The sequence below is a fragment of the Sitophilus oryzae genome, unplaced genomic scaffold, assembly GCF_002938485.1.
Source record: "Sitophilus oryzae breed Bouriz unplaced genomic scaffold, Soryzae_2.0 scaffold_1639_pilon_pilon, whole genome shotgun sequence".
NCBI classification, from domain to species: Eukaryota; Metazoa; Arthropoda; class Insecta; order Coleoptera; family Curculionidae; genus Sitophilus; species Sitophilus oryzae.
The window spans coordinates 2,561,003-2,796,875 of NW_022146324.1; the positions used below are offsets into that span (position 1 = coordinate 2,561,003).

General features: G+C 33.4%; 1 protein-coding gene across 1 annotated transcript; it reads right to left on the reverse strand.

Annotated features, from left to right (window-relative positions):
• Positions 1-25,561: 25,561 nt before the first annotated feature.
• Positions 25,562-214,806, reverse strand: LOC115880601 (serine-rich adhesin for platelets-like). Its single transcript, XM_030897874.1, has 9 exons — positions 214,786-214,806; positions 128,730-128,891; positions 87,209-87,410; positions 59,721-59,884; positions 37,997-38,192; positions 35,734-35,968; positions 35,299-35,581; positions 27,978-28,817; positions 25,562-25,891 (listed from the first exon to the last, which is right to left on the reverse strand). Exons 1-9 carry the CDS (start codon positions 214,789-214,791, stop codon positions 25,826-25,828), a joined length of 2,154 nt encoding a protein of 717 aa, XP_030753734.1. The 5' UTR covers positions 214,792-214,806; the 3' UTR covers positions 25,562-25,825.
• Between the last annotated feature and the right edge of the window lie 21,067 nt (positions 214,807-235,873).

A 235,873-nucleotide genomic window follows, 5' to 3' on the forward strand; every position in this document is an offset into this window, starting at 1 on the left:
GGCCTCAAACTTTCTGTATGTTTATTTTTAAATTTTACGTATGTTATGTTTATTTATGTTATGTTCTTTAAAATCAAAGAAGCGATTGCCATACATTAGTAACATCTAGAGATGCATGAGCAATACATTTATTTTTATTAGAATGTATTAAAAAAGCCTCTTTTATTTTTCTTTTAGAGGCTATCGCTTCTTTCATTATAATTTTGGCGTTATTAAAATTTATTCTGTGCCGTGTGTCCCATGAATGCTGACAAATCTTAGATTTGTGAAAATCTCCCTTTCTTAAATAATCTTTATGTTCTTTAATTAGAACATTTAAGGGTCTAGATGTTTCACCAATGTAAAATTTATCGCATTCACATGGTATTTGGTATATTATATTTTTTGTTTGTTGTTCTGTATTCATTGGTTTAGTATGTGATAAAATGGAACTCAGTGTATTTTGTGTTTTGAAAGATGTTCCTATGTTATACTGTTTTCCTATCCTTCTTATTTTTTCCGAAACGCCTCGTATGTATGGAATTGTAAGTTGTATAATATATTGTGTATTGTTATCATTGTGTCTATGATTTGGGGTTTGTATTTCGTTTAATGTTTTGTCAATAAAATATGGTGGATAGTCTTTTTTATTAATGTATTTTTATGTGGTTTATATCTCTGTTATATTATTTTTGCCCCATCATATAAACTTTTTACACCCTTTTTTACAGTTATACTGTGATTAGATGTGAAATTTAAGTATCTATCTGTATTTGTGGGTTTTCTGTAAACATCTAAAATTATTTTATTTTGAAACTTTGACACTAAAACATCAAGAAATGGCACACAAACGATTACCTCTCTCTACTTCTAAAGTAAATTTTATGATAGGTTCGCGAGAATTTATATAATCCAAAAAAAATTCTATTTCAGAAACGTTATGTTGCCATATTGCAAAAATATCATCAACATAATGCAGCCATATTATTATATTAGATTTTTTTGAAAAACTATTTATTGTATTATTTTCAAAATCTTCCATAAAAATATTACCTAACAATGGAAATAATAAAGTTATCAAAAAAATATAAAATAGCTTCAATCTACTGAGGTGTTAATTGCGGAGACAGTGTCCTGTTAAAAACACCGTCACAATCCGAAGAATTGTTCTTACTTAAATCAAGGAAATCTTGATTTTTCTCTGTCATAAGATAAGTCCCGAGAAATTTCTTCTAGTGTCTTAGGCCGTTGGAGGATTCCCATCCCAGCTTAGGGATGGAGGCTTCCGGTTTCTTGAGTTCTGCTTTAAGTTAGTTTTTATTTGGGAAGCAGAATGGTTCTGGTCCAGTTAGTGGAGCTTTCGCTCTTTTTCTAGCTACATTGTTTGCCCTATGTGAGCTAGGGGGCTGAAACTTGGAATGTAGATATTTTGATGGGCTCGCTAATATTGTGACGACGTTTCGTACTCTACGAAACCCCATCATCAATAAATCAAATAAAAAATCGTCCGATTTAACTGAAATTTGGTATGTCAATAGATTGGACCAATGCCAACTTGACCTTGTACGACCCGTGTCACTGGGACAGTTTTGACGTAAGAAACATCAAAAATTGATGTCGACCGGTAGCGACCAAATACAACCTTACCAAAACCCTAAATCCTAAGATGCAGATGGCGGGACCAGGTTAATAGGATGCGTGGCTACATAGAAGGCTAGCCTCTACTTGTCTCAGCCTTGGGGCACCAAAGTGCACCTCGTTGTATTTACTTTTTACTTCTACATGTGGGGCTTTACAGAAGTGTGTTTACGTAATGTCAGTTTATCAGAACGTGTCAACGGTTTTAATACGCGCTAATAAAATAAAGTGTTCTTAAGCAGTTACATTTAAATATTTTGGATAATTTCTCTTTATTCTTTTTATTTTTTTTTGGTTCTCTTAAGACTGGGGGAGTTATACTAGGCCTGTTATAAACACCCGAACACCCAGGGAAACACCGTTTTAACACCGGTGTTGGGCTGACACCGGTGGCCAAATATAGGCTATCCGATGTTCCGATGTTCCGAAACCGGTGTTGATACCGACACCGGTGTTCATCTTGACACCGGTGTTGGTCTGGACACCGCGGTGTTCATCTCGATACCGGTTTTGACTAAGACACCAGTTTTGATATCGACACCGGTGTTTGGTAAACGGGTTAAAGAAGAAATAATGTTAAAAATTTTATTTGTAAAATAATGTTTTTTTTAATTAATAAATTCAAAATAAACCTGATAATAATAATGTCGCATCGGTAATCTTGGCATTTTCATAATAATCGGTGCTTATTTTTATCGTTTATTAAAGCGCACCAACTTTAACTTAAAGCTTGCAAATTTAAATATAATTTTTTTGCCAGACTAATTACTAAAAAAAGTGGAAGCGTCAGATAAACAACAAACTATAAAGTAAAAAATTGTTTAATCAAAAACAAATAGAAAACAAAACAAAACATAAAGAAACAAAAATGCGTAGCTGTAAAATAAACTAAAAAATATTACATTAAAAAAACTAAAAAAAAACAAACGGCGCCATCGACATCGACACCGGTGTTCATCGCGATACCGGTGTTGAAATAAACATCGGTGTTGAGATAAACACCGGTGTCAAGACAAACACCGGTGTCGAGATAAACACCGGTGCTGAAATGAACACCGGTGTTGAGATAAACATCGGTATCGGTGTCGACACCGGTACACCAACTGAAACACCGGTGATCATCAACACCTAACAGGTCTAAGTTATACCATTACTACTACTACTATACCATATATAACATATATTGTAGTACGATATACCCGCTGATGAAGCATTTCTTGGACTCTTACTATGTAGTGGTTTCACCTAACCCAAATAACCTTTTTTTATTTTTTATATCTCTGTTTCAATGATGAAAGCGAAGCTTTTTTCATTAATCGAACACACGAAGACGGTATACAGGGTCACCACATACGACACGGAGTATTGTAGCTAAACGACTAGATTTTTACAAATTATAAGTTTTGGGTTCGTTGAAGGACTATTAGAGCTACATTTTAAAAATATTTTTACAAGAAACAGAGTGTCCCAAATAAATAAAAAAATATCAAAGTACCTGTATATTATTACATTTTTAGTTTCTACGATTAAAATAAAGGTAAATTTGATTAAGGTTTATAAAATTATTATAATATATAAATGTCAATATTCGTATATGGGTATATTGATAAATAAGGTCTAAATTATAAGAAAATGCATTTTCTACGAAAACTTGAAGAGATAGGCAGAAATGGTACAATACAATTTGATAGACAATTAAATTGTGTATCTGATTGTCGTAAAATATACAGGGTGTTCTATTTAAATTAAACAAGTTCTAGCCGTTTAAAGCTAGTAATTATTTAAAATAAATTTTTAGACACTCTGTATAATGTATAAGGTAGTATTGTTTTTATTATTACAATACAATATTTGATCAATAAATAAACTTCAGTAATTATTTAGCATTAAAAACTTTCATAGCCTTTTTACTCTAGTTTTGCAAAATTGAATATATTTCAAAAATGACAAGGTTTAAGTGTGATAAACCTTAATCAAATTTACCTCTATTTCAATCGTAGAATCCAAAAATAAAATAATATACAAGGTGTTCCATTGAAAAAATACAACTATAACATTTTTTATTTATTTGAGACACTCTGTATGTTGTAAAAATATTTTTAATATGAACCCAAAACTAATTTGTAAAAATCTAATCGTTTAGCTACAATTAGCTGCAATACTCCGTGTTGTATGTGGTGAACAATCCTCTATAGTAATGGTTATATTTGTTATGTTATTTATGACAGGTAACCTCTATGTTTACTTATTTCTCTGATCTATGATATACTGTATTATAAAGTGTGGCAGTACCATAGGACAACTTATGCTACGGTAGTTCTGTCTCGGTCCGACGAACGAAGAAAGTGGAACTTGGGCCTGTTTTCGGATGAATGGCTAGTTAAATGGTACGTTAGGGTGACTCACTTTTGTCCGGCTGCTGTCTGGTTAATAACAGTGATTTAGACTGGACTTGACCACAACATTTTTTCCACTCGATTTCGCTTGAAATTCCTAACAATGAGTAAAGGTTCGGAGTGTCTCTGAGATTAATAGAGAATAGTGAAAAAGAAGATTTGTTCAATCTCAATTACATTATTAAATTAAATCTATTCAGTAAGTTATAATTGAACCATTACCAAACTATTGTTAATTTTATAATCAAACAATCAAACAAATAGTTTTTTCCGTCGATTTTTATATTCGTATATTTTTGATGTAGAATGTTTAGGAGGCGGGTGAATCACCGCAAGCTTACATATCTATTGTGTATTTCTCTTTCTGAGAGTTATAACTAGTTATAACTCATCATACAGCCTCAGGGATTTGACAAAAGCTAGTATCTGAGACGGCTCCGCCGAAGCCAGCTCTCCATCTCCGACACAAGCCGTACCAAAGTTTATGGCACGAACGGTTGTCGTCTCGGCGCACTCAGTGATGATTATAGGTGTTCTGGTGTTTTCCAATTTTCCTCACAGGATCTGCATTCACCCCGTTGTTTCTAAGCTTCAATCTACTGAGGTGTTCGCTGAGGAGACAGTGTCCTGTTTGAAACCCCGTGACAATCCGAAGATTGTTCCTACTTAAATCAAGGAAAACCTGTGATTTTACTCGGTTGTAGGTTCTGAGACACTTTTTCGAGTGTCCTAGACAATTGGAGGACTCCCATTCCACGTTACGGATGGAGCCTTCCAGGTTCTTGAGTTCCGCTCTAAGCTAGTTTCCTCTTGGAAATCTGCTTGGTTCTGTTCCAGTTAGCGGAGTGTTTCCTCCTCTTCTATATAGCTAGATCGTTTGCTTTTTCGTTCTCTTTTATCCCTTGGTGAGCGGACAGCCAGGGGTGGATGGGCCATATGGGAAAACGGGAAAATTCCCGGTGGGCCGGTGGGCCGGTCCCGATCAGAGCTCAAAAAAGATTTGATTAGCAAAAATTAAATGGTTTATCTTCTAACTAAAGTGACGTAAGATCCTTAGTGACTCTATAACTAACTAATCAGTTTGCATCAGTATAGTCGTTAGTTGCTTTTAAACATACCAATTTGTAAAATAACTATTGTAAAATGTCTTTCTCTGGATGGGGACGGATTAAAAGCCAAGTCTGAGAACTAAAAGCCAAGTCTAAATTGTTGTTTAAAATGTTGCTAAAATGAATTTGCTAAATATAATTTCTCTGAATCGAGTTTCAAATAAGTCCAATCGAGTTATTAAAGTTTGGAAATTGAAAAAATATATTTATTTTTAAAAAAAATTGAGCCACCATTTTTCGGTATTTGCATCTTTTCTTCAAGTTCTAAAAGTTTTCTAAAATATACAGGAAAATTTAAAAGAAAATGCTCGATTTTTAACATCTTTTTTGCAAAAAAAGCCCTCATAAACGTGTTCCTGGGATCGAAATACACCACCCCTGAAAATATTTGCACTTATTTAAGGTTTACACTGATAGTTTTACCCACTATTCTTTTATTAATAACTACCGTAAAATGGGGTGAATAGAAACATAGTGGTGAATAGAAACAAAATTTCTGAAAAAAATCAAATCACGATTAAAAATATTCAAAGTAAAAAGAGTCGACATATCTAATTTTTCTATCATTGGTAATACACAATAAAATGTAAAAACTATATTTTTATCTGTGGCAGCACTGTTTCTGTCAATCAGCTGATCAATAAATGTGAGATCGATTTATCACCTATTTTGTATGGCGCGAAAACTTTATAAATAAAATATTTATTTTTAAAGTAATACATAAGCTGGTACATGTAAGTTGTTATACTATATGTTTTGCTAATTATTGTTAAACCTACTTAAATATGTAATAATTTACTGTTTCTAATCACCTTGTTGGAAATAGAATAGATAAAAACATTAACATCAATGTGTGTTTCTATTCTCCCGAACAGCAGGTGAATAGAAACACAAATGTTATTTTTATTTAATATTTATATGCATATTTTTCAAAAATCAAATTATATGTATACGCAAAGAACAAACAAAGACCCATGTTTTAAAATATTCGGGAAAATAATACCACATTTTTATCAACCGGTATATCGCTAATAGCCTACGAAACTGTTTCTATTCACCCCATTTTACGGTAATAAATATGACTGACTGGCAGCAACAAAAAGAATGAATAGCAGTAGGTAAATTTAAATAGTCTCGATTTAAGTGTATACTAAGAATACGGTAGCGTAGATTGACAACTGGGGGCCTCGGTGCAATATTTTTCGAGCTCTCCTTTGTAAAAAGGTAGACGAATTTGACGCGAACCCTGCGGTTGACGGAGGATCAGAAAACATATCTATACTTGGCTTGACTTGGGGACAGACTAAAAACCAAGTCTGAGAACTAAAAGCCAAGTCTAAATTGTTGTTTAAAATGTTGCTAAAATGAATTTGCTAAAAATTATTGAGACAGCAGAGAAGAGTTAAATAAGGTTTAAACTAGATTAGATAATAAAATATTAATATGTCTCGAAAATCCAAATATTCTTATTATGGACTGTAACATAACATTACATCAGAACACATATAGCCTGGTAAGATCCACTGCCTAGGTATTGCCTAGGTTTTTTTCGTTTGAGTCATGGCATATCAACTATATAATAACCTAAAAAATGCTGCAGTTTTAATGGCGACCGGGGTTCATTCAGTTAAAAACACGTATACACGAGGAGGCTGCTACTGTAGCAGAAAAGAGAGAATTTCTTTCTACAATGTGTAAGAAAGTATATACCCGAAAAACTAAAAGTAATGTATTTCACAGAGGATTGGGTCAGCTGAACTGAATGAATCAGGAAGTCTTAAAGTTTCTCAAAATCGTAGCCTATTCAAGATCAAATTACTCGAGTTCTCGATAATGAAAATAAAGCAGTGGAACCTTGTAAAACTGAGCCAGTTTTTAGTAAAAATTCAGATGTCCGACCCAATATTGGTCTTTACTAAAATTTTGATCAAGACAATTTAATTTTTTTTTAAACCGGAGGCAAAAGAGCTTTTTCGCAGGAGCGAAAACACCCTTACTTATGAATAAATAACTTAACCATTAATAAATAAAATAAGTTTCTTCGTTATGGTCATTTTGTTTTTGTGGATTTGGGCCGGTTGCCTGTTTTTCCCGGGCCGGTTTCCACTTCCCCATCCACCCCAGGGCGTAGATAAGGGGGGGGGGTACTGGGGGACAGTACCCCCCCCTGACGAGAATTGAAATAGTCATTGACTATGAAAGGATTTTTTTTAATTAAAATCCGACATATAAGAACACTTTGTATGCTTTTAATTATGTTATTTATCTTTTATAATATGTTCGACCTAATTAAAAGCACACAAAGTGTTCTTATTGGCCAGGACAGATTAGTGGGGTTAACTCTAATCAATATCCATAAAGATATTGAAATAAATGTTGATGCTGTTATTGATAGGTTTTCCAAACAGCGTACTAGAAAACTTGATTTTGTTTTGTAGTTTTATTTATAGTTTATAGTTTTTTTTTATAGTTTATAGAAAATTAACTAATAAACGTCGTTGTTTTATTTTTGTTTATGTTATTTACAAATCTATATTTTAATTTTTGTGTTATGTTTTTATATCTTTTTGAAGACAAAAAAATCGCCGTCGTTTTAATTCGACAAAAAAATTCCTACGGCGATTTTTTTTGCGACTTAATCATAGTACCACCCCCATAGCATACACCTATCTACGCCCCTCTGCATCCACCCCTGGCGGGCACCCAGAGTAGAAGGACTTTATTTCCTTTGCTTAATTTGTTCGGCTTCTCTAGGTATTCTTTGACCATCTTCGTATCGATGGTTACGCTTTTAGTGCTGTTCAACTCTCGGATAAGATGGATATTTCCTGTTTTCGATAGTCCCTGTCTAAGATAAATTGTACGCATCTTTCGACAGCGTAGATTTTTGCCTGAAGGATGCAGAGGGAGGTGCCCATTGGTTCAGAGTATTTAATTTTTGCAAATACCCTGTCTTTGGTTTTGGAAGCATGAATATATCTACCACATTTATGATACTCTTCTGTTAAAAATTAATTGTTTAATAGTGTATCTACAATATGTGAATAATTAGGTTAAATAATTATACATATATTTAAGAGAAAATGCAGCCAAGACTCATTAAGAAAGTACCATCATTAATGCCACTTATAGAAAAAAGGTTCCAAACTCGTGATTTTTTTAAAAGAGAGAAAAATCCAAGTTGGTAAAATGTACGGTTCTTTTAAATACAAATGATGAGTGGATAACTGTATGAGTGGCACTTGGCCTAAAATTAAAGGCAAGATCTAAATTATTACCATCCTAATAAAGTTACAGACCAACAAAGAAAATATTTCATATAACTATTCAAATAAATAAATATTATATTTTTATAGTTATTTATTAGTTCAAAATTATTGTTTTAATTTATTCCAAATAGTGTTTTCACTTTTGCAAAATACAGGTACGGTGTACAGAGAAAAAGTTATTACTCTTCATAACAGTTAAAAACGTGTAGGTGACGATCCCTACAAGTGAGACTTAGTCAAGGGTCATACTAACCAGTGGCGGACTAAGCCTGTCGGGGGCCCGGGGCGGCAAAGCTAAATGTGGCCCCCGATCTGCACATTTTGTAAAGATTGAATGACGTATGTACAGTTCGTTTGCTGGATCTGTGTCTATGAAGGGAATGCGGACAAAAAACATTTAAATAAACAACAATATATTTTATACGTCGACTTGACGAGTACGTTACCGCAAATCGCTCCGCCCACACATTTTATTGGCTACTTGCAAATTTGTCGAATTTTTATTGATGGGATGCGTCGTCTAATTTTTTACGAAAAACATGGAGAGAATATCGTTTCCCCTCTCACGGATACTCCGTAGCTACAGAACGGACAGACGTACTGTATAATGGTTGACAAATTTCAAGTATTTATATACAGGGTTTATATAATATATATACAGGGTGTCACAGAAATAAGTGCAAGTATTTTAAGGGGTGGTGGATCTCTGGAGTTATTTTACTTCGAAAATGTAAAAAAAAATATTTTTGCTAAAATTTTGAGAACCACTGGATCTTTTCTGGATTTTCTTTCTTATAAATTTAATCTAATACCTATGTTGTCATATTAACAAGAAATTATGTTTTTTAACTAAAAACTAAAAAAATTCCCAAAATATTTTTCAAAAAATTTCGAGTTTTCAATTTTTTTTTTCGCGAAAAAAAACTCATAGTCGTGTTTCTGGGGTTAGAACTATACTACCAGTTAAAATACTTGGCAATTATTTCTGGGACACCCTCTATATTACAGTCAGTATGTCCTCGGATTGTCTTTACAAGAAGAAAAACTTTTTTATTATTGACTTTTTGAAAAAAATGCGTTCTTCGTAAGAATTTTTCCTTGTTGTAAAATGGCGTTTATAATTTTCTAAATATCCATACCGTTTAGAAAAAAATTAAAAAAAAACATAAAAATGTAGTTTTTTAACGTAATTTTACCCCAAAAAAAATCCTAAGAAAACTAAAAGTTAATTACATTCTGTAGATATAAATATATTATTCATAGGCAGTGCCGTTTTTACGTAGGGACCCGACGGGCTCCGACCAGAGGATTAAGGGCCCCAGCTCCAAAAAGGCCTCAAAAACGATAACATTAATTTTTTTACAGCTTATAATAATACTTTTAAATTGAAAAACGAATGCAATTTGACGTAGTAAAACAATCCCCGAGCGAATGTTCGCATATATTTAATGGCAGTTTATGATGACAAAGTGATGGGAATACCGGTTCCACATACATATAAGCCGCGTTACTTTCGCGACCGCTCTAGGTAAATACCGCGATTTTGTAAGGGACCCTTTACAAAATCGCGGTATATTTAGGTCCAAGAATAAATAATAATTATTCGAATATAAAAAATAATAATTATTCGATATTCTAAACAAAGAAAATTACCCCTTGATTTAATTTCGTAAATAGAAACATGCCATTACCAAATACTGGGGCCTAATAATTAATAATTAAGTAAATATCTGCTTCCATTTATACTCTGTATAGTTTGTGTATACTTATAGTTTGCATACTCTAACTACAAATTGCTTTATAACTACTGAACACATATTGGCATTATTTGCCAGTTCAATAAAAAATTACTTATTAAGATTTGGAGGCCCCCAAGAAAAAGGGGCCCGGGGCGGACCGCCCCTTCCGCCCCCCCCCCCTTAGTCCGCCACTGATACTAACGAATGAAATGATTGAACTTTTTTTCTTACTTTTATTTGCAGAATACATTGTGGATGTTTCCCAAGTAACAACTTGGATCACCCTGTCAAATGGACAAATATTGTTTCTGTCTTTAAAAAGTTTCATTTGCACTAAATTACTTAAAATACACTATTTATTTAGAGATATTCTATGTAGAAAGTGCCTTTAGTAAAAAATCCATTAAAAAAGGTGCAAGACTTTCAAGAGTCTTGCAGCAAGACCAAGATGAATACTGTACCCTGCAAGACCAAGACTACTGTTAGACTGCAAGACCAATAACAAGCGAGTCTTGATCTTGCATTCGCTCATCAATAGAATCCATAATTGACAGAAACTTTGTCGGTGATACTTTACTCTGATGGGTTCTCTTTGCTGATGTAGGAATGTCTCTTTCCGACCTTACCCTAGTTCCGCCGCTGATATGATATTTACCAAAGAATAAACAATCAGAGTTAGTAAAAAAATCACCGTTCTTTCTTTATAATTGCATTCGAGGTATGAGTAATGACATCAGCATGTCGGTCGGTTATGGTTATTGTTTTCTTTCAAGCTGGACTCCAACTCGTACACAAACGAAACGAAAATTCAAATTAACCGTCGGCCGATAAAATCGAGATAGATACAAGGTCGGAGAGGCTTGAGCTACGGTACTGTTACTCATGAGGCCAGGATCGTATTCAGTGGAAACCTAAAATTAATAATAATAGCTCCCGGTATATAGCGTTTAACGCCTTGGGAGTAGCAAGGTACAACTTGCCTTGCTAGAGCCGTTCGGTATACAAGGAAGGTAATGTGGCTAGCACTACGCTTCAACCGCCTATTATTACCTCAAGATTGTAAATCTCAAGTACTCATTTAAAGCTGAGTCGTCCTAGGTACCCAAACTATTTTTATTTTATTAAAAATAGCCGGCTGATGAAATGCCGGCTGTAGGATTCGAACCCAAAAGCTTTGAATTTCCTAACCTAACTACAACTTAACCTGAATCTCAAAAAAATCAAACTGTCTCGGCAACATCTTCAAGATTTACAAAGCTGTAACCACCGAGGAAACGGTTGCGGGTCCTATAAAAAGTCAGACAGTGGCGCAGGAAATGCAGAACCGTTTCCCTTCCTTCGGATCCTTGCAGCTTGGGCAAACTTCGTTAAAAGGGATGCCCACACTGATAGAAATGATAGACTTGAACTAAAGTCGTCATCGTTCTTGAAAAAAAAATTAGTGACAAGAGAATTTATTTTAGCATAAAAGAAAATATTTTGCCTGAAGAAAAACTCTCTTAACTCAAGAAAACTGGTTCTTTTGAAAAATTCGAAAATTTCTCTTGAATTTATTTTCATTCAACCAAGTGCAAGTTACTTTGTTTTAAGATAATAAGAAAAATGCGCTAGAGTACTTCGTTCAAGAAACATGGCCATTTTTCCAATAGCTAAATACTCTTTTGATGAAAAATAATAACAACACGCAAAGACGATGACGAAGGACGGTATATACAATCAGTCGGCACTGTCCATGGTACAAAGAATACAAGGTATGATCGATAGCGGCTCCAATTTCGTTCAGTTCGCGCATACCACCTGTGACGTCACTAGGAAAATAATGAATAAATAAAAAATAAAGAAAGTTGACAGGAGATCTGCATTTTTGGGGTTATGGTTAAGAATTGTTTATTTTTAAGACTTTTAAGTTCGTTTAATTTAATAATTACTAAAACCAGCAGTTCCAAAAATATATTTAAAAATAATAATTATCTATTAACATGGATTTGGACGATAATAAGTAAAAATACTAAATTTATTTCTATATTCGGTATAAAATTGTTTATTAGGTTTTTAGTTTGCGATGTTTATGGTAAATAATTTTCATTTTTATTGCCTCTGAATTCACATGAGGACAGAGATGAGGATATCTATGGAAAAGTAACCACAAGAGGAATTGTTACATCATTTAAAAAATGTTGGGAAGTTTATTGTTTCCCATCGAAAAGTAGAAAATGCCAATGCAGATGAACGTATTGTAATTGTGATAGAAGTAATTCCAAGGGTGAAGTTTATTATAATTAGTGGAAGTAATACCAAGGGTGAAGTTTATTATAATTAGTGACCTGTGCTTCTTTTTATATGTAGATGTTTCTGGTTTTGAGAAGAAATCGGTTGAACGACACCCAAAATTTAAAGGAAGTATTTGCATACCCAGAATATGCCCATCAAGGGTTATATAGCTCAAATTTCCTTTAATGGTAGGCAATTATTCAATGCAAATTAACTTTTTAAGTGACTGAAATATTAAATAGTTTACAATATGGTATATCACTAAAAATATATTACTTTTAGGTACAATTAGGGCCCGATACATTTCAAAAAGTAGAATATTATTTTATATTAAATGAGGTATTGTACTAACAATCAATTTAAATTAAATAACAGAATAAATAGTTCTTTTTTTATACTACAAAAATAAACTATAGAATACAAACAGTATTTAAAAAATAAATAAAAAGTGATGTTCCGGCCGAGATTCGAACTCCGGTCTCTCGCTTCCCTAGCCCGACTCCTTATGCACTTCTCCACAGTAACTTGCTTAGCGATAATTCAATGACGGTATATAAACAAAAAAAACAGGTTTATAACAATATCTTGACGATTTGAACTGGCGCGCGGAGCGTGCTGACCAATAGCGCCTGTTATCACCTGTGACGTAGCGACCAACCTGCGCAATATCATACCTTGTATTCTTTGTACCATGGGCACTGTCGGCAGTCCGATCAGTCGTACGACTCGTACGTCGCATTTCATAGGTCACACATCATAGTACGCACGGGTATTGTTGCTTGGCATTTTCCACTTGGAATTTTGCATAATTTGCTTTTTAAACGTAATACATATCGTATAACAAATTACTGATCGTTATTCACATGCATTTGTCATTTTTTATCGACAAATTTTAGGATATATGGATTCTTTAAAGGAGGAGGAAAACAATGGAAATTAGAGCATGTATTTGCTATATTTGAAGGTAAGAGACATTTACCTAATGCACCTGTTTAGATAATGCATTTGTGTCTATATAGATAGAATAAGAATATAGGTATCGATTTTTTTATGCAAATAATTACAAAAATTTTAGAATTTCAAGTCGTCGTATTAGAAAAATTGAAAATGTGACCAAAGCTTATAATTTTAATAATTTATTTGCTTTACTTTGATTAATCGTTTTTGAACCACCCCAAAAAATACAAAGGAGTGAAGAAGCAGAAATAACTACTATCGAGGAAAATAATATCACTTTACTTACTACAGACCTTAGCTACAGACCAGGAAAACCTAAATTTATCAGAAAATAATATACCTCGTAATATGCCTGTATATGCCTGTATATGATGTATAGACCTCTCTTAGATGAAAATAAATTTTAGTTGAATCAATAGTATTCGCTATTGGTTTAAGAAAAGTGTCTCTTTAATCAAGAAATGTCCCTTTTCAATCAAGATTTTTTGCATGAATCAAAGAGACTATTGTTCTTGTATTAAGAACTTCTTTGCATATTCATTTTGGGTCAAGAGTGAAATACTTTGGACAGATAGATTCTTCTATTCTCTAAAGTAATTTTTTAAAACTTATGAAAAGATAGTTAATGCTTTGGGTAAAGAAACGTCGTTCTTGGCCCTATTGAAAAGCGCCAATCTTTTGGGTCAAAGTCATATTCATTTCGACTGAGAGATCCTTTTTTTCAGTGGCATTCTCGCCACATGTTCGCGAATTGGCCAGTGTCCCGTATATACCGCCGCGCCGTATATACTCGCGATATCCTTACGCGACTTAATTATGAGCTCTCCCGAGTTCTTAAGGTAGTACTATTTTAGCCAAGTTTTCCTGGCTATCCTGCAGGTGCAAGTTTTCCATCTACTGTTCGCCATAGAAGAAAATGGTGGTAAATGTCTTTTTATGGTATTGAGGGGAGTAAAAACTTCCTCTGATGCATCTAGTTCAAGGCACGATCCCCGCCTTGCAAGTTCATCGGCGCGTCTGTTCCCTTCGATGTTCCTGTGGCTTGGTACACAAAGAGGTTATATCGTACCTACTTGCCATGTCGGCGCGTTTGACTTGACATTTTCGTACTATTTATCTACACGCATAGAACAACTCACGTCGAAAATCAACTGAAAACTGAACTCTCTTATGTTTTTCACAATATATTATAGTGCACAAAATGCGTCCCTTTCAATCATCCCATCATAAAATTTACCTGTATGTAAACGAATCTACCTAGACTTAATACCTTACATCTATAAAATTGACTACCTGCAAAAAAGAGGCGTAATTAGGCAACTGAAAAGTGGTACGTGTAGGAGCTTCAGGAGTATTTTTTCTGTTATTAGAAGCATATTTTTATGAAGAAATTCTGCAACTGACTCGTGTTACAAAAATCATGTCGGCCTGTGTAATTAATCCACATTCCACAAAAAGGTTGGAGATTTGGTGTTACCCATTCTTCCACTCCATCTTATGAAAATTAATAAAAAACATGTTTTCTAGACTTAACCTAAATATTACATTAAAAAAAATAATCTAAAACTAAGATTTTAAACCAAAGGTATTAATTGAAATATTGTGACATCCCAATTTTAGATCTTACATTACTTTTAAACTGTACCAAAGGCAAACTCAAGTCATCTATAAATTTATTTAATAAGATAGGAGCCATATAGGAAAAACAATCTTTATACTTTGATGTAGTGTGCTGAGGGCCTGTAAAAGAATTAACTCTGATGTTGACACTATGAATTTGAGATCTGTTAATAATTAATTTTATTAAGTAAATGGGGATTTTATTTTTAAATATTTTATATAATAACATCACATACAAATATTCCAATCTTTCGCGCATTTCTGGTTCCCTTAAACGTTTTAGGTGAGGACTAATATGATCTCGATAAGATAAATTGCACACAAATCTCATACCGGCGTTCTGGATTCTTTGTATTTTTAGTTTATTATATTTTGGTAAGAATGCATAATATACTTGGCTGCAATAATCGATATGAGGATAAATCAGACTTTTGACTAGATGTAGCTTAGTAAATTCGTCAAGTTGTTTCTTAAGAGATTATATTAACTTGAGCTTAAACATGGGCATTTGATAGACTTTACTACACTGATTCGAAAAGCTCAAGTCATTATCCAAATCGACACCCAGGCTCCTTGCACTGTTAGTCCATTGAAGTATAACATTATCAATATTTAAATTTAAATTGGACGTAACATATGTGTTAGTTTTTTTATTGCCAATACAAAGAGCCATAGTTTCGGTTGGATTTATTTTCAATCCATGCTCACTACACCAGTCTGAGAACATGCGAATGTCGTTGTTGATAACATCTATAGTGTCCCGAGCCCCCTCAATGGAACAGTCTAGACAGAGCCTATTTTACCATAAGGCCCATAAGGCCCGGTGGTCTGGGGGGCCTGTTAAAGGTTGTAAAATATTCATAATTTCTTGAATTTTTGAATTTTATTTGAAAAGAAAGCCCGAATTTTTGCTGGGGCCTTAGGGCCCGACCAGATGAAAAATAGACCCTGAGTCTAGATACAATTGGACATCATCTGCATACATGTGTATATGACACCGCTCAACTACTTTAGGCAAGTCAAAAGTATAAATCAAGAACAATATAGGCCCCAAAATGCTGCCTTGAGGTACGCCACTAACGTCCCGAACCTACACCTGAATCCATTTTCAGTAAATAGCGCAATATCATGTGTCAGTAAATAGCGCAATACCGAATTCCTTCAGCAGTTTGTGAGTCTCCCACTCCTTTTTGGTTGGAATTCTGACTAGAAAGTTCTTGCCAAGTTCCAACCTAAGTGTCAGATCAGTCTGATGGTCCAGCAATAATATCCTTCGGTAATCTTCTAAGAATACTGTGACCGTAGAATTACTCCGTCCAGCAACCAGTTTCTCTGAACCTGATTGCACTACTAGTGGCCAGATTTTTAATATGAAGATCTAATGGGAGGAGGTGGAGTAACACATTTAGAGCATCTGTGGGCGTCGATATCTTAGCGCTCCTGTAATGCACACACACGCACTCCTCTGTATCTTTTCAAGCTTGGAAATATTGGTTGTCTTCTCCAAAGCTGGCCACCATATCAGGGATCCATATGTGAGGATTGGTCGCACTATGGCAGTGTATATCCACTTAGCCATACGCTTCAGAATAATAAAGTCAGTAATAGTTTTTTATGATAATGAGAAATAATTATTATTAATTAAATTGTTTCAGAAACGAATCATACAATGTATTTCACCTTTAAATCAGCTGAAATTTAAATTTCCGCTTTAATTCCTAAAATTTACTGCAGTCTCTCCTATTTTAACTCTGAAATCCCTCGACATTTAACGACTTTTTATCCTTTTCGATCTTAACTGTACGACCATTTCGTTTAATTACTTCGTTTCTCGTATGCCTTTGACAGTTCACATTTACCGCTAAAGTACTGAAAAGTAGCGTTTAAATGCTCTTAGTCAATGAAAATAATTGGCACCTCTTCAAACGCGATCTCTATTACCATAATGAGGTGATTGTAGTACTTCAAATAACGCAGGGAGTTAAAATAATGCCAAATGGATATTAATTATAAAACAGTGTCAAATTAGAAGTATTTTAGGTATACAGGGTGTCCAGAGCAATTTAGATTCAGATTGATAAAAAGAAGAATGTTTAAAATCAGTCATAGAGTTTAATTAAACAAGAAGGTAATAGTTTCTGTAACAGTTTCTGTGTCTGTTGGTTGAAGTGTTTATACTTCTAAGCAGAAGCGGATATACAGGGTGGTCTGATTTGTATCCCGGAATCTTCGGCAACATATTCCGCAGATAAAAATAAGTAAAAAAGGTTCGTATAAATGTATGTACTAAAATGCTTAGTTTCGGAGATAGAGGGTGTAAAAGTTTCATTTTTATTTCGATTTTTTTCAAATCATTCCTGAAGTAACGTTATGATCCGGATGAAAATTGGTGTCTGGATGTTTTTTGACATGATAAATTTGATTTTGATGTCAATATGACTTTTACTGGTACTGGTGCCACCTACATATTTTTTTATTATTATAAAACTACCGAGTAAAAAAAGATACATTTACGACGTTTTTACGTAAAAATGTCTCTTGTTAAAAATCGCTACGAGTAATGGTTTTCGAGATATTTGGAATCGAAATTATCAGTACCTGTCATCATTGACATAAATTACACATTTGTTGAAATCATAAATTTAAAATGTTTTTGTGATAATGTTCAACTGAAACTGTTTTATAATTTTTTCGTATTTTATCATTTTTTCGCAGAAAAAATTATGATTAATTAAAAAAAATTAACATTTCCCAAATTTATTATTTCCGTCAAATAACCTATTCCATGTTTATTTTTTTTCAATAATGAGATGTATTGACTATTTCCATTCTAAATATCTTGAGAACGGTTGCTCGTAGCGACTTTTACCAAGAGACATTTTTTACGTAAAAAATCACGGAAATGTATATTTTTTCACCCAGTAGATTTATACAAGTACGGACGAAAAGTTATTACTCTTCAAAACAGTTAAAACCTTTGACTATATAACTCCTATGGTTAAAACACATGTGGGTAGCGCCCCCTACAAATAGAAATCACATTGACATCAAAATCAAATTTCTCATGTCAAAAAACTCCGAGACACGAAGAATTATAGAAATAATTTAGAAATAAGAAATTATTTGGAAAATATCGAATTAAAAATGAATTATAGTATTTGTATGGAATAAGTTACTATCTAGGATATAGACACACAATGACACAATGGATCTGTAAGGTCGTGGTGATTAGCCCCCTCCTAAACATTTATACTTTTTAATATCTGGTCTAGAAGTATGAAATTTTGCAAAAATGTTTTTTAAGTGGTGTAATTCAGCAGTATAAGAAGCAATTTTGAGAAATTCTTTAAATTTATACAAGGGGAAGCGATTTGATAAAGTTAATAAAAAAAAGTCGAAAAATATGTCTAACAGATTACATATAAACCACTACCTAGATTCATATTACTTGCTATGAATTATTAATTAAAAAGCTTGGTCTCCACGTATAGGGAAGCGCCGGCGCGGCGCCGCTTCCCCCGCTTCCATGGACCGCACGCGCCTACTCGGATGCGATATTAAGCGTGAAAATTTGTATAAAATGTCTTATATCTTGCCTAGAACTATTAAATTTTTCACAAAATTACATAACTGAACAAAATGTAGGTAATTGAACACTGAGAGGAAAGAATTAACACATATTTGGAAGGTAATGTGTCGTAGAAACTGTAGCTATGGTTTTTTTTTACCGTAAGAATATCATTAGAACCAGATGGTGATTATGTTAAAAAGTACTGACACAAGTTCAGAAAAAAAATTGAAATGCTTCAAAATTAAAAATATTAGAGTCATCAAGATTACTCTAGTTTTTCGAACGATTTGGAATAAATACAGATATTTAAATTTGAATTCATCTGAGTATGCATCTGAGTGGTGTCGAAATGAAGGGATTGCTATTGGTAAGAAGTTTGAAGGTTGTTAATGATAATGATATTGCTGAGCGTGCAGTGAAACTAATTGAAGAATCATCATCATCATCATTTAGCTTATACCGTCCACTGCTGAACAAAAGCCTCCGTTAACTCTAGCCATTGCTTTCTATTTTGTGCCACTTTAATTCAGTTTCCAGCCACCCTCTTAATATCATCTGACCATCGACTAGGAGGTCGTCCTCTGCTTCTATAGGCCTCGTGTCTCGGTCTCCATTCGACAAGTCTCTTCGTCCACCGTCCATCTGTCATCCTAGCCACATGTCCTGCTCAATTCCATTTAAGATGCAAGACAGATATCACCGCATCTCTTACTCCTGTTTGATTTCATATTGTATGATTGGGTATTTTATCTCTGATTGTAACTCCCAACATGGACCTTTCCATTCTCCATTGCATGACCTGTATTCTATGTATGTTCTTCTTTGTCAAAGTAAGCGTTTCAGCTCCATACGTGAGGACAGGCAAGACACACTGGTTAAAGATCTTTCTTGTTAAACATATGGGAATATCAGATCTCAGTATATGCCTTAGTTTACCGAATGCCCCCCACGACAAACCTATTCTTCGTAGAATTTCGTGGGTCTGATTATCCCTTCTAATACCGAACTCATGCCCTAAGTGTTTATATATATGCACTTGTTCCAAAGGTATGTTATTAATGTTTAAATTTCCACTCAGTACTAGGTTTGTCATGTATTGTGTCTTTGACAAGTTAATTTTCAAACCGACTTTTTCCGTAGCATCATTCAGCATATCCAGCATATTCTGTGCCTCCTGTATGCTGTCTGTTATTAAAATAATGTCATCTGCAAAACAGAGATGATTTATCAATTTGCAATCGATATTAATTCCTGTTGAATCCCAGTTTATCATTTTTAACATACTTTCTAGCACAGCAACGAATAGTTTAGGGGACAGTGTGTCGCCTTGTTTTACCCCTCGATCGATATTGAATTTGTCTGTGCATTGATTTGTCGATATTCTGATGTTTGCCGTGGCATTATCATATATATGAATGAAGTCTTATGATTGAGGAGTATCGATGATCGATGCGACTCTCAATTGAAGAATACCACAGTATAATAATGCAAAGATCCAGAGCGGAAGTAATTTAGGGTTCAATTTTTATCAGAATGTAAGCAGTTTTATGATACTCAAAAATCTGCAATAATTGAAAATATGAAAATGGATGAATGCTGATTATCCAAATGGTATCATATTTAACCTGTACTTCCATTTTATTATTTTCAAACTCTTAAGGACTATCTGTTTTATTAAGAGCTCGAATAACTCTTAAGCTAATAGATTTAGCGAAAAATTATAAGAGACCTTTTTTGTAGAGCGTTGAATTTACAATAAACATAACGCAATTAATTACTTTTGATTCATTTGTCGCAGAGTTATGGAATTCTAAAGAACAAATGAAATTTTTCCCATGTTTCTATGAGAAACTTAGCTTGGAACTATCTTAAAGTTAATATTAAGAGCCAACATTTTCAGGAATTTTTTTTTATAAATTTGGAAATATTTGAAACCCTGGGAGCAAAGAAATTGGGATACATCCGCATTAAGGACCACTACAAGGGCCACAATAGATCTAATAAAAGGTACATTATTAAATTCATCTATATTTAGCTGTATTGAACTACTTAGGCCCTTTATTTCAGGGCATAACCACTTGAATATGTTTTCTGGTTTTTCTTATATCAACTTATAAGCATTCTTTTTTATATTTTGCTCAAAGTACCATTCGTTTCTGATTTTTTAGAACTTGCTAGAATTTAGGGTGTATTCCGTTGCTTACCTTGGTTAGTTCCAGTATGTTCTGTTTCTATCGGTTTCCTGAAAGTTTTCTTATTACGGAACACGGTTCCTGAAAAATTCGGTTATAACTGTCACCAAACAAACCAGCGCGAGAAGGGTTTTAATCCAGTAATATTACGATTTAAACCCGACAAAATTCAGAAAGTTTTGAAAATTGGTAGGTATGTTGGGGATAGCATGAGGATTACTAAACCGAAAAGTTTAGTGTGCGTCATCCTCCAGAACATCGTTCCTACCCCCATTTTGAGGTTTTTTAGATAATCTCGGCAACGGTGCAATTGTCGACAAAAATACCTATATAGAAAATTGTTCTTCATAAAATTCTCTATCAAAAAGATAATTACACATTTTTTCTAAAGTTAATAATAAATTGGCAAACAGGGCGCAAATATAAAGGTTGGTTATGACTAGCACTATCTGCAGTTCAATCTAATTTAAAGTTTAGTGTTTAACGCTAACTAAAAGCGGTAACCACTAAATTATACTTAGAATTTTAATATACGTTCTGCTCTCACACTCCTCTACCCCTATAAAAAGGGTGATTTCCACATCACCCTAGAGGTAAAGTATTTGATGCGTTTTTTTTAAAGTGGTATCCCCTGTAGGCCTAATCCACTAATTATCAAATGTTAATTAGTAATCTTCGTGATCTTCCACAGGTTCAACATTCAAGCATGACTGTCCATGGCAATGATAACACATTGTAGAGCAACGCAAGCCTGCTCTTCTGCAGCTACATCTGTATTCGCACCCTAATTTGAATGAACATGAAATAAGTGTTAAAACAGATGCGTGGGTTAGGTTAGGTTAGGCTCTTTGTTTGTCATTGTTGCGGTTAATGTACCGCCAACTTTTTTCCACCCCCAGTCGGTAGGTTCGAGCATAACTCCTCTCCATGTTTAAATTTGGTGAAAAACCCGATACGAGTGTTGCCGAGCTGCAGCTCAAGTTGGTGGTAGTTTTGACAATGTTGTCGGCTTTACCAACAAGTTTGTTGAAGTACATAAATCGGTATTCATCTAGACTGCTTTCCGCTGAGGTACAGTTTGTATAAAGCTAAAATAAATTGCTCTCCTACGTTTGCAATTTCTTCATGAGTAGATTTCTCATTACTGAAAGTTTGCACAATATGTTGTAAATAACTTCTTTTAGCGAATACATTGATTGCATTAAACTTTACTTTGTTTTTGCAATTTTTTAAAAAAGTTGCGGATTGTAAATCTTGAGAAGTGTAAATCCTTTTCCAGTATTACCCTGTTTACCCTGTTTTTCTTTTAAAAATTTGATATTTTTGTCAGAGGGAGAAAGTGCAATAAGAAGAACTATCAGGTCAATATCTTGCCCTACTATAACAGTTGTATCGCAATTATTAGATCTTTCTATAGCAGTTTGAATTATTAATAAATCGGCGTCATCCGCAGCAACAAATACTTCTATACCTTCTTTCCTAAATTTATTTACTAGTTCTGTGATTAAACGTTCTTTGTTAAACAAATTACTTAGGAAGTTCTGCTGAGTTTCAGAGACAACAGTATTCTCGTCAAACATAATTTGAGGACAGCTTCTTTGAAGTAGCCGCCTCTGTCGTTCTATACTCTTCGTGCTGTTTGCATTTTCCATATAACCATCGAACACGACAGTTACTCTATTCCCATAATGTTTTTAATGTAACTAACGTAGGCGTTGTAAACAATGTTAAATGTCCCTTTTTTGGGCTATATTATGCGGCGAAGCAAATATCCTCCATCAATGACATACTCGCTGTTTCAAAAACATGGTCTCGTTCTGGCACTTTTGTAGCATTTTATTTAAAATTCACACAATTTAAATAAATGTACAGAATTATTTTATTTAAACAATTCAAGTTTGAGTCCTCGCACCGAGATGGCATTCAAATATTGTTATTATCTTTTATTTTTTTACAAGTTTATTTCTGGATAGTTATTTCAGCCGGTCGAAGTTGTTCGTCACTTTATTTCTGACGGTATAGGTATATACCTCGTGCCTACCTTTATCGCTATATTGGTGGTTGAAGCTGAACCCGATAGAATTATCGGCGTTTTTTTGGCATTTTTGAAATTTGTGTGGGAAAACCCTCTATTTTATGGTACGCATTTCTGGTGCCATTTTGTTTATTGTATCTGACATTTGGGCCACGTTTGTCCCTACAATATACACGTTGAATAACGGAAGAATCTCCTGAATATACAGCATTTTCCGATCCTGTCTGTGTGGAGACGTTATAATAACGATCCAGTTCCAGCAGTTCACCACAACCAGCTTGTGACCAGAACGGATAAAAAGGCCAGATCATTTCTTTTTATATAATTTAAGTTCACTTTAATGCTTCAAGCCCTTCAGGCATATTAGATATTTTATTACTTTAGAGTCACTTTGAAATATTTTATTCATGTTATGCATATTTCTGATATCTACGTAGTACGGTTTTTTTAATATAAAGAGTCCCTATATTTTGGTACCAAGATCGCCAGACTTTTTGCGGAATAATTAATAAAATATTAATATTCAGAAGCGTGCAGATTTAACTACCATCTTCAGTGATCTATTTTAATACATACTATTTACCAACAAACATTTTCAAACGTCAAATTATTCATAGTCTTATTTTATTCTAATTAACATTTAATTATTAATTATACTTAGTTGTTAGTTTATCTCAGCGTTTCATTTGTGTAATTCCTAAAATAAATAATACCTATATTCTGAGTTGATTTCTCAGTTCTCAACTTAGAAGTTTTAGAAAGTAAATGGAAAACTGAGTGGCGCCCAGTATATTATAAAGACGTAATTATCACAATTTAATTTTCACTAGCTTACGACCCATTGCTCACCGGCGAACAGCTCCGTCGCATAGTATTAGTTGTTTTAATATTTTTTCTAAAAGAAAATTCTTATAAAAAAAAACATTCCATCATTTTTTTAAAACTTCTAATGCTACACTTTATTGACAATCTGGTATAAAGCTGCTTTATTAGTTTTCCTCATTAGGCCTTTCGCATTGAAAAGAGAAAGAGGTACTAAAGCTAATTCGAAACTAAATCACTTTTTTAACTCCAGGCTGGAATGAACGGTGCAAATAATTCTTTGAAATAGTAATGTTGAGTCAACTTGAACATCATATTGCCATTAATTTTCATTGTATTGCTCAAACTAGATATCGGCTTTACACGATTTGCACGACGCACTTTAAAACTTTTAAATAAAATCCCATCTTTAACATTAGCGACTCTAGGGTGATGTGGAAATAAGTACAAATCACCCTGTTTATAGGGGTAGAGGAGTGTGAGAGAAGAACGTATATTAAAATTCTAAGTATAATTTAGTGGTTACTGATTTTTGTTAGCGTTAAACGTTAAACTTTAAATTAGATTGAAGTGCAGATAGTGTTAGTCATAACCAACACTTATATTTGCGCCCTATTTGCCACTTTATTATTATCTTTAGAAAAAATGTGTTTGATAGAGAATTTTATGAAGAACAATTTTCTATATAGGTATTTTTGTCGAGAGTTGCACCGGTGCGGTGCCGAGATTATCTAAAAAAACTTAAAATGGGGGTAGTAACGATGTCCTGGGGGATGACGCACACTATTTAGGGGTGGGAACTTTTCAGTTTATTAATACATATGATGTCCTGATTATTTCCACCAATTTTGAAAACTTTATGAATTTTGTCGGATATATCACAATTTGAGCCATAATAATATTACTGAACTATTTTTCTGGTTTTGTTTGACAATCAATGTCGTTTATGTGACAGAAATCAAGCAAATATAATTTTAAGTTCCAGTGAAATTCTCATTTAGTTTTTAAAATTTGTAATATTTTGTATTTACATCCAAAAGGAATTTAGGTAGGCAGTAAAGGTAAATAAATTTCATTAACTAAATACCGTATGATCGAATAAAAACGGCGTCCAGTTGGCTTGGAAATGACGATCGATGACATTTCCCATATAAATTTACATATAGAATGACAGCGATCTTCATTTCATAGCCATCGCTGACGCCGTTCTTATTCGATCATACGGTAGAATGACCTGAATGACTTTTTAGGACCATTTAAACTTATCATGAAGCCATTGTTTCTTAAAGTCAGGAACATTTAAAGAAAACATGAAAAACAAGACAAGTAATCGTGATTGTTTTGTAAGCAATAAAAATATAAATATTGATTAGATTTCTTTATTTATTATTGATCTGTTTAAATATTGGACCTGCAAATCTTCACTTGAGCTGTCTAACGAGTTTAAGAGTTTATTAATAAAGTACTTTTCAATATTAAACTCCATTGGAAAGGAGAAGCAAACGTAAAAGCAGAGAATAGGTACATTAAAAATGCATAAAAGATAAATTTTATAATAGAGGTTTTGAAATTTAGAAAACGTCAACATTTGACGTTTCCAGTGTTTTATCAAACCGTTCGATTAAGAATAAATCAAACCGATGTTTTACAGGAACCACTCTTTACCGTAGTTTACCGGTCTGGTTCGCCTGGTTTTGCAACGGAATACAGCTTTTAATCTATTTAAATAGTTATGCAACTAAAAATACACAGAGCAATACCTTATCACTGTATTATTTCTCTTTTAGTTTCATTATTTCTTGGAGAAAGACATTATTAAAATAAAACAATTACCTAATTTCTTGATAGATTTATTAATGAGGAATGTTTTAATTTTATAAAAAGTAGGTACTTTAATTAAATTCAATTATTATTCAATATATACATAATAGAATTACAATATAAACTATATAATATAACAACAATATATACACAATAATTATAAATATACACAATAATAAATTGACCTATTTAAGTTCAGAGGTACAATGTACAAAAAATAAGTTGAAGAAATTCTGTGGACGTTTTAAGAATTGGCCATATTCAAAATTCTATTATTCGATATATTTTTTACACTAAAATTTTTGATATTTTTTCATAATAAATAATTTCTCTTAAACATTAGAAGAATTCGGGGTTTTACAGAAGATTGTTGCAGCAAGTAGCCTGGGATTCTCGATTTTCTATTCTAGCAGTTGGATTCTGATTCCGCTCTAGGCATTCCTAATTGTTGAAAGACTTTCTCTTCAATTTGCTGAAATATAAAAATAAATTAAACAATAGTAAAATCTTTTTTTCGCAATATTTGCCTTAACATACCACATTAACCATTCCACCCATTTAATTTTATTCAAAAATTATGAGTTATTTTTTAACAAGTTTTTTTTGACAAGTTTTTTTATACCAAATCAACTTTCTTAATATTTTTTTATAAATCTACTAAGTACCTTCACCAGTAATATAATATAGGTAAATAATAATAGTGTTATTAAAAATTTAGACTACTCTTTCGAATTATTAACAAATTATATCCTTCCTTGCCCAATCCATTTTTTTAAATTATTTATTTTCGTGTTATTTTTTATATAATACTCAAAAATATTAATTATTAATATTTATGAAAACTATTAGATTAATATTCACAATTTAATTAATTACACAAACACGGAAAGATGTAAACCATAATAGTTTACGGATATATGTGGGAAGTCAATGTGCATAATTTAAAATTATTTTGAAATATACAGGATGTATCAGAACTAAGATCTACATCAAAGTTATATTTTTTCTTATGGGAACGCCCGGTATTTTATCCATCCTTGGACAAAAAATAAGGCTATAATAAAATAAAATAATAATATATATTATAAGGGTTTAGAAATGTTTAAAAGCTTTGGTTTTTTGAGATATTTAAAATTTTTTAAATATTCATGCTATAATAAAAAGTTTGTCAACACACTGCACATTACTTTTCAGAATTAATTCTTGTGGTGACTTTTAAGCCAGAATAATAAACTTTACTAAAAAATTTGATTGCCTATTTAAATGTCTACAGGGGTATTAAAAAGAAACGCTTATCAAGAAGATTCCTATTTGGATATCTTTGATCATAAACTCTTTAGACCTGCAAGCAAATTTCCTCACAAAATAAAATCACTAGTAACATATCCATTCCTTCCGCGAGCAGATACTGCTTCCTTTTTCTTGATAAATAATAAATACTTACTTGATAAACTATTGTAGTTAAATTAAATAAAAGTAAACTGTTATAAACTTAAATAAACTCCATAAACTAATGTCGATTTTGAAAATAGGTACTAACTGTCACTAAAATTCCTATGGCGACACCAATCATCTTGAATGCCATTTTATTGAAAAATCGTTTTTTTTTCAAAATGTGAGCCAGATAGGTATAGGAAACCTTAATATAGTTTGAAAGAGGATTTAAATCTCTTTCTATTTATTTTAAAAAAATAGAGGGTATTGTATTTGAAATAACGAAGAATTTATGTAAATTAAATATTTAAAATAGATCAGCAATTTTTGATAACCTTGTATACATTAAGGAAGCAATGAAATTTTTCAGTAAAATTTATTTCTCTACCTTTAACTCAGCATAAGAATTAATTCTGAAAAATTATGTACCGAGTGTTGATAACATTTTCTATTATAGCATGCATATTTAAATATCTTTGAATATCTCAAAAACCAAAGTTTTTAAACATACTTAACCCTTGGGGTATGGGTGTTAGTTCTGAAACACCTTGTACATTTCAAAATAATTTTAAATTATGTATATAAACTCCCTACATATACCCATAAAATTTTTTGTTTCTACATCTTTCCGTTTTCGTATTACCAACCGAGGCGAATGAGGTGCGCCAACCTGCATAAGTAAAATAATTTTAACAAAACTAATTCTTTCTGAATCTTGTAATTTTAAAATATGACACTATTTTTTTAATCTAAGAGGTACAATGTAAAAACATACAAAGCAACGAAACTTACTAAACAGTATAAAGATATTGGATCTTTATATTTTGCTTATTGTATCTATCTAGTATTGACTGATCCGTTTAGAACGTGGTCAGTTATTTTCAAAGCCAAATATCAATAATTATGAGTGAATTCAAGTTAATTATACTACATTTTTCTATGTTAGATATGTAATTAATAATTGTTAAATAAATGCTATCTACAAATATACTAGGTTCTAAAGCGTCTACGTTATTGTTAGTAAAGGAACCCACAAGATTCGAGGTCGAAAGCTTGGAACTTGAAACACCAGAAAATAAACTAAACCACCACCAGATACCCATGGAATCTCCAACAAATCTTACCCGTTGGATCTCTTCGTTTCTGCGGGCCCTGGCCAGCAGCTCCACCTCCGACAGATAAGCCAAACTTTCCGACTTAACGATAGCGCCCTCCAGTTCGGGGCAAAGCTTCGGCACGTTACTGTGCCGCTTTTTGCGCAGCAGCGACTTGACGTACCACAATCCTGCATTAGGAGTCTCCGCAGGTTTGGTAACTGGTGGACAGATGGCGACAGCAGGAGCGGTGGTAGTAGTAATGGGTGAAGTCGGCGGCTTAGTAGTAGTAGTAAACGTGCTGTTAGGCGACTGGTTGGGTGGGTTAGGGTTCGAAATAAGGGTCGAACAATGAATGGGAGTCTCCTCGATCGTTTTGGAGTGGTCGAGCGGGTCGCACTCGCCACTTATCCTGACTAGAGTGACCGATTTGGCCTTGGAGTGCTCGTTCGGTTGCGAGTACAACGAAATGACCGTGGTGGATTTGGCGTTGTGGACGTGGTAGGAGACTGGCGGCGGTTTGGAGGTGAGGATGTCGTTGTTGCTGCCGCTGAGCGAGGACGTGGTCGACCAGTTGGGGGTCGGACCGTGCGAGGGTGAGCTATAGCCCGACGTGCTTTGGGAATCGGGGTAGCGAACTAGAACTCGCGCGGCCTTACCGGTGTTGGGCGGAGAGTGATGATGGTGGTGGTGGTGGTGGTCTGGCAACGGGGCGATTTCCGTTAGGGGTGACGCGATTTCCGCCATGGAACCCACTGCGCTCAGCGTCTTTTCGCTTTCGCTCGGCTCGCTGTTCTTGCGCCATACGGCTAGGGGACGCGAGTTCGGCGGGTCGGAAGGCGTCTCCGCCGTATTGGGACTCTCTAAATCCTGAAACAATGCAAATAAATATTTATAATAATAATAATAACGGTTTTTATTTCCCACAAATCCTTTACTGGTTAAAAGTTTTTAACGCCTCATATAGATAAAAAAATGTTTTAGGTTAAGGTTATAATGTGCATTTTGGCATCAATTACTTTTTTATAAATTCATTTTGCCTATTGCCTCTCTTTTAGGAAAGGTATTGCGTTAAATTTTTATAGTAGGTCCCATTTCATACACCAGAAGAGATATAAATCAAAAAAAAGTTGCGCATTGCTGAACCCTACAACGTCATATTTCAAAATCCAAAAAAGTCAGATTATCTAGTTCCGAAGATATTTGGGAAAACCCGAATTTTCCCGATATTGCTTTCATATTTTTCAGATTTTATTTGAAAAGATATGACATTAAACAACCTAACACACCTCGACCATCTATAGAATAAAAGCTGCTCTTCATCATCCCAACTTAGAGAACCATTGGAGAAAACACAGAATTTAGTCCTAACGTACGCAGAAGAAGATATGACATTAGAAATTTCGCAATCCCAGTTCTATTTTTCCTGCTCTACAAGTTACATAGGTATTATTAGATTTTCAATCGGACGTTTCATTTCCGAGATACCCTACGTTGTGTCAAGGGACCAAACGTCGGGGCACAACATCGGCACTACCTCGTGCCAACACTAGTCTGCACTAGTTTGGAGAATAATTTTTGGGTCGAAACGACGTTGGATACCGACGTTGGCTAGAAGCCTAATTTAGTACAAACTGCAACGTTGTTTAAAATCCTAATTCACAGAAATACAAAACTAATATGACGTCTAAGTCGCGTTTTATCCTAAATTGGGATAATTATAGTAAATATATATGTATATTAAACTAGAGACATATGTCAGATGGCAGTGAAGGAAAACAAAACAAAAGTATTTAAGTGTGGAGGATGTTTGAAGATCATAATTATTGAAACACTTTAACCGACTCTGTAACTCGTTACCCGAGGCAAAAAAGTTAAACGCAAACGACTTTATTGGTAAATGTATTGTTTCTACTTTGAAAAATACTAATGGGCTTTAAAATTAAAGAAGTTTTAAAAATTTTCTTGAATTTTTTTTTTAGTAAAATGAGAATAATTTATTCGCAGTCGAAAAAATTGTTTCCGCGTGTTAAAAAAGCGGGTTGACCCTAAAAAGGGTCAAATATTTCAAGTTAATGTATTCAAAAAGCAGGAATTGCTATTTTAGGAACGAAACATTTTCTTATTTAACAACATGGCGGCTTTCACTTTGTTGTTTTGGAGATTAAGATGGAGTAGTTCGAGTAGTCGCATACTGGACTAATAAAGTCGCAGTTCGGCCTTAATAGGGAGTATACTAGTCGCAAGATTGCCTAATTTAGTCATCCTAGAGTCTAGCTTGTGCCGCCCTCTATAATCTAAATAAACGAGGGAGTGGATAAACATTGGTAATATATGTCGATGTATATTTAAATTTAGTTTTATATGTACCTTTCTTATGTCCCATTTTAATTAAGTTTTTTTTAATAAAAACAAAAACAGCACTGAACTGTCTGACTGAACAGAACAATGAAGTGAAAATTTAAGATTTAAGGTTATGGTTCAATACAGTTGCAAAAAGGTAGTGACTCGACGTCGTACCAACGTAAGAATAAGGAAATCTAAACAACGTTGGAATTAGTAAAACAGACGACGTTTGCATAACGTTGGAATAGGTCCTGAAACTGACGTCGGAAAACTCTATATTGTCCAACGTTGTAACTATGTTGTCCGAATCACCTAAAGATCACTTAAGCAAAAAAGGTTACAAGACAACGTTTATTTGACGTCGCAGAAGCTTCTACTTTGCTGTAGTACTAGTCCAACGTCGGCACAACGTTATAAAAACGTTTAAATTTATTTTAATACCCAAGGTAGGGAGCTAACTATTTTTTGTAACTAATCCAACGTTGAGTTTAGTGAACATGTGGTCGCAAGTCGTGAAAATGCTACTTGGGTAATCAACTTAATTTTTATAAATTCCAAAACACTGTGGTTATTTAGTGAACCCTTATTTTTCCATTTTAGATGACCACTTTTTCAAACAAAGTCCCATAAGATTGTTTCTCTTTACCTCTACCCTCCATAATAAACTTGTAGAGCAGGAAGAGTTGCACTGGATATGTAAAATTTGTATTGTCGTATCTTTCCAAATAGAGTCAAGAAAAATTTAGTTTCCAGAAATATCTTCAGAAGTAATAGGATTTTTTTAACATTTCGAAACATGATATTGTCGGATAACTAAATACGCGGTGTATACCGGGTGTTGTATCGTCGAGCGGGACATAGGAAATCCCATGTAAATTTTAATGGGGTCAATTATTGGCTTTCCTAATTATTTTAGAGAATAATTCTATTTAGGTTTATTGAAGAGCACTAAAACCCACATTCAAAAGAATAACTTTAGATATTTTTGATTAGCCCGTTTACGAGTTATCGCCGATTTCTTTTTAAATATTTCTCCTTTCTTATGGCCCTGTATTTATGGTGGGTTCATACAGCCAAATAAAATAAAATAAGAATAAAATAAAATAAAATAAGAAAGTTGGTTATATGGGATACCGTACATGCGTTCATACAGCCAAATAAAATAACAAATAAAATAAGAAGTCTTTATCTTTTAACTTCTTGTTTTATTTTATGTGTTATTTTATTTTAAACGGCTTTACGGACGCTTAATTCTAACCTACAAATATTTTCAGTTTGGATTTAATTTATTTTATAATTTCACATAAGTAAAATATATAATATAGTAGGCAACGAACAAATAAATATACTATAAATGGTAAAATTACTATAAACAATCGTAAAAGTTAACTTTTATCCAGCCTCATCGTACTGCGCATGAGCAAATATATATTTCTTATTTTATTTTATTTGACTGTATGAACGCACACAAATAAGAATTCCTTATTTCTTATTTTATTTTATTCTTATTTTATTTTATTTGGCTGTATGAACCCACCATTACTTATGAGCACCAGTCAAGGTAAAAGGTAACTGTCAAATGAAGTTGGCATTTAATAGTACTTAAATTAATAAGTTATTGAATATTGTAATAATACTATAATTAACCTTGTAATTGATTACTTTATTTTACTTTAATTCATATTAATTTGTATTTATAAATATATCTTTAAGATTTCCGATGTAGGAAAGAGTTTTCAATAATAATAAAGCACTAAATAGGTAAATTTCTGAAATGACAACTTCATTTGACAGTTATCTTTTACCTTGACTGGTCACTGCCGTTCTTTAAAAGATCAGCCTGGGGGCGGACTTTTGTTTACTTCATCAGCTGTACATACTTAGATATTGGGTTAGATTCCGTTTCATATTTTGTCGGTTGATTTTTGGTTTTAACTCTATGATTTTTGGTATTATTTATTATTGTAGTGCAAAAAGCTAATTATTTTGGTGTTTAAGTGACATAAACTACTACCAGATATATGGTCACTCTCGGTTTCGCATAAAAAAATAGAAAAATTGAAAAATTACACGTTGTGTAAGTGATTTAACCTAAAAGTGCCCATACATTTTTTACTCATCGTGATTTTTGTGTGTGTTTTTTAAGACTCTAACAATTCATCAATAAAGCTTAAGTGCAGTGTGTTTTTGGTGCTATGCCACATCTTTGTTGTGTTCCTGGTGGAAAGGATAGTTATACTAGGCAGCCTAAAGTGTCCGGAAGAGCAAGAAAAGTGGGTACAAGTTATAAATCAAGAGAATTCTATTGAAAATATCTTTAATAAATTTAAAAATAATATTCTCCCATGATGGTATTAATGAAAACTGGACAATTATGTTTATTTTATTCATATTGTGGAATCTCCACTCCAAGTGTTGTTGGTTCAGCTTCGATAGATTCAAACACGTAAGTAGGTATTATGATCTAGGGAAAAATAAAGAATATGTGTATTAAAGATCATGAAAAAGATTATTTATTTTGAGTTCAAATTTTAAAAAAGATTTTTGTAAAGACAAGACTGATACAGTTTAAAAGAAGAATGTGTTTTTGTTTGATAATATATAATGTATGTCAAGTTGTCAAGCATAACATATATTTTTGTTCAGTAATTTTTAATGAATAGTGTTGATTATTTATAATACCAAATTAATATCAAATATTTAAGTGATGGCTGAATACAATATGAATAAAATAACAATAAAATTGGTATATTTGCATAATACAAAATTAAGTTTTAAGAATAAAGGTGTTACTAAAAATACTAAGAAATTCATATTTCTTTGTTTTAATTGGTCTAATGTTATTTATAATTTACGTAAGAATTATACCGTATCATCGAAAAAAATCGGCGTCTAGTTGGCTTGGAAATGAACATCGATGACATACCCTAAATAACTGTACACATAAAATAATTAACTAGAATTTTACAATCTTGGAAAATTTGATATTCTTGAACCTTGTTTCTAAATATTCTAAATTTTTTGATTTTCTTGGGATTTAGGTTCGGGAAAAACGCTGATTAAGTTTTCATTTGGTTTTTCATTATTTTTATTTGGTTAAAAAAAAACGTTTCGGCTAACATTATAGCCTTCATCAGTGTTGTGTCATATGAAAAAAATAGTGTCGAATATAGTCCAAAAAATTACATATTAAATATTCACACCACACACATAATGTTTACTGCGTACTCCATAGAGAATGTAGATAATTTTAGTGTTAAGAATAATGATTTTAAAAAATATGTGGTCATCTTTTGATAAGTTTATATTAGTTTATTAATTGCAGTAAACATTATGAGGTGTGAATTATATTGTATATGTAATTTTTGGATTATATTCGACACTATTTTTCTCATATGACACAACACTGATGAAGGCTATAGTTAGCCGAAACGTTTTTTTAAACCAAATAAAATAATGAAACCCAAATGAAAACTTAAATCAGCGTTTTTCCCCGAACCTAAAAATCCCAAGAAAATCAAAAATTTTAGAATAATTTTACTTATAAAATGCCAGCGATCTTCATTTCATACCCATCGCTGACGCCTTTTTTTAGATAATATTGTATTATTTGTAAATATAATTTTTCGAACATTGATTCTTCCAAAATATACATATAAATTTTGTGAATGCAAATAATAATACATCACTATTAGTAGATATTGAATGTTTTTTGTTAAATTAGATCGATTTTCAAACCCCAAAATTTAAAATATATTTACATTTTACCCATTATCTTATGTACCTATACATTATTTGTACATTGTAAAACATTTGCTGCATTTGTATGGTTCATAGTTTATTTGCCAAAGTATTTATTACTATAAATAGGTATATATGTTGTAGTTATTAACTTTATATTATGTATATTTTATGTAAACTATATCATTTTTAAAATACAAACCAAAAATCTGAGGAATAATTTTGTTTTCCATGTATTCTACAACATATTTATTAATCCGTTATATCTAACTAGCGTGACGTCATAAATCTCGCCCGTAGGCTGATCTTTTAATAGAAGGCACTGGACTGGTGCTCATAAGTAAATACAGGGCCATAAGAAAGGAAAAATATTGAAAAAGAAATCGGCGATAACTCGTAAACGAGCTAATCAAAAATATATAAAGTTATTCTTTAGAATGTGGGTTTTAGTGCTCTTCAATAAACCTAAATACAATTATTCTCTAAAATAATTAGGGAAGCCATTAATTGACCCCATTAAAATTTACATGGGATTTCCTATGTCTCGTCCGACGATGCAACACCCGGTATAGTTACTGGACTTATTAGAGATTCAAATTTGAAACTATAGTGAGATTAGAGGTTGGAGCCATCGATATGTAATGTATGGACAAGCTATGTAAACCATCTTTAACATATTGCAAATTAATAGTAGAAGGAATGCTTTTAAAACGATGACATGGACATGGACAATACCGGTCAGAAAATTCTTCTATAGGTATATTTTCTGTGCTCAGCAGTCCCTATTTGCGGGATGTTTAGTTTAAGAACCGACAGCGGCATTTACTTTGAACTTACTCACATACTCATTTTTGTAAGCAAGTAGCTGTGTAGCTTTTACTCTTAAAACAGATTCAGATTCGTTTGTACTTTTGACCTATAAACTTATTAAGATCAAGAATAAAGTCCTGTTTAAAAAATTGAAGTTTATTATTTTCAATTTAAAAAGAACCATCAGGTACGAAAGACATAACTTAGATACAGCCAACTGAGCCAATGAAGACGAATTGGTATTCGTTGGTAACAGGAAAGAATTCGTTCAGCACATCGAATTTTAAAGCGAACAGTAAAGAATTTCACCAAATCCAAACAAATCTTCACCCGCCTTTAGATTCATTGAAAAATTGATATTTTTTAACTTTTTAAAACACAATAACACAACAATGATATAAGTGAAGTATGTTATAGATATCTGCACTATCCAAAAATCGATAGAGCAACTTGCCTGTATTAATTGTAGAGCTGCTTCCAATTCTTTGGAGAATTCCGTATCGCTGCTCTTCGAGTTGCTTTGGCTTTCGCTGGTGCTCAATGGCGACGTGACGCTCGGTGGTTCCTTCTTGCTCACAATCGCCCTTTGAAGTTCCTTCATCAAGGACGCGTACTGCACCGGTTCCACTACCTGGGGACTAACCGCCTCCACCCTTCGCATCATACCGCCCTGGGACCCCTGGTACTGGGTCATTTCTTCCTCTTCTTGGCTCTTGCTGCTCACCGCTGTATTCAGTCTAAGGAAAAAATAAAATAATTCTCTAAGTTTTGTAATTAATTCGTAATATAAAGTTTAAATTGATTTTTTTTTGTTTCGATGGTTGTCGGAAACTATAACAGAAGACAGAAGCAGTAATATATTTTTAACAGTAGGATGACTTTTACTGACCTTGATCTGTAGATTTGTGGCTCGGTCAACTTTTCCAAGTACTCGTAGATGGGTGGATTGACGGGCGCCGGGTTGTAGTTGCTCAGGCTCACTTGACTCGAGCTGGCCGATAAGATGACCGGCGACGCTGACCTGGAGAAGCTCTTCATGTGGCAGAGCTTTCTGTCGCTGTTGCTGGTGCTGTCATCCGATGCCTCCTCGATATGCACCACCGGGTTATCAATTAGGTGCGTAACTGGACAAAAGATGGAAAACATTCTATTAGACAAATGGTATAGATCTCATATACAGGGTGTCCCAATAGTCCGTGGACATAGAACTACTACGTATTTTTAGAATCAAAGTAAGTTCAGTGTACACAATTTACCTCTATACAAAAGTGCTTCGTTTCTCCGCTAGAGGGCATCAAATTTTAAAAAATCAACATATTTTTTCAGATATTTTAAGAACATTTATTCCGATTTGAATGAGATTTTGGGTGTCTATGTTATGTTAAGCGCTCTAACATTTGGCTTTCACAAAAATAAAAAAAAAGTACGGGAATGGTGAAAACTACCCCCATCCCTACACAAATTTTAGTATAAATATTTTCCAACTCCACCGACGACAATTTTTTTTTCGTAAAATGGTCCCTCTAGTATTTACTACATTTTTTGTCTCTTGTAAAAAAACGCTACATCGCATAGTTTTTGTGAAAAATTTTTTTGGAGAATTTATTTTTCCAAAGCAGACGTACAAAATAAACAGGGAGTTACAATATTCCGCGAATATAGAACAACTACGCATTTTTTGGATCAAAACAAGTTAATTGCACATAATAATAGCTGCCGTATATAGCTCCAGTATAATAGCGTTTAACGCCTTGGGAGTAGTAAGGTACAGCTTGCCATGCTAAGGCACAGCATATAAAACAAGTTCTATATGCTGTGCTAGAGCCGTTCGGTATACAAGGAAGGTAATGTGGCTAGCAGAGTTGTTAAACTACACGTAGTAACTAATAAACTACGTTTACTATATGTCACAAGTAGTTTTTTAAATGTCGAGCAGTAAATGTGTAGTTTATGTAACTAATGTAGTTTTTTTAAATAACAGTGAAAACATAACCTATAAACTTTGTTTGTTGATCAATTTAAAGAAATAAAAAATCTATATTTTGTGAATTTGTTCCTTATTATGTGATATTTTTGTACTTATAGTAGTTAAAAATGCTTGGAAGACGTCGATGGAGACATCGACGTCTTCCAACTGGGAAGAGAGGAATTATGAAGTTGTGCCTTTAGATGTAAAAAATCATATATTCTCCTGGAGAATTTCTCCATAAGAATTTATAGTTTATTTTGTGTTCAATGTTACTTTGTATTTCGTAGAAAATACACTTTTGTTGAAAAAAAATTGTCTTTTTTTCTGATGTTGTTTAACTTATACAAATATAATATAACTTCATACTTCCATGATAAGAATTTGGCTTGATTTTTGTTTAAAGTCTAAATTGTTTATGTTATACTATATTCTTGTAGGTAGTTTTTGAAGGTAGTTTTGAAAATTTTAAAACGTAGTTAATACAAAAAACTACGCGTAGTTTTTGGCGTAGTTTTTTTGCTTCATAAACTACTTAACAACCCTGGTGGCAAGTACTACGCTTCAACCCCCTATTACCTCAGGATTGTGAATTCCAAGTACTCATTTAAGGCTGAGTCGACCTAAAAAAAAATATTTTATTAAAAATAGTCGGCTGATGAACTGCCGGCTGTAGAATTCGAACCCACAACCTTTAGATTGGTAGACGAGAGCTGTAGTACCGCTACGCCACCGGGCACCCAATTTGTGATACTAACATAAAATTCTATGTTTCGCCAACCAGATTATTAGAGCATAATAGATTTTATGCGCCTCTTTAGCTTGATGTGACAAAAAAAAAGATCAGACCACCGGAAAGTTGCCTATACCGTAGCGGCATCTAAATTGCACTTTTGAATATCTGATTTATAATTGCATTAGCGAGACACCTTGCGGTATATTTGGTAAGCTCAAGAAGACCTCCAGGAACACCTGTTTTCAAGATCTTTTTCAAGTAGCACGAATGATTGTAGAAATAATGCATATCAAAGATTATTCTTTTCAAGTAGCACGAGTATTTTTTTTTGTATTTTACTAAGAGTGAGTCCCAGGTGGGACCCTCCACTGAGGCCGCGAGGGCCTAAGTAGCACGAGTGCTTGTACAAATAATGCGTGCCAAAGATTCTTTTTAAAGATTAATACTGACCTTCCTTTACTGTAGACCCGTTTTGAAGGCCGCCGGGCCTGCCCAGTGGATTTTTGGGTGTTCCATTCTGGAGAATTCGCAGGTACGGCGCCTCATTTGCCCCGGCGGACCCATTGGAACACCCGGCGTTCTCCGCGTCGAACACCCAACTTTGTGCGTAAGCGTCGTACACTTGTGCGGGTTTGGTTGATTTAGACTGAAAAAAATACAAAACATATTATATAGCTTGTCTTCTTAATACAAAAACAGGGAGATTCTAAGTGTAAAAATGTATTAATATTATGTAAGTCCTAAATGGCTCTTGGCGTAATGAGATATTATTTGTAACTCTTTTTATGCTTTTACAAATATCTAAGGTTCCTGATTTCTTGCTGTCAAGACTCAACGGTAACTAACTGGCGAACCAACGCAGATGAATGAATAAACAAGGCATATGTTGCCCTCTACACATGTAAATAAATGATACGTAAGTGGAGACTCCAATCAAGTATGGCTAAATGAAAATATATTGCCATAGTGCGATCAATTCTCACATATGGATCCCTGGTACGGTGGCCAGCTTTGGAGAAGGCAACCAATCTTTCCAAGCTTGGAAAGGGGCAGAGGAGTGCGCCCATAGATACTTTAAACGTGTTCCGCCATCTTCTCCCATAAGGCATAACATGGTATCCTTATGCGATCCCGTAAGGCAAGCATGCTAAGGCTTTAACCTGTAATAAATAGAACAGTAAAGTAAAGATTTGAAGTTAACGTCTCCTTTTTGCTGCCAGGGCTAATCTGGACGGGGCCTACTTTGTTTACGCGGAATCCGAACAGCGGTCTTCGGCCATATCATGGTCAATGGCCTACAGACTTTGCAAGTGTCTAAATCGACCTTTACTCACGAGATATCCGATCTCATCCGGCCTCGAAGCGGCGTGAATGAGCAGTGTGTCAATAGATTTTACACTTTTGCCTTGGACAATAGCACGATACAGAGTTTCGAACCGGTCATCCGTCCATCCACTAGTATCGCCTTACGTCACTTAACTTCGGTGTTCTAATTGGAACCGGTGTTTCGACGTAGCTGGGCCGTTGCCTAATAATAAATAGAACAATCAGGCTGAGAGAAACTGGTTGTGGGACGGAGAAACCCTATGGTAGAATGTAGAATGTTTAGGAGAGGGGTTAATCATAACACGACCTTACAGATCTATTGTGTGTTCCTCTTTCTTGAGTTATAACGAGTTATAACTCATCATACAGTCTCAGGGCTTTGACAAAAGTCAGTATCTGAGACGGCTCCGCAGAGGCTAGCTCTCCATCCTCGACATCACCCGTACCACAGTTCATGGCAGGAACGGTCAACCTCAGATACGGATACCTAGAAACTCAGAGACTCTAGTTGTCACTCATACTCAGAGAATCACGACTCAAGTTGCGGGGTTTCCTATCAAAAATAAAATTAGTATTCAATCCGTTCCGAGTGTGAGAGGTTCGTTTATTTAGAGTGCTTAATTTACAATGTCTAGTTGCAGGAGTGATGATGATATAATTATTCAATATTATTATTACCGTCGCAGAAGAAGAACAGTGAGAAAATACTGGTTACATCCTTATATCGAAAGGAACAGAAGAATCCTTTCAGCTTATAATTAAATAATACTGGAAAATTTTCCACTTCGGCCACAAACTTTAAATTAAATGCTTGTTCACTCACAGCTGAGAGAAGGATACTAAGCAACTAAGCAACTGGTGCCGCGGGTCTCCGTCTGAGCGCCACCACATAATTACATATGACAATGTGATGAGAGATTTGAGTATCCCCTTGTGAGTAGTGCCTTAAGGTCATAGAAGTATTCTTGGAAGATATACCGAAAGCTATCAATGTTGGACCATCATTCCATAACTGTTGGAGACTAAAAAACTATTGCAGGAATTTGACATTGCGCTATTTACTGATGGATCTAAGATGTGTGATCTGATGTTGACGATATGATATTCCATTCTAATTAAAAAACTCTAAGTAGGTATATTTAAGAGCACTGTTTAGATTTACTTAATAATCGAGATGGTAGATTATCCTTTTATAAATATGGTGCAATTGTCAAGTAATTATAATTATTACAGAAATAAAGATGACTAAAATTGTTGAATAGGTGCTTTAAGAGAGACTAAATAAAATAAACTGGCTTGGTTTTACATGAGATCTCACAACTTTTTATAGTGGAAGAATTGTGTTGCCAGACTTGACATTTTTTTACATTCTATGTTTTTGATGAGATCTTTTATACATACTAGTTTTACAAATAACAGCAAATATCTTAAAATTTTAACGATACCAAAGCCATGAAAATAAAAAGTAAGGGATAAGGGTAAGTGTAAAATGGCACAGTAAAATAAATACTCTTTAAAAAACTCACCATGTATAAATTTAAAATATCTATAAACCCTTTTATCACTTATATCGATCGAAACATCAAATAATTTTAATAAAATGTAACAAGTAAAATAAAAACCGTTGCATCGAACAACTGAAACAAAACGACTGAAAGCCTACATATTCTGACGACCGAGTATGCATTTTCTATATTCTCTGATAACCACTGACCTAAAGGTAGTTATTTTACCTGGGTGAAAATAGCTTTCGACAACAAAGTAAAATACAGTTGTTATCACTGCACTACGTTAAGTTATATAGCGGAGAACCATATTGTACTCAGTGACCCAGCCATATTGGTTTTTGGGTTAAAGAAAAACTTGAGGAAATGATTACATGGACGCTAATGACAGCTTTATTATCAAATGAAATGTAAGATACTGGAAATTGTGTTTGCATGTAGTATAAGTTAATTAAACAAATTAACTTCCTAATGTGATTCGAAGAAAAATAGAACATTTTTGTTGTTTATTTAACAAAAAAGTAAACGTGTTTACTAATAAATGTAATGTATAAATAATATTACCTTGAAATATATTTAGCGCATATGCGGATAACAATGACAATTTTTCACACATTTAACCATTTCGTAGAAAAATAAAAGTATTGTTTTGAATTTTGAGTGTTGAAAAAAGTGAAGTATTCGATATATTTTTTTTTAAATCAATTATTTTTTAGTTAATTGCATATATTTAATAAATACCTATGTAGCGGAAAGCGGAAGTATACCGGGTGCATCTGAAAAGTGGTTCACCCCTATAACTTTTTTATTTTTTCAAATAAAAATTCGAGATTTGGTATGTTAGCATATGACATAAATTACGATTGATTGACGCTATTCAATTGTTTTCGATCACTTCCACCACTTTCACATTCCATGTTTCACCGGAAATGACTACAACTTTTGATTTTTAAATAGCACCCTCGGTATTTTGTTACTTTATTCGATACAAAATGACACTCTGAATAGAATGACATAACATATGTCAACTTTTGATATTTTTGAATATGGTTTATTTGAAATTGTAACATGCGATTCATAACGACAATTTGACTCGAACTACCAAGTGTGTGGTACCAAATTATTCGTAAAAAAATGTTTTTTCAAATATGCTAATGAGCCACCCCTGTTCCATTTGAAAAAATTGAGATACGATTAAAAATACGATTTGGGCATCTTTTAACCGGCCATAACAAGATACGAAAAACATTATACCATCAAATCTATTTTTCCAATTTTTAGATTGAAATTTAAAATACAGTTTTTTTAAAGAAAAATGTCAAAAGTTGACATATGACATGCTATTATATTCAAAGTGTCATTTTCTATTGAATAAAGTAGAAATATGTATACCGAGAGTCCCATTTAAAAATCAAAAGTTGTAGTCATTTCCGGTGAAACAGGAAGTGACCATAAACAATTGAATACGTCAATCAGTCCTAATTTATGTCACATACTAACACACCAAATCTCGTTTTTTATCTGAAAAAATAAAAAACTTATAGAGCCACTTTTGAGACGCACACGGTATGTATAGAACAATCAACAATGATTGAAATACCGTATGATCGAATAAAACGGCGTCAGCGATGGCTATGAAATGAAGATCGCTGTCATTTTATATGTAAATTTATATGGGAAATGTCATCGATCGTCATTTCATGGCCATCGCTGACGCCGGCACCGTTTTTATTCGATCATACGGTACTTGTAACATTGGGTCACAGGATTTTCGATTAGTGATTGGAACTGATGTTAGGTTTGTTCTCACAGCTGTAATGGTGCGTTTAGACCTGAGCACGCACGAGCTGAGCGTGCGCGCACGGCATTCGTTCGCGCTCTCGGCTCCGTTCAAATTAACTTATTTTTCGACGAATGAAGTGATACATTTGTGCGCGCACAGCAGAGTTGTGTTGGCGAAAATAATGGACGACCAAGAAATAGCCGAGGCTGCAGTCATTGTTATGCACAGCTTAATTATTAAAAAGAAGAAAAATCGATAACATCGTCGCTGGTGACAAACCCAAATTTTTAGAAATCGATATAATTTACTGCAACAACTTAGTGTCTGAGGAGGGCTATGATCAGTTCAAAAACTTTACAAGAATGACCAGGCCCGACTTTGAATATTTACAAAATTTAATAACACCAAAAATTACGAACAAAAGATACAAATTTTAGAATAGCAATTTCATTAATATCGATATATTCAATATTAATTTTATTTACAAGGTTTTGCCATGCGATATATTTTTTTGATTTTTTAATAATACAAAGAATGTTTAACATCCCATAATATAGGCAAATTTTCATATTTTTCAATTAATAATAACGAAGATTCATTGATCCACTCCATAATTTTAATAAAGAAAACGAAAAAAAATTACACACGCACGAACGAACGCAGATAAAACAAATTGCCGGTCCAAATTGAGCGTTCGCGCACACATAAAATCGCTTTGAGCACGAACCAAAAACCGGCACCAGACGGCTCACGATCGCGGCTGCTCGCGCACAGAGAGATTCAGAGTGAGCGTGCGCGCACAGCCGTTTACACTTGAGCATTCGCGGAGGATCAGTGCGTGCGTGCTCAAGTCTAAACGCACCATAAGATACATATTTCCAACAGATAATCATGCGCAATAGGGTAAAACGCGTTCGCACAGAAATTTTTGATTGGTTTCTAACCAACAGTACGCTGTTCAGACAGAAAATTCTGATTGTTAGCTGACAGTCAGACCTGTTTTTGGATCTTTTGCAAGTAAAGTGTCCGGCGCATGCGTATTGCGACCCAACGTCATTACTTGGTAAACTGAACCTACAAAACGTGTGTTGTTTTTGTTTAGTGTTTTTTTCTTCAAAAAATAAAGAAAAGAAATGAGCGATTTTGAATCTTCCGAAGAATTTGAGGCGTCCGAATTTTCGGATACAGACACAGACCTAGAAGAGTTGATGGAGGAACAGGTCAGACCCAAGAATCAAAATTACAAAACATTAAAGAACAAAACCAAAAACATTAAAAGATGTCTTTGGTTAATTCCCTGTTCGTTTTCTTCTTTATTCGGTATTACGTAGGAGTTAAAATTAGTGGTATTATTAGATCAAAAAGAAGAGTAGGGGATTCGCTGTTCTCACAGACAGTTTGAAATCGATCAGAAACTGCATTATTTGAGACCTGCGCATTAACACCCGTTTGGAAGAAGTCACAAACATGTCATAAACATGTTGGAAAGACGCTGTGAGAACAAATCTGTTAAAACAAATTATATCGTCCGAAAAATTATGTCAATTTTTGGCGTTTCTATATATTCTTAAAAAATTAACAAGTTTTGACTTTGTTATTTGTGAACTCGATATATTTTTCAACGTGAAAAATTACAAAAAATATATACAAAATCACAGCTTATTTTCATCCCGGGGTTGAAAACAAAGTTAGAAATTGAATGTAATCGACAAAGTAACTTTTAATAAGTACTGAATGGCAATTTTGAGTACCGTTTAATTATTTATTAAGTATCAGAAACGTATAGTTAGGTTAGGTTAGGTTAGGTTGCTGGGGTATGGGATCATGTTTGATCCCTCACTCCTTGGGCCCATTGCGATACCCCTGCATTGTTGTACCAAACCTTCCTCTCATTCTTTCTTTGCGTTAAAGCACTTCCAGCTCTTTGCAAAGTTCCCGATGTCGCTGATGTGGGCTTCTGCTACTTCCTCTAGTCCCTCCAAAAAACCTAGCCCTAAAGTTTTAAAGCGTCAGTATTCCAGTGCCGGACAGTGGCACAGCAGCTCTGCCGTCGGCAGTTAAAAGGCGGCAAGTGAATTTTTTTCAATTTTGAGATTTTTGCATTTTTAGACTAATGTGACCCTACTCTATCTAAATATTCAAAAATATTTTTGAAAAATATTTTTTTTCTACGATTTTTGAAATTTGAAAAAAGCGGCAAGTGACATAACGTCACCATTTTGGAAGTAAAAAGGCGGCAAGTGTAAATATTTAAGTTAAAAGGCGGCATTCTTGCAAATATGCCATTTATATTTAAAAAATGATGACGTAATGATGCATATTATGTAGTAAAAAGGCGGCATTAGACAGTAATTGCTCTATTCCTAAAAGATGGATATCAAATACGTCATAAAACTTGAAGTTAAGGCGGCATTGTTTAATACCACCCTATTCGTTAAATAAGATCGTGAAAGACGTCACGAAACTTGTAGTAAAAAAGCGGTATGTGACTATTGCGCCCTTTTTTAACGGTCAAAATTACCACGCGGACTTTGACGCGGACGTAGATTTGGTAGTAAGAAGGCGGTATATTTCGCGAGAGATGAATTAGTCGATTGAGAATCCAGGCACGCATGGCATTTTTCGGCTTATATAAAGTGATTAATAATAGTAATAGTGATTGGGCTTTTGTGCAAAGGTAAGCTTTTAAACTATTTTTATAGGTATTTTAGATTATTATATATTATTTATTATTCAATACATATTTATATGATGGATTTGTAGCTAATTTTGTGTCATGTGTTAACAAAATATAAATTTCACCCCTGAAATTAAAACAAAATAGTTAGAATTAGTAAAATTTATCAATAATTAAGTATTATTAATTAAATTAAGTATCATTAATTAAATAAGTACTATTATAGTGCCTGAATAAGTTTTTCTTTTAAATGGTACATCAATATATTTACAAATATATTTATGAGTTATCTTAATGTTTAATTGTTTCATATTCATATTTCGAATTACTTAGCAATAAATAAATTATTTATTTTATTTATTGAAGAAGAGATTTTTCACTCATCCATTAATTTTTTTTTATTTTAAGCGTAATTTAGAGCCAGCAAAAATATATATATTATAAAAATGAAAACTTTGCTATTATTTCTTTAATTTGGATACTATAGTGTATCGATCAGAAGTGTAAATTTGTTTTTGGGTTTTAGAAGAGGCATTGGCGTATCCTCTTGCTTAAAACAAAAAAAAAGCAGACACCAAACTAGAGGTGTGTCGGGATTTCAGTAATCAGTACTTTGTAACAGATACTCGACTGACGTAACTGTAATCGTTACTGACATTCAAAAATACTGATTACAGATATTTGTTATTTTATTGGGTAAAGTGATAATTGTCAATGTATCTGTTTTGAATAGTGAATCGATACCATTTCTGACCATTTAGCAGAAAATACTATGAATAGCCTTCTGTCACAAATATTTCATAGGTAGGTGCACAGGTAGGTGTTAAGTAAAATACTGTTCAATAGACTCAATAGACGTTTCTGATTGTGTTAACTCTGCATGGATATTTAATGAAGTGTCGGCAACTAGGCAACTAGCAATACGATTTCTGTCTATATAAAGTATGAATATTTATTGAAAGATCGGCAACCCGGTTAACGATAACCTATTGTAGGCCAATGATTTTATCTTTGTTGGAAATTTGTGTATTTAACAATATGACACCCATTTTAATGCTACTCGTATCATTTAGAAATTAATAAAAAATAACGACGGGCATAAAATGCTTAATTGTTGTTACAACTTTTATTTCAAAGCAGTACTTACAATCAGTATTTGTAATCAGTATTTGTACTCAGTACCGAAAAGTATCTGTGACGGTTGTAACGGTTACTTGAAAGTAACCACTTACGCCACCTCTACACCAAACTAGCGCCGGATGCAAAGATTTTTGAGGTGGCACTTCCCAATTAACCATTTTTGTTATATCTCTTAGTAAAACAACAAAAAGAACTCTCTAGTTTATAAAATGGCCGCAGGCAAACAAAAAATGCATGACAATATATACAGAACAATCCATTATAGACTACCCTGTTATACCTAAAATTATTCCTTTTACTATATAACTGTTATCATAAAACTACTTAAAATTTGCAAGATGACTATTAATTTAAAAAATAAACTGTGTTTAATAAATAGATGTTACTTAAAACTTATCTTTTTTAAGTTAAAACCTTAACATATTTTACTTGATTCTAAATAGCGGCACGTCAAAGGTTTTGCAGTTAAAAGGCGGCATTTGAACAGTTTTTTGTCGCTTACCGCCTTTTAACTTCAACTTCTTACTGTATTCAATACAGAAAAAGAAGCAAGAATGAATTAACCAACATTTTTTAAACAAAACTTGCTCTATTGTCTAAAAATACCTCTAAATAACTAAATATAGTATATCCCATTAGTGTTGAACAATAAAATCGAATGTATATATTCTTAAGCCCCATACTCACACTTCGCTCCTTCCTCGCCTTGCTTCCTCGCGTTACTTCCTCGCGTTCCTTCGTCCCTTCGCTTCCTTCCTTCGTCTATTCGATGCTTGGAAATTAGTCAGTTATGCAACAACACACCACAAACTATTTTTAATATAGCAGCTACATGTTTAATACGAAATATCTAGTAACCTCTAAAATTTTAAAAAATCCGAAAGGCGCATAATTTTTATTTCATAAAACTGCAATTCTTTGTCGTGTCAAAATTAAATTGATTTTAATATATATTTTTTTTAATAAATCTGAATATATCAGTATCATATACAAGGTATATCAGTATGAATGTACAAGGCGAGTCAACAATAGAGTAAAGTTTATTATGTAATTTATATCGATACCATGAAATATGACATACTAATTAAACGTTAATGATGTCAATCCCCATTTCTTCAGATATTTTTGTAAAGGCATCATGCATATTTCTATTTTTTTTTATTTTTGTCGCTACGATTACTAAATATGGACATGCATTTTTTTACAAATATGAAGACAATATTGTTTTTTCTTCCATTTTTAGACTATTGTGTGTGAATTATTTTTTATCGACTGGCGATTGCTAGATGTACAGGATGTCCCGTTCATGTGACCCTTTTATGGGGTTTCTGGTTTATGAGTAGAGATATAAAGATACAAAGTTTACATCATTGTTCTACTTATTATGAGACTAAATATGTGTACATAAAGAAATAAAGAAATAACTTTGAACTAAGAAGGCTAGGATAAATATGTATTTATCCTAGCCTTCTTAGTTCAAAAGTTATTTCTTTCTTTCTTTAACTTTATATTTAGTCTTAATTAGTAGAACATTTTGCATTTTTCGATAACCTTTTATATCTCGACTATCTTATAACTTATCGAAAAAACACAAACAGGGTGGGTGATCCTGTACGGTGGGTAATCGCCAGTCGAGATAAAAAAAATCTGGGTATATATAATACCTGTAGTCGTAGCGACAAAAATAAAAAAATAGAAATAATATCCATAATTTTAATAAAATATTCCGACGACGGCATAGTAAATACCCGGTATAATGCCGCGAATAGAAAGTATACCAATATATAATATCTTCAATATAAATTATATATATATATATATATATATGTATACTCGCCTTGTATATATATATATATATATATATATATATATATATATATATATATATATATAAAAATATATATATATAAATTCAATTTTATATTTAACACGCAAAGAATTGCAGTTTTATGAAATAAAAATTATGCGCCTTTCGGATTTTTTAAAATTTTAGAGGTTACTAGATATTTCGTATTAAACATGTAGCTGCTATATTAAAAATAGTTTGTGGTGTGTTGTTGCATAACTGACTAATTTCCAAGCATCGAATAGACGAAGGAAGGAAGCGAAGGGACGAAGGAACGCGAGGAAGTAACGCGAGGAAGCAAGGCGAGGAAGGAGCGAAGTGTGAGTATGGGGCTTAAGAATATATACATTCGATTTTATTGTTCAACACTAAATGGATATACTATATTTAGTTATTTATAGGTATTTTTAGACAATAGAGCCAGTTTTGTTTAAAAAAATGTTGGTTAATTCTTTCTTGCTTCGTTTTCTGTATTGAATACAGTAAGAAGTTGAAGTTAAAAGGCGGTAAGCGACAAAAAACTGTTCAAATGCCGCCTTTTAACTGCAAAACCTTTGACGTGCCGCTATTTAGAATCAAGTAAAATATGTTAAGGTTTTAACTTAAAAAAGATAAGTTTTAAGTAACATCTATTTATTAAACACAGTTATATTTTAAATTAATAGTCATCTTGCAAATTTTAAGTAGTTTTATGATAACAGTTATATAGTAAAAGGAATAATTTTAGGTATAACAGGGTAGTCTATAATGGATTGTTCTGTATATATTGTCATGCATTTTTGTTTGCCTGCGGCCATTTTATAAACTAGAGAGTTCTTTTGTTGTTTTACTAAGAGATATAACAAAAATGGTTAATTGGGAAGTGCCACCTCAAAAATCTTTGCATCCGGCGCTAGTTTGGTGTAGAGGTGGCGTAAGTGGTTACTTTCAAGTAACCGTTACAACCGTCACAGATACTTTTCGGTACTGAGTACAAATACTGATTACAAATACTGATTGTAAGTACTGCTTTGAAATAAAAGTTGTAACAACAATTAAGCATTTTATGCCCGTCGTTATTTTTTATTAATTTCTAAATGATACGAGTAGCATTAAAATGGGTGTCATATTGTTAAATACACAAATTTCCAACAAAGATAAAATCATTGGCCTACAATAGGTTATCGTTAACCGGGTTGCCGATCTTTCAATAAATATTCATACTTTATATAGACAGAAATCGTATTGCTAGTTGCCGACACTTCATTAAATATCCATGCAGAGTTAACACAATCAGAAACGTCTATTGAGTCTATTGAACAGTATTTTACTTAACACCTACCTGTGCACCTACCTATGAAATATTTGTGACAGAAGGCTATTCATAGTATTTTCTGCTAAATGGTCAGAAATGGTATCGATTCACTATTCAAAACAGATACATTGACAATTATCACTTTACCCAATAAAATAACAAATATCTGTAATCAGTATTTTTGAATGTCAGTAACGATTACAGTTACGTCAGTCGAGTATCTGTTACAAAGTACTGATTACTGAAATCCCCGACACACCTCTAGTTTGGTGTCTGCTTTTTTTTGTTTTAAGCAAGAGGATACGCCAATGCCTCTTCTAAAACCCAAAAACAAATTTACACTTCTGATCGATACACTATAGTATCCAAATTAAAGAAATAATAGCAAAGTTTTCATTTTTATAATATATATATTTTTGCTGGCTCTAAATTACGCTTAAAATAAAAAAAAAATTAATGGATGAGTGAAAAATCTCTTCTTCAATAAATAAAATAAATAATTTATTTATTGCTAAGTAATTCGAAATATGAATATGAAACAATTAAACATTAAGATAACTCATAAATATATTTGTAAATATATTGATGTACCATTTAAAAGAAAAACTTATTCAGGCACTATAATAGTACTTATTTAATTAATGATACTTAATTTAATTAATAATACTTAATTATTGATAAATTTTACTAATTCTAACTATTTTGTTTTAATTTCAGGGTGAAATTTATATTTTGTTAACACATGACACAAAATTAGCTACAAATCCATCATATAAATATGTATTGAATAATAAATAATATATAATAATCTAAAATACCTATAAAAATAGTTTAAAAGCTTACCTTTGCACAAAAGCCCAATCACTATTACTATTATTAATCACTTTATATAAGCCGAAAAATGCCATGCGTGCCTGGATTCTCAATCGACTAATTCATCTCTCGCGAAATATACCGCCTTCTTACTACCAAATCTACGTCCGCGTCAAAGTCCGCGTGGTAATTTTGACCGTTAAAAAGGGCGCAATAGTCACATACCGCTTTTTACTACAAGTTTCGTGACGTCTTTCACGATCTTATTTAACGAATAGGGTGGTATTAAACAATGCCGCCTTAACTTCAAGTTTTATGACGTATTTGATATCCATCTTTTAGGAATAGAGCAATTACTGTCTAATGCCGCCCTTTTACTACATAATATGCATCATTACGTCATCATTTTTTAAATATAAATGGCATATTTGCAAGAATGCCGCCTTTTAACTTAAGATTTACACTTGCCGCCTTTTTACTTCCAAAATGGTGACGTTATGTCACTTGCCGCTTTTTTCAAATTTCGAAAATCGTGGAAAAAAATATTTTTCAAAAATATTTTTGAATATTTAGATAGAGTAGGGTCACATTAGTCTAAAAATGCAAAAATCTCAAAATTGAAAAAAATTCACTTGCCGCCTTTTAACTGCCGACGGCAGAGCTGCTGTGCCACTGTCCGGCACTGGAATACTGACGCTTTAAAACTTTAGGGCTAGGTTTTTTGGAGGGACTAGAGGAAGTAGCAGAAGCCCACATCAGCGACATCGGGAACTTTGCAAAGAGCTGGAAGTGCTTTAACGCAAAGAAAGAATGAGAGGAAGGTTTGGTACAACAATACAGGGGTATCGCAATGGGCCCAAGGAGTGAGGGATCAAACATGATCCCATACCCCAGCAACCTAACCTAACCTAACCTAACTATACGTTTCTGATACTTAATAAATAATTAAACGGTACTCAAAATTGCCATTCAGTACTTATTAAAAGTTACTTTGTCGATTACATTCAATTTCTAACTTTGTTTTCAACCCCGGGATGAAAATAAGCTGTGATTTTGTATATATTTTTTGTAATTTTTCACGTTGAAAAATATATCGAGTTCACAAATAACAAAGTCAAAACTTGTTAATTTTTTTAAGAATATATAGAAACGCCAAAAATTGACATAATTTTTCGGACGATATAATTTGTTTTAACAGATTTGTTCTCACAGCGTCTTTCCAACATGTTTATGACATGTTTGTGACTTCTTCCAAACGGGTGTTAATGCGCAGGTCTCAAATAATGCAGTTTCTGATCGATTTCAAACTGTCTGTGAGAACAGCGAATCCCCTACTCTTCTTTTTTGATCTAATAATACCACTAATTTTAACTCCTACGTAATACCGAATAAAGAAGAAAACGAACAGGGAATTAACCAAAGACATCTTTTAATGTTTTTGGTTTTGTTCTTTTTAATGTTTTGTAATTTTGATTCTTGGGTCTGACCTGTTCCTCCATCAACTCTTCTAGGTCTGTGTCTGTATCCGAAAATTCGGACGCCTCAAATTCTTCGGAAGATTCAAAATCGCTCATTTCTTTTCTTTATTTTTTGAAGAAAAAAACACTAAACAAAAACAACACACGTTTTGTAGGTTCAGTTTACCAAGTAATGACGTTGGGTCGCAATACGCATGCGCCGGACACTTTACTTGCAAAAGATCCAAAAATATATATATATATATATATATATATATATATTTATATATATATATATATATATATATATATATATATATATATATATATATATATATATATATATATATATATATATATATATATATATATATATATATATATATATATATATATATATATATATATATATATATATATATATATATATATATATATATTGTAGATATACTCGTATTCCTGACCATTACTGGTATTATATCGGGTATTTACTATGCGGTCGTTGGAAATACCTTTTATAAAATTAGACTATTCATCTAAATGTACAGGTATATACCAGATACCCTGATTTTTGTTTTGTTCGACCTATTGAGTACTTATCCACCACCCGTGTCTGGTTTTTCAGGTAGAATAGCAGTGACGAAAGTGGTTCTTCGTTGGGAGCTGTCCGAGGAGCTGTCTATTTCGAAAAAGATTCAAACTTATGTTCTTTTTTTTAAACAGGACACTCTATATATTATTTTTTATTTTATTTACCTTGTTATGAGCTTTCGAAAATTATAATATACTCTATATTTATTTATTTAGGTACTGCTAAACTGCTAAACTGCTCTTATTTTATTTAACTTAATTTTACCAGATAATTTTGCTTTGCATCGTGATATTTTGATAAACTACACGGAAACACTTGTGTCTAGCCCTAGCAGGCAACTATTAAGCCCGACCAATCACGTTACAGTTTTTGACAAACACAAATGAATTAACACCCTTCAAATAACCACGCTAACCAACCTGATTGGTCAAGCTTAATAGTTGACTGCTAGGGCTAGACACTTCTCACGGAAACTGAACTTGTGCTGCTTTTAAATAACATGCCAATAACCAACATTTTACGTCGAATAAATTAGTTGATTGTTTTGATTACCTAATTTAAACCGACCGACTATGTAATAAAGTTAAATAATGCATTTTTACCCCGTTTATGAAAATAAGTATTTTAGAAAGCTCGTAACAAGGAAAATAAAATAATATACAAAATATCGTATTTAAAAAAACATATAAGTTTTAGTCAATTTAAAAAAAGACGTCTGAGTTACGTCACTGCATTCTACGTGAGACCGTTTTCACCTTTTCGATAAGTTATGATACAAAGGGGATCTAAAAATGCAATAATTTCAGATTCGCCCTGTATTTTGGGAAGTAAGAGAGCTAGGACATATCTGTATGTAGCATCTTTAGTTTCATAAAATAATAACAGCGTAATGTGAAAACCGTATCTTTGTATTTCGACTCATAAACGCGAAACCCTGCAAAACACATGAAAATGGGACACCCTGTACAGACGTACTGCCAAATCAAGAAATCAACTACGAATGAAATCCAAGATCGATTTAAATATTTTATATATTTTAATATTTTTTTGTGTTCGTGATAATTCCTTTGCTACTTCCTCCAAAAACCGACAGTACGTGGAAGGACCGTTTCGAGGAAGTAAACGGACGAAGTAGCGTTTTGACGAAGGAGGAAGGAACACACAGTCGCATAAAATCTACATTTTCCCATAGTAAATATATGATTTTTGAACGAAGGGACGCGAGGAAGTAACGCGAGGAAGGAGCGAAGGGTGAGTATGGGGCTTTATTAGTGAAGGACAACATCACAAAGTTTTTGCCATTTTTCTCAAAACTATGGTTTTGTCACTTGCCGCCTTTTAACTACCGATGGCAGAGCGGCTCTATGGTTTCTTCTTCCTCTCCGCATTCTCTGCAGTAGTCGTGGTCGGAAACTTAATAAACGTAGAGTTAGACGATTTCAAAATACTGTTAACCGGGAAGTATCAGACCAAGATGAACTTAACTAACAGTTTAATTGGTATAGCTTATAAGTAAGTAAATTTATACCTACCTACGCACTGTGTGTAAGACAGTTGAAAATACCCGATTTACACGGCACTCAATAGCTTAATAGCACGGAAGTCACATGATATGCTACTGAAGCAGCAATAGAAGCGCTCACCACAGTAACAGTCATCACAGTAACATTTGACAGTACTCTTAGGCTTTAGGGTGTTTCCGTTGCTTACCTTAGCTATGATTTTATGTTCCGTTTCTATCGGTTTTCTGAAAGTTTTCTTATTACGCAACACGGTTTCTGAAAAATTCGGATATAACTGTCACCAAACTAACCAGCGCGAGAAGGCTGGTTTTTCTGGTTTTGTTCGTCAATCAATGTCATTTATGTGACAGAAATCGAGCAAATATTGGAAGTTTGAGTGAAATTCTCATTTAATTTCTAAAATTTGTAATAATATTTTGTATTTACATCCAAAAGCAATGGAGGTAAGCAGTAAAGGTAAATAAATTTCATTAACTAAATAGAATGCCTTTTTAGGACTATTTAAACTTATCATGAAGCCGTTGTTTCTTAAAGTCAGGAACATTTAAGGAAAACATGAAAAACAAGACAACAAGTAATCGTGAATCTTTTGTAAGCTATAAAAATATAAATATTATTAAATAATATTAAAATATAATTATTGATTAGATTTGTTTATTGATCTATTTTAATATCGTACCTGCAAATCTTTACTTTAGCTGTCTAACGGGTTTAACAGTTTATTAATAAAGTATTTTTCAATATTAAACATTTAAAAGAAAAAGCAAACGCAAAAGCAGAGAATAGGTACATTAAAAATGCATAAAAGATAAATTTTATAATAGAGGTATTGAAATTTAGAAAACGTCAACATTTGACGTTTTCAGTATTTTACCAAACTGGTGTTTTTCAGGAACCGCTCTTTACCGTAGTTTACCGGTCTGGTTCGCCTGGTTTTGCAACGGAATACAGCCTTAATACGAAATGATTGTCAACACCTTGGTGTATATTGATTGTTTTCTTTTCATGTTTTTTTTCTCACTATTTTTATTACTCAATGTCATCGAAAAATATTTTTGCGCCACTCTATACAAACACCATCACCAAATGCCCATCTTTAATGATAAACACACATACACGGCGACCGCTGGCCATAATTAGTGGCACGTGAGACAAAAAACCTGTTTGAAATATTAACAACCATCTCGGTCTTATGACAATCTATACGCGGTCCAAGATTCGTTCGCATCATTTTCCTCTTTATTGTGTTTTATTTTGGTTAGTTTCGAGCACAAACATTAAAAGAAATAGATTGCTATATTTTCTTGATATAGTATAAAGGGTGTTTTTCTTTGATATACAAAAAATATATAAAAATTTTAAACCATAATAAGATGGCAGTCATTTTATAAAATTATGTAGATGACAGGGTACTGGGTATCTGCTGGACATGGGACGATGGGACCCATACCAAATTTAAGTGAGTTAATTTGAGCCTACCAGAAACAATAATTTTAATTTTTTTTTTATTTTTTTTTATTTGATTACCGGTCCCGCGCCCACAGGGTAGGCTATTCTTGAGGGCGGCCATATGGGATCCGCTATCTTGAATTTTACCAATCCGACGTCAGATTCGCGATCGATGACCTATTTGACTTCAGATTCGCAATCAGCGACCCAAAAAACTTACATATACTGATTTTGCTCGGATCCGTGTTTGTTTTTAAATTCGCGTCGGCCATATTTGATCCGCAATTTCGAATTTTGCGAATCTGACGTCAGATTCCTGATCAGCGATTCAAAAAAACCCTAAGCCGGTTTTGGTTAAGATCCGTGCGATTTTCCAAAATCATGACTTGTGGTAGGTTTTTTGAGGTTAGAAGGTTAGAAGATTTTTTCCTACTATATTTTCCTGAATTTTTACGGATTTTCACCAAATTTTTCGAAGTTAGAAAAAAAATGAGATGTCATAGCGTAATCCTGATAACGGATTCGTGCTCAGCATCGAAATGTGAAAACTGTTCGTCTAGTAGGAACTACAGGAAACATTTTAAAAACAAAACACCGCGACTTCAGCCTAATTGGTGGAAATCGAGTTTCGAGTTTGTTTTTGAACCTGAAAACATGTTTCTATGTTCTATTTACAAAGTACATAGTCCTACAATTTTCATCAAACCCCGCCTTAAGAAATAATACTGCAATTTAATATGATCAATAAGTTGATAACCTACGTATAACTCCTAAATGATCATTAGGTACTACATGACAATGTACAAAACAAACACAATACGCTTTAAGACTGCAGTGACAGTGCTGCTAAAATATGAAAAAAGTCTCTTTCCAAAAGTTAATTTTACTTAATATTCAATACCCTAGGTGTTTTTCATTATTCTATCTATTATACTTTTAATGTTCATGGATTCTTGTTGTATGTTTTCCATTTTTAACGCCGCTGTGTCATCTCGAAACAACAACGAGTACATGCAGACTCTCACCTGTTGGTCGGTTTAAGTTATTTATATTTGTCTTACTAATTATACTCTGCCATCATAATTCATAATTTATTCCAGTTTCTTTAAAGTTAATTCAGTAGTAGCCACAGCTGTAAATTATCTGGTTTTAATTTATTCAGAATTTCTTCTAAGATATTGATAATAAAACGCATATTAGGGTATCATAAACTAGTTTAATCTACGACAATGTGTCATTATGACACATTTAACGTTGTCATTTGGATGTCATTATGGCTTTCATAATATAGTCTATAAAATGAATAACTTTGAATTTTGACCGTTATTTTTTACCAACATGGCAAATATAAAATCCTTCTGTCAAAAAAGTTACTGATATTCTTTAAATTGAGTGCCTGAACGAATCAGATAGGTAACTCTTTTTACTTACGTGAAATAGAAAAGGAAAATAATAAAACAAGTGACAGTTCTTCCTCTTCTTGCAAAAATCAACACGAAATGTCATAATTTTCAGAAGTAAAATGTTATCAGCTTTTGACGTTTCTAAATATCAGACCAATGCCGTCTCTAATAGAACAGCGTAGAAGCGAGATTGATGACGTCACACTAGTTAGATACTACGGATTAATAAATATGTTGTAGAATACATGGAGAACATAATTATTCCTCCTATTTTTGGTTTGTATTTTAACAATGATATAGTTTTACATGAAATATACATAATATACAGTTAATTAATATAACATATATACCTAATTATAGTAATAAATACTTTGACAAATAAACTATGAACCATAAAAATGCAGCAAATGTTTTACAAAATACAAATAATGAATAGGTACATAAGATAATGGGTAAAATGTAAAATATATTTTAAATTTTGGGGTTTGAAAATTGATCTAATTTAACAAAAAACATTCAATATCTACTAATAGTGATGTATTATTATTTGCATTCACAAAATTTATATGTATATTTTGCAAATATCAATCTTCGAAAAATTATATTTGCAAATAATACAATACCGTCGAAAAAAAGGCGTCAGCGATGGCTATGAAATAAAGATCGCTGTCATTTTATATGTAAAATTATTCTAAAATTTTCTGATTAAGTTTTCATTTGGTTTTTCATTATTTTTATTTGGTTTAAAAAAAAACGTTTCGACTAACATTATAGCCTTCTTCAGTGTTGTGTCATATGAAAATAGTGTCGAATATAATCCAAAAAATTACATACGTTTATACAATATACAGGGTGTCCGGAAATTAATGCAACAAAATTTGGTCATAGAGTCTTGAAAAAAAATAGGTGATCCGTATTTTTTATTTTTGGCGAGTGGCCCCCCTCTTTGTATTTACAGCCCCCTGAATTTCGCACCTAAAAATATTTTTTTTTAATATCTCAAGGCCCTGTTGGACGAAAATCACTAAATTTGGTACACGTTGTTGTATTAAAAAAAAACTCTTTTTAGGGGCGAAATTCAGGAGGCTGTAAATCCGAAAAGGGCGACCACTCGCCAAAAATAAAAATAGGGGTTATCTATTTTTATTTCAAGAATCTATGACTAAATGTTGTTGCATTAATTTCCGGACACCTTGTATATTGTATCTATTAACTGTATATTACGTATGTAGATTTCATGTAAACTATATCATTGTTAAAAAACAAAACCAAAAATACGAGGAATAATTATGTTTTCCATGTATTCTATAACATATTTATTAATCCGTAGTATCTAACTAGCGTGACGTCATAAATCTCACTCCGAGGCTGTTCTATTAGAGACGGAATTTCGTTAGCATAGCAAGGCACGGCCGTAAGTCGCTAACCTAATAAAATTAACACTAGAAAAGCCCGCGGGACCTGTCAAATTCAAAGTTATTCGTTTCACAGACTATAGCACTAGTGCTATTGTGAATTCATAATAACACGCAAATTTTAACATTTCCCTTTACACCAATCTTCAAGTTTTACATAGGCTTGCTCGTACGTTTCTCTTGATTTTTCGGGAAGTAGGGAATCGACAACGTTTTGCGCAATGCCTTCAATATCCGAAGGGACACTTTCAGAATCAGAATCACCCATATTAATATTATTTTTTCCTTTTTGCTAAAACTGGACGTTTAACACAAAATTGAACATCAATACATAGGTAAATGAAACAAGTTTAGATTGGAAAGTGCCCATAAGGACAATGTAAACACTATTTGGCGCTATTCTTGCAACGGTCGCGACCCAAAACTTTTGAAAATTTCGGAGCGGTTCGGCTTTTTCCAGAATTATATCGCCAAATATTGTTTATTCAAATTTATTATTATTTTCGTTTAATTTTATAAATAAAATACAGTGTGTTGCTTTCAAGAAACTTTATTTTATATTACGACGCATGCATGTATGAAATACCTTTGAAACATTGGAAACCGACGTTATGCCACGATCCACGATGGTTTTTGCAGTTCACAGTTTACAGCACAGCTTTTTAAGTTTTTAATGCCACTTTTTCACAATTATTACCGGTTGGAGTAAATAAAACTTGAATTAAGCTCACAAGACAGCAATAATTACTTTGAAAATGGATGCTATAAACACTTTTCGGGATTTCTTTAATGAGAGCGGTTTAGATTTTGAAAGATTATTATGATTTTTGAAGATTCTGACTTTGACAAGAGAAAATTATTTCTGTTTTAGTTTGCCGTTGTTCTTAGCGACCGCTATAGCAGCGCCAGATCGCGTATAACGGTCGCGACCCAAAATAATTTCGCGACCTAAAATTTTTACGGGCTTTCCAATCTAAACTTGTTGCATTTATCTATGCATCAATAATTGAGTTGTCAAAGTCAAAATGGAAACAATCAACAAGCACGATTACCACGGCGTCGACTAATATGGGCATCTGATAATTTTGAATTTTAATTTTTATGAGAAATTTTCTCTTTGGATCGTCCCTCGTGTCGCGTCGTAGATTAAATTTTGAATGATACACGTTCGATACGAACTTTTTAATGAAACTTGTGTAACTAAGCCTTAACTTAACGTTACACGCGTTTCATTATGATGTTCGTATCGAACTTGTATCATTAATAACTATTATTATAGCACAAAAATAATACCAAACCAAAATATGAAATCAAAGTTCTAAGCATTGTACTTTAGTTAGTTATTGTAATTTAAAGTTTTTCCAAAGTCCCCGTCTGTCGGGGTAACTTTGGGACAGATAAATTTTACATGCAAAACGCCGTAAAGAAGCATTTTGTACCAAAGAAGAACACAAAGATATATAAATATAACGCTAAAAAAGTTTGAGAAAAATATTAGGGCAGTAGATGTATGTTTCTTTTAAAAAACTGAATAAGAAGACAAGTTTTTTTATTAAAGAACTAACAAATACAGATAGCAAATAGATCAGTTTCACAGATTCTAATGATCCATCATTCTGTCAAATCTTGTCAGTTTTCAAGAAGATAGAAGATATGTTCCCAGAGGAATCACTGACTAGTCAGCACGTTTGTCATTGGTTAAAATGCGTAGAAACCTGATTGTTAGTCTGGTTTCTACACATTTCAACCAATAAGAAACGCGCTGACTAATCAGGGATTCTTCTGGGAACAGGCCCAGAGAAAAGCCAGAAAAATTGACGTCAATGATTTGACATAATCGTCAGTACCAATCATTAATCCTAAAATCCTCTAACACGGTATTGCCAACTATTTCAATCTTATTATCTTATTATAAATATTATATGGAGCGATCAAGATTTATTTTACTTACCCTAGGTATAATGTATTCTATGTCCGAGACCTGATCGTGTGATCCGTGGGCCTTCTTTTTGGGCTTCTTCTTCGGCAGAATTTGGACCGAACAGTAAGCGAATTGACTATCCAGGAAGGACACGGCTAGCACGGTGGCGACTGCGATGCGCAGCACGAACAAAGCTGCAAAACAAGACGAAAAACAATAGTGAATAGAAATGAACGCAATAAATAAATAAATCGTAGTTTTTTCCGATGTTACGTAATACCACTAATATTATGGTTATTAAGTGCGAAAAAATGTTTAAAGTATATTTCCAACAAACGATGCGATCATCAGAGATGGAAAATTAACAGAAACTACTAAATGTTATTGATTAATCTTTGTTTCCGCAATATTTGTATGTAATTCTTTATATACAGTGCTGGAAATAAAGTCAGAGATTTGTTGCTTTGGGGCTTGGGCAAAGTTTTTTGTTATTAAGAGTCCATTTCACTAGCCCGAAAAAGTAGCAAAATAAGCGTTCAGCATTTAACGTTTTATGTAAAACTGGCTCGGTATTTTTACACAAATGAAGAAGGAAATTTAAGATAAAGAATTATACTATATCCGTATTGTAGCACATTTTCAGACAACTCGTTTATTTTTAAGATTTTGATTGTCAAACATCAACGAAATATTCCTTATGTTTGGACTATATTTTCTCGAAAACAAGGACATAATTTAAAATTCCGTTACAATACGGAGATAGATTGAAGTTTTTTGATTACAGTGATATAAAATTTATATGGTTTTGTAACAAATTGCTCGCTATTTTATTGCAAATGCTGAAGCTCTGCAAACCTTAATCAAGCCTTAATCAAAGCACGTGTGTTTGTAATTTTGGGTGTGGGTTAACACGACAAGATCAGGCTAAGTCCTTAGGCAGATTTCTGAAATATAATATATATTTCCTTCAACCACACACCCGCTATACCCGACTCCTGAGAGCGACCCGAACAGTACCGTGTAATAAAAATCTCATTTTTTGAAAACATTTCTAATGTGTGTGTGTTTTAATTAACCATTTTTGATGATTTTTTAAACAATTTGTAGCTGAATTATTTGACTTTCTAGTATCTCTTTCCAAATTAAAAATTAAAGTTACCATCTGTCAATTATACGAGGGAAAACAAAATATTGATAGATATTTTGGTGAAAGTTTGATACACCCTGTGGGGTACCGTTAACAAAGCAGGAATTGAAAAATTATTTTATCATCTATAGATGTATCTTTTCTCGACAGTTTGTTTTTTGATTCACCTCAATAGCTTTATTTTTTTTGGAGATATTCGCTTTTGCAGAAGACACTTTTTTCGTATATTTTACATTAAAATCATGCCTTTGCTTTTGGTCCTAATCAACAGACCTACAAAATAGTGGTTATGATTTATAAAATCATTTTATTATTGTCTGTTGGGCAGTTACTCTAGTAGATATGGTTTTAAGTCCAAAAGTTAATCTCTACCATGATCAATTAAAGCAACAATAGCCGATACATCTGTACCAGAATAAACGTCAATAAACAATAATAATATGACATTTCAATAACAATGGCATTACAAAATCAATATACTCTTTCTCAGGTAAGATTTCGACAGACGATGACAGAAGAAAAGCAGATGACGTTGGGACGTATTGGTATGGGTATTGGGTACCAATCTATTTATTTTACTAAAAATGTTTCTAATATTTTTTAAGTTAACTATGGATGGGTTTAAATATAAATCCGTCATACGTCGTCTCTTGTTGTTTTTAACCAGTCTTATTGGTTTATTTCAAAAATGACAAATCATATTTCAATATTATTGGTTTAACGGAAGCACAAAACATCCCCCTTTAGAACTTCGTCTGTCATGTTAAGAAATGAACATTTTTCTTTCTACCATGAGAAATGAAAGTAAATAATAAAGTGCCTCTCGTGTTTGTTCGCACTCAAAAAATTTAAATTAATGCCTGTTTTTAATTTTTAATATATTTTTCAAATTTACATTTTTTTAATTGAAAAGTAATATATTACATTTAAATGAAATATACTACATTACAATTAAGTCAATTACAGGATGACAAGCTTGTTTTTTAAATAAAACGTATTATAAAATTTCAATATATGTATATTTGTCGTAGGTATGAAAAAAGTAAAATATAAAATGGACAAACGCTTACTTACATTGCAATAAAACTTCCACTTTTAGTTTTGCAATCCAAACGCAATATTTCTATTTCACAAATAAAAATATCCGGCAACACTAAAATCACTGAAACTTCCGCGGCTGACAACGAAAACTGAAAAATATAACGGCACTTTTTGTTTTGGACCTGCATATCAACATTACGCTGTATTATTATGTGTTTGTTGTTGAAATAATATAAAATATCTAATTATAACTTGTAAATTTTAATATTTTAACATGATTTTAACTACTTTTGACAATAACTAACTTTTTATCAAGATGACATTTTAGACGGCAACTGACATATATGTCATAATATTTGAATCTTGTATGTAATATAATTTAAATTAATATAATGCAACTTTATACTAAGAAAACATTTATACATTCACAAAATTCAACAAAGTCTAATAATATAGTTTGAAAACAATGAATATTGAATTAAAATTGAAAAAGTTAAGCGCGACCTCTTGTTTCAAAATTAGATGATTAAATTTTCGCAATTTTTACACCATTTGATGACCGGTGGCGCCTCTAGTGTTTGTTCGGGCGGTTGGTCTTTTACTCCCGCTTATGGCCAGGGCCCAGTCACTCTTATGGAGCATTAAATTACAAATTGACGATACGGCCCACTATAGATGGTGCTAATTTACGTCGTGTATATATGGTTGCAGAACAGTTCTTCGTGTATGTATGGTTGCTTTAAACGTTACGATTGGCTCGGTCTTTAAATTCATTTTATGAATTTTGCGATTGATTTCCCTCTTCCATCCACACAGTACTTCAAATACTCCTTTATTTATGCTTCAAACTATATTTAAGCTGCCTTTATTTTGTTTTTAATACAAAATGTATTTCTCGTGCTTTTTATTGTATTCCGACTCCAACTTTTTCATATTATATTATTCAAAGGTAGCCATATTTCTTAGTGCTTCTTGAATTATACAACTGTGATGAACTGCAACAGATGAATTTTCAAAGTATAAGCAGCCTCTAGGATAAATTTTACATATCCGTTGTAGCAGGCTGAATTCATAATTTATTACCATAAAGATATAATTCTCGTCAAGATATCTGGTGGTGTAGGGGATAAGGCTCTCGTCTAGCAACACGAAGGTAGCCGGTTCGAGTCGTGCCGCCGACACAACTTTTTTATTTAATAAATAATTATTTTGACCTTGAAGCCCTGAGCCGCACTCGGCCCGCTATAGATGGCAGCAAAAATTTTGTTCGCTTTTTTATTACATTGACTGATCGTTCTGTAGTTATTCTGTGCTTATGGCCATTAAAGAAAAAGTTCTAAAGGGGGATGTTTTGTGAACGGAACGATGAACGACAAACGGACGTCGATGCGTATGAACTCGACTTAGACCATTGCCTGGAAACTTATATGGTGAAATTTTGATAAAATAATTTAGTACACACTAAAAACAAGGTATGTCGCTAGTGGTAGGAAAAATAATTTTTAGAGGTTACTAGTTTATTTGGTTGCCTATACAGGGTGTTTCCTAATTAATCTAAAAAATATAAAATCGTTAGAAAACGAATTAAGGCGGGCTCTTAATAAGTATATTTATTTTTTTCTCGACAACCGTTTGATGTATAAGATAAACTCAAAAGATCAATTTTGTTGAAAAAGGATGGCCAGTCAAGAAAAAAATAGATTTTCTTTAAAAAAGCAGTGGTGTACCATTTATGTTAAACAAAAAAATCGATTTTTTTAATTTTTAACACCCTGTAGATCAGAAAGGAAGTACTTTAGATCCAATGGTTATATAAATTTTTTTTTAAGAACACATGAGGAATCACACCATAATTTTTTTAGACTAATTCGAAAACACCCTGTATATTGCCAACTTGACAATGACTGCTGATAAATCAAAAAATACCTTTTCAGTGAAAAAAACCTGATTTTCGCAGGAAAAATTTTGATTTTTATTGAATTTGGGCCTGCGTTTGCAAATACTGGTTTGTTTTTTAATTTTCTATCTATCTAAATTTTAAATATCATAGTCAGAAATAGTTTTATTACTTATTAACTGTAAAAATGGTGTTTTCTTGTTGTGTTGCATCTTGCAAAGAAACTAACAAAACTACAAAAATGTACGTGTTTCCAAAAGACGATAAGGTATGTATCTTAGATAAAAGAAAAATATATGGTATGTATTCGTTGTTTGATTTTTTTTCGTTCGCTTTAAAATCTATAAATGTCGGTCTATTCATTAGACATTAGACAGCCAGTCGACTTACGATCATTTACATGAAACTCTGTAAAATAAATAAAAAAATAAATTGTAAAATATATATATATTCTTATGTTTTATTAAAGTTACTCTGATATACTAATATATCAGTGTAACTTTAAAAATAAATCCTTTGAATTCAAATATAAACATAAAAAATATTTACAGCAGAAAAGGCGAAGGCGCTGGGTTAAACGTAGCCTCCGCTAAAAACACGGAGGGGCGCTTTGACCCAAAATTTTACTATTAAGTTTCATATCTATCTTAATAGTAGATTATTTTCTTTTATCTATGACTTAAGATTTTTGAGAGTTGTCAAACTCTCGCCTAATTATAGGTTATAATTTTGTGTCAAATTTTGTCAAATAGAAATGACAAATGTTTTCCATTTTGCATTTCGGACTGTGCTATTACGTGTGTTTCGTGTTTTTTAAAATTTTAAGTGAAGGAAAACTCAAAGGGGAAATTAAGTGTAGACCCAGACCATAGTTTACAGTTAATATTCGGTGCCCAGAGACAGTTTGCCAGAGATTATGACCAGAAAATTGTATTAGCCACAAATAAAGTTTGTATACATACCAAAAAAAGTTTTATTAAAGTACAGTACAGTTTATTAAAGTACACCCTTGCTTATTTTGTATTAACAATATTGTAATTGTTTTTAATAAAATAACTCTTAATTTTTTTCAATTTTATACAGTTTTTTTTCACAATATTTTGAAGTAATCACTTGTCACTCAAATTTTTAATATATTAATTTTCTGCTATGCGTTCCAATTGCACCAACTTATCTCTTTTTAAAATAAAATAAACTACTTTGAAAATAAAATGACAGACACATCTATCACTGTCAAGAATCTTTTCGTTGGACAGACTATAACCACTCTATTATAAGTGTGTTGTTGAGGACCCAAAATCAATGCTAAAATTGCTTTAAAACTCTTACTGCCTTATTCAAAAGCGAATATCTTAAAAAAAAATAAAGCTATTGAGATGAATCAAAAAACAAACTATCGAGAAAAAACGGACCTAGATGATAAAATAATTTTTAAATTGCTTGCTTTGTTATCCAACATTTTGTTTTCACTCGTATAATTGACAGATTGAAACGTTCATTTTTAATACAGAAAAAAAAACAATTAATAGGCAAATAATTTAGCTCCAAATTGCTTAAAAAATCGGACTATTAGAACAAAATATATTCAACTTTTTTTCGTGCCGAGGAGTGTAGAATCCACACCGGAATGCTACATACAGAGCCAAATTGCATCTGCATTTCCCGCGAAGAATTGAATGTCATCGATCGTCATTTCCAAGCCAACTTGACGCAGTTTTGTTTTTCATATTTTTTTTAAATAAATAATTAATTTCATCATAGGTACAGTGTTTAATATAAATAATAATCATGTTTTTTAAAAATAAATATAAGGTACAGTCCATTTTTTATGTCTGATCTTATTTTTCAGAAATTAACAGAATTTGAAAAATATCTTTGAGGACTATTATATACAAAGATACAGGAAGTGCTAAAAGCGATATTCGCTAAGTGAGAAATGTCTATATTTATTTCCCAGAATATATATCAACATAATGGCGTATACATAGCATTAGTATACATGTATATATATCAAGAAGATTGATGATATATAAATATATTATTACCCATAACGTTCACACGAAATTGAATTACTTTACAGATTGGATTATGTGATTTTTTCATTTCATATTGATCTGCATTGTCTGCTGTAGATGTTGCGTCAAACGCAGAATCCCGTTATAGATATAACTGTTGAAAATGATAAATACATTTTTGTGTATTATATAAATTTATGTTCTAAGTAAAATCCATTTCAGAATATCTTCCTGGATTCTATAGCATAGTATTATAACTTATATGAAATATATACAGGGTGCTACAAATTCGAGGTACGAGCATTGGTATCTCGGTAACCGTAATAGACACGAACATGGTTAAATTAGGACAAAGTTGCGCTTTAGGATGTTCACCAAGATGCCATCAAAAAAGTTTAAAAAATTTCAAGGATTGCTGAGTTTTTTGGAAAAAAACTTATTTTTTTGAAAATCAATTTTATTTTTTCCAGTCATTACTTTTTAGAAAATCAACAAGCTAATTGCACATTGTTATTGCCATTTTATTAGGGCTATCTGATAGTATTTTTAGATTTTCGAAGTAGCTGATAATTTGTGAAATACAACTTAATCTTTTTAAATACGGACCTGCATTTTTTATTTTAGATTTTGAAGGACCGAGTTCCTCCTGAGTACAATGAGCCACACTTAATATTTTTTTTGTTTCGGACATTTGAACACAATTTATTTAAACTAATTTCAAGTCAGAGTCTGTTTGGTCATTCAAACTTAACAATGACGTGGGGTAAAACATTGAATACGGGAAATTAAATACAATGAAATAATAAAAAATAATATAAAATAAATAATATAAATATAATACAACAATCAAATAATTTCAAAAAGCGAAATCAATACATTTCAACATTTACAATAAAAAGTACAAAATACCATCCGGAAGTATTCTTCAGATCTGTTGTAATCAGAAGATCTGTTCAAAGAGCTATAAATAAGATTGAACGAAAAATAAATATGTCCATTAGGGAGGGTGGTAACCCTTTCGAACATGTGAAGCATTAGAAACTAGTTTGTAGAAGTTGATTTATTTATAATAACTACGATTAATATTTTGCATATTATTAGATCGTACACTGAGATTTCAAGTTCACAATACAAATTGCTGACGGGATATTATTTATTTGAATCTTTCAATTGGCTGGATTTTCCTTATTCAATATTAATTAGGGCTGATACCTATTGTTGCGATGAATATAATCAGGTGAAATAATTTAAAAAACCAGAGTCGGACTTGAAATTATTTTAAATAATAATTAAATAGTTTTGTTATTGTTAAGGTACCCAAAACCAAAAAAAAAGTATCAAGTGTGGCATATCATTGTACTCAGGAGACCGAGTTCTTTCAAAACTTCTAATAAAAAATGCAGGTCCGTATTTAAAAAAAATAAGTTGGCCTGTGTATCTCACAAATTATCAGCTAATTTGAAAATCTAAAAATATTATCAGATAGCCTTAATAAAGTCGCTATGAGAATGTGTGTAATTAGTTTTTTTAATTTCTAAAAAGTAACTAGAGCAAAAAATAAAATTAATTTTCCAAAAAAATCCGTTTTTTTCGAAAAAACTGGGCAATCCTTGAAAATTTTTAAACCTTTTTGATGGCATCTTGGTGAACATCCCAAGGATCAACTTTGCCCCAATTTATCCGTCTTCGTATCTATTACGGTTTCCGAGATACCAATGCTCGTACCTCGAATTTGTAGCACCCTGTATAAAGTATACAGGGTGGCCCGAATTGAATTCAGGAAACTTCGGCAGCATATTCTGCAGATAAAGATAAGCAAAAATGTATGTCTTAAAATGCTTAGATTCGGAGGTACAGGTGGAGAAGTTTCACTTTTAAGTTCACTTTAAACTTATTTCGATTTTTTTCAAATAATTTCGATATATGGATCAAAATTGGTTTTGGGCGTTTTTTGACATAAGAAATTTGATTTCGATGTGTCAATATGACTCCAACTTATAGGGGGCGCCACCTACATATTTTTGAACTATTTTAAAGTGTAATAACTTGGCTTCTAGGGTCCTCCATTTTAATATTAGAAAAGTTTTAAAAATTTCGCATCAAACCACAGTATAAGTGTAAAAAAAGGTGTTATAAAAAGTTTATGTGATAGGACAAAGACAAACAAACACTAAACAAAGATACAAACCACATCCAAAATACATTAAATAAAAACCTTATTGTTTATCAATAAAAGATGGTTGATAGTCAATTCAACCATCTTTTATTGATAAAATATTAAACGAAATACAAACCCCGAACAATAATAGGAAGAATACCCACTGGACAACAAACAAAAAATGTAATATACAAAATACCATGTACGCGTAAATGTGATAATCTATACTAATATATAAAATCCTTAAGTGACTGACTCACTGATTAATCACGATCCTGCTCAAACCACTCAACGTAAGAAGCTCAATTTTGGCATACAGGTTCGATAAGAAGGGATTTTTCGAAATTCCAGTTCCAAGAGGGTGAAACCACCCCTCAAATATTACAATATTTTTTATTTAAAAAACGGTCCGAAAAGTTTCCGAAAAAAACGCTTAAACACGTATATTTTATTTTGTTTTTTTACATATTTTAAGATTTTTTAAAAATGTATACAAGGTGTTTCGAAAAATTTGGTCATTGATTAATCACGATCCTGCTTAAAGCGCTTGACGTAAAAAGCTGATTTTTGGAAAACGGATTGACTGTGGGGTGTAGAGGTTCGATAAGAAGGGATTTTTCGAAACTCGAATTCTAAGGGGGTGAAACCACCCCTCAAATATTAGAATATTTTTTATTTAAAAACCGGTGAGTTTTTCGGAAAAACTCTTAAACACGTATATTTTATTTTGTTGTTTTACATATTTTAAGATGTTTTAAAAATTTATACAGGGTGTTCCATAAAATTGAGTAACCACGATTCTGCATAAACTGCTTGACGTTTAAAGCTTATTTTTGGAAAACGGATTTTTCGAAAGTCAAATTCCGAGATGAAACTACCCCTCAAATATTACCAAGTTATATAATAAAATCGCCATATTGTTTTTTCTCATGCTGATATAAATGTGTGGAAATTTTATCCAGTTTGTATGTTAATGGAAATTCATGCTTTGCTTTATCATCACCATTACCATTATACAAGACCCTTAAATTTTCGAATTAAAGAACATAAAGATTATTTAAGAAAGGGCGATTTTCGCGAATCTAAGATTTGTCAGCATTCAAGGGTCAGTCATTCATGTTAGCATTCATTTGTCAGCATTTATTAATAAGCAAAAATTATTATGAAAGACGATAGCCCCTAAACGAAAAATAAAAGACGCTTTTTTAATATAAATAAAAATGTATTACCACAGGTATTACTCAGGCATCTGTAGACGTCGGTATGGCTATCGCTTCTTTGAATTTAATGAACATAACATAAGTAAATATTTAAAACAAATAAAAAATAATCATATACAGGGTGTTTCAAAACAAATGCGAAAAACTTTAGGGGGTGATTCCTTGTTCAAAATAAAGGGTAGTTTGCTTTATAAACGTTGGGTCAAAAGTCAACCATTAGGGAGATATCGCGGTACAAAGATGGCGGAAAAATAATGTTTTTATTTTTTATCTTCAAAACGAAAAGAGACTAATGAAATTTTATGGAAGCATTACTGTTATGAAAACACACTTTCAGGTAATTTTTTTACTTTTTTAAGATGAGTGGAAGGGGTTGAAATAAACTACCCCTATCATTCTTGTTAACCAAATTTAAAGAAAAAACTTATCAAACACATGCAAATGCTTTAATTTGGATAGTTTAGTTTGTTTAGAAACTTTTTTATCTCTTGTGTTTTTTTGATAAAACTCACCGATTAGAAATTAAAAAATAAAATGTAAAGCATTACATGTCAGGACAAAAAACATTTTTAGATTAAGAATCTAGTGATAATATCGATAATAATAATCATCTAGATAATAACGTATTGCAGTAGAGTAATGTCAAATAAAATAATATTAGGAACATCCTAAAAAGTAACAGGGGCCGACTAGATTTTTTCCTAAAAATTACAGCAGCCCACTAGATTCTTTATCAGAAAATGTTTTTGTCCTGACATGTAATGCTTTACATTTTATTTTTTAATTTCAAATCGGTGAGTTTTATCAAAAAAATACAAGAGATAAAAAAGTTTCTAAACAAACTAAACTATCCAAATTAATTTTTTTGCATGTGTTTGATAAGATTTTTCTTTAAATTTCGTTAACAAGAATGATAGGGGTAGTTTATTTCAACCCCTTCCACCCATTTTAAAAAAGTGAAAAAATTACCAGAAAGTGTGTTTTCATAACAGTAATGCTTCCATAAAATTTTATTAGTTTATCTCTTTTCGTTTTCAAGATAAAAAATAAAAACATCATTTTTCCGCCATCTTTGTACCGCAATATCTCCCTAATGGTTGACTTTTGACCCAACGTTAATGAAGCAAACTACCCTTTATTTTGAACAAGGAATCACCCACTGAAGTTTTTCGCATTTATTTTGAAACACCCTGTATACAGAAAGTTTGATGCTTTTTGGTTTTACCTCATTAAGTAATCGTAGTAATCGTTAATTTTTGAAGTTTAACTTGATATAATGTCATTTTAACAGAACGTCAACGGTTTTTATAGACCCATTCACTGCTGACAATTTGGTCTCCGTTGGATAACGCCAGCGGTGTTTACAAAAAATAACTATTTTATTTTATAGATTTTCTTACAGTGCAAGTGGCAAAATACCCACAGGACTTTTTGAAGAGATGAATCCACCACAGAGGTATAGACATTTAAAAAAATATATTTGAAAAACTTAAAACCTCTAAAAACCAATTAAATAGTCTTTAAAATTAAAACATAATTAATTTATACTTCGTTTGAAAAAAAAACTTTTTAACCACATTCCTTTTAAATTTAATTTTGTTCCATTCTATTCGTTCCATTTTTATTTTCCACTTTGTTCTAATTAGTATTCAGATAAAAACCTGACATTCCTTACAAATGAGAAAATAATGTAGATTTTTTACAAACCTCTCAAAACAAGTTATGTTTTTAAAACTTGCTCATTTTGATTTTGTAACAGTATACTCTCTCTTATTTAGTTAAACATGGAATAAATTGTAAAACATTGTCGTCAAAATCTGCAGATGACAATTACTTTTGCTTCTCTAGGTACTGTTATGAAATTGCTAATAAGTGTTAGTCTAAACAAAAATAGTTTCCTACACTTCAAAGTTACTAAATGCTTTCTCCCCCTTTCTATAGTTATTATTCTAAGTTTTAGACTAATAGCTTACGATTAGAGGTATTATACCACACATAATGTAGTATCTTAAATGAAGCTAGCTAGTATACCAAGAAAGTTAGGGACACATACATTATATGTCTCTGGAGGGACCCAAGTTACAGTTGATTGACTAATTTCATATTCAAGAAACAGATGTTTGAGACAGCGAGAATATATTATCCTCATATTTTATAACATTATATAATGTTTCTAAACAGTTAATGATTTTGAAAATAGTAAATAAAGACGCTGACCTAAACAACTTTTAAATATAAATAAAAGTTACCTTGATGATATAGGTACGTGTCAATTTTTATTACCACTTGTTCTACAAGTTTTTAAATAAATTAATTACCAATTTACATTCTTTAGTAGATTAATAGTTTTGTATATAAACTAAAATAATATAGATATTTTTTTCTACATTCTTTAGATAAAAAGACGTTAATGAAACTATATGAAAAGTATCATTACAACTATTTCAATTAAAACGACTCAATTAACAACAAAAATAGAAACAAATAGAAAGAAATTAATCAATCAGAAAACAGACGATTGTTTGGAACCTTGTTTCATCTATTGCGATGTACAGTATCTGTAAAAATATTCCTCTAGGAGATGCAAGACCTTGTCGTTGGTGGGAAAACTCCTAATCAGGTGTTTGGTTTGGTTTGGTTTGCCCTCTGGCTGGCTCTAAGGAGCATCTCACTGCTTTATCCCTGTCGTCACTGCAATTCCCTGTCGTGGCCAGGGAATTGCACCAAGATGTATAACGATGCAGGATGGGACTACCCTCTCCGTCATACCAGGCACCCTCTACTGTCTTTGGTTCTCTCTCACCGGTAGAGGGCGTGGGGGGGGGTCTTGGCTTAACCGCCCGGATCAAGAGGAGACAACATCACCAAAAACCTAAATCCTACGATGGCGAAACCGGGTCAAAGGGATGCGTGGCTAGATAGAAGACTAGTCTTTACTGGTCTCAACCTTGGGGCACTAGGGGGCACCACATTGTATTTACCCCTTACTTCTACATGCGGAGCTCTGTAGAAGTGGACAGATTATCCCTAGCGACTCGTTGGAACACTATGAGATCTAGTATTAAAAACACCACCGTTGAAGCTGGTGGGATGTCCCCTAGCGATACTGAGAACGTTAACAATGAAAGTTTCAAGGGACCAAATCCAAAGGGAACTACAGGAGAGGCGGCTGACACTTGCTTGAGATCATCCTCCACCAGTGACATACAAGCTACCACCTCCTCCAGCAAGGGTCGGAAGCCTACCTCTAGACTTAGTTAGCAACACAAACTACCGTTTCGTCTATCCAACCTGGGTCAACCAGGCGGGCGAGACAATCCACTAAGAGTAGGTCTTAGTAAAACAGAAGCACGGAGATTCCTCCCATTGCTCCACGAAGGACTTGCTCTAGAGGCAACAAAAGCGAAAACACTCATCGGAAAAGGTGAGGGTAAAGGAACCAAGAAACAGCCTGGTGCATCTCCATCAAAGGACAAGAGAGGGAGCGAGAACCTTTCATCTCTGCTCCGGCAAGGAGAGAAAACAGCCAGGATGGCAAGCCGTCCAACACCGGGAGACAAGCAGGGACGTATCACCAGCTTTGCTGCTATTGCTGGAGAGATTGCCCTGACCACCGACCAGCAAGCGGCTCTAGAAGAGGCGGTACTGGATGAGGAAGTGGCGACCGGATCGCAACAAAATGTGGGTCAGCTGCGTTTTGCGGGAATACACTTTCGGTGGGTATGATACCCATACATTGTGTATCTCAAGAATCGGCGAATTCGTAGGTGGAAATCGCACCTAAGCCTAAAAATTGGCAGGGGCCATAACTGGTTGCAGTGAAGGGAGAAAAAATCCCTAAAGGGACAGCCATCACCACCAAGGGGAAAGACACCACCTATCTGCTGCTCCTTATCCAGGCTCAGTAAACTCCAATGTAAGGACATCGAGTTGGCGAGTCATCAACTTGAGGGAGGAGGGTCATGGTCATGTCCTCACAATGGGAATTTACCTCAAATCCAAGGAGGCAATAGAGAAAGAGACTTATCCTCTATTATAGAAACGGAACAACACCAGTATCAGGTCTAAGGAGAGACCAAGTTAAAGAGATGAAGAAAATGGAGACAATGGAGACCTCCAGCTTCCACGTCACGGGTACCTCAGCCGGAGGTAAGCTCCTTGACTGTGAAGGACACGGAGGTCCAAACACCAACCGTGGAAGGGTGTATCTGTCAGATGAGGATGGGAAATACCCTGTCCCCTCTACAACAGGAAAATGTATGATTGGTTATAGACTGCGTGATGAGTTATAACTTAAGGAAGGGGGGCACAATAGATCTTTAAGGTCGCAGTGATTAACCCCCCTCTCACTCATTCTACATTCTACATGGGATACCGTTGTCGACATCTTCCCTGACTCCTTGGACAGACTTTTAGAATCTTAGAATTTAGAATGAGTGGGAGGGGGGTTAATCACTGCGACCTTACAGATCTATTGTGTCCCCCTTTCTTGAGCTATAACTCATCATACAGTCCCAGGGCTTTGACAAAAGTCAGTATCTGGGACGGTTTTATAGAGGGTAGTTCTCCATCTCCAATATCAGTCGTACCAAAGTTCATGCCACGAATGGTTGTCGTCTCGGCGCACTCAGTGATGAGGTGTACTGGTGTTTCCCCATTTTCCCCACAGAATCTGCATTCGCCGTTTTTTCTTAATTTCAATCTACTGAGGTGTTCATTGAGGAGACAGTGTCCTGTTAAAACCCCGTGACAATCCGAAGATTGTTCTTACTTAAACCCAGGAATGGACAGACTTAATTTAAATATACACTGGATTAAAGGTTTTATATAACGTAGGTACGGGTATAATATTTCTTGCAATATTTAGCTAACTATATTATTTTTTTGTTAATCTTTTAAAAAGAATCGTTTAATAAATTTGTAATTGTAGAAAAATTCTCATATAAACTTAAACTAACATCAATATAATTATTAGCTTATATCAGACAAAAACCTAATAATGCCTGACATAAGAAATCTATTATCGCAGTTGCAGGAAATTAAATAAGAAACAAGTAATAAAATAAAGTGTACTATTAGTAACTTAATTACTCAAGATTTATTGCATTCTCCAATAGCTACTACAATTAAAACTCTGCTAACATCATTTATAAAACTGACATTTAACGGTGTAATTCTTATAGTTAATGGGTAATAGTTTCTGAAACATTCCGTTAAATAATGTTTCATTTAACATTAACACAAAAATAATTGAAATCATTAGTGGAAAGATAATCAAAAAATATATAGGTAATAGGTAAACTTTTCCAAACGAGAAACAACTGAAAGCGGAACTGAAGAATCTGGAAGACTCCATCCGTAACTTGGAATGGGTGTCCTCCAACGGTCTAAGACACTCGAAAAAGTTCCTCAGAACTTACGACCGAGAAAAATCAAAGGTTTTCCTTGATTTAAGTAAAAACAATCTTCGGATTGTCACAGGATTTCTAGCAGGACACTGCCTCCTCAACGAACACCTCAGTAGGCTGAAGCTGAGAAACCACGGCGAATGCAGATTCTGTGGGGAAAATGGGGAAACAATAGACCACCTTATCACTGAGTGCGCCGAGACGACGACCATTCGTGCGATGAACTTTGGTACTGCTGATGTCGAGGATGGAGAGCTGGCCTCTGTGGAGCCGGTCTCAGACACTGGCTTTTCTTAAAGCCCTGAGACTGTATGATGAGTTATAACTCGTTATAACTCAAGAAAGGGGAACATAATAGATCTGTAAGGTCGCGGTGATTAACTGCCCTCCAAACATTCTACATTCTACAACAGCTAAACTTAAATAAAGTTGGAGGAATAATAAATTTGAGTAACAAACATATTAATAACAGTATGCCTGTTTTACAATATATTTTAAGAAGAATTGTATGACACATTCTTAAGTTATGTTAATGTCAGCTGGGATTAGAGAATACAACAAAAACATATCTATAAAAGTATATAAACAATCTGAACAAACTTGGAACATTACATCAGTTTGGAAGTCTCACGTTGAAAGCGAAAGTTAAAAAAAGTCACATATAGTTATGGTCATAAATGGCAAAACAGAACTGTGTCTACTGATGCTAAGGTATACTTTGGTAAGTCCTAGTGTTATCATCATCTCTGTTAAATGCTAAAACGAGGCAAACTAAGCTGATTTCTTTTATAATGGGTTGTAAATAGTTTCAATATCTTACCATGATTATATCGAATTCTATGAATTCCATGAATATAAATATTATACCGATTACTGAATATTTTTTAATAGGTAATTATAGTTACAGAATAATGGGCAGTAATAATCAATAAGATAAAACAATCTCGATCTTCTTAATAGTAGAAACGTCCTTCAATATTCCTTGGAAGAGTTGGAAGCATTATAGCCTTGTTTAAAGGATTATAGTAATAGTGAAAGAGTAATGAAATAAAGCAGCCCTTACCTTCCTCGTTACGGCAATCGCAATCCGATATCGGGACAATTAAAAAGCGCCAAGACAATTTATAAAGCCGACATCTAACAAGCACTTTCTATACGAAGATGGGCACTTTGAGTACCTCCGTTTCGAAATCGGGTTTTCGTCGAGTTGTTACTACATCTTGTCACGAAGCCGGCGCGCATCCAAACTGGTAATCGTCGTCATTCCGCGGCCGAACCGCCATCTACTTAGCGGCGATTTTTCTACGACCTTTAGATCGATGAGTACCTATACGTAGGTAAGTCGTACCGCGAATCGTTTTGATTCAATAATGAGCCAGTCGACGACGAAGCGACCGTCGATTTTTTCTTTTGTTGCTTAATAGATTGTTGTCGTCGTCTAGTACGATCGTTCTTCGGCACGTCGAGTCGTTTAAATGAAAATGTTCGTGTTGAGGGTGGATATGGCGTTTGGTCTTGAATATAGCTTGTGCTTCCCACATAGGAAATCGATTTAGAATAAAATAATGGCTTGATTAATGTCGTAACGAAAATAAATTAATTACTAATCACGTTTTACAATCAGAAACGTATACCGGGTGGTGCATCGTCGCTGGAAACATAGGAAATCCCAATGCAAATTTTGAATTAGTATAGGATTTCCTATGTAGATAAATGTCCCATGTCCAAATATTGGCTCCCCTGTTAATTTTACAGCAAAATCGTAAATGGGGTTTTTAAGTCTGCGTTGTCTGAATCCACGTGCCAAATTTGACCAATTTTGGAGGAGCCGATTTTAAAAAATTTAAGAAAAACTGCATCTATTTTTAACTTGAAACTGTACAAAATTAACAATGCAAAACATGTGCATGATAACAGTGCAAACTATATAAAAGAAACAAGTTTAGATTGGAAAGTGTCCATAAGGACAATGTAAATACTACTTGGCGCCATTCTTACAATTGTCGCTCTCCAAAGTTTGTGCTAATTTCGAAGCGGTTCGGCTTTATCCGGAATTATGTCGCCAAATATTTATCCAAATTTATTATTATTTCCTTTTAATTAGCCGACCATACCGATAGGTATGGTAGGCTATTAAGATCGACAATTTTTTTTTTAATTTCACTCAAAATGAGTTATTTGGGTCATAAATGACCTAAATCAAAGCCATCTATATTGTCTAACGACATTGTTAACAACTTGAAGTTAAAAAGGCAACGTCGCATATTTCAATTTAAGTGGTCCGGCATAAAGCCGGAGTCTCATGCATCCGAAATCCGATGGTACGACATCCGAAATTTGAAGTTATCGTGTGAAATAAAAAAAGCCTGTCACATACATCCGAAAGTTCGTTCCGAAATTTGACAGTTTTGACATTTTTCTGCTGCGCTGAATAGAGATTCATGTCATGTTTTATTGGAGAAACACTTATAAAAATAACTTCCTCGCCAAATATCCCGAAATTGCCCACTTCCCACTAAACTTGTTTTTAAAAACAAATGTTTTCAAAAAAAGTGAGGTTAAAAAACACACGATATCGTACAAAAATTAAACAAAATTTAACTTTATACGACGTCGGATGATTAGTTAAAATTATCGGATAAAAATTGTTGTCAAAATATTTCGACCAATAGGAGCACCGTCGGATCGTCGTGTCATCGGATTTCGGATGCATGAGACTCCGGCTTAACTTAACTTAACTTTTGTTTTCATGTTTCATGGTGGCGATCGACAAAATATGAGAAAATAAAGTTAACTAAACAAAGCGGAAAGCGGTTTGGCTTTGAAAAAAAAAATACACAAAACGGTTTCCACAGATAGCTTTGATAAAAATAGTTTTTAAATAGATTGTTATAGGAGAAATGAATAAAAAGAGACCACACAAGAATTACAAAAAAACATATTTTATTTTTATTATATACATATTCCAATAATAAATTATTATTACTGGATACAAAATACTTAAAAAATAACTATTATCTACCTAGTATATTAAGTACCTAACCTACGAGGGGTGAATCACCTTGGAATTTTGTATTTAATACCTAGGCAAAAATAAATAGTATATTTAGTGGTGTTAATGACTGTTGCGAATCGGTAATTATTGATTTTATAAAAAACGATAATTTACTATAAGTAGGTACAATATTTTAAAAGTGAAATCAACTGTAGAATACTTAAATTTTCAGAATCCTGATACAAATTTACAGCTTTTTGAACATTTGCGTATGCTTTGTCTACATAGTACTCACATTCTTTCGGTACCTGCCTTGAAAACCTGTATCTAGCAAGTAGATTGTCCAATTGTGACCATCGGCTCAGTTTCTTGTCCTCAGGTAGAATCCATCTCAGGTCACATACTGTTAGTTCACAGTTTCCTATAAACACTTGTACAGTAAATGTACTGTCAATAACGATACTCGACACAACATTAACACTATCTTTACTGTCTAAGTCATCAATACACACATTCAGCAGAAAAAAATAAACTTTCCCATCCTTAACTTTAAAATTTCACAGTCCCAAACACACTTTTGATTCAAAAGTTTCAAGAAATTCAGCAAAAGTATTTATTTTGTCACTTTTCAAGAAATTTTCTGTTTCCTGTTGATATTTTCCTAAATTTCTCTTTCTTCTTGTTTCAGGGTCAGCTCGAGAAGTTGTTAGAGGTTTTGACAAGTATTTGGGTTGATTAGGAAAAATGTGCGGCACAGCACCTTCACATAATCTTGGCCTTTTGAGTGGGAATTCGCCCAAAACCCCTTCTCTATTTTTATAGGTTTCAACTCATATTATCTCGGATTTTTCAAAATGTTTCTCGCAAACTACAGAACTATTGGAGAATTTAAAATTGTCCCTATGGATTGACCGGATCCATTCATGTCGAATATGTTCTCTTGGAAAAGCTCTTTTGGAAAAGAAAATGTGGTTTTCATTCCTTCATGTTTCAAAGCACTGGCATAATTTGAGGTACAGCCAGGAACGCAGCAATGTCTAGGCATATAAAATTAATCATATTTTTATCAAATATGAATAACGAACACTTTTTATGAAGCAAGATTACAGAATACAAAATGTTTAAATTAATCAACCAACTCACCTCGAGTTTTTACGTGGTTTTTACTTGTTTACACCTCGTAATTTGGAGAAAATCAATAAGAATCTAACCACAGAATTCGTAACCAGCGGACTAAACAACATGTTGCCGGATTGCGTACTTCACGGCTTGTCGTTAGACAATATAGATGGCTTTGCCTAAATACAAAATATTTTCATGGTGTCTGTCTGTCTGTCTGTCCGTCTGTAACACGATAACTCAAAAACCGCTGAACCGATTTTAACCAAATTTGGCACAAAAATATTGTGGCACCCGAGAATCTGGCCATTAGTTTTTGGTGGGGGTGAGGGGTTGGTAAGGGGGTATGGGAGGGGGTTAAAAATTTTAAAAAATCGTAACTCCAAAATTACAGTAGCTAGCGAAACGCGGTTTTCAAATTAAGATTAATATTTGCAACAAAATTTGTAATAACATCAAAATCAGTCAAAGTCGCAGTTTTCGAGATATTAACATATTTTAGTATGGGCGGCTATACGTGCCTCCCGGCGCCAATTTTTTTTAAGTAAAATACAGTGTGTTGCATATAAGAAACTTTATTTTATATTAGGATATGTGTATGAAATTAGCGTTGCACAAGAGTCTTGTAAAAGTCTTGCAAGACCAAGACTCTTGCAAGAAATTCAAGACAAGACTTTCAAAATGTCTTGTCTTGAATTTCAAGACAAGACAAGACTTTAATATGCAAGAAATTTCAAGAGTCTTGCAAGATTTCTTGAATTCAACATTTCTTGAAAGTTAGAAATGATACATCTTTTTAAGTGATAATTAAGTCTTTGCGCAAGTTATGCCGGGTTTATACTGCCCCGCCCTTTCTAATTTGAAGTTCAATAAAACACAAAGTTTACTTAAAGCAGAATGAGTTACATAGAGGCCACTAGCTTTTTAATTTTAACAGCCGGGTGGTCGGGGTTCAAAGATATTAATAAAAGGGCGCCACGAGATTATACTCTATGAACTCGGCAATAAAGATGTAACTATTAAGTAGACTTCAACACTAACCTCGAACTGTTGAGTGTAACTACCATGAACTTCAAATGTTACTATAATTATTTAAACTTAAGTGACTTTAACTTAACTATGAGACTAGACTGTAAATAAGACTACTAAAAATATTTAATCAATTTATTAAACTATGAAAAAGTTAATATATATAAAGTAATGAATGAAATGTAAGAGAAATGAAATGTGTTAAGAAACGCAAATTGAAATGTACGAAAAGAAGATAGAATTTAAATCAAATGAGAAATAACCCTTATCTAACTTAATACTAGATACAATCAGGGTGGTTTATACCCATAAATCAAATCTAAAATTATACAAATATCTAAACAGTCTTACTCTACTCGATGTGATATACTTGAAAACTTCCTCCGGCTGAGCTACGGCGTATAGCTACAGGGTTGCTAAGGCCGTGTACAGCAGCTCGATGTACTGTCAGCAGAGGTACAGGTGAAAGGTAGGTGTTGATATTTCAAATGGTGAACATAAAAAAACCCTAAATAATATTGGTTGTCTTAGAAAAGTGCCTCAATTATAGAACAAGGACTAGCACAACGTGTAGGAGTTAATAAAGGTAATAAAGAAGGACTAATCAAATCTGAACTTTACCTCAACGAGGGTTTATGATGTCCAACGGGTAACTCTACACACGGGCAACAGGAACGGATGGAATTCTGGACTGTTCTGTGCTGTACGGTCTGGATCGGTCTTCTTGCTCTACAATTACGAACAACCAAATAAGACTTAAGAAAGATAACACTCAACTAATCTTTCTACACCACGTGGGCGTGGAAAAGTCGAAAACCAGACAACAATATGAACAAAAATCAGTTGAGCATTGACTTAGAATAGGCAGAAGAATGATAGCATACCTTGGAACTGTTCGGGGACTTCTTGGGCACGTGGAATCGGAATATCGGTCGGAAAAAGGCTATTTTAATCCCATTATGGAAACTGGTCGGTGGTCCATGTAAATCCCACAAAATACAACCACGTCTCTGACCAAATGTGTTCCGGAAGACTTAATCCTTCACTAGGAAGACCTGCTAATCACCAACAGGGAATGCTTCACGGAAAGGCAGCCAGTTCTTCACGACGACACTCTTCAGCCGGGGAGTACACAAGAAGTGATGAAAGGATTCGATTTCCTTCACAAAATCAGATTTCAACCGGAAATCTCCCTCCAGGATATAGATAGAGAACTATATATCTTGACTAGTCCAACTCACAAAAAGGTATAAATAAAAAACGATGTTCTAGATTATTTTCACAGCCATCTTCGATATCCGGTCAATGAACGAACTAAACTCACAAATTCCCACAATTAAATGAACAAATTGCACACTGCGATCCACATCAAAAATAACCAATTTTATCTGATAATTATAAAATTTCAATAACCAAAACAAAGGATAAATAAATCCAAAAACATCTGATTTGATCTGACAGTGACAAGGGACAAGTGATGACCAAAGATATAGAGAGATGGACAAAAAGCCTACTACTGCTGGTGTGCCTGGTCCAGTGACAATATTCTGTATCTATAGCTGTATATCGCGGTGTATATCGGGTTGCATAATTGTAAAATTTAAGTAAAATAATATTTAACAATAAAATTATAGTAAACATGATGTAAAAATAATAGGTATTTGCGATAATTTATGAGCTAGCACACAGAGATCGTTGCGAGGAAATTTGACTGTTACAATACAACATTTACATAGTCGTAAACACAATCATAGTCATCATAAAAGTTAAGCTATCCACTTCTTATAAATCTGTTGACATCTAGCATGAACTTAGCCGTTAATTATGTTATCCAACTTCACTGATATAAAAATTCTGATTACGAAAATGTTCTATAAACGCACATTAAAATTGCGTTATGATTATGACGATGATTAAGATTGTGATTATGATTACGATTTATGCAAATGTTGTATAAACCCGGCATTAATTTTGACCAGTATTCATTTTTTTTCTATCATAGCCAGTGTTTTAGAGTTGAGAATGAAATACAATAAAGACGAGGCAACAAACCGTATATTGGTAATTGGTTTTATACACAAAACTATATTGGTATAATGGTATTATAAAAAAACTAACGGTAGTTGAAACTAATGGTGGGTTCGTGGAGCACGCTATTTGCGCTATTCGGTACTACTTTTCATGCACGAAATTGCTCCGCGAACAAAAAGTAGTATCAGATAGCGCAAATAGTACACTCTAGCATGACCTTTCCGTACACTCTGTGTCCAAACTTTTCCAACCAATCTTCCATAATAAATAAATGAAATAAATACCATAAAAAATAAAAGTAACAAACGGGTAACCAAAATGAAACATAATAAACTAACAAGAATTAACAACTAGAACTTAAAAATGAACGCACAAGGTTAGGTACGAAATAATAACCCAAAACCCATGAATCGAGCTTAACCTTTACTTATTCTTATTCAGCTTTTATTTGGTAATGGCTCCTGTTTCGTCAAACGGGCGAGTTGACGTAGTTCGTTTGCGGTCCGTTAAGATTTTTTTTACTAAAATTAGCATCGTTGTTGTTCATTTTTCGGTATTACATTTTGTATACGATTTATTACCTTTTTGTTAGAATGTAAAATTTTTCAAGACAAGAAATTTCAAGAGTCTTGCAAGACAAGACAAGACTTTGCCATTCAAGAAATCTGCAAGACAAGACTTTGAAAATTGCTTGAATTTCAAGACAAGACAAGAAATTGATTTTCAAGACAAGAATTCTTGTCTTGTGCAACGCTATATGAAATACCTATGAAACATTGGAAACCGACGTTATGCCACGATTTACGATGGTTTTGCAGTTCACACAGCTTCACAAGTTTTTAATGCCACTTTTTCACAATATCTCGGGTTTGTGCCAATAAAATTTAAATTAAACTTACAGGATAGCAATAATTATTTTGAAAACGGACGCTTTAAACACTTTCGGTTTAATGAGGGCAGTTTAAATTTTGAAAGATTCTATAATTTTTGAAGATTCTGACTTTGACAAGAGAAATTTATTTCTGTTCTTGTTTACGGTTGTTCTTAGCAACCGATATAGCAGCGCCAGATCCCGTACAACGTATGCACCCCAAAACAATTATTTAAGTTTCGGTGGAACGCCGAGCATTCCAATCTAAACTTGTTTCCTTTATCTATGCAGTGCAAAACCAAGTAAATGTCAACATACCTTAAGTTGTCGACCTATGATTTTATCACTGTCAAATGTAATTTGTTGGGCTGTCTACATAACACTACTACGTTATACCTAGTGCCTAAGGTTAATGTCTCCGAACTGAATTTTGTAATTAAAAACTTGCTCGAATTAGGCAAAAGTATTGAGAATATGTGAGAAGGGGCCCGGGTGGATTTTTTTTCGCCTTACGTTTTGGTCAAGTGTTCCCCATACTGATTTATTGTTAGTGTTTAAAATCTAAAAAGAAACTACCCGTAATGCAATGCAAATGTAAATATTGTTAATCCAAAAAAAAAGTTTTGGGAATAACCTCAGAATATTACCGTCACTTTTTTCCGTTTCATTTCCTACATTGCAAAAACATATAAAAAGAAAAAACTACAACATTATACCACAGATTGTACTTAGATTTTTGTAAATATATCACACAACATGGTTGTATTAGCTAAGTTGGTATACTTCCCCAACTCAGTTTACAATAGTGCCAAGTAACAGCAAATTGTATCAAAAAAATTGTAGTGCTACAATTTGTAATAATGATTTTCATTTAAATTTCAACGAGTACAATCTCAATATTCTCTGACACAATTGTAAGAATTGCCACCACACTGGTTCGCTATTTTCGTATGAAATCAAGCATATTTAACTATTTTGGAGATTTTGTGATAACTAAATTAAATAAAAGCTACAACGTGATGCCTAGTACCATTTTAGTTGCAAAATGCAGAAATAGTTACATTACCCATTATCCGAGGGGTGTCTCACTCGGGTAAAAAATGTACACATACTGCCAAAATATCCTTCCACTGCTAAGCGACTGCCAATGACTATGAAGAAGACTGCTTATGACTGCCATGTAATTATTATAGGCGACTGCCATAAGACTGCCAATGACTGCCAGCGACTGCCAAGAAAATGTACAGGTAATTCCAATAGTGAGACACCCCTCGCCATTATCTTATGTACCTATTCATTATTTGTATATTGTAAAACATTTGCTGCATTTGTACCTATGGTTCATAGTTTATTTGGCAAAGTATTTATTAACTGTATATTATGTATATTTCATGTAAACTATATCATTTTTAAAATACAAACCAAAAATACGAGGAATTATTATGTTTTACATGTATTCTACAACATATTTTATTAATCCGTAGTATCTAACCAGCGTGACGTCATAAATCTCGCTCCGAGGCTGTTCTATTAGAGACGGCATTGGTCTGATATTTAGAAATATCAAAAGCTGATGACATTTTACTTTTGACAATTGTGTTGATTTTTGCAAGAAGTCACTTGTTTTATTATTTTCCTTTTCTATTTCACGAAAGTAAAAAGAGTTACCTATCTGATTCGTTCAGGCATTCAATTTAAAAAATATCAGTAACTTTTTTGATAGAGGGATTTTATATTTGCCATGTTGGTAAAAAATAACGGTCAAAATTCAAAGTTATTCATTTTATAGACTATACTATCGTTTTTTCTGAGAATGTTTCGTCTTTAAGTTCCTCTCATTGGTAGTCTTTTTATAGAAATTTCTTTAATTTTACATAAATTTTGCCACAATTTTAAACATCCTGTATATAAGTATCTATTATTATCAACACTGGATAAAAAATTAAAAATCATTTTATGGTTTGGGAGAATGAGAGTTGATTTTTGTTTACAATTAATTTTCTTGCATCACATCTGAAGTTCGTTGGTGTATTAGACATTAAAATACAGTAATTGAAATTATTTATTTATGCACTTACGGCCTTGTGCATTAATTAGTAATGTAGTGGGTTTACTAAAACCATTTTTGGAAAGTTTCAAAGAATTTTAGTAAAAAGAAAATCATAAACCTTTTACCTTTGAACAAACTCTTTATCGTCAATGCGGAAGAAGAGCGCCACATCTCAAAAATTTGCATTTTTGAGATTTTTAGTTAGTACCAACTAAAAATCATTCAAATTTTGTTTTATGTTAACAACATGACACAACCAAAAGTTACTTCTTAGTTTAACTTGGTGGTATTGGGAGATGTGACACTCTTCTTCAACACTGATGTTATTTTGAACTGATTGATGATATAGAAAGGTTTAATAATAATGTACTACACAGCAAGATATTGACAGCAAGGTAAATGACAAATAAGAAGTATATTTAAATAGAACACAAGCAGAGAAGTAAAACTCAGTAGTACACCATGTAATGATATGGTTATGATAATTTCATGTCATCGTGTCCTACGGTACGCATACGTAAATAAGACGTTTTCATAACGCTAGAAAACAATGCGCATACCTTTGAATACTACATCTCTTTATTACGACATTCCTGACAAGGCCAATAAAGCAAGGCTGCAGGATATATTATGACATAGATCACTGTATATCACGACCACGTGAGTAAAATATAAACTTTCAGGACAAGTTTCTTATATTCTTATGTAGTTATATATTAAACTTAAAATCTCATCAATGAAAGAAATATTTAAATTAATTATATTGATAAATGACACTACGTTTCATAATTTATTTAATTTCTAATAAAGTAAAGGAAATATAATTTCATTTTATATCATATTTATGCATATTAAATAATGTTAGTTCTATTTATTTAGCAAAATAAAACACTAAATCACCACAATACACCAAAACACTTTTACTTTTACACTGGACGCGCGTTTTGCTAACCATGTTAGCATCATCAGCAGATGATTATAAACTAAATTACAATCTACAAGTTGAACGTTTATATACTCGCCTAGTGGGCACCGAGTGGGCGTGGCTGTGGAAAGTGGGAAACTAAGTAATCTTAGTTTCCCACTTAGTTCATAGATTACTTAGTTTCCCACTTTCCAACGAAAGATATGAAATAGAAAGAGATTACATTAGGAATGTAGCTGAGTGTAATGGATATTCTTCTTCACTAGTTGATAAATTAATTAGAAAACGTAGGTATAGGTTAATGATTTCAGAAAATTCGACTTTTCAAGTGGAGAAAGATACGTCTAAATATTTTTCGATACCGTTTGATAGAGAGTTATTCCGTGGTCTAAAAAGAATTTTTAAGAATGTCAATTATAAACTTGTGTATAGTGCTAATAATAAATTACAACAATTATTAGGTAATCCAAAGGATAAAACACCTCCACTGGAAAGGTCAGGTATTTATGAAATTTCTTGTAAAGATTGTAATCAGTATCAATATGTTGGGCAAACTAGAAGATCAGTATTAACTAGATTTAAAGAACATTTAGCTCAGATAAGATATGGTAGACCGGATAAATCTTGCGTTGCCGAACATATTGTTGATAAAGAACTTAGTATAGATCTTAATAATTTAAAATTAATTAAACAAGTCTCAAATTACAGGCAATTAGATGCATATGAAAGCATCAGAATTAATAAATGTAAAGATTGTATGAACAGACAACTGTCCAATTCCTTCAAGTTCTTTGTTCCTACTACTCTAGTGGCGGAAATCTAACTGTTAAGCTCAGTGGGCTCTGACTCGGTTGGCTAGATTTTGCCATGCCCACTCGGTGCCCACTGAGCGAGTATATAAACGCTCAACTTGTAGATTATACTTTAGTTTATAATCATCTGCTGATGATGCTAACATGGTTAGCGAAACGCGCGAACAGTGTAAAAGTAAAAGTGTTTTGGTGTATTGTGGGGATTTAGTGTTTTTATCAATCTAAAAAAACGGCGTTAAGTCGGCTTGGATATGACGATCGATGACATTCTGGTGAATGTCATTGGTATGGTTGCCATTTTATATATAAAAAAAAATAACTCTGACGACGTTTTTTTTCGATAGTATGTTATATTAGGCTAATAGGCGTATTATTATGTTATTATAAGCGACAGGCTTCAAATAGAATATAGTAAGAATATTTCGGTAAGATGATCCAAACTCCAAAATCAAAGAACAAGGTTCTTCGAAATAAACTTTTTTTATTGCTATATAAAAATATTTAAAAAAATCATCGCGATCCACTCATACTTTTTTGGGCCACTCTGTAGAAGTTAAACTATTCTCCTGAAATACATCCTAATACATACTTTAGGTCTGTACTTTAACAAACTTCAAGTTTTTTTTATTATAGGAGCTACAGATGCCCTATATGTAGTTCCGGCACTATTGCCGGAACATGTGTAATTTATTTTACTATCACTAAATTTCTTGCACTCAATGGAGTTAAAATAGATTTATTTGTAGTATTTAGATGCTTTATAATGTCTTAAAAACTTAGTGAAAATTAGTTGAACTTACCGTAATCTATGAGCACATGATTTGTATATTTTTTAAGTAACTTTGGCATATCGGTGAAGTAGAGCTTCCACTCCGTGAGTATGACGACCACTGCGTTCACTGCTAAGATGGAGATGGCTAGATAGAGCAGGATTTCTTGCCTTTTGATCGACGGGCTCACTATGCATGCCAGCACGCTTCCAGCGATGCCGATTATAATATTCTGCAATTAGAAAAAACAAAGTATTAACAATTTTATTATACCAAAAAAACAAATAATCTGATGCCATAATAAACTACTCAAAACAATTATCACATATTTGCTAAAAAAATATATTAATTTGAAAAACAACACACTTTGAATTCCCTGACTTACAGTTTTAAATAGTTTGGATACTGTAAGGAAATTCGAAACAATAAGCCTATGCGCTGACCTGTAATTTTTAGTCGGCCGACTATCTAATTGCAGAAGTGAAAACAATACATTCTTATGGAGCCGATCGGCCGACTATTTGATTGCATGTGAGCGCGGCTCCATATTGATATCATTGATTACAAATACGCAACTAAATAGTCGGCCGATTAAAATTTGCCTGTAAGCGTATAGCTTAAGACTACGCAATGCAATCAAATATTGGGCCGATCAGCTCCATAAAAATGTATTATTTTCACTTTTGTTGTTTTGACAACTACATAGTCGGCCGACTAAAAATTACATTTCAGTGCGTACCCTAACTATCCTAAAAAAACTCACAAGACAAAGGCAGAAAAGTGCATGCTTCATTTAGAAATAAGTAATAATTATTACGTTTATTCAAATATGCGATAATTGTTTTCAGTAGTGTATATGTTCTAATTACACATCTACGGTGATAAGTTATGTTTCATCATTCATTTTATTTTTATTTATACAGGGTGTCTCAAGTAGGGAATGCAATCCCGCAAATGCGGGATCCCTCTGAGATTCCGCGGGATCAAAGTTGCGGGATTTACCATGCGGGATTCGCGGGATTGACCCATTACTACTGGGTAATCGAATCGATCTCGATCAGGGTCAAACCGTTTCGTTGCGGGCCGATGCGTCGACGGTCGAAACCCGGGGGATTGCCCTAAATACGGCTTGGCCATTACGGCTTGGCCATTAAAAATAAGTGAAACAAACAGGTTACTTGTTAGATTTCTTTCTGACGTATGTGCGTAAGTGAAGAAAAGCGTTTAACTAGTACTTGTGGACAATTTCGTCAAATAAACTGCCGGACATATGTAATTATCGGGACAAGCAAAGTTTTCGGGTAAATTTAAAGTTGAATAGGCATCTCTTGAACTAAAAAATATTTTGGGATGCGGTTTGGACCAGGTTTTAGATGCATCTATTGTGATTAAGAAAACTACTCAGTAGTTTTATACAGGTACGGACGAAAAGTTATTACTTATCAAAACAGTGAAAACACATGTAGGTGGCGCCTCCTACAAATAGGAGTCATATCGACATCAAAATCAAGTTTTTCACGCAAAAAAACTCCTAGACACCAATTTTCATCCAAATAATGACGTTACTTCAAAAATTATTTGTAAAAAATCGAAATAAAAATGAAACTTCTACACCCTGTATCTCCGACACTAAGCATTTTCGGACATACATTTATACGAACTTTTTTATTTATCTTTATCTGCAGAATATGCTACCGAAGTTTCCGGAATACAGTTCGGACCACCCTGTATATTGTATTTCCTGTTTCGTAATGCTTTTACTCCAGAGGATTCCATTCCAACTTTGATTCCAACAATTGATTACCTTTCGTGCCTGTATCCCTCTCGTTCTTATTTTCTTGTCGTCTGAACCCGTTTTGTCAAATGTAACCCCTAAATATTTATATTCCTCACAGGCTTCTATATTGTAGGTTACAATTTTCTCTTCCTATGCAGAAGTACTTCGTTTTTTCTATATTCTTTTAATTTTTAAACGCCGCCGTGGCATTTTACAAAAAAAAATAACTTTTATTTTTTTTAGTCTCAAATATATCTACGGTTAATTCAGCGGCCAGTATATTTAATTATTAATTAAATATAAAATGAGGTTAATAAAGACGATCCTTCAATAAATTGAAAAAAATCGATTTAAATTACAGATTTCTTTATTATTACTAAACAGAAAAAATATTAAACAACATGCCGTGGCACGAAGAATGTGGCAATTTGTGATTGTCTAATTAAGCAATTAATTTTCAAACAACAAACAAAATGCAAAAATTCCATTACAAAGGATGATCGTAGGCACTAAATGTTATTGATGATGGGGTTTATTAAATTAATCAGAATAAACAATGCTGGTTGCGAAAGAGGTAATGATGCATGAATGTATGTGCTTACATATTTATACACACGCTTCGATTGAAATACCTGTATCTTGTGTAATATTAATGTTTTTTTTTTCTTAGAGCAATCGCCTGATTGCATCAATATTAAAAAGCAGTTATCAGAGATTTAAGTGGATATTCAGAGAATATAATTTTTTATACAAACCATATGAATTCTTGTAAACAAACAGAAAACAAATTCTTGCAGTATAGGTATACAATAAAATTATATAAGAATTCTTGCCACTTAACTGCTGATATAGAAATTTAATTCTACGCTGTTTGTCATAATGTGGATCAACCTGCTCTCACTACCGGTTTCGGAGCCCTACTCCATCATCATATGAGCTTGGTCATGGCTCATCCGCTATCTCCCGTTCGGGACTTATCTAACCGATACTTTCCGACAAGTCGGAATTAAGTACTCTGCGCTGTAGTTGTCATGCATTTTGTGGATCTGCCCAAGCTCACTCAAGCTGATGATGGAGTAGGGCTCCGAAACCGGTAGTGAGAGCAGGTTGATCCACATTATGACAAACACAGCGTAGAATTAAATGTCTATATCAGCAGTTAATTGGCAAGAATTCTTATATAATTTTATTGTATACCTATACTGCAAGAATTTGTTTTCTATTTGTTTACAAGAATTCATATGGTTTGTAAAGGGTGGTTAATTTTTTTCTGAATTGGAATTTTACTTATTACAACTTAACTAAATTTGAAAAAAAAATTAACATTTTCAATTAAATGCAATGCAATGCCTATAAAAACATAACACAAAAATATAACTAATACATTCAGCAATATTATACTAAATAATAAAATAACATATTTAAACTTCAATAATTGCTATAAACATTATAGAAACTTCAAACTAACATCAGAAGTAATAGTTCAGTCATTGGGGATTTTTGCTTGGAAAAAAGTCTGGAAGTTTTGCAACTTTGCAGGTTTATACGTTTTGGGGTCCCTAACTAAAATCCATAAAATGCACATTTGCAGACTTGCCGCCGGTGCCGCCATCTTGCCAAGATGGCGCCCAAAATTGGTATTTTGTGAATATCTCGAAAACTATACGTTTTTCGCGAAAATTTAAGGAGAGCAAAATTAAAGAGAATAAAATTTCCTATAAAAAATATTTTATGAAAATTTTCGGTAAAGTCAACCGTTTAGGCACAAAATCCCAGGAAATTTTACAATTTTGCGTGAAATATGATATATTCTGTATAGTCTATTTTTCGAAATCAAATGCCGATTAGGATTCACTAAAACTAGTTTTAGTTTGGTTTCTTCAATTTTGTCATAAAACAGTGGCGTATCATTAATTCGCTCATTAATTTATGAATAATTAATTTTAATTATTGAAAATGTGTACTTGTTTTCACACCACCCAAGAGGTAAAGTATATGGCGCGTTTATTTTAACGTGGTCTCCCCGGAGGCCTACTCCACTAGATAAATTAAAAACTTTAACTTATCTGCACAAGCCCGACGGATCTGGCTCATTGATGTCAAAGTCGATCGTGTCTGCCGTGCTGGGCTCATCAGGGTAGTCTCTCAATACGTCCAACTCTTCATCTTCAGCCGTCAAAGGGATATTTACAGGCAAATCCAACTCCTCTTCATCGGATTCGTCGAGTGACACTTCAGTGACGTTGTCACAGGATTTCCCATTGCAGTATGCACAAATAATTGAACATTTTAATCCTGCTTTTCTGCATCCGCAGGCTTTACCATAATTGTTGGTTTTGCATTTACAAAATAAAAATGCCAACAGGGATTTTGGAGCTGGATCTTTCAACGTTGTGACTGGAGCAATGCCTGTTTTTGTTTTTTTCTAACCCCATTCTTCGGCATCTTTGATACAACCAAACCAATGCTGAACCTGATGGTAAGTTAGCAATGAATGCTGTCCAGTAAGACAATTGATTATTCATAAATTAATGAGCGAATTAATGATACGCCACTGTTTCATGACGAAATTGAAGAAACTAAACTAAAACTAGTTTTAGTGAACCCTAATCGATACTTTCCGACAAGTCGGAATTAAGTACTCTGCGCTGTAGTTGTCATGCATTTTGTGGATCTGCCCAAGGTCACCTGATGATGGAGTAGGACTCCGAAACCGGTAGTGAGAGCAGGTTGATCCACATTATGACAAACACAGCGTAGAATTAAATTTCTATATCAGCAGTTAAGTGGCAAGAATTCTTATATAATTTTATTGTATACCTATACTGCAAGATTTTTTTTTCTATTTGTTTACGAGAATTCATATGGTTTGTAAAGGGTGGTTAATTTTTTTTCTGAATTGGAATTTTACTTATTACAACTTAACTAAATTTGAAAAAAAAATTAACATTTTCAATTAAATGCAATGCAATGCCTATAAAAACATAACACAAAAATATAACTAATATATTCAGCAATATTATACTAAATAATAAAATAACATATTTAAACTTCAATAATTGCTAATAAACATTATAGAAACTTCAAACTATATAACTTCAGCAGTAAGTACAGTAAGAGACAGCATCACTACTTATTTACAAGAGTTCGATTTCGATCGTTTGTATCAAAACTCTTTCGCACGTAACAAAAAATATGTTTTTAATTGTTATTACCGAGTCCCGAAAGTACCGAAAGAACCGGGAATTAATAATTTCGAGTCCCTGTTATTTCCGGTTCTTTCGGTACCGGGATTTCCCGGTTCCGAATCCTATTTCAGATGCACCACAAGGTATACATCTCAATTGTAGAAACGCATTATTTATTCATTACACACTGTATAAAATTTATTACATGTCTGTTAAAAATTCCATTAAAGCAAATGGAATACAACAAAACCGAAAATTAAACGCATGTCGTGGCTTTAAAAATATCCGGCAATTTAAAATCAAAGACCAATTTACTTTCAGAACTGTTAATTGGCAACATAAAACATGTGCCGGCCGTTTTCGAATTGCAATAAATGTGTTTATAATTTTTAAAACGCGTTTTTAACTGAAAAACCTTGGACTTTTGAGAAATTGGCAGTTAATCTATTCGGCCTTGAACATGCAAGCCGATTTACCAAAGAGGATCTAAATCAGGTGAGTAGGATGCGCGATGATGTATCGTGAGAATATTGCGATTTTCCATTTATAAAATTCTTCTATTCATTCACACTAATGGATTTTGTTTCTTTTTTTATACATTACATTAATCGAATTAAAGACTAGATAGGTAATATAATTACCTTGAAATATTGCATTAAAGTTAGTACATAAATCTCATCTTAGGAAAATTCTGACAGTTTAAAATAGTTTAGAGTTTATAGTGTTATATTTGTGCCCATAAGGACAATGTAAATACTATTTGGCACCATACATATTCCTGCAACGGTCGCGACCCAAACTTTTTGATAATTTCGGAGAGATAATTTCGGAGAGATAATTTCGGAGAATAATTTCGAATTATGTCGCCAAATATACTATTTATTCAAATTTATTATTTTCTTTTAATTTTATAAATAAAACAGTTTGTTGCCTATAAGAAATTTTATTTTATATAAAGACATGTATGAAATACCTATGGAACATTGGAAACTGACGTTATGCCACGATGGTTTTTGCAGTCACAGTTCACGCAGCTTAAGATTTTTTTAATGCCACTTTTTCACAATTATCAGGGGTTTGAGTAAATAAAATTTAAATTAAACTTACAAGATAGCAATAATTACTTTGAAAATGGACTTTAAACGCTTTTCGGTATTTTGTCAATGCAGACGGTTTGAATTTTGAAATATTTTATAATTTTTGAAGATTCTGACTTTGACAAGAAAAAATTCTTTCTCTTATTTGCGGTTGTTCTTAGCAACATCTTAGCAACCTAAAGTAGCAACCGCTATAGCCAGATCTCATACAACGTATGCGATCCAAAACAATTATATGTTTTAGCGGTAAGCCGAGCATTCCAATCTAAATTTATTTCCTTTATCTATGACATTAATCTTATCTGTCATGGCTGCCAAAGGTTATAAGCTGATGCAGAGGGTCGGTGCATTAAAACTTAAACTAGGTGCCTTCTTAGCCAACCTCTCTACAATGAGAGGCTTCCCTGATTGCTTGATGACATTACCACGCTATACCAAGTCTTGTATACCTCAATTCTAACGCTTTTGTCCGTAATTTTCATGTATGTTCCGTAAAGGTACTTCTTTGCCTACCGTACCAATACCAGCCAGTTTAAAGTGACGTCAAGATTTGTCCGTCAAAAGTTCCATCAAAGGTCCATATCATTCAACATTGTCCGTCCAAATGACCGTCAATTGAATTCAATCAATTCAAATTATTGATACTAAAATAGATATAAAATTGGTAGAGGTATTTCAGCTTTTTTCTGTGAAATATTTCCTAGTTTAACATACAAATGATTATTGAATTTTGTTTGTCTTCCGGAGACTAATGCTCATAGGGAAAGAGTTGTAGCCAGGTACAGAAAAGACACAATTATTTCCACTTTCTTTAAAATGTATGCTACCTAATTACAACAGGTAGTATATTTTACAGCTTCCATTATATTTTTTAAAATTTTATGTTTTTACTTTAGTTTATGATTTTTTTAACTAAGAAACTTTGCTATATTTTTTGAACTTTAAAGCTTCGTGAAATTATTACTCAGTCCGTTCCTTCTTTTAAAGATATTGATTAAACTTTCAGTTACAGTATCCTATCCACAGGGTTAAATCTGGTAGAACTCAGGACCTGTTAACATTTTTTTTAGATAAATGCCATCTACATATGCTTGTAGGAGGGGTATTCCTTTGATGACAACTCAATACCTCTTCACAATCTAAGAGATGATCACCACCAAGAGACTTGAGCGCTATAGCTGCTGTTGGTATGTAGAGAATGGAGAATCCGCGACCTTACAGATCTATTGTGTCCCCCTTTCTTGAGTTACAGTTTCAGAGCTTTGACAAAAGCTAGAATTTGGGACGGTTTTACAGAGGTTAGTTCTCCATCTCCAATATCAGTTATGTTATACCAAAGTTTATGTGACGAATGGTTGTCGTCTCGGCGCACTCAGTGATGAGGTGTTCTGGTAATGGTGTTTCCCCATTTTCCAGAATCTGCATTTGCCATTGGTTTTAGCTTCAATCTACTAAGATGTTCATTGAGGGGACAGTGTCCTGTGAAAATCCGAAGATTGCTCTTATTTAAATCATGGAAAATATTTGATTTTTATCGATCGTAAGTTCTGAGAAATTACTTAGGTAGTGTGTTACACCGCTGGAGGATGCTTATTCCAGGTTACGGAATGTTCCGCCTTCAGTTGGTTTCTACTTGGAAAGCAGAACGGTTTTGGTCCAGTTAGTGGGAGTGTTCGCTCCTTCTCTAGCTAGATCGTTTGCTTTTTCATTGTCTTCTATCCCTTGGTGGGCTGGTACCCTGAGTAGGAGGACTTTATTTTCTCTGCCTTATTTGTTTAGCTTTTCTAGGCTCTTTGACCAACTTCGAATTGATGGTTACTGAGTTGACCGCTTTTGCTGTTGGTATAGTTCTCATATCTCCAGCTACACTCAAATGTTCCTCAAATCTTACTTACAAGATACAAAACAGAAACAACCACAGGAAATGACTATTTTCTTGTTAAATAACCTACGAGAATGTTTCAAAAAATGTCCCATCGAAGTCTTAAAGCTGCCATCCATATCAAAATTATAATTTATCACACAGAGCTAATCTTTTGAAATTCGAATTGAAATCCAACATGTCTAGCGATAGGAAATAACGCGTAGCACTACCTGAGCTTTCATCAATTAGTACGCTCTTAAACTTAAGTATTTTTGCTTCTTTTACTCCTTACGCAATAACAGCGTAATTACGTGTAACGACGAGGTCATACCGCGAGCTGCTATAGCCCAATAACTTTAGAAGAAATTCTACGCAACACTAAAAAAATAAGAGTTAAAACTTTTGGTTTGTTTCTATTTGACATATAGATGCAGAAATCATAGTCTGGCCTAAACGATTGTTAAAGAAAGTGTCGCAATTTGGATTCTTAGATAAAAAAGTTAACAAACTAGTAAAGCATTTAATTTTCTACAACTTTTATATAAACAAATCTATGACAAAATAGATTGTTTATTGCTACTAATTTACAAAAGTGTTAGAACATGATTCTTTCAAATTTACTTTTAATCATTTATAATAAAAATAAATGGACATACTTAAGTGGCTAAGTTGAGGAAGCTGTACATCTTTGACATCTTTATATAACAACTTGGTCCATATAATCCTATTGACAGACGCCCTGAATAAATGTATGGTCGTCATTTCCGTCCACTGTTTAATATTTTTCAGCCATGATGTTCGTCGGCGTCCCTGACCTCTTCTACTATCTATTTTGGTGGATAAGTTGGTATTGATCATTACGCATCACATGCCCAAGGTATGCAGTTTTTCTCACTTTCTTCTTCTTCTTTACGTGCCGTCTCTTTCGTGGAGGTTGGCGATCACATTGGCAAAATCTTCACGATTCCCGGCTTTCCTTATGAGTTCTTGAAAAGTTAGATGAGTCCAGTTTCTGATGTTTCTGAATCAAGATAGTTTCTTCCTGCCGAGACCTCTCTTTCCTTCAATCTTACTATCATTTGTAAAACGTGGTATTTTTCATTTCTCAATATATGCCCTAAGTATGATGTCTTTCTTATTTTTATTATATTGAGCAATTCTCTTTCTCTGCCTATTCTGTTGTAGACTTCGGTATTTATGATATGGGCTGTCCATGGAATTTTAAGCATTCTTCGAAATATGTTTCTGCTCCGTATAATAGGATTGACCAAACATAACACTTAACGAGCCTAGTTCTCAACTCAAGGTCCAATCTGGGGTTCTGGAAGACGTTCTTCATTTTTAAAAATGCATTTCTCGCTTGTTCTATTCTAGTTTTAATTTCCACGTCGTTGTTCAAGGTGTTAACTATCCAGGACCCCAAATATTTGAACTTGTAGACTTGTTCTAAGGTATTACCCTCTATTTTAATAGGAATTGGTACATTTTGGTTCTTTCCAAATACCATGAGTTTAGTTTTGGAAGAATTGATCTTTATCCCGTATTTCTTACAAGAGCCTTCAAGTCGTTCCACTAAACTCTGGAGACCACTATCAGAATCGGCAATAAGAACTGTGTCATCGGCAAATCTAATGTTGTTAATGACTTCACCGTTGACTTTGATACCGCAATCTGTTGAAGAGAAAGCTTCCCGAAAAATCGCCTCAGAATAAACATTAAATAACGAAGGAGACATCCCTGTCTTACTCCTCTCACTTTCACACTATGTATAATTTCTAGTTCTTTTTGCATTCGTTGGATCACGGCGTTGTTTGTGACATGGTAAGTGTATGAAATCCTGAGCATGCGGCGATAGGACCACATTTCAAAGGCTTCCAAGCGTTTAGATGTAGCATCTGTCAAGATCCAAGTCTCCACTCCATATAGGAGCGTGGGGAAGACCTAGCACCTTAGGACCTGTGTTCTTATAGCAATATTCAAGTGCATATTGCATGGGATCTTTCTAAGATGATTAAAAACGGTTCTGGCTTTTTCTATGCGGCTATATGTTTACTAATAATCATTTTTGTCAAAAGAAAAACAAATTGAATGCGGAAATCGTCAAAAATAAAAAGACTGAAATGTAAGACACCTTCCATAACAACTTGCTCTATTGCGATCTACTGCCCAAAGAAAATATTCTTCTTCAGCATTGATCAGTCCATCAGGGCTTAACCACGCGGTCCAGACCCCATCGTTGTAAACCAAACTAACGTTGTTTAGCTTGTGGGTTAATACGGTGCATCTGGAGCTAAGAAGTGAGAGTTGTTTGTCTTGGGAGAACCAGTTATTCGAAAACCTCATCCAGTCTACGAAGTTTGCATGAGGAATAAAAGGTGTTACCTCTCCGACAAAACTCTTACATGCCAAATTGAATCTACCTGTCGCAAAAGTTTAAACGTTGTCTTATTTGTTCCGAAATCTCTCTATTCGAAAAGAAAAAAGGACCGCAGATCAAAATCGATCCTCCACCCTGAGATGCACATCGTCTGAGCCTGGTGGCTTAGGCCACGTGACTCAGGAATGTCTCCTGCAAATTGGCAAACTCTTTGAGAGAGGACTATAGGCTGGACACTTAAAAGTACACGTTGAATCGTCTTGTTTTATTGTTCCCCGTTGTCTCTTGAAATATCATTTAGTTTCATTTTGTGAAGGTGCCATTGAATTGGAAATATCTGGTTAGTATTCCGGCTCCAGTTCGAAGACTGCTTCCGGACATTGACAAAAATGTTATTGTTGATTCCTTATTGGATACTTCAAAATTTTTCAATACAGGATGGACATCTAAAGAAAAAAATATTATACCAATGTGTGATACCAGTCAAGACCTATGCATGCGATTCCTGGACACTTAAAACGGACATTATAAGGAAGCTGCAGGTCACACAACGCTCAATGGAACGATATATGCTGGGAATAACCAAGAGAAACCGCAAAAGAATAGCGATACGACAAAATAGAGTAAACGCCACGAATGTTTGGGAGTGATTCATCCCTTGATGAGGTTAGAATCGACACGCGCGTTATCATTTTTACATTAAAAACGTAAATTTTTACCGCAGACGTAGGTTTTTAAAGGCCCGGTCTAATCATCTGCCTGCGCTCCTCCCACTTATTCTAAAATGTAGCGTGATTGACAAAGACGATACTATATCGCGTTTCTTTGATTGATTGGTTTTTGTGCGTCAGTCCATTGGTGTGCTTGCAGTGCGACCAATGGGGCGTTCCAGTTTATATTTATAACCAAATATATGTTTTGACAAGACTTTGACAGTTAAAACAACAAATTACAACATATTATATATTGATTATTATATGACTTGAAACACCACGGCACTGGAATTAAGTTTTATGTGACCTTGAGCAGATTAGTTCACATGGTAGCGACCGATGAATCACTCCCAAACATTCGTGGCGTTTACTATACCCAGGTAATAGATGCCATCCACAGAACCAAATCTCTCAAGTGACAATGGGCAGGACAGCTGGCAAGAAGAACAGAAAACAATTCCTGGAACGGAAAACATGACCTGGAATTAAGAGACCTAGAAGAAGACCAAACCTGAGATGGGACCATGATATTAGGAAATTAGTGGGTATAACTTGGGCCCGCATAGCCATCAATAAACAACAGTGGGTCCAACTACAAAGAAAATATCTAAATATGCGAGGGAGGCTACACCATAATTGGAAATGATTGAATAAGCTGAGAATGATGGGATTGGACAATAAGCTGGATGAATCCGGTCCAAAAATATTAAGACTAGCTTCCTTCTTAGCTTCTTTTATGCATTTATCTGGATTTGTGTACATTGCCTTGGTGCACTTTGACAGGCTTTACGGTGCACAGTTTAGGAATAGCTGGTTTACCCCAATAGACATTTAAAATACTGCGCAATTTAGTCAACTGATTCCACCTCGGCTAGATTCCTATAGGGTTTCAGACATTCTTTTCATCAGCCCTTCTCTGAACCTGAGTGAGCTTGAACTTTTCGATTTCCTTGCTGGATTTAGGGCCATCAAAAAATTGCTGAAATATTCTAAAGTTGTCGGACTAGGTATTACGTGTTTTAGCATCCGGCGGCGTCCGCGAGATCGTGGCATTTTCAATCGATACGGGTACTACTAGCGGCGGAGGGTACTTTCACTAGTCGGCGTGCCGCTCCGGGCTATAGTTCACGAGATTCTAACGACCTGCTGAACGCTGTTATGGCAGGTGGGGTTTGTTTAGGATCGCGGATTCGAGGAATTTCTATTAGTTTTTGTTACTTAACGACGTACTACAGGTGTAATTATAGAGGTCAATTGTGGTCGTATATTGCATATTGCATGTTGGAAAGATTCATTTTAAACCTATAGATACAATAGACTTGTATCTCTACGTATGTCTCCCGATTGTCTTTACAAGAGAATACCCTTTTTTAATATTCACTTTTTGAGAAAAAATTATTCTTCATAAAAGTTTTTGCTTGTTCCAAAGTGGTTAATCCCGTTTATACTTTTCCAAATTTCCATACCGTTTTAGAGAAAATTATAAAATATGACTAGATTTTTCCCCAAAAAATCACAAAAATCAAATCGAGTTTCTATGGTAAGAATTTCGTTTTCATTCTTTGATAAATAATAATAAGATGGTTATTATTAATTTTTATTAACGTCATATATTTTGCTATTTACCTAACATATTTAAACAAAAAAAAATGAAAATTAACAACCCTGTCAATGAATGAAAATGTAAAAATGAGATTACCATGTAGAAAGAATTGGAGATTTACCATACAAACGCGTTTTGATTTTTAGTACTTTTTTTTTAAACGGTATGGGAATTTGGAAAAGTATAACCGGGATTAACCATTTTAGAACATGCAAAAACTTTCATGAAGTTAATAATAAAAAAGTGTTTCCTCTTGTAAAGACGATTCGGGGATATACTGTATAAAAAGTTGCAAAATATTTTGAATCTTTTTCTTGCTATGAAATGACAATTTCCGGAAAAAAGTAGCATCATACAAATGGATTTCAATGAAAAGTGACCAGATTTTGAGTCAACCGATGACGGATGCAGGCGTGGCGGCAAAAAATAGTATAAAAAATTCTGAATGAGAAGAGAATGAGTTCAGAAAACATTTAGTAGGGCTAAACCTAAAAAAGTGGCTCACCCCTATAACTTTTATAATTTTTCAGAAAAAAAAACGACATTTAGTATGTTAGTACATGACATAAATTAGGATTGATTGACGTATTCAATTGTCTTTGGTCACTTCCTGTTTCACCGGAAATGACTACAGCTTTTGATTTTTAAATGGCACACTCGGTATATTTCTACTTTATTCGGTAGAAAATGACGCTCTCAGTAGAATGACATATTATAAGTTGAATGACATATTATAAGACATTTTCACTTAAAAAAATCGTATTTTAAATTTCACTAAAAAAAAAATAATTTTTAATCAAAGAACCTTGGAAAAACATATTTGATCGTCTAATGTTTTTCGCGTGTTCTCTTGGCCGATAAAAAGTTGCTCAAATCGTATTTTTAATCATATCTCAATTTTTTCAAATGGAACAAAGGTATATAATAAAGGTACCACTTGGTATTTCGAGTCAAATTGTCGTTATGGACCGCATGTTACAATTTCAAATAAACCATATGTGAAAATGTCAAAAGTTAACTATGATATGTCATTCTATTCAGAATGTCATTTTCTATCGAATAAAGTAGAAATATAACGAGGGTGACATTTAAAATCAAAAGTTGTAGTTATTTCCGGTGAAAGTGACAAAAAACAAAGTTATAGGGGTGAACCACTTTTGAGACGCACCCGGTATAGCAAATTTTAAGTTAAAAAACACATAAAATTAAAAACTTTAAAAACTATAAATTCATTCCACCGAAAAACTCACATATTTTTGACCGAATGGATCTTTTTGAGGAATAGATTACGTATCTTTTACTCTTTTTTAATGAAATATTCGCTGAATCTCGTTATGCTGTATTTTATAATTACCATATATTTGAAAAAATATAGATATAATTGTTGTTTTTTTATACATATCAACAGCTTATTGACAACTGTAAATACTCTTTCTGTATAAGCATCTCCAACTCCCAGTGGATGACATACCAAGAATTTTACAACTTTGAGAAACACCTCACTGTAGTATTGGGTAATAAAAAGGATTGGAAGGAAGAAACGTGTGCTCAGCATGTAAAAGAACATACCATAACATGGTATACTGATGCTTCCAAAACCAAAGCAGGGACAGGGGTAGGAGTATTTGGGCCGAAAACTAAATACTCCACTGAGCACCTATGGGCTATGGGCACCTACCACAGTATCCTTCAGGCAAATATTTACGCTATCGAAAGATCCGTACAATTTATCTTAGATAGGAACTATCGAAAACAGGAAATAGCCATTTTATCCGATAGTCAAGCAGCACTAAACGCGATCAACTCAACCATCAATTCGAAGTTGGTCAAAGAATATCTAGAGAAACTGAACAAATTTGGCAAAGAAAATAAAGTCCTCCTACTCTGGGTGCCTACTCACCAAGGGATAAAAGGCAATGAAAAAGCAAATGTTCTAGCTAGAAAACACTCCCACTAACGAACACTCCCACTAACTGGACCAGAACCCTTCTGTTTTCCAAGCGGGAACTAACTGAAAGCGGAACTGAAGAATTTGGAAGACTCCATCCGTAACCTGGAATGGGTGTCCTCCAGCGGTCTAAGACACTCGAAAAAGTTCCTCAGAACTTACGACCGAGAAAAATCAAAGGTTTTCCATGATTTAAGTAAAAGCAATCTTCGGATTGTCACGGGGTTTATAACAGGACACTGACTCCTCAACGAACACCTCAGTAGGCAGAATCTGAGAAACAACAGCGAATGCAGATTCTGTGGGGAAAATGGGGAAACACCAGAATAACTTATCACTGAGTGCGCCGAGACGACCACCGTTCGTACCATGTACTTTGGACTTGTGTCTAGCCCCAGCAGGCAACTATTAAGCCCGAGCAATCACGTTAGAGTTTTTGACAAAAACCAATGAATTAACACACTCCAAATAACCACGCTAACCAACCTGATTGGTCAAGCTTAATAGTTGCTTGCTGGGGCATGACACTTTTGAACTTTGGTACCGTTGATGTCGGGGATGGAGAGCTGGCCTCTGTGGAGTCTCAGATACTGGCTTCTGTTAAAGCCCTGAGACTGTATGAACTCGTTATAACTCAAGAAAGAGGAACACACAATAGATCTGTAAGGTCGCATTGATTAACTCTCCTCCTAAACATTCTACATTCTGTATAAGCATTACTTTCCGGAAGACAAACCAAATTCCATAATGTTTTGCATGTTAAAGTAGGAAATATCTTCTATCTTCCAACACTCGTTAATTTCTTCTAAGGTAATATAATTTTGACGAACGTCTGATCACTCTATTTATATGTCACATTTTCATTTAATATGTTTATAAAAGGTTTATAACTAAAATATCAGAAAAACATGCTATATGAATTGTAGCTATGTAGTAATTCTATTTATTTATTATATACACTGGGTGGGCCGACTTAACGATTTATCGGATTACTTAATGATTTACTAATGAATAACACATTTTTTTTTCTATAATCGCCTTAGATTATTTCATTTTCTGCTATCAAAGAAATTGATATGTCATTAATTTTGTTATTGATTGATGATGAGAAGATACGCGAAATAAAACAAATACACAACAATTATTATTATTGATCGAGTGTATTAAAATTCTCAATAAAGTTCAACGTTTTAATTATAACCGTAAGATACCTTCGGGTTTTAAGTGGAGTTTTTATATAATAGATTAATATGAAATGTATCTATTTTTTTTTATTAGCGAGGGAAAATATCCCAATAACGAGCCTAGTCTATCATTTTCTGTCAATTTTTTGACGTTGTCTATGGAAACCATACCTTATCTCACTGGACATCAGACTTGGAGTTTTCAGATGTTTACCAGTACAAATGCTTGCTGGGAAATGTTGACCAGCTTGTCAGTGACTGTGCTAGTAGAACAAATTTACCTATACAGGATGAGTCTTAAATAAGTGCAAATATTTTCAGGGCTGGTAGATCTCGATAAAAAAAAACATATTTTCTTTTTACCGTTTTTCAAATAAATCCAAAATAACCGAGATATTTTACTTTGAAAATTTCCAAAAAAACTGTTTTTTTGTTCAAATTTTGAGAATCACTGGATCTTTTCTGGATTTTCTTTCTTGTAAATTGAATCTACTACCTATGTTGCCGTATTATCAACAAATTATGTTTTTTAACTAAAAACTAAAAAAAAATCAAAATCTTCAAAATTTTTCGCAAAAAAACCTCAAATCGTGTTTCTGGGGTCGAAATATACTACTCCTACAAATATTTGCTCTTATTTAAGACTCGCCCTGTATAACGGACAAAAAACTTAAGCTTATACCAGGAGGTATATATTTCCTCCTGTAACTGACGATGAGAGAAGATTTTTCAAAAACAATAAAGATTTATTACGTAGAAGCAGTTATCTTGAAATTAAATGACACATAGTGCCATTAAAGTGTAATTAAAGTTTCAATAAAATTTTATAGCGTTTATTCTTTATAGTTTTCTTAAAAGACCAGCTCGTCTGAAAATATAAAACAATACATTTATTATAGTTGTTATAGTACTTTAATGAAACATTATTTCTGTTTAGTGAAGTAAATGGATACTATATAATTGTACTTTTTACAGTAAAATCAGTAAATTTAAGTAGAAATTAGTATGCGCCGTCAGGAGAAGAAATATCGATTCTGCGATTGGGTAAAAAATGCTGTTCAAAAAATAGAATGAAAAAACTTTAATAGGACACGCCAAGAACATCCAGGCTTGAGGGATGGCTATGCCAGGATGTTCTTCTTTCACACATGGAAACCGCAAGATTTCTAAATGCCTGCAGGATTAGCTCACGTATGGAGTAGTTTTAAAAAACCGATTTTTTCAAAAAGTGAAGAGTAGTGTCGTAGTTTTGATTCTTTTTGAAACTGATTCAAATAACGTTGACCTATACCCTATACAGTCTAACAGGGACCTATCAGCTGTATCAGTAGGACTGAGACAAGGAATAGCTTTCCCCTAAGCCATTCCAAAGATGTCATAGTTTTCCAGCAACGCATTATTGTGTGGAAGAGATAATAAAGCAGGAAAGCACACACCATTTTTAGTTGCCATTTTCATAGATATCCCATAGGTCAATTCTAGACTTGTGTGGGATTGATTGTAGTCTAGGAATCGGGGTACGAGGGCCACCAGAGCTACTAAAACGCAGATGAAAAGATCTCTCAAGGCATGAGTTTTGATAGATTTAAATTAAAATAAAAATTAATGATAATGCCATTCATAGGTCCAGAACCAGGGTGCAAACAATCATTTTTTTTAAAAAATAAAATAAAACCGATTTTTTTTATTTTAATAGGATTTATTGATTTTAATCAATTTTTTATTTAAAGTCCTATTCTAAATGGCTAAATATTCCTAACTCTGCCCCCCGATATAAATAATGTTAACATTTCTACAGCGCGTGCCACATGCCGTTTTTCCACATCGGTCACCGATATATTTTATTCTGTAAACTTTGCTGATGCCCCTATTTTCTCAAAAAAATAAAAACACTTAGATCAAAAGGATTTTTTTGGAAATAGCCATGACCGTCTTAAATCGGGAATAAAATTAGTACCATCTAATGTTCAAGGTGCAGTACTTATTGTTCAAGTACTTATTGCAGAACAAAATGTCGGTAGAAATTTTGAATGAACTAGAAGATAATTAGGGAAGGCAGAAATTAGCTTGATCAACATTCAGCAGTTTCAAAAAAGATAAAAACAGCCTTGACACCAGCATATTTTTGACACTGATTATAGACCTCGAGTCCTATAGAATAAAAATATAACCCGACATCAGTTCTGCAATAGTTTGCAAATGAAATGTATTCGAATACCAGATTTCTGAATTCCTTTCTGATTTCACAATTTCACAATAAATCTCTGCCATTTAGAAGGTATGATGGATTCACACAGTTATTCAATTAACTTCAAAAATCGGTCCACCATTTTAATAGATGATAATATGAAGTAGGTGTTATATGTTACATCTTTTACACTTATTTCTCGATTTATTAAAGTATTTAAACGTTACAACAGCAAGGGTAACTTTGTATTTGATGAATAGGTATAGGGTTTATTTGTTATAGAAATACTTTTTAAAAAATAGCAGGTTTAGCAGTTCGTGACTGACTAAGTTAAGAAAAAATTCAAAATTTAACTGAGCCAATAATCACCACACAGGCTAATAAAACTACTTTTACAAATTTATCAAGCATTTAAAACTAGCATCATATGACCTGGTAGTCCAATATCATATGCTGCTAGTTTTAAGGCCTTTTTGTGCAGAGTATGTTTTTTTGCTAATTGACTCAGTCGTAAGTTGTTTTTTCTGTTATACAATTTTAAAATGTTAATGCTTTTTTTATTTATACATTTTAGAAACTGTCCTGATGATGGGAATAATATTCTCGGAAGCTTGACAAACTTAAAAAGTAGTTTTAATAGCCTGTGTGGTGATTATTGACTGTATCCTCACTTACTTAAGTTTTGAGTTTTTTCTGAAATATTTTTTTATAGCTTTATAGGAAAAGTTTTTATAACCTTACAAACTGATTTTTTTAAATTTAAATCTATGATTAAAATAAAAAAATCCGTTGATTTAAATCAAGCTGATTTAAATGAACTCTGTCCAGAACCCTTCTGAGGCACTGAAAAAGGAGTTACAAGTATGGCCACATAACAGTGCAATCACAACCAACAAATCTTTAGAATATCAACAAATATTTAGGACGGTGGAAAAATTCACCAGGACGGACAAAAAAAATTTACACCTGCTAAGCACAGACAGGAAGACTGTCTAAACTGCAGTGGGTCTATTAAGAAAACCCAGGAAGAAACGACAGAATTAATTTAGATCAGTGTGACAGCGTGGCAAATGTATTATGCTCCATTATTATTAGACTTTTTGAAAAGGATAGGACTGGAAAATGTAACTTGGAGATCAGAAGAGGACCAACGGTAGATCTGAAAAGGTCGCAGTGGAACAAGCCAATAGTCACCTCAAAAATATCTAATCTGGGGGAACGGCAGTGCCCTCGCCAAGTCGAGCACAGCCGTTCCATCCTTTTCTCGAAGGTATTAGCGACACTTTTGACCACTATGTAACTTCATTGTGGATAAAGCAAGAATATTAACTTTCACTACACATGAGGACATACTATAACTGGCTAGATTACCAAAATATCTAGTAATTATACCTCATAGTTTATGAATCATCGCTGGTCAAATTTCTTTAATTTCGACATTCAACAGACTCACTGACAGATCATCAAAATTCTAAGGTACTTCTAGAAGAATTACAAACTTCAAATTTTGAATTTTAAGTAGCTTCAAGCTTATAAACAAAGGAAAAAATGAAAAATCTCGAAATATCCTTATGAAGAATCCGATCCTTATCGAAATATCCTTAGTCAGCTGTCCGGTTACTGACTTTCCAGTCGAAAAAAACGTAGTAAACTAGAATTAATCGAATCGGTCTCTTCTGATTTTATTTGTATATGAATGTATAACAAAAAATAAATAAATAATTAATATGTATTAAGAAATGTATTGTTATATTTTATTAACGTGCCATCTTCAAGGTTATAAACAAAATAATAAATCACCACATTCACCATTTTGTCAAGATATATCAATTAAAATAAATATAAGAAAATTAATTCCCCTTTAAAATATATAACCGTAACAAACATTGGAAAGTCCGTTCCTTGTTTTAAAGATATTGATTAAACTTTCAGTTACAGTATCCTATCCACAGGGTTAAATCTCGTAGAACTCAGGACCTGTTAAAATTTTTTTTTAGATAAATGCCATCTACATATGCCTGTAGGAGGGGTATTCCTTTGATCATAACTTAATACCTCTTCACAATCTACGAGATGATCACCACCAAGAGACTTGAGCGCTATAGCTGCTGTTGGTATGCAGAGAATGGAGAATCCGCGACCTTACAGATCTATTGTGTCCCCCTTTCTTGAGTTACAGTTTCAGAGCTTTGACAAAAGCTAGAATTTGGGACGGTTTTACAGAGGTTAGTTCTCCATCTCCAATATCAGTTATGTTATACCAAAGTTTATGTGACGAATGGTTGTCGTCTCGGTGCACTCAGTGACGAGGTGTTCTGGTAATGGTGTTTCCCCATTTTCCAGAATCTGCATTTGCCATTGGTTTTAGCTTCAATCTACTAAGATGTTCATTGAGGGGACAGTGTCCTGTGAAAATCCGAAGATTGCTCTTATTTAAATCATGGAAAATATTTGATTTTTCTTGATCGTAAGTTCTGAGAAATTACTTAGGTAGTGTGTTACACCGCTGGAGGATGCTTATTCCAGGTTACGGAATGTTCCGCCTTCAGTTGGTTTCTACTTGGAAAGCAGAACGGTTTTGGTCCAGTTAGTGGGAGTGTTCGCTCCTTCTCTAGCTAGATCGTTTGCTTTTTCATTGTCTTCTATCCCTTGGTGGGCTGGTACACTGAGTAGGAGGACTTTATTTTCTCTGCCTTATTTGTTTAGCTTTTCTAGGCTCTTTGACCAACTTCGAATTGATGGTTACTGAGTTGACCGCTTTTGCTGTTGGTATAGTTCTCATATCTCCAGCTACACTCAAACGTTCCTCAAATCTTACTTACAAGATACAAAACAGAAACAACCACAGGAAATGACTATTTTCTTGTTAAATAACCTACGAGAATGTTTCAAAAAATGTCCCATCGAAGTCTTAAAGCTGCCATCCATATCAAAATTATAATTTATCACACTAAAGAGAGCTAATCTTTTGAAATTCGAATTGAAATCCAACATGTCTAGCGATAGGAAATAACGCGTAGAACTACCTGAGCTTTCATCAATTAGTACGCTCTTAAACTTAAGTATTTTTGCTTCTTTTACTCCTTACGCAATAACAGCGTAATTACGTGTAACGACGAGGTCATACCGCGAGCTGCTATAGCCCAATAACTTTAGAAGAAATTCTACGCAGCACTAAAAAAATAAGAGTTAAAACTTTTGGTTTGTTTCTATTTGACATATAGATTCAGAAACCATAGTCTGACCTATACGTTTGTTAAAGAAAGTGTCGCAATTTGGATTCTTAGATAAAAAAGTTAACAAACTAGTAAAGCATTTAATTTTCTACAACTTTTATATAAACAAATCTATGACAAAATAGATTGTTTATTGCTACTAATTTACAAAAGTGTTAGAAATTAACAGATGAACATGATTCTTTCAAATTTACTTTTAATAATTTATAATAAAAATAAATGGACATACTTAAGTGGCTAAGTTGAGGAAGCTGTACATCTTTGACATCTTTATATAACAACTTGGTCCATATAATCCTATTGACAGACGCTCTGAATAAATGTACGGTCGTCATTCCCGTCCACTGTTTAATATTTTTCAGCCATGATGTTCGTCGGCGTCCCTGTCCTCTCTACTATCTATTTTGGTGGATAAGTTGGTATTGATCATTACGCATCACATGCCCAAGGTATGCAGTTTTTTTCACTTTCTTCTTCTTCTTTACGTGCCGTCTCTTTCGTGGAGGTTGGCGATCACATTGGCAAAATCTTCACGATTCTCGGAGTTCTTGAAAAGTTAGGTGAGTCCAGTTTCTGGTGTTTCTCAACCAAGATAGTTTCTTCCTGCCGAGACCTCTCTTTCCTTCAATCTTACCCTTAACTATCAATTGTAAAACGTGGTATTTTTCATTTCTCAATATATGCCCTAAGTATGATGTCTTTCTTATTTATATTATATTGAGCAATTCTCTTTCTCTGCCTATTCTGTTGTAGACTTCGGTATTTGTGATATGGGCTGTCCATGGAATTTTAAGCATTCTTCGATATATCCATGTTTCGAACGATTCGAGGCGATTCATCTCTTGAACTTTCAGTGTCCATGTTTCTGCTCCGTATAATAGGATTGACCAAACATAACCCTTAACGAGCCTAATTCTCAACTCAAGGTCCAATCTGGGGTTCTGGAAGACGTTCTTCATTTTTAAAAATGCATTTCTCGCTTGTTCTATTCTAGTTTCAATTTCCACGTCGTTGTTCGGTGTTAACTATCCAGGACCCCAAATATTTGAACTTGTAGACCTGTTCTAAGGTATTGCCCTCTATTTTAATAGGAATTGGTACATTTTGGTTCTTTTCAAATACCATGAGTTTAGTTTTGGAAGAATTGATCTTCATCTCGTATTTCTTACAAGAGCCTTCAAGTCGTTCCACTAAACTCTGGAGACCAGTATCAGAATCGGCAATAAGAACTGTGTCATCGGCCAATCTAATGTTGTTAATGACTTCACCGTTGACTTTAATACCGCAATCTGTTGAAGAGAAAGCTTCCCGAAAAATCGCCTCAGAATAAACATTAAATAACGAAGGAGACAGTACACATCCCTGTCTTACTCCTCTCACTTTCACACTATGTATAATTTCTAGTTCTTTTTGCATTCGTTGGATCACGGCGTTGTTTGTGACATGGTAAGTGTATGAAATCCTGAGCATGCGGCGATAGGACCACATTTCAAAGGTTTCCAAGCGTTTAGATGTAGCATCTGTCAAGATCCAAGTCTCCACTCCATATAGGAGCGTGGGGAAGACCTAGCACCTTAGGACCTGTGTTCTTATAGCAATATTCAGGTGCATATTGCATGGGATCTTTCTAAGACGATTAAAAACGGTTCTGACTTTTTCTATGCGGCTATATATTTATTAATAATCATTTTTGTCAAAAAAAAAAAAAACTAAATGCGGAAATCGTCAAAAATAAAAAGACTGAAATGTCAGACATACAACTTGACTTCCATAACAACTTGCTCTATTGCGATCTACTGCCCAAAGAGAATATTCTTCTTCAGCATTGATCAATCCACCCCAGAAACAAAGGCCTCTTTCATTAAAAATGTTTGGCCATAACTTAACCACACGGTCCAGACCCCATCGTTGTAAACCAAACTAACGTTGTTTAGCTTGTGGGTTAATACGGTGCATCTGGAGCTAAGAAGTGAGAGTTGTTTGTCTTGGAGAACCAGTTATTCGGAAACCTCATCCAGTCTACGAAGTTTGCATGAGGAATAAAAGGTGTTACCTCTCTGACAAAACTCTTACATCCCAAATTGAGTCTACCTGTCTCAAAAGTTTAAACTCTGTCTTATTTGTTCTGCTCTATTCGAAAAGAAAAAAAGGCCGCAGATCAAAATCGATCCTCCTCCCTGAGATGCACATCGTCTAAGCCTGGTGGCTTAGGCCACGTTACTCAGGAATGTCTCCTGCAAACTGGCTAACTCTTTGAGAGAGGACTATAGGCTGGACACTTGAAAGTACACGTTAAACCGTCTCGTATTATTGCCCCCCGTTATCTCTTGAAATGTATCATTTAGTTTCATTTTGTGAAAGTGCCATTGAATTGGAAATATCTGGTTAGTATTCCGGCTCCAGTTCGAAGACTGCTTCCGGACATTGACAAAAATGTTATTGTTGATTCCTTATTGGATACTTCAAAATTTTTCAGTAAAGGATGGACATCTAAAGAAGAAAATATTATACCAATGTGTGCTACCAGTCATGACCTATGCATACGATTCCTGGACACTTAAAACGGACATTATAAGGAAGCTGCAGGTCACACAACGCTCAATGGAACGATATATGCTGGGAATAACCAAGAGAAACCGCAAAAGAATAGTGATACGACAAAATACCCAGGTAATAGATGCCATCCACAGAACCAAATCTCTCAAGTGGCAATGGGCAGGACAGCTGGCAAGAAGAACGGAAAACAATTCCTGGAAGTGTAAACACGACCTGGAATTAAGAGACCTAGAAGAAGACCAAACCTGAGATGGGACCATGATATTAGGAAATTAGTGGGTATAACTTGGGCCCGCCTAGCCATCAATAAACAACAGTGGGTCCAACTACAAAGAAAATATCTAAATATGTGAGGGAGGCTACACCATAATTGGAAATGATTGAATAAGCTGAGAATGATGGGATGGACAATAAGCTGGATGAATCCGGTCCAAAAATATTAAGACTAGCTTCCTTCTTAGCTTCTTTTATGCATTTATCTGGATTTGTGTACATTGCCTTGGTGCACTTTGACAGGCTTTACGGTGCACAGTTTAGGAATAGCTGGTTTACCCCAATAGACATTTAAAATACTGCGCAATTTAGTCAACTGATTCCACCTCGGCTAGATTCCTATAGGGTTTCAGACATTCTTTTCATCAGCCCTTCTCTGAACCTGAGTGAGCTTGAACTTTTCGATTTCCTTGCTGGATTTAGGGCCATCAAAAAAATTGCTGAAATATTCTAAAGTTGTCGGACTAGGTATTACGTGTTTTAGCATCCGGCGGCGTCCGCGAGATCGTGGCATTTTCAATCGATACGGGTACTACTAGCGGCGGAGGGTACTTTCACTAGTCGGCGTGCCGCTCCGGGCTATAGTTCACGAGATTCTAACGACCTGCTGAACGCTGTTATGGCAGGTGGGGTTTGTTTAGGATCGCGGATTCGAGGAATTTCTATTAGTTTTTGTTACTTAACGAGGTACTACAGGTGTAATTATAGAGGTCAATTGTGGTCGTATATTGCATATTGCATGTTGGAAAGATTCATTTTAAACCTATAGATACAATAGACTTGTATCTCTACGTATGTCTCCCGATTGTCTTTACAAGAGAATACCCTTTTTTATTATTCACTTTTTGAGAAAAAATTATTCTTCATAAAAGTTTTTGCTTGTTCTAAAATAGTTAATCCCGTTTATACTTTTTCAAATTTCCATACTGTTTTAGAGAAAATTATAAAATATGAAAACATACTTGATTTTTCCCAAAAAAAATACAAAAATCAAAACGCGTTTCTATGGTAAGAATTTCGTTCTCACTCTTTGATAGATGGTTATTATTAATTTTTATTAACGTTATATATTTTGCTATTTAACATATTTAAACAGAAAAAAATATGACTATAATGAAAATTAACAATCATCTTCAAGAAATGGAGATTACCATACGAAGGCGTTTTGATTTTTAATACTTCTTTTTTTTAACGGTGGGGAAATTTGAAAAAATATAAACGGGATTAATAATTTTAGAACATGCAAAAACTTTCATGAAGTTAATAATAAAGAAGTGTTTCCTCTTGTAAAGACGATTCGGGGATATCCTGTATTAAAAAGATGGAAACTATTTTGAATCTTTTTCTTGCTATGAAATGACAATTTCCGGGAAAAAGTAGCATCATACAAATGCATTTCAATGAAAAGTGACCATATTTTGAGTCAACCGATGACGGAGGCAGGCGTGGCGGCAAAAAAATAGCAGACACATTTTTCAAGAATAATACTGACGGACGCATTATGCAACTTTTACATAAAAAATTCTGAATAAGTTTCAGAAAACATTTAGTAGGACTAAACCTAAAAAAAATATACCGGGTGCTTCTCAAAAGTGGCTCATCCCTATAACATTTTTAATTAATTTGGTATGTTATTATATGATATAAATTAGGATTGATTGACATAAACATAAAAAATTCTGAATGAGCTTCAGAAAACATTTAGTAGGGCTAAACCTAAAAAAATATACCGGGTGCGTCTCAAAAGTGGCCCAGCCCTATAACTTTTTTTAATTAATTTGGTATGTTATTATATGACATAAATTAGGATTGATTGACGTATTCAATTGTCTTTGGTCACTTCCTGTTTCACTGAAAATGACTACAGCTTTTGATTTTTAAATGGCACACTCGGTATATTTCTACTTTATTCGATAGAAAATAACGCTCTGAGTAGAATGACATATCATACGTCAACTTTCATATGCGATTTTATGTTATATTTTCGCTTAAAAAAATCATATTTTAAGTAATCGAGAGTGCCAGAGCTGTGTTAAAAATGCTAATTTTTAATCAATGAACCTTGGAATATATTTGATCGTCTAATGTTTTTCGTGTGTTCTCTTGGCCGATTAAAAGATGCTCAAATCGTATTTTTAATCATATCTCAATTTTTTCACGGTGGCTCATTAGCATATTTGGAAAAAGCATTTTTTATGAATAATTTCGTACCACTTGGTATTTCGAGTCAAACTGTCGTTATGAACCGCATGTTACAATTTCAAATAAACCATATGTGAAAATGTCAAAAGTTAACTCTGATATGTCATTCTATTCAGAATGTCATTTTCTATCGAATAAAGTAGAAATATAACGAGGGTGACATTTAAAATCAAAAGTTGTAGTCATTTCCGGTGAAAGTGACAAAAAACAAAGTTATAGGGGTGAACCACTTTTGAGACGCACCCGGTATAGCAAATTTTAAGTTAAAAAACACATAAAATTAAAAACTTTAAAAACTATAAATTCATTCCACCGAAAAACTCGCATGTTTTTGACGGAATGGATCTTTTTGAGGAATAGATTAGGTATCTTTTACTCTTTTTTAATGAAATATTCGCTGGATCTCGTTATGCTGTATTTTATAATTACCATATATTTGAAAAAATATAGATATAATTGTTGTTTTTTTATACATATCAACAGCTTATTGACAACTGTAAATACTTTTTCTGTATAAGCATCTCCAACTCCCAGTGGATGACATACCAAGAATTTTACAACTTTGAGAAACACCTCAATGTAGTTATTGGGTAATAAAAAGGATTGGAAGGAAGAAACGTTTGCTCAGCATGTAAAAGAACATACCATAACATGGTATACTGATGCTTCCAAAACCAAAGCAGGGACAGGGGTAGGAGTATTTGGGCCGAAAACTAAAAAATACTCCACTGAGCACCTATGGGCTAGGGGCACCTACCACAGTATCCTTCAGGCAAATATTTACGCTATCGAAAGATGCGTACAATTTATCTTAGATAGAAACTATCGAAAACAGGAAATAGCCATTTTATCCGATAGTCAAGCAGCACTAAACGCGATCAACTCAACCATCAATTCGAAGTTGGTCAAAGAATGTCTAGAGAAACTGAACAAATTTGGCAAAGAAAATAAAGTCCTCCTACTCTGGGTGCCTACTCATCAAGGGATAAACGGCAATGAAAAAGCAAATGTTCTAGCTAGAAAACACTCCCACTAACGAACACTCCCACTAACTGGACCAGAATCCTTCTGTTTTCCAAGCGGGAACCAACTGAAAGCGGAACTGAAGAATTTGGAAGACTCCATCCGTAACCTGGAATGGGTGTCCTCCAACGGTCTAAGACACTCGAAAAAGTTCCTCAGAACTTACGACCGAGAAAAATCAAAGGTTTTCCATGATTTAAGTAAAAACAATCTTCGGATTGTCACGGGGTTTCTAACAGGACACTGACTCCTCAACGAACACCTCAGTAGGCAGAATCTGAGGAACAACGGCGAATGCAGATTCTGTGGGGAAAATGGGGAAACACCAGAACAACTTATCACTGAGTGCGCCGAGACGACGACCGTTTGTACCATGAACTTTGGACTTGTGTCTAGCCCCAGCAGGCAACTATTAAGCCCTAGCAATCACGTTAGAGTTTTTGACAAAAACCAATGAATTAACACACTTCAAATAACCACGCTAACCAACCTGATTGGTCAAGCTTAATAGTTGCTTGCTGGGGCTAGACACTTCTGAACTTTGGTACCGTTGATGTCGGGGATGGACAGCTGGCCTCTGTGGAGTCTCAGATACTGGCTTTTGTTAAAGCCGTGAGACTGTATGAACTCGTTATAACTCAAGAAAGAGGAACACACAATAGATCTGTAAGGTCGCAGTGATTAACTCCCCTCCTAAACATTCTACATTCTGTATAAGCATTACTTTCCGGAAGACAAACAAAATTCCATAATGTTTTGCATGTTAAAGTAGGAAATATCTTCCGTCTTCCAACACTCGTTAATTTCTTCTAAGGTAATATAATTTTGACGAACGCCTGATCACTCTATTTATATGTCACATTTTCATTTAATATGTTTATAAAAGGTTTATAACTAAAATATCAGAAAAACATGCTATATGAATTGTAGCTATGTAGTAATTCTATTTATTTATTATATACACTGGGTGGGCCGACTTAACGATTTATCGGATTACTTAATGATTTACTAATGAATAACACATTTTTTTTTTCTATAATCGCCTTAGATTATTTCATTTCCTGCTATCAAAGAAATTGATATGTCATTAATTTTGTTATTGATTGATGATGAGAAGATTACGCGAAATAAAACAAATACACAACAATTATTATTATTGATCGAGTGTATTAAAATTCTCAATAAAGTTCAACGTTTTAATTATAACCGTAAGATACCTTCGGGTTTTAAGTGGAGTTTTTATATAATAGATTAATATGAAATGTATCTATTTTTTTTATTAGCGAGGTGGGAAAATATCCCAATAACGAGCCTAGTCTATCATTTTCTGTCAATTTTTTGACGTTGTCTATGGAAACCATACCTTATCTCGCTGGACATCAGACTTGGAGTTTTCAGATGTTTACCGGTACAAATGCTTGCTGGGAAATGTTGACCAGCTTGTCAGTGACTGTGCTAGTAGAACAAATTTACCTATACAGCGTGAGTCTTAAATAAGTGCAAATATTTTCAGGGCTGGTAGATCTCGATAAAAAAAAAACATATTTTCTTTTTACCGTTTTTCAAATAAATCCAAAATAACCGAGATATTTTACTTTGAAAATTTCCAAAAAAACTGATTTTTTGTTCAAATTTTGAGAATCACTGGATCTTTTCTGGATTTTCTTTCTTGTAAATTGAATCTACTACCTATGTTGCCGTATTATCAACAAATTATGTTTTTTAACTAAAAACTAAAAAAAAAATCAAAATCTTCAAAATTTTTCGCAAAAAAACCTCAAATCGTGTTTCTGGGGTCGAAATATACTACTCCTACAAATATTTGCTCTTATTTAAGACTCGCCCTGTATAAAGGACAAAAAACTACTTAACGTTTCAGGAGGTATATATTTCCTCCTGTAACTGGCGATGAGAGAAGATTTTTCAAAAACAATAAAGATTTATTACGTAGAAGCAGTTATCTTGAAATTAAATGACACATAGTGCTATTAAAGTGTAATTAAAGTTTCATTAAAATTTTATAGCGTTTATTCTTTACAGTTTTCTTAAAAGACCAGCTCGTCTGAAAATATAAAACAATACATTTATTATAGTTGTTATAGTACTTTAATGAAACATTATTTCTGTTTAGTGAAGTAAATGGATACTATATAATTGTACTTTTTACAGTAAAATCAGTAAATTTAAGTAGAAATTAGTATGCACCGTCAGAAGAAATATCGATTCTGCGATTGGGTGAAAAATGGAATGAAAAAATTTCCAGGCATGAGGGATCGTTATGCCAGGATGTTCTTCTTTCACACATTAAAACCACAAGATTTCTAAATATCGGCAGTATTGGCTATCGTATGGAGTGGTTTAAAAATTCTATTTTTTCAAAAAGTGAAGATAGTGTCGTGGTTCTTTTTGAAACTCGTTGAAATAACGTTATAGGGTTGATTGAAGAAATAAGAAGATACGCAACCATATTCGTGGCACAAAACCTGTCAGAGATGTAGCTGATGACCGTCAGCCTATCCGAGAATTCCGACATTTAGTTTAGCTCTGCGCGCTATTCGCTGAGTCGTTTACAGCGCAGCGGATAAATAATGCTATACTGTAATTCTGCATTCAGTCGACAGAATGAGTGGTTGCCGGAAACAATGTTGCCAGAACTACTGATTAATATGTAGATTTACGGATTTTGGGTAGAGTATGTTAATAATACGGATTTTCTATATCATTAAACCATTTAATATAATATTATATGATTAAGCAAAAAATGGCGTCAGAGTTGGCTTGGAAATGAAGATCGTTATTATTTCATATGTAAAATATTATGGTATCCAAATGTTAACAATCGTCATTTCCCAGCCAACTAAACGACCTTTTTTGAATCATACGACATATTCCGTAGTACCTATAATTTCATTTTTATTTTTGTTGTTTATTCTATGTTTAACACGAATAAATTTTCAATACATAACCGCGAATTTTTCATCCAAAGATATTTTCGTCAAACATATTACAGATATTACACATTTTAATATGGCAACACTGTCGCTTTCAGATCCACACCGTTTTTGATATGCCTTCGCTGGCCGAATTAAGAGAAAGTAAGTGTTTTATGCGTTGCTCGCAGAACGATTGATGTCTCCACCGTACAACACTAGAAACGTAAGTAGAAATCAAATCAGCCTTGTTACGAATTCGCCCATTAAGTTGCGTATGTCTTCCCAATTCTTTCAATCACCGGTAATAGAACCTATGAGCTGGATGAGTAGGACTGAAACAAGGAATTCCCCGTAAACCTATCCAAGGATGTCCATAATCCATAATTTTCCAGGCGGAAATAATAGCATGGCATTATTGTGTGGAAGAGATAATAAAGCAGGAAAGCACACACCAGTTTTAGTTGTTATTTTCATAGATATCCAAGTAGCGCTAAAGGCACTCGATTATACATAGATCAATTCTAGACTAATCTGTGAGATTGATAGTAATCTAGGAACCGGGGTACGAGGGTTGCAAGGGCTACTAAAAGGCAGATGGAAAGACCAGTCAAAGCTCATTATTGCCATTCATAGGTCCAAAACCCTTCTGGGGCGCTGAAAAAAGGAGTTACAAAAATGGCCACATAACAGTGAGTGGCCAACAAATCTTTAGAATGGTGAAAAAATTCACCAGGGCAGACATAAGAAAGTTCTACACCTGATAAGCACATACATGAAGACTGTCAAAACTGTAGTGGGTCTACTAAGAAAACCCAGGAAAAAAATGACAGAATTTATTTAGGTTTAGTTTGGTTTGTATTATATTTTGAAAATCGAATTTGATCTTGTAAACACTGGTCTAATGTTTGCTATTGCTATATTTACTAATGGCATCGAAATGAATTTATTTAGAGGTCATTGATATTTTTCTATAAATTAGCTAAATATTTTTGAATATTATTTTTATTTTTTTGTTCTTTGACATTGTAAACATTTATAAATGTTTATTTTAACAATAAGACTGACAATATTATTTGTATAATGTTTTGTATTATTCTTTGTTTGTTTGTTTGTGTACCTTGTTTTTTTACTTTGTTTGTTAGTTTACCTTTGTCTACAAATTGAAAAATTTTTTGACAATAAAGGCATTTATTTATCTATTTAGGTCAGTGTGACAGCGTGGCAAATGTATTATGCTTTATTATGATAAGACTATTTGAAAAGGATAGGACTGAAAAATGTAACCTGGAGATCAGAAGAGAACCACGGTAGATCTGAAAAGGTCGCAGTGGAACAAGCCAATAGCCACCTCAAAAATATCTAATCTAGGGTAACAGCAGTGCCCTCGCCAAGTCGAGCACAGCCGTACCATCATTTTCTCGAGGGTATTAGCGGCACTTTTGACCACCCTGTAACTTCGTTGTAGATAAAGCAAGAATATTAATTTTCACTACACATGAGGACATACTATAACTGGCTAGATTACCAAAATATCTAGTAATTATACCTCATAGTTTATGAATCATCGCTGGTCAAATTTCTTTCATTTCGACATTCAACAGACTCACTGACAGATCATCAAAATTCTAAGGTACTTCTAGAAGAGTTACAACCTTCTTACTCTTCTCTTACTTAAAATTTTGAATTTTAAGTAGCTTTAAGCTTATAAACAAAGGAAAAAATGAAAAATCTCGAAATATCCTTATGAAGAATCCGATCCTTATCGAAATATCCTTAGTCAGCTGTCCGGTTACTGACTTTCCAGTCGAGAAAAAGGTAGAAAACTGAAATTAATCGAAGCGGTCTCTTCTGATTTTATTTGTATAAGAATGTACCAACAATAATTCAAGGATTAAGAATTTGTTCTAGTCAAACTTCTTTAACTTCGTCAGAGACTCACTCACCGTCATCAAAATTCTAAGGTTCTCTATTATACTAACCTATACCTATCTCTTATAGTTTTCGAGATAAAAAATAAAATATGTGTAAAATTGACAAAAATATAATTTTGAATAAACATTTAAAAATTATAAATTAAACATTTTTAAAGTTGAAATTTTGGTTATAACAAAAGTCAGGAACACAAGTCGTTAGAAAACTAGAATTAATCCATCTGATATTATTATCTAGCTTCATTCAATAATTCAAAGATGATGAATTATTGCTAGGCAAACTTTTTTAATATTATTTTGAATGATTAAGTATCCTAGAAAAAAATAGGAAAATAACCTACAAAAAGAAATAAGATCCCATCAAAAACATAGAATGTAAAAAATGCCAAGTCTCGTAACACGATTCTTCCACTATAAAAAGTTATGTTTTATATTATTTATCAGTTTGTTTTATTTAGTTTCTCTTTAAGCACCTGTTCGACAATTTTGTATAAATTGTTGTATCAATATTAGTCATCTTTACTTCTGTAAAAATTATAATGACTTGGCAATTGCATAGCACCGTAATTATAAAAGAATAATCTATCAACAAAATAAAACACTAAATCACCACAATACACCACCAAAACACTTTACTTTTACAATGGACGCGCGTTTTGCTAACCAAGATGCAAAAGTAAAGTGTTTTGGCGTATTGTGGTGATTTAGGGTTTTATTTTGCTGTTGTAACACCAAAGGTTCTAATCCCTAACTGTAATAATCTACCGTTTCGATTATTAAGTAAATTGTGAGTCTGTGGTAAATCTAAACAGAGCCCTTAAGAATAAAGTTTTTAATTAGTAGAAAGAAATATATGTTTATAATTAGTAGAAATGACTTGGGCATTATAATTAATACAGAAATAAAGATGACTAATATTGATACTAACAATTTATGAACAAATTGTTAAACAGGTGCTTAAAGAGAAACCAAATAAAATAAACTGACTTGGTTTTACATGAGATCTCATAACTTTTTATAGTGGAAGAATTGTGTTGCTAGACTTGGCATTTTTTACATTCTATGTTTTCGATGGAATCTAATCTACTTGAAACTTTTAGATTACCCTCGTAGGCAAAGCAATGCAAAAAGAATGAAAACAATTCTTCTATAAATACAAAAGGCGAATTCCCGATGTTCTACACGGCTTTTTCTGTCAAGATTACGGACGGCCTCTTCCTCCGAGCGCTTGTTATTCCTTATCGTCCGCCGGGCGATTTTTACATTTAAATCGGCGCGCCAAGAATACAAAAACCCCCTTGTTCCGATTTGCATACAACACGGACGAATAATGATGTGAACGCGGGCCACGGTGCGTTCGTTCCTCGCACTCGCGTTTGTTTGTAACTTTGTTTGTTGCCGTAATTTTATTTACGGCAAACCAACAACTAAGGCTCGCGGCCCGCCATCCAAGCTGCCTAGCGATTTAAGGCCATTTTCGACTTAAGGGGGAGTCCGGGAGCTGGAACAATATTGAAGAAAAGAAAGGCGTCGGATTGTAGATCAGTCGGTTGATTCACTTTAATATACCGGGTGTTGCATCGTCGAGCGGGACATAGGAAATCCCATGTAAATTTTAATGGGGTCAATTATTGGCTTCCCTAATTATTTTAGAGAATAATTCTATTTAGATTTATTGAAGAGCACTAAAACCCAAATTCAAAAGAATAACTTTTGATTAGCCCGTTTACGAGTTATCGCCGATTTCTTTTTAAATATTTCTCCTTTCTTATGGCCCTGTATTTACTTATGAGCACCAGTCAAGATATAAGATAACTGTCAAATGAAGTTGTCATTTCAGAAATTTATCTATTTAGTGCTTTATTATTATTATTAAAAACTCATACCTACATCGAAAATATTAGCCATAAATTACACTACCGAAGAAAAAGTACTGATGATTAAATTGTATTATCAAGGAAATAGTTATCAAAAGGTGTCGGACATGTTTGCTGCTCTGTATCCGAATAGACCGATACCTGGAAAATCTACAATCGCAAGGAATATCCAGAGATTTGAGACCAAAGGTACCCTAATAAATAACTGCAGATGTGAAGCAAGGCAGGAACAAAGAGAACATGCAAGAAATGATACCGACTTGGAAGTTTTATTGTGCGTGGAAGAGAACGATGGAAAGATCAGCACAAGGAAACTTGAGGATGAAATAGGAATAGATCACACTACAACATTTCGAATTTTGAAACGACATAAATACTATTCCTACAAATATGAAAAGCACCAAGAGCTACGAGATGGGGACGAAATACGGCGGCAGGCGTTTTGTTTTGATATGATGGACAGAGCAAACACGGATAGGGAATTTTTAAAAAACATATGTTTCACTGACGAATGCACGTTTACCTTAAATAATGAACCCAATGTTCAAAATTATTGATATTGAAACAAAGAAAACCAACACAGGTTTGTCGAAACAAGGACGCAATATCCACAGAAAGTAAATGTTTGGGCAGGGATATTCGGACACAATATTATCGGGCCATTATTTGTTACGCGAAATTTAAATGCAGAATATTATTTGGAACTACTCGAAAATCATATTTTACCTGCTTTACATGATGCCGCTAGGGAAAATCAGGAAGTTTGGTACCAAATGGATGGCTGCCCGGCACATAGTACCCTGGCTGTTCGGGAATATTTAGACAATAGTTTTAACGGAAACGTTATTGGCGTAAATCATACAGTAAATTGGCCAGCAAGGTCTACTGAGATTTCGCCAAATTATTTCTTTCTCTGGGGCCATTTAAAAAAGAGGATATACAAGGATAAAAAATACCCAAATCTAGACGAGTGAAAAAATGCTATTTCTGCCGAATGCAATAGAATTTCACTAGCGAATGTAAGAAGAGAATTTTATGATCGCCTGGGTTATTGTCTAGCAGTCGATGGAGGAATATTTGAACATCTTCTTAAATCCTAAAGTTCTAACAATTTACTAGTACCTAAATTAATAAGTTATTGAATATTGTAATAATACTATAATTAACTTTGCAATTGATTACTTTATTTTAGTTTAATTCATATTAATTTGTATTTATACATACACCTTTAAGATTTCTGATGTAGGAATGAGTTTTTAATACTAATAAAGCACTAAATAGGTAAATTTCTGAAATGACAACTTCATTTGACAGTTATCTTTTACCTTGACTGGTGCTCATAAGTAAATACAGGGCCATAAGAAAGGAGAAATATTTAAAAAGAAATCGGCGATAACTCGCAAACGTGCTAATCAAAAATATCTAAAGTTATTCTTTTGAATGTGGGTTTTAGTGCTCTTCAAATAAACCTAAATAGAATTATTCTGTAAAATAATTAGGGAAGTCAATAATTGATCCCATTAAAATTTACATGGGATTTCCTATGTCCCGTCCGACGATGCAACACCCGGTATGATATAATGATAATGTTTTTAATTTCTTGGATATCACAACATCTACATTCTACATCTGTGATTTAATTTCAAAAAATTTGCTTCTATGTAATAAAACTTCAAATAAACAACAAAATATTGTTTTTAAAATATCGCTGCCAAGAGATCTAAAAATTCCTACAAACGGATTTTAAACCACAGCTTATTCATAACCAGCTTGTCGACTTAAGATTATTTGCATGAAAATGTACAAGGTGCACACCAAGATATTTACTACTTACTATGTAAATAAGTTAATGAGTTCTGTGCTCCATGAAAACTTTGTTTAAAAAAACAATCTATGGAGACTTGTTCGGCCCTAATATTTCAGTACCGGTATCCGGTACCACGAAGTACCGGTCCTACAACCGGTATACCGGTTCCAACAATTAGATCGGTGGGACCGATACTGAACCGGTATATTAGTTGGACCGAAAGACCGGTTGGACCGGATGAACCGAATGTGGTTGTTGTGCCAGTGAGCATATACCTCATGATATCGTATTAAAAAATGTATGGAAAAATGTAAATAGAAAGTTCTCGTGCCTGTAACGTTAAGTAATTACGGTAACGTAATAAATACGGTATTTTGGGAGATACATTAGATTTCTCGGAATATATCGTAAATCTATCCGTTACCGTTATCACGTTATTGAACTAACTTAAAATTCTCATTGTTTATGTTCATATTTCCGGCATATTCTTGATTTCTTGTCCAACATTTTCTTTACTTATGAAAAATGGAAAAAGTACTGGAAGCTGCTGTTCTTGGAGATACTATTGTACATTCTACATATTTTAAATAATATAGAGTAGACGCTATTGAATATAGGCCTGTATTTTACGGATATTATAATTTATATAATATACATGAGTGATCCATGAGTAAAGCGGCCCATACATTATCAAACAAATTGCGCAACAAATTGCCAATGTATGGCCCTGTTTGATGCGTTGCGCAATTATTATATTTTTCAAGAATGTTTTAATTTTTTGTGCAACGGGACTGTTTGCGCAACGCGTTGTGTAGTGTATGTGTGTGTTGCGCTTTGTTGTTGCGCAAAACTTTAGTTCTTTTAGTTCTTTCATCCAAATTCTTTGTTTTCTTTTTCATTTTTGGGTAACATCGACATCATCTAGGGCACATACGATATTAACTTACGCAATGGCAATTGAGGACATAATTACAGTTGGGGGTTTGAACCTGTGGTGTTATAGTCTATAAAATGAACTTTGAATTTTGACCGTTATTTTTTACCAACATGGCAAATATAAAACCCCTCTATCAAAAAAGTTACTGATATTCTTTAAATTAAGTGCCTGAACGAATCAGATAGGTAACTCTTTTTACTTTCGTGAAATAGAAAAGGAAAATAATAAAACAAGTGACAGTTCTTCCTCTTCTTGCAAAAATCAACACGAAATGTCATAATTGTCAAAAGTGAAATGTTATCAGCTTTTGACATTTCTAAATATCAGACTAATGCCGTCTCTAATAGAACAGCCTAGGAACGAGATTGATGACGTCACACTAGTTAGATACTACTGATTATTAAATATGCTGTAGAATACATGGAAAACATAATTATTCCTCCTATTTTTGGTTTGTATTTTAACAATGATATAGTTTTACATGAAATATACATAATATACAGTTAATAAACACAACATATATACCTAATTATAGTAATAAATACTTTGACAAATAAACTATGAACCATACAAATGCAGCAAATGTTTTACAAAATACTAATAATGAATAGGTACATAAGATAATGGGTAAAATGTAAAATATATTTTAAATTTTGGGGTTTGAAAATCTAATTTAACAAAAAAACATTCAATATCTACTAATAGTGATGTATTATTATTTGCATTCACAAAATTTATATGTATATTTTGCAAATATCAATGTTCGAAAAATTATATTTGCAAATAATACAATACCATAGAAAAAAAGGCGTCAGCGATGACTATGAAATAACGATCGTTGTCATTTTATATGTAAAATTATTCTAAAATTTTCTGATTAAGTTTTCATTTGGGTTTTCATTATTTTTATTTGGTTTAAAAAAAACGTTTCGGCTAACATTATAGCCTTCTTCAGTGTTGTGTCATATGAAAAAAATAGTGTCGAATATAATCCAAAAAATTACATACGTTTATACAATATATTGTATTTATTAACTGTATATTACGTATGTACATTTCATGTAAACTATATCATTGTTAAAATACAAACCAAAAATACGAGGAATAATTATGTTTTCCATGTATTCTACAGCATATTTAACAATCAGTAGTATCTAACTAGTATGACGTCATCAATCTCGTTCCTAGGCTGTTCTATTAGAGACGGCATTGCGTTAGCATGGCCGCAAGTTGCTAACCTAATAAAATTAACACTAGAAAAGCCCGCGGGATCTGTCAAATTCAAAGTTATTCGTTTCACAGACTATACAACAGCCAAATAAAACACTAATTCATCACAATATACCAAAACCCTTTACTTTTGCACTGGACACGTGTTTCGCTAATCATGTTGGCATCGTCAGCAGATGATTAAAACTCATCTGCCAGTGCAAATTAGAGTTTTTCCAGTGCAAAAATAAACTGTTTTGGCGGATTGTGGTGAATTAGTGTTTTATTTTACGGAAATAGACTTCTAATGCGTTTAAGAAAAGAAATATTTTACTACTTTAATCATTTTAGAGATAAATTCCAAGAAATTGTTTGGATCTAGGTCAGACAGTCAATTCGAAGGCTTAAAACATCCTGTTTATTATCTACCAGTATTTTCAGAAACAATTTAGATTGGTTCCGAACAAAAGCCACGCGGCCACCGTCCTTATTTTGACAGTACTAATTAAAACAAGCCTTTGTCTTCGTTTTATCTGTTCGCCCCTTGCCCCTCGTTTCTCTTGCTTTGTGCCTGAACAACGCCGATGCATCCTCTAATGGACTTCCCTTGTCAGAGTCTGCTTTACCAAATCACATTATCCTTTTATCTTCGCTACATTAGCCATTATGTTGCACATTTTCGTGTTTACTCTTTTTTAAGAGGATTATGAGTCTCTTATTAATGATGAAATAAATATAATTTTAAGACGCTTCGAAAAGTATATTATTGTAGAGATCTTTTTTACGTAGAAAACTTCGTAAATGTATATTTATATTTCAGCAGTTTTATACAGGTACGAACGAAAAGTTATTACTTTTCAAAACAGTTAAAATACATGTAGGTGGCGCCCTCTACTATTAGGAGTCATGTTGACATCAAAATCAAATTTCTCATATCAAAAAACTAACCGACACCAATCTTCATCCAAATATTGACGTTACTTCATAAATTATTTGGAAAAAATCGAAATAAAAATGAAACTTCTACACCCTGTATCTCCGAAAATAAGCATTTTAGGAGATACATTTATACGAACTTTTTTGCTTATTTCTATCTGAAGAATATGCTGCCGAAGTTTCCGGAATACTATTAGGACCACCCTGTATAATTATTGTTCTAAATGGATGTCGATTTTAATAAAAATAAAATAAATATTAGTGAATATGTCTATCGCTCAACCGAGTGCAATTTAACTTAAAAATTTTTTTGTTTTGTTTTTTAGTACCTACCTATTAGTTTTAATTGGATACATTCTCAAAAGGAGTTGATAGGCAAACCAGCAATAAACCGTCTAAAAAATATATCCTAATTTTCTAAAAACCACTTATTATTCCTTAACGTCAAAATACAATAAAAAAAAGGATGACAGAAAACGGAGTCACATATGCGAATAAAATCATTCGGAACATAGGGCTATTTTAAAAGCAAAGTCGGTGCTTGTCAGCGAGTAATTGGAACGCAGTGGTTCTTCTATTGCTCCATTTTCTAGCCAATCGATGTCGCGAAAAAAACTCTAAAACGGTACAGAAATGTTTTCGAGTCTACGATACTAGTCGCCTAGCGATTCTTTGACCTTATTTCATGGCCGGGACTTGTTATTTTCGTGTTGGTAAACATGCAAAACTGTTATAAACTGTTCCGTGACTGTCGGGTATAAAAGTTTTCGTTTCTAGTACGATTCGAATTAAAGGTTTCGTATTGACAAAAGTTCATTGATTCGTTTAGAAGTTCTTATAATAGCTACGTATTAATCGTTAGAAGATTTTCCTATAATGTGCCGATTAAAGTTACTATATTTATATATAAATAATACAGTAGGTAACCATCAAGAAGTTTGCAATAAATTAGGGCATTGATATTACAAAATATTGAATAATGCATAACATACCTAAATAACATTTTAATAATTTTTGTCAAAAACAAAATAAATTGTTTATACCGGGTGCGTCTCAAAAGTGGCTCACCCCAATAACTTTTTTATTTTTTCAGTTAAAAAAACGTGATTTGGTATATTAGCATATGACATAAATTAGGTTTGATTGACGTATTCAATAATTGTTTTCCGTCATTTTCTGTTTCACCGGAAATGACTACAATTTTTGCTTTTTAAATGGCGCCCTCGGTATTTTCTTACTTTATTCGACAGAAAATAACACTCTGAATAGAGTGACATATCATATGTCAACTTTTGACATTTTCGCATATGGTAACGAAAATTTGACTCGAAATACCAAGTGTGTGGTATCAAATTATTTGTAAAAAATGCTTTTTCCAAAAATGCTAATAAGCCACCCTCGTTTCATTTGAAAAAATTGAGATATGATTGAAAATACGATTTGAGCATTTTCTAACTGGCCAGAACAAGACACTAAAAACATTAGACAATCAAATCTATTTTTCCAAGGCTCCTTGATTAAGAATTAGTATTTTTAACATAGCCAGGGTACTCTAGATTGAATTTTAAAATACGATTTTTTATTGAGCAAGAATGTCAAAAGTTGACATATGATATGTCATTCTATTCAGAATGTCATTTCCTATCGAATAAAGTAAAAAACGCCGAAAGTGCCATTTAAAATCAAAAGTTGTAGTCATTTCCGGTGAAACAGGAAGTGACCAAAAATAATTGAATACGTCAATCAATCCTAATTTATGTCATATACTAACATACCGAATCTCGTTTTTTTATCTGAAGGAATAAGAAAATTATAGGGGTGAGCCACTTTTGAGACGCACCCGGTATATTAACTACACTTAAATACACTTAAATTTTGAACACTACAACTTAAGTTTTAATATACCGGCTGGTGTATCGTCGTTGGAAACAGAAAATCTCATGCAAATTTTGAACTGTCCAAATATCGGCTCTCGTATCAATTTTGCAGTTAAGTCGTAGGGTCATAGGTTTTTTAAAGATCTGTCTATGCTGAATACACATTCAGCCATTAGCGTAACTAGCAATTTATCCTAGAGGGGCCTGGGGTTGCGCCCAGGGAGGGCCTAGGTCTTTTGTTCTTTAAAAAATGAAGAATAATATTAAAAAACACATTTTTTGGATAAAACGTTTACATGAATTTCTCTATCAATAAATTTCATAGACTTAAATACCTACAAATTTTCTCAAAAAAATAAAAATTAACACATTTTTTGAACACAACAAAATAATTTTAACGAAACAAAACTAGAAAACGTCATTTTTACTACATCACAAGCAAATAAAAATTAATACGTAGCAAAGAGTCATAATTCAAGATTTCTCTGGGGGTGCACAGCAGTATCCGGGGGGGGGGGGCACCCCTGTAGTTATGCCAGTGCATTCAGCATAGACAGACCTTTTTTTGAACAAGCTAAATTTGAACATTTTCTTACAAGCCGATAGTCAAATGTTAAAATACCTTAAGTTGTCATGTTGTCAACCTATGATTTTATCATTGTTAAATGTAAGTTGTTGGGTTATCTACACTATTATTCACTGGTTTTGGTGTATTGTGGTGATTTAGTGTTGTAATTTTCTGGTGTAACACCAAATGTTCCAACCCCCAACTGTAATACAATGGCATTTATATAATTAAAACAAACGAATCTTACCCATGACCCTGCTACGAGTACGCCATACAATGTTAGCTCCTGGACTGACACAAGGAAGAAGATGGCTGCCATAAGCTGGAAGGCTCCACAAACAATATAGATCGAGCTCCATAGTATTTGCAGTGCAGTCCACAGTCTTTTACATCCTTGGACCATTCCGCTCTGGAAAAAAAAAGAAAAAAGTATAAAAAAACTAGCTTTTATATTTAACCAAAAAAAAAACAATTATTATCTAAAGTCTGTCCGATGAGTGTGGAGACGATATCCAATAGTAGTAGCGGCTAGACGCTTTTGATGCTTTTAGAGGTTTGAACAACAGTATAAAAACAAATATTTTAATTTTGGAGGTTCTGGTTTAAGATGAGTCGATCAGCTTAAATAAGGAAATAGCATCATCAATAACCTTAAAAGTTCTATTCTTCCACCGAGAGATAGGGTATCCCATTTGCATATGTCTTATGGGTTTTGAGTAGATGAGTAGAAATCAAAAAAATGCGGTTTTCACATTACTACAACTAGCTACTTTTTATAAAACTAAAGATGCTTCACACAGATTTGTCCTAGCCCTCTTAGTTCCTGAAATACATGGCAAATTTGGAAAAATCTGGACCCCTTTTGTATCTTGGTTATCTTATAACTTACTGAAAAGGTGAAAACTGGGTAGTAACTAGTAGTAGAGTAACTAGTTTTTCGCTGGAAGCTGTCATTTTCAAAATATGAGCCAATGTTTTTTTAAAGGAACACATTTATATTATTTTTTGTATTCTATTTGTCTTGTTATGAACTTTCTAAAAACAAACCCATCGTCCATTGCACTAGTCCGAAAAAGTAGCAAAATAAACGTTCGGCATTTATAGTAATAATAATAGCTCCCGTATATAGCGTTTAACGCCTTGGGAGTACCAAGGTACAGCTTGCCATACTAGAGCCGTTCGGTATACAAGAAAGGTAATGTGGCTAGCACTACGCTTCAACCGCCTATTATTACCTCAGGATTGTGAATCCCAAGTACTCATTTAAGGCTGAGTCGACCTAGGTACCCAAACTATTTTTATTTTATTAAAAATAGTCGGCTGATGCAATGCCGGGGAATTGAACCCACTACCTTGAGATTGGTAGACGAGAGCCTGTACCTCTACGCCACCGTTCGACCTCCGTTCGGCATTTAACGTTTCATGTAAAACTGGCTAGGTATTTTTACACAAATGAAGAAAAATAAAGGATAAGATAAAGGATTATACTATATCCGTATTGTAGCACATTTTTAGACAACTTCTTTATTTTTAAGATTTTGATCAACAAAATATTCTTTATGTTTGGACTAAATTTTATCGAAAATAAAGACATAATTTAAAATTCTGTTACAATACGGAAACAGATTGAAGTTTTGTGATTACAGTGATATATAATTTATATGGTTTTGTAACAAATTGCTCGCTATTTTATGGCAAATGCTGAAGCTCTGTAAACCTTAATCAAGCCTTATCAAAGCACGTGTGTTTGGAATTTCGGGTGTGGCTTAACACGACAAGATCGGGCTAAGCCTAATATATATTTCCTTCGGCCACACACCCTCTTTACCCGACCCCTAAGAGCCACCCGAAAGTACAGCGTAATAGACTCTTAATAAACTGCACTGAAAATGAACTTGTGGAGCTGTTAGACAATTACAACGATTTTTTTGATTATACTACTATACTTTGAACGTGTGCAATAATTTCACACACGGAAACTACCATGGAAAAGCCAATAGCCAAAATTTTACGTTGAACATAATTCAAGCAACATAATTCAGATGGAAAAATATGTTTATTAACCCGACAACTATTATTTATATGAGATTATTGGGAATTTTTGAGTCAGGAAATATGCCTCAAATCGCTTGATTTGTAAATTAGGTAAAGAAGTTTTTAGTTTACGATCATTCACAATGTTTAAAAAACGCAATTAAAATTAATAGAGTATCCTAGCAACAGCTTGCATTAGTCAGTTGTATCCATAGAGAAAGCCTAATATTTAGCTTATAAAACAATCAACTTTTGATTTCTAACCACAATTTCTCTTGACGGAAGATAAATAGTCAAAGGGCAAAATGACATTTATCGCAAATTTTGAAGTATAATTAGTGGAAAAGTTAAAAGTTTGATAACTTTTTCTATTAATTGAAAACTAATTTTGACGTTCATTACATTGAAATTAAAAGAACAAACTTCTACGCTAATTGAAACCACTAATTTATTCCACTAATTGCGTCTCTGAATGAGGCTTTACGACCGAGAAAGGTGAAAGATTTTCCTTGATTTAAGTAAGAACAATTTTCGGAATGTTGATTTTAACAGGACACTGTCTCTCAATTCTCGAACATAGACTGAAGCTAAAAAACAACGGCCAATGCGGATTCTGTTTTGTACATGTTGTATTTTTAATTACATTTCTTTATTCAAGGCATCAACCTTTAATAGACAAAACTTAATAATGAAAGGTTATTTAAAAATGGAAAATATCCACGTATGCTTTATTGACCAAATTATCGTTCTTTTGTGTTAGGTTAATGAAAAGAACGTAAGTGCCCATTTTTCTTTGCTCGCAGCGCTACCTGGTGTTATTAAAGCCAGTAGGAACCCCGCCCTGTGTATTAATCAACTAACGGTGTTTCCATCGGCGTATCACTAAACCAATTAAGCCTTTAATTAGAGAACTAATTTGCTGGAGCGAACACGAGCTCATCTAGCTCGGAACCGGAACGTTTTTCGCCTGGCTGTGAATAAAAAACACACACAAACTAAATAAAATTAGTCGGCTGTTTGCTCGTGTTACTGACACTACGTGGCTGTGTGTGTCAATAGATAAAACCTTGACCCATCAAGTAGAAGTTGCAAATTTTATGTTAAAAATACACACAATAAAAAAGTAAATAAAAGAAGGTACATATAGATTTTACCAAATAAACTTTTAGTCCCGTGATTAAGCTTGACTGGCACACCGTTGCCCACTTTGACATGTTTTCTTTTAATCAAAATATTTTATGAAACAAAAATAAATAAATTATAAATATATAAATAGTTCTTATTTACATCGATAAAACTCACCTCCTGAATGGCACTTAAGGGACATAAAGAGCCATTAATACCGGTTTTCCGTTCAAAATATTCTAATAAAGTTGCGACGAGTTTTTACGGCTATTAAGCTATCTTGTACACTTCGCACTAAAAGAGGTTCTAAAAAGAACAATGTTCAACTGCGAGGTCTGCTTTTATGTCTATTAGGTCTGCTTTTATGTCTAAACACTTTTATGTCTAAAGTATCACAACACAATTAATTTAAACCAAAAACTCGTAATTCAAAACTAAGTGTCAAAACGAATGACAATGTCAGGAAATAAATAAATGTGGCAATTTGACATTTTTTACAGCAGAGCTACCATCTGAATCGCAAGCGGAAAATTTAAATTCCAGTTAGTTAGTCCGATGCCGAATACGTCCATAGTTGGCAACAATGAATTTAAAAATCGCGTCCTCGATGACGTAGCTAAAAATTAAATTGGTATCGCTTATATAATATGATCATTTTTTTTTCATGCTAATCGATCCGATATTAGATCAAAAAGACTTATGACTTATGTTAAAGTAATTTTTGGAGAGGACCAACTGATAACTAATTTATATGGATAATTTCTTTTGAGAATTTTTGTAAATGTCATTGTCAAAGCTTAAACTTATTATAAACCAAATATATGCAAATCCACTAAAAAAAAATAATTTTAAATAACAAAAATGTCTATCTAACAAAACAATAATGTACAGAATGTTCTATTTAAATTAACGAAGAAAATTTATTTCATATTTTGGAATAACACATATTATTTTAGAAAATTTGGCATGGAATTTTGAACACCCTCTATGATATAAAAAACAGGGTGCAAATTAAAGTCCTATCCTAAATGGCTAAATCTTCGTAACTCGGATTTAAATCAAATTGATTTAAATCATTGCACCCTGTAAAAAAACGATATTTATGATAAAGTAAGAACATATCAACTATAGTATATATCAACTTTAAGCATGTAAGCATAATGTAAGCATGTAAGCATGATTTCAACACACATATTATCTTTAATATTTTTTAAAAGCTGATTTTTTTTTCATTTATTTATTTATATCTCTGAAATTATTTATGAAAACAAATTTAATAACATCTTAAGATTATGTAAAGCGATTATGAAGTACTCGTATGTTCCTGAAATAAGCCCTAGTACATATTTTAAGTATGCACTTACACAAAATGCTTATTTTTTATAGGGTCCAGAGATGACCCACACACTGTTGCATTCTTGCAGGACCCTGTATATTCTATATACTCCTATAAAGGGTGCATTTGAAAGCAAAAAAATATGACGTTAGTCAAAATTAATAATAACTATCAAAGAATGAAATCGAAATGCTATTACCATAGAAACGCCTTTTGATCTTAAGGGTCTTAAAAAATTCAACGGTATGGAAATTTGGAAAAGTATAAATGGGGAGAGAGAGAGAGAAAGATATATGTGTTAAAGACGCATCGACTGTAGAGTCTTTTAGCGTCACTTTATCCCATTATTTATATATTTATGTCTAAACTAAACGTTCTCCGTAAATATTTATATATGTTTATATACCTATGTCGATGTCCTATTATATAATCCAACATAGCCTTGTTATTTTGGAAGGAAAGGGCTACCTCTGGGTTATCCACGATACCGTGTTGTTTTCGTTTTAACGCATACTTTGGGTATTCAAAGATAATGTGTTTGACGGATATTGGAAGATTACATGTTTCACAAATCGGCTGGTTCTGTCCTTTAAGGAGGTGTTCATGGGTAAGTTTCGTGTGTCCTAAACGAATTCTAGTGAGCACAACGAAATCTCTTCTAGGTAAGTTAACTACATTATTTTCAAAATAGTCCCTTTTGATTTCATGAAGCTTATTATCATTCATGTCTAAGTCCCATTCTAGTTGGATTATATTATCGATCATATGTTTGCCATAATTCTTTAGATCTTGCACGGAGAAAACGAGGTTGGTTTTATGAGGTTGGGAGTTTTTGCAGCCAAGTAATCAGCTCTGTCATTGCCAGGAATTCCTATGTGGCTCGGAAGCCAAAGGAAAGTGACGCTGTAGTGGTTGATATTGGCCTTCTGTAGAAGCATTTTGATTGCCATAACTAGTGGATGGTTGGAGTAGAAAGAGGAGATACTTGAAATGGAACTCAATGAATCGGTAGCCACGACCCATCTCTTATAGCTGGAGGTCAATATATGTTGAATGGCCTTAAATATTGCAAAAAGCTCTGCTGAGAATATTCCCGTTATGAGACTTAGTGAGAAACACATTTCTTTATCAAACGTATGAAAAGTCGCTCCAGTGTGCCTATCAGTTTTCGAACCATCGGTGTAAACCAGTCGATGACTCTTGTACTTCGAGTTGATGAAATCTTTGAATTGTGCTCTTATAGTGAGGTGTGAGCATTCCTTTTTGTTGTGGACTTTGAGTGATAGGTCAAGCGAGAGTGGGTGCAGACTCCATGGTGGAAACATACGGGAGAATGGCGCAATAATGAAAGGAGGAGGCAAATCGATTGACAGTTTTTCCTTTATATCTACATAACGGTGGTGTGATGCTGATTGATACTGTTTGTATCTATGTTTGATTTGGGGGTGAAAAATTTTGAAGAATTTTTTGTGATTAGGGTGTTCCGGATTAACATGTAGACCAATATAATTTCTAATATAATTTAGTGTGAGTTGTTCTGATTCACACATTAAGCTTGGTATGGGACTCGTGTGAAGAGCGCCCAGTGATTTCCTGATTCCCATGTTATGTACCGCGTTCAGCTTATTTAAATAAGACCGTGGTGTAGACGCATAAACTTGGGACCCGTAATTGATTTGGGATAAGACACAAGCATTGTACACCCGCAAAAGAGAAACATGGTCTGACCCCCAGGTGGTGCCAGATAGAATTTTAAATATGTTAAGATTAGTTTGGCATTTAGAGATTAAGTTGCTGATATGGGTTTTGAAATTAAGAAGTGTGTCAAAGGTAATGCCAAAAAATCGTTGTTCGTGCTGGGAGTTTATTCGATCAGAGCCAATATATAGGTTAACGGTCTTCGAGCAGTTTCTTTGGCGGAAAAGTATAAATGGGATTAACCGTTTTAGAAGAAGCAAATTTTTTTAAACAATGCATTTTTCTCAAAATGTCACTAATAAAAAAGTTTTTCCTCTTGTAAAGACAATCCGGGGACATACTGCAGTATATTATCTATATGATTCAGACAATTCAAAAATATTTTTCTTATTTCTTGTATATTTTTTAATTCACCCTGCTGTCCCTGAGAAAAATATGCATTATTGGTGACTGGTTAAATAAACACTTTCCTTTATTTAAACAAATAAAGTATCATTCACCATAAAGTGACTCTCCGCTTAACGGTTACATTATTTCCATTTCCTGCTCGTTTGAATGCCTACACGTCCGACTCTAGTGAGCAGCGAAGAGCGCGAAAAGAGATTTTTCGAAGAGATAGTACGCGCGGTAGACGCGATGGCAACGCTGGTAGTACCAAGTGCATCTGCGAAAGTCAAGTTCATGGTCGAGGTCGCGCGCTATACGACTGGTGGATTTTCGGGTCGCTGCATACGCTCGGTCGCTCGTTTACTAGGTCAACGGCGCAGAACCGATCGACTTTGTTAAATAAGAGACAAGATACCTTTTATGGTATATAGTATTGAATATAAAAGTATATAATATTGAATATGTAATATATTGGATATCAATTTTTTAGTAAAAAAAAATATCTCTAATACCTAGTCGATGTCGTCTGTCATTTTAATTCAAAATTAAATCGGGTTTTCTCTGTTTGTGCGTCTTTGTGTTCCAATTGTGATACATTTTTTTTTTGGATCCAATTTGATGTTTAAATGTTTGGTATTCCACTAAGCTAAAGTTTTTGGTAACCAACTCCTAGCATCCTTCATGCAGAAATCTACGCTCTCGAAAAATGCGTACAATTTATCTTAGATAGGAAATTATGGAAAACAGGTACAGTAACTATGGAAAACAGGAAATAGGTACTATGGAAAACAGGAAATAGCCATTTTATACGATAGTCAAGGAGCACTAAAAGCGATCAACTCACCATTAATTCCGAGTTGGTCAAAGAGTGCCTAGAGAAGCTGAACAAATTATTAAAGAAACTACCTAAAAAAATAGGTAAAGTCTTCCTGGGTGCCCGATTACTAGGAGATAGCAATGAAAAAGCAAACGATCTAACTAGAAAAGGAGCAAACACTCCACTAACTGGTACAGAACCGTTCTGCTTCCCAAGTGGTAACCAACTAAAAGCGGAACTCAAGAACTTGGAAGACTCCATCCGCAACCTGGAATGGGAAACTTGCAATAATTCGAAGAAGTTTCTGGGGGCTTACGACCAAGAAAAATCAAAGATCTTCCTGGATTTAAGTAAGAACAATTTTCGGATTGTCACGGGGTTTTTAACAGGACACTGTCTCCTCAATGAGCACCTCACTGAAAGTAAGAAGAAACGACGAATGCAGATTCTGTGGGGAAAATGGGGAAACACCAGAACACCTCATCACTGAGTGCGCCGAGACGACAACCATTCGTGCCATGAACTTTGGTGAGACTGATATTGGAGATGCAGAACTACCCTCTGTAAAACCGTCCCAGATACTGTCTTTTGTCTAAGCCCTGGGACTGTATGATGAGTTATAACTCAAGAAAGGAAGACACAATAGATCTGTAAGGTCGCAGTGATTAACTCCCCTCCCACTCATTCTAATTCTGAAGGGGAGAATCTTTTAGCATTCCTCAGAGGTGTCGTTTTCAGTCCACCTAAACTTGTGTATTTAATATGCCCACAAAGACGGTATTTGAGTGTGCTCTACAGGAAGAAGTCATTCTGCGAAAGATCCTGTAGTCTTCTCCTATTGTATCCCCAATAAACACATGAAGAATATTCAAGTCATTGTTATTTTCTTCCTGTTCAATTATTTTTGTCTTCACACTTCCATGTGCTTAATACCTTAGTGCCTTTAGTTTCAAATCTCCGCCTCCGGTTTATTCTTTAAACTGTTTACTTATTCGGTATAGGCTTTCCGGAGACTGAGCTGCGAACATATCCAACACAGCGGGAATACTATTTCCAGCAACTATACTATTTTACAACTACCGCAATTTAAAAATAGATTTCTACAAATAACTTTTAAATGACTATTCCAAATGAAACAAAATTCTACATAAAAGTTCATAAGATACACTTTTTGAAGAAGTATTAACTCTTCAAAAAAGTCTATCTTATCAACTTTTGCATAAAATCATCTGGGGAGATAATATTTGACCTTTTCAAAAATAACATGGGATTTCCTATGTCACCTGTTCCGATACACCACACGGTATAAGGGTTTTCCTTTTTTGGTTACTCAGTAAAAATTATAGCATAATAGTAATCTGTGGTAATGTAAGGAAATAGAAAGTTTTAAATAGCAACGATTAAAGAGTTTTGTTTTTTGGAAACAATTTAAGAACGAATCTAGTATACTGCGTTATAAACTTTCTAGCGTTCTTAAATGTACATTATAGTGAATTATTTATTGGTAGATGATTAAATTGGGTGGATTTAGAGTACGGAATAATGGGCCATTTTACGTGCTTGAAACTGAGGTTATTAAAACTTTATTAAAGTACGTACGTACAGTTCCGTCTCTTACCCGAAAAACTTTTAACTACTTAAAGCGCCATAAAATTCACGCATTTATTACTGTACCGTGTAATTTACCGCAGGATTTATTATTATATGGCGTTTTTGATAACACGGACTGACGAACGTTTTAGTAGGACTGTTGAAATATCTCGGATTTGAAACTCTAGGGATTATATGTTATGTAGTTCTTTATAACCATATGATCAGAGACAGGGTTTTAACCATTGAAGAAAATGTTATGGAAGGATAATAATAAATTTAATAATAAATAAATAATAAATTTTACAAGAAAAATATAGATACGTTATACTTTTTAGCCGACCATACCAACAGGTATGGTAGGCTATTAAGATCGGCAAAAAAAGTTTTTTTTAATTTCACTCAAAATGAGTTATTTGGGTCATAAGTGACCTAAATACAAAATATTTTCATGGTGTCTGTCTATCTGTCTGTCTGTCCATCTGTCCGTCAGTCTGTATGTAACACGATAACTACAGTGAACGCTTATACGATAGCAACGGTGAAGGCTTATTAAAAACATGTACAGAGTATAATTTTTGCATCACCAATACGTGGTTCATGCTGAAGGAAGTCCTTTAAAGGTACCTGGAAACATCCCAGATCAAACCATTGGCACCAATTGGATCACGTAATCGTTCGAAGGACACATGTAAAAGATATCAGTCTCACAAAAGCCAGAGTAGATGCCGAATGTGGCACTGATCACCGACTTTTAATTTCAAAAATGAAAATCCAGTTAAAACCCAAATATCCACACTGTAAAAAACAAAGCTGCATGACCAGATTGAACGTACGGGGTCTAGAGAACAACGATACTGCCAACGCCCTCCGGGAAGCCATCAAAGAATCACTCCCACCGATAACTTCAATCTCAATCGTGGAAGCTGAACAAGGCTGGACACAACTAAGAGATGCGATACATAAAACCAAAATCCAACAAAAAGAAACAACCAGACTGGTTTAACGAAAATCAACCGCATATACAGGCTTTGTTGGAACAAAAGCATAGAGCCCATCAAGCAGTCACTGCAAATCCACACAATCCAAGACTGGTAGACAACTTTAAAGTAGTCAACAACACGCTTCGAAGAGAACTGCGTCAACTAAAGGATAACTGGTGGTCACAAAAAGCGAATCAGATTCAAGAGTATGCCACACATCACAATTATTGTAAATTCTTCGAGGCTGTAAAAGAAGTATACGGCCCAACTAAGAAGGCAAGATGCCCAATCATGGCACAAAACGGCGAACTTCTAAAAGAGGAAGAGCAAATCAGAAACCGCCAGAAAGAGCATTACAGCCATATCCTTAACCAAGAAAACAACCCCAATATGGAAGCACTCAACATAATACCTCAGTAAAACAGCCTCGATGTATTAGACATTCCAATAACAGAACAGGAAATAAAGGACTCCATAAAACAACTTAAAAACAACAAATCAGCTGGCTGTGACGCGATTCCGGCGGAAATCTATAAGTGTGCAAGTAAAGAACTTATTGGTCATCTTAAGGCTCTCTTCGATGTCATATGGGAAAGTGGAGAGGTACCTCAGGACTTTTGCAACGCGAATATTGTGAATATATTTAAGAACAAAGGAAGTGCATCAGACTGCGGAAACTACCGAGGAATTTCACTACTGACTATCGGCGGAAAAATTCTTGCAAAAATTATGTCAAACCGCCTGCACCCACATATAGAAAAGATCCTCCCAGAATCGCAAACGGGCTTTCGCACCAACCGCGGTACCGTCGATTTCATATTCTCCATCCGCCAACTACAGGAAAAAGTAAAAGAGCAGCAGTCTAAACGTTACGTTGCATTCGTTGATCTAACAAAAGCCTTCGACTCTGTGAACAGAGATGCACTTTGGGCAATTATGAAAAAGTTCGGAGTACCCAACAAATTTCTTACAGTGTGTAAAAGCCTCCATAACAACAACAAATCAAGGGTGTCATATTATGGATCACTGAGCGATCCCTTCCTAACAAACACAGGCGTTAGGCAGGGATGTGTCTTAGCGTCTTTCCTATTCAATATATTCATGGCAGCGCTCCCCATTATAGTGGACAGCAAACTGCAGGAGAGAGGTTTGAGCATTAGATACAGATACGACGGCGGTCTGTTCAACATAAAAAGACTCAGGGCAAAAACACGTACAAAATTCATCACAGAACTTCAATACGCTGATGACTGTGCTCTAGTTGCAAATACGTTACAGCAATTGCAAGAAATGTTGAACACATATACATGGGCATACGAGGCTTTGGGACTTAAGCTGAACATCGATAAAACTAAAATCATGTGCACTCCCCCGGAAGATCACAACAATGCTATAAAAATCGGAGAAGAACTATTGGAATATGTAGCGGAATTCAATTACCTCGGCAGTTTGATTTCGGAAAAGGCCAATATCGACTTTGAAATTCAACACAGGATTAGGAGCGCCTCAAGAGCATTCTGGAAATTAAAAGACAGGGTTTTCTACAATCATGACTTGAGCACAAAAACGAAACGCAGTGTTGTTGCAGTGTACCGAGCAATAATAATTCTCACCATGTTATATGCAAAAACAACGAAACCTGGGTGCCGTACCGCCGTACCGTCCGTAACGCATTAAACAAGTTGCAACAGAGACATCTTAGACAACTCTTAAGAATAAAATGGTTCCATCATGTCTCAAAAGTATCGGTCCTTGAAAAAGCTAACTGCGAGAGTATTGAAGTCATGATTACAAAGTCCCGCTTAAGATGGGCTGGTCACGTATGCAGAATGCAGGAAAACCGCATACCAAAATCTCTGCTTTACGGTGAGCTTGTAGATGGTAAAAGGAGGCCAGGTGGACAACTCAAAAGGTACAAGGATGTTTTCCACAAAAACTTAAAGGGGTATTAACAAGGAGAATGAGTGGGAAGGAGCAGCTCACAATAGAACGGAATGGAGAAAAATTGTAAAGTCAGTTAACAGCGACAACCAAAAAGTAAAGAGGCAACAAAATGATTTTTGAATGTCTGGAGTGCGGTAGACAGATAACATCACGTATCGGACTTTTCAGTCATAGAAAAGCTCATGAAAGAAAACGCCTTGCGTGACCATCATCTGATGCGTGTCAAATTCTCGTCAGCGAGTAATGGCAGTAACACGATAACTCAAAAACCGCTAAACCGATTTTAACCAAATTTGGCACAAAAATACTGTGGCACCCGATAATCTGGCCATTAGTTTTTGGTGGGGATGGGGGGTTTTTAGGGGGTATGGGAGGGGGTTAAAAATTTTAAAAAATCGTAACTCCAAAATTACAGTAGCTAGCGAAACGCGGTTTTCAATTCAAGTCAAAGTCGCAGTTTTTGAGATAATTGAAACTAAAAGAACTGCCTACCAACTTTTTATTAACATATTTTAGTATGGGACTCCCGGCGCCAATTTTTTTAACACACAATTAAAAATCATATATTTTTACGTATTTTGACAAAAAATGTAATTCTGTAAAAACGGTTTATAGATATTTAATGATTATTACTAAACGATATTAAATTCGCAATAAGTTTTGGTGAGTTAAAAAATTAAATTTATATGAGGAAACTTGAGGAATCTTGTAGATTGTCTCTAGACATATTCGCAAAACTTGTGTAAATTTACCAAAATAAGGTGGGCGGACCATAGAAGGTCATGCTCCTTTGAAGGCCAACTATCAAAAAGCCATAGTTATTGGCATGTGATGACAAATTCCTTCCACTCACACTAAGCTCCATTAAACTCAAAGACACAATTACTCTAAAAAGTAAGTTCTTATGCAATTAACCAATTATTATCTAATTTTTTGTACTATAAATTATTAAGTATTTGTTATAGTTCTAAAGAAAAAAATTATAATTTTGCTTTGATTTCGGTTAAAATATCGGTAGTTTTCCTGTGAAAGCCGGTCGTTTCTTATATGGCCAATAAAAAAATTGACGGTTGGCTTTGCTAGGGTACATGGGCCTTACTAATGTAAAACTTGGAAAATAAGTTCGTCATAATAATGCTTTTATTTATTCACTATTCTAATAAACAATATGCATTCCTTCGGAAACTCTCTATTTATTTATCTAGTAATGCTAAAACACTCTATTTGAAAGTCGATTAGAGAAAACAGTATGATTCATTGGCAAGCGATGTAAATATTTGTGATCTTAAAAGCTTGCTTGAAGGCTTAGCTTGCCGGCGCGCGGCAGGTTAGACAGTAGTAGACAGGCCGGCCGCAACTGCTGTATTGTTGTGTTTTGTCACAGGGCTGACAAATAGGGGTTGCGAGTCTTTTGACTAACATAATTGCAAGTCGTTTGACTGTAAGCCAACGGGGTTGTTTGACCACAGCAAGAAAACCTCTTGTGACGTCCTGCCTTCGAGTTGGTCTTAAGAGTTTGAGGTCTCCATAATGTCTTCTCGATTGACGATGCGGCGTTGGGGTAGTGAGCTACCCCCATTAGCTTATTCGATTGGGATGTGAATCTGTTTAGCGGCAGAATTGCGTCCCTGGGAAGCCCCTATACTATTTCAGGTGACACTAGCTAGTTGTTGGAGATTATTAACCAATAGATTAATAGATCCGAATAATATTGGAATTAGATGGAAGATTATGAATGGGATTATTGAAAAAGAATATCAGTGATGTCAGTGGCTAGTGGCGGAGTATCCCCGGGTGAGTTTTACTATTTTAACTATCAATTTTATCCAAATCAGTAAAATGTTTGTTTTGTATTTCATGTGTTACAATGAGAGAGTGCTTGCCAATGACAACTAAATGGATATTTGAGGTGAATTTGCATTTGTAGAAATTTTCATAATTTTAAAAAAAAAAAATAGCGATTTTACACTAAGAACATTTACTAATCATGAAAATAAGAACACTTAGTTTTTAGTTATAAATACGTACAGGGAAAGTTGTAACAATGTTTATAATATTATTATAAACATTATAACATGAAGGTTATTCAACTTTTTAACTATAAAAACATTTTGGCCTTACAAAGAACAAACTCATAAGAAGGCCATTATACTTTTTTTTTGTAATTTCATTCTTTTTTGAACGCGTTGGGAGTCTCAGTGCGTGAATGATTAGTGTTTTATAATTTAAGGGTAAGTATATTATATTAATTATATTTATAAAAAGTAGTATAGTTTCACTAGTGTAGTTTCTGTAAATATAAACCCAACTTTCTTCTCAAAAATACAATCTCCATTTATTATAATTATTTGCATCTTAACTTTAGATATTTTTTAATGTAAACATACTTAATTGTTCTATGATCTCTCTGTATTCAACACATCTCTAAGTATTATTTACTCTTTCAGTTTTGGGAAGACAAATTTAATAGAGAACCGGAGTAGAGGACTCTATACATCCATAATCTCTAAGTTGGCATGTTAACTGTTTTGATTAGATACCTACTTTTTTCTTTTATATTTGTGTATTTTGTATCTAATGGCAATTTTTTTCCTGTTTTGGTTAGGCGCAGAATTCCAGTAAGGTTCTTCTAGACAAAAAAAAATACAAAAGTATCTTACATACATAAGTTTTGTTTTGTGACTTTATTAACATTTATAATAAATATTATTTATTATAAATTGATTAAAATAATACATATATAAAAAAATAATTAATAGATGTATCATAAAAGTTAAGAATATTTCAGAAAATAACTGGTTACACTAAGAGTTACTTAAGCATTAACCAACATACGAGCCAACATAAGGTCTTTTTTTATCATTTCCTATGCAGATATCTAAATTACCGTTATACTCCTATTTACTTCTTTTTTACATAGCTCGTGCTTGCGGTTAATTAACATATTAAAATGTTACAGATAAATATTAAATAAGATATAATCAGAAAGTCTTACAAGCGAGATAGTTTTTAACCAATATTCAAATCCATAATTATCTACAATTAATAATTGTAGGTAAATTAATTGTAGATTATTGTAAATATACTAAATTAAATTGTTATATAGTACTTTAATTAAATTATTTACTTTTATGTCTTTATCTTGATGTTGTACTGTCATTGGAGCCTTCAGCAAATGTACAGATACCAGGCAGGTGTAGGACTTCAAAGGTGAACATAAAAACCCTAAATTATATTGCTTGTCTTAGAAAAGATTCCCTCAATTCATTAGAAAGGTTACATAGCATTCGACAGGTGTAGGAAGTCTCGAATTAACTAGGTTTAATAAAGAAAGGATTAATCAACATCGTCTCTTCACTTTTCGTGAGTCTGTATTTTCCGGGTCACTGTTACTCTTCGATGGGTTTTATGTATATTCCAACGGCGTACCTCTTACGGTCGACGTAGTGTTGTCGGTCATTCTGGACTGTTCTGATGTCTTGCTCCTTCTGGTATCGGTCTTCTTGCTACTATAGATAACGAACCGGACCCCACTCGCTCCGCTCCGCATACCTTTTGAGACGCCAAACATTGTATAATCCCACTATCATCTCTTCTCTCTCGATATCCACTGCTTCCTTGATGCATAGGTGTACGTGGAAAAGTCGAAACCCAGTCAGTATACGGAATAAATCAGTGACATTGACTTTGGAGTGAGGCAGATGTATATTATCAGCTTCTCCTCAGCACTCCTGCTATCGCGCTCATTCGCACCGGCAATTGCGCTGCTCACTGGGCAGGTGATATCCGCTAATATCATCGGAAAATTTGACTTATTTTATGATCCGTTACGGAATAATTGGTCGGCGGTCCATAAACATCATCAAAATCCATCTCACGTCTCTACCCATGTGCTTCGGGCTTATTCTTCTTTACGAGCCGTGGCTTATTTCTCACCAACCACGGGAACTTGTCTTCACGGAACACGAAGCCAGTTCTTCACGCCGATATTCTCGGTCGGGGAGTGCACAAGAAGTGATGCAAGTATTCGATTTCCTTCACAACATCAGATTTCAACCGGAATTCTCCCTCCAGGATATATTATATGAGAACTTAGTAATTCTTATACTTCTGGTCTGTCGATATACACATACACGCAAAAAGCATAATGAAAACGACTCGCTCTCGCTCGCAATCTTTCACATGCCATATAGTGGACTCACTCCGGTGCTCAAGATGATGTCGATCCGATTTGCTAATCATACTTTCAGAATTCCACAATTGGTGAAATGAAACGAATTTGCTACACTGCGTCCACATCAAATATACGATTTTACTACGAACATTTTATTCTGATAATTATACAACTTCATATACCTCATAACGAAGGTTATACATAATTCCATCAAACATTTGATTTGATCTGACAGTGACAAGTGACGCGGGGTGATGATTCGAGATTTACAGGGAGATGGCAAAAAGGTCCTTACTACTGCTGGTGTGCCTGGTCCAGTGACAATATTGTGTAGCTGTAGCTGTATATCGTGGTGTATATCGGGTTGCATAATTGTAAAATTTAAATAAAATAATATTTAACAATTATATTTAATTAAATTATAGTTAGTTGCCATAATTTATGAGCTAGCACACAGAGGTCGTAGCGAGGAAATTTGACTGTTACAGTCTGACAATTTCTCAAAAGGGGTAAATTGGTTTCTTATAGAACCTTTTACGTAGAATGATGGTAGTTAGTTTATGTCCCTATTTTTTCTATGTAAATATTGACTGTTTATATTCTTAATGGGAATATATATCTCCATATATATTACTCAAGAAATTAATTTGCCTTTTTACTACTCAGTGAGCAAAGATTTGTCATATTTAGTGTCATTTAGGGTACATTAGGGAACAGTTACGTATCTGCTTTTTATTGCTTCATATTAGGCAAAAGATGGGACTGGTTTGGTAACAACGACGTCACCTAGAACACATTTACCTTAAAGGAATAAAATGCTCACTGGGTAGCCTTTCTAAGATATATAAGATCCTACAACAGTACGTCGTGAATCTATAGCTCCTATTAACTATTAACTACTATTTAAAATATACAGTGTGTCTCAAACAGGTGTTAGTGGACGAGGGTGGATTTTTTAAATGCAATACTATTTATATTACTACATTTTCAGGTTCCTTTCTGATCACTTTACGTATGTAAAGTGATCAGGACGGTTGATGTCCACGGTTCTTCTTAAATTTCTTTTGCTCCTCGTATGAATGAGCTTCTGAGAGATAAATTGATAAATAAAAAAATATATTTTGCAGTACCTATTTAAAAAATTAATTAAAAAAAACAAATTGACGTCTTAAAAAAAACAACTTAAAATCAAAACAACACTCGGTGTTTATTAGGTTGTACTTACTTTCTTATAAATATCGGAAACGTAAATTATTAACAGGGCGCTCAAAATTGATAAAGCGTTAAGGTATTTTTCTTGTTTTTTTCTTCAACTGAACGCCGCGCAGTGTATACAGGGTGGTCCGAATTGTATTCCGGAAACTTCGGCAGCATATTCTCCAGATAAAAATAAATAAAAAAGTTCGTATAAATGTAGGTCCTAAAATGCTTAGTTCCAAAGATACAGGGTGTAGAAGTTTCATTTTTATTTCGATTTTTTCTAAATAATTTCTGAAGTAACGTCAATATATGGATGAAAATTGGTGTATGGGAGTTTTTTGACATGAGAAATTTGATTTTGATGTCAATATGACTCCTACTGGTAGAGGGCGCCACCTACATGTGTTTTAACTGTTTTGAAGCGTAGTAACTTTTTGTCCGTACCTGTATAAAACTACCGGGCGAAAAAATATACATCTCTGTGACTTTTTACGTAAAAAATATCTCTTTGTAAAAATCGCTACGAGCAACCGTTCTTAAAATATTTAGAATTTAGAGAATTTAGAATTTAGATTTTAGGAAATAGTCAATACATGTCATTATTGACGAAAAATAAACACACGTTGAGTAGATAGTTATTTCACTGAAATAATAAATTTGGTAAATTTTTATTTTTTTAATTAATCATAAATTTTCTGCAAAAAATGACGATAAAACAGTTTCTGTTGAACTTTGGCACAAAAATATTTCAAATTTACGATTTCAGTTTGAATTTTGTTTAGTGAAATCCATGATGGATAGTGAAAGTTTAATAACCATTTAGTCAACATGTTTAATTTATGTCAATGATGACAGGTATTAATAATTTCGATTCCATATATATATATAAACGGGATTTGGTTTAAGTATTTAATACTCATTTCCAACTACAGCCTATTGCTGCCTTCCCGTTACCTTACGCCACACATCTCGATTTAGAGCGTCATCAGCTTCTAGGTTACGAGCTTCCATTGCTTCCGTAACCGTTCCGTTCCAGGATTTTCTAGGTCTACCTCTTTCTTCTGCCCTGGGGAGCCCATTGAAAAACTCTTTTTGGCCACTTGTTCTCCGGCATACGCAGAACATGTCCAAACCATTTTAAGAGGGATTTTTCGATTCGATCCAGTACTGTCTCCTCCGATGCATTCATGATACGCCTGACCTCGATTTATGTCTTTTTTTCCATCCTAGATATACCTGCACTTCTTCTAAGGTAGTCCATTTCAACAACTTGGATTTTGCGCTTCGCGTCTGCACTCAGAGTCCATAGCTCTGAACCATAGCAAAGAACTGACTCTACCAATGTTCTCCAAGTCTCTTTTTAGTTGTTGCAGACAAGTTTCGGTCCCACCAGAGGCTGTTAAGACAGCCAATAACTTGTTTGCTCTTCTGAATTCGGGTTTGTTTTTCTACTTTGCCCAAACCCTCGTTGTTGATAGTAGCACCCAGGTATTTATGGTTGTTGTTGAATCTGGACGTTATCATTAATGAAGACTTCAAAACAAGCGTTGGAATTGACAGCTATGTATTCGGTCTTCTTTAGACTAACCTGAAGTCCCTATTTGTTGTATTCTTGATAAAGCCTCTTAGTCATGAACTCTAGATCGTATGAGTCCTGCGCAATCACGACCTGATCGTCTGCAAAGCTCAGGGTAAATAGTGTGTTGTCCTCAATGGGTATTCCCATACCTTGACATTTCGTCTTCCATTCCCTAAGGGCTACTTCGACGTAAGCGTTAAGATCAGAGGAGATAAGCTGCATCCTTGTCGCAACCCTTTTGTGGTGTTAATTGGATTAGATAGCCTGTGTCATAACTTAACGTACGATTCATTTTCTTTATATAGCTCTTTTATTATCTTAAGCAAAGGTCTATCTACTTCTAAGATATTCAAGACTTCCCATATCTTGCTGCGGGGAATAGAGTCGTACGCTTGCTCAAAATCAATAAATGCTAGATGGACTTCTTGATCTACTGCTATCTTTTTTTCCATCACCTGCTGCAGGACAAAAAGGTTATTTGTGCAAGATTTCCCCGGTGTGAATCCGCTTTGGTCTTCCGAGATTTTGTCACCAATACTGTCCCTGAGCCTACCCTGTAACACCTTTCCAAAAAGTCTGTTGACCGAACTGTTAATGCTTAGGCCTCTATAACAAGTGGGGTCGTTACGATTTCCCTTTTTAAAGATGGACACTATGTGAGCCACTCGCCATTCTCGGGGTAGTTTACTTTGCAGGCAGCATTGGTTAAATAGCTCTGCCAGACGCCAGCGTAGTCTTTGGGTTCCACACTTTAACAATTCGGCTACAATATTACCAGGACCTGGTGACCGTCCATTTTTCATTCTTTTGAAACTTTGATGTACTTCTCTTTTGCTTATCATTAAAGTGCCTGCAAGGTTGTTCTCATCTTCTACTGCTCGGAATTCTGGTCGGTTTTCTGTCAGTAATTCTGCATAGTAGTTGCGCCATTTTTCTATATCCATTCTATTCAAGAGCTTGTCCGTTTGATTGGTTTTCATTTTCGCATTGTTCTCCATACCCTCAGTACTCCGTGCGCCCCTATTAGGCTTTCCACTTGCTGGCACCTTCTTTCCCAAATATCTGTTTTTCCTACCTTAATGGCGGCTCGTACTCTCTACTTTTTTTGCTTGTAATGACTCCAGTTAGTATCTGTTCGGTCTGAGAGCCATCTTTGATAGAATTTTTGTTTGTCATTGATTAAGGCCTTTATGCTGTCAGTCATCCAAGCTGGTTCGATTCCAAATATCTCGAAAACCATTACTCGTAGCGATTTTTACCAAGAGACCTTTTTTACGTAAAAAAAACATTGTAAATGTACATTGTTTTACTCAGTAGTTTTATACAGGTACGGACGAAAAGTTATTACTCTTGAAACCGGTTAAAAATATGTAGGTGGCGCCTCTACTAGTAGGAGCCATATTGACATCAAAATCAATTTTCTGATGTCAAAAAACTCCCAGACACCAATTTTCATCCGAATATTGACTTTACTTCAGAAATTATTTGGAAAAAAATGGAAATAAAAATGAAACTTCTACACCCTGTATCTCAAAAACTAAGCATTTTAGGACATACATTTATACGAACTTTTTTTAATTAATTTTATCTGCAGAATATGTTGCCGAAGTTTCCAGAATACAATTCGGACCACCCTGTATAATGCCACTTTATCTAAAGAAAAACATCTGACCAATGTGTACTAACAGTCATAAGCTATGCATGCGAAACCTGGACACTTAAAACGGACATTATAAGGAAACAGCAGGTCGCACGACGCTCAATGAAACTAAATAAATGCTGGGAATAACAAAAGAGACCGTAAAAGAATAGAGTGGATATGACAAAAGACTCAGGTAATAGATGTCATCCGCAGAATCAAATCTCAAGTGGCAATGGGCAGGATACCTGGCAAGAAGGACCACGAAACCAACAGATGGGCCACGGAAATTACAACATGGTACCCACGAGGAATTAAAAGACCTAGAAGAAGACAAAACCTGAGATGGGACAATGATATTAGGAAATTAGCAGGGATAACTTGGGCCCGCATAACCAACAATGGACAACAATGGCCCCAACTACAAAGAGCATATTTAAATATGTGAGGGTGGCTACACCATAATTGGAAATGGTTGAATAAGCTAAAAAGCTGCTGATCATGATGATTGTACTTGTAAATCAACAAATAATAACCATATCTCTCTTACGAATGAATAATTTCAAAATATATAGGTTACTTAAAACATAAAAAATAGAAATATTTTCCGTTACAAGTTATTTTACTTATTTTATTTAGCTGCTCATTAAGGCAAATAAAATCCGCAAGACGTTTTATAGGTAGCAATCATACAAAGTACCGTGTTTTTCATTTAAATTTGTATTTAAATCGGATCGGACGGTGCATTTGCTCTAAGCGCCGTAACGATATTCCACTTAATAGAAATTTATTCTTTCGCCTGAATAATTGAATATACGGAGGTTTTAGGATTAAATGGCGCAAATTAAGGCTCTGGAAAGCTTACAGCCTAAGGGCTTTAAGCTAAATTAAATTTAAAGGTGGAACGTGACCGGAATTTTAAATATATCTAGAAGCGTAATTTAACTAATTTATTTTAAAATCATCAAAAAAACTGTAGCAAGAATAGTTACCTTGTTTATTTCCAATTAGAGTATTAGTTGCTCAGATCTTTAAAAAATATATGCAAGAGACACCACAAGGTATCCTTTCGAAAAGAAAGATTCCACAAGGAAGTAAGACATATACAAGGTGTCCCAGAAATAAGTGCAAGTATTTTAACCGGTAGTATCTATGTTACGGCTAAAATTGATACTTGGATACTTTTCAAACTAGCCAGCTATTTTCAAAATAAACAGCACAACCAACACCACAAACTGGCCAACAAAATAACAGCGCTTTTTGCAAAATAGCTGGCTAGTTTGAAAACTAGCCAAGTATCCATTTTAGCCGTAGCATATATAGTATATACCGATAGTATATAGACCGACCCCCAGAAGGTTGCCCATGTAGTTTTTTAGCGAAAAAAAAATGTTAAAAATGTTATATTTTTCTTTTAACATTTTCCGGAAAATATTAATGCTAATCTAACATAGAAGGCTGTGTGAAACAAAATTTGGTTTACGTCAGTTGACAGCCTGCCATTTAAGTTTCCATTTTGCTTGACATGTTAAAAAATGCTACAACCACTGAGTGTTGCGCTGAAATGTGATTGCTTGAAGTAAGTATTGTTTTTTAGTAATATCTTAATTTTGGTAGAAGAAAAATGTTAAAGGGGCAAAAAGTGCCAACAATTCAACTAGGTTTTTGAAGTTGAACTAGTTTTAGCCCACAGCGCGGCGCGGTGGCGTATTAACTCAAGATCTAGATATTCCCAGATCGACATTCCAGCAAGACGCATAGTCTTCTTCGGCATTTAATTAAATAAAGAAATTTAAAAAAATAAGAATGTGTTCATTATTGATCAACACAAGGTAGGTTTATAACATAGTACTACTGCTTCTACATATAGTACTAATAAACATAGTACTACTGCTTCTACTACGGTACATAAGATAATTTCTGTTTTCACAAGCCCCTATTAAAGAACTGAGTGTATATTAAAGAAAAATAATTAATTAAGGTTTATTATTCTAGCAATCATACTAATAATGGATCTGGAATTAAATAACCACATAACTCATAACTGTACCGATTTTTATCGTAGCTCTTACGCAATAAATAAATAATAATTACGTTGTGCTGTTGTTAGCTAATTGCCTTTCCACCGTAAACAGATTGAAAGGAAAAAGTGAACAGGATTTTAACGGTCGGTCCAGATATTTGCATCGGAAATGAGCAAAAATCAGTCGGTTATAACAAAATAAATGCCTTAGTACCACGGATATAGTAAAGTTTATTTGATGTTTAATGTTGTAACACTTTTAATATTATGGTTCTGTTTTTGAGTTCTGAAGTTCAGTTGCTTCTGCATGCCCGTTTTCTTATTGAGTACCTACAATTATTGTATCGAATGCGAATATACTTACAATACTGTAACTGTTTAATCGTTTAATATAGAAATATAGACACTGAAGAAAATAACTGAAGCTATTTCTGTTGAAGCAAGTGCACATACTTAAATTTTGAAGCTAAGCCCCCCTTTATTGAAGTACTAGAAATTGACATACATCTGATTATAAAATTAAATCAGTCAATCCTGCGATATTTTGACCATATTGCTAGGAGTGGCACCTCAACGGAGAGACTGATAATGGAGGGAAAGGTAGAGGGAAGGCGATCACATGGAAGGTCACCTAGATTAAATTAGATTAGATTCTTAGAGGTGGCTATCGGCCTGATCCTCTGCGACCTTCTCAGATCTATTGTGGTCCTCTTCTGATCCTTAGGTCACATTCTCCAGTTCTATCCTTTTCACAAAGTCTAACAACTTGGAGACTGATCCCTCCATGTAGCTCCCTGCTAGAGGCCTATTATTGCTTATTACCGAGAATCGCACATTTGCCGTGCCGACATAGAATATGTTGTCGTTTCTTCTTCAGATTGGCAGAACCTACACATGGCTTCGTCCCCAACCCCATTAGCTTTAGATGCCTATTCAACTCACAATGCCCTTTTAGAAGACCCACTACAGCGTTGACTGTCTTTTTGTCTTTGCTTAACAAATCTACCGTGAATTGTGGAGAGTGTTCTACTACGAACTTTATCGCCATTCTAGACATTTGTTGTCCACCCATCGTTCCGTGGCCATTCTCGCGACTGCTTTTGCAACACCGCAGAAGGGTTCTGAGCCTATGAATGGCATTGATGAGCCTAGCTTGGCCCTTTCATCTACCTTCTCATAACTCTTGTACCCTGCTACTCAGGCCAACGTAACAATGCTACGTTCACCTAAAGTATTTAGAGCACGCACACAGCCCCACACTAGTCTAGAATTGATTACCGTGAAAAAGGTCACCTAAGAAATGAGTAGACCAAATTTCTGAGGACCTGTAGACTTGTAGAAGACTTGTAGAAGAATGTAGAATGTTTAGAAGGGGAGTTAATCACTGCGACCTTACAGATATATTGTGTTATGAGTTATAACGAGTTATAAGTCATCATACAGTCTCAGTGCTTTAACAAAAGCCAGTATCTTAGACGGCTCCATAAAGGCCAGCTCTCCATCCTCGACATCAGGCGTACCAAAGTTCATGACACGAATGGTCGTCCTCTCGGCGCACTCAGTGATAAGGTGTTCTGGTGTTTCCCCATTTTCCCCACAGAATCTGCATTCACCGTTGTTTCTCAGCTTCAGCCTACTGAGGTGTTCGTTGAGGAGACATGTTAGTGTCATGTTAGAAACCCCGTGACAATCCGAAGATTGTTTTTACTTAAATCACAGAAAACCTTTGATTTTTCTCGGTCGTAAGTTCTGAGGAACTTTTTCGAATGTCTTAGACCGTTGGAGGACACCCATTCCAAGTTACGGATGGAGTCTTCCAGATTCTTCAGTTCCGCTTTCAGTTGGTTCCCGTTTGGAAAACAGAACGGTTCTGGTCCAGTTAGTGGAGTGTTCGCTCCTTTCCTAGCTAGATCATTTGAAATTTTCTGAGGACTTACGACCAAGACAAATCAAAGATTTACCTTGATTTAGGTAAAGAACAATCTTCGTATCGTCACGGTTATTCTAACAGGACAGTTTCTCCTCAATGAACATCTCATTACTGAGTGCGTCGAGACGACAACCATTCGTGCTATAAGTTTTGGTACGACTGATATTGGAGATGGAGAACTACTCTCTGTAAAACCGTTTAAAAATGCTTTCATGCATTTATCTTAAACCCTGTCTTCTAGAGTAAACTTGGCTTCTTCAGTAACAAACGTTCAGGTTCTTTTTCGTGCGATAAAACGAGAAATAATTGTTTTAAGGACATCTTTATAGATGAGATAAGAAAATAGCCGTTAATGGTGGTAAATCAAAGCGGCATCCCGCGCCGCGCGCCCTGAGACACGAAACGGCCGGCGCAATCGTATAAATTAGGTCAGACAAGCGTACGTACGGCCGAGGCCAATTATTATTAACCGTAGGTGAGATAAAGGCCGTAATTTTCTCCGTTTCTAAAGACCTTATTTACCGGCGTTTTTCTCCAGCGACATTCCCGTCCGTCTAATGGAAAAAACAACGAAAAACGGCACGAAAAATCGCGCAGAAGACGAGCTTTGAATGCGCTCGCGTTTCGTCCTTTTTTTTCGTTGAATCTTTATTTTTTTGTGCCGCGCTTAATTAGAGATCGGACACTTTACGATCGTTTTTCTTCGTTGATTATCGTTTTTTTTTCGGAGGTTTTCTCGGTTTGTATCGGACGCGAGAAAATTACAGACCGCCTTTTAAAATTGCGTTCAATGTTTACGCCTCTGGTCCTGAGAAAATTCGAAGAATTTTAACCAGTGCCGGAGAGTCTACTGGCTATGGAGTAATTATTTCTAGGTTTGGTGCATTCTCCGCCGGTGCTGCCACCATCGGGGAATATCGTAAACAACTAGTATATACAAATACACTGGTTTCAATAGCGAGTGTACGAAAAATGTATTATATATAATGGTTATAAAGGGAAGTATTATTTGTGAAAATTCTAAAAATTAAGACTAAAAATTATTATTAATCGTAGGTGAGATAAAGGCCGTAATTTTCTCCGTTTCTAAAGATCTTATTTACCGGCGTTTTTCTCCAGCGACATTCCCGTCCGTCTAATGGAAAAAACAACGAAAAACGGCACGAAAAATCGCGCAGAAGACGAGCTTTGAATGCGCTCGCGTTTCGTCCTTTTTTTTCGTTGAATCTTTATTTTTTTGTGCCGCGCTTAATTAGAAATCGGACACTTTACGATCGTTCTTCTTCGTTGATTATCGTTTTTTTCGGAGGTTTTCTCGGTTTGTATCGGACGCGAGAAAATTACAGACCGCCTTTTAAAATTGCGTTCAATGTTTACGCCTCTGGTCCTGAGAAAATTCGAAGAACCAGTGCCGGAGAGTCTACTGGCTATGGAGTAATTATTTCTAGGCTTGGTGCATTTTCCGCTGCGCCGGTACTGCCACTATCGGAGAATATCGTAAACAACTAGTATAAAGGGTTGTTCACCACATACGACACGATGAATTGTAGCTAAACGACTAGATTTTTACAAATTGTAAGTTTTGGGTTCGTTGAAGGACTATTAGAGCTACAATATAAAAATATTTTTACAAGATACAGAGTGTCCCAAATAAATAAAAAATATCAAAGTTGTATTTTTTTAGATGGAACACCCTATATATTATTACATTTTTAGTTTCTACGATTAAAATAAAGGTAAATTTGATTAAGGTTTATTACACTTAAACCTTACCGTTTTTGAAATATTTTCAATTTTGTGAAATTGCAGTATAAATTTTAAGGCTTCATTTCTCCGAGGATATCAAAGTTTTTAATACTAAATATTTACTGAAATTTATTTATTGATCAGTTATTGTATTGCAATAATAAAAACTTTACTACCTTATACAGAGTGTCTAAAAATTTATTTTAAATAATTTCTAGCTTCAAACGCCAATAACTTCTTTAATTTAAATAGAATACCCTGTATATTTTAGGAGAATCAGATGCACAATTTAATTGTCTATCAAATTGCATTATACCATTTTTTACCTATCCCTTCAAGTTTCCGTAGAAAATGCATTTTCTTGTAATTTAGAACTCATTTATCAATATACCCATGGAATACTGACATTTTAGATTATTTTTAAAGATTTTTAAAGAATTTTTAAAGAGTACAGATACTAATATTGTCGATATAGTTCGTTTATTTCATTAACAAATTAAAAAAAACTGTTTAAATATTTGTTAAAGAGGACCAATTAATATGATTTCAGTATTCAAACTACATTAATTGACTGTTTGCGTTGATTAATAATAATTACTCCAAATACTAAAAAACTGAATTATGTTTGTGTATTAGACAGTGTGGTAAAAAGTAACACCTTAAAAATGATATTTAATTTTTTGACAAATGCTTATTTATAACAGAGACCTTCATTTTCATAACTTATTATTATATTGATTTCTGATTCAAATCCACATTTATTTAGAATAATTTATTAACGAACACAATTAAGTATGTAGTTAATTAGTATTTGGGCAGAAATACTGGTGGTATATTTAATTAATGGTATACTCTTTGATAAAGATCTAAATAGTTTTCTTTTTGCATAGAAATGGGCTAGTAATATTATCGTTTTACTAAAAACGATAATATTACCAGCCTGTATATTTTGTACATTTGTTGTTTTAAAAACAATCTAAAATATCAATATTCCATGGGTATATTTGGGTATATTGAGGTCTAAATTATAAGAAAATACATTTTCTACGAAAACTTGAAGGAATAGGTAAGAAGTGGTATAATACAATTTGATAGACAATTAAATTGTGCATCTGATTCTCAGAAGATATACAGGGTGTTATATTTAAAGTAAATAAGTTATAAGCCGTTTACACCTAGTAATTATGTAAAATAAATTTTTAGACACTCTGTATAAGGTAGTATAATTTTTATTATTGCAACACAATAACTGATCAATAAATAAACTTCAGTAAATATTTAGTATTAAAAACTTTGATATCCTCGGAGAAATGAAGCCTTAAAATTTATACTGCAATTTCGCAAAATTGAAAATATTTCAAAAACGGTAAGGTTTAAGTGTAATAAACCTTAATCAAATTTACCTTTATTTTAATCGTAGAAACTAAAAATGCAATAATATACAGGGTATTCCATTTAAAAAAATACAACTTTGATATTTTTTATTTATTTGGGACACTCTGTATCTTGTAAAAATATTTTTATATTGTAGCTCTAATAGTCCTTCAACGAACCCAAAACTTACAATTTGTAAAAATCTAATCGTTTAGTTACAATACTCCGTGTCGTATGTGGTGAACAACCCTGTATACAAATACGCGGGTTTAGATAGCGACTGTTCGAAAAAAAATTATATAATTATTCTAAAGTGTTCGGAAGTATTATTTGTGAAAATTCTAAAAATAAAAATAAAAAAGTAAATATGGTGATATCTTCAGAAGGTCTAACTTGTATTATAATATATTATTTCAACCAAAAAAATTGTTTAGATGAGTTCATCTACGGTAGCGAGCATAGTTAATCACCGGTATTGCTAGTGGGGTAAATGGGGCTATTTCGACTATAACGAAATTTTTAAAGATACATATTATAATTATAATTTTAGGAAACATTTAATCACTAGTTGATTAAAAAAAGTATACCATTAATATTGCAAATTATATTTTATCCTCTCGTAGTATATGTATATTTAATTTTTTGATTATGTAACGAGCACTTTGTTTACTCACTTGTTTCGTCGAAGTGCTTGAATCCAGTAGAATCTAGAATCAAGTGCTTGAATCAATAGTATGAAGAAACTATGAAGCTATAAAATGTTGTTTGGGGAGAGTTGAATAACCGGGAAAGTTGAGTTATTGAATGTTATTGCACGCAACAACGCCCTAATTACGCTCTCCTTTACGCATTTTTTCGGCAATTTTATTAACATTGAAATTGTCACAACGCCTAGTTCGAATTCTTTTTTAATTATTTTTTACTACCCGAAACAGCATTACATCTCACAAACCTCGTACATGAATGTTTTATAGTCTCAACACTGATAAAAAAAATAGACTTGAACTAAAGTCGTCATCGTTCTTGAAAAAAAAATTTAGTGGCAAGAGAATTTATTGTAACGTAAAAGAAAATATTTTGCCTGAAGAAAAACTCTCTTAACTCAAGAAGACTTGTTCTCTTGAAAAATTCGAAAATTTCTCTTGAATCTATTTTCATTCAACCAAATGCAAGTTACTTTGTTTTAAGATAATAACAAAAATACGCTAGGAAGTACTTCATTTAAGAAACATGGCCATTTTTCCAATAGCTAAATACTCTTTTGATGAAAAATAATTACGGCACGCCAAGACGATGACAAAGGATGGTATATCGCACATCATAGTACGCACGGGTTTTGTTGCTTGGAATTTTCCACTTGGAATTTTGCATAATTTGCTTTTTAAACGCATATCGTATAACAAATTAGTGATCGTTACTAACATGCATTTGTTACTTTTTATGGACAAATTTTAGGATATATAGATTTTTTAAAGGAGTTTCTGAAAAAAATGGAAATTAGAGCATTTATTTGCTATATTTGAAGGTAAGAGACATTTACCTAATGCACCTGTTTAGATAATGCATGCGCGACTATAGATAGAATAAGAATATAGGTATCGATTTTTTTATGCAAATAATTACAAAAATTTTAGAATTTCAAGTCGTCGTATTAAAAAATTCAAAATGTGACCAAAGCTTATAATTTGAATAATTTGTTTGCTTTACTTTGATTAATCGTAATGTAACATTTTTTTGTAATTTGTAGAGAGATGAACCACCCCAAAAAATACCAAGGAGTGAAGAAGCAGAAATAACTACATACTATCGAGGAAAATAATACCACTTTAGTTACTACAGACTAGGAAAACCTAAATTTATCAGAAAATAATATACCTCGTAATATGCCTGTATATGATGTATAGACTTCTCTTAGATCAAAATAAATTTTAGTTGAGTCAATGGTATTCGCTATTGGTTTAAGAAAAGTGTCTCTTTAATCAAGAAATGTCCCTTTTCAATCAAGATTTTTTGCATGAATCAAAGAGACTATTGTTCTTGTAGCAAGAACTTCTTTGCATATTAATTTTGGGTCAAGAGTGAAATACGTTGGATTCTTCTATTCTCTAAAGTAATTTTTTAAAGCTTATGAAAAGATAGTTAATGCTTTGGGCAAAGAAACGTCGTTCTTGGCCCTATTGAAAAGCGCCAATCTTTTGGGTCAAAGTCATATTCATCTTCGACTGAGAGATCCTTTTTTTCAGTGAATAACTGCACTAGCAAAAAACTAAAATATTTTAATATTATGACAAAGCCACGATTTCATATTATTTTAATGCGATCAACGTGAACTGTAACCGGGACGGCGTGAAATACATAGCGAAAATTTCTGATTTCTGTCACATACAGCGCCGCTGTCGGAATTTTTTGAAATCAACTGAAATACACCAAGCTTATAATTATTAAACTAATACGGTGACCAGTCGAGGCTCAGGGGCAAATGTGTCGTTTCTAAACGAGAAGAATTTCAACACTCGAAGAATTTAAACGAAATTTAAAAAAAAATCGTTGTATATTCGACACATCCTTCTATGGCAGACATAATATAAAATATAAATATAAGCCTTCTATGGCAGACAAAATAAAAGAAAAGACAAAGAAAAATAAAAAATAACGAAACAACATTTCTGCCAGGTATTTGTTGCACTAATTAAACGTCTTTTGATATAAAATCTTTTTAAAATTTTTCTCGTCTGGGCATTTTCCGAGATGAGTCAGTAATTACAGGTCCTGTCGTCTTTCGTCATTCTTTATTCAAAATTCGCAGCGTTCGCGGCGGCAGAGCCAAAGGTCACCTCAATAATTAAGTCTGCGGGGCGGAGAGGTTAATTACACAGTTCCAATCTGGCAACCTGGCGCCCCCGGCCCCGCTATAGAGATGGGCATCTTAGAAGAAAAAAAAATATCGATATATAAATAGATCGTTTCGGAATCATTATCTGTCGTTTATCAACCAGGTCATGCTAAATCGGTAGTTATGGATTGTATTGTCTGGATAAGTAAATAATAAGAAAATATCCCACTTCTGATCTTGATACTATAATTGAAGTTCTTAAATTAGGGTTAAAGTTAAATGATAATATTGGCGAAATAAATCATAATATGAGTACCTATATGTCAAGTTAAAAATACTAAATTTTCATCCCATAATTATAGTTTACATAAATTGTATTACAGGGTGATTTTCAAAAATGGCTCACCCTTATAACTTTTCTATTTTTTCAGATAAAAACCGATATTTGGTATGTTAGTAAAATGACATAAATCGGGATTGATTGCAGTATTCAATTAGTTTTGGTCGCTTAATGTTTTACCGGAAATGACTACAACTTTTGGTTTTTAATGACACCCTCGATATTTTTTACTCTGAATAGAATAATAGAATAGAGTAGCAAAGATGTTCAGAATTAGAACAGCTGCAAAACCAACATGACAATTTTAATCTGCATAAAAAGCTGAAGGAGACTGCTGGCATATATAAAAAAATGAGATCAACTGTGACAGTCAATAATAATAACCAGATTGTCCTCGAAAGCACAGAAAAGAACAATGTTTGGAAAAAGTACATAGAAGAACTTTTTGACGATGAAAGACCCTCAGCTGATATCAATAATCACTAACCGGCCCATCGATCACTAAAGATGAAATTGAAAAAGCCATACTTAATTCGAAACATAACAAAGCGGCTGAGCCAGATGAAATTCCTGCAGAAATACTTAAGCTGCTAGATGAAAGAGGCATTACAGCATTACATAAATTATTCAATATTATATATGAGACAGGTCACTACCCCAAACAGTGGTTGCGTTCTACTTTTATACCCCCCTCTGCCTAAGAAGACCAATGCCAGAAAGTGTTAAGATCACAGACTTATCAGCCTGATGAGCCATACCCTAAAAATATTTCTGAAAATAATACACTAAGTAGAATTTACAAAAAATGTCAAAGGGACATAAGCGATTCGCAAATGGGGTTCAGACAAGGGTTAGGCACCAGGGAAGCGATAGTTGTGACACAGGTGCTTGTCCAGAACTGCTACGATCAGAGAAAGGATGTGTGCCTACGTTTCATAGACTACGAAAAGGCATTCGATCGCGTACAGCACCACAAATTAATGCAGCTCCTAAAAAGACTTGATATAGATCATAAAGACATCCAATGCATTGAGAAGTTATACTGGAACTAAACAGCACAAATAAAATTGTCTAATACCATGTCCAATCCCATACAAGTTAGAAGGGGGGGTGAGACAGGGTTGCGTGCTGTCTCCACTCCTATTTAATTTATACTCAGAAGCTATTTTCCAAGAGGCTCTGGAGGACGTGGAAATGGGGGTCAAAGTTAATGGAGTGTGGATTAATAATATCCGCTATGCCGACGATACGGTCTTAATTGCAGACAATATACGCGACCTACAACAACTGGTCAACAAGGTAGGAGAACAGAGCAAAGTAATGGGTTTAAACATCAACATCAAGAAAACCAAATTTAAGATTATATCCAGAAACGCAGATGTGTTTATAAACTCCATCCTAACGTTAGGCCCATAGAAAGGCCCATAGAAAGAGTAGATAAATTTAAGTACTTGGGCATCTGGCTCTCCGAAGATTGGACATCAGACAAGGAAATTAAATGTCGCATCGAACAAGCTCGGCAGGCATTCTTGAGGTTTCGAAAAGTACTTGTCTGTTCTGATTTTGACCTTAGCCTTAGATTAAGATTCGTAAAGTGTTATGTGTGGTCGGTGCTCCTTTATGGTATGGAAGGTTGGACACTGAAAGCAGCTACCATCAACAAATTGGAGGCTTTTGAGATGTGGCTATATCGCAGAATCCTGAAGATACCTTGGACGGCTAGATTGACAAATGAGGAAGTTCTCAGACGCGTTGACAAAGAGCGTGAATTATTTGAATTGATTAAAAAGAAAAAGACCGCATACCTGGGGCTCATAATGCGAAACCCCAAATATCAATTCTTGCATTTGTTGATAGAAGGCAAGATCGAAGGCCGGAGGGGTATCGGAAGGAAGAAAATGTCTTGGCTGAGGAACATTAGACAGTGGACAGGGCTACTCGATGTTCAGTCGTTAATACACACCGCCCGGAACAGAGAAGCAATGGAAAATGTTATCGCAATATTAATGGATCTGCACTAGAAGAAAGAAGAATAGAATAACATATCATATCTCAATTTTTGACGCTTAAAGAAAAATGGTATTTTAAATTTCAATCTAGAGTGACTGTGTTAAATTCTATAATTTTAAGAGCTTTGGAAAATAGATTTGATCGTCTATTGTTTCTCGTGTCTTGTCCTGGCCAGTTAAAATATACCTACCCTAATCGTATATTTTTAATCATAACTCATTTTTTTCAAATGGAACGAGGTAACGGTGGCTCATTAGCATATTTATTTGGAAAAGGCATTTTTTAACGAATAATTTGGTATCACATGCTTTTAAGCCAAATTGTCGCTGTGAACGCAGCCATTGCATTTTAGATTGAAATTTAAGATATTATTTTTTAAAGCAAAAATGTCAAAACTTGACATATTATAGGTCATTCAATTCAGAATGTCATTTTCTATCAAATAAAGTAAAACAATATCGAGAGTACCATTTAAAAATCAATAAAGTTGAAGTCATTTCCGGTGAAACAGGAACTGACCTAAAATAATTAAATACAATCTTCAAGTTCAGTCAATCATTTCTGACTTATGTCGTATAGTAACATACCAAATCTCGTTTTTTGTCTGAAAAAAATATGATAGTTATAGAGATGATGCCAGTTTTGAAAAATACCCGGTATACATAGATATATGGATATTTTTAAACAATATCGATATTTCAACGTATCGATAGTTTCGAACGTCTTTAATACGAGTTAAAAGGATTTCATATGTCGCGCTTTGAAACAATTTAAACTTGGAATTACAGTTAACCTGAGAGAAACATACGTTAATATTTTAGGAGATTCTGGTTTTGTTTGAATGTGTACAGGGTGTCTCATTTTCGTGTGTTTTATAGGGTTTCTCGTTTTATGAGGTACAACTTTCTTTATTACTTTCAAAGCTATTGAAAGTAATAAATGAAGTATCCATCAGCCATCATCAACTTGATGAAAACAGTGATGCAAATGATATATATTAGTTTTGTTTATTTCAAATATCAAATTTAAAATGTTCTTTTATTGTTAGTATAAGTTATCTTTAAAAAAAGTTTAATTTTTGTTAAACAAAGATACATCAAAATAAACAATAAAAATATTTTCAAAATTTTGTATTATTTTTAAATTTACCCTAACCCGAACCATACAAAATCAATTTTGAATTCAAATATATTTGCTGCAAATAATTGATATTGTTGTGTACTTAATTAGATATAAATAACGCCACATACACTCAAATAACACTTATTTGCAAATATATTTGAAAGAAAAATTGACCCTGTATGATTCGGGTTAAGGTGAATTTTTGTAACAAATTCCCAGTGCTTTAGTTACAAAAACCACAGTGCCTTTGTTACAAATTCGCAATGATTTTGTCGCAAATTTCCACTATATTGTTACAAATTCGAAGTGCTTTGGTCACAAATTCGCAGTGCTTTATAACAAATTCGAAGTGCTTTTATCGCAAATTCGCAGTACTTCATAACAAAGTTGAAGTGCTTCTGCCGTAAATTCTGCCAGATTGATAATGGTCTTTGAAGACTTTGGTATGAAGTCATGAAAATCGCAATACTTTCAAGATAAGGCAAGATGTAGTCTTTGCAACCAGCGATTCTAAAGCGTTTATCCCAAATGCATCTTGAAATTACTCCAATTGAACCATGCATTTGGCATATATCAAGAGCATGGCGAAATTGGTTAAAGTGCGTTCGCCCTTGGGCCGATAGATTTGTATTTTCAGTGGCACACAAGCCAAATTATAATACTTAATTAATGGCCTGACATACATTCTTTCCCTTCTTTTCAAAAACAGTTTTATCATAATGCCGGAACATAAGAAAATAAACAACCTTTTTGGATAAAAAAAATGCTTTATAATCATTTCAATTTTTCAGACAATGTCACTAGCATTTCCTTTATAATATTTCAAACGGTGTCTCGACTTACGGAGTCAACGGAATAAAAATGCAAATTCCAAAAATTCGTCTTAACAATCTGACACGAAATTTAAGCGACCGGCTCAAGGCGCTCGACAGTTTCAATTAATTCGGCACGAAAAGTCATTACTGCAATTTCTCCACGAGACGTAATTATTGGAGATGGGCCTTAATCTTAACTTTTATCGTTTTAAGCGTTGTCGTTTTCTATTAGCGTTTTACGCGAAAACGATTTGCACGTCGAGATCGGGCTTTTGTGCTTTTTTTTCCAGAATGGCGAACGGAGATGATAACGTTGATCCATCCATCGCGAGACGCAGGAACGTTTTAGCGTAAAAGGGGATAACGGTAAGGATATAACTTACAATCGCAGCATCACGTTTTGTCAATTTTTATAAGCGAAATTGGTGGCAGCCAGAAATGTGTGGGCTCATCGCAGATTTTGTGGCAGAGGTCTTATATTTGTGATTTTTCCCAGACCTGCCTGACTATAACCTCTGCGCTGTACTGTAGTCTACAGCGGCGTAGCGTGACGTCAATACAAGGGGATGTAATAAGTAACTGCAATTATCATTTTACCAATACAATAAAGTTTTTTTTCTTTTTTTTTATTAATGTCTTTTTAAAATCGCAGTCGCAACCTGCGATTGGCTCTGCTGCGATTGCGATTTCTTCTATTTGCGAGTTTCAATTTAGGCAACCAGTGTTACTATAGCTGCGATTTGCCACTTTGTGGCGATTTGCGATTTTGCTGCGATTGTGATTTTGTATACTGGGACTGTGATTTCTATCTACGAGTTTGAATATTTAGGAGTTGCGATTTGCGATATTGTTGTGAATGCAACTTTGTGGTCTATTGAAGCATTTTATATTAAACTGCGATTGAATTTTCCCTCTGATATTGTTTATAGGGAAGGTATTATTTTTAGGGCCACGATCATAATATACCGGGTGTTTCTCAAGAGTGGTTACCCCTCATAAAGTTACCACTATAACTTTTTCATTTTATCATCTGATAAAAAAGCGGGATTTGGTATGTTAGTATATGACATAAATTAGGATTGATTGACGTATTCAATTGGTTTTGGCCACTTCCTGTTTCACCGGAAATAACTATAACTTCTTATTTTAAATGACACCCTCGGTATTTTTTTTACTTTATTCGATAGGAAATGACACTCTGAATAGAATGGTGTATCATATAGCAACTTTTGACATTTTCGCTTAAAAAATCCTATTTTAAATTTCAATCTAGAGTGTCATGACTGTGTTAAAGACATCACTAATTTGTAATCAAGATGCCTTGTAAAAATAGATTTGATCGTCTATTATTTTTCGTGTCCTGTCCTGGCTAGTTAAAAGATACCCAAATCGTATTTTTAACCATATCTCAATTTTTTCAACGAGGGTAGCTCATTGGCATTTTTAGAAAAAGCCTTTTTTACTAATAATTTGGTACCACACACTTGGTATTTCGTGTCAAATTTGTCTTTTTCTATCGAATAAAGTAATAAAAATACCTCGAAAAATACCAAGGGGGTCATTAAAAAATGAAAAGTTGTACTTAGTTATTTCTGGTAAAACAGGATTGAATACAAATCAATTGAATACGTCAATCAATCCTGATTTATGTCATATACTGACGTACCAAATCTGTCTTTTTTATCTGAAAAAATAAAGTTTTTTCTTTTTTTTTATTAAAGTCTTTAATTTTGAAGTTACAAAAATAAAATATATAAAAATGTAACAGGTTAAAAAATAATCAAACCAGTTTAAAAAATGAACTAGATTTAGGTAAAGAAAAACTATGAACATATCTGTTAAATTTTAAAATTAAGATCAAATCTTCTATAGTATGCATATATTTGCGTATGCATACCTAAGGTTTTATTACATTTTCTTCAAATGAAAGAGAATAATTCTCTAGTAATGAACTTTCAACACATTCACTTTTAATTTTTAGTTAAAAAAATTAATATCTTCATAATATGGCAACATTTGTAATAGATTAAAATTACAAAAAAAACAGAAAAGATCCAGTAGTTTAGTAGTTTAGTCAAAATTTAAGCGAAAAATCATTTTTTTAGAAATTTTCAAAGTAAAATAACTTGGTTATTTGGGACTTTATTGGAAAACGGTAAAGACAAGAAGAGAAGATATGTTTCTTTTATCGAGATCTCCCAGCCCTGAAAATATTTGCACTTATTTAAGACTCGCCCTGTATATGGTATATAAATACGGAAAGGCATCGTCGGTGTCAGAGTTGGAATTACAATGAGATTATTACGAAAAAGGCTTCAAAAGTAATTATCTAGGTACTTTTACACTGGCAATATTTTATGGACTATTGCAAGTACCTAGATAAGTACTTTTGAAGCCTCTTTCGCAATAATCTCATTGTAATTCCACTAAAAACATGAAAAATAACGGAACGAGTTTTTACTAGTAGGTAATTATAATACATATGTACGAGTAGTAAAACATTCAATTAAGAACTTCATTTAGAGTTAACTAATTTTGTTTTTATTCTCACAATTTATTGCTACCTGTCAAAATAATCTAATTTACTAGGATATGGCATTTTCTGAGTTTTTGCTAAGTGGTTCCAGTAGCGTATCTTTATTTAAATAATTACTTTTTATCTTATTTATTTTTGTTTTGGAAATAGTGGGTGTTAATAATAACTACGTATAAACTACAGGCAAATAATACTCTAACAACAACTAAATATTCATTAGTGTCACAAAAGAAGGTCTCAGATTAAAAAAGCTAAAAAAAACCTCTTACCTATTGCCCTAACAGCTTTATTTGGAAATATTCATAAAAAATCTTATCAAAATAATTATGAAATATTCGAAAAAAGGCGATGTCATATCGATAATGCACGATGGAGTTGAGTAAAACGTAGCCACCAGACTGAAACAAATCGATAGACCTCGAGGATAAACTATTTTTAATACAGATTGAAGATGTTTTCGTATTAAAAAAGCTTTTAGTGAATTTAATTTTGTTCCTGGAGGGCCCTTTAAAAGGTTATTTTTTAAAAAATAACATTTAACATGATCCAAAATGCCTAAAGTACCCAATTTGGATAGTATTTTTAATTTTTAATATAATATATTCGACGCCGCGCCCGCCGCGCCGTTCTGATACTGGAATTTACATTTTGCGCTGGGGATTCAGGTGGTCAGGGTCTATTTTTCACAGGGGCGTAGATAGGTGTATGCTATGGGGGTGGTACTATGATTAAGTCGCAAAAAAAATCACCCTCGGAATTTTTTTGTCGAACTAAAACGACGGCGATTTTTCTGTCTTCAAAAAGATATAAAAACATAACACAAAAATTAAAATATAGATTTGTAAATAACAGAAACAAAAATGAAACAACGACGTTTATTAGTTAATTTTCTATAAACTATAAATAAAAAACTCTAAACTATCAAAAAAAACTATAAAAACTATAAACTATAAATAAAACTACAAAACAAAATCAAGTTTTCTAGTACGCTGTTTGGAAAACCTATCAATAACAGCATCAACATTTATTTCAATATCTTTATGGATATTAATTATAGTTAACCCCACTAATCTGTCCTGGCCAATAAGAAGATTTTGTGTGCTTTTAATTAGGTCAAACATATTATGAACGATAAATCAACATAATTAAAAGCATACAAAGTGTTCTTATATGTCGGATATTAATTAAAAAAAATCCTTTCATAGTCAATGACTATTTCAATTCTCGTATCTCGTCAAGCGTCAGGGGGGGGTACTGTCCCCCAGTACCCCCCCCCCTTATCTACGCCCTTGATTTTTCATATGGTCGGACCCTAAGGCCCAAGAAAAAATTCGGGTCCTCTTTTCCAACAAAATTCAAAAATTCAAGAAATTATGAATATTTTACAACCTTTAACGGGCCCCCCAGACTACCGGGCCCAAAGCCCGGTCCTTAAGGTTAAATAGGCCCTGCAGGTGGTAGCTCTGCTGTAAAAAATGTCAAGTTGCCGCATTTATTTATTTATTTCCTGACATTGTCATTCTTTTTGACACTTTAGTTCTGTATTACGAGTTTTTGGTTTAAATAAATAGTGTTGTGATACTTTAAGTAGAAAAATGTTTACTAGCAGACCTTGCAGTCGAACATTGTTCTTTTTAGAACCTCTTTTAGTGCGAAGTGTACAAGATAGCTTAATAGCCGTAAATTGCCCCTTATGTCTCTTAAGTGCTGTTAAGAAGGTGAGTTTAGTTGATAAGTTTGTAAATAATACCTGTTTAATTATTTATAATTTATTTATTTTTGTTTCCTAAAATATTTTGATTAAAAGAAAATATTATACACTCTGTGCCGGTCAAGCTTAATCACGCGACTAAAAGTTTGTTTGGTATGAAATGTATATTTTCTGAAGATTATTTTCTGGCAAAAGTAATTTCCTCCTCATCTCGCCTTTGTATGCGCCTGGCTCGTATCTGAAAGATTAAAATCACGTGTCGGTCGTAAGGAATATCTTCTCATTTATTTAAATCAAAACCTAGTATACACTCTCGCCTAAAATGTTTTTGAAGAACGTCAAACACACCGCCCGTAACAGCCATCATAAAATTTTATCGTCCGCGAAGAAATCTCCTGTATAATAAGTCGGAGCGGATTTTCGTTTAACATCAAATCGTAAATGCTGGGGCCGTGTGTGTATTTTATGTCTGTTAGATCCCCCATTTCCCTGGTTTTCTTTAATCACTTTTGGTTTTAGAACTACGATTTATTAAATTCGTATAACTACTTGACGAGATTCATTACATTCGGTTGGAAACAGTGTAAAATGTTGACGTTAAAGCATTATTTCCGCTCATTAAATTAAACGGAAGGTTAGTTCGTTAAAAAATAAATTCAAAAATAATTTTACACTCACCGGCACGAAAAACTTTTTTTTTAAACATTAGTAAACATTTTAAAATTCGCCCTGTATTCCAGGAACTAAGAAGGCTAGAACAAAATATATTCTCAGGAAGTTCTAAATATAATAAAAAAAAATAAAATCAGCAAAGTTTGGTCATATTTTTAGGAACGACAAATATTAACGACAATACAATCTACTACACCTTATTATCAAAGGTAAAATTAAAAGGAAGTGAGGTCCAGGGAAAAAACAATTGTCGCGGATAAGAAACATAAGGGACTGGACAGGAAATGAATGTCCAAACACTCGTCAGAAGAGCAGAAAGACGAGAAGAATTCGCTGTGGTTATCGCCAATCTTCGCTGAGAAGAGGCTCCTCAAGAAGAAGCTTTCGTCCAACTTTCAAAATCTTTAAAACATTCATTTAACAACACATGTCGTAAATTTGAAAAATATTTTTTATTATTCAAGTTCTATCTCCAGATATGCTGATTGTTTTGGAAATCTATAAAAAACTTGTAGATAACATTACTGTATGCAAAGTAAGTCCCAATATAATCAGGATTTTCTAAAGTTATAACATTTTATCAATTTAAATAAATTATTGATATATTCTGAAATGTTTAAACTAAAATCTTTAATAGATAATAAAACAATTGCATACATATGGCTTCCTTTCAACTGAATTCAAACAATTAAATGCAGAGCATTATCAAAAAACACATTTTTCATTTAATAAATATTAATTAAATGAATAGAAACTGATACCTAATAATTGATAATAGAATAATTACTAATTGGCATTTGGTATTTCATAATACCCTACAATTTATCTATTAAATACTGTATAATCGAAATAAACGACGCCAGCGATGGCTATGAAATGACCGTATGATCGATGGAATTTATTTTCCATGGAATTTAAACCGGAAATGTTATCGATCGTCATTTCCAAGCCAACTGGACGCCGTTTTTTCTCGAATCATACGGTATGACTAACACATCAGGCAAATAATATAGACAAACCTTATAAAATTATTAATCTTATTTATTAAAAAATTTTGAGGTGAGATTTATAGATTATGCTGATGATGCTAACATGTTTAGCGAAAAAAAAGTAAAGTGTTTTGGTGTATTGTGGTGAATTAGTCTTTTCTTTTGATTTTATTTTGGTCAAATATTATAAATGCAATTTAAAACTTGTAAACACTTACAGGACACAAATCACACAATAAATTATTATATTAAGAAAAACGATAGTTACAAACATATTTGCAATAATGCATTTTAGTATATGTAAAATGTATCTATTAAAGATAATAAAAGAATGGATTAACGTGCTGGCCAATAAAGTTGAAGAAAACATATAAACCGACAAATCAGTGCGTTCTGCTCCAACTTTACATAACAGGGTACTGCTTGACTGAACGTTGCTAATTCTGTTTTGTGTCCCAATTCGCCACGGGCTGTTAGATCCGTCACTGTCGATTATACGTCCTATGTTTAGAGAATGTAGGACATACTGGACGGCAGAAATTAACCGTTGTGTACGTCCGATCAAGTGCTATACAGGGTGTGCTTAAAAGTTCGCAACAAATAGAAAAAAATATTATTGAGCTACCGATAAAAATTATGCCGAATTAATCAGCATACTTGATTAAATCAATATGATATATGAATGTCATGATAGAAGACAACTATTATGGCAGAAATTTAGAAAATTCCTCTTTACATACATATATGCAAAAATTGGACAAAAAAAGATAAAAAAAGTCACAAAAAAATATTTTTTTGGAATTTTTTGGATATTTAAGTTTACGTCTACTAAAGTTTCATAAATTATATAGAGACTAGCGTGTACCAGCGACTTCGTTCGCGTCGAATTAATCACTTGTAATGGAGATGATAAAGCAAAGCAAGAATTTCCTTTAACATACGAACTGGATACAATTTTCTCACATTTATGTCAGCATGAGAAAAAATAATATGGCGATATTATTATATAACTTGGTAATATTTGAGGGGTAGTTTCATTTCGTTGGAATTTGACTTTCGAAAAATCCATTTGACAAAAATAAGCTTTTTACGTCAAGCAGTTTAAGCAGAATCGTGGCTAAGAAATTACCCAACATTTTGGAAGTCCCTGAATGAAAATTTCAAAATATGTAAAAAAACCAAATAAATTATGCTTGTCCAAGCGTTTTCCCGAAAGACTAACCGTTTTTTAAATAACAAATATTGTAACATTTGAGGGGCGTTTCACTCTCTTGGAATTTGAGATTCAAGAAACCCCTCCTTATCGAACCTCTACAACCCACAGTCAATCCGTTTGCCAAAAATCAGCTTTAAACGTCAAGCAGTTTAAGCAGAATCGTGATTACTCAATGGTCATATTTTATGAAACACCCTGTATAAATTTATAAAAAATCTTAAAATATGTAAAACAACAAAATAAAATATACGTGTTTAAGAGTTTTTCCGAAAAACTCACCGGTTTTTAAATAAAAAATATTTTAATATTTGAGGGATAGTTTCACCCCCTTAGAATTCGAGTTTCGAAAAATCCCTTCTTATCGAACCTCTTCACCGTAAAGTCAATCTGTTTTCCAAAAATCAGCTTTTTACGTTAAGCGCTTTAAGCAGGATCGTGATTAATCAATGACCAGATTTTTCGAAACACCTTGTATACATTTTTAAAAAATCTTAAAATATGTAAAAAAACAAAATAAAATATACGTGTTTAAGCGTTTTTTCGAAAACTTGACCGTTTTTTAAATAAAAAATATTGTAATATTTGAGGGGTGGTTTCACCCTCTTGGAACTGGAATTTCGAAAAATCCATAAACAAATTAAGTCATAATACAATAATAACAAAGATAATCAATCACCTTATACAATATTTTTTTCTTTACTGTCACATTGACATTAGTAAAAATAAAACGTGTCAATGTGTTTGTTTATTGCATTTATGTTTGTTTATTGCAATGGCTTATAAAAAAGTAAAACTTCAACATAACATCTTGATTTTTTCATCTATAATATAGTATATACCGGGTGCGTCTCAAAAGTGGCTCACCCCTATAACTTTTTTATTTTTTTTATATAAAAAAACGAGATTTGGTATGTCACAACCTAAACCTTACGAAGTTACTCAAGAGACAAGATTTGCAAAGAAAAATATTAATGTTATTTATTAAAATCTTTGAGGCGAGATTTATAGATTATGCTGGTGATAACATGGTTAGCGAAACGCGCGTCCAATTCAAAAGTAAAGTGTTTTGGTGTATTGTAGTGAATTAGTGTTTTCTTTTCATTTTATTTTGGTGATATATTATAAATGAAATCTGAAACTTGCTATAACAAAGAAAAACTTCAACATAGCATCTTGATTTTTTCATCTAGAATATAGTATATACCGGGTGCGTCTCAAAAGTGGCTCACCCCTATAACTGTTTTATTTTTTTATATAAAAAACGAGATTTGGTATGTTTGACATAAATTAGGATTGATTGACGTATTCAATTGTTTTTGGTCACTTCCTGTTTCACCGGAAATGACTGCAACTTTTGATTTTTAAATGGCACCCTCGGTATATTTTTACTTTATTCGATAGAAAATGACACTTTGAATCGAATGACACATCATATGTCAACATTTGACATATTCGCTCAAAAACAAATTGTATTTTAAATTTCAATCTAGAGTGCCATGGCTGTCTTAAAAACACTAATTTTTAATCAAGGAGCGTTGGAAAAATAGATTTGATCGTTTAATGTTTTTAGTGTCTTGTCCTGGCCTGTTAAAAGATGCCCAAATCGTATTTTTAATCATATCTCAATTTTTTCAAATGGAACGAGGGTGGCTCATTAGCATATTTGGAAAATGCACTTTTTTACGAATAGTTTGATACCACACACTTGGTATTTCGAGTCAAATTGTCGTTATGAACCGCATGTTACAATTTTAAATAAACCATATGCGAAAATGTCAAAAGTTGACATATGATATGTCATTCTATTCAGAGTGTCATTTTCTATCGAATAAAGTAACAATATACCGAAGGTGGCATTTAAAAATCAATAGTTGTAGTCATTTCCGGTGAAACAGGAAGTGACCGAAAACGATTAAATATGTCAATAAATTCTAATTTATGTCATATACTAATATACCAAATCTTGTTGTTTTATCTGAAAAAATAAAAAAATTATAGGGGTGAGCCACTTTTGAGACGCATACGGTATATTATTGAGAAACCCTATAAACTCATTTTAAATGGGCTAGGTCAAAATTTTTGATTTTTACAAGAGATTGTAACAAATTCGGTAGTCTGATAATCAACCTGTGAAGTTTTTAAAATGTATTGTTGAATAAAATATTAACTTAACTGTATTAGAAAGTATTTTTATAGAGTATAGCTAGTAACCTCTGTTACCAACCCAACCCTACCATGCCCTATGTCAAAACAGCCCAACTACGTACGTTCCTGATAGATCAATGAAGTTAAGCGACGTTAGATGGTGGGAGTGCATGGACGGGTGAACGTCTGAAAACTCTGTCGTACTGTTGTTAAATGACAAGAGTGTAAAATCTATTGTCACAAGCTGCTCATTCACGCCGGTTCGAGGCCGGAGGGGATCGGATAACTCATGAGTAAGAGTCGATTTAAACACTCGCCAAGTCGGTAGGCCATTGACGATGACATGGTCGAGGACCGCGGTGCGGATTCCGCGTAAACAAAGTCTAGATTAGCTTTAGCAGCAAAATAGAGACGTTAAACACCATTTTGAACATTTTTTTAAAGAAGATTTTTGTAATTTGTCGCCAGTCCATGACAGTTGTCTTATGACATGCCTTGGACATTCTTAATTAACTTTATTTCAATAACAAAAAATACATGTGGTGAACTTTTTGACACACGCTGTACACGTTCATGCTTATCGGTTATACTGGAACTCGATCTACGTTGCAGAAACATTATACGGTGAGAAACGGAACTGCAATTTGCGCTATCGACTTTGAAAGTTTCAACAATAGCTGTGTCGGCGCAATTGGCGAAATATCTTCGTTGTTATTACGACCTGTCGAGAAAATAACGATCGTTTTCGGTGATACTGAATAAATTTCACATATAAAGTACCACGTCCTATAGATTAGCGTTATATTACATATACAGTATTTTCAAAATATCTAGAAAAACATAGCAAAATGTTTTTTAACGTTTAGCAGACTTTTTGTTGTTTGATATAAGTCTATTATCTCAGATCTGAGCATATTATTTCGTATACAAGAATTTGTGAAATTCGCTCAACAATATAGTAATAGTATATTAAAGTATTACGATGCCAAAACCTTTATTTTTCCTTTGAAGTGCAAACCTGCAAAACTGGGAGAACAGAGAACTGGAAAGAAATGGACCATGATCTTTGTTCATGTTATCTTTACATTTCTTATGTAATTTGAGACGTTCTTAATTAATTTAAAATTATTAACATCTATACCATGATTTTTTTCAAAAATATGACGAGTAATATAGTAGAGCCAAGTAGTTTCTTTAAATCTAGTGGTTATTGGTCTTCTAGCTGGCCCAACATATTTTTGATTACAATCTTTACATGAAATTTCATAAATAGTTACTTTCACTAATAGTTACTAAACTGCTTCTTCGTACGTTAGGACCAAGTCCTATGTTTTCTTCAATGGTTCCCTAAGATCAGTTGGAGTGATGAAGACCAGCTTTCATACCATCTTATAGATGGTCGTCCCAGCGGTCGAGGCGTGTTGGGTCTTTTCTCCTTAGGAATTTTCGCTAACCGGTCATTTGGCATCCTGTCCACATGGTCTCTCCACTCTTGTCTCTTGCCCAAGTTACAAAACTAAAAGAATCATTCTCCACAATACACCAAAATACTTTGCTTTTAACACTGGATGTGCATTTCGCTAACCATGTTAGCATGTAGAATGTAGAATGTTTAGGAGTTCATTACGAACCTTACAGATCTATTGTGTGTTCCCCTTTCTTGAGTTATAACGAGTTATAACTCATCATACAGTCTCAGGGCTTTAATAAAAAAAAGAAAATGGGTGTTTCCCCATTTTCCCCACAGAATCTGCATTCGCCTTTGTTCCTCAGTTTCAGCCTGCTGAGGTGTTCGTTGAGGAGACAATGTCCTGTTAGAAACCCCGTGACAATCAAAGACCCTTAATAATCTTGTTCTTTCTTAAATCAAGGAAAATCGGTCGTATGTTAGCATCATCAGCAGATGATTAAAACTGTTTTAGATTAACATTTTTTAAAAATTCTTCTTAAACCACTGATGAACCCTCTATTAAACGTTATAATAATATAATTTGTCCTATATGATCTACTTAAATAGTCGAGTTTGCAGAAATTGTAAACTTGTTCCTTTTTCTAATTATTTTATCAACTAACGAAGAAAGATAATCATTACTCTCAGCTACATTCCTGATGTAATTTCTTTATATTTTAAAACTTTCGTTGATAAGTGGACGAAGCAGACTATGAACTAAGAAATTTAAACTAGGCATCTTATGTTCAACACAATGATAAGACTCATTAGTAATATAGGTATCTGTGTGTGGTGGTCTTTTATCTACAGATATCAAATTCCAGGCAATTATTAGTGTTTCTAGTAACTAATACCTCTGGAAATGGTAATCTATCGTTGTTTTCATTTTCACAGGTAGGTAAATTTAATGGAAGAGAAACAATTATTACATTTTTTAAATTGAGTTGAAATAAAGTTATCTACAACCGTTCCCTAATACTATGTTTTGGCTCCCTTGACTGCCTGTGTAGATCCGTTCATATTGTCATTGAGGCTGCATATATCATATTGCGTTATTTTTTCCTATTCTTCTTTAAGGATCAAGTGAAGTTCATTTAACAAAGCTGGTATCGAGCTAACCCTCCTGCCAAGCATTTCCCAAACGTCGAACATGATGGGCAATTCATAGTAATAGGTATATAGTTCACAATAATCACCAAGGTCGCCCTGTCATATTGAAAAATAACTTCAAAAAGAAATGATAATTGAAAAGATTGCAAATTGTTGGTGGCAAGTTCACTTCGCTCTTAAAAATTAACCAAGACATGTATTGACATGATCCAAAAAATAAAACGACTCTATTTTCCTTGTCTGCTTTTAGGTAGAAACAATCCTTCTTACGCAAACTTTTGCCAACATTGTGCTCCTTATTAGATTTTAATAATTCACTTGAAACAATATTTTTTGATAGTTGATATCTACAAGCCTCTCTTGTAAATACCTTGGAAGCCTCCGGCAGGTGCTCAGTAGCAGTTTCAACACCCACGACGATTTCCTCCAAAACAAAACTAAAGTTGGGCAATGCAAATTTCAACCTTTCGTTTACTAATTTTATTTTGTAGATTTTCTTGCAGTGGCGAAATACCCATATGACTTTTTTGGAGAGACGAATTCGCCACATAGGTATAGACATTTTTCATTCAAGAATCACGCGAATAATATAATCTGAAGATTTCCAAAGCCAACGTAACTAAAATCATTATAAGTGTGATTCTTAGACTAACATGTGGGACACATACCTACACTATTAATTGACTGTCATTTTTTCACCACCAGTAAAGGAGCATAATACAGGATGAGTCTTAAATAAGTGCAAATATTTTTAGAGCTGGTATATTTCTACCCCAGAAATACGTTGAGCTCTTGTTTGTCAAAGGTCTACAAAGAAAGATTCTCCACTATGTTAATGTTTCTCTAAAACGCATGTTTGTTTTTAGAGTTTTTTCATTGTTTAAGCTTGGTTATTTAAAGTGTAGATACATTTTCTTAACAAATCTTGAATTGATAATCACAAACATATTTCTCTGAAAAAGACACCATCATTCATACTCTACATTAGTGAGCTTATAAGTAAGTTTTTTTAAGTTGGTAGGCTTGAATTTCAAGCATACTTTGTTTATTATACAGAAATTATTTGATTTCTAAATCAATCATTTTTGTTTTACAATTTTCTCTACCTTATTACTAACATTGCTTTTCTGAAAATCGACTTTAATAATGGGATGAACTAAATTGATGCTTTTATAATTTTGTGTATAGGGACCATTATCGATTAAGAGTCTATTATAAGACAACCAAACCAAACACATTTGTCAAAAGCATCGATTTTACGTTTCATTGCCAACTTCAATGTCCAGGTCTCTGAGGCATAAGTGGCAATGGGGAAAATTGGGGCTCTTAGTAGTCTCAGTTTGTTGCTAATTGAAATGGCTGAATCTTTCAATATTTTATTGAGTTTGGTCATGGAATTACGTGCTATACACAGTCTTCTCTTAATTTCTGCGTCACATCCTCCTTTGTTTGATATCAAGGAGCCGAGATATACCCATATATTGATCTACAACTTCGAAACCTGCTATTTCTGTTGTATTCGTGGGTTCTCGACGATAATCATTAATTTTGCCTGAAGAATAAGGGAGATAAAATGCATCCTCGGCGCACTCCCGCCTCCAAGTCAAATGCATCTGAAATGGTGTTATTTACTCTTACTTTTCCTCTGCTGTTCTCGTACAGACCTCGGATCAGCTGGATAAGGTGTTGAGGGACTCCCATGGTTTGTAGTACAGACCAAAGTTTGCTCCACTTAATACAATTAAATGCTTTGCTGTAGTCCACGAAACACATACGAGTCGGGATGTTAAACTCATACGCTTTCTCGATAATTTGTCGGACGTTTAATATTTGCTCTTTAGTACCTTTGCAGGGCATGAAACCTGTTTGCTCTTCAGATATTTATTTTCGAATAAAGTATTTTAGACGGCTATTGATAATGTGTAGCAGTACTTTGCTAGTGTGATTGATAAGCGCTATCGTTCTATAATTAGCGCAGTCAGTAGGGCAGCCTTTCTTGAAAAGTGGTATAAACAGTGATTCGCACCATTTTAACGGCCATCTACCAGATTCCCATATGATAGAGCATAGTTTGTGGATAATCTCTGTACCTAGCTCTCCCCCCATCGCCTTTATAATTTCGCCTGTAATATTATCCACATCAGGTGCCTTTGAGCTCTTTAATGATTCAATAGCCTTTTCTATTTCAGTCTTCATTATGGCCGGTTCTTTTTCTATATTAAGTGTGAGTGTATGCGAATTAGCTGGTTCAAGGTTTTTATATAGCTTCTCACAATATTGTTTCAGCTATACCTTCTGGGTTTGTCACCGTCTTATTTTGATTATTTCTTATTATCTGTGTCCGTATTCTTCAGCATTCCGTAGCATTCTTCTTATCATTACGTTAATTTAAATAAATGTAGAATATATATTTTACGAATTACAAACAAAAAAACCTTTTTAGAGATTTGAAAAATTACTTAATTTTTATCATTAAATAACAAAGCCTGTTTGAAAATAATTAATTCAGCTCACCTATCAATTATGTATATATAATAAAAATCCGGTTATGACTATGCAACATACAATTATATAATTTATGCATATTTTTGAAAATTGAAAGTTCTTCGTCTACGCAGAAAGTTATTTGTTGTTCGTTCCCAGAAGGTTAAGAAACTGTAAAAACTTTCAGAGGCAAATTGCAAAAACGAGAGCTGTCGGAATTCGTTATTTACTATAGAACGCGTTATGTTTTAAAGTGTTATTTAATAAAACAATGTACAGTTACAAGTTCGTTAAGAAATAACTGTAAAACAAATGCAATATTACATATTATGCGCGGTACAATGCAGCTAATTTGTTTAAATAAATAATTAAAACAGTATATTATTACTTTTTTTATATTCTCTCCTCGTTTCTGGAATTTGTTAGATATGTAATTAAAAAGATTATGCAATGTACCGTTAATTTCGTTTTGTTTACGCAAATGAAGGTTATAAAATCGATATACCGCTGCACAACAGCTATTGAATTATGAAATTAAAATATAAAGGCAAATATTATCAAGAACTTTAATATAGATACGCATTTGATTGTCAAAGTAAGCATTTTGTTACTAAGAAAAGCAACAAAGCATTTTGGAAAATATGAATACTTAAAAGTAAATTGTAATCGCAAAACATTTTCCGATGCACGTCATCATATCGACATTGACATTAAAGTCTATTAAACTAACCCGACTAAATGAAATTTTGGCAAAAATGTTTAAATTTGTTGTATAATTTAAGATACCGAGAAGCTCTTCATTTTACTTTATAGAGCAAATGATTGTAACAGATATTTTATTTAGATTAAAGCTGCAAAAATTAGTTTAAACCGAATTGTATTACCGCTATGTTGGTCACATTGCGCCGTGTTCAGCAATGTTGTCCTTTATTATTTGACAATTGTCCTAATGTCAGTCATTATTTTGTATAATATCGTGTTGTTGTTGAATCTTTGTGAGCAATTCTCGTTTTTTTTGCCTATTTTCGTAGTCTTTTTTTAAAAATTGCACTTTTAAGCACAGACAATTCTTTTAAGAACTAAATTTTCGAGTTTTTGTATTGCATTTCTTGAAATTGTGTGTTGAAAATATGCCGAAGTATTTAAACAGTCGAAGCAAAGAGCTTGTAGCTTCCCTAATAAACAATTTGAGCGAGAACGTGACAATAAAGGTTCTTTATTACCCTTGACTGCAGCCAGAGAAGTAAGTTTGATTGATAAGCACATTATAGTACTTTCAAAGTTAGATTTTATTAAATTCTGTGTTTGTGCATTAATAGCACCCTCGTACTTGTTATTACCATTTATGGCGTTGTAAGATGTACATCAATAAATAAATAAATAACCCATAATACCGCTTAGAATAATCTTCATAATGGACTAGTTCTTGCTAATATCCTTGTATATGAATTTTTAAAGTAGCTCAACCTAAGACGTTTATGGATGTAAAGCACCAGATGGCGGGGCGTATTTCACAGTCTTTTACTAGAGAAAAATATTTTTTGTTACTCTGAATTTTGAAGCGGCCAATAAAAACAGAGAAAATAAAAATCGATAATTTTCGGACTGTGCCAATTGGTTACTAATCGACCAGATACTTTTTGTCTATTGATATGCTATAAAGCTGGTAATTATACAATTCGACCATTGTAAATACCCGACAAATTCCGCAAGGCCGACGAGGTCGATGTTTTTCACTGATAAGAAAAAAATGTTTGTTTAGATAATTTTCGAGATATTTTTTCTTTCTGAATGCACATTTTAAAGTATTTTATATTCTTTGTCCGCTTGATCTATTATACTGATCGCACGTATCGAAGTTTTATTTCTTGTAGTTTTAAAATATTTTCTTGTTTCTTTGTAGTTGTAATGTAAAATTAGATTAATTTATTAAGTTTGATTATAATGTTTAGTGTACTACCAGAAGAAATTTAGTAGTGTTTTTATATTTTATTTTGAAGTTAGGTAGTAGGTGAAGGGGTAATTTGGTTAATTTTTCTTTATGTTTGATTAATTAATAAGTTTGATAATTTGTTTAGTGTAGAATACAAGAAGTAGTTTGTGTAGTGTTCTTGTAAGAGATTATATTCATTTATTTTGTAGTTGAGTAGAAGGTGAAGGTATTTAGGTATTTTGTTCTTTTTGTTTTTCTTCTAATAATTATTGTAGTAGTTCTTTTAAATATTGTGATAGATACATTATAATCTTCCTTCTACTTTTCTGGTAGTTGAATATACGAAAAAATCTGATCAAATTTATTTTAAATGAAATTAATCTAGTCTTATTAATTAATCAAATTAAACTAGTCAAATAATATTAATTGCAATCAATTATTAAAAAATATTAATTATTTTGGAAAATAACTTTTGAAATGGAGTATTATTGATAAAATATAGCCAATTTTTTTTACCCAGTAGCGATTTTTACCCAGTAGCAATATGATCTTATCATTTATCACTGTATAATAACTTTGTTGTGGCAGAAAAATATACCAGTTAGTTTCAAAATATTATTTTTTTTTCAAACGTCACAAAAGTATTAATTTTTGCGACGTGATTGACAATATAAAAAAGTCTCAAATTCAACGAGCCGTAACCATAGTTTCTCGATATATAATTACTCATGGTACAAAGAAAACTTGAAAACAAGGTATGGTCGATAGCGTCTCCAATTTCGTTCAGTTTGCACATATCGCCTGTGACGTCATATGCCATACAACAAAATATCCGTATTGTTCAATTGTCATTAATAAAAAAAGACCTAAAATAGGGAAGAATTAAATAACCCCTAAAGTTATATAAAATCATCGAGCTGGACATTTGAAAAGTTATGACACATTATACACATTTATTATATGTCATCTGTTTGAAAATTTGAAATTGGCGCGTGGAGCTTGCCGACCAATATTGCCGTTTCTCACCTGTGACGTGGTGACCAACCTGCGCAATATCATACCTTGTTTTTTTGTATCGTTTGAAAAAAATAGCATATTCTATTCGGAGTAAAAATGACTTTTGTGCTTCGGCTGTATGTCAAACCTACAGTCTCGCCACGAAAAGTGTCATTTTTACTCCTAATAAAACAATATACTAGAAAGTTTTATGGTTTAACGGGCTTTGTGAGTTAAAACATAATGATATTTTCAGTTTTTATAATTCTTGATCGAAAATAAACGGCGTCAGCGATGGCTATGAAATGAAGATCGCTGTTATTTTATATGTAAATTTATGTGGGAAATGTCGTCGATCGTCATTTCCCTGCCAACTGGACGCCGTTTTTTTTTCATATGGTACAAAGTTAAAGCAAACTTGGCTCTGACCATGTTTTACGCTAAGAAAGATTTCGTGTAATAAAGATTTTAAATGGTGTATTAAGTACATAATATTTATTTAAATGTCAAATAATATTATTGAAACAAGTGCCAAGTTTTATTTTTAATTAAGAAAAAAATTGTATAAACGTTTTGTTTTCAAAAAAAAAATTATCTTAAATTCGTAAAACCTCAATTTAGAATAAAATGATCGAAGAATGAAATAAAATTTTATAGCCCTGGGTCAAATCGAAATAAAGTAAGTGTATGTAACTTTTTTTAAATATTATTAATTACCAGTAATTAGCATTAATGTACCAATATATTGAAATTTGTTATTTCTTTGTTAAATACGGTTTAGAATCCTTAAAATAACAGCAAAAATAATCGAAAATCAACAATGAAATAATAGTTTTGTTTAAATTTCTTAATCAGCTGAGCCCTATTATAGTTCGCAAAAATCCGAGCTATATTATTACATTACTCTGAGGAAAATACCGCAAATAATCGATATTTTTGACTCCGCCCCTAATCAGATGCTTCATTCTTTTAAAGCTTTACGATATGTTCACCAGAGGCAGCACATTTTGTCGAGAGGTTGACCAACTTTAAGAATATATAAACAAGGCTAATATTGTAATAAGTAAAATAAGCGATAAAACAAATAAATCATTAATTAATTACTAAAATATTAAATATTAGTTATTAAATTAAAAATAAAACGTAAAACTCTTTAAAAAATGATATAATAAATATATTGTTTGTCAATTTTAGATTAAGATTCATCTCATAAATCTATCACAATCTGGCAGCGCTGTCGCCATCGCTTGTCATTCAAAGTTGATCACGTGCATCGGAAATTGTTTTGTGAATACCATACGATTTCGGACACATTTAGATGTCTGTCGAGATCTCTGAAATTATTTATTTTTTTTATTAAGAATTATAATTATATAGGATACGCCAATTTGAATTTAGAATTTTCAGTAACATATAAGTATTTTTCTTATTAAATAAATTATATTAACTTTTTTATTTTGATTAGAAAAAAATATTTTTTAACAATTTGGATAATAGCATTTGAAGGGTCCAGGGGAAATCATGATGAGAGCCATTTTACTAATATTACAGGAGAACCCGGTATAGCTGATGGTTATCAGGTTATCATCTTTCTCTGTATGTGCATTTTTACTAGGCATTTATCATAGGATTTAACAGCGTATTGTCCTACAGAGTTTATACATTTTGTAGGGACAAGGTAGACCTGCTATAATATTGTAAAACCCTAAAATTAAGAAATTGGCTCTTATCATGTGTTTCCTCCTGGACCATTTATTGTCTCAAAGTGAAACAAAATCCTCAAATTATTGAGTTAACACGTTTTAAATAAAATTAGAATGTTACTGTTAAGAATCTATTACGCTGTACTGTTCGAGTTGTCCTCAGGGGTCGGGTAAAGCGGGTGTGTGGCCGAAGGAAATATACAGGGTGTCTCAGATTTTAATCGGGAAAATTTAATAGACGATAGAACTTGTAAAAATAAAACAAAAAGTTCATATCAACTTATAAGATTTAAAGCTTCCTTTTCGGAATACAAGGTGTTAAAGTTATTTAAAAAAGAAAAAAAAAATAAGATATTTGAAAAACTATTTAATCGATTTTGATATAACTTGACCCGTTTATAATACTTACTATGGGACTTAATTTGATGTAATTAGATTTAGGTTTAATAGCCAGGAGCGGCGGTGGGGCATCACTGTTAAATTATTTTAAAGGAAAAAATAGGCACGCCACTGCTTTTTTAGAAGTTTAATATTATTTTTGGATTTAGTAATTAAAAATATTATTTTTTTTGTCTCCTGACTTTTTTGTCTATCTTGCTTACTTCTTGCAAAAAAAATAAATTCTAGTTGGCAATTAATATTATAATTGGTATTCTAATGGTACTCTGTTCTATCGTCTATTAATATATATATATATCGTCTATTAAATTTTCCCGATTAAAATCTGAGACACCCTGTATATTATATTTCAGAAATCTGCCTAAAGCTTAGTCCGATCCTGTAGTGTTTAGCCACACCCAAAATTCTAAACACACGTGCTTTGATTAAGGCTTGGAGAGCTTCAGCATTTGTCATAAAATAGCGAGCAATTTGTTACAAAACCATATAAACTATATATCACTGTAGTCACAAAACTTCAATCTACTTCCCTATTGTAACGGAATTTTAAATTGTCTTTATTTTCGAGAAAATTTAGTCCAAACATAAGGTATATTTTATTGATGTTTGACCATCAAAATCTTAAAAATGAAGAAGTCATCTAAAAATGTGCCACAATACGGATATAGTATTATTATCTTTAATTTCCTTCTTCATTTGTGTAAAAATACCTAGCCAGTTTTACATAAAACGTTAAATGCCGAACGCTTATTTTGCTACTTTTTCGAATTAGTGAAATGGACTCTTAAACCAGAATTTAAGTCAGCCATATTAAAGCTCCATCGCGGTCGTGATGGTCTTTTTTACTGAATATAAATATTTAACTTTCAGCTTAATAAAAATGTATCGTATAGTTAAAATAATTAATTTAACTTTAACTATCAAATTGATTGAAAAAAAACATATCTGTGGCCTGTGGCGGCTTGTCTGACGATTTTCATTCCACCTGGTATATACCAATAAGAAGTTTATGACGTAATACTGATAAGGCTGCTATAATGAGACTGCTATAAATACGATTATCTTCCAAGTAAGTATACATTCAAGGCGTTCCATAAAAGGTAATTGTAAGAATACCTGAACGTGTTTGTTTTTTTAACAATGCTAACTGTATTAACTGTAATATAAGTAGGACATGGAATAATGACTGATTAAAATAGGATTTAACATGACAGACGTAATATAAGAAATAAAAGAAATAATTTTATTGATTTACTAGTTGATTACATTAAAGAGACAAATATCTAAGTAAAACTTTAAATATGCGATGTACATACAGACGAAGATAATGAAATAAAGTGATACCAAGGGATCACCATCACAACTAGTAAATCAATAAAATTATTTCTTTTATTTCTTATATTACGTCTAACTTATGCAGGTTAGGTTTTAAAGATTTGATAAGATGGGAGCATAGTTCCTCCGGTTCTAGCCTAGCTTTCTCAAATAAAAAGTGTCGCTTGCGATCCATAGCCTCGCAATGACATATTATGTGCTCCGCTGTTTCAGGCTATTTATAGCAGAGTCTGCAGCAAAGACTTCTTGATACAGGTTGAGCTTGTTCAGGCAACATTTGACAACCATGTGTCCTGCAACAGGCCTATCGTAATCCGCACTTTATTCCTGCTAAGTATTAGCAGTTCTTTTGCAGTTTTAGAGTCCTTGGATAAAAGTCTTGCTGCGCTTGTGCCCCTGTCTGTTTCTCCAGTGGACATTGTGCTCTTCTCTGATCCAGAGTTTTAGTGCACTACGGGCCATACATTTGGGTATTCCCAGTACTGGCTCTGGACCAAGATAGAATGCCGATGATCCTTGCTTAGCTAGCTCATCGACTTTTTCGTTGCCTTGGATGCCGCTGTGGCCCGGTACTTAGAATAATTTAATTCTGTTCCTTCGTGCCAAGACATATAACCCAATACTAATTTGTTTACAAAAAATTGTGTGTGCACTATGTGCGCATATTTGAAGTAAAATTTCTTACTGACAGCTATTAAATTGAGGATTTGAAGGACATGTTTGAAGAAGTGTAGTTTGAAATGTTGAAAAAGTAATAACTTAAAAATTAATTAAAAATTTGATTCAATTGCACAAAATTTGACTGAAAATAGCAAATAAATATATACATTTGGGACAACTAATGCACAGCTCTGGATCTCTACTACCAGAAATCAACAGAAGAATTAAGTTAGCATGGAGTACTTTGGAAAAATTCAATCATATTTTAATCTAGAATGCCACTCTATTCAAAGAAGAAAACATTCGACTAATGTGTACTACCAGCCATGACCTATGCATACGAAACCTGGACACTTAAAACGGACATCATAAGGAAACTGCAGGTCGCACAACGTTCAATGGAACGAAATATGCTGGGAATAACAAAGAGAGACCGTAAAAGATAGAGTGGATACGACAAAAGACCCAGGAAACAGATATCATTCACAAAGTCAAATCCCTCAAATGGCAATAGGCAGGACACCTGGCAAGAAGAATGGACAACAGATGGACAACAAAAATTACGGCATGGTACCCACGAGGAATTGGACCTAGAAGAAGACCGAACCTCAGATGGGACCATGATATTATAAAATTGGCAGGGACAACTTGGGCCCGCATAGACAACAATAGGCAACAATGGGTCCAACTACAAAGAGAGTATCTAAATATATGAGGGAGGGTACACCATAATTGAAAATGGTTGAATAAGCTGAAAATAATGATGATGATTTAGCACAAAAAATCGTAATAATTGGAACATAAAAGAAAATACTTCTTATGTGTGCTTGATAAACAATGCATAAAATAAATGCCCATAACATATTTAATATACATTCTTATTTGTATGTCTATTTATTACCGAAATCCATGTATAAAACATGAGTTGGTGCATGTGACCTAGTTAAATCTTCTCGGTTTTCGACTTTTCCTTTTTGGAAAAAATGCGTCCCAAATATCGGGTGTCGATTAGGTCTCTCGAAAATTGGACACAGTTGATGGACTGGCAGAAAAATCGAGGTCAGTCGGCTGCCGATGGACCCAGACAGGTTCCACCTGACCGATTTCATCTTCTTCTGCTTGTCTTCTTATTCTTCTTTCGTCGAACAGCACGTGGAAAAAACTCGTGGCAACAATAAACATACAAGCACACAAAACAAATAATAATTTTTTGCTTTAACAAGGTTAAATTTTGTCGAGCTGTTTTTGATAAATCATAATATTGAGTATAGTGATCGATTAGTTTAGAGATCTGAGACTATTGCAACAATATTCTTTATGTGTAGATAAAGTATTAAAGAGCTGAGGATAATCTATGAAACAAAAAAAAAATCTATTAGAACTATATTACAAATATAATGAGTGTTACAATATTACAAAATTATATAAAACATTTGGTTCTTTTAAGCAAGGTTGACGCTGTCCCAGTGTACTTAAACCAAGTATACTTGGATGCTGCCAAAGTATACTTATATGGATGCTGTACGCGTCTCACTTGTACGCTGCTTCTGTCATATCAATTGTTTTATCAGTTAGATTAGATTTGATAGTCCTCTTCTGATCGTTAGGTTACATGCTCCAGTCCTATCCTTTTCACAAATTCTAGCAAGTTGGAGGCTGAACCCCCCCATATAGCTCATCATTGCCTATTACCATAGATTTAGGAAGAACAGATATCACATTGTGCATTCTAATCCGATCAAACAATCGGAGGTTGACTACGTACTGTAAAAACCAACTGAAATAGAGAAGGCGACATTGCCACATCTCAAATTTGCGCCTATCTACTTAGTTTGATTTGCAGAAAAGGTGACTTTAAAACCTTCACCGGATATCAATAAATCTCAATTTCTTAATTAAACAAATAGTTTATTTTTAAAGAAGCATGCGTGATTAACCAGAGGATATATGCGTTACTATTAAAGGACATGTTTACTGTTTAATGTGCTGAAACGTCTAGAACTATTGGCAACGTCGCTGCTAGTCTTCCAGAATGAAAATGAGCCGTCCGTCCCACCACCCCTCGCGACGACCCTTGGTCCGTTATAGCGTACTACGTTTAGCTTACGGTGTGTTTGAAGTCGGAATCAAGTCCGAAGTGAACTTCTCAGTGTTTTTCAGTAGTTTTTGTTTTTGTTTAACGTACTTTTGAATCTGCGAATTTTCAATATTTTACGACACTGTCAAGTGTGAAAAATAAGCTCAAATTACCCGAATTTGTCTTTTCCAGGTAGGTACAAATTTCCGCCGTAATTGTACATAGGCGTCCTACAAGGGAGCCCCTTACAATTAAAATAATTTCTAATTATATTTGTTGAATTTTGATCTATTAAAATAAGAACGTAGTAGCCGGTAATTGAATTATAATTCGTCTCAATTACTACCTAACTGTTGTAGATCATAACAAATTTGAATATAAACGTTGCATTTGAAACTTTATTATAACCTTTTTTTAGAATGGGACGACCTGTAAATAATTTTTAGGCTACTAGTTTTATACATACCTATATGCAGAGTGACCCAGGCCACCAAAAAAGCTTTTTACCTATTACGTTTTTGGTTTGTGTTTTTTTTTGTCAATTTTTTACATGAGATGAGGGCCATTGACGCACATTTTCAAAATATTTTTGTCAACATACAGGGTGATTCAAACCGCAATACATATGCTTAATACAGTTCATGAAGATTCAGACATTTAACTAAAATTTGATTGTCTGATGAAGCTACCTTTAAAAGTAATGGGTTTGTAAATAAACGTAATATTCAATATTATGCGACAGAGATCCCATACTGTAGCACACAGATTTGATACTTTTAATGATAAATGCCTTCTATTGAGAGACTAAAAGGTAATTGCCTCGTATCAGAGCCATCATAATACAAGAAGAAGAACGAAAGTCAAATCTTGTCTTATATTTTCAAACAAAAACACAATTTTCTCATTAAATATTCATTTTAGGTATAGGAAGTTATTAATAATACAAGATTAAACAACTATTACACAGTACTTCACAGGAATCTATCGATTGCGAACTAATTAAATCGTTACTAATTACTAATTTTGAAAAGTTCTTCTTAAGATCAAAAAAGGTAAAACTAAAACCTAAACTATCTTTTGAGATTAAACGGGAAGTTCTAAATAATGTTGCCTATTCTAAACAAGAAAAAATCATTTATAGGTTTTATCACATCTCTAATTAAATTTGGAAGAAAAGAATATTTCTGTTTGCTGTAGGTAATTTTCTCAGGCAAAATACGTAAATAAAAATTACTTTTTAAGTCAAAAAATGTCAAAAGGACTGTCCTTTTCAAAAAAGGACAGGTGGCAACCCTAGGTATTTCTGGAATGGAAATTTAATGGCAAATCTACAAATTTAGTTTGAAATTATGTTCCGGCCACCTATGTTCACAAAAATGTCTAAAATGTGCTTTACCATTGCCTCCATATTCTGAAAAAAAAATTGAAAGAAAAGTCACCAACAACAAACCTAATATAGAACTGTTTCAGAAACTTGAGTCGCCCTGTAAATATTCAAAAGTAACTGAAAGTTTATATAGAAGTAACTGAAAGTTTAAATTGAAAATCGACGTTGGAGCGATTTTCGAAAACTACCTACTAACGTTTCAAGATAAGTATATATGGGATATTAATTATATTATTATATTAGACCTTATAACAAAACTCATCTGACGAAAAAGTGTTACGCCACTGGCCATTAGAACAATCCAAATGCGCCTAGTTGCCGGGGTCGGAAATTTTAGACATCTCTGTCTCTTCTGTCCTTGTTCGACACATTGGAATGTTTGATACACTTCCAACGAGTATTTATGAATGAGATGTTCGGTCTATCTTTATAATGTCTTTGCCTATTACCGAGAACCGCACATTTGCCAAGCTGTCGCACCGACACAAAATGTGTTTTGTTGTTTTTTTCTTCAGATTGACAGAACCTGCACATGATTTCATCCGTCAATCCAGTTTTAGATGATTATTAGCTTACAATGCCCTGCTAGTAGACCCACTACAGCTTATTCTTTTATTCAGGTCAAGTAGGAACGCTTTGTGACATCTAAATAAGTAGGCTGGCTATTAAATTACATGGATGTTGCAAAGCGTTCCAACTTCTACTTGACGAGGACTAAAAAGTCAAATAATTTAGCTACAAATTGCTTAAAAAATCATCAAAATCGGCCCAATAAAACAAAATGTATTGAAAATACTTGAACATTTTAAAGTAAAATTTCCGACTACTCTAGATCAAATCTGGTATAAATAGAAAAAAAAATAAAAAACAGCAGAGAGAAACGTAACAAATTAAGTTTGCCTTATGATACTTTATTGCTGATTTATGATAAAGCAATAAAACTGGACGGTCGATGATAGAAAAATACCGTAGGAATTTTTGCGTCGTGCTGTCGACGGCCAAGTCTCTCATCCCACGTAGGAATTCCCGAATAATTATAACTCGAGATATTAATTTAGATCTATTTCGCGAACAAATAATGTCGATCCGATGGGAGAGAAACAATTACGAAGAAACGGGCATCGCCGAGTGCCGGTAGAAGGTGCAGAAGTTGGTTTAATAAGATCGATCACCCAGTAGCGTTCAAGCAAAAAGTCTGACAAAATAATTTAAATTCCTTTATATTGTTTTAAATTCCAATACTCTAAATACTCGTTTTTATTCCCCACAACAGTTTCTTCCTTAAACTTACTCCCTCTAGTAACAATGTGATTAATGCTATGTTAATTACATGTTAAGATACTATATACAGTATGTCCCCGGATAGTCTTACAAAAAGAAAAACGTTTTCATTATGACACTTTTAAGAAAAATGCGTTCTTCATAAAAGATTTAGATTGACCTAAAATAGTTAATGACGTTTAAACTTTTCCAAATTTCTATAAAGTTTTAGAGAAAAATAAAAAAAAATATAAAAAATGTCTATACCTATGTGACGGATTCATCTCTCCAAAAAAATCCTTTATGGGTATTTCGCCACTGCACTGCAAGAAAATCTACAAAATAAAATAGTTATGTTTTGTCAACACTTCTGCGTTAAACCTAAACAGACACTGCTTGTGAAAAGTTATGTTTACACTTATACAAATTTGCCTAACGAAGAAAAAAATGCTTAACGTTTCGGAAAGTTTATCTATTTCCGTCGTCGGAAGCAAAAAGAAAGAAAAATAAAAGAGGCTTTTTTAATTCAATCTAATAAAAATAAATGTATTGCTCATGCATCTGTAGATGTTAGTAATGTATGGCAATCGCTTCTTTGATTTTAAAGAACATAACATAAATAATCATAACATACGTAAAATTTAAAAATAATCATACAGAAAGTTTGGGGCTTTTTGGTTTTACCTTACTAAGTAATTGTTATCAGGTAGTAATTGTTAATTTTGAAGTTTAACTTGGATATAATGTCATTTTAACAGAACGTCAACGGTTTCTTGTAGACCTTTGTTGTAGACGTATCTGTTTTAAAAAAACTAAAGTGTTCTCATAATAGTTCGAATTTAAATATTTTAAATAGTTTTTTTTTCTTTATTCTTTGTATTTTTTTTGCTTCCGACGGCAGAAAGAGATAAATTTTCCGAAACGTTAAGCAATTTTTTTCTTAGTTAGGCAAATTTGTATAACTGTAAACATAACTTCTGACAAGCAGTGTCCGTTTAGGTTTAACGCCAGAAGTGTTTACAAAAAATAACTATTTTATTTTGTAGATTTTCTTGCAGTGCAGTGGCGAAATACCCATAAAGGATTTTTTTGGAGAAAAAAAATATAGCCATAAAACTGAATGTTTTAAGTCATAAATATCAAACCGCGTTTCTATGGTAATATCATTTTGTTTTCGTTCTTTGATAGATGATTATTATTAATTTTGATTAATATCATATTTGTTGATGTTGGTAAACCTTCACATTTTCCGATAACTGTTAACACCCTTTCCGTAGCATTGAACTTAATAAATATAGTGCTTCTTTAACATTTTGAAACAGCAAGAAATATGACTTTGAGTTTATTAAAGAAGGAAAACGAAATTATATTTCCATAGAAACGCGTTTTGATTATTAGGCCATTAGGACTAGGATGTTTTTTTTTAATTTTCTCTAAAACGGTATGGAAATTTGAAAAAATATAAACAGGATTAATCATTTTAGAACAAGCAAAATTTATCTGAAGAATGAATTTTTCTTAAAACGTCAATAATAAAAAAGATTTTCCTCTTGTAAAGACAATCCGGGTTTAATACAGTATGTTACTGTATTAAAATAGAAAAAATATGACGTTACTCATAATTAATAACCATCTATCAAAGAATGAAAACAAAATGATATCACTGTAGAAAAGCGTTTGGAAATGTGAGGGCAGAAAAAATTAACTATATTTTGGTATTTTTTAATTTTTTCTCTAAAGTAGTACAGAAATTTGGAAAAGTGGTTTTTGGTTGAAATGCAGTTTTCTCTGCATTTCAAATAAGTCCAAAATAACACAAATATTTGACTTTGAAAATTAAAAAAAAAATTTTTTCTCTAAAATTTTGAGAACTACTGTATCTTTTCTCAGTTTTGTTTCTTGTAAATTTAATCTACTACCTATGTTGCCATATTATAAAGACATTCTGTTTTTTAAGTAAAATTTTTAAAAAATTCCAAAATTTCTTTCAAAATTTTCCAAAATCTAAATCATCAAATTTTCCACGATAAAACCTCTTAGACGTGTTTTTTGGGTCAAAATATACCACCTATAAAAATATTTGCACTGATTAAAGATTCATCCTGTATATTTACTTAATTAAAATCAATATTTTTAATCAACTGGGCCGCCACTGCAGCACTGAGGCGGAAAGTCAATTTGAACAGACACCGATAAAATGATTCGACATAAATGATTCTGTAATTAAATACTTTAGAATGGATTCCGATTAAAAGGCAATAATAACGCAATCAATGTCAAACTTGTGTTATAATATAACAAAAGTGTTTCTTTATTATATGAAGTAATATAAGTAATAGAAATGTGTGTAAAACAGATTATTTTGTAAACAATGCATGTCATTTAACCATTTACGTGGCTCTAAGAATAAAAATTCAATCACGACATCTAAATAATTGAAAGAAAGTCCAGTTAATTACAACAATTTATAATTCAAGAACTGCTGCATCGATTTTATTGTTCTCTGATTTGTTGGATTCGTCTGAGTAGTATAATAACTATTAAGAGTTCATTTCACTAGTCCGAAAAAGTAGCAAAATAAGCGTTCGGCATTTAACGTTTTATGTAAAACTGGCTAGGTATTTTTACACAAATGAAGAAGGACATTAAAGATAAAGGATTATACTATATCCGTATTGTAGCACATTTTTAGACAACTTCTTTATTTTTAAGATTTTGATGGTCAAACATCAATAAAACATTCCTTATGTTTGGATTAAATTTTCTCGAAAACAAAGATATAATTTCAAATTCCGTTACAATACGGAAATAGATTGAGGTTTTGTGATTACAGTGATATATAATTTATATGGTTTTGTAACAAATTGCTTGCTATTTTATGACAAATGCTGAAGCTCTGCAAATTTTAATCAAGCCTTAATCAAAGCACGTGTGCTTGAAATTTTGGGTGTGGCTTAACACGACAGGATCAGGCTAAGTCTTAGGCATATTTCTGGAATATATAATATAATATATTTCCTTCGGCTACACACCCGCTTCACCCGATCCCAATGTACAGCGTAATAGACTCTTAATAGGAAAAATTCACGAAAATAAAATCATTCAGAAAATAATAATAATACTTTTTAAATAAATTAGCTTTGGAACTCCGCCATCTTCCCCAATTGACAGCTCACGTCACGTATGCTTGTCTTATTTGTATTAATTTCATATACATTTGCAATTGACGTTAACTGCAAATGTCTGACATAATAGACATTATCGAATATTAATATAATACATAAATTCAACCGAAAATAAAATGTTCATAACTTATTATTATGGCTATGAAATTAAGATTGCTGTCATACTATATGTAAAATTATATGGGAAATATCATCGATCGTCATTTCGAAGCCAACTGGACGCCTTTTTTTCGATCATACGGTATTTAGCATTAAATACCCTTGGAGAAATGAAGCCTTAAATTTTTACTACAGCTTCACAAATTTAAATATATTTCAAAATGACAAGGTTTAAGTGTGTCTTAATTAAATTTACTATTATTTAAATCGTAGAATCTAAAAATAAAATAATATACAGGGTGTTCCATTTAAAAAAATACAATTATAACATTTTTTTTTATTTATTTGGGACACTCTATACCTTGTAAAATATAATTGTAAAAATATTTTTAAATTGTAGCCCTAATAGGCCTTCGACGAACCCAAAACTTATTAATAATTTGTAAAAAATAATACTCCGTGTTGTATGTGGTGCATAACTCTGTAAAAATTTGGCGCCGGGAGGCACGTATAGCCGCCCATACTTGATATTTTTTTTATCTCAAAAACTGCGACTTTGACTGATTTTGATGTTATTACAAATTTTGTTGCAAATATTATTCCTAATCTTAAATTGAAAACCGCGTTTCGCTAGCTACTGTAATTTTGGAGTTACGATTTTTTAAAATTTTTAACCCCCTCCCATACCCCCTTACCAACCCCCCACCCCCACCAAGAACTAATGGCCAGATTCTCGGGTGCCACAGTATTTTTGTGCCAAATTTGGTTAAAATCGGTTTAGCAGTTTTTGAGTTATCGTGTTACAGACGGACAGACAGACACACACACACCATGAAAATATTATGTATTTAGGTAATTTATGACCCAAATAACTCATTTTGAGTGAAATTAAAAATAAATTTGCCGATCTTAATAGCCTATCATACCTGTTGGTATGGTCGAGATACAGTGAGGAAGTTGATAATAAAATAAGCGCTCTTTAAGTTAAAACTTGCGGAAGAAGAAATGCCGTCGAATTCCCATTTTTATCGGACATAAAACGAGGAAAGCGAGTTAGTTTTCAACGATATACCGGCTAAAACAAAGCGTCATAAAGTTAGAAGCTTTTCCGAGTAAAAAGAGACGATTCGTGTGTGTTTTTTTATCCCCGAGGGAGATTTAACTCAGCTCACAGTTTTAATCTGTGGTTGAACGAACTCGTTCGTTGTTTCAGAAGATAAAAGAATACAAAAATTTATTTTTTAAGGATTAATATCATTTGATGAACATTAAACATTCAATAATACGAATAATATCGAAAATAAATAATAAATTGAAAATAATCTAGAGGGTGTTCCGAATTGAATTCGAGAAATTTCGGCAGCATATTCTCCATATAAAAATAATAGTATACGATAAAACCGTATACTATTCTAGCTTTATAATTTTATAATATTTCTTTTTATTTTGTTAAAAAACGAAAATTCTACTACTACATTCAATAATCACCCGGCCGGATATAGATGTGGCCATTAAACCAAAATACTACTACATCTATCTCTCTGACTACTACTAACTGCTACAATTTATTTTATGGTCTGTGGTCTGTTTTTGTTTAAACATTTTGTTCATTACTCATGTTGGGAATTTATTTTTAAATTAATGTTAATCGTTAGGCAACCAGTAAACTCATAGAATATGCATTTCTTTTGCATATATAATCAAAATTGTCCCTCTAAATTTTATTCAATGAGGAAAATGCATGTTTTTAAATAATGGTTTTAAAAAATAGTTCATATAATTACAAATTGAACAAAAAAAAATCGTTGATATCGGTTAAGAAATGCCTCTAATATAAAATAATTAAATATTGTTAATTTAAATGGCGGGGCAAACGCTCTCTACCGCGCCTTGCCGCTGTGACGTCACCCGCCGTTCTTCTGGTTGAGTGGAGCCAGACGCGTGTTTATTTTACACAGTTTTCTTTTAAACGCTGTTGAATCCGAGTCAAAATTTTAGTTATTTGTGTTAATTAATACATAATTAGTAATTAGTGATATTTATAAATAGTAATGGATGAACAAAAACAGAAAAAAAAGGCCATGAGCGAGATGAAAAGAAAAACGTTAAATTATCCTCTATTTTTACGATTTATTGTTGTGAAGATCATTTTGATGTAAGTTCATATATTTATGTATATTGTCTTACATAGGTATATGAAATTTGAATGTACAGGGTTATTCATTATATTTTGACACCCACATACAGCCTTAACTGCAAGTTTTAGAAGATAACATTAAATAAAGAAGTTGCATGGTTTTTCATATACTCTCTTTTAAAATTAATTCTAGTTATACAGGGTGTCTCAAAAAAGGTGGTCCAGAAAATTGTAGGTATTTTTCGCTTTTCAGCTGTCAATATTTCGTAAACATTTGAAGATAGGTATAGAATATTATACATGAAATATATCTAGAATATCTAGAAATATCTGAAGAATCCAAAAATATATAGGGTGTTTCGCTTAAAAAAGTAACTTAATTTTGGCGTTTGCTTATGGGACACCTTGTTTATTTTATACTTAATTATATAACTTAATTTTGGCGTTTGCTTATGAGACACCTTGTATAATATTTTCATTACTGATAAACAATTTATTTCCTATAATTTCGTAAAAAAACAATCTTTAAAAATAACAAGGGTAAGATATATAAAAAACTTTCTTTTTGACGCTATGCTCTGGAGTTATTTTTCCACCTACTAAACAAATATTTTTGTCTCTTTTCACTTCTACATAACCTACAGCATTATCTCCATACGTCTCCCTACCTGATCTGAAAAATAAGTTTATAACATTAATTTATAACTATATAAAAGTTCGTAACAGTAGGTACCTACTTATACTTAAATATGCCTCAGTACTACAAAGAATAAATGTTATATACCTCTCTGTTTTTTTCTTCGTAATTCAGCACCAATAAATTGGGAATTTGTATTTATAAAAGCAGCCAACATAAAAGCATCGACTTTTGGCAAGTTATCTGATTGTGCTTTTACAAACCCGGAATCTGCCATTACTTAAAAAATTCTCAGAACACACAACACATACAAATAATAACTGCACAAAAAAGCATAATAAGCTCCTTCAATCAACGCTAGAAGCAACAAAAATGTCTTAGTACGCCACCTAAATACGTACATAAACGGAACACGTCTGGCTGCTGCTGGCCATCGCGCGTCGACGAGAACGGCGGGTGACGTCAGACCAATAGAATATCGTTTCAATTCGCGAGGCGTCGTTTGCGTTATCCATAGTATTTTAATGGCCCGTTTTATAAAATTGTGGTACTGCTTTCAAGAAAAAAGTTTTTTTTACATTTACACATATTTATTCTAATAAATTGAACAGTTTCTGGCGAAAAATAAAATATATGCATCTTCCTCATTCTTGTCATTATTCAATTCATTATTCCAATTCTCAGAATGCTGTTTCACAACAAAAGTTTCACCTTAAAATAAAATTTTAATCAATCACAATTGTTTATCTCCATCATTTACCGGATTAATAATACAGAAATTACAGCTCAATTACAAACGATTCATTATTTATATAGTGATTAACAGTAATTTTATTAAATCATACGAATGTTCTAGTTCATTATTGGTTTGAAATAAATATGACAGCGTCCTCCAATGAAAATTCCTGAGTCGCTAACTCTAAATTCTAACGCTGAGCTGGAAAAATGAGTTAGATGCTTTAACTAGACCGTTATTCAGAAGCTATACACCTATCGATGAAAAATATGCATGGCATCAAGGTTGGTACAGTATCAAAAATATTATAATGACTTTCTTAGCCGCGTGTATGGCACAGATCGTTACCCAGTGTTGCCACAAGTTTATTTTTTATGGGGGTAGATTATCACGAGAGAGCGGGGTTAAATTGTTTTACAAAGGGGTAGATGGGGTAGCCACGGTTTGCCACAGCGAATGGGGTAGCTGTGGCAACACTGCCGCTATCACTTTCCCAAGTCACGGCCGTCTCTCTCATTCAAGGCCGTGTGTCACAGTGCTGTATGCCCAAGGTACTTACAATACCTTGGATTTTCTGCAGTAGATATTAATGCACCGCTTCTTCCATTGAGCTAAACATCCTTTTATTTAAGTAAGTATTTAATTTCTTTCTTTTAGGCCCGGTTTTTTATACTCGATTCAGGGTGAGTTCAGATTTAACCGAGTTCAAAATTTTAATAGATTGTTCAATGAATTATTACCATTGAATTCACGCTTAATTCTTAACTTCATGGGCCAATAATTCCGTTTATTTTATATATTTATTATTTATACGTATGTATACCGGGTGCGTCTCAAAAGTGGCACACCCCTATAACTTTTTTATTTTTTCAGTTAAAAAAACGAGATTGGGTATGTTAGAATATGACATAAATTAGGATTGATTGCCGTATTCAATTGTTTTCGGTCATTTCCTGTTTCACCGGAAATGACTACAACTCTTGATTTTTAAATGACACCCTCGGTATTTTTTTTACTTTATTCCATAGAAAATAACACTCTAACAGAATAGAATGACATATCATATTTCAACTTTTGACATTTTCACATGTGGTTTATTTGAAATTATAACTTGCGGTTCGTAACGAAAATTTGACTCGAAATACCAAGTATGTGGTATCAAATTATTCGTAAAAAAATGCTTTTTCCAAATATGCTAATGAGTCACCCTCGTTCTATTTGAAAAAACTGAGATATTATTAAAAATACGATTTGGGCATTTTCTAACTGGCCAGGACAAGACACTAAAAACATTAGATGATCAAATATATTTTTCTAAGGCTCTTTGATTAAGAATTAGTGTTTTTAACATATATAGCCGAGGCAGTCTAGATTGAATTTTAAAATACGATTTTTTATTAAGCCAGAATGTCAAAACTTGACATATGATATGTCATTCTATTCAGAATGTCATTTTCTATCGAATAAAGTAAAAAAAATACGGAGGATGCCATTTAAAAATCAAAAGTTGTAGTCATTTCCGGCGAAACAGGAAGTGACCAAAAACAAATGAATACGTCAAACAATCCTAATTTATGTTATATACTAACATACCAAATCTCGTTTTTTTTTATCTGAAAAAGTAAAAAAGTTATAGGGGTGAGCCACTAAGACGCACCCGGTATAGAACACATAGTTTACTTAATATGATATTTTCCTCCGGATTTCCCTCTTTTCGATAATTTATTCCAAATGGTTCACAAAATTATAAAATTAACCACTAATCAAACTTTGACAAAATTACAGACCTTGTACAGACTATGGAGATCTAGCTTTTACTTATACTATGCCTATTTATAGATTATATTTAAATAGTTAACAAACTAAAATATTCGATGTATTAAACAAATTTTAATTATTAAGAAGCTTAATATAGCTTAATATCATCTTCCTCATTCTTGTCATTATTCAATTCATTATTCCAATTCTCAGAATGCTGTTTCACAACAAAAGTTTCACCTTAAAATAAAATTTTAATCAATCACAATTGTTTATCTCCATCATTTACCGGATTAATAATACAGAAATTACAGCTCAATTACAAACGATTCATTATTTATATAGTGATTAACAGTAATTTTATTAAATCATACGAATGTTCTAGTTCATTATTGGTTTGAAATAAATATGACAGCGTCCTCCAATGAAAATTCGAGTCGCTAACTCTAAATTCTAACGCTGAGCTGGAAAATGAGTTAGATGCTTTAACTAGACCGTTATTCAGAAGCTATACACCTATCGATGAAAATATGCATGGCATCAAGGTTGGTACAGTATCAAATTTATTATAATGACTTTCTTAGCCGCGTATGGCACAGATCGTTACCCAGTGTTGCCACAAGTTTATTTTTTATGGGGGTAGATTATCACGAGAGAGCGGGGTTAAATTGTTTTACAAAGGGGTAGATGGGGTAGCCACGGTTTGCCACAGCGAATGGGGTAGCTGTGGCAACACTGCCGCTATCACTTTCCCAAGTCACGGCCGTCTCTCTCATTCAAGGCCGTGTGTCACAGTGCTGTATGCCCAAGGTACTTACAATACCTTGGATTTTCTGCAGTAGATATTAATGCACCGCTTCTTCCATTGAGCTAAACATCCTTTTATTTAAGTAAGTCTGAAAAAGTAAAAAGTTATAAGGGGTGAGCCACTAAGACGCACCCGGTATAGAACTACATAGTTTACTTAATATGATATTTTCACTCGGATTTCCCTCTTTCGATAATTTATTTCAAATGGTTCACAAAATTATAAAATTAACCACTAATCAAACTTTGACAAAATTACAGACCTTGTACAGACTATGGAGATCTAGCTTTTACTTATACTATGCCTATTTATAGATTATATTTAAATAGTTAACAAACTAAAATATTCGATGTATTAAACAAATTTTAATTATTAAGAAGCTTAATATACTGCCAATTGACAATTATTGTGACAGAAAAAATGTTGTAAGCATCGCAATAAAATATTACCAAACGAAGTCTAGCTGTATCCGATATGTCAGCGATTTTGCAATGGTTTATTTATATAATTATTCATAATAGTGCATTTACGGAACATGCATAGGAAATGAGAAGATATTCTAATTACTTACATAATCTTTTTGCGTTCAGTTTTTCGTTACATATAGACGTGTAACACAACTTTGGAGATCCGGATATCCGTCAATTACTCAGATAAGATATAATTAAGAAAAATGACTACTAAAAGTTTTCTGTTTTTTTTTTTGTAAATAATCTGCTATAGCAATTGATTTTGATAGAAATATAATCTATAAATAAGATACAGATAGGAACTAATATACTGAATAAAAAAAAATATATTAACGATTATTAAAGAAGAGTCTCCCTTTCGTACTCAAAGGAGTACGACAGGAAGACGCGATATCCCCAAAGCCACAAATTAACTACAACAGATGCGAAAGAACACCGAATTACGCGTTCAGGTTTCTGTGACCTTCAGAAAGAGTTCATAGACAATCCGCATCAATGTATAGTTTGGGTTATTATTTGTTTGGGTGAAAATAATCTGCACCAATATGTTATCGAGGCATATAACCTCACAGTAATTTAATAGATTGCTCGTCATATTATATCAGTTCGTAGGAGATTAGGAAAAAAAAGATATTTATAATATAAAAAATTAATTTATTTAACAAAATTTAATTAAAGATGTGACAAAATAGTTACTTTTCTATTGGTTCTATCGGACTTTTTTCGACTATATAAACCTTTATTTTTTGTAAACTTTAATGCATAAAATATTTTCAATTTAATAAATAATTTAATGATGTAAATAAGAGGAAATTTCTCACATGGGTGGTCAAATTCTATAGTTTTCATTATATCAAACAGCCTCTGAATGTTTTCAAAACTCATCAAAATTTAATATAAATATTTTTTCCATTTCCAGTAAATAAAATGAACAAATTTTTCCACTTTCATGATCAAAGGCTTTTAAATGGGTAAATAATTTCGAGTTATCCAGAGATTTGGATTCTTTTGCAAATTTTAGACAAATATCACATTGATGTATTTGAAGACCCTTTTAATTGATGTAGTCAAACATAATTTTGAGTTGAAAACATTTCGCAGAGGCTGTTTGATATAATGAAAACTATAGAATTTGACCACCCATGTGAGAAATTTCCTCTTATTCACATCATTAAATGATTTATTAGATTGAAAATATTTGATGTATTAAAGTTTACAAATATAGATTTATATAGTCGAAAAAAGTCCGATAGAACCAATAGAAAGGTACTATTTTGTCACATTTTTAATTAAATTTTGTTAAATAAATTAATTTTTTATACTATAGATATCTTTTTTTTCCTTATAACACATTTGTATCCCATTTTAAATAAGATATACAAATTACCAAAACTTAGAAATAACAGTTCAAAAGTTCAACAAAAATCCTACACCCGTTTTTAAAAAGAAACATATAACCACGCACTATGTCATTCCAGCAAGCGAATACGACACAGCATAGGTTTCCGGACTAAACGACTGGTGTATTTACACCACTCAATAGGCGTGTGGGGTTTGCCGAGCGGTTTCCGATGCAGTCGCTTTCTTTCGCATCTGTTATAGGTAATTTGTGCCAAAGGGTGTACAGCAACATTAGAAGAAATCTTCCGTCAACTGGACTGGGTCAACAAAGGATTAAAAATAGATGGAGAATATCTTAACCATTTAAAATTCGCTGATGACATAGTCCTAATTACCGAAACAGTCCTGAAGACCTACAAGCACAATTTAATGAACTTAATAGAGCCAGCAATAAAGTGGGTCTCAAAATGAATTTAGCAAAAACTAAAGTAATGTAAAACAAACTAGTGGAAAAAAGTTATTCTAATAGATCTCATAACCCTGGAAATAGTAGAAGAATATATTTATTTGGGACAACTAATACACACTACACAGCTCGGGATCTCGGGCCTAGAATCTAGAATGCCACTGTATCTAAAGAAGAAAACATTCGACCAATGTGTACTACCAGTCATGTCCTATGCATGCGAAACCTGTACAGGGTGGGTCAAATTCGACGCTTTTAAATGGAAACACACTTTTCTGTAAGAGATAGACAAAAATTAATATCGGTGTCTGGAGCTCAATTTTTGTCAAAAATATGATGGTGAAAACCGCATATCTATATCTGTTACCGTTTCGGAGTTACGGGGTGTTTTTAAAAAATATGCATTTTTAACAAATCGCTGTAACTTTTTTGCTATGGAAAATTTTGTATTTTTATGAAAACATTTCCAAAGCACCTTTTTACGTAGAATTTAATGGTTTAAGTATAATTTTTTTAAAATTAATAATTTAAGAATTATCAACAGAACATTTGATTTTTTATATGGGACACCCTGTATATTTTTAATTTATTGAAAATAATTTAAAATTACCTTTCCAAAAATATAACACACTTGATATTTTGCCCGATTCCTCCTCGAGATATAGAGTATATAAAAATTCGCCCGCTTTAAACAAGTAGGCTTTGAACGGCACCGGCTGTAATGCAAAAAACCCGGATTGTGCATCTCTTCAAAGAAACATAGATATTCTCAGAAACTGGTGTATAACAAATAAATTGAACCTTAACGTTAGCAAATGCTTTGTTGCAAGTTTTCACAGACTCAAAAAACCAATCATGTTTAATTATAAAATAGGCGATGCCGAGTTAACAAGGCCATCTGTCTTTAGGGATCTGGGAGTCATATTTAACGAAAAATTCACTTTTGCTCCACATATTGAGCAAATGGTATCTTCAACAGCCAAAACTTTGGGCTTCGTCATCAGGAATTTATTTCACCAATTTGCATGTTGTAAAAAGCCTTATTTCTCACTTATTAGGTCAAGGCTTGATTACTGCTCGATAATATGGAACCAATTTACAATCATCACATCAACTCAGTAGAATGCATTCAGAGGCGGTTTCTCAAATATCTCATCTTTCGGGAGCAATCCCGAGAGAGGAATTGCTCACGACCTTGTCCTGTCGAGATTCAACTGTCTACCTCTTAAAAAACGCAGACAAATACAGTCCCTTAAATTCTTATATGCCCTATTTCATAATTCCGTTGACTGTTCCTCTATTCTGTGCAATATCACCTATCATGTTCCTCGTCCTGAAAGTAGATATCATCCAACATTCTATCTCGGTACTGGTAGATCGAACATATTATATCAGAATCCTATTTACTTTATGAGCAAAACATTTAATTCAATAAGTCATACATGTGATATACACTTTAACAGCCTAGATTATATGATTGGCTGCTTGATTATCACCTAGGATTATTGTTATATGTAGGTACCACTATAATTTTTTTTATTTTTTTTTTCTCTTTTTCTTTTCCGAATTAATATCGTCTCTCTTTTTTTTACATATTACTGATATCGGGATTACTGCCGTTGATATTATTATTTTTCCTTGTTCTTTTGAATTTTCGATTATTTAAGGTTTTTATTTTGTCTTTTTTTGTTAGTTTAATTAAATATGTTAGTTGTAAGTTGTATATTGTATATTTAGAGAATTTCCTGTAAATGGGCCTATATAGCTTGTTGGAAATAAAGGACTTATTATTATTATTATTATTATAGAAGACATTTAAAAAAGGCAAGTGAGAACCCTATCAACAAATCCTACTTATAATAATATGTTAGTAGTAATTTTTGAAAGTGGTGGTATAAGTCGAGTTGGATTATATTAAAGATTTTAGATTTCATAAAAAATGTAAATGTATACTGTTAATAGCATCACTCGAATAGCCTAAGGTTTACGAATATTTTTAAATTAATTCAAATGCAAAACATTATTAAATATCTTGATACATTGAAAAATGGACATATACTACTTTCATAAATAACAGCTCAATATGATGTTTTGTAGTGTAAAACAGTCAATTTAGACTTTTTGAATCTTTACTCATTTGTTTCTGCTAGGCCTTAACTTGTGAAATTTATTAAACAACTGTGGTGTGTGTGTGTTTTCTTTTCACAATCATTCATTTACACCCTTTATATTCATCTTACTTTAGAAGTTTTCTTTTATATTTTCTATTATTTCCACATTTGCTGAATAATGATGTATATGACTGCAATATATCTAAATACCAATCTCGCACTGTTTTGTATTCTAGTTGAAAGGGAATTTTCGATAGACCTCTTATAAGAAAACGTGTTGTAGGTGGGAAAATGATCTTTCATCACGCAAGTTATGGCTTCGTGATGCGAGAGTTTAACAAAGATTAGGGCTACTTAGTATTCCACGACCGATTTCTAATTGATTGGAAAGAAAATTAAAATGGAACAGTGAACTCTAGTCTTAAAGTTTTCTGGGAATTGAAATAATAATAGCCCATCATGATACGTGACTTTACACAGTAATACAAGCAATCATAGAAACACATATTAAAAAAATAATGAAATACTACAGTAGATAGGACGTACTTTTTTGGGATTTCGACAGACGACATCCCAAAAAAAAAGACAGAAAAACAATTTAATTTTCAGTTAAAATGACAGATCAGTAACATTTTATACCGGGTGCGTCTCAAAAGTGGCTCACCCCCTATAACTTTTTTATTTTTTCAGATAAAACAACGAGATTTGGTACGTTAGTATATGACATAAATTAGGATTGATTGACGTATTCAATTGTTTTTCGTCACTTCCTGTTTCATCGAAAATGTTTCATTGTGAATAGAACGACATATTGTATGTCAACTTTTCATATATTCGTTAAAAAAATCGTATTTTAAATTTCAATAATCTAGACTGTTAAAGACACTAATTTTTAGTCAATGAGCCTTATAAAAATAGATTTGACCGTCTAATGTTTTTCGTGTCTTGTCCTGGTCGGTTAAAAAATGCCCAAATCGTATTTTTAATCATATCCTATTTTTTTCAAATAGAACAAAGGTGGCTCATTAGCATATTTGGAAAAAGCATTTTTTATGAATAATTTGGTACCACACATTTGGTATTTCGACTCAAATTATCGTTATGAGCCGCCATGTTACAATTTCAAATAAACCATATGCGAAAATGTCAAAAGTTGACATATGATATGTCATTCTATGTGTAAAAACTCCAAACGCATCTCATATGAGAAAAAACATACCTACTACTTATAATTCCATCTTTAAAAGTATACATAGTTTTGGATGGATGTGAAACATGGCAGCTCAGTAATAGAATGGAGCAACGACTATTAGCACTCGAGATGGACTTCGGGCGAAGATCTGCGAGGATATCAAGAGTGGATAGACTATCGAACAAAAAGATAAGGAAAAGTATGCATATCCAGCAAACAAAAAAAATAGATGAAATAGAGATAAGACAGTTGATATGGTATGGTCATGGGTATGGTCATGTAGAAAGAAGGAGAGAGGACCGAATACCTAAGAAAGTCTTGAAATGGTTACCATCAGAAAGGAGAAAAAAAGGAAGGAATGTATATGTCGGAGAGGAATCTTCATCCAGGGGATTGGGAAAATAGGAAAGGCTGGCAACTGGATACCGGAAGGCGTAGGACGCTATAAATCGGAATTTATATATAAAAAAATATTTTTTGCTTAAATTTTGAGAACCACTGGATCTTTTCTGGGATATCTTTCTTGTAAATTTAATCTACTACCTATGTTGCCATATCATCCAGATTATTTTTTTTTATATTCTAAATTCTAAATTCTTACATGGAAAGATGTAAAGCTTGAAAACGACATAAAAGTACAAAAAACCCATGCTATTTTCTAAAAAGTCATTTTCCTACCTTAAGACGATAATATTTCAAAAATATGACGTTAAACGAAAAATATATTCACAGCAAACATAATACATGTTTAGGATATCAGCTACGAGTACGTGTTTAAATATTGTGATGTCACTCAACTTGACACAGCCAGCCACATTCATTTTCAAGATACATTTTCTGTAAAATTTAATAAAAGTTATGAGATCGTCTTATGTATTGATCCGTTATCCGTTGGAGAAATATGTCGTATAAAGTTTGATTGAGTTTTCAACTTTCCCAAAAATACTTAATTATTCTTTTTCCACTACTTATGTTCTAATCTCCATAAATAACCTTGTTAGGAATTTATAATCGATAATTATTTCTTGTTTTAAATTGTTTCAAAGAGAGTTTACAGATTTCTAATCTTTGAATTTATATGTTAATAAGGATACTATATTAATTATAGAGATTAAGCAAGCTATGCATTTTTAGAATCACATGCTTCAAAATAAACTATGGGAAGAAAAAGATCAAAATAATGTAAATTAAGTGACAGCAGGTTGAATATGTTGAAAATTAATTCATATATGTATAACGCATATCCTACAACCTCTTTATCACTTTCACAAGATAATCATAATATACCTAATATATGATAAAATTGGCCATTACTAATAAAATACTTTTTAATTAGAAATTATGAAAGTTTAGATGGTGAAATATTTATAAATTAATTGAATATATTGTTTGATAATATTGAAAGTTATTGTAAATATTATAATCATAATGGTTGTCAGGTATATATACAGGGTGAGTCCTAAAATATTTTAGGGGTATTTAGTCTATTTCGACCCCAGAAACTTATTTTTAGTTAAAAAACATTATATCTTCATAATATGACAAGATAGGTAGTAGATTAAATTTACAACAAAGAAAAGCCAGAAAAGATCCGGTTCTCAAAATCTAAGCGAAAAATATGTTTTTTGGAAATTTTCAATGTAAAATATCTCGGTTATTTTGGACTTATTGAAAAACAAAGAGAAAATATGATTTTAGCGAGATCTACCAGCCCTTAGAATATTTGCATTTATTAAAGACTCACCCTGTATAAGAGACTTCAAATATTATTAACAAATTTGTTCAAATTGCATAAAGTGAAAAAGAACGTCAGAAGTATACTAGAACTGTGTATGCAAAGAAAATACAATTTTAAGAAGACATTTAAACTAGTTTTTCTTTATTCTTTTCGTTTTTTTGCTTGATATTGAGAGATATAAGTAAACCACTGAACAGCGCAGCTAAATTAGAGTACTTTGGATATTGGATCATTGAGGATTTGGATCAGGATGAAGAGGTTAAAGACATAATAGGGCAGGCCCGTAGCACATTCCTCAAAATGGAACATTTTCTTTTGTAATAAAGATCTAATATTGAGCCGCTATTCGTATGGTTAAGTGTTACACTTATTCTATGCTCATACGGGTGGCCCATCGAAAACGTTACGCAAGGCATAACGGCCAGGGTAATTTTTTTTCAGAAAGTTCAAAAACACGTCAATCTTGTTTGTGAGGGGGACAACTTCTGCCCCAAAAATGATTGCAAAATCTTCAACCCTCTAAGCGGGGGTGTCATCCCCCAATTTTTTTCAAATGGGAAGGGGGGTCAAGTGGTATGAAAAGGGCTTTCTATTCTCTATAGTTTCCGGCTTCGTTTTTGAAAATTAGTCGAGTCATTGAGAAAATATGAAGAATTGAAATTTGAAAAGTTTATTTAAAGATTTATCAGAGTATTCCTTCGACCAATTTGCTGTTTTTTCATATTATTTCTAGATGTTTACGCATTTTTTCACTTGCCATAAGGTTGAACGATCAGGTGCGGTAATTGCTAGATAGCTGTTCTGTGACTTATGCGTTGAAGTTCTTCTCAATATCGTTAAATTTTTTAACAATTATTATGGTATACTCACTTGCAGAAAAAGTGGAAATAATCGAACTTTATTTTAAAAATAATGAATGTGGCAATCGGGTTGCACAGATATTCAATGAACGCCATCCTGACAACCACCTTTATGGCAAAATTGTTCGCGAGTTAGTAGCAAAATTTCGCGAAACTGGTTCCGTTATGAATGAGTTACAGAGTGTACATTGATACATGAATGTGACACACATACATGTGAGTATAATACATGAGTGTACATTCTTTTTGAACGGTGTAGTTAATCGGCACAACTGTTGGTACTGGGCTGAAGAGAACCGCAGGGTTTTTCACGAGGTGCATACACAAAACCCTCAGAAATTGAACGTGTGGGCTGGTATTTTTGAAAGTTCTATTGTGGGTCAGTTTAACGATATTGAGAAGATCTTCAACGTACAAGTCAGAGAACAGAAATCTTGCAACTACCGCACCTGATCGTTCAGCCTAGTGGCAAGTGAAAAAATGCGTAAACATCTAGAAATAACAAGAAAAAAACTCAAATTGGCCGAAGGAATTTATCCTTAACATTTACTCTGACAAATGTTTAAATAAACTTTTCAAATTTCAATCCTTTATATTTCCTCAATGACTCGACCGATTTTCAAAAACGAGGCAGGGAAATATAGAGAATAGAAAGCTCTTTTCATTGCGGTGCCACTTTACCCCCCTTCCAATTTGAAAAAAGTTGGGGGATGACACCCCCGCTCAGAGGGTTGAAGATTTCGCAATCATTTTTGGGGCAAAAGTTGTCCCCCTCACATAAAAAATTGACGTGTTTTTGGATTTTTTGAAAAAAATAATACCCTAGCCGTTATGCCTTGCGGAACGTTTTCGATGGGCCACCCTGTATATGAAATGGAACCCTGGACCCTGAAAGTTACTATAATGAGGAAGATCGAAGTCCTTGAAATGTGGTTAACTCATCGGATGTTGAAGATATCTGGGATGGAGCACATATCAAATGATTCCGTATTACATCGCATGGACTAAGTGCGAGTTAGGAAACATTAGGGAACAGTTACGTATCTGCGTTTTATTGCTTCATATTAGGCACAAGAAGGGCCTGGTAACGTAACAACGGATGTCACCTAGAACACATTTCTCTTAAAGGAATAAAATGTCCACTGGGTAAGTATAATAAAGAAAAGAAAATCGAAATACTTTGGACATATTCTCAGGAGCGACAAATACCATCTACTACACCTTATTATCAAAGGTAACATGGAAGGGAAGCGAGGTCCAGGTAGAGGACAGCTGTTGGAGATGAAAAATATAAGGGATTGGAGAGGAATGAATGTTTAAACACTCGTCACAGCAGCAAAAACACGAGAAGAATCCGCTGTGGTTATAACCAATCTTCGTTGAGACGAGGCATCCGAAGAAGAAGATTGGGAAATATACACCGGAAAGTTTAAATATTTTTTATTGGCAAAGCATGACGTACAACAATGCAACAAGCAGTTCTATAAGCTTTCGTAATGTAGAAATTAGTTATTAGTTGCAGAAAGTTAGTTTTTATTTGTCATATATTTTTTATATAGTGCAAATTTTTAATGAATATTTTATCTCCTTGTTCGTTCTAAATATTAATTACACACCAGATGTTTTATTAACGTAATAAATATTAATAACAAATTGTAACGTAAACAACTGCGATTTTTTTTCGGTTCGGACAAAGACTATTTACCGTGCAATATTGTCTTGATATGCTTCATCAATCCAACATGATCGCTAATCTTAAACATCATCAGTCCGAGCTACAAACAAGATAAAAAAAGCCGACTGAAGTGGCACATCTGTTTCATTTCTATTTGCCGTGTCTATCGGATAATTGAAATAAGTTTCCCAACTGTAACAAAAAAGCGCCAAAACCAAAATACTTTTTAAAACTCGCCCAAACATCAAAAATTTACCTAAAAGTTATGTAAACGTTTTGTGGTTGATAGATAGGAACTATAGGAAACAGGAAATAGCCATCTTATCTGGAGAAGCGAAAACTTCACTAACTGGACCAGAACCATTTTGCTTCCCAAATGGAAACTAACTTACAGCAGAACTCAAGAACCTGGAAGACTCCGTCCGTAATCTGGAATGGAGATCATCCAATGGTCTAAGATACTCGAAGAAATTTCTCAGAACTTACGACCGAGAAAAATCAAAGATTTTCCTTTATTTAAGAAAGAACAATCTGGATTGTCACAGGATTTTTAACCATTGTCTTTACCATTGTTTTTACTATTGTCTCGTCAACGATCACCTCAGTAGACTGGAGCTAAGAAACAATGGCGAATGCAGATTCTGTGGGGAAAATGGTGAAACACAAGCGAAAGATATACTGTTGCCAAATTAACCATTATATTACGCATTGTGACCATACACGAATATTTTCTAGACTTTGAGTTTGGTGTGTATTAAAAAGGACTTTTTCAATAAGTAAGAGAAAAGAGAACAGTAGGATAAAAAAGAGGACTGTCCTGTGTAATAGAAGACGATGGGCAATCTTAGTCATGGTACATTAAAAAAAAACTTCTTGCACTTTCATTTTAAATATAAAATGAAATATTAATATGTGTAAAAAAACTACAAAAAAGGGGAGTATAGAACTTACTTAGGAAAATATATGAAAAAAGTAATAAGTACATAGTTTGACCAGAATCACCCATTTATATGATAATGAGCCGATACGTTTTACACGTACATCCCAGATCCATTCATCTGTTACGCGGCAAACGTTGTAAGCAATGCAATAATTGTAGGTAATCTAACCTACGAAATTATACCTATCATCTCGCACTCTCCTATAGACTTCGCGTCCATTATCTATAGATTACTCTCTAATTACAAAACTTTGTGTTACCGATTGCGACGAGAAAAAAGGACGACAAAGTGAAAAAAATAATCGAATAGGCCGTTCGATTTAAATATACAGGGTAGTAAATTTACAGACAGGTTGGTTGTTAACCAGTGTATGAAATAAAAAGGGTAGTTTTTGTTAAATTTGTTTCATCTGGTATGTTATCGTAAATAAGAATTTCAAAACCTATGTTATATTAATCTTAAGATCAAAAGCTTGACCAAGCCAGCTGTGACAGCCCTAAAAACTTTCAATGGATGGAAATAACGACCAACGACATTTACTATACCGTGTGTTGCATCGTCGGACGGGACATAGGAAATCCCATATAAATTTTAATGGGGTCAATTATTAGCTTCCAAAATTATTTTAGAGAATAATTCTTATTTAGGTTTATTGAAGAGTACTAAAACCCACATTCAAAAGAATAACTTTAGATAATTTTGATTAGTTCGTTTAGCTCCTTTCTTATGGCCCTGTATTTACTTATGAGCACCAGTCAAGGTAAAAGATAACTGTCAAATGAAGTTGTCATTTCAGAATTTACCTATTTAGTGCTTTATTATTATTGAAAACTCATTCCTACATCGGAAATCTTAAAGATGTATTTATAAATACAAATTAATATGAATTAAAGTAAAATAAAGTAATCAATTACAAGGTTAATTATAGTATTATTACAATATTCAATAACTTATTAATTTAAGTACTATTAAATTGTTAGAACTTTAGAATTTAAAGATGTTCAAATATTCCTCTATCGACTGCTAGACAATAACCCAGGCGATCATAAAATTCTCTTCTTACATTCGCTAGTTGGTAAACTGAAATTCTATTGCATTCGGCAGAAATAGCATTTTTAAACTCGTCTAGATTTGGGTAGTTTTTATCCTTGTATATCCTGTTTTTTAAATGGCCCCAGAGAGAGAAATCATTTGGCGAAATATCATGGGACCTTGCTGACCAATTTACTGTATGATTTAGGCCAATGACGTTTCCGTTAAAACTATTGTCTAAATATTCCCGAACAGCCAGGGTACTATGTGCCGGGCAGCCATCCATTTGGTACCAAACTTCCTGATTTTTCCTAGCGGCATCATGTAAAGCAGGTAAAATATTAATATATTGGTTTTCTTTGTTCCAATATCGATAATTTTGAACATTGGGTTCATTATTTAAGGTAAACGTGCATTCGTCAGTGAAACATATGTTTTTTAAAATTCCCTATAGTGTTTGCTCTTTCCATCATATCAAAACAAAACGCCTGCCACCGTATTTCGTCCCCATCTCGTAGCTCTTGGTGCTTTTCATATTTGAAGGAATAGTATTTATGTCGTTTCAAAATTCGAAACGCTGTCCATCGTTCTCTTCCACGCACAATAAAACTTCCAAGTCGGTATCATTTCTTGCATATTCTCTTTGTTCCTGCCTTGCTTCACATCTGCAGTTATTTATTAGGGTACCTTTGGTCTGAAATCTCTGGATATTCCTTGCGATTGTAGATTTTCCAGGTATCGGTCTAATCGGATACAGAGCAGCGAACATGTCCGACACCTTTTGATAACTATTTCCTTGATAATACCAATACCTTCGGTAGTATAATTCATGGCTAATATTTTCGATGTAGGTATGAGTTTTTAATAATAATAATAAAGCACTAAATAGATAAATTTCTGAAATGACAACTTCATTTGACAGTTATCTTTTACCTTGACTGGTGCTCATAAGCAAATACAGGGCCATAAGAAAGGAGAAATATTTAAAAAGAAATCGGCGATAACTCGTAAAATTTTGAATGTGGGTTTTAGTGCTCTTCAATAAATCTAAATAGAATTATTCTCTAAAATAATTAGGGAAGCCAATAATTGACCCCATTAAAATTTACATGGGATTTCCCCGCTCGACGATGCAACACCTGGTATAATTTTACATACGAAATTTCATCGATCGTCATTTCTAAGGTAACTTAACGCCATTTTTACCATAAGGTACCATACAGTACAGACTTAAGAAAAATATATTTCTTTTTATACAAGTTTTAAAAATAAGGTAAAACTTAAATTTTCCTGTCAAAACCCGAGCAAAGTTATAAAAATTGTAAAAAATTGTTTAAAATATATGTTTTTTTTTTCAAACGTCACAAAATTATTAATTTTTGTGACGTTATTAACGATATAAAAATGTCATTTTAACGCCTAGGCATAAAAGTGAAGCACTTTTACGCCTAGGCACAAAAGTACGAAAATATATTATTAATCTGACAGAAAGTATCAAGTTCAACGAGCGTAACATAGTTTCTCGATCCAGAAACACGATTATGAGGTTTTTTTTGCGAAAAAAAATTATGAGAATTTGGAATTTTTTGAAAAAATGTTTGGCATTGTATTTTTTTAGTTTTTAGTCATGACCTATGCGTGCGAAACCTGGACACTTAAAACGGACATTATAAGAAAACTGCAGGTCGCACAACGCTCAATGGAACAAAATATTGCTGGGAATAACCAAGAGAGACCGTAAAAGAATAGAGTGGATACGACGACAAAAGACCCAGGTAATAGATGCCATCCACAGAGTCAAACACCTCAAGTGGCAATGGGCAGGACACCTGGCAAGAGCAAGAAGGACGGACAACAGATGAACCACAAGAATTACAGGAAGTACCCACGAGGAATTAAGAGACCTAGAAGAAGACCGAACCTGAGATGGGACCATGATATTATGCAATTAGCAAGGATAACTTGGGCCCGCATAGCCAACAATAGACAACAATGGACCCAGCTACAAAGAGAGTATCTAAATATATGAGGGAGGCTACACTATAATTGGAAATGATTGATTAAACTGAAAATGATGATGTTTTTTAACTAAAAATTTAAAATAACTGTTCGGTGGTAGTTTTTAAAAATAACACATAATCAAATTTTCCTCGATTACTCGATTCAAAGGTCACTATCGCGGCGACTATTTATCGTATGGTATTTGAGTTAAAAATATAGAAATGGTCAGGAACTAAATAATGCATCCGATCAACGACAAATGTATATAACATTTATATCACAGCGGTATTTCAGAAATTTGTCGCCCCTGTATATAAAACTACTTTATTCAAACTATAGCTTGTCGGCTAACATCTATGCCCTGTTGATAATGAGTTGTCATGTAATATCTTTTTCCCATTTACCATCCTCGCCTTATTGCAGCCTTTTTCATACTAGCCTTTATTGACTGGAAAATATCGGATAGTCATTACGTAAATGTGCATAAGATATACCTACATTGAGCCTTTGTGCTCATATAATTGAGCTGCGAAACGGCAGAGCCTTTAAAACTATTGAAGAAGCTACGACCGTACACCGATGAACGTCGCACAATACTTAGATAATATGGCAAATATGTATTTAAAGGATTATGATTATAAAGTTTATCTACACTTACACTTCCAATACCGCACAGGGTGCAATGATTTAAGTCACTGATTTAAATTAAAAAACTCCACTTGTTTAAAATCTTAAGATAAATCGGACAATAACTGTAAAAGTTATAAAAACTTTTCTTATAAAGCTATAAGAAATATGCCTGTAACATATATGCCCTATATTGATTCATCTAATACAAAGTTACACTTGCTGTTATAACGTTTAAATACTTTAATAAGTCGAAAAATAATTGAAAAACATATACTATTCATCTATTAAAATTTTGGTCGATTTTTAAAGCTGTTTCGACTCCCTTAGACTTCTAAATGGCAGAAATTTATTTTGTAATTGTGAAATCCGCTGTTCGAATAAATTTCATTCGCAAACTTTAATGCAGAACTAGTTTCTTCTGATGTCAGGTTAGATTTTTATTCCCGAGGACTATAATCAATGTCAAAAATATGCTGTTTAATATCTTTTTTGAAATAGCTAAATATTGATCAAGTTAACTTCTGATTTCCCTAATTTATCTTCTAGTTCATTCCAAATTTCTTCCGACATCTTGTCCTGCAATAAGTACTTTGCACTTGAATGTTATCCTCGACTTAAGACAGTCATGACTATTTCCAAAAACAATCCCTTTGATCCAAGAGGGCGATTTTTTTGTGGACATAGGGGCATCAGCAAAGTTTACAGAATAAAAGAAAATTAATATCGATGACCGATGTGCAAAAACGACAAGCGCCGCAGAAATGTTAATATTATCGATATCGGGCAGAGTTACGAGGATTAAATTAAAAAATTCGATTAAAATTAAAAAAAACATTTTTTTTATTATAATAACGTTTTGCTAACGATTATAATTATAATCATAATTAATAATATTAATGCCATCAGCCGGTTATTAAACTAGCTGGTGACGCCTCAATCACCACAGTTCACAGAATAACTCCATTAAATTTACCATTTGATAAAGATAAAAACTTCTGCTTGGAAATAGAAAATACTGTCTGGAAAAATCAGGATAACAGTAAAAACATTATGCCACTTAACAAAAATCTTATACTATGACCTATGACCAAGCGTCCCTTAAGGATGAACTAAATAACATAAAAATGGATTTGCAACAAAATTCTTATTCTGACAAGGTTCTCGACATTGGACGTTATCTGTGTAGCACCGTATGTGAAAATCTCATCTTTTAAAAGCGTTTATGCAATAGATATATTATAATGATTAATAGAAAAATCAATAAAACAATAACCATAATAATTATTAGCCATAATTATTAACGCTATTTGCTGGTAACCTTCCATCGCATCAATTATTATCAAAGAATACAATTTATAATATTTCTCATGACTTTGCTATACTATGAAAATAGGAAAAATTTAAATATATTGCTGCTTTATTATCCTGAATGAAACGTACCGATAGGATAAAAAAGTATTTTGAAATAATAAGAGTGCTATGGCCGTACAGGCGTAAACCAGTAACACAAAGATTGACGAAATAGCTAGCGAAACAACAATTTTAGACCAAGATATCCAAACCACTCCATAGTCAAAATAAAAACTGTAGCTGTTTTTTTTTAGATCGTAAAATATTGGTTACATTGTTAATAATGGATTTGAGACTATTGGTGTACAATATTGCCCTTTTCATTTTGTAATATGGTTATACATTCCAAGATTCAATTTCATAGGTATACTTACATGCATTTGAAATCATCAGCTCTTGATTCCATCACAAGTGGTGAATGGAATCGAGAGCTGCAGGTGAATTCTCTTGAACGTTAAGTAAGGGCTTACCTGAAACAAAAAGAAAACCATGTTAAACGACTCGTTATAATAAAAAAAAAGCACACTAACAAAGATCAACAATAGATGCAAAGAAATTGAAAAAAAAATCGTAATTGTATGCAAATAACTTGTAGATAGAGAATCACCTTCCTTATTAAAACTTTTTTAAGTTTTATTTCATCCAGTTCATTTCAGTTATTTAATTAGTTATGTAAATTATTCCCAAAGATACTTATTTTCACTTCGAGCCCCATCTTTTCATGATATTTTGACAACGTTTCGTGCCCTACACAACCCAATCATCGATGAATTAAATAAAAAAACCGTCCGATTTATACTCTGTGTTTTTTTCTCAGGTAAGATTTCGACAGACGATGACAGAAGAAAAGCAGATGACGTCCATACCAATCAATTTATTTTACTAAAAAAAGTTTCTAATATTTTTTAAGTTAACTATGGATGGGTTTAAATATATCTCATTACAATATCCGTCATGCGTCGTGTCTTGTTGTTTTTAACTAGTTTTATTGGTTTATTTCAAAATTGACAGATCATATTTCAATTCTATTGGTTTGGCGGAACGATGAACGACAAACGGACGCCGATGCGTATGAACTCGCCTTTAGATTGTTGAGGCTTGTCAAAGTCTTGCCCAGTGACTAAAGAATATAAGGACATATAACGCCCATATACGGGCTGCAGCAGAATTTGTGACCTTAGACGCCATTCTTTTGATGGCAAAGAATGGGTCATGTGCTGGTCACCAGCGACAATTTTAGCAATTTTTAATAGTTTGTGAATAGTGAACTTTGTATAAACTTTATTACAATGGTGATTAGTTGTTCAGCTTTCAAGTGTAAAAGCGGCAGCGATAAGTAAGAGCCAGGAGTTACGTTTCATACGTAAATAAACAGTTCGCTCCACCTTTTTAGCGTTTTCTTAGTTTTCTTATTGAATTCGATAATTATTTTTCTGATATATGTACTTGATGTGTCCGTTTACTATGATTACTGATGTGTGCGTCGATACTAATTTTGTACCTTTTGTTAACATTTTAATACGTTTTTTTCGTAATTAATTAGCATGATACCAGCTTATAGGTATACACCATAGGCGTAGTCAAAGAAAAATATGGCCACGGCACTGTTTGGTGACATCGTAATAATTTGCTCTCGGGTGTTATTTGTCCTTGGATTCTTTAGTCATTGGTCTTGCCAAATTATAGGTTATAATTTTGTGTCAACTTATGTCAAATATCTGCGTTTTGGAAGATAATGCATTTTGATTCGTGTTATTAGGTGTGTTTTGTATCTTTTGACGTCAAGTGGAGGAAAAATCGAGGGAACATTAACTGTAGACCCAGAGCACAGTTTATAGTTAATACTCGGTACCCAGGCAGAAAGTCTTATACACCCATAAAGTTACCATCAATAAAGTTTGTATACCTCTAAATGGACGAAATCATCAGGATTTTTCTTAATTACGGGTCAGTTGGAACCAAACTCGGCAATCGGACAGGCGGACAGACGGATAGACAAAAGTAAGAAGGAGTTTTACTTCAAATATGCGCACATAGTGCAAACACAATTTTTTTGTTCAAAATTCAAATAGTCAAAGTCTAAATAAATTGGAATAAACCCCCAGCTCTAATGATTGATTAGCCGTGGTTCGTCCCAGAGACGTTTTTTGCCTGCCAATTTATTTAATGGGAAAAACAAGTGCAGGTAGACGCCAGCTCACGAAACCGCCTGCTAATAGTTAATAGTTAGGTTTAGGAGCAAGGGTTTTTCTCCGTCCTTTTTTTGTTACTTTTCGATGTGCATTTTTTCTGTTGTATGCGGTGTTTTTCTCTTTTTTTTTCGATGATCTCGTTGCTCAGCGAATAATTAGACATTGCCAAGCCGTGGAATTTAAATAACGTGCCACGTTAGTTGGATGGGAGTCCCAAAGCAATACCTCCTGATATACTAAAGCCAGCGTATACGATTCGAAAAAACGTGACGTTCATGTCCAAAAAGAGTTTAAATATTGTTTATGGTTTGCCATCGTTTGCCAGATCTATTGTGTGGTCCCCTTTCTTAAGTTATAACGAGTTATAACTCACCATCCAGTCTCGGGGCTTTGACAAAAGCCAGTATCTAAGACGGTTCCACAGGGGACAGCCCTCCATCTCCGACATCAGCCGTACCAAAATATATGGCACGAACGGTTGTCGTCTTGGCGCAATCGATGATGAGTGTTCTGGTGTTTCCCCATTTTCCCCACAGAATCTGCATTCACCGTTGTTTCTCAGCTTCAATTTACTGAGGTGTTCATTGAGGAGACAGTGTCCTGTTAAAAAAACCCGTGTCAATCGGAAGGTTGTTCTTACTTAAATCAAATGATAGACAATTAAGTTGGATACTAAAAAGCACAGTAATATTACTTAGTTTTATTTAAATAACTGTTGTCGTTTAGTTGTTTCATGCTGTATCGTAAAACACACCTTTACATACTTGATTCTATTCCAGAAAATAAGGTTTCATAGTAGATTATGTTGACAGACGTGGGACAACAGAGGAAGCGCATGAAGACTAGAGAGCGACGGAGGACGCTATTAAAAAACCGGAACTAAAGCCGAGTCCAGACCAAACAGACAAAACAGCGACAAGACAGAAACATACATGTTTTACGACAAAGTTGCGACAAATCCAATACATTTCTGCGACATTTTTGTTTTGTTTCCAAATTCGGAGACTTTTGAACGTCCCGTCTCGAGGTAAAGTTCAAAGAGTCTCTGTTTTGTCGTGCATTTTACGACAAGTTGTCGGTGCAGTGTGGATGTCGTGTGTTGCCAAAAGTATCCGGAACCAATAGAGTCACACAAATTTAGTACTGTGGAGTGCTGGTATTGCAATATATGGAATTAGTATATGATGGAGTGCTCAATGTTTATAAAAAAAAATGTCAAAAGAGAGAAAGTGAAACAAGGAAAATGCTTGCAAACTAATAGAGCTTTATAGAGCGCATTTATTATTATGGGAGGATAAAAACAAGGACTACAAAATTGTTACAAATTGTTACAAGAAAGCTGGTGCAGAGGAGATTTGTTTAGCATTAAATATAAACTCGGTTGACGATGTTAAGAAAAAAAAAAGAAATATATAGTATACGAGAGTATACCTATATATCGTATACCTATACAGGGTTGTTCACCACATACGACACGGGGTATTGTAGCTAAACGATAAGATTTTTACAAATTGTAAGTTTTGGGTTCGATGAAGGACTATTAGAGGTATAATTTAAAAATAATTTTACAAGATACAGAGTGTCCCAAATAAGTAAAAAATATCAAAGTTGTATTTTTTTAAATGGAACACCCTGTATATTATTACATTTTTAGTTTCTACGATTAAAATAAAGGTAAATTTGATTAAGGTTTATTATACTTAAACCTTACCGTTTTGAAATATTTTCAATTTTGTGAAATTGCAGTAAAAATTTTAAGGCTTATTTCTCCAAGGGTATCAAAAGTTTTTAATACTAAATATTTACTGAAGTTTATTTACTGATCAGTTGTTGTAATAATAAAAATAATACTACCTTATACAGAGTGTCTAAAATTTATTTTAAATAATTATTAACTTCAAACGGCAATAACTTGTTTAATTTAAATGGAACACCCTGTATATTTTACGAGAATCAGATGCAATTTAATTGTTCATCAAATTATATTACACCATTTTTTACCTATCTCTTTAAGTTTTCAGAAAATGCATTTTCTTGCAATTTAGAACTTATTTATCAATATACCCATGGACTATTGACATTTTAGATTATTTTTAAAGATGTACCAAATTTTTAAAGAGTACAGATACTGATATTGTCGATATAATTCGTTTATTTCATTAAAAATAAAAAAACTGTTTAAATATTTGTTAAAGAGGACCAATTAATATGATTCCAGTATTCAAACTACATTAATTGACTGGTTGCGTTGATTAATAATAATTGCTCCAAATACTAAAAAACTGAATTTTGTATGGGCATTAGACAGTGTGATATAAAAGTAACACCTTAAAATGATATTTCATTTTTTAATAAATGCTTATTTATAACAACAGAGACTTTAATTTGATAACTTATTATTATATTGATTTCTGACTCAAATCCACATTTATTTATAATAATTTATTAACGAACACAATTAAGTATGTAATTAATTAGTATATGGGCGGAAATAATGGTGTTATATTTAATTAATGGTATACTCTTTTATAAAGATTTAAATAGTTTTCTTTTTGCATACAAATGGGCTAGTAATATTATCGTTTTGCTAAAAACGATAATATTACTAGCCCATTATATATAGCAATATTATCGTTTTGCTAAAAACGATAATATTACTAGTCTGTACATTTTATACATTTGTTGCTTTAAAAACAATCTAAAATGTCAATATTCCATGGATATATTGATAAATGAGGTCTAAATTATAAGAAAATGCATTTTCTGCGAAAACTTGAAGGGATAGGTAAAAAATGGTATAATACAATTTGATAGACAATTTAATTGTGCATCTGATTCTCCTAAAATATACAGGGCATTCTATTTAAATTAAAGAAGTTATTGCCGTTTGAAGCTAATAATTATTTAAAATAAATTTATAGACACTCTGTATAAGGTAGTATTATTTTTATTATTGCAACACAATAACTGATCAATAAATAAACTTCATTAAATATTTAGTATTAAAAACATTGATACCCTTGGAGAAATGAAGCTTTAATATTTTTACTGCTACAATACTCCGTGTCGTATGTGGTGAACAACCCTGTATAGTATACGAGAAGAAATAAAAACAAAAACATTATTTGGAGTTTCTTTTTGAAACATGGGATGGCGAGTCAAAGACAACACTACTTGTTGCTACTAATATATCTTTATCTTCTTTCTGGTAGAAAGGTCACATGATTAATAAAACTGATTCGCATATACTGAACTTTGTTGTACTTGTGTCCTCGCGGTATAGACACTTTGTCTGAAATTTGTCTTGTCTGAATTTCTCATTTTTGTCGCAAGTTTGTCTTGTTTTTGTCTCAAAATCGTGTTCACTTTCTGTCGCCTTGGTCTGGACCCGGCATAAGACAGTGTCCTGTTAAAAACCCCGTGACAAGATTGTTCTTACTTGAATCATGGAAAATCTTGGATTTTTCTCGGTCGTAAGTTCTGAGAATTTTTTGCGAGCAACTTAGACCGTTCGAGGATTCCTATTCCAGGTGACGGATAGTGTCTTTAAGGTTCTTGAGTTCCGCTTTAAGTTGGTTTTCACTTGGGAAGCAGAACGGTCCTGGTCCTGTTAGTGTTCGCTCCTTTTCTAGCTAGATCGTTTTCTTTTTCATTACCTTCTATCCATTGGTGGGTTGGAAGAACTTTATTATCTTTGCTTAATTTGTTCAGCTTCTCTAGGCATTTTTTGACCAACTGGAGGGTTACTGAGTTGATCGCTTTTAATACTGCTGGTATTTGCTGTTTCCGATAGCTCCTATCTAAAAGCTGTACGCATCTTTTGATAGCGTAGATTTCTGCCTGAAGGATGCTGGGGTAGGTGCCCAATGATTCGGAGTGTTTAGTTGTCGACTCAAATACCCCTATCCCTGTTCCTGCTTTGGTTTTGGAAGGATCACCACGTTATGGAATGGTCTTTTAACTGCTGAGCGAACGTTTCTCTCTTCCAATTCTTGTTATTGCACAATACTACATTGAGGTGTTTCTTAAAGTTGTACATTCTTGGTTTGTCGTCCACTTCTACACAATAATATTTACATTAGACAAACACAGAAATACAAGTAATGACGCCAGAACTGAGGCATTAGTATTTAAGGTGGTATTAATCGAATACGTTGTGATACATTATTATTTCGTCGGAGTTTTTCTACAAGAAGGGCCACACAATCGACGCGCAAAACCGACGAGGAGAAACCTTGATAGGCTCTCATTACGCGCTTGATAGTTGTTTTAACATGTAATTTTTACCTTTTTACTTTCAATCAATTGTCTGTCATTATTTTATCGTGGCCTATAGACAATAAACGTAGGTAAGAAGTAGGTACTACTAAAAATATAGGTTAGCTTTTTTTTGTTTTCTTATTTATATGTTTAAATATTTTCTCCTTGAACCTTTGAGATTTGTTTCAATGTAATCAAATCGTGAAAAAGCAGTGCTTCTAACAGGGCACTGTAAGCTGAATCGGCATCTGAAGTTAATGATGGGATTGACGGAGAAAGCCATGTGCAGGTTCTGTCAATCTGAAGAAGAAACGACAGAAGAAATCTGAAGAAGAAACGACAGAAGAAATCTGAAGAAGAAACGACAGAGCAATCTTATATTAGTAACAGATAATAGTCACAGCCTGGCAAATATGCGGTCCTCGGTAATAGGCTATTATAGTCCATTGACAGAGACCTATATGGACGATTCAGTCTCCAATTTGCTAGACTATTTAAAAATGATAGGACTGGAGAACGTAACCTAAGGATCGAAAGAGGACCACAACAGATCTGAAAAGATCGCAGTGGACCAGGCCGATAGCCATCTTGAAGAATCTGTGATCTAATCTAATCTTACTACCTCTAACAAAACCATTGTAAAATAAATCATCAATAAAATAAAATATGCTCAGAAAAGCTTAACAACAAATCCGCATAATTTCCAATCAAATTAAAATTTGTCAATTGAAACATAAAATAGAACAGTCAAAATTGGAGGTTCAGAGTGTCGATTCCGTACCTAATGCATGAATTCATGGATATCGTTAGATATTCCTATTCCTTCCTTAATCTTTTTATTCAAAGATTTAAAAGCTGAAGCTCATTTGGGTTCAACTAAGTTGAATAATGTAAATAGGAGCTCGCGTTAGCAGATAAACGTAGAAAAATTTGGTCCAAATAGGAACTGATTATTCGTAATGGTAATATATTAATAATAGGTAAACCCATAAAGCCTGGAGTTTCCATCTTTCCAAACTCACCTCGAAATATTTCGAGGGGTTTCAATAAAAAACAAATCCAGTTTCTTCTTCTTCAAAAATCCTAGAGTGAAATCGAACAAAATGCGTCAACAAACCTGCCAGATATTTTCGTTAAGTTGGGCTCAGCAATGTATCCTAAAATATACAGTAAGAATACTGAATCTACAAAAAGATGAGATGGCCAAACAATAACTCAGACTGGTAATGGCAAGGTTGTCGAAAAACAAAATCGCCCTACAAATGACAATTGACAGCACGACAATAGTATCAATGTTGTTAACTAAAGAAAGTTAAAACTAGAGAAAAGGATTTCAAAACTGCCAGTTTGGATCAGAAATTACCAACGCTTGCAATAATATACCAAATACCTAAGGATCACAAGAGGACCACAATAGATCGGAAAGGTTGCAGTGGGACCAGGCCGATAGCCATCTCGAAGAATCTGTGATCTAATCTAATCTTACTACTTCTAGCAAAACCATTGTAAAATAAATAAAGAATAAAAATATAATAAGCTCAGAAAAGCCTAACAAATCCGCAAAATTTTAAATAAAATTAAAATTTGTCAACTGAAACTTCAAACAAAACTGTCAAAAATGGAGGTTCAGAGTATCGATTCCGAATCTAATGCATGAATTCATGGATAGCATTAAATATACCCCTTCCCTAATCTTTTTATTCTTAAGAAGATTTAAAAACTCAAGCTCATTTGGGGTCAACTAAGTTGAATAATGTAAATAGGAGCTCGCGTTTAGTTGATAAACGTAGAAAAATCGTGTTCCAAATAGGAACTGATTATTCGTAGCCCCGGTAAACCCATAAAGCCCGGATTTCCATCTTTACTACCTCATTGTTGTCTAGGAAAAATTAATCGCGGAACAATGGGGAAGCCCACGGATGATCGTATAGCTACGAATTCTAATTGCGAACGGCCATCGCCAATTTATCTTCTTCTGCTGCTGCCGCTGTCTTTTTATGCGTCCTCGTATTTTTCGACGACTTTCCATTCGATCTTGTTCTTCGCATGTCCTCTTCCTTCGTCGTTCTCTATTTTCTACCTTCCCTTTCCATTAATGCCAATTATATTGATACCGCGAGCTAAATGGCATTAAATAATTGGTACTGGATAATTCGTCATTTGTTTTAATATCGAGTTCCTAAATAATTAAGATAAGCGCGAGTCTTGTATTGGATAATTGGTTATCGCCAAGATATTAAAAGAAATCGTTGCTTAATGGAGTATACGGAATTTATTTAAGAGTAATGAGATGCCACGCCTATTTGAAAATAAACATAATTATTTAAATGCAAAACATTCAGTTTTAAGACATTTGCGGGAAAATCGGACAACAAGAAGAGACGATAGGTGTTAGGTAATAGCTTTGGGACTACCGTTCGAGACGCATTGATGTTATTTTGGTTAGTAAGTTTTCGATTATTGTGACAAAGAATGTTATTAAAGGTAAAGCAAATGTTCCTTATTATTTAACTAGTATTAACTAAAGCATATATTTTGTTTTTGTGTACGTTCCTAAGGAAAAGTACCATTTCTATCCCAGGAGTAGAAGCGGGGTCCTATGAAACATCATGAAAAGTAAAACCTAACTTTAAAAACTTTCTATAAACTCACCTCAAAATATTTCGAGGGTTTCCATGAAAAACAAATTCAGTTCCTCCTTCCTCAAACATTCTAGAGTGAAATCGAACAAAATGCAGATATTTTAGGTTAAGTTGGGATCAGCAATGTATCCTAAAAATATACAGTAAGAATATTGAATCTACAAAAGGCAATCTAACATCTTTAACTCTTTCGTTGAACTCCAACGGATTAAACAAATTTTAAGAGGAAGATGAGATGGTCAAACCACAGGCCAAACTATAACCCAGAGTTGTAATGGCAAGGTTGTCGAAAAACAAAATGGCCCTCCAAATGACAATTGACAGCACGACAATAGTATCACGTTGCCAACTAAAGAAAGTGAAAATACCAGAGTTGGATCAGAAATGACCAACGCTTGCAATAATATACCTTAGACCATATATAAAAAAAACATGTAATGAATCAAAAACATTACAACACTTAATGAATAATTAAATTAGAAATTCTTCAGACTAAATCTATTTATTTCTCATCTCGTTTGAATCAGTCTGACATTGAATGACAGTCAAGACAACATCTCGTTTGAATCATTAATCATATTATTTAATTTTCTGTGTGTTTTGACGCTAATGAAGCTGCCGATAAATATTCGAATTTCTTAAGTGTATATTGCCAACCAAACAAACACTATCAGAATAGCCAACGATTTCACTCATTGTTGATCGTTCCGTATCAAAAGACTCAAAAAAGTAATTTCCTCCATGTCATACTAAGTAATATTAAAAAATGTGTCATAACTAATTAAACGATATGAAAATTAAAACCTAAGTCTGCTATTAAAGAGAAATCCGATATTAATAATTCAGAGCAAATTAGGAAATTAATTTTAATTGAATAAATCATTCGTTGCATAATATTAAGAAACTCGGAAGTATTTAATTTTATGTTCACACTAAATTTTTCAGTAAAGTATTTGACCATAAATTGATTTCTTATATAACTCGATAACAAAGAAGGTCGACATATGTATTTCTTCATTGTATAATTCTCTTTTTCGTTTTTTCTTTTTTCACATTCTTGTGTTTTTCAAAAGTGACTCACCCCCATACCTTTTTATTTTGTTTTCTCAGAAAAAAAAAGAGTGTATATGTGTATTGTATGTATATGACATAAATCAGGATTGATTGACGTATTCAATTAATTTGCTCTTCCATCGGAAATGAGTACAACTTGATTTTTAAATGGTACCCTCGGTATTTTTTTACTTTATTCGAAAGAAAATGACATTCTGAACAGTGTGACATCTCATATGGCAACTTTTGACAGTGTTGCTTAAAAAACAGTATTTTAAATTTCTTTCTAGGGTATCATCAAGGACTGTATATATTCTAAAGGACTGTTCGATCGCGTCAAATCGCCGCTGTCGTAGTCGCTGTGGATGCTTACGTCACGCAGGGACCAGCGCTCCACAGTGCGGCGGATGGTTATTCTAGTGGGACAAAATCTCAGGAGCGATGTTCGGGACTTAAAATCGAGCTTAAAATCTAAGAACGTAGCAAATGTTCTAATATATAGCAACCATATGGTTAAATTTATTTATTTATTAACAACTTAATTTATTAATAAATAAATAAATACAAGATAATAAAAATATGATATTATTCGTACATGACACATAAAAACCGTACTGTAAACTATTGCCAAATACATAAAATTATGATATCAGGTGAAATACTTACAAAAAACTCTATTTAGCAGTTATTTTTTAATTACTTTGTAATCTTGTAACACCCTGTATATTTTATTTTAAAAAATTCTATTTTATTTTGAAAATAATAAATAAGATAGATATTTTAATTTCAATTTTAACCCTCGGTAATTGTAAATTCATATATAGTAAGTATCTAAGACAATTTTTTAAACTTTTATTATAAATTATCAGAAAGTAGAAAAAGCCTTTAGCATATTATCGTCATCATAGACTTAAAATAAAATATAGACTACACTATTTACATCTCAACGCGGTCAAACAAGCTTTTTTGTACACATGTTTACTTCTGGGTACAGTCGACCGAGCCTTCCTCATCCAGCCTATGTTGTCACGTCTTTAATATTATCAATATTTTTTTTTCTTGTTATACACATATATTGAGATATTATGCGGAAAGGCAAAGTCCGCGGATATATTTCCGCTATGGTAATTTTGGTGATAGCCCCGCCGGAATTTTTATATCAATTAGAATGTCTACTATTTATTCTTATCAGTACACATTTTTGGCTTATTTCTAACCAAACGGTTTTGTCCCGCTAGATTTATCTTCCGCCGCACTGTGCGCTCGACCGTCAAACGCAGTACTTTGCCAGAATGGTCCTGGCAGCCTAGGCAACGCAACTCTCTCCTGAGAAGGAGAGTTTGAGAAGAAAGAAGAAGAAAAATAACTGTCACGGTCTAAAATCTTTAGCGCGAACTTCAACTCGGTCCCTAGATAACGTAAAAAACTGACAGTACAGGAAGATAGGAATCGAACTATCCTTATCTCTATAGTATCCTTGAGAGATATCATGGCTGTGTTTATAGAGACAATTTGTCTCAAAATACCTAATACCAGTACAAGTATGTGGTACAAAATTATTTGTAAAGAAATTCTTTTTTTTCAAATATGCCAATGAGCCACCCTCATTCCGCCAAAAAAAAATGATTTATGATTAAAAATACGATTTCTTTAAACCGGCCATTAAAAGCCATGAAAAACATTAGACGATCAAATCTATTTCCAAGGCTCTTTCATTAAAAATTAGTAGTTTTAATTTAACATCGCCATGGCACCCTAGATGAAATTTAAAATAGATCGAAGATGTCATAAGTTGACAATGAGATATCATTCTATTCAGAATGTCATTTTTTATCAAATGAAGTAAATAAATACCGAGGGTACCACGTTGTAGTAATTTTCGATGAAAGAGGAAGTGACCGAAACTAATTGAATACGTCAATCAATCCTGGTTTAACTCAACAACATATCTTAGATAAGCACCATCGGAAAAAAGAAATAACCATCTTATCTGATAGTCAAGAAGTCTTAAGAGCTATCAACTGAGCAACCATCAATTCGAAGTTAGTCAAAGAATGCCTAGAGAAGCTGAACAAATTAGATTTCCCCCTATTCTGGGTCCAGCACACGAAGGGATGAAGAATGTAATGATAAAGCAAACGATCTAGCTAGAAAAGGAGCGAACACTCGACTAACTAGATCATAACCGTGGAAAATGACGAAACACTAAAACACCTCATCAATGAGTGCACCAAGACGACAACAATTCGTGCCATAAACTTTGGTACGACTGATATTGGAGATGGAGAATTAACCTCTGTAAAACCGTCTCAGATAAAGGCTTTTGTCAACGCCCTGAAACGTATGATAGTGTTATAACTCAAGAAAGGGGGACATAATAGATCTATAAGGTAGCGGTGATTAACTCCCATACTCCATACTATCTACAACCTACAACATACCAAATCTCGTGTTTTATTTGAAAAAATAAAAAGTTATAGGAGTGAGCCACTTTAAAAATCACCCGGTATATTTATGCCACAATAAACAACGTCAGGTTTAAAACAAGTGCAATCAGAATTTGTTCGATGATATTCCGCTATAAATTATTTACATATTCATATATTCATGTGTGTTTCATCCACTGTTGTAAAATTTTACGCCCAATCGTGAATAATTATTTGTTATTGGCATATCCCAGAGGAAAACCATTAGCATTTACATTTTCAAATAAAACAATGTAAAAATATCACAAATAACGTTAGTCATTATTATTATCAACGGCTGATGACTGAAACTGTTTTTTTAGTCAAAAATGTGAACGTGCTAGAAGAAGCTTGCTGTACTTATAGTTTTAATTTGATAAGTAAAAGTGATTCAAAATGATATCTGAATAGTAATAAATTTAATAAGCCATTCTACAGAATTCTCAATTATTCAGTGTGACAAAGGTTACACTAGCAAAACATGTCGCCAATCGCTACAATGTTTTATAAAATTGTTAATCTGGGAACAGTGCCTTTCGCAACTCCCACTCGTTCGTTCATTTAGCATGCCTTTAGCTGGATTTTTATAGATTTTGGATTTTGTTTGACTGTTTTTAGTGTCACCGCTTGTCGAAATCTAATTTGCAAAGTTGCCATTTTGATACCACTCACTTTGAGACCCTATGATGGTAAAGTTCGGTTGACATGAAAGATAAGTATCCTAGTTATGCACGGTTGCTCGACCGCTGCTCGACTCAGGAGGACCAAAAGATGGTAAAAAATTTGGACTTTTTTCAGATTTTCACCTATAGTTCCGAAACGTTGCATAAATAAAAGACCATTAAATTCTGCGTATAATGACTATCAACTATCAACGCATTTAATTCGGTCCGAAGTATGGCAAAAATCGAAAGATGAAGAATGGTGATAAACGCAATAAAGTGACATTCAAACTTTCGTCACACGGAAACGATCATTCTAAATAATAAATCATACAGTAAAAGTTACAGAGCATCAAATTAGCATTTTACATCAAGTAATATATGTTCCGTCGGCCAACAATTCGTAGAATGAGTATCAATTCGTTCAATTCGATTCAGTTGTATAGCAAAAATTCATGCTTTAAAATAGTTATTTTTACCAGTTTTGCAACTTCAAAAGAGCATTTCTTTTACTACTGTAATATTTCATTTACGCATTTCTTTTACTACCGTGTCTAATTAGCATGCTCCATAAAAAGCTAGACGATGAAGGATTTATTGTAAAAGTAGTGGAGGAAGATGCTGATAGACTCATTGTTACGACTGTAATTGACTTATCACTGAGTTATCCATAAAAAAAATAATTTCCTCAGCATATATTACTTCGTGCAAAATGCTAATTTGATGCTCTGCAACTTTCATTGTGTTTATTATTTAGAACGATTATTTCCGTGTGACGAACATTTGAATGTCACTTTAATGCGTTCACCAGAAAAATTGGTAAATATCACCATTCTTCATCTTCCGATTTTTGCCATATTAATATTACTGGACCGAATTTATACTCATTATACGCAGAATTTAATGGTCGTTAATTTTTTTAATAGTGAAATATTGGCTAGAACGCAACGTTTCGGAATTATAAGTGAAAATCTGAAAAAAGTCAAAGAATTTTACCTTTTGGTCCTCCTGAGTCGAGCGGAGGTCGAGCAACCGTGCCAAACTAGGATACTGATCTTTCATGTCAACTGAACAAATCAAAACCATACTTTCCAACACTTTTTTCCAAGTGACACCTATAATAGATCTTATTTGACTGGCCTATATACAGGGTGAGTTTCCTACGATGTTCTCTATGGGTATCTCGGAAACTACTGGAGATAGAGAGTCGGTTAAATGAGGAAAGAATAGCAGTTTTGTGGAATCATAAATATGCGCCTTTCAGATTTTTGAAAAAGTGCATGGCTTACTAGATATTTCGAAAAAAAAACAAATTTCGGCTATTTTGAAAATTGTCCCTAATTCCATTATAATCTATTTTAGACAAAACGTTTTCAGATAAAAGTTGTAGATAATCACATCCTTAATGAGATTGTGTCCTTCGTTTTTTTCTAAAGCCTGTCATTTTTGATATATGACACAAACATATGTTTTTTTAAATGGAAACCATAGTTGGCTATGACTTCATAAAAAGCGCCATTTTTAAGCTTTTCAGCGATATAAGCTATAATATGTTTTCTTCGAAAAATTAGTGAGTTATAGCCAATTCTTATAATTTTTAAGCAATTTCACTTAGTTAGCCATGGAAACAAGTTCAATCGCCGTTGCTCTCAGAAATGTGAAGCTGTCACATCCAAACTTTGTAAATTAAAATAAACAAAAATTTTAAATATGAAATTATTATTAATATTTTTTAAATGAAGAAAAGCGTGTAGATACTCGCGCATCAATAGAGTGGTTCCAACATGACTTTCATTATTATTTTCTGAAATAACTTGAAGTGTATGTAGTGACATTATTTTTAAAGTTTTAGTTCGTGTAATGTAAATTGTAAAGAACCGTTTAATAAGATATTCTGACATTTATAAGTTATAAATCATAACAGAATAAGAATACCATGCAATCTAAGTGAAATTAGTCAAGAAAGATAAGAATTAGCTATAACTAATTTAACTTTTCTAATATGTCTTGAAAACCTTTCTCTAAAAAACGCAACATTCACCGGTCAACGTATCCTCGAAAATGTATGGTCAAGAGAAGTTAAACCAATAATAATCCTACAAACTTTTCTTCAGTTGAAAAATTTATATTTACAATTTTTGTTTATTTTAAGTTCCAAAGTTTGGATGTGACAGTTTTATATTTCTTAGAGCAACGACGATTGAACTTGTTTCCATGGCTAACTAAGTGAGATTGTTTAAAAATTATAAGAATTAGCTATAACTCAGTAATTTTTCGAAGAAAACATATTATAGCTTATATCGCCGAAAAGCTTAAAAATGACGCTTTTTATGAAGTCATAGCCAACTATGGTTTCCATTTAAAAAAGCATATGTTTGTGTCATATGTCAAAAATGACAGGCTTTAGAGAAAAACGGAGGACACAGTCTCATTAAGGATGTGATTATCTACAACTTTTATCTGAAAACTTTTTGTCTAAAATAGTGTAACGTTTTAATAAAACGATACTATTGGCAACCCAACATACAACCTACCGAATTAGTTCTGACTAATTTCGGACACTCTGTGGATCGTACTTGCCCTTGTCGGCGCAGAACTAGAGCATCTTTTTGACCATCGGAAGTCACCATTTTTGATTCAGATTTCGTGGCGTAAACATCGACATACTTATCTGAAGTCATCCGAAAAAGTTTAAACTTTTTAATTCTATTAACTTTTGGAATGTAGTCCTAGTGGTTCCTGGCATTTGGGGAAGGAATCAATTTTAAGTTTTCATGGGTATTTTTGTGGTAAGTTTGATCTTCATCACATTTTTACTCTTTTGGTTCAACCTTATCTCTTTACAGATTTTCTAAACGTGGTTTTGGTTGTCCTGTCATGAATTTAATTTTTGAGTAAACCCTCAGCATTGTGAGGTAAGTTCTAAAATTTCTAAAATGCATTTTGTGCATAAGTTGTGTCGTTTCCAGGGTTTTACCGCCCAGTTACATGGCGAGTTATATGTCGTGATTGGTGGTTTGAGGTACGAGAGCCTGTATCTATGATCCATGTTTGATTTCCACATGGCTGGTGGTATTGTAAGGGGCTGTTCGAGGCTGTGGTAGATTGGGGATGAGCTCCCACACCTAGCGTCCACACACCATCCAGAAGGACGAGCCAAAGCCTGGAATTGCACCGGATAATCAGGCCAGATTTCACATTTTTTTAATAACTCATTTCAAATCTATTTACTTACTGTTGACGAATTACGTAATTAATTATGTAATTATTAGATATCAATTTTGAATTTCATTATTAAAATATAATTTTCTTAATTTTAAATATACAAATTTTTATATATTTTAATATCTTGTCAAGTATTTTGTGATGGTGTCACTTGACATATTTATTTAATTAACTTTTGATTGATTGACGGAATTATGTGCGCATACAACAAGGTTCATGAACTGCGTTAGTTTGAGGTACTTATTTAACTTTATTTTGCGTAATTTTATATTAATAATGTCAATGATTTTTGATCAACAAAGCAAGTGATACTATTTTTTTTTATCATACATTTAAATGTTGATTACTTATTTTTCTTAAATATTAATTCATTTTAAAAACCTAACTTCATCCACATCAATTACTGTCCTTGTCTAATATTTTTTTAATTATAAATAAATTTAAGTTGGGGTAAAGAGATCTATTATTTCTGAGTGAATGTCCTGGCGCCCAATAATTATTGTTTTATTGATTAATTATAACACCTAATAAAAAAAAAAAGAAAAAAAAAAAAACGAACCTACGACTGCTCCCAAAGACGAAAAGCTGCCGTTTGCATTGTGTCAAGAAAACGTTACAATAGCTTATAATGGAATTAGAGACAATTTTTAAAATAGCCGAAATTTGTTTAGAGGAGTTTAGGGGATCAAATAAATGCAATATGCATCTGCATCACAGGAGCTATAAGGATCTACCCAACAGCAGCAATGGAGGTCATTCTAGACCTAAAACCACTGCACACTGTCATTGGTAGATATTCTAATGCGACAATGATTAGTCAATGGTCATTGACGAAAACAGTACTGGAAGAATTCTCAGCTCAAGAACTTGGAACACCCCCAAAAGAAAAATTCCACTTTTCCAACTTCCAGTGATTAAAATAGTCAACGAAGTTAAGTTGTTTTTACATTTAAATTTCGCGAACATTTTTTCAAATTCCGACTGGACACCTTAAAACCAGAAATTCCAGGACCAGACTTTAGACAATAAAGTAAATGCAATATTATCTTCCGATTACACGATCGACTAATAAATACATACCTATTATTTATCATACTATGTGGAAAGCCACAAAAGTGTGGCAAAACAACTTACGAAAATATCATATTTCACATGTACACGTAAATAAACAATATTTTTATATGATTAAACAGTCACATCCGCTGTTTCTCAAAGGCGGTGTGTAATGGCGTGGTTGCGCCCGTCCAGACGATCGATTATCGTTTCGTCCAACGGAAAAACAAAGAAACGGCGAGATTTCACGGAAACCGAAGGAACGTTGCACCGCGGTTTCCACCAAACAAATATTTGTCGAAACCGCACGTCTTCGCCGAGGTATTTCGTAAATATTTGGACGTGGTAGACATTACCCTTTTCGGTTAACCAGTTATCAGTTGGTAAAAGAAACAAAACATGTTAAACGAACCTATCGGACAACTGAATATATTTATTCACGATACCTATATGAACACAAAAATGCTTTTTTAGTTTTTCTTTTATTCTACTTATTTGTTTTCTGTCTTCTTCTGACGACTGCAAGAGCCTTGAAGAAATCATTACTGAAGGTTACACATTATCATACACATATCGTTTCCGACACGTAGCGTTTTCATTCCAGCAACCGGACTGTGTATTAACATATTATTTAGGTTTGTCTTTTATATCTTGCATACACACAACCAAACTTATATGGAATCATCTATTATTTTTCATAATTTTTGAGATGTATGAACATTTTGTGTTTATGAATAAAACTCAGTCCTTACCAATGACTGTTAATGAAAAATAATCCATATAGCAATAAAAAAATAATCAGTTCCCAAAATAGCATTTTTTTGGTTTCTGAAACGAAATAAGATTTAAATTTTTAATGGCCAAAAAGCAAAAACAAAAAGAAAACTGAAAATTTTAATAATCCTTGTTGCCACCTCTAGCCCTTATTTAAGCTTCTATCCGCGCTGGATGTTTCTTATTAAATTATCAACTTTGTCTTGGGGTATGTTTTTCCATTCTGCTAATAATGCATCAATAAGCTGTAGCGTTTTTTATAAACATTACCACTGCGAACGGCAGCTTTTCATCGGAGAGCAGTCGTGGATAAGGTATTTCACTGGAAAGAAAACTAATTAATAACAATAAACAAAAAAATAGATATTGGGCGCCAGGCATGTACAGAGAAAGAAAACACAGTTGTATATTACTTAAAACTATGGCTATATTTATTCATGATGAATTCTGATGGTAAATAGCATTGTACAATTTTAATAATTATTATAGTGGTTAAATACTATTACAAGGCGTAATCTAATGAAACCTAAAATCTAAATCATATTGTAACTACTAAATCGATATAAATGTTCTTAATAATCTAACCACTAAATATAGTCTGTACGATATTATTTAAAATGTACGTTATTAAGTTAAGACTGAAAACCTGAACCTAAATCTACACTTAGCTGTTCTTGAGGCAATCCTGTTTCGAAGAGTAGCAACGTGAGGTAGGCTCATATCTCTGTACTGTTTCTCGGCTATCCTGTTGGCCAATACAACAAAAGGGGCCAGGATGAGGACACCATGAATCAATACAGCCGTAGCTACTGACTAGGCTTAGAAATGGGAGCGAAGCAGCATGGGGCTTACGCTGTATCCATACTGTAGCAATATGGGGACACTACCCGTACCTTGGAACACTACTAGGACCTTGGATAATGTCCGTAACTTGGACCATAACCTTGTACCATAACCTTGGACACAGTCCGTCCATAAGATAACGGTACAGGGGAACACTACCCGTACCTTGGATACTACTAGGACCTTGGATAATGCCCGTACCTTGGTAAATAGTCCGTACCTTGGACCCTAAAAATATGAAACTCTTGTTTAAAACCAAACAAGGTCTAATAAACAAAATGAACCTACCTCGAATTACTTCCGAGGGCTCAATAATAAACAAAGAAACTGTCCTTTGTTCCATGTAACATTCTGGAGGACAAAAGAAAAGGGACGCCAACGTGCCAGCAAAATACAAATACAAGTTAAGTTGGGACATCCAAAACTCTACCCTAAAAATATACAGTAATAATATCGAATCTAAAAGGATAATATCTCATCTTTACCTGTTGCTTTGAAATAGCAGCTGATTCAAATTATACAGCAAGATTTAAATAATCACCATTTGTAAAAGCCGGGATACAACAGAGCGGCAAAACAAAGTGAGGTTAAGCACGGAGAGAGTTGACAGAAGCGATGTTGACCGCGCCTCCTCAGAGCGATAACAGGGTTGTGTCAAACGATAACAGGGTTGGCGACTAGGGAACGTAAAAATTACGCCAAGTGTGCCAAATAAATTATCAAGCCTGAACGATACGGAATCCGGTGATGATAGGCCCAGACATCATATATTATATATAAAAAAGACATGTAACGAACTAAAAACGTTACAAAGCTGTGCGAGATTTTCTGGATTGTTTCGACGAGTTCTAACCCTTCTTTTGAATTGACCCTACAAGTGCTCGATAGGGTTTAGATCTGGTGAACACGCAGGCCAGTCCAAAACTATGAGATCTTCCGATTCTTGTCACTCTGCTGGTATGTTGAGGTGCACTATCGTGCATAAAGTTAAAATTATCCCCAATTGCAGCTCTCCAAAGACTAACGATTGTTTCTAGTACTGTTTGTTCAAGTGGTAACAATGGAGTTTTTGCAATCGATACCGCCAATTCAAATGTGTTAGACAGAGACAAAAACAAACAATCCAAAAGCCGCGGGAAATACATACATACATATAGTGCAAATTAAATAAAAGCTTTTAAAAACATTTTTAAAAACAAGCTTTTATTTAAATGCTCTAAAAAAAAGAAAATAATTTTCTGTAACACTTTTACTATCAACTTATAAATATCATTACACAATTTATATGATATAAAAGCTTGTTGCTGACTTGTCCGCTAGGGCACGAAACGAAACGTAAAAACAAAAGCTTAAGGATAGATTGACCGTCAAAAATACTTACGTTTCTTAAAAAAACACAAAATAACACAAATCACAGTTGTGAGAACTATGAATTCAAATTCATAGTAGAAAACTGGAAAATTTGAGGTTATGGCTTATGGGTATGTTAAGGCGCTTTCGTATGTCACACTAAAAACTGTAAAGTTACTCCTTAGAACACTGAACCTGCCTTATTTTGTTCAACTGTTTGGAATAATTATTTATAGCTTGGAAGCTTATACATATTTTAGGCAAATATAGAAAAAAAATTGCTGAAACTTATCTAGTTAAAAAAAATCATTCCTAATCTTAATGGGCGACTGATTACCAGGAATCGATTCGTTCTATTTTAAAAACGAAAGAGTGGCTGGTATGGAGTTTGAAGCAGGATAAGGCAGAATTATAGCAGCCAAAGCAGGAACTTGTTTCAGCCATCCTGCTTTTATTGTGTTGCTATATGTGACGTCACCAATCAGACTTAAACTTGCTGTATATTAAAAACAGCAGGTGTTGCTGTGATGAAATTTAGAGCAGGATGCAACAGGGGTATAGCAGCGCAAGCAGGAACCAGTTTTGGCGATCCTACTTCTCATGTGTTGCCAACTGGGTAGTCAGCAACCAAAATAAAAGTAACTATAGCTCAAAATTGGTCAGTGTGGCTGGGTTGGGATTTGAAGCAGGATAAAGCAGGATAAAGCAGGATTGTAGCAGCCCAAGCAGGATCGTACCCAAGTAGCACAATAAATTATTATGAGAGTGAAGTGTTTTATATATGATTTATTAAAGCGATCTCATACACTGAATTGTTATATAATAAACGCAAAGAACACAAATTTATCATAGAGACAAATGTGTTTTATTATTTTGTTATATAGATGTTTTGGCGACTAATTTATAAAACATTTTTATAAATATATTCGTTAATATGCTCAGG

Excerpts from the sequence above, each read along its gene's own strand:
- LOC115880601 (XM_030897874.1), bottom strand. Across the intron at positions 35,969-37,996 it reads CGGGTCTACAGTAAAGGAAG|TTACGCACCTAATTGATAAC; the intron begins GTCAGTATTAAT and ends TCTTTTGTCCAG. Across the intron at positions 25,892-27,977 it reads GAAACGAAGAGATCCAACGG|CAAATTGAAGAGAAAGTCTT; the intron begins GTAAGATTTGTT and ends TTTATATTTCAG.